The following is a 283307-nucleotide window of genomic DNA, read 5'->3' on the forward strand; positions in this document are numbered from 1 at the left end:
CATCCATCGTTCACTACAACAAGATGACATTTCACAAAAAATTACTTGTGGCATTTTTTATTATATATCGTTATTTTTTTTTACATTATAGTATAAATGCCGCTATCTTCCAATAAGTATTTTTTTAGTAATACTTTATTATAAATATTGCTATAAACTTGTAGTCTACGATATATATTGAAGTGCTAGAAACTAGAACTACTATTATAGCATTTAACTAATATGCTAGTAAATATATCATAAATTTTGAGATATTGAAAGGTTGCCGCTAAATCTTAAATTATTAAGTTTTATACAAAGCATAATTTTGTTCACATCGATGCATCAAATATGTTATGTATACATATCTTCATATCATTGCTATATATAGGTCATTGTTTCTATCAGGACTGTATTGAAATATTAAGAATCAAAAATTATTTTAGACAAAAATATAATATAAGAATATTAACCATTTTTGCATAAAAATTATTATACTTTTTATTGTAGCATAAATAAAAATAATAATAAATTATCTATTCTTAAAGAGTTTGTAAATATATATATATATATGGCAATACAAAAAAGTTAATTGTTAAATATTTTTAATAATAAAAGAATGAAAATATCATAAAGAATTAAATATATTAAGTTTTGATTTTTTATGAAAAAGAAAATAATTTTTAAAATAATGATTGAAATATGAAATATTAAAATATACACCAAATACTTATTTAATGACATGAATGTACATTAATAAGTTAAATAAATAGTTCTTATCTTGGTGGTTAATAGCTTGCTATTCAAGCAAGTGATCACATTTGCTTTTGATAATTTTTTACTGGCATGTATAAAATATTGGGATTTAAACTTTAATGGCACTTACATTAGCAGCTAAAATAGAAATTTTTATCGATATTTATTTTTGAAATGTGAACAATTAATTGCGACACCATCTTAAGATGGTGCATAAGAACATGCCACAAAAATGCCGGTAAAAATATTTGTGGCATTTTCTGGGCTTTTAATGCCATTTAAAAATATCGCTAATAATTATTTTTGTTGTAGTGGTCCGTTAAATCAAATTAACATTTTTTGGTTCCCAAGAACCCGTTACACCACCCATTCGGAAATCAAAAGCAAGTGTCATGAGGCCCAATGCTTGGTAACCTCGTGGTGAGTTTCACAGATTTAGGGAATCATTCACAATCAATAATTTGCAACTTTTTAAAAAGTTGGCGAATTTAGTGACTCTGAATTGGTGAGTATTATAGCTAGAATGCTTGACCAAATACTTTTCAATAAAGAAATTGTCATACCCAAAATCCATTACTAATTAGATCGGCGACGTGATACAGCTGTATACTCTCTAGGGTAGGGCCCTAAAAAATATACTAGGTCTGAAAATTTGTCACAATCTCAATACTCGTAAATCAAAATGATCATATTTCATAACAAATAACAAAATTTTACAGAATTAAATTCATTCATCCAACCAATAACAATAATGCTTTATCTATTCATTCCTGTTCTCTCCGATCTCAACCATAACCAAGTACTAAGCAACCTGCAATCTGTAACTCTGAAAGAAAAAGTGAAGGAGGATTGTAAGCTTTACAGACCAGAAAGAATCTCTACATATTTGCACCAATGTAATAATATAGTTTGAAAATAGCAATAAGTGACCAAAATAAAAATATAAATTATGAAACCACTTTTGAAACATTCAATATAACTCAATTAAACCAACAAATATCTGCAAACACATTCATCTAATATCTGGCTTATCAAAAGAAATAAATATCACAAATACCAACAAGTAAAATCTTTTATTCAGTATTGGTTTCATGTGTTTTATCCATTATTTCTCATTATCTCAATTTCAGATTCCATAACAATTATCTTCTTGGCTTTGGATTAACCAAGATCATGACCTAGTCTAAGACTACCAAACAAAATCTCACGCATAAGCTCGTGGAGGCTATTTTGCGCATAAGCTCGTAGAGGCTATCCCTCGCATAACTTTATGGAGGCTATTCCGTGACGAGGTTAGTCCAAATCGTATCTTATCTATCTGATTTGCATATGACTCTTGTCAAATCACTTTTCACTTATATAGTGCATTTTTCTTAAATTCAAGATATCATTGTTCGTATAATAATGTTCTCAGTATCTGATACATATAATAATTGTACAAGAAATCATATAATATATACCATCTCATTCCAAACCAAATCCATCGATGTAAATATCATAATGTAAATCTTATGATGCAAGTCTCACGATGTAGATCTTATGATGCAAAGCTCACGATACAAATCCAACGGTACAAATTAATAAACCTGTATAAATATATTAGTGATCAAATACAAAAATTCATACCTCTGTCGCAATCCAACATAGCAACAATGCTACCAATCCACAGCTAACATGTCCAGTCAATTTAATATTAAAATAAAACTAACTTATCCCTTATCAATTACTCGCAATATTAATAAATCAATTATTCAGTAATTACCTAATTTTAGAGTTCTAATATGTGAATTACCTGTATTTTCTCTATCCTTCTTTAATTAAAAAATAAATAAAGGGTCAGGGCTTTACCTTAATTTATAAACTAGAGTATAAGATCCCGTTGGGCTTCTTTCTATCCGGATGACTGTAGCTCAAAACAAAATCAGGATCGACTATGAAAATATATTTGTATAGAATGAGGTATGAGGCTGACTATATGACAACACCCAATTCTTCGAATCCATTAGCACAGCATAATCCAATTCATCTGATCAAGAAATATATATCCAATCAAGATAATAGCTTAGAAATTATCGGTTATAGGTTCAGTGGTAGCTGATAAAAGTCGAAGTAAAGAAAGGAGAGAATCGACTAGGTAACAACGTCCGATGATTCAGGTCGGTCTGCTCTAGCCAATCCAATCAGTCAAATTATGAAACAAGAATCAGACAATGGTACAGGTAACATAATAAGAATTCATGATAATAGAGTCCAACAGTAATCGGCGATGGTCGGGCTAAAGCTGATGCGCTGCATGACCCCAAGCAGAATTTAAGACTCCCTTTCCTGAGGGTAACTAGAGATCCATTGAGTAGGCCAATACCCTCCTCTAGGGTCCATAGATCCAAGCAAAGAGAGAGAGAGAGAGAGAGAAAGAGAGAGGGAGAGCCCGTCTCTCCCTTTTCTCTTTACTCTTCAAATCAGAGGGGGTGGCAGCCCAAAATGGCGCAGCCTCGGCGATGGCGACCACGGGCGGCCCTTCTACCACAGCGTCACCAACGATAGTGGCCGGTCAATACAAGAAAGAAGAGAGGAAGAAAATCAATCTACATCAATCAACCCATCAGCTCGGCCATTACTGTGGTTATTTTCCTAACTCACCACCACATGATCTTAGGGGTCTCCAAGGGCAGCAAAGCTCGGCCTATTCCGGTAGCCAACAATGGTGGCCAAGGAAGAAAAGGATGCCGAAACAGTGCACCACTGTTTCGGACGGATCCCGACGACTTGCCGGCCACTGTTTCGGACGGATCCCGATGACTTACCGGCTCAATTCAAGGCGGCGATGGCTAGGAGACCGGAAAAAGAAAGAGAGAAAGGCATAGGGTGATTACCTCGGTTTGGCGAGGTGGTCTGACAATATTTCTGGGGAAGATCAAAAGGGAAATCCTGAAGAGAAAAGCTTAGAACCATGGGTGATTTCTTAAGCATTTAATTGTGGAGTTCAGAGGAGAAGGAGGAGGATCTTTAATACATGGAAATCTTGGGGTTTGCTGATGTTTGGTTTGCCTTAGAACTCTCAGGATCCGACGATATCAGGGAGAAAGAAGACTCCGAATGGGAGTCTTCTCCTCCACCCTATCGCGTGCAATAGGCACGCTCAAGTGCCAATGGTTCTGGCCTCTTCAGGCCGACCAACTAGCCCAAAGACACTGGGCTATTACAGAAATAGATCTGTCAAAATAAAATTTTACACTATTTATAAAATTCCTTGAAATAAAAAATATATTTTAAGGTCTTCTGCCTATGTGTCATAGGGATGGAAAACTGGTAATTTAGTGGTGTAATAGTTTACATTCCTTAGATCCATAGTTTATATGCTTCTAAACTGGTTGAGATTCCATTTATACATCTTCAAAAGCATCTAGATTAAGTTCCATGGTTCGGATTTGCAAATTATACAATATGATATACCTCTGCTTACTATTGTATTTTATTGCTGACTGCCAGCTAAAGAAGGTTTCAAATTTCAGATTGTTCGGTTTCTTGCTCTACTTAAAATAAACTTCTTTAATCAACAGGCAAGTTTTTTCTTCATTTATTTAATTATTAGCAAATATGATAAATAAAAATGAAGGTTATCCTCTTCTGAGAATATATCTGCTAGGAATTCAAGCACTCGAATCCTTTCTTATACAATACGAAAGTTCTTCTATGCACTATCTTGACATCTTCGCCTAAGCTTTTTCTTGTCTTTGAAAGAGCAGTTAAAAGTTGGCACGTATTCTGACATGTCCAGTATTATGTTCTATTTTTCTTGGGCAATCCGTGGAAGATAAAGAGACTGGTCTTTTCTTCTCATTCTACAAAATCTACCATCTTGCTACGCTTCTTTCTTCCCCTCGAAAGGGTCAAAGGTTTAGTTTTTGAAACTTCTAACATCATACATAATAAGATATTCACCAAATAACCAAAATTTTCTTTAACTCAAGGATGTTATATAGTTATTCATTCCATCAGACACAACGCCCAGCGTAACACTTCTAAGAGGCAGTCAATCTGATGGTTTTTAGAATTTTCTCATTTCCATTCTCTCGTCGAAGCATCACTCGACCATTCGCCATGGCATTGCAGTTGTTGAAAACCTTTACGGTACGTAGGACCCAGTCAAGGTATCAGGCACAAAAGGCACTGTTCCCAGCCTCTAGTTCGGCCCTTTAATCAACTACCTTTGCTTTTTGGTGGTCAACAATAATAAAGGAGATTGATGAAAGTGATTGAATTGTTTAGCCTTGCCGGGTCAAGGTTCCTTAGCACTATAGAAAAAATAGACATGCATAGCGCTTTTATGTTGCCTGCCGACGCGTCTTGGCATTGCGAGATCATACCATGATGTTATAGCATGCGTCAAAGAGCTCTGTCGAGGATGGGATCAGAAGGGCATACCTGGCTTATCACATTTGGCTGAACAGAAACATCCATATCTTTGAGAGCAGCAGATCGGCGCCGAAGACAGTGGTGGACAGGACCTTTCGTCATGCTACAGAGATCACTATGGCTACCGCTTCGAGATCCTCTGGGATGACCAGGGACATCTGAGATACCCGTTTTGCTGTCACAGTGCCCAGGTTTGCCCTTTTTTTCATTAGTACCCTCATCCCTTGATCATCTCAAAGTTAATTTTGATGGCGGCGTGTCAGCGGATGGATTGCATGGAGGAGTGGACTTTGTGATCAAAGACCATCATGGCATACTGATAGTGGTGGGGGGTTGGCTCACCCTTGGCCTGATCGTCATTGAGACGGAGCTTCAGGCAGCCTGGGAGGGCATCTCCTATGCGAGGAGAGTACTCAGAGCAGAGCGGGTACATCTTGAGGGGGATTTTTCTATGGAAAGTGGACCGTTACGGGGATGGCCACCCGTTTATTGGTGAGACTCGCAGACTGGTCAAAGAGATAGAGTACTTCCAGGCAGCATACGTGTTTCAGAAAACAAATAAAGCTGCAGTTGGGTTATCTTCTTCGTGGCTCGGCACTCCGGTAAGTTTATTTGTACGAGGGCCGTTGATATTCCTTCTTCCTTATATCATCTTCTTTCTTTTGACTTGTCTGGCTGTACCCATATGAGAACTATATGAAATGCTGTTTTTACACCCCCCCCCCCCCCCCCCCCCAAAAAAAAAAAACAAAGAAAAGAAAAGAAACATCTTTGCAAGCATGGAAAAGAAAAAAAATGATGCTTTTGTGTCGCATCGTTGTTTCAGGCTAGTTATTGATGGGGGGTAAAATAGATCGTCCTGCTCAAGGCAAAGGATCATCTCACAGCACCGACCGGGCAGGACCACAACCTTGCTCAGAACCGGCCCAATCTCAAACTTCGCCGAAGGCTCAATTGACCTCGGCCAGATCTCTCCGCTACTACGACCTGCCATAACTTCTTCTAATACCTGTAATGACGTCTCAAACCCGAGCTCGGAATGCCCTGCTGAGTCAGTTGCGAGTCAAAGAGCTCCTTCGACTGCAAAACTATTCACCGACGCGCTCCGACCAAGCTCGGGGCTCTTTCGATATTCACCGACACACCACAACCAAGCTCGGGGGTGGCATCCTCATATTTGCCGACGCACCCCGACCGAGCTCAAAGCGCCTTTTATATGCACCGACATGCCCCGACCCGAGCTCGGGGTGCCCTTAATATTCGACAATACGGCCCGACCAAGTTCAGAGCGCCCCATCTAACAACGTGCCCCAACCTTTGAGCTAGGGTGCCCTACCGAGCAAACCTCGGAATCGGGGAAGCTAGGCCGACCTCAGCACTCGCCAGCCGAATGCACGATGCGACCCCTCATCGAGCTCGACTTCGCCCACGACCGTATCCACGCGCATGCCCACGCCCGCCTACGTGGCCGTACATTACAATGTCACCACGTCATACTTTGCTTGCTGGCCAAAGACAGTCAAGGACGACGCCATGCTGCTCCAGCTATTCCCGTCACACCTATCGATGTCTTACCGTTCACAGGAACAGCCTACACCGTGCACCTTAAACAAGCTTTAGATGCGCGCCATCTATCTAAAACCTATCTCCTCCCATGATGAGGGCGGGCCATATCTCCGCCACCTGAATACCTCTCTGAGGACTATATATAGCCCCATTAGGTAACACTACTGGGATTTTTTTTGGACCAACTAAAATCCACCCTAACTTGAGCATCGGAGGGCCCTCACCGGAATCACCGGTGAGGCTTTGTGCAGATACACCGTCGCACGGAAGGTGGCTCACCCTCTTCCTCAGCATTCTGATAGCTCCCTCGACTCCCCCGGCGTGGTCACCCTCGGGCCAAATTTGAACCACGGTAGTTATTATCACTTGTTGATGCATATTCCAACATTAACCGCATCTGACCCTAGTCACCAGTGCAATGTGCGAATTTTCGGATATTAATTCAGATGGAAAAAAGATTTCTTTTCTTAATTTTTTGATAACTAGAAAAATAAAGTTTGCTAACTCGTAAAATAAGTAAATGATATGTCGGTGAAATAACGAGCTTGCTAATTAAATATGAAATGGAACCATTAATAGCGAAGCTGAACTCCCAACTATTGAGTCTATGAAGAGGACTCAGTCTCTACAAGACTGGAGCTAGCTACTAGTCCCGCTACTACAGCTCTACTGAACTCTGAAAATAAGACCCTGCGCGTATGCTTCTAATGGGAAAAGCAGATCAGATCGCTTTCTTGAGTTCTTTTACCCATCTATTATACCGTGGGGAGCAGCATCCGAGCGAGCGAGGGAGTACTTCCTGAAAGTCAAGGAGTACCTAATAAGACTAACCAGAGCAAGAGAACACTAGCTGAAAACAAGAGCCCCGATAGAAGACTAGCAAGGATTCTTACCCTATGTTCATTCAACCAACGAACACGTACAGAAGTGACTGAGATTAATAGGAGAATTCTATTTCATGGATATCGCTTGCAAGCAAGACAGGGAACTAATGCTAGAATATATATAAATACATGCACCAAGCAAGATCAAATCATCGATCTAAAAATCGATAGAGAGAAGTCTCCACCTAATTGAATTTTGCAATGCACCGTGAAAATTCGAGAACTAACAAACATGATACAGTGAAGGATATCTATGGTAATTCGTAGACTTCAATGTCAAGTTCAAACCTACAATCTTTTTTTTTGGACTAGTTTGCAAAGGTAGTTGACTATTAGCCTTGAGAAAAAGATGGAAGAGCAATTAAATGTACATTAATGAACAAGCTTCACTTGTTCTTTTTTAGAAAGAAAAAAAATGTCACACCTGTTTAAAAGTAGTTGACAAAAATATGGTTGACTAAGTAACAAAAAAGTACAGAGCTTGGTTTTCATTCTGGTCTAATCTTTTACATCAAAACGCAAATTGTGGTCTAATTCATTCCCATGAGCACCGACGGGCTAGATACCGTTGGTGCAAGACATCAAAACGCAAATTGTGGTCTAATCCATTTCCATGGGCACCGACGGGCTATATACCGTTGGTGCAACACTGCAAGCATTCAAACTGGTAGATTGGAGTAGGGCTACAGATGGGGTGGGTGTCAGTTGACTGGTGACTCAACCTAATCTTTGACTTGATCCATTTTTTGAAAACCTATGGATCCGATCCACACACACACACACACACACACACACACACACACACACACACACACACACACACACACATATATATATATATATATAGACACACACACATATTAATCAAGTCAAAACTAGATTATGTAAGTTTCGACCCATCAACTTGACCCTGGCATGAAACTCAACTTACCCAACCAAAAAAAATGAAATAATATGGACAACATTTTCCTCCTTGACACCTTGGCCAAATCTTCGAACCCTCATGAAAGCTAATCCTCTTCATTAACCCCACCAACACCACCTTCTCTCACCTACTCTCATTTAATTGTATCTAAGCATTCATTTATTATTTCATATTGTTAAGTATATTAATTATTTGTTTTTAGTATTCTATTTTATGAGATCATATATTAAAAATGTTATTTATTAGATTAAATTTAGAAAATTAATGAAATTTACATTTTTAATGATTTTTTTAATAATTTTATGTTTGATCATCGATTATTATATTTCTTGTAATAAACTCATAGCTAAATACTTCATCCAAACTACAGGTTAATCTTGACTGAAATTTCCAACCTACTAGCATATTTTATTGTGCATGTTAAGCATGCTTGACTTTTGCGAAATCTGGATTAACCACTAAATGGAAATATTTTTATCAGCTTGATCCAATTCAATTAATTGATGGGTTTGATCTATGTCCAAAGTCAAAACTCCAAATTGCAATAAAGTTCGACCAAGGTCCAGATGACTGGCATTCTTTTATCCCACCCCACCTGCTTGCAGCTCTAGCTTGGAATTATTCTTCTTCTATTCTTTTTTTTTTTTGACAGCATGGATATACTATACATGATGTGTATAGATATATTTATGAAAGTCAGCATACAATATTCCCGCAAAAAGAAGATGAAAGAATAAAGTCAAGATATAACACTTTTATAATTGATCACATACTATACAACCCAATATACATACCATTTGTCAAGCTGAAGGTATGAGCCGCAATAAAAGAATCAAGGGACTCCAATAATCAAAAACAATAATAATCAGACAAGTTTCCAACAACACATTATACCCAGTAATGCAGGTCAATTAGCAATATTTCAATTATGTATAACTGACAAATAAAAAAATTCTCATGTACACGTTTGGTATTTTCTGTATTTCTTCTTTGCATGTATGTAACAACAATTGATTGAATGATCCGTATGTGCGTACATCAACCAAAGCAATTCTTTTATTCTACCCATAGCGCGGCTCTTTAACGGGCGTCGCGACGAGGGTCTGGCGAGGCAATTCGGGATGTTGGCCGGCGTCGCCAGCGGTGGCGGACGGGTCAGGCGCGGCCGCTCGGAGTTCCCGGGCCTTGCTCATGTAGAGCTTCTTGACGTTGCTCCCCTGCTGACATAGCAACCGGGCCAAACTCCTCTTGGCATTGGACCTAAACGGGCTGTTCGTCCCCATGAAGCCGTCCACCAGGTGGAGATAGGCCTCCAGGTCGTGGCAGCACGCCGGGTCGGCGTCCGGCCGCAGGTACGGCGATGCCCGGCTGTCCACCTTGAGCTCCCTCCCGACATCGGCGTAACCATCAATCCCTTCCAAAACCTTCGCCGGCCACCATTTGAAGTCAGTCTGCCGCTCTGGCGGTGCCGGAGCCGGCCCCGCCCCTAATGGCACCCTCGTCACGACATCGTGCGCATTCACGACGCGCAGCACCTTCACTCCCCGGCCTTCCACCTGGTCGGCGAAGGCCAGGTTCCCCACCCGCGGCCCGCCGAACGAGAACACGGCAATCGGCGGTGCATCCGGTACCCTCGAGCTCAGTTCGTCCGCCACCAGCACCGCCAGCGCCGCCCCGAGGCTGTGTCCCGTCACGGTTATACTTAATTGCTCCCCTTTGTACTGATTTACGAGCCGACAAACCTCCTCCACCACCGCCGCCGATAGGCTCGGGACGCGGTCGCCGGCCGTCTTGTACAGGCTCCAGAAACCGCATTCCACCTTCGGCGACTTGGACGCCGAATTCTCGTTCTTTTCGTCATTGTCATTGCCGTCCTCAATCGGGACGAGGCCGGCGCGGAAGTTCTCGGCCCACTCGAGGCAGGTGGCGGTGCCGCGGAGGGCGATGACGATGTCCCGGCGACCCATGCGGTGAATTTCGTGGTCGTGGTCGCAGAAGGCGACGTAGCCTATCCAGCTGGAGCGCTGGGTTATCCAAGGGGCGACGAGGCGGTCGACCCAGGGGGGGAACTCTATGGAGGCGGTGGCGAAGAGGGAGCGCGAGACGCGGTAGGAGCGGTCAGGAAGGGCGACGGGGCGGGGCGCGTCTGGCTTCGTGGTGGGGTGGGAGTGGAAGGCATGGTAGGCTGCCTGGACAAGGTCGCCGCAGCGGACGAGCTCGCGGCGGAGGTTCTCGTCGAGGGGGTCGAGAAGGCCGGACCAGTCGCCGGCGCCGTGGTAGTGGCGCCACCGGGCGGCGATGGGGCCGCGGGGGGAGTGGCGGGAGGAGTCGGATAGGAGGCGGGTGAGGGTCCGGGGGGACATAATCTCCTCCGGCTGCTTGCGTGAAGACGGGAAGAGAGATGGCAGGTTGAGGGAGTGGAGGAGGCCGCCGCCGCCGCCGCCGTCGCCGCCGCCGGAGGCGGCGGCGGCGTTAAGGGTATCCGGATCTTTGCCAGGGTTGCGAATGGGGAGGGGAGGGGGAGGGGACTGCTTCTGGAGGAGGCGCTCGAGGTTGGCGAGGTGGGTCTGGGTGGAGGTGGCTGCGACTCTGAGTGGTTGAACGACGGAGGCTCGTCGGCATCCGAGTGGGTTGGGGGGGGAGCCCACATGGTGGGGGAGGGCAGGTCGAGGAGCAAAGATGGTGGATCCGGTATGCATCAGAGAGAGAGAGAGAGAGAGAGAGAGAGAGAGAGAGAGAGAGAGAGGGACGACTGCGTCAAAAGAGGAGGTGAGCGCGAGTTGAGGAAGTTGGAATGGAAGAAGGGTGGCACGAGGGGGGAGTGAGATGGAGATCGAGAACGTCGCTGACAGGATCCTAGGGTATATATATATACGGTTTATTAGACCAGTATTGGATAGTAGTCAAACGTCTTTGTTCATGTGCATGGACCAGAGTGCCCCGGTCATGCACATTCTCTTGGGTCGGACACCTCCATTCGATGTGTACAATTGTTTGAACGTAGGGAAATACTTGCTGAACTTACACATGAGATACAAGACAATGTTCAGACATGGGGGAATATGGCATTGAAATTTTTATCAGCATGACTAAAAAAGGTCAAGTGCCCTGGTATAGAATTCTGCAACTTTGAATTCACCACATAACAACTTGGTAATAAATTGAAGCACTTCTCTTTTCTTTTTTCCTTTTTTCTTGTTCATCTAGCACATTTCATGGGTTGAACATGAAGTTTTAAGCCTGTGAAAAGAAATTCATATAAAACAAAGACCAATAACATGAAATGGTTCGATGGTTTGGGTTATAAATATATATAACTCCAATTGATATGTGATATTTTTCACGAGATCCATGTCGAACAAGTTAACACTTGGGTAACATGCTATGAAGTTACTAAATATTAAAATGCGATCGACCTTAACAAGTTGATTGTCCATGTACCAGTATTTGCTGAAACTAACTACAGTACTTTCACCCTTAACAAGGATGTGTTGTGCATCAAGTTGACAAACAATAATAGATTTTGTACATTTAGCATGATATTAGTATAATAAGATAATCCTATCCACGGTCAACTCGCTGCAGGGGCAAAGGAGCAATGGGGATGCTTACTCTCTGATTATTCCATTAGATATGCGTCTCTCTCTTTTTTTTCTTCTTTTTTTTTTCTTTTTTTTTTGCTGCTTAGGCAATAGGAGGGGGGAGAGGAAACCTCACACGCGTAGCAGCCCCCACTGGGTTCCTCTTCCACCAGAGAATGTCCGATGCATGTAGAAATTTTTGCTCATACCTTTTCCGACCTATGGGTCACCCCACGTGTGAGTACATCACCCCAGCGCCACCTCAGTACCAGCTGGACCAGTTGGCGTTTCCACCGAGCGTGTCGAGGTGGCGGACATCCGGTCTCCAATATTTAATCGACGCAAGTGCGTTTCGAATTTGGACTACACCGATAAAAGTAAAGCTCCGTTCCAACTATGCTACCACCTCAATGGCAATATGTCTCTTTTTTAGGAACAAATTTCTCTGGTGACCGATGGGTGAGGGTGCATTTATCTTAATACGTAACCAAGTCCAAGGTGTTTTAAGGGTTTTTTTCAAAGTTTTTGACTTTTCCTGTCTCCTTCCGGCATCCATTCGAGTTAAAAACGCTTCCTTTTCTTGTTTGCCAATCCTCAGTTGTCATCATCTCTGACGGCATAACGTTGATATTCAAATGAACACATTACTAGTCAAGAGGTCATGCAAGTAGCAAAGCAACGCTTTTCGGCATTTACGTTCTCCAGACTCCATCACACTAGAATTCGGATTCACCACCAAACCAGTCTATGACTCGCCGAGTCCAATGTCGACCGACTACAGGAACCCCCCAGGAAGCTGCTCTCTCTTAACTTATGTTATAGTATTTCAATTGGCAGCTTCTTTCTTTCGACGACACAAAGTTTGTATATTAGATATACATGTAGAATCGATCAACAGATAACTATTGCAAAGCAAGCTATGATCACATTAACTAGCCAAATTTAAAAAAAAAATAAAAAGTGAAAAATCTAAGTCAAAACTTAGAAGACTTATAACATGTCAATTTGTTTCAACAATCCTATGTTTCGTTCACGTACTTCAAATTAATCCTCCATATCGTAAAATGGGTTAGATGGAAATAGAGGCATTCATCATCTTGCTGACCGGTTTGCAGTGGCTGGATTCAATTCTAATTTTCCGGCCAAAACGGTTAAAAAATGCTAAGTTCAACCTTTTAGCTGAGGAAAATAAGTGAGAACAAAGAAGTCAGACAACGGAAAGGAAGGAGAAGAGAGATGGCGGTCTAGCAGATAAAATGCTTGCCGCCGCTGCTCTCGGTTCCCATTTGACATTCCTGAGACTATATACATTTTCTAAAAGGGAAAAGGACCTAATTAAGGTGTTTTGGTCCTAACTACGATAGACTAAAACTTGATAGTTTCCTGAGAAAAAACTACAAAGTTTTGAGGGAAAGCCTTGCAAGTTCAACTGGTTGCAAGTTGCAGCTGTGCTACAATAAGGATATTTATAAAGATTTATATCTAACAAATCTGATGCCACGAAGATATACGGGCTTTGTTATCAAAGACCACCACTTCAGACTTATGGCAGCTGATGGATGGTGGATCTATTACACCTTTGTTATTGGAGCTGAGCTGAGAGCGGCGTAAGAAGGCATCTCATATGGAGGTATACTTTAGGTGAGGATTGCATCCACCTCGAAGGGGATTCGACTACGGTGATCGAGTGGGTTCGAGGTCGGCATACTGTGTCAAACGGGCAGCTTCTGCTCCACGACATCTGGAGGCTCGCGGGAGGTTATGGCCTCCTATGCAACGCATTACTCTGGTGGATTCTTTTGGATGAACCAAGCGAATGTCTCCTATTCTCTTAACCAGCTTCTTTTTTTAAACTTTGTTGACTGTTTTCATGTGCGTGTCATATGAGGCGCCCGTGTACCAAAAAAAAAAAAATAGTCCCCAAGAATATAATTAGTGAGTAATTATGCATATAATGGTTACATGGTATGAGATTGGTTAAAGATACACGTTGAACCCGAGTCACCCACAATATGCTGATTAATACCCATTTACCCTTGGCGGGCCTTGTCATGTCAATTCCTCGTAGCAACATGGTTTTGGCATGGCATGGCATGATTTAAGGAAGTCATCATATATTGCATCAAATGACAAATCATGATAAACCCTATATGTGTCATGTCAATAAGAGGAGAGGATAATAGAGGGGCCTGATGGAGCAAGATAATGATATCGCATACCATTCAATAACATTTTTCTTCCATATGGATTTGTCCATAAATTTTTAATTTCTTTTATTTGTTGTTGAGATAATCCATTTCTGGCTTGTAATTTAAATATTTGGTAAGACTTATATGAGTTTAGTGCAACGAATGTGTCGTCATTAATGTTGCACAAGAGAGACAGATCAAGCCTACGTCTAGCTTGATCTAGATCTAGCTCAAGTAATTTGAAACCTTAGATTTAGACCCAAATCCCTCTCTATCTTTTTTGTTTTTCTAAAGCAAGTGGATGGAAGAGACCATCATACATTTTATTAGAAATAAAACAGGTGGTGAAGAAGAAAAAACAGAAAAAAGAGAGAAAAAAAAAAGGGGAATTCCAATCATTCTAAGCTCCAAAGCTTGACTTAGAATTAACTTGCACGATTAATAATGAAACCAGCAATGAATCATGCTGGGGCGTCGGTTTCATGTCTTTAGTTGGAAGATATTATTTGCATTCCTTGATTTTGTATAAGTGCTTAAATTCTACCCAACAAATAATCGATGTGAGAGTATGGGTCCAAATCTATTTAAATCTAATCACAAGCATCATGACTGGCCCACGGTCAGTGTTTTCTAGTCTACATGGGCCATAGATTGGGTCCGATCTGATAATTTATCACAACCCAAGACCTCAACCAAAATAGCTAGCTGAAAGGTATTATTAAGATTTCTTGATCTTGTATAAGTAATCTATCCAACAAATAATTGATATGGGACTAAATATATCTTCTGAACCATAATGCACCGGTGTTATTTCTTTATAGGATTAGAAATGGGTTGGCCTTAGGCCAGACCATCCCAAACTCGGTTCTATGTTGGATTACTTTGGGTTCTATCCCTATCCCAAACTCAGCTTTGATTGATTACAAAATGAGAAGCAATTATTTAGTGGATGATAAATGCTAGGTATTTTTAGAAGATGAAGTCACGTTTCGCACTCCACTTCTAATGTGGAACTAATCTATTAAGATTAGTATTAGATCCTTGTTTCCGTTTCAATAATGAATTCTAAACTTCTAGCATTGGTCATGAGCAATTCAAGCCTATCTTCTTTCCCTTGACTGCTAAACTATTGTTCAAGACAGCGTTCCTTTCACTTCTCAAACGGCTGTTCGGTTGCCGGAAGGAAGGAACTGCCTTCGGCTCGTAAGCATAACTTGTCGTTTTGAACATCTGTTTGGTCAAAAGGTGAGCCGAATTCAGCTCCGCCCACGAGCCAAACTTAGCCGAAACCGTATGACGCCCGGATCGCGTCAGCTGAAGTCGGTTCCCATGGCATCCAACCAAGTACACCTTAACAAGTCCATTTCAGATTGAGATTGTGAAGCCATTACCTATTGAGACTCCTCAGAAATTTTTCGTCGAGATGAAGCTATAGATGGATCAAGTGGTGATCATTAGCTTCAAAAGAGTGCAAAATTGTAATGTTACTTTTGGTTTTGCTTAGTAGAACTAACCGATGAATTAAGGTTGCATTTGGTTTGCGACTGGATTCGAAATTGGAATGAATTGAAATGGGAATCAACAAATAACAATAATTGTTGCTTGCAACCCATCATCGATGAACTATCTAAGTTCGTCTGGATCATCCATCAGATATTACTCAAAAGAAGGGTTACAGCACAGATATTTGGACTGATTATTTTCATTTCTCATAACTTAGTAACATAAACCATTATATAAGCCATCATATCCGTAACATGACGCTACGTGATAAGCAAAACACCACAACAAGCAACACTATAAAAACCCACAAGCCTAGATGATACCATAATTCCATCAGAAGCACCTAGAAACTAACAAGTCCATGAACCCATAATATAGCTAGTAATCTAGTGCACCAAGTCCTCCGACACCGGAGGCGGTGAAGGCGGGTCCAAGTGCACCAATGGTAGTGGTGGCGTCGAAGAATCTGAGGCGCCGTCGCAGTATCCTCGGAGCACATCTCCCTCCTCGGCGGTGAATCCAAGCCCAGCAAGCAAGGCATCAGCAGCCCAGCATCCATGCTCGATGGCACGAATGGCACGGCAGCACCCTGGGCCTAAATATGTCTCTCCATTGAGGAAGAAGAGGATGACCTCTCCAGTGCACGACCTGAGCTCCAATAAGAAGTCCCAGCACTGCTTCGCATCATCAGCCTGAAGCCGGGCTGCGATGCTTACTGGGCCGGGCCGGGCCTCAGAGATGATGGCCATGGCCCACAGACTGGTGGCAAGTAGCAGTATGGGGAGCAGAAGCTTGAGGGGAGGAGCCATTGGGAGTTAAAAGCTTTCGGATGGAGAGGATTTCAGGTAGATGGCTGTATATATATATATAGTGGATGGAGTTGGAGATGGTTTAACGTTCATAATTTGTGTCTTAATGGTGGGGAAGATGAGAAGGTTTACGTTAGAAAATAAAAGAAAGAAGGTGGGAAGACGTTTTACGTGTTCACAAAAATAACATCTGAATTTGGTGGGAAGAGGAAGAGTACGAGACTATCAAAACATTTAAACACAGAAAGAAAAGTTCTAACAATAAATGTTTAATTTGTAGGCTTTTAAATATTTGGTAAGTGGATGTTAAATACCATATTAACTATCCATTTATATACTTCCAAATATTCAAATAGTGGTTCGGGAACCTTGCACTATAGGATTGTTGACATTGTCTAGTGCTTGACCATGTTAGCTTATGTGTTCATACCCAATCTGCTGAGATTTCTTGATACATCAGTTTGTAATTGCCGAGTTATCAAAGGCTGATATTTGTGTACCATATCTACGAGTTCCCTATGTCAATATAAATCCATACTTCAGCCGGGGTCACTAGAGCTGGCAAAGATTGGTCTCTCAGGGCATCACATAACAGTGATGGAGATGGCAGTGACTACTATGACATTTCATGGCGTCAAAAAATTTTGGATCAAGTGGATACTTTTGGAAGTATACATAGATTGGTGTTTGAATTAGAGTCTAACTCTTCAGTCTGAATTGAGTTTTGGTGTTCAGGTCCCATAGCAGGTGTGTAGGATAACTTGATAAGCTCCAGTGTTACAAGATATGCATTTGTTTAGAGTTGAGAGGAGGAAGCTTTCACTTGCGGACATTTCCCAAGTTTCAGAAGTTTAGTTAGCTAAGTGTTTGAGGATTGTGTGATTGAATTGAGAAAGTATATGGGAGTCTAGCGTGAATAAGTTAACTAATTATGTACCTAGCTAACTCATAGCGTAAAAGTTCGAGTCTTTTGAGTTTGAGCGGAACTATGCAAGCAATTGTTAACCCTGTGCAAGATTGGTATAAATATGGATGCCGTTACTGAAAACCTACGTCAATGCTGAGAATTACAAATAAACTATATGCTGTTTGTGTTAACTCTCTCCCTTCTTCAATGTTCTTCTCCCCCAGGTATACTTCAAAGTGTGAGATTCAACATCCTCCCCATGGAATGGTGCCCAATTTCCATTTTGTTTATCCAGCCGTCTTGCTTGTTATAATGCAAATTAAAGATTATACTCATGGATGCTTTGTCCTCATGCATTGGAGATGCCTGCCTACCACTAGTAGAAGAAAATTTACCAACATTTGTATGGGCACTTAGGTGATGCATTAAGATGCATTTTTTTTTTCTTTTTGATGACAGATGCACTAAGGACTAAGGTGCACATTGTCCATTCAGAGCAAAACAATTTAATATGATAACTAGACAACTCGGATATAAATTCCATAATCTTCATCAATTTAGATCTTAGCCCTTTTGGTTGTGTTATGTAAAACTCAAATTCTGTCCACCTGTCGCTCCATGATAATTAAGTTGATTCACAAATAATGCACCGTGAGTAAACTGAGTGCTTGATGTCTGCAGAAAATCATAGCAACAAGCGCAAGCACAAACAGTATTGCATAAAATAACAAAAAGAAAAAAAAAAATAATAGCTATTGACCAAAACAAGGACATTAACAAGCACATGGCAATGGTGATAACTAATAATAAATAAATTAACAACTGCACCCACCAGTAACAATATCAAGGATAAGGAAAACAACAATAACAATTGACCAAAAATATAAAATAATAACAAGTAGACCTGAAATGAATGGGTTGAGGTACATGTACTCACCAAGTCATTAAAAAAGGCATAGTTTGCATGAGCTAGATTTGTTGCAGGCTCACCTAACCATATTACAAAACAAAAAACAAAAAATGGATACGATCTAATAATGGGCATGTGCTAATATATTCTTCAAGGCATGTCTCCAAATAATATAGCATCAATTATATGAAAATGTGATATACTTGCGTCAATGTGCTAGAGGACACATGGATGATTTTACCATGGATTGTTTCTTTTTCTATTGACCATTCCCTAACATTGTGCCCTGGTGATAAATTTGCCTCCAATACCATCCTGTAAATTTTTATATAGAAATTGCTATCTAAAGGTGTACTATATGTCTATACCTTTCCAAAAATATCTTCTATATCCATATTTAGTGTGATCCATAAGCCTTATCCTTTCTGTTGATCATACTGCCATACAAGATAGAAAAAAAAGAGATACCTTCAATTGGTGAATATTACTGTTGTATACTAACATGTTTTGGATTTTATTTTAGCACAAAAATTGTCGCAAACACTTGCACTCATGAAAAATAACTCTTCGATTAGGGTACAACAACACCATGGTTCTTATGTTTAAAAACTAAATTTAGTAAATGATGTTCACTTTTCGAAAATTTAGTAAATGCTCATAGGATTCCATCATGTGATATTCATGTGAAGCTTGTAGGACTAAGATACCCTTATTTGGTAGCAATTCCTAATGGTACTATCTATCTGGTACTAACCAAAAGGAAGTTAGGGCTTGGGCAGCCAAACCTTGTCTCCATTGAAGCAAACCATTTAAGCTTGATCTTTGGTTCCTCTTCGAGCCAGGTCTCTTATTCATCTTTCTTTTCACTTTTAAGCCATTCAATCCCTAATTCTCTTGCTTCTCTCTGATCATTATCACATTGCTACCCTCCCCTATCACATAATATTGCGTTTGTAACTCAAGATCCCCACATTCTCCTTGTACACCCTAGCTTGCACCATTATGTTCTCCTTGCAAAGTTCCCCATCCCATCTGTCACCACCATCACCACCGTCATCGAATAGTCATCCCCATTTCTATTGTTTTGTTGCTATAAGGTGCTCTACTTCTTCTCCATTACCTCGAAGAATCTCTTTCCTATTAGATTCTTTGCCATCTCCACCCTCTCCCCATGCAAAACCCTAATCTTGACCTTGATGGCACTGTATTTGGGATGGCGACCCTCTAGTTAGGTGAAGATCACAGTGTTTACCTTATGCAGCGGAATAATAAATTATCCGGATCTGTTGCTTGTCTTACAGCCCACGGTCACCACACAATCACAATCTAGATTTTCTTTCCATGTCTCTTAGAAGGCTACTATAGTCTTCTTGTTGATTTCACCCTTCAAATCCTGGGGTCATAAATGGTTACCCCAGAGATGATCCTTCTAGAGATCCCTCAATGAAGAAGATTTTCTCACAATGCCACAGTATCTCTCTCTTTATCTCTCTATCTCTGAATCACTATTGATTGAAATTTCATACTTAAACTGGTATAAAGGCTCTCTTTTTATAGAGCCTTTAGAGGAGAGAAGATGGCAACATTTCACTCCGGAAGTCTTTCAAAAATCCAAAAGACGTTTTTGATTAGGACTCCTTCAATTATAACTAACCATGACACCACGTTTTTAAGAGCCCAAAACATGTGGATGCCAGGGTTTGACAAGGTCAAAGCCTCATTCGTTTTTTTAACATCTTCCATTCGTCCACATTGGGTGTCATCTATACAATCTGTCTTCACTAGATTTTTAATTTGATCATCCCTTTATACAAAAAATGAAGCATGCGACCTGACGAGAAAGGATATGGTAGGAGTGCCATATTAAGTTACCATTTTACTAATATAGCATATCACTCAAAATATCTCGTTTATGCCCCAACTATTTAATCACACCAAGTCGAACATCTTTAATCCCTTATGAGTTTATAACTTAAAAACAATACTCAACCTATATTACTTATGCTTATGATTACACCAAAACAAAATGATATAATCGCTCGGGCTATAAGCCATAACAGTGTGAATCCAAATAGTCTTCCTCAGACACTTATGTTAATTCATTTTTACTTGACTACTTTCATAGACATGCTCCGCGAGACCATATTTACTCATGGCCCTAGAAAAAAAATATGCTAAAGTAGCGACATCAAGTATCCACTTCATAACATAGTTCCAAGTTAGAAAGGGCACAAAATAGACCCTTTATTGGTCCATTATGGCTCACATAGTGACAGAGCAGGGATCTATCTTGTCACTACCTCAATTGATCGTCCATAGAACATACAGTATGAAATGTATGCTACAGCGAGCTCCCACTCAATTGGACTTATCACGCTCATATGATATACGAATCTTAGTCTAGTCACCATAAAGACGCCCTAACTCGAGTTCCTTAGCACAGTCGCTCTTCAAGCGCCTCTCTAAGATCTCACATTCGGCTTTATTCAGGCTTCATAAAGTTGTGTGAATACTTCATGTGTGACTATCAATAGTCTCATCTTAGCTCAACTAAGGCGACATTCCCTTGATCCATCTTGCATGCTCCTAGAGCATCAAGATAATTACTTGCTCGCTTTCAAGCGCTTAAGTAATTATATTGTCTCATCTTACTCACTATTCAAGCACGAGGGTGATCATCCATGTGAGTAGACTGATCTTAGCCTGATGACACATCATCAAATTCATGTGTGCTATAGTATCAATCAAATCACAAATAGAAGCACAATTTCATTTATGCAAAAGATACTAATGATTACAATGTCCAACAAAGTATCACTACAACACATCAAATCCTATAAAGTCTCAAACTCCTCAAATGGGCTTGAAAAACACCTCTAGCTATAGCCTTAGTAGGGGGGTCAGCTATCATCTTGCTAGTTGAGATGTATTGTAGGACAACCTCTTCTCGTGCAACAACATCACAGATGTAGTGAAAATGAATATCTATGTGTTTGGTTCTGCCATGATACTTGAGATCCTTGGCATATGCCAGAGCTGCCATGCTATCACTATATATTTTAACAGCATCATCTACAAGGGTTGTAATCTCTAGGCACTGAAAAAATCTCCTCAACTAAACAGCTTTTTGTACAGCAGCTGAAAGGGCAACATACTCAGTCTCCATTATGGACAAAGCAATGCAAAATTATTTCTTACTACACCAAGAGATAGCCCCACCATTGAGTAGAAATGCATAACTGATGGTGGACTTGTTAGCAATATATCATATAAATAAACAAATAAATCTATTAATTCAATTAATAGAAAATCTTAAAGGGAATAATATACATGCATATTATTCGGCATCCAAATAATTCTATTTCAATGCAAAATAGATCTATTCTAGCACAAAATAAATCTATGCATTTAATAAATTTATATCATAAAATTTCAAATCCTACAAATCTACTAATATTAAATTAAAAATAAAAGTAGAAGAAAGTAGCCTGATTGTAGATAGGTCGAAGCGCGTAGACGCTGTCCCAAAGAAGTATTTGCCCCCACGTACGGGTCTCCCGGCAATCCTTCTCGGAGATACGACGACCCTACAACCTCTTCTTCGGCACGTCTCGGAAGAAGTCAAAACGAACCCGATCGGACTTGCAGATCCAGCAAAGAGCAGTATGAAAAGAATAAAATAAAACTGAATAAAAATGTAAAAATGAAAATCGGAAGTGGCTAAGGGGAAGAAGAATTTCTCCAGAGTTTTTCTACTATTTTTCTATATTTTTTTTTCGTACTCCTAAAGAGATGAAATGGAGGGGTTTATATAGGGATTTAATCGGGGGCAATATGGTCTTTTCGGCGGACGCGTCCGCGCCTTCCGCGGACGCGTCCGCGCAACGTGCGCCAACGGGCGCACGCGTCCCATTTAATGCAAACGAAAACGCCCGTTGGCGTTTTCGTTTTCAAACGAGCACGCAGCCGCGGCCGCGGCCGTTTCCAAAGCGTAACGCCCGCTGGGCGTTACCCCTTTTTTTTTCTCTCAAACGCACACGCGGCCAAATTTCGGGCCGCGTGCGCATTTAAATTTTTCCCAACAATCCCCCACAAAAATTTAAATAATTTTAAAATCAAAATAAAATGCTGGATATCTTATATTATGTAATAGGTGTAGGTACCTTTCGGTTTGAACCTTCACTTAGTGACAATTGATTACATCTGTGGAGCCAAGGTGGTCTTAACCTTGAACCTCGGTCCATGGCTCAGATTAAATCAACAGCACACATAATATAGCCCGATCTGGGTTCTAAGCGGGTTGCGCTATTATGGCCATGCGCAGGTATCTTTCATGTGCTTTTTAGGGAATCGCCCATTTCCCATAATCGCGGCCTCACGACTGCACATATAGGTGAGTCCTAATAAGGATGCTAGCAAGGAAGCTCCTGCCTCTTGGGTCTCGGACTCATTAAGAGTTATACAAACGAACTCATCCTACCGCTTGCTTTTATGAGCACTAGCGCCATAGGGATGAGGACAACATAAAATAGTGCTCCTCTTAGTCACACTTCGGTTTGTTTCTACCCATTGAACCTTTTAAGGTTGGGTTCCCACCGTGGTGATCTATCTTTATGGGCTAAGCCCCATCCCCCTCGACGACTCTAGAACCACTGTTCTAGATAAACCTTTTGTAAGCTGATCAGCCAAATTATTTTCTGATTTTACAAAATTCAAGGCAATAACATTATTTTTCAATTTATATCTCAATGATTTATGACGTACTTTTAAGTGCCTGTTCATTTTTACATTGGCATTTTCTTGGTTGCACTTATCTATTGCAGATTTACAGTCACAATGTAAGGAGACAGGTGGTAAAGGTGACTCATCTACAGGAAGGTCTATAAGTAGATCTCTGAGCCACTCAGCCTCAGTGCTAGTAGTGTCTAAAGCTATCAGTTCAGATTCCATGGTACTCCTAGATATTAAGGTTTGTTTGGTGGATTTCCAAGACACAGCAGCACCTCCTAGGAGAAAGACGTATCCTGTGGTGGATTTAACATCTAAGGTATCGCTGATCCAGTTGGCATCACTATAGCCTTCTAGAACAGCAGGAAACCCACTAAAGTGCAAACTATAGGACTTGGTACCCTTAAGATACCTAAGAATTCTCTCTAATGCTGTCCAATGATCTCTATTTGGATTAACAGTATATCTACTAAGTCTATTTACAGCATATGCTATGTCTGGCCTAGTGTAGTTTGTTAGGAATCCTAGTGAGCCTATGATTTGAGCATATAGGCTTTGAAGGACAGGAGTTCCTAAGTTCTTCTTAAGATGAGTAGAGGGATCAAATGGAGTAGAGACAGGCTGACAATCGGAATAATTAAATTTATTAAGTATCTTGTCAACATAATGACTTTGGGATAACTCAATACTTTTTGCACTTCTAATTATTTTGGTATTTAAAATTAAGTCAGCTTGTCCCAAGTCTTTCATATCAAACTTATGACTTAAAAATTGTTTTACTTCATCAATTATCTGAAGATCTATCCCAAAGATCAGTATATCATCTACATAAAGGCACAAGATCACAAATTTGTGTCCAACTCTCTTATGATATACACATTCGTCTGTGCTATTGATTTCAAATCCAAATGTCATTATGGTTTCATCAAATTTCAAGTGCCATTGCTTGGGTGCTTGTTTAAGACCATAAAGAGATCTGACTAGTCTGCAAACTTTATTTTCTTGGCCTGGGGTTTTAAATCCCTCTGGTTGGTCCATATAAATTTCTTCATTTAAGTCTCCATTTAGAAAAGCTGTCTTAACATCCATCTGATGAATCACTAATCTATGAATGGAGGCTAATGCTATAAGGACCCTAATAGTAGTTATCCTAGCTACAGGTGCATAAACATCAAAGAAATCTACCCCAGGTCTCTAAGTAAAGCCCTTGGCAACTAATCTAGCCTTAAATTTATCTACAGAGCCATCAGGCCTAAGTTTCTTCTTAAAGATCCATTTGCATCCTATTGTTTTACAACCAGGAGGAAGATCAGTCAATTCCCAAGTATGGTTTTGGATAATTGATTGCATCTCATTGTCCACAGCTTCTCTCCAAAAAGGTGAATCCAAAGATTTCATTGCGTCCTCAAAGGTAGTTGGAGAGTCTTCTATTAGGAAGGTATAAAAATCATCTCCAAATGTTTTCTCTACCCTGGATCTTTTACTCCTCCTAGGTTCTCCTTCTACTTCTATTTCTCTTGTCCTTATTCTACTAGAGCTACTAGCTATACCGCTATCTACTCTAGTCTTAAGTGGAAAGGTGTCTTCAAAATATGTTGCATCTCTAGCTTCTATGATAGTGTTGTTACTAATATCATTTATTTCTGAACTTATCACCAGAAATCTATTTGCATTACTATTGGCTGCATAACCTATGAATATGGCATCTACTGTTTTAGGGCCTATTTTCTTTCTCTTAAAATCAGGTATTTTTACTTTTGCCAAGCACCCCCACACTTTTAAATAGCTAAGATTAGGTTTTCTATGTTTCCAAACTTCATATGGGGTTAGATCATTATTTTTAGAGGGAATCCTATTAAGGATATAACAGGCTGAAACAAGAGCTTCCCCCCACAAATTTTCTGGCACTCCTGAGCTTATAAGCATGGAGTTCACCATATCCATTAAAGTCCTATTCTTCCTTTCTGCTACTCCATTTGATTGGGGAGAATAGGGTGCAGTCACTTCATGAATGATTCCATGATCTTCACAGAATTGAGTTATGTCATTTGATGTATATTCACCTCCCCGATCTGATCTAAGAATTTTAATTTTCTTTTCCTGTTGGTTCTCAGCTTCAATCTTAAAAATTTTAAATTTGCTGAGCACCTCATCCTTGGTTTTAATTAGGTAGATGTAACAGAACTTCGATAGATCATCTATAAATGTTACAAAGTATCTGTTACCTCCCCTAGAAGTTCTACCAGAGTCACAAACATCACTATGAATCAACTCTAATAGATCAGAATCCCTATTAACAGATTTAAAAGGCTTCCTAGGGAGTTTAGCTTCTACACAAATTTGACATTTCTCATGGTTCTTAAGATCACTTTTTGGTATTAGATTTAGGTTCATAAGTTGCTTAATTGAATTATAATTTACATGACCTAATCTACCATGCCAAATAGAAGGAGGCTCTATATTCATAATCAAAGGATTTTCATTTATTGAAGGAGCTATTACATTCAATTTGAACAATCCTTCACTAAGGAATCCTTTTCCAATAAACATAACACCATGAGAAATTACAACCTTATTGGACTCAAAAACAAGACGAAAGCCTTGCTGGACAAGCAAAGAACCACTAATGAGGTTTCTCCTAACAACTGGAACATGTTGGACGCCGTGCAGTGACAGGACTTTTCCAGAGGTAAGCTTTAAGTCCACACGTCCTACTCCTAACACACGCGCCTCCGAGCTGTTTGCCATGATCACAGCTCCTCCACTTGAGATCTGGTAAGAAGAAAACCAGGAACGATCCGAACAAATATGAATACCAGCTCCGGTATCAATCCACCAATCTAGCGATTGTAAAGTCATGTTAACTTCAGGAGTGAAGGAAACAGACCTGAAAGCTGTCTCAGAGGAGCCAGCGCCGGAAGTCACCATGTTGACTTGAGCACTGGATGTGTGTGGACCCTTCTTCTTAGATTGAAGAGGTGCAGTCTTCTTATAGAAGCACTGTGGAGACAAATGGTTGGTCCGACCACACACATAACAGAAACGAGCACCACCTTCCTCTTTCTTCTTCTTCTGCTCCTGGGATTGAATAGGCTTCCCATTGTAGTGGTGGTTAGGGTTTCTAGGGTTATAGGGTTTCTTCTTGAAATTCTTACGGAAGGGTCGGTTCTAATTTTTCTTAGGAGGAGCTTCTACATTATATGCATTATTTTTGGGTCCAGTAGAGGTATTATTTCTGAGCCTATGCTGCTCTTCAATCCTAATGGAGTTTAAGACTTGGGTTAGGGTGAGAACTCCTTGGGTATGGCTCAGGGTCTTGGCAAAATCAGATCAGGAAGTAGGTAGTTTATCTATCAGACAGGCTACCTGGAATGATTCATCCAAATTGGTTCCATTAGCCCTAAGCTGGTGGATCAGAGTTTCAAATTCATGAATTTGGTCATTCATAGGCTTTGAGTCCACCATCCTAAACTTATTGAAATCGAAGGCCTTGAACCTCTTTACCCCAGCATCATCAAGACCATATTTGCTATCTAGGGTGTCCCAGAGTTCTTTGGCACTCTTGGCTGTGTAATAGATATCATACAGCCTCTCAGAAAGAGCACCTAGGATTCTATGGATACAATGATAATCTTTCTCATCAGGTGTCCTAGAGGGTGTGCTAGTGGAGGCAGAATGTTCAGTGTTGGAAGAGGTAGTTGGGTTGGACCCGTTATCAACTTCGGTCGTACTTTCACCTATGGCTAAGATTAACCCTAATGTGGTGAGCCAGAACCGCATTTGGTTCTGCCACCTCCTAAAGTTATGGCCATCAAATTTTTCAGGTTTGGCACTAAGATGGTCACTAGTGTTTGAGGCCATAGGATCAGGGTTATAGAATAGTGACAGAAACCTGATTGAAGGCAAAAAATCTATGTCAAAAGATTGCACTAATATTTATATTGAACTTTGGATGTCTAATTGATATATCCAAAAAACTAATAGCCAGATCAGCTCCAGATCGGTGGTGGAGCACTAGGCTCACTTAAGTACCAGCCTTTCTTAGGCACGTATGCCTTTTTGACAAGCTTTTCTTAGACACTATTAGTTAGTGGATATAATAACTAGAAATCACACAAATTCAATATTTAAAATAACCTAAATGCAAATTTAAACGAATTAACTAATTTTTGAATTTTTCGTTTGACCTTTCCAAATTAGTAACAATTGATTACTAAATTTAATTCTAGCAAACAATTATTGTAATTAAGATGTCAATTCAATGAATTAAAAGATTTATTTCTTTATTAGAATAATTGATTGAGATCTAATAAGTCAATTTAATGAATTATAAGATTTATTCCTTTATTAGAATAATTGATTAAGATCTAATAAGTCAATTTAATGAATTATAAGATTTATTCCTTTATTAGAATAATTGATTGAGATCTAATAAGTCAATTCAATAGATTAATTATTATGTATCAACTAATTTCCGAATTTTCCGTTTGAATGGGATCTGGAAATTACTCCTTGAGGAGTCTAAATGGAGGTATAATAAACCTCTTGAAGGTTAAACAAATTATTACCCTTTTCAGAATAATTTATTATTAACTATGTACTAGCAAAAATGATTATTGCAATTAAAATCTAATATGCCACAATTGTAATAAAGAATTTAATGAATTATATATTACTAACAAAAAATAAAAAACAAATACTTCTTTGGATTGTTAGCAATATATCATATAAATAAACAAATAAATCTATTAATTCAATTAATAGAAAATCTTAAAGGGAATAATATACATGCATATTATTCGGCATCCAAATAATTCTATTTCAATGCAAAATAGATCTATTCTAGCACAAAATAAATCTATGCATTTAATAAATTTATATCATAAAATTTCAAATCCTACAAATCTACTAATATTAAATTAAAAATAAAAGTAGAAGAAAGTAGCCTGATTGTAGATAGGTCGAAGCGCGTAGACGCTGTCCCAAAGAAGTATTTGCCCCCACGTACGGGTCTCCCGGCAATCCTTCTCGGAGATACGACGACCCTACAACCTCTTCTTCGGCACGTCTCGGAAGAAGTCAAAACGAACCCGATCGGACTTGCAGATCCAGCAAAGAGCAGTATGAAAAGAATAAAATAAAACTGAATAAAAATGTAAAAATGAAAATCGGAAGTGGCTAAGGGGAAGAAGAATTTCTCCAGAGTTTTTCCACTATTTTTCTATATTTTTTTTCGTACTCCTAAAGAGATGAAATGGAGGGGTTTATATAGGGATTTAATCGGGGGCAATATGGTCTTTTCGGCGGACGCGTCCGCGCCTTCCGCGGACGCGTCCGCGCAACGTGCGCCAACGGGCGCACGCGTCCCATTTAATGCAAACGAAAACGCCCGTTGGCGTTTTCGTTTTCAAACGAGCACGCGGCCGCGGCCGCGGCCGTTTCCAAAGCGTAACGCCCGCTGGGCGTTACCCCTTTTTTTTCTCTCAAACGCACACGCGGCCAAATTTCGGGCCGCGTGCGCATTTAAATTTTTCCCAACAGGACTTTCGCTCATCTTTATCACTGGCCTAGTCAGCATCACTATAGCCTCTTAGTCTCAAGTCTCCACCCTGATAGCAAAGAACGAGATCCGAAGTTCCACAGAGGTATCGAAAGATTCTTTTAACTGCTTGCCAATGAGCAGATCCTGGGTTACTCTGGTAACGACTGATCATGCCTATTGCAAAGCAAATATCTGGTTGTGTACACATTATAGCGTACATCAGACTCCCAACTGCACTTGCATAAGGGATTCTTGCCATTTTGTTCTTTTTCTCATCATCCTTAGGACAATGTTCTAGACTTAAAGCATAACCCTTCTCAATTGGAGTGTCTATGGGTTTGGAGTTATGCATACGGAATCGTTCTAAGACTCTCTTGATGTAAGTCTCTTGGGACAAACCAAAGAGTCTTCTAGATTGATTCCTCAGTATCTTTACTCCAAGCACATAATTTGTTTCACCCATGTCCATCTCAAAAGTAGAGGACAACTACGCTTTTGTGGCGACAATCATCTCCATGTCATTTCCAGCTAACAAGATATCATCCACATACAGAGACAAAATCAAAAAATTCTTCTCCGCATGTTTGACATACACACAAGGGTCTTCTTCCAACATTTCAAAGCCAATCAAAATAATAGCTTGATGAAACTTGAAGTACCACTATCTAGACGACTGTTTAAGGCCATAAATGGAACGTTTAAGATAGCATACTTTGCGCTCTTGTCTCTGAACCTCAAATCCAATAGGTTAATCCATATAGATCTCTTCGTCTAGTTCCTCATTAAGAAATGCAGTCTTTATATCCATTTGGAAGAGTTCCAAATCTAGATGTGTAACAAAAGCTAGAATAAGGCGAATTGAAGCAAATCTCACCACTGGGGAGAATGTTTCATCATAACTATACCTTCCCTTTGGGTATAGCCTTTCGCCACGAGGCATGTCTTATACTTCTCAATCGATCCATCTGCCTTTCGCTTGACCTTTAGGACCCATTTGTTCCCCATGGTCTTGTGCCCAGGCGGAAGATCAATCAATTTCCATATTTGGTTCCTTTCCATGGAACTCATCTCATCTTTCATAGCAGCCAGCCATTCATTCGAAGCAGGCGAAGTCAATGCTTCTTCATAAGATGCAGGCTCATCAAAGTCAGATGGAGTATATATGAAAGACTCCCTTCCAATCTCAAAATGATGACGGAGAATACTTCCATGCTCACTTCTACGCACTTGAGGTCCTTGTGGGACACTCTCTTGTGGTACACTCCCACTGACCGGTAAGCCACTCCTATTAGAAATCCTAGTGGTCGCATGCATATATTTTTAAAAATTTTACAACGAAAATATGAATTAAATTATTTAATTTCTATGCATGCTAGAGATCATATCTCTACAACAAAAATAGATCCAGAATTTTAAACATTTATTTTAAATAAGTATGCATGATTCTATGTCTAACATGTAGCCATGCAGAATTTCAACAACCTAGTCGACTTCTAATCCTAATTTCTAATGAGATCAGATCTCATACCTTTTTGCTTTGAGAATTTTGATGATGCCTTGATCACATTCTGTAGCCGCACACGCGTCCGGCCTCTACAGATAATCCACGCGAAGCTCTAGAAAGATTTTTCTCTGCGAGAGTGCTAGCTCGCGTAGAGGTGCTGCAATGGCTAATCTTTTCTCCTTCGAAGCACTCAACCTTTGATTTTTCTTCGAGAAGATGAATGATGGAGATGAAGGAGAAGGAAGAGAAGAGGAGGGTGGCTGGCTCTCAGAATTTTTTAGAATGTAGAATCCTTTCTAAAGACCATTTTAAAGAACCCTAGGCGTGGAGGCTCTTTTATAACCAAAGACCCCCACGCCTTCTCTCCCCTTTTGCGCCATCTAATTTGGCTGATAAAATCTCCAAAAAATTCTAGTGATCACGGCAACTAAGAGGAGAACATATCCTCTTAATTTTGCACCATCTTTATTTAATTTTGAATCCCTAAAAAATAGGGAATGATGCGCCCATGATGCTGCCGCACGCCACCCTTGCTTCTTCCTTTTCTTCACGCCATAAGATCCCATCAAAAAGGGATTTCATGGCGCCACCTTTTAGGAAAACATTCTCCCACACCTCCTCTGATTTGTCATGCCAACAATTGGCCCAAAATAGAAGTGAGGCGTCATGAGTCTAGGAAGATATGATGAGGTGTTAATCTTCTCCAAGAGATAAAGCTAGACTCCTAAAATTTAGGGATTCTTCTTCTTATCAATTTCTGAATTTTTGAACTTAGAATCTTTATCAAAGAAGAACTTTTAATAGGCTCGGATCAAGCCCAATCCAATTGGGTCAAGTCCGATTAATAGGGTTAAGTCCGATTAATAGGGTCGAGTCTAATCAACTCGGGTCGAACCCAATCCTATTAGGTCAGACCCTGATAAAGCCCAAATTGAATCTTATTCAATTTGGCTTAACCTAAGCTCAATCATTCAATCAATCGAGTTCATTAGCAATCTAATTGCTAATTAATCCTTCAATAATTATTTTATTGCAACTTTTGCTTAGGATAATTTGTCAATCAAATTGACCGATGTACTTCTGGACGATTCTTAATCGTCAATCAGCCATTTGATCAACCTAGAAACTTCTATGCGTGTGACCCCATAGGTTCGAACCTAAGCCGGTAGCACAAGAACGACTTTCTGTACTAATTGAAGTGACCATCTAGCAATGGTACCCGACGTCCGGATAGGCCGAATAATTGCAAAGCAATATTCTGGAACCCTTGGACTATGGTTACTGTATAATTAATCCCTATGACTCCAAATGCCTAGGATAACTTCAGAGTTCTGTCAACTCTTTAATCAGTGAATCCAAAATGTGTTTTAACTTTACAAATTTTGTGACTCCTTACAAGAATTATCCTGGCCAAGATTTTGCTAAATTGAACACAAGGGCATTATCTCCTGTTACTAGGAGGGATCAATTCCATCTTGACTCATGCATTGACTTCGCAAGTACTTGACTACACCCAGTAGCCTTCCATCACTAAATTAGAAATTCAGATAGTCAAGTACCAAAGTACAGTGAGTTGCTTGCAAGTCACCGTGGTAATCTCAGATCTGAGGGATACTTATACCCATATCCACTCGGAACATCTCTTGACAGCAGAGCGTTCCAAAACTGGTCACGTTCAGTGAAATGTACTCCTATACTTCACCTGTGTGACATATCAGTGTCTCTACACTCCTTGGTTAAGAGGACAACCAACGTATATGGCACACAACGACCTATTCTTGATAATGTTATTGTTCTAGTGATAGCATATCGTTTGGTCGCGAACTAGTTTAAAGACTCGTAGATAAATTCTCATTTATTGTTTAATAGAGTCCTAAAGACTTCATTACATTACTTGAGTTCACGAAAATGTAAAATATGTAATAAAATATTGCCAATTAGCTTTTATTAATTTTATTAATTCATATACAACTCAATTATCAACAGGTTGACGTTGTCTTTCAGGACACAATTTTCAACAACTCCCACTATCTCTAGCAATTTCAGGATGAGATTGTATTTCTCTATCCTCGCAAGAAGATGGTATAAATCCTTTCTTGCAACTCATAAAGTTAAAGACTTTTATTTACTTCACCAATATTGGAAAAATCATTCTCAATGAATGTGACATCACGTGATTCTATCTCAAGTATTTCACTGTCAGGATGTTCACCATACATTACATATCATTTTGAGCTTTCTGAATATCTTATAAAAGTTTGCTTATTAGCTCTAGGACCAAGTTTCTCATACTTATGAGAGGTGTTATGAACATATCCTGCAGAACCCCAAGGCCGCAAATATTTCAAACTAGGTTTTGCGCCATTCCATAACTCATATGGGGTACTAGGAACTAACTTGGAAGGCACACGATTAAGGATGTAGGCTGCAGTTAAAAGAGCATCCCCCCAAAAGGATATTGGAAGGTTAGCTTGCGCCATCATCGACCTAACTATATCCAGTAACGTGCAATTCCTTCTTTCTGCAACTCCATTTTGATATAAAGTTCTAGGAATCGTTAATTGCCTGCGTATCCCTTTCTCCTTACATAATCTGTGAAACTGATTCGACAGATATTCACGTCCTTGATCCGTTCAAAATTTTTTTAAATTTATATCTTTCTGATTTCAACCCCAGCTACAAAGCGCTTGAAGTATTCCAAAGCCTCAAAGCGATGGAAGATCAGATAGACATAACTGAAGCATGATAGTTGTCTATAAAGGTAAGAAAATAAAGGGCGCCATGGGATGCCTTTACATTTATAGGTCCACAAATGTCTGAATGAACCAGCTCTAAAGGACGAGATGCCCTAGGTGCCTTTCCAATAGGCTTCCTGCAGACTTTCCCAGCTAGACATGGTTCACACACAGGTAGGCTTACATTAGCGAGAGTCCCCAATAGGCCTCCTCTAGCTAGTTTAGCCATTCTATCCTTTCCTATGTGTCCTAGTCCAGTATGCCATTTCAAAGAATCAGAAACAACATTATCATCATTAACAGTTATGAGAGAAAAAAATGAATTATTCAAATCCAACCTAAATAAACCATTTGAAAGATAGCCATGTCCATACAAAGTTTTATTCAAATAAAAATCCAACTGAGTGCCATCAAAATGAAAACTAAAACCAAGTTCTAGCATAGCAATAGCTGAAAATAAATCACATAGAACACCAGGTGCATGGAGCACATTGTGGAGAAGCAACAAGCACCCTAGATGCATCTTGAGCTGGTAGGTGCCAACTCCAAGTCCTTTTTCTCGATTTTCGTTATCCAATATAACATACTGCATACCCATTAGTATCCGTCTGTAATCTATGAACCCAACTCGATCTCGAGCTACACATTTGGTTTCTCTTGAGTCTACAATCCAATCAGGGATCGAATGAGCAACAAGCACATGTGAACATACAAATGTAATGAGAGAGTTGTGTTTAGTGAATACCTTCTTCGGCTCAATGCACTCACGAACGAAGTGACCCACTTTTCCACAGTTATAGCACTTCATCTTGGACTTATCTTTCTTGCCAGCACGTCTGCGGCGCTTTGCAATCCTTCCACCTTTGGGCCCAAGACCTTTTGCCTTTCCAGAGAATCTCCCACTGCCTTTGCGCTTAGGCCCAAATGCCTTGCACTGCCCTTCTTGGGCAACAAGTAGAGTTGCGCGGTGCGCCTCAAGGTGCTCTGCCTTTAGCTCAAGGTGGCGAGATATATCAGCAAAAGTCTTAATATTATCATTATGTGTGAGAACAAGCTTCATCTGCCCCCAAGTGGACTCAAGCAAAGATTGTATCATTGCTGTAACCTGTTGTTCATCAGTGAGATTATTACCGGCAGTCTTTAGGTCGTGGATCAAAGTGGACATAGTCCTCAAATGCTCAGCCATCAAGTGCTTTGAGTCCATCACATACTGCTCAAACTTTAGAGTAAGAACACGCAACCTAGTTGCTGATGTCCCTCCATAGGCAATCTTTAGTTGGTTCCACATATCTTGGGCTGCTGGGTAGTTTTCAAACTCCCCAATGAGATCGTTGTGCATGCTGCTAAGCATAGTAAAGCGCGTGCACCGATCCTTCTTAGCCCAAGCCTGATAGGCATCCATATCACGGTGATGCTGAGCAGTATTTTCATCTTCATGTTGGCTTATGCTATAAGTTAAAGTCTCTAAGACTTCCTGCTCATTAAGGAGATATTGGATCTTTCTGTGCCATATATCATAATTGGTTCCATCCAATTTCTCTCCTTTAGTAAGATCAGCAACAATGTTCTTAGTAGCCATTTCAACTACGTTCAATGCATGAGGTTGACATTAACACACATTTAACAACTTTAACTCAAATCAAACCATGATATTCTTTCTAACATAATGAGATTGAAAATTTTGCAAAGCTAGTAATCATCTCCCACTATGTAAGTTAGAACACCACATCTAATTGAGTTTCTTATCACACTTAAGGAGGAATCAATCAATTTAATCCATAATGGAAAAAATGTTCTTGTATACATCAAAATTGCACATTTGATTGCATCCAAAATAAATAATCATATTTTAATGTCACAATATATTAAGCCAATAAGTACAATTATATATGCAATTATGTAATTCAACTCAAAACATATACGATAAATATGTTTTTTCAATCATGAAAATAGCTAAATTAAGTCAAACTAGAGGACTCATGCCAAGATATTGATCTCTGAAGGTCAATAATATTTTCTGATGCACTACTAAAAATCATATGATTTGTTGTTGGCTAGTTGGTTAGGAGACTTGGTTCTCACTTGAGAGTCCTAGCAATGTAAATTTTGTTTTTATCTACATGCACAAGTTGTCAACCTATTTTTTAATTCTCCAGAGAGTACCATTATCAAATCTATTGTAGTCTACTTGGTTGGGAGACCCAAGGGTCTCGGGTTCGAGTCTCGATAACATAAATTTTGTTTTTTGCACTTGAGAAGAAAAAAATAAATAGAGCGAGTGCCACTGTTCATCATCTTCAACCTCCAGCCCATTTTTTTTCACATATGATATGTTGTTTTAAAGCTCTTGAAACTCTCTATCAAACTATTAAATTATTTGTTTCAAAAAATGACATTTATCATGTTAAAATAGTCTGAAATATTCAGCCTTATATAAGCAATCAAAAAAAAAAAATCAAATTTCTCTCTCTATGGAGTACAAAACTTCAACATATTTTAGTATCAGGTTACTGACATCATAAGAAGCATAAACATGTAAAAAGTTTAACCAAAAACAATGCCATAATAGAACCTCAAATGAGAAATCCGAAAATATAAGTTATGTAAATTTTTCATTGCAAACTCATCCAACATACAAATGATGGCACAGGAAATCATGCAATCAATCCATGAGGGTGAAAACAAGGAGATCGTGGCTCTGATACTAATGTAAATCAACAAACAAATGAAGATTATAGTGTTTACCTTATGCAGCGGAATAATGAATTACCCGGATCTGTTGCTTGTCTTACAGCCCGTGGTCACCACACAATCACGATCTAGATTTCCTTTCCACGTCTCTTAGAAGCTACTAGAGTCTTCTTGTTGATTTCACCCTTCAAATTTTGGGGCTGAGAATGGTTACCCTAGAGATGATCCTTCTAGAGATCCCTCGATGAAGAAGATTTTCTCACAATGCCACAGTATCTCTCTCTTCATCTCTCTATCTCTGAATCACTATTGATTAAAATGTCATACTTATACTAGTATAAAGGCTCTCTTTTTATAGAGCCTTTAGAAGAGAGAAGATAACAACGTTTCACTTCAGAAGTGTTTCAAAAATTTAAAAGACGTTTCTGATTAGAACTCCTTCAGTTATAACTAACCATGGTACCATATTTTTAAGAGCCCAAAACATGTGAACACCAGGGTTTGACAAGGTCAAAACCTTATTCATTTTTTTAACAGCAAGTGTGTAGAGATGTGAATGCCTTAAATTGCAAGTTTCTCATGGCCAATCTGCTCGCAATCGATAACAATGATGATCTCACACACCTTGTGGCCCTCAATATGGAGTGAGGCGGCGATCTCGAGGATGGATGCGACAACAAAGAAGAGTAGGGTAGTATGCAAGAGAGGAGGGAGGGGAAGGAGATGTTCTGGAACTCCAAAATTATTGTTTTTTTCCAATGAAGTTTAATGCTTTGCTTCGCTTCATCGATGTTGTATCACTGCAGAAGCAAAAGAGGAGAGAAGGAGGGTGGCGGCAGACTTCTCAAGGGAGAAGAGGATGATTTGATGGAGGTTACAGTAATCCTAAAAGTAGCCTTTTTAAAACTTGACAAGGTTGAGGACAGGTGTGGTGGAGGAGAGAATGGAGATGGTGGAAATAATGAACTTGTGGAAGCTGAGGGTGAAGGGTGAAGGTGGGGATAGAGATTTTGATGGAGATGGAGAGCTTCTAGGGAATAAGAGATGGGGTAGGAGTAGAGTTGTAGATAGAGTGGATGTTTTTAAGGTTTAAAGAGGAGGAGGTGGGGGGAGTGAGGAGGAATGAGAAGAGAAGAGATGATAGATGGAGATTTGGTGACTTGGCTTGAAGAAGAACTGGAGTGGTTAGGTGGTGGGAACAAGTTTAGTATATGGATAGCTAAGATGGAAAGGGGTTACACAAGGAGGACTTTGGGCTGTCAAATGCAAAGAGGGTAACATGGATGGTCTGCCATTGAGCAAATCATCACTGGTATATCACGTAGTAATGATGAGGGCAAAATTATCCTTTATGACAACGTTTTAATAGTATTGGATGTCGGATGGGACTGGAAATTAAATTGAACCATTTAATTAACTTCAAAGACTCATTTGAAACTTTTGAGACGCAGAGACATGCTAAGTAAAAATAATCCTAAATTGAGCTTCAAAATTTTTTAATAATGATTGATAATGAAAAATGATATCATTCTTTGCCTAATTAATGATTAACCAAATCAACTGATTGAATTTTCTAGCTGATACACTGTTTTGACGTCAAAATGTTCATTTAGATGCATAATGAAAAATATTAAAATGATCATTATTTCATTCAAATAACAGCCGTTATATACTTAGGTAGCAGCCGTTATAAGATTATAGCGGCCGTTATCTTAACCCACGATATAAACCGATGTCCTCAAGGTATCCTTCAACCAAACGGCTTAAAAAGTTATTCCGAGCGGCCTCCCCTAATCCTCTTATTCCCGCTCTCGCCTTATCCCCTTCCGCTCCCCTCCTCTCCTCCCATGGCTCTCCTCTCCTTCTCCTTCTCTCTCCGCGCCATTACTTCCCACGGAGGAGCTTGTGCCGCCCTCTTCCGCGGCTGGAGGCCAAATCCTAGCCGTCGGCGCAAGCCCCCCCTCCGCCGCACCTCGCTCCCATCCTCCAAGAATGGAGTCTCCGCTGCCATCACCTCCGCGGTTCCCCATCCTCAGTCCTATGTTTCTGAGTCCGGCAGCAAGGCCTCTGTCCTCACGTTCCAGCAGGCCATTCAGCGACTCCAGGTGCGCCGCCATCTTGTCTAAATTTCTGTTCTTGCGATGTCTATTGCGTTGATTGGAGTGTCAAATGATAAGCTTCGGCAGATAGATTTTGTGCAATCGGCCGAGAAAAGTTTCAACCTTTATCATGTTTGAGGATATATTTGTGAGGTTAATGTGCAAGAATCCATTTCACTTTCTCTAATTTTTCCCGGATTCTTGCAATTTCTTTCTTGAGTTATGATGGAAATTACGGTGCGGTGATCCCATTGTGATGATTTTGGGAGGAAAGTCTGCACTGAAAAGCTAAATATGTATAATGGCATTAATGCCATTTTTCTGATTGGCAACAAGGATATATTTGTGATGTTAATCTGCAAGAATCCAGTTCACTTTCTCTAATTTTTCCCGGATTCTTGCAATTTCTTTCTTGAGTTATGATGGAAATTACGGTGCGGTGATCCCATTGTGATGATTTTGGGAGGAAAGTCTGCACTGAAAAGCTAAATATGTATAATGGCATTAAGGCCATTTTTCTGATTGGCAACAAAAATATATATTCTCCTCTTACTAATTATCTTCAATTTTATGTATTTCTGCTTCATATGCTATATTGCTTGCCTAAGATTGTAAGTATTATGCTGCAGGAATACTGGGCTTCTGTGGGATGTGCTGTAATGCAGTGTAGCAATACAGAGGTAATGTTTTCTGTTTTCTTTTGTTTCTTGTAATATGTCATAGTTGTCCTCTGTTTTCTTTTGGACAAATGAAGGAACTATCATGCTTGCCTATCTGCAAGCATGGTGAGGCATGCAAGTGCGGTATCCTTATGTGCATGAAATGAGATTGATGAATTTTGTTGTATTTTCCTACGTGGGCCATGGAGACATGTTTGAAGATGAGTTTGCCGGTTGCATCACTAAATAGTGGTTCTTTAATGTAAATGACTGGATTTTGGAAACAATGACAGAATCTGGTCTTGTTATTACTTGTAACGGCTTTCCTTCAGTATATCATACTTTACTTATATTCTTGGTTCTTTTAAAGTAAAATGGCTTCAACATTGTTGGTCTATCAGGTTGGAGCTGGGACTATGAATCCTCTGACATTCTTAAGGGTATTAGGTCCAGAACCATGGAATGTTGCGTAAGTATGATTTGGCATGCAAATTATTACATTTTCATGATTTAGTTATGCATTCCATGCCTATCCTTTGTAAAAAGAAGTTTTTTCCCCCCTCCCCATGGATCTTTTATATGCATTGCACCAGTTGGGCCCATTCTAGCCTTTACTTGGGACCCTTACCTAACAAATTGTTGTAAACTATGTTGCCTTTTTGCGAATGCTTTTGTTTTTCCTTTGTTGTAGAAGAGATATTATCATTGTACAAAGATACTAGCTTGTAAGGCCTGCATGAAGTTAAGTGCTGCTGAAGTGGTCGTTGTTAAAAGATGGACATTCCAAATCATCCAATTTTCCTAACCATAAAAGTCTTAAGTATCTATTCAGTCATTTTAATGACCCCCCCCCCCCCCCCCACCCCAAAAAAAAAAGCAAAAAAAAAAAAAAAAGAAAAAACAGTTTTAGGTGCTCCTCTAGTTTGACTCTGGCACATGCACTAGAGTGCTTCCTTGTAACTAGGTCTTGTATTCTCTAATTTTATTGACCATATAATCTCATTTTCTCATTCCTTTTTGCCAATAGCTTCCTATAATTCTTAACTTTATTCTTCGTAGTTTTGTTATTCATCCAATAAGGATGCACATATTGTTTCGTCCATCCTTTATATTTGCTTGAAGGAGAAGATTATACATTTTCTCATCTTTTATACTGGAATAATAACTCACTAATATGTGACATCCAAGATATAATTGTTGGAGGAAAGGGAAGGTCATTTGTGCTTGTAAAACAGAAGACCTGTACATGTTGCATGGCATGGTATTTTACATAGTGCTAGGTTAAGGCATTCTTTTAAAGATTCTACCAAGTGAACTATATGTAACATCGAAGGTCTCTATTACCAATTTGGAGTCAAATTCCATTAGTCATTTCACAGCATTAGCTCTCTTCAGGTCTTATAAAGGTTAGTTAACTAGATATGTATCTTTTCCTAGTTATACTTGTCTATTTTTTTGACCCTACATAATCCCTTTTTTTAGGGGCTTTAAAATTCTTTATTGATGCTAAAATGATGACTGTACAAATCAAGTTCTGCCATATTGACTCGTACCAATTGTACCGTACTATACTGGTAAGGTATCTGTACACTGCCAAGGTTCGATTCGGTATATGAGCCAAACTGGCCCATACCAATTTTAACTAAGCAAAACCCTCTGGTATGGATCTGTATCACCCAATTTTGGGACAGTGTCGTGGCTGGGAGTCAGAAAAAGTATTGAAAGTGTGTCTCAGTATGGGATGCATACCATACTGTTACTGAACCGATAATGTACCGGTATAATTCTTGGTATCGATTTTGTGGACCTTGGTATAAATAATTGGCATGGACCTACTAAATGGCTTATATGTACATGGTACCAACCAATACAATTCTTGGTGTAGACCTTTGTGTAAATAATTGGCATGGAGCTACTAAAAGGCTTATATGCACATGGTGCCATTGCTTGTCCAAGATTTCCTTCGATTTAATTTGTGACTGAGTTGGGAGAATTAGGGGTCAAAAGACAAAAAAATGCATATTGGTACAAAAGTTGCACATTTTTCAAGAAAGTCTATCAATTTATTTTCCTCTCTTCCATTGTGGCATAACTTTAAACTAGCAAAGGCTACTCTTAACCGCAGGAAGTTAATATGCTGTGAGGGAGAGCAAGCCATAGACATAATCATCAACCCTTGTCCCAACTATCTGGCCTTGGCTTTATGGATTCTCCTTTGCCAAACATTTCTTATTGAGACTCTTGAGTGCTCTAACATTCACAAACATCAAACTAGATCCATATCATAGTTTGACATGCTTCTTATAAGTTATCAACCTAACATCAACCCCCACCTTTCTCATCTAGGCATGAGTCTAGCATTTAACCCACACAGTCCCACTGTACCTAGCTGCATTTAATGAAAGAGAGCTGTTGGAAATGAATTGCTATTAAATAGATATGATGTATTTTCTATATGTTGGTATTATCTCTCTTGTGGCCATAATACATTGAAATGCTTCATGGATGCATTCATGCTTCTGATATTCATTATTATCCTTAACATCAAGGATTTTGTTGAAGGTATGTGGAACCTAGCATACGACCTGATGACAGCCGTTACGGGGACAACCCTAATAGACTCCAACGCCATTCCCAATTTCAGGTTGTCGTGGTATCTTGAAGGCTACTTGAAACAAAGTTGCTTTTCAAGTTCTAGTAATTTGGCCTTTTCAAACAGTAGTGCTTAACATTTTGATCATGACTTCAGGTCATTTTAAAGCCTGATCGTGGAAATTCGCAAGATCTATTCATCCGTAGCCTTTCTGCATTGGGTAAGATCTCATGCATTATGCATACCAATTATTTTATCTAAAGAAAATCATAGAGACATCTAAAATTGACATATGAATTTACAATTATGAGTCACTGGGTTGATATCACAAATTGCTTCTTGTGCAATTTTAGTATTGTTGTTGAAAGTTCTTTATTTCCACATATTAGGTAAGTAATTATAGACATCAAAATGCGCCTAATCCAAGTCTAGCTAATATGTCTTGAAAGCATCTCAATATCATATCATCCATTTAAGGTCTTGATTGAGCTAGATTGCATGATCAGGATAAAATTGCAAAATGGTGAAATTCGAATTCTATCCTGGACAATAAAGAGAATATTCATATACTTGTAGAAGTGTCATTATCATCTACACTGCTTCTAGAAAGATACTACAAGTTTATATGATAATTGGTGGTTCATGGATCCTATAATGCCAACACAGATACAAGGGCGAATTTTTCAACCATTGCTTTGCTGCCTTGCTCATAGTAATCAAGATTGACTTTGTTTAGGACTGCTATCTTCGGTGACCGCTGAAAATTGATGCCTTTGACAACTTCGAGCATCACCATGTCTTTAATAACTTTGTCTGTGATCCACACTTGCCATGGCCTTATATCCAACATATTAAATAACTTCAACTAAAGTTGTGGTCTTCAATAGCCTTATACTCTTATTCATGATCCTTTTACAATCTTCATGATCGATGCCTTTGAGAACATTATTTACATATATCTGCTATGAACATTTCATCCATAATGTTTGTCCTTGATAACTTCGTCAATGTTGTCAACGATGATTGATGTTTTGACGATGCCTAATATCTTTGATGAATTCATTTGCAATTACACCTTCAATTGTCTTGTTTATTAATGTCTAAGGTTACTCTATCTATATTCTTCATTTGATTATACAGCTTCCACTATACTCTTGACCTTCGGCTATAATCTTGATCTTTTGCCAACGACATTACCAAATTTCCATTATGGGCAATGTCTTTGATAGCTTCATCTGCAACCAATATCTTTTAATGATCCTAGCCAAGGTTCGCAATCTCGGTACCAGGTACAACTATAATCTTGTTTGCGAGCCACATCTTCGACAACTATCTTCAATCGACATTTTCTACAACTTCTTACGCAACCATCATATCCATGATGAACCCCTCATTTTGTCTATAGCTTCCATATCTAGGATGAACTCTTAAAAATTGGCATTTACAATTAATTGTATCTTTATCTTCAGCAACCTTTTCTATAATCTGTACATTGCTAATGAGTTTGACATCTCCAATCTCCACATCCTTTATGAGCTCCATACCTCCATTGACTTCTTCATTCGTAATGAAGATAGTCGGCAATGAAAGATGCATTTTCACATTTTTTCCTAACATCAACTGCAACTTTGTTTGCAACCTTGAGCATCTGCCTTGCAATGAAGTTGCATTAACTTCTTTAAACTACCTCACTGTAACTACCTCCTTTGATAAGTTATCAGTGATAGCCTATGATAATCTTCTGTAACAAATTCCATTTATAGTTTAAAACTTTTGGCAACCACCAGTAACTATCTCTATGGAAATTATCAGTAACCTTTCAACTATAAATAGAGAGTAGTGGCCATGGATTAAGTGACTGGAGAAGAGACCCACATCAAGACTTTTACAAAGGCTTGGTGCAGACTTCGACACTTGAAGCATTTTCCACACTGCCGATTTGAAGACTTAAGTAACTTCATCAAGATATTGAAGGTCAGAGACTTAGGATAATTAGCCTAAGAACACATGATCTTTGATCTGTACTGTGTTTCTTTACATGTCATGATCCTTTGAAGGCATCATTGTATTATAAGCCAAACTCCTTGATCTGCAGTCTCTTTTATAAGCCTTATTAATTAATAAGGCTTGGAAGTATGGTTCCCATAATTTTGCTTTTTTAGGTCCACATGCCTAATTTAGGATACTCATTTTGATGTTAGGAACCATTTTCCAATAGATGGACTATGGCCCTTTGATGAACCTGGCCTCATTGAATGACACTATTCATGACTCCTTTTTATTTTGGACTTTTAATTTGAGACTACGAATGAAGATCCTTAAATAGATGGGTCTCGTTGGACAATATCTATACATATATTTGACTATGATCAGAAATTTTAGGCCCTCACAAGGATTTTTTACCATTATCAGTGATATATGCCAATTAGGTTGCTGTTAACAATTTTTCCATAGTACCACACTACCACTTAATTTACTAATCTGAAGTAGGAGAATTTGTTTTTAGCTCAAAGTATACCTGTCAAAGCTGAATTTCGAGTTTGGCCTGGATGTTTTCTTCTCTTTGGCTTGTCAAGACCTATTCTAGGGCTTCGACTTTTGGTCGTCTTGTAAGTAAATCTGATGTGATTACACAAAGTTCTGGATTGTGCACTCGTCATTGTTGGGTAAATCAGGCTTTTAGGCATGTTTTTCACTGTTTCAATTAACAAGTCTAGACAAGCACGTATAATTTATGGAATGCTAATTTTGGTGGTTGTTTTGGTTTTGCTTTCGGACAAAGATTTTGAGGAGTTTGGATAAACTTTAAATATGAACAACTTAAAAATATTAATTGTGCAACTAATATGATTGAAGCAAGGAATGCGGACTGTCCCGAACCAGACGATTTCACCTATTCCGAGCTGTACCAGTGGCTTACCGGTATGGTTCCGGCTTTGAAAACGGTCCGCGGCCTCTGCGGCCCTCCATAGGAGTCCGCGGAAAATCGTTCTCTCTCCCTCCCCCACTCGCTCTCTCTTTCTCTTCTCCTTCTCCGGCTCTGGCTGGTTTTCTCTGTCGGTACGGGCCCGGCACGGCCTGTACCGACTTGTGCAATCGGGCAACCGGTACGGTGCCCGGTACCGGCACAATAGACCTTGGATTGAAGTATATTAAAAAAAAAAAATACTGAAATTGGTTTGTCTTTATGCTTCCACAAAAGTTTTTTTTGGGGAGACAAGAGTGCCACGAGATTGGATGGTCAATCCTTTTTGCGAGTTCTTTCTCATGCCTCTATGAAGGGCTTCACAGTAGTTGTTGAACATAATGAAGAACCTAGTTCCCAAGTAATCGGCAAAAATTTATTCATTGTTTATTTAGTTACTAGTTTAATTCTAATTAAGGTCATCTAGTCTCATGTTCTTGTTTCATTTGTATTTGATTGCAGTCATAATGTTTGCTTCATTCTACACAAACTTCTCTAGATCTCCAGTTAAAGACAACGAACAACTTAACTGCCAGCTATCAACAAAAATCATATCCTATGATCTATTGTTTTCCCTAGATTATCATCTCACTTTGATCTGGTATGGCATTGATATCCAGATATTCAATTTTGACAACTATCGACATCCATTGTTGATAAACTATACAAAATTGTTCGGAAGGATTCTATAGTATAGGTTATGAGAATATATTTAAGACAGGAAGTTCTAATTGCACATTAAGCAACTATATTATTTTCTTCTCTGAAGTGAATGTTCCTTTGCTAATTAATTACAAGCCTGTGCTTCTTTGGCATCTCAGGAATTGATGTTTATGAACATGACATCCGTTTCGTGGAGGACAATTGGGAAAGTCCGGTAAAGTCTTCTGTCTTATTCGGTTTATTTGCCTGATCTTTGTTTTTTTTTGTTTTTGGAATTTGTCTTATAACCTAGTGCAGATTATATTAGAATTCTGTTAATGATTTCATCTGTTAAACTTCTATCTGCCGATCTAGTTGTTGAAAGCATGAAATTGTAGAAATAAACTATCTTTGATGGAACAATATGTGTGTGTGTGGCAGACGTTTGGTTATGTTTAACTTTTCTCTTTTCTTTGTTCAAATGTTAATAGGTTCTTGGAGCTTGGGGATTGGGCTGGGAAGTATGGATGGATGGGATGGAAATTACGCAGTTCACATACTTTCAGCAGGTTTATTAGCCTGTTAAGCCTGTTCCAGTCTTAATTGCCGATGGTTGCAGTATCACCTTTACTTTTTAGTTTATCTTTGGCCTTATTTTTTGTTTGAATTAAGATTTTCCACTTTCATCATATTTTGACTCATTTATGAATTGCTTTCAGAAAACCTTGCATTCCCAGATATCGTCATTTCAATGCATGTAGTTCTTCCTGGAAATGCAATTGCTAATTTCTTTGTGAAGATATAAAATGTCATCCTTCATCTTCTCTGATTGTTAATTTTAAACTTTAAAGTTTGAGAACATGCTGTGCACGGTCAAGCTTGCAGTGGATGTATGAAATTTTTCAATACTGCCATTTATCCATTATCTTTATTCTCTTTAGGCTGGGAGTCTTCAACTGATGCCTATTTCTGTGGAAATTACTTATGGTCTTGAACGGATCCTCATGTTACTTCAGGTTAGATTTGTTAGTTAAAAACAACAATAGATTCTCTCTTTATCTTGTATGCTACCTTTGAAAGGGCTGACCTTACTTTGCTCTAGACATGCTTGGCAGGGGGTGGATCATTTCAAGAAAATTCTGTACACCGATGGAATTACATATGGAGAGCTATTTTTGGAGAATGAGTAAGCAACTTACTGAAAATTCACTTCTCAAGCTTTTATGTTGCTTATCTTGCTTCCATAGTTTCTTTTTAGACTAGCCTATACAAGTTTGTATTTTGTGACTTTGATATCTTTTGCTGGCAAGTTTATTAGTTCTCCCTGATACCCAATCATAGAAGGTAACTGTGTCAATACTGAGTAACGAGTGATGTCAGACATGACCAATATAAACTTTTTTTGGTCGCCCTTGATGGTGATAAACCAATGAAATTCACAAATCACACACCTGGTTGAATTGGTTCTTTGTAAATTCTCTAAAACCTATATCCTTGGGCCAACAAAATGTACATATTCTTCTTTAACAAGGTATGCATCATGTCGTTGCTGATATAATGGAGATACTGATCATCCCTTTTCTGAAGGGTCAGTGTTGTTTAGGAACTTAGGTCCTTATTGATGTTTTGTGGAATGTATGGAATAATTTGAGTCCAAAATGCAGGGGTAAACCATGGAATAAATATGTTCTTCTTTTTACCATAGTATATTTGCTCACGTTAATTGAAACAAGTGAGTAAAAGTTTTTCTGCATCCTCTTTTTTGGCCCTCCACCAACTTCCCTTATTCTGAAGCAAAAATGGCTGCTTGGAGGTATAAAGCGGCACAAGGTTTATTTTTCTGGGTGGTTGGGTACTTTCCTTGAAAACAAAGAGGGCCTTAGAACTGATTTCAAGATTAAATGTATGCGTGCATCCATGGTATGCCGAACCGGCCGGTTCCGCACGTACCGGACCGGTCCGGTTCAAGCGTGGAAAATAGGGGTCGGAACCGATCGGTACAGTCGCATACCATGCGAACCGGACCAGTTCGCACTGGTACGAATCCGATACCGTATTGTACTGGTGCAAACTGGACCAGTTTGCATCGGTACACGCGCCCGTGTGCTGAAACCGTGCCCGCACGCAGTTCCGCAAGTTGGGCCGCGCGCCCGCGGGGTTTCCCATGTTGGGAACCAAGCGGGCGCGTGGTCCCGCGGTAGACCAATCCGAACTGGTATCGTACCTATCCGAACTGGTACTGTACCGGTCCGAACCGACAGGTATGCCTACCAATACCGGTACGACATACCTTGCGTGCATCTATGCACAGGTGTCACTGAGGTTTTAGTTCACAAGCATGTTCCTGCACTTGTTCGTTTTTGTGTGAGTTGTGGAAATTAAATTTTGAACAAAGAACTTTATTCTGCACAGTTGCATCTATCTACATGCAACCTGTATCAATTTGTGCCAGCATGAATGGGTGGATAAGTGAATATACGGAAATTCCATATTGGAATATGAATTATGATATTGAACGTGAAGTCCATTTTAGGGAAATTAATCTAAGCAAATGGCCAACTAGCAGGTTGTAATAGCTGGCTCCCTACTCCTGTGAAGGGATGTTGATCTATGTTATATAAAAAGGAAAAAAAAAGTGAACTTTATAATGATAATGTGAGAGAAAAAATAATAAACGTGTGTGTGTGTGTGTGTGTTGGAGGGGGGGGGGTTCAAGTTACAGTTATTGCATTTTCTGTTTACGAATTGCGAAAAATGTTTTTATTCTGTTACTTGACTAATTTGTTCCTGTTGTTTTAATAAATGGAATGCAACCACCCTAATGTTAGCCATTTAAAGATGTTAACTTTCCTTGCATTTTTCATGTGAAGCTGGAAACTGTTGCAACTTGCAATATGCAATATTGCTATGTTTCCTTTTCTTTATAATTTGCTTATAAGCTATTGCATGTCCAAATGTATTTGCTTGAATTTGAAGTTCACATTTACTTCTATTTATGTTGAAAATTTCCTTGATATGTATGTCTTTTTGGTGTAGAATATTTCAATTTTCAACCATCTTTAACCTTGGAATCATGGTGCCCCATGTTTTGTTGAGGACTTGACTTGTAATAGTTATTTCCCTTGTCAAGTAAGAAGTGATACGTGGGATTCTTATAGACATGTAGAGTCACAAGAATGTTGGCTTTTTTGTGATGTAGGAAGGAGATGAGTGCATATTATTTGGAGCATGCAAATGTTAATAATATCCAAAAGCACTTTGAAGATTTTGAGGAAGAAGCTCGCTCCTTGCTGTCACTTGGACTTCCAATTCCTGCGTATGCTTAGAGTTGAAATTCCTTATTATTGCTTATTCTTGTCCAAAAGCTGTTTAATTGTAGGTATTTTGTTAAAGTTTTGTTAAAGTTGGCTTTTGCTTTACAATCTGTTAGGTACGATCAGCTTCTGAAGGCTTCTCATGCTTTTAATATTTTAGATTCCAGAGGCTTTATTGGTGTGACCGAACGTGCTAGGTATTTTGGTCGTATGCGCAGGTGGGGCTATTTTCCTGGTTTATTTCCGTAAGCTTACAATAATAAATTAGAAATATCAACATCAAAATTGAATTGCCCTAATTTTACCTGCAATCCTTAGTTGGAGCATGTACGTATTAGATATTTGTCTTTCAATAACATGCCAATAGGGAATACATCGAGTATGTAAGTTGACTCGTCTTATATGTCTGCTTAGTATTGCTAGAAGACAATAACTTATTTTTCTCCTTCAGTGTTTTGTCAAATGGGCAGTATCTACCTTTTTCTGTCTGATTATCTTGGAGTTGTTGCCACATCTTATCTCGCAGCAACCTGGAACTTGCTATACCTGGTCTTATGTCCCACAAATTTGATTACTACAACTGAAGCATTTCATATTTACTATAATGCCCGAACACTTGAGTTGCCCATTTAACTTCTTACAATATTTTTCTGAAATAAGCTATATTTGAAATGCATGGTGGGAGTGGACTGTGCCTTTACAGCTTTCAAGCAAATCAAGTGTTGTGGAAAGAATGGATGAAGTTTAACAAAATTTTAATTGAGGACTTATGTTTCTGAATTGAAGGCAGCAAGAACTATCCTTCCACCAACCAGGAAGTTTAGTAAATAATTTCAAGCCTGCAAAGCTAAATTATTGTATTTATTTCTGTTGAGCAGACATACTCAAATGGATAAGTAGTGGCTTCACACTTCTCTCCTTGGACTAAGGTCCAAGTCATACTTTTTGTTGAACTATGCAAAAATGGTATTTTACCACAGTGAAGAAGATATAAGTTGCACCAGCTGAGCTAGTGGAATCTCAACATCAAAACAAGGGAACTCTCTCAAAAACTTCTATTTAATATCAACATGTGTAAACCTTATCTTATTTGAACATTATTCAGGACTAACTGATAGAGCCTTATGAACTGCAAACATACAGAAAAGAAATTCAAGAACCAGCCAGAAAAGAAGATTAAATAATTAAAGAAGAGTGCAATGTCTTAATCTAATCCAAGACTTGTTCAAGCCTAATAATGCTGGTTAAGTCTGCCGATTTGGTACTTTTAACATCTTAAGGTTCATCAGTTTGAGCTATCTTAATTAATATAAAGAATCTTAAGTTATAACTCTGTTTAGTTAGCTGCAAGTAGATATGAATATAGATGTTGTCAGCATTCAATCTAAAGCATATATTTGTGCTTGCTTTGTATGTTATCATGTCATGCAGTACATATCATGCCACATGATTATTGGCATGATGCTGGTATTAGCTTTAATCAGTTACTATCAATATAAATCATTATGTTTCACTATCATTCTACAATATACTGCAGTAAACAACTACACACGGACAGAATGTATCTTGTTGGTGGGTGACCAGCATGCCCAACAATATCAATACTTAAAGTCTTGTATACAACTAATCTATTCAAAGTTAAATTTATGATTTTGAGTTAGGCTTGTTACTATTTCTGTTTCTAGTCTTTTCTAATAATGGATGCATTGTTAATTTATATGGCAAGCTTCTTTAGATAATGCAGTGCATAAATTTGGGATATGTTTGTCTACATTTTACTTGCATCCTTAGTATGGTCTATGTTTAGGAGTTTGATTAGTTCAAATCAAGATTCGTACCTGACCCTGTATTAGTAACCACTTGGTACAGTGTTGGTATATTAGAGCTATATACTAAACAATCTCTAACTCATTTTGTACATAAAACTTCTAATACAACTCAAAATTATACTAGAATATCCTCAGATAAACAAAATATCTGCTCTTGCATCACTCTTTACAACTCTAAATATTAGTGCCAAGTTCGATTATTTTGTCATATAATCCTTTTCTGCTTCCAAATTTGCAGCTTTTTTGTCTAGTATGTTTTGTAAGTTAATCTTCCTATAAAATAATTAGGTAGTATGATAACTTTGGAAGCGATCTTGTTTAATTAAGCAGTCTTGCTCGCCAATGTGCTCAACTCTGGGTGAAGACGCGTGAGAATCTTGGACATCCCTTGGGCATCTCTTCTGAAGGCAATCATCTCATTTATCAGAAAGTTCTCGAGACAGACTTGAGAAAGGTTAGTTTTGTTTTGACTTTCTTTCCTCTTATCATGATGTTGCAGTATAGTCTACAACTGGTCATGAGTTTCTGGTGAAACTATTGGCATAAATAGTTCTGAATTTGCCATAATAATTCAGACATGAGTGCATCATTTGATGTCATATTCAAGTATTGGCATACACTTGCATAGAAAGATCCAATGCTGACAATAAACATACAGAAAGAAACATTGATTTGTTAGGGAAACTTGTCTATTTGATCTAGATGTTCCAAATGACTTACTGCTAAATGCACATATTTTGAACCCAATGTTCTAGTTATATTTGACTTATCTAAGTGGACCCTTTAAAGTTGAGATGATTGAAGCTCTTGCTAGTCTCGATGTATGCTCTTGACTGGTATGCATGGGATGGAAGGAATATGAGAATCTTTGAAGCAAGATGTGCGCAAGCTAGAGACAATGAGAGGGTTGAGGACAAAGTGTCTATACTCTATTGGGCTTGGCAATTCTTGCAATTTAAATTTTAGGACTAAATGATGTAAAACACTTGTGAAGGTAATGGATAATTATAAGTGCACGTTTGAGATGTTTGGTATCAGAATGTTGTTTTTCTCTTCCCTGTCTCTACACATCTTCACATGCACACGAACTCATATACATACATATATACATACATACATATGCACACATAGGTATGCCCTTCTCGGTTTCCCAATTCGTACTAGAAATTGAAGAATTTTTAGCCAAAGTATGAAATTCAACTCATATTAACTTGTATTCTTACATTTCAAATTTTGACTTGCATTCTTTCATAGTTATTGACTTCCCCCTTCTATCTTAAACCTATTTTCAGGTGACAATGGAACCTAGAACATTTGTTATTGAGATTGGAACAGAAGAGATGCCACCTCATGATGTCATTGAAGCAAGTGAGCAGGTGAAGATGCTAGCTTTAGTATCATTCACAGACTGATTTGATGCTGGACATGTAGAATAACCTTTTATATTGCTGGTAGACCAAGGAACTAGAAATTCTAGTATCTGGTTGATCTGTTTTCCAGCAATCCAGTTTCAGAAAAGAGGACTATTATTATAGAGAATTAAGAAATAAAGAATTTAATTATCTGCTTTTTGGCTTCGAAGAATATACAGTGGCCCAACAGAAGGATTTCTTAGGGTTCTCTGGAAGAAGAGGACCCATGTTGGCTTGTAATCAAAACCCAGGTTAAAGTGTATTGGTTTCAGTAGGAAAATGGCATTAATCTGGTTATTAAATAATTGTAGAGATCTGTAGTGCTAGATCTAAGCTTGGTTCTCATGCTGGATTACTTCTAGAGTGAAAATATGGCTAATCAGTCCCAGAAAATAAACAGACAGCAGAAACTAAGGAAGAGAAAATATGATGCTTTGAGAACAGATACAAACAGCAGAAGTATAAGAGAACCTGGGTTTTGAACAGAAAACAGAGAAAAGGGGGAGGAAGAACAGCCAAACCTGTGGTGTATTTTACTTCTTCTCCCATGTTAAAGTATCCCCTTCAATGGGATTCATCACTTGAGGGGAAATAGACTACTCAAAAATTTCACACTCACATTTTCTTATGAATGACTCAGAAAATTGAAGTAAAAAAATTAAGGAATGCGGAACCATCCCGAACTGCCCAGTTCGGGCGTATCGAGCCATGCCAGCGGCGAACCGCGATGGTTCCGACATTCACAACAAGAAACCGGTAGGAGGGGGAGAGGGAGAAGGAAAGAGAGGAAAAGAGAGAGAGGGGGAGGAAGGGGAAGGGAGAGGGAGAGGAAGGGAGAGGGAGAGGGAGAGGAAGGGAGGGCTGCAAATTTTCAAAATAAAAAAGGAGCTTCACGAACCCCTATTTCGATTGAAACAAGGGTCTAGAGGGTGGAGCCCCTCCTGCAGCCCTCTCGGGCACTCCGGCGCCTCTCTAGCGGCCTCCATAGGCTCTCTTCCTTCTTGCTCCCCCCTTTCTCTCTCTCTCTCTCTCTCTCTCTCTCTCTTCCTCTCTCCCATTCTCCCTCTCCCTCATCCTTTTTGTTGTGCCGGCCTGGCACGGAATGGCACGGGGGTATACCAAACCGTGCCGCCAGCCAACCGGTACGGGCTCCAGTACCGGCACAGCAAATCTTAAAAAAAACAAAAGAAAAAAGAATACATCAGTGAAAGGTTAGCCCTTTCCCTGGCTGTTTGAATTCCTTATACATTTATATTTACTATTCTGCTCAGCCACTTATCTTTCTCAAGTACTCTCTAAGACTCTGCAAAGGATCTACAGTTGTGTCGTTTTGTTTGGCAACAACCACCTAAAAGAAGTTGCATTTAATATCTTTTAGTGAGAACCAGCTGAAGGAGATCTTATGTCCTTCACTGAGAGCAAAATCAGTCTCTCTTATATTTTTCTCCTATGGGATTTATAAAAAAATAAGTAAAAGAGACTAGCAAAAAAGAGCTTGAACAACTTCATATATACAAAGGACTCTAAAACATAAGTAAACTGCCTAAAATATGAATTGCTTCTTTGGAGCATTAAAGTTGCTATTCCTTGTGTTGTTCTCCACAGAGGATGCTGGCAGCAGGACGAGGCCCCCAAATTCCTTTTTGACCTCCCAACTTAGCATTTAAAACCTTCCGTTGCTTATTATTTTGATGTGGATTGTGGACACTCTTTGAGTTCATTCTTGCATCTGTTATGCCCTCCTTTCTTGCTTGGCAAACATTTTTTGATGATCTACACACGATTCTGTGCTTTAACACATTAAATCCTCAAGCCTTGTATTGTTTTCTTATGTTAATCTCTGTTTGACTGATAACAAGAAAGTAGTGAAGATAGCATGAGTAGATAACTGAATATGTTTTTTTTATTCACATTTATTCATTCACCTCCTCAAAAAGAGAAGATCATTGGCTGTTGGGCTAAAACTTCGTTCCAATTCTTGCAGCTTAGAAATTTAGTAATGCAGTCACTGAAAAATCAAAGATTAAACCATGGGCATGTGTTAGCATATGGCACACCGCGTCGACTAGTGGTATGAGCTTCAACTTTCCATTATCTTGAATTCATATTGTTCATATCTTTTTTACTCTGTAAACCTTTTCCCCTGATTGATTATCTATCATTAATGGTAAAGGGCTTGTGTCAATTTTGCAATCTTTAAAGATAAGCTTCTTTCCCGATGTTGCTACCTTTTTAACTTAAAGTGTCTTTTTTGGCTAAGGTATCTCAAGAAACAATATGGGTATAGATGTTTAGTATAGTAGTTGACGTTGAAATTTTTATCTAGAAGCTTCAGTTCACTTTGTGAATACCGTCTCTACTGCAAAATATGGTGGCTTTTAGATGCTACTGTGCTTTCCTGATTCAAGGACCATGCACTGCTTTGATTGGCCATTCCTAGCATAATGCCTCCTTGTTCTCAATTATATCGATGTCTTCAATGAAAAAATAATATAAACTACTGGTAATTCTTTCTTTAGCATATAGCTCAGACGAGATATACGATACCTTGCAAGGGACTTGAATTCTCAATATATGGCAATAAATTTGAATTCTTGATACATGTTTATAATTCCAAGTCACAAATTGGGAATACTAGTTTGATTGTCCTTCCTAATCACCTCTATTGCTTAGAAATGCAAGTCACTCAATCAGTCCAACTTTCTAATTTTTTTAAGAGAAAATTAGGTCATAAGTCTAGCATCCATGCTATAGGTAGTATTTAACTACAGCTTAAAACTTATATTATTGCAAATGTTAATGATAATTCAGATTTCAGACACTAATACCAGTTTTAATCTTTGAGTAATTATATTCCATATTGTTTAGTCTTATTAATTAGTCGTTGACACAAGATTTTGCTAATATGTTCCCTATCAACTTTGTCTTTATCAATTTTCTTGAGTCCTTTACTCCCTTATCAGTGTTGCTTGTGGCCCAATGGATGTGCACTTCTGTACCAGCCTTGTATAGTCCATGTTGCGGCCCCTGCATCTGCATTAGTAGTTCATGTCCATGTTACATGAAATGCATGATGCAGTACATATGCATACAACACTAAAGCATGTCATTATTTGTGTAAATACAATTACGTTATCCGTATTTATTGCCATGAAAACTGTATTTTTTTGTTTTTTCAATTAATACACATGTCTGAGACACTCCCAACCAAGGTAGGCCGAACCGGACCGAGCCGCCGAGTTCGGCCCGCACAAAGCCGACCCGGTGGGGACTAGGTTGGTTCGTCTATTAAATTTGGTTCCAGCTGCGAACCAGTCGGAATTGGCTGCGAACGGGCCAGAACTGGCCGTGAACCGGCCGATTCCATTTGAACTTGGTGGTTCGCACCGAGAATCCGGTTCGGAATTGGGCCCCCTCCTGCTTTCCTTCTTTTGTTAAAAGGTGTTGGGAAGGTCGAAGCTACCTAATCGACGAGAGATGCTTAGACGAAGCCAGTATGCTATCCGATCGACTCAGTCAGGAGGACGACATATATCCTCCTAACATAGCCAGGCAGTGAGTGGCACAAAGGATAAACAGGTAGTGAGTGGTACGGAGGATAAGCAGTTAGCGAGTGGCATGAAGGGTAAGCAGGCAGCTGCCTAGCATGCTAAAAAAGAAAAACAAAAGGCACCTGCAATCCAAATGGAGAGTGTAGAGGAGCAGAGCAGGAGCAGCACTTCTGATGGTCATGGATCTACTGGCCAGAGAGGAAGTGGAGGACATGAGATCACCATTCATGAGACAACTGCAGGATCTTCGATTCACTGATGAGTTTCAGTTTACGCATGCTATACAGGATAGAGACTACAGTGCATGATTTGGTAGAACCCTCGAAGATACGATTGCATATAGGAGACGAATTTTTCGAGATCATTTAGGAGAACACGATGTAGCTGTAGATGACCTCACACGTGGAGTAGGATCTATAGGCATATCAAGTTCCGAATAGTATACTAGATTCTATTATCTGTAGCCACAGACAGCCTACGACTCATACGGATACGGATATGGATATGGTATGTCTGAGGCATCTTCCGATGGCTACTACTCTATGCAGCCTAGAGAATCTTACGGGTCGGATTTTGCTACCGGCTTATTCGGATGGGCTCCTTCACAACCGTTTTATAACCATTTTATTAGTTAGAGGACACCTCTTAGAGCCAGAGCTTTAGCGAGAGATTCGAGAGTGCTTATAACCCGAGCGCGTTCTTTATAGGATGAACATACAAGCCTACAACATTGCTTGGTTAGAGGGGTGGGTTGATTTGCCTTCTGACTATGCTAATAATCCGAATATTTATAAGAAGCATTGTCACTCGACGAGATTTTAAATATTGGTATGTATGCTGTACTTTAAATATATGCAATTGATTCTTTTATTTTATATTTTTTATCTCACTACTTGATGTTTCTTCTTCTAGCATTCAACATCTCACTAATCATTTTATGTTTTGTATCATTTTAAAACAACAAAATGCATTATTTAGGTTAAACTGAAATCATAAAAACATCAAAAAAATCAAAAAAATATCAAATTAGACTTAAAATCATTAAAAAAAAGTTAAAAAAAATTGATTACCAATTAATTGAACTTGAAAAACTCAAGCCCAAGCATACCATATGTCAGTACGGTACAGAACCGGTACCATACCGACCCGTCCGCCGATCGGTATGGGTTCCGGTACTGGTTTGGTGGACCTTGCTCTCAACCTATATTTGAGATGCTGACTAAATTTTGAAATTTAATACTAATGGTATAGCTATTCTGCGCCCCCCTGTCCCTCTTGTGGTCATTGCCAGAATGAATTCTAAAATTGCAAAATCATAACTAAGTTTCTTACATAGATCTATGTTTCTCTCCCCTTCCTCCTCCTTTTTGGTGCTACAGATGTTTCAATAAATCTTCCATGGATGCTTTCACCATAAACCTATTGTAACTTTCACTTACTGAATGCTTACCAACAAAGAGAGGTTCCACACATCTCATTTGGCTATTCTTCTTTCACATTCTGTCTATGCTTTATGGCATGATTTGTCATCTAATGCATTTGAAGATGTTTCTTCATGGTGAGAAAGCTTTGTTGTGAAGACATAGGCCCTGTTTGGGGGAGCTTTTGGAGGGCCAAAAAGCACATTCTGGCCCTCCAAAAGTACTTTTAGATAAAAAATGGTGTTTGGTAAAATTTTCGAAAAGCTGTTTCAGCTTTTGCGGAAAGCTGAAAACAGCTTTTGGGGGGAAGCTCCAATTTGGAGCTTTCCAAAAATGCTGTTTTCAGCTTTGTCGGAAAGCTGTATTTTTGACAAAAATACCCATATTAAAATATAATAATTACATAGTTTGTTCCTTTATAAACCTAAAAATCTGCTGGAGCGAAGAACCCTAGCCGTCAGACTCCCTTCCGCAAGAAAAATTGTTAGAGAGATAAATGGTCATTTGGAGGATGAAAAATTAATTTACACTAATAATTAAAATTTTTTATACCTTTATTATTGTATTATACTATAAATATTATTATATTACATTACATCATAATACAATAATATGTTATTTTAAATAATTTAATATTAGTTATATTATGAAAAATTAATTTATACTAATAATTATAATATTTTATACCTTTACTATTGTATTATACTATAAATATAATATTATAATACGTTATATCATTATACATTAATATGTTATGTTAAATAATTTAATATTATGTTATATTATGAGAAATTAATTTATACTAATAATTATAATATTTTATACCTTTATTATTGTATTATACTATAAATATTATATTATATTACATTACATAATAATACGTTAATATGTTATTTTAAATAATTTAATATTATGTTATATTATGGAAAATTAATTTATACTAATAATTATAATATTTTATATCTTTATTATTGTATTATACTATAAATATTATAGTATATTACATTACATCATAATACATTAATATGTTATTTTATATAATTTAATATTATGTTATATTATGAAAAATTAATTTATACTAATAATTATAATATTTTATATCTTTATTATTGTATTATATATAAATATAATATCATAATATGTTATGTCATAATACATTAATATGTTATTTTAAATAATTTAATATTATGTTATATTATGGGAAATTAATTTATACTAATAATTATAATATTTTATACCTTTATTATTCTATTATACTATAAATATTATATTATATTACATTACATAATAATACGTTAATATGTTATTTTAAATAATTTAATATTATGTTATATTATGGAAAATTAATTTATACTAATAATTATAATATTTTATACCTTTGTTATTGTATTATACTATAAATATAATATATATTACATTATATCATAATACATTAATATGTTATGTTAAATAATTTAATATTATATTATATTATCAAAAATTAATTTACTCTAATAATTATATTACTATTATGCTATATTATAATAATATTATTTTATATTACAATAATATTATACTATATCGTATATTTATGTATTAATATATGTTATGTTTTATTATATTTTGTTGTATAATACTATGCAATGTCCTTTATGGTAATTTTGTCATACAAAAGTACTTTCTCAGTTTGTTTATCAAACATATGTTATAGTGCCACAGCACTTTACAAATGTAGTTATCAAACAGCAAACAGCTTTTTATAACAACTCTACTTCAGACAGCACTACTTCTAACATCTCTACTTCCAACAGCTCCCTCAAACAGGGCCATAATCATAACTATAGCCAACATCCTTGTCTTCTATTTACTCCTTGGGCTTCGTGGATCTGTTCATGTTGCTATCAACTATTATATGCTACACTAACTATTGTCAGCATCATTTTCATTGATTAATGTTTATCATCCATCAATTATTGACTGAACGACAGATTCTAGTCAACTATGTACATAAATGATGTTGACAAAGTAGAAGCAGCTCATGTGAACTGTTATTGCTCAAGTTGTCCCACTCCACCAAGCAGAAAGAAGGAATTTGTAATTTGGGATGGGTCTCCCTCCTGGCCTCTCTCTCTCTCTCTAAAAAAAAAGAAAGGAAAAGAAAGAAGCAGAAGCTAATGATGACCTGCTCTAATTGTCCAACTGTTTCTTATTGTGATTGATCATAGAAGTAGCAAAAGGAATGGAAGACTGCATAATTTTTTCAGAGCAATGGCTAGAGACATTTTTCTATAATGCCAAGCCTGCATACTCATTAAAGTTTTATCTCAAACATAGTCTATCATATTTTAATTTATTACCTCCTTCAATATCTATCTGTCATTTATAACTTAAATGCAATACATTGTAATAGCAAAGCATGGATCTGATTGCAGATTTGCGTCGAGAATCTCAGTTCTAAGCAAGCAGAGAATGAGGTTGAAATACGGGGTCCTCCTGCAGCGAAAGCATTTGACCAAGAAGGAAATCCTACTAAGGTCTTGACCTGGTACTTCTGTGCCTATTGCAACTTTTGGCACACTGAATGATTAATTTAATCAAAGCATGGATGAAAAAGTGTTGCTGGTACAACATTTAAAAATTAAAATTAATAATCCCACCCTCATATGGGGCATGTATTGTCTACCCATATTATTAATTCACCTTCACATCATCATGTTGTCAGTTGTTTGTCACGCTCTTGTTATGAGTTGGAACAGAAGGTTTTATTTCTTATTTTGTTTTCCTTTCTCTGCCTCTTGAACCTTTTTGCTGAATATTTAATATTATTCATTATGTTGTATGATTTACCACTTCGAGAAATGTACCAGACATGGAATTATTATCAAAATCTCCAATTGTCAGCTCTTGAAGAAGCAAAACTCATATCAGTTTTATTTATCATGCCAAGGGCTTGTAGTTCATGATATCCTACTTTATCTGATTATCACAGAAAGAAGTATAATATAAAAGATACATCTACAAACATAATCTTTGGGGGTTCCCATGTCAATTTCATTTTCATTGTAATAATGTTTTGCTTTTGTTGCTAGGCTGCTGAAGGTTTCTGCCACAAGAACTGTGTATCTATTGACAGTCTATACAACAAAGTTGAAGGTGAATACTGAATACAGTCATGCCCTATTTTCAGTTTACGAAATTGAAGCTTGTCAATTCTCTATTTGCTATAAATGTTTCTCTTCAGCTCTGCTATGATACATTTTAAGTATATTGGTCTGTTGTCAGTCCTTTGTCCTTTTGAGGACTGCATCCAAGTAATATGTAAAAATTATCATTAGTTGTTTTAATTTGCTTTTCATCTGCATCTGATAAGTATCATCTTATCAGATGCTACCTGGACCTTGTACCTCGCTGGTTTGCTGCTGTTGGACATGTATCGGCACTGGTTTTTGTTGGAATCCTTATAGTTCCTGTAAATGAATAATTTCGATTTTATTGAGAAGTTACATAATAATGCCTACCATAGTTTATATTACTTGCTGGCTCTGACCCACTAGGTTTTCCAAACATATTTAAGAAACATGAAGTACTAAAAATGTAGATGTAGATGATTTTGACTTGATAAGGATTCACAAATGATGGGTCAGTTTCTTCTATAAGGCATGCTTCTTATTGTTGATTGGAATATTCAACAATAAATGCTTTATAGCATGTCTTCAAAAACAGAATATGACAGTACTTTTGATACCTTGCCGTTCTATGCCCAGCATTGGTGTGGGTCCCTGGATTCTGAACCATCCATACGAGTATTTTCTGCTTGTGCTGGTCTTATTGGTATTTGCCACCGGTATTGTACCATCAGTACCGGCCAATACTGATGGTTTTTCATTCTTTTTGATGCTATCAGTTTTGTAATGTATTATAGGTATTGCTACCGTATCAATACTGGACTGTTTCGATGGAAAAACTGTATGGTCTGTTACTAGTAACTAAAACCTTGCTTTATAGATTTATCTGTTATTTGCCTCATAATTATAGCTGTTTATTTGTGTTTTATGAACTAGTAATTAGTGTTACACCTAATCTAGCTTGTTTAGTGTCAGAAAGTCAAATTATATGCGTGTGCATGCGTGCACGTATTGGGTAGAGTCTTAATGCTCCCACTTGAGTAACTTTTGTGGCTCCTGCAAACAAATGACGCATTTACTCCCATGTATTACAATAGGTATTGTACATAGATGGCAGTACTTTTGCCATTCAATAAATAAAAAAAGTAAAGATGTCTTTTTCTATTTACTGATCAAATGACGGGATATAGTCTTATGCTTAGAAGCAATAAGAAGCAATACTGAATTGGTCTCGAGCACCTAATTTGGAATTACTTGATTGGTTTGTTTGAGCAATTTTATCTGGTAAAAATGCTTAAAGCTGTTAGTTGATTACCTCTGTGCTTAGCAACAATGTAGTATGGCAATGTTATTATATGTTGATACATATGAAGTTTTGGTGGTTTCTCTCAGTGTTGCTCTGCATGTTGAGGAGGGCTCTGACTGAACTCAAATTCCAGATGTTACTCACTTACCCTAGCGACATTTGTTATGTGCATGCCATTAGAACATATATCTAAGACTTTGTTCTTTGAAGCACTCTTTCATTTGCCATTTGGAAATATGTGAATTTTGACTTGCAGCTCATAAATATGATTCTTTTGAATCAATTATTATTAATGCTGTTTGAAAAATTATACGTATGCGCGTAAAGTCTTTGTTTTTCGTAGCACTCTCTGTCTCTTTCATCTGTCATTTGGACATGCATGAATTTTAATCAACACATAAACATGATTCTTCTGAATCAGTTATAACTTAGAAGTGCTGTTTCAAAAATTATATGTACTGTAATCCAATTATACCTATTACCAAGGTTTGCAATAGCAGTTTCGGTACCTGTACTAGTACCATATTGGCACAGTGTTGGTATCGGTTGGTTCAGCATACCGACACTCGGTATGCACCCCATATCGAGTATCAGTTTGGTATGGTGCAGTGCACTTGGTACAGGGTGGTTCATACCTGGGGTGGACCTTGACTGTTACTAATTTATTCTGTTTAGTACTTAGTAGGTGCATATCTTTTGCAGGTAAGACGGAATATGTTTATGTTCGAGTGAAGAAATCTGCACGATCTGCTCTACAGGTTCTAAATTTTATCTCTTTGTGAATTAAATCAGGCTATTAGCAGAATAATTTTTAATAATTTGGGATTTCTATGTACATGTATCTGCTACTTCAATAGCTGTATTCAACATAAAAGAAATGGTGGGTATAGAAGCTACACACAGAAATGCACGCAAAACTTGTTGATCGTCTATATCAACAAATTTCTTTGTGGAGTTTCTTAAATATTGTTATCATTCTATGACATCATACTCCACCTAAGATGCTTAAATTATCTATGTTGAATTAGAAATTCAGATGCCTATTGTAGTCGTTTGCATATAGAGTGCAATTAACTTTCACTTAGATGGCATTCTAATTATTCTGCTGGATCACTTGAGCCTAAAGTAAGTTAAAGGTTGTAATAAACTGCATTAAAACTCATTAGTCAGTATCCTGATACATGATGTTGATCAATTTTATCTGATTTTTTATAGTTTTGTAACACCTTCCTAGTCATGCAAGACATATCTTGTTGAGAATTTAATTACATATATATTGTTTCACATATATATTCCATATAGTTCGTTGCATGTCCATATTTTTGTAGCATCTTTTGAATGTATGGTTAATGCTTTGGGTACTTGTGCATCTTGTTCAAATTTATCTATGCAGTGAACTATTAAGTTATTTTTCATTGTCATCCACTGGATAAATTGCATAAAGTCATTGGAACTCCTATTATATTTTTTGATGCTTTTTTCCCAACTGTGTCCTTTATTTTAAGCTTCCTTTCTTTTAATTTTTCTTAGGTGTTAGCTGAAGATCTTCCGAGCATTATAACTAAAATTTCATTTCCAAAGTCAATGCGTTGGAACTCCCAGGTAAAGATCACTGCCCCACTTTTCTAGTCTTTTAGTGTTCAAACTTGTTTTATATGTTAAATTTCAGACTAGAGAAATACTCTAATTATTGATTATTCCTTTTAAGATGGTGCATTTCTCACATGTATAATTAAAAAAAAATCCTGGGGGTGGTGTCTCCTGAATCATTTTTTTTCAGTAGTACACATTTTTACCCATTCATATCCTTATATCTCTGATCTGGTTCTTTGTTAGGGATATCTTTCACCTTTGCTCGAATCAAGGTCTGTTGAACCGGCCCGTACCGGCCGATTCAACAGACCGGTCCAGCTCGTATCGAATCGGTACCGCCCCTGACCGGTCCAGTACAACCTTGCGAACTGGACTGGTTTGCACTGGTCGCCACGCCCGCGCAGGCGCGAGCTGGGAACCGCACCTGCGCGGGGTTTTCCGCGCTGGGAACGCGTCCGCGCGTGGTTCCCTACGCTGGAAATTGTGCCCGCGCGGGCAGCGCGCCTGTACGCAGGGAAGAGCACCCGCGCGGGCGCAAGTAGGGAATCACGCGCCCACCTCGCGCCCGCGTGCGATTCTCCACGCAGAAAACCGCGCCAACGGCCGATTCTCCAACAGGGAACCGTGCCAATGGCCGGTTCTCCAGCAACGGGGCAACCCGCATGGGCCATTTAATGCCACTATAACATTTAATGCGTCCGTGCGGACGCGCGCGCGTCCGCGTGTTTTCTTTTTTTGCGTCTGGTGCTCTGTTGGCCGGTTCGGTACTGGTTCCAACCGATACCGAACCGGTACCGTACTTGTACCGGTGTCCATCGATACGGTCGGTATGGCGGACCTTGGCTCGAATATACAGTAAAAATCTTAAATTCCGATGGTTCTTCATGTGCTATCTGATTTGGTTCCTGGGGTGAGGGTGGACTAAGGGGGAGAGGGAGAGAGAGAGAGAGAAAGAGCTGGGGTCCTAAGTTTCAAACTTATGCTGGTGAAATGTGAGTCCATTCAAATAAGTGAGAAGAGTTGCATATATTACTGTTCTGCTAGGTTCGTGTAATACATTAAGGTGATGGAGATGAAGTTGGCCTTAGTTATCAGAGAAACATTGTTTCTAGATCCACACTAGTATGTGCAGAAGTACTATATTTTGTTTCTCCAATCTGTTCTAAATGTCCCCAGTAGTGTCTTTGAAGTGAACTTCAGGATGTAATTAAGTAGAAACACCCTGCTTCAGTAGATGTAATTAAGTAGAAACACCCTGCTTCAGTAACTTGCTGGTAATAGTGAATGTTCATGCTAACCTGTTTCAGTATATTATTGGTGATCAAGGAATTTGTGACTTCAATTTTATTGCAAATTTGCAATATCTGAATGAACAATGAATCATCAGCGACTTCTCGCAATCTTGCATCATTGGCACCAGAGAATAGTCTTACAAATCATCAGATATTTTTTGCCATTCAGTTTTATAGCTGATCAAGGAATATGTCTGCTAATCACAACCTGCACCACTGCAAAATCTTATGCTTGTATATTTCTTTTGTTTATATGTCTAATCCATCTATTACAGAACAAGTCAATGTATCACTTTTCATAATTTTCTGCTTCTTTGATTTTTTTGTGCAAACCTTGTGGTGATAAATGTTAAGTGATCTGTTGATCATCTATCACATGTAGGTCGTGTTTAGTCGACCAATTCGCTGGATATTGGCTCTGTATGGAGACGTAGTTGTGCCATTTACGTTTGCTGGAGTTTCAAGGTATTCTGTCTCCTTGAAAGTTATGTATATACTTCAAAAATTCAAATTGATTTGTCCATTCCTGCTTGTCTTGTCAATTGCATGATTTTCTTCCTACTTGTGTTCCTTAATGTCAATTGTAGTATTGTTTCTGGACCTGATCGTCCACTCCGTTTTGGTTCCAGTATTCAGTAATTCATGCATCATGGAAAATAAAAGGAACAGCTTTGAAAATAACACTGTATCTTCGGTTCTAAGAAATACTTTCTGTTTTCATTAAACAACACCATGAAGTTCACAAGGAAACGTAAGTAAAAGGTTCCGAGACGGTACAAAAAGATGAAACTACTCTGATCGAAGCAGAAAAAGCATAACATTAAATTGTTGAAGTCCGATACTAGAACTCTAATTAACTCATCATTGGCAATTTTGATATCAATCTTGAATACATGATGGATCTTCTACTCCACTTTTTATGCACATAAAGCTTTTTAGTATGACTTTCCATTTAGTCATTTTCTCTTTCATAGACAAGTTGAATATCATTGTTATGCTGTTTGTATTATCAGGTAACTCACCATAAACAAAACCATGGAATTATGTTTTGTATTGCATTATCAGGTGGTGTATGTTATCATGAAGGTTACTAATTTTATGCCATGTTATACGATGTTTGAACGCTGAGGAGAATCTATTGAAGGAGTATTTTATTATTTTATCTATGAAAATTGATTATTGGACGTACAGTAAGAAATATTAAGTTTCTGGAGGTTGAACTGTTGGATACCTGGGGAAACCTAGATGCATGACACCCATGCAAAAGTGTCTAGATAATGCTTCGCTTTGTCTGAAATCCTTGGAAGTCTAGAGAATCTTTAGTATTTTTGCCATGTTTGTAAATAATCTATCCTATCCTACATACAAGCTAGTCTTTTAGGTTTCATAATATTAAATTTTACTAAATTTGCCTTAGGCAGTGATTTGGCACTTAGTTTCTTGAAGTTACGTCAAAACTAAGGAGTAAATTCTGCTGGACTTTTATGAAATAAAGGCTGATTTCTGTTGTTCTATCCTCCAAAATTTGCGCAATACAAGTTGTGTATTTTCCAGCAGTCTATTGGTGTTATTAGCAGTTGGTGGAGCCAGAATTTCTGTTGAGGGATCAGGCAAACAATGTTCTTGAGAGAGGTGTTTATCTCTTGATCATATTATGAAAACTAGGCAAATAAATATAAAGTCACATACTGGGGTTCTTCTTCATACTAACCTCAAGAAACGAAAAAAAAAGAAGAAAAAAAGACTAATTATATTCTGTAACAATTATACAAACACATTATTTCTCAAAAAAAACATCGTACTCATGTATTTCAGAATCAGATTTCTTTCTGAAACCTAATTTCAGCAGGGAAAATAGGGTATGGACACTAACAAGAAAAAAATAATCGCATTACACACTGAAAGAAGTAAGATCAGAATCAGGGAAAATAAATCTTATATAGAAAAAGAAAATTGGAGAGAAAACCAAAAAAGGAAAAGATAACTTATGGTGCTTGTGTTGGTTTGATTCTCATCAGTTGTTGGGAGGGAAAAGGTCAAAACATAATAATTTTTCAAAGAAATTTAGAAATCATCAATCAAAAATAAAACGCTGTATCCAAGCAAAGCCACTGATGTTGCCTCTCTTTTTCTTCCTATTCTTCCACCTCCTCCTCCTTCACCATGTCAAATCAGATATACATGAGCCAGTACTTAGAATTTAAATCAAGAGCAGATATAATTTTTAGTTTCTAGTTTGTGGGCTTTAGGCAAAGCTAAATGCATGACCTTAAGGGCTGTTCTGTTGCATTTTGTTACAGCTTGTCAGTGTTGCACTATTATATGCATATCAATACGAGTCCTTGACCTAGCAGATTGAACTTATTTTAACGGAATGATAGTTACTAAAGTAATTTATTTAAAAATTACAAACATGGAAATATTCTGTAGATTTTGACATAAGGATGACACTCCTCATATTTGCTTTGGATTATTTAATAATTATGATGCTATATGGTGCAATTTGTAGATTAAATGTCCTTTAATAATCTTAATATACATGTATAGCTTGTATTCATTAATAAAAGATTTTGTGGTAATTTTGACCCAAGAGGCTGTGTGAAGTTAAAATTCTTGTTTGAGCACTCAAGATGTCCATTTACAGCATACATAAGTTTGTCTTTGTCAAAAAGACATTTGTTTTGACATGTCAATATCTTCTTGTGTTTGTCTATGCCAAAGATCAGCATTTTAGAGCATTAGTATCACAGTGGCCTTTGACTAGTCAAGAATGATGCTTCATACTTCAGTCCTGGATCAAAATTTGTACTTAAAGAAAGCTTCCCTGATGTGGAAGGACAAGGATAAAGCTTGTTTGTGAAGCATAAGGGAAAAACAGAGCCGACTTTAGATGTTGCATTTCCCTATGACTTAAATCCTTTTTAAAAAAATTCTTAGACCTTTTCATATCATCTTCTAATAAAACTACATTAGTTCTGTAAAGGTAGATCTAGTACTGTTGCTGAGCTTATTTTAAGCCTTCTCATTTTTTTCCATAATTAACCTGATATAAATGTAAAAATCTTGTTTGTCAAGGCAGACCATATCATCATCATCATCATGCAAATTTCAAGCTTTTTTTCATCAAATATGGTGATGGCTATAGAGCAGAACTCAAAATAGAGAAGGCTCCATAGAAGGATTGTGCATTTTTTATGGATGACACTCAACCTGATGCCAGTCCCCTAGGGATATGGACCATATGGTGCTAACTGCTAAGGGCTCATTTGATATTGCTTTTATTTTTTCTGTTTTTGTTTTCAAAAATCCAATAAAAAATTGAACTTGACTGAACAAATGTGTATAATGAATCCATTTTGTTTTGTGAATTGTTTGTAAAACCTTTAGATCTTTTGGCGGCAAATATTTATTGCTTCCAAAATAAGTGAAAGTAAAATAAGGAACGGCAGAAGTTCTGTGCAAATGCTATCTCCAACATCAATCCCCATGTGGTATTTCCCTTATTTGCAGGGAAACAAAAACACAAAAACATCCCAATACCAGGGTTAGCCCTGGTGGCTTTTGACACATGGAATTTGTCTCTTATTAATCACAATTTAAGTTCATACAACCAAGGTGTAACCCTCCAAAAAATCATCTTAACTTGGATGAGTCTACGCCAAGGGAGAAGATGGTGACTTTTGAAATAGGGACCTGTATTCATCTCTAAGTTACAAATTAGCCAAAGCTTCAAATGAAATGTAGTCTGATATTCCATATGCAAAGTCACATTTATTAGAAAATGATTTTGCAGACATAAACAATATATAGTTGCTCTTTAGTTATGATAAAATTGATGTAACTTTCTGACTTCTATACTTATATATTCTCTGGCAGCGGGAAGCAATCTTGTGGCCTCCGCAATTCACCATCAGCAATACTCGAGGTTAACTTTAGAATTTTTTGTTTCATTCATTTTCAACTTATCAATTAATTGCATTTATGATTGTCAAGGTAGTTTTTTTCTTTTTTTAGACGTTAAATTGATGAGAACAGGTCATGATATCCAGCATTAGCAACAGCATTATATTACAGTTAGGTAGATCTAATTCATTAATCTAATCATACTGGGTTTACAAGTGTTAATTACTTCAACTAAGTTTGTCTAAGGCCCTGTTCGGTACTGTTTTTTTTTATATAAAAAAAATAAAAACATGGAATCCGTTGCAGAAAACATGTTTGGTTGCTTTGTTTTTGTTTTTCCGAAAACAACTTCCATTATTTTTGGAAGAAGTGGAAGTGAAAAATTTTCACTTCCACTTTTTTAAAAGTGGGTTTTCATCCCTCTCCTCTTGACCCCTCTTTTTCCACTCGACCTCGCCCTTGGCCCTGTCGCTGTACCCGATTGTGCCGACTCCTTGGGACTTGTCAGCCACCTCTCCATTCAATGTTGAGCTATCCCTCGTCCCCAACCATGTCGCCTGCCACATCCCTTCTCCAGTAACTGTTGAAAGTTGCTCTTACTTGTCTTAAGCAATTATTAATTTTAATCTTCTTTCCGCATAAAATTATTACAAATATGACTTTCTAATCAATAGAATTGTGAAATGTGATGTTTCGCTCAGATTATTATTTTGGGGATTGGAATTATTTAGTTTGTATCTTTTATATTGTCGGGCATGGTTAATGGAATAGCTAAAGGAAAAGTAACTGTTGAAAGTTGCTCTTACTTGTCTTAAGCAATTATTAATTTTAATCTTCTTTCCGTATAAAATTGTTACAAATATGACTTTCTAATCAATAGAATTGTGAAATGTGATGTTTCGCTCAGCCCATTTTCTTTGTTAGCTTTATACAATTAATGTTTTTTGATTTATAAGTATTTACATAATGATTAACCATTTCATTTATCTTGTTGATATCTTTTTGTATTGGATCATGTAAGATCCTTAAGTGAAAGGTTTTGCAATCTCAGGTAGAAACTGCTGAGTCTTACCTGGATAAAATGAAAAATGGTGGAATTCTGATTGACATCAAGGTACGTCTATATGGTACTGTAATGGCTTGCTGTTTTGAATTTACAATTGCTTTGATCAGTAGTATAAAGGATGAGAAACATAATTATGTATGTTTAGTTTCAGTTACGTGCACCACTTTTGTTTTTTGTTGTTTGGTCCTTCCATAGCATTATGTGATTTGTGAGTTTAGTTGCATGATTTTCTTTAATTTGCGACGACTGATATCTGGAAATTTATTATAAGCATGCTTTTGCTAATAATGTGGAGCAATCTTCTATTTAACTTTAAAAGGCAGATAAATAGTAATACATTTTATTTCTTATATAAATTTCAAATTTTAAATATTTTGGACCAGTAATGAGCTTTCCATTTACAGGAGCGCAAAGAAAAAATTTTACATGACTCTACTTCATTGGCTACAAGTGTTGGTGGTCATCTTATTATGCAGGACAATTTACTTGAGGAGGTACCTTTTCTTTTATTTCACAATGATTTGTATTATCTGGTGGAGAATATTATGTTTTGGTAAATTATGATTTTAGGTTGTAAATCTTGTTGAGGCACCTGTTCCAATACTTGGTGGTTTTGATGAATCCTTCTTAGAGCTTCCCAAAGATATATTAATTACGGTAAGCTATTACAATTGCCAGAAATATTTTAGTCTGACTTGTGATTACCCTAATATGCATCTGCTATATTAATTTCTAAAAAGCCTACGGCATTGAGAATTTTTATTATTTTCTCTAATTTGTATTGTTTTACCCTGTCTACTGAAACAAAGCTTCCAATATTCAGTAATCCAGATTATGATATTCTCATGAGCTAAGAGTGATAAGTTCAACCTTATTGGATCTAGATGTAATAAAGATCATCCAATCTCTAGAGAGAACAGCCTGCTGTCCTGTTCTTTAATTTGCTGTTATCTCGTTCAACAGTAAAAATCTAGATCATCTTTTATTAGAGAATAAGAAAGAAAATATGAGAGAATAGAGAAACTAAGAAATAAGTGGGGCTGGTGGAAAAGAGAATATAGATGAGTTATTCTGTCACATATCTGACTGGACAATTCTAAATTATTAAATCAGGGCAACAACCGAACAAGGGTGTATGATGGCAAAAGTGCCCCTGTACTAAAGTAATAACAGAAGTACACCTTATTTCAGAAGTACAGCTGATAACATAAGAAACTCGGGAATCTCCTATATTTGGATTTTTGACACTTGTATTTACTATGATCTTGCGGCATGACTCTTTGGTTTTGTATCATGTATATTTGATCAGATTCTCTGACATTCAGCATCATCTGATTGCTGGAGCTTTTTCAACTGCATGACTCTTTGGTTATGTGTCATGTATATTTGATCAGATTCTCTGACATTCAGCATCATCTGATTGCTGGAGCTTTTTCAACTTACTGCAGTTGGGAAATTTCATTTTCTGCATTATCACTTCTGCAGCATTCATGCTTTTTCCATGCTTGGTTTTTGGTTTTCTGATACTTGCGGCATTCACGGGTGTTAAAGAAAACGATGATGGGTGGGATGGAAACAAAATTGAAATTGAAAAAATGTTATCCATGATGGCATGACTGACAAGCATATCTCTTACATTTGTGGTTAGTAGCATTAATATTCACTTGTTTCTGATTTTTTTCTCCAGAATTAATTACTTTTGACAGCAGATATTTTTGAGCTTCAAAGAGGTGACCCAGAATATCAGCTTCTTCTTTGTTTCTATGTCCCTTATAAGTTGGAAGTTTTTTAATCTTATTTTAGGAAATTCATGAAGAAAAATCTAAGAATTAAGATTTTAGACTCAAATCCACACCAACTGCACTGCTGCTTTATTAGGTACTTGTAGAGTTGATCATGCTGTTAAGTTCAGTAGAAAAGGGAAGGTTGAACTGAAGATGCAAATCTCAAACGTTATGCTGTCATATTATACCATTGAGACAAAATGGACACTTCATCAGAATTATGTGATTTCTTTTGTTATATGGTCTGAAGATTTGCAAATAAGTAGGCATGAGAGCACAAGAGGAGCATCATGAAGATGAGGAATACTGAGGATGTAGGGAAATTGTGTACTTTTGAATTGAGAAGTGAGAACACATGTTGGCTGTGTGATAACCATAATGGTTCGGCCTAAATTGAAAGTTAAACACCCTATAACTTATTTTTAACTTGATTCCACATTAGGTTAAGAGCCAAAGGGTGATGCATAGGCTAATCCTATGCAAATAGTGCTACATGTTAGTTTTATATGATTAATGGTATATTGAATTTTTCCTACATATTTAGTTAAACATTTATCAATGGTGAGCTTTGGCACAATGGTAAGGTAGCTCCATTATGACCTGGGTGTCACGGGTTCGAAACGTCGAAACAACCTCTCTGCATGCAAGGCAAAGCTGCATACACCTTACCTTCCCCAAACCCCATAGTGGTAAGACCCTTGTGCACTGGGACGCCCTTTTATATTTAGTTATATGTTCATAGCCCTATACTTGTCTCACAATTTTATCTATGCTGATAAAAGGTCCAAGGGAGGTCTATGTTTGTACTCTATGGCATCGTATCGACTAGTCGTATCTGTAAGGTTACCACCCAAGTCATGATTAGAAGAAAATGATCCAATCTTCTATTGTGTCTGGCAAAAGATTGTTCCATGTGTTATTCTTTTTTAGAAAAAAAAGGGAGACCCACCCATATTATCATTATTTAAGTTCAAAATTTTGAGGATGCGCCGCCCAGGAATCAGGCCCAGAATCTCTAGTTGCTAAGGGGAGGGGTGTGACTACCAGTATTGCTTGGTGATGAACACAGGAGTTAGTTTCAATACATGGCCAAGTGTCTAACTTAGCAAGAGGAGAAAAAAGAGAGATGGGGATATAAAGAGTATATACATACATATTATGAAGTATCGTGAGAGTTGGTCTTAGTGCAACGATAAGGTTGCTCCATTGTGACCTAAGTGTCTTAGGTTTGAAACACAAACAACCTCTCCATATGCAAGGTTAAGGCTACATACCTCTGACCTGCCCCAGCCTTTGTCGTAGCGGGAGCCTCGTGTATAAGGATAATTTTTTTATATATAAGTATTGTACAAAAGAAAACATTAAAAGATATTATTTGTTAAGTTTTTTCAGTATGCATGTTTCTTATCCAAATTTCCAAGTTAGCTTAAGGATTTTACGAAAATGAGAATTTGTAAAATTACTTTAGTATGTATATTCTTAGTCAATCTCTTAAAAGAATAAAACCTCCCTTAAACATTATTATAATGGGTCAAAACAATGGCTAGAAACAAGACTCGCAATCTCACGAGTAACGTATCGGTACCATATCAATTCAGTATGGCACGATACACCTCTGTACCGAAATAGCTCTCTGACCCATTTTCTCGATTTTTATCTCAGTTTGTCTCGGTATGGACTGGTACACACTTCGGTACGCCTAGGTACGGATCGGTATGCACTTCGGTACAAGTCGATATGCCTCATACAGAGGCAGGATGGAGCTTGTACCGACTTAAAGGTATATTTCGTACCGGTTTTCTTCCATTATGGTACGGTATGGGGCTGTACGACAGACCTTGGCTAGAAGAGTTAACTCTATCAATTTCTGAAAATTGAATAAATTTAATGGGTACTCAAGTGTTCAATGCATATCCAACTCGAATATGTATCCGACATTACGGATGGTGATGGGTCAGTTAGGCCATTACCCATACCCACCCCACTCGTCTCAGAGTGGAGCAGGGCGGGTTGAGTTAGACAGGGCAGGATGGACGGATCGGATCGGATTAGAGAAAGCTGCAAAATCAATTTCTTTTGCATACAAATCAAACAAATAAAAAAGAATATAAAATTAAATCTTAGTACTTTATGTAATATTAAACAAAATAAGAAGCGAAGACCTAGAATATAACAAGCCAAATGCTCAACAATAATAGAAACATAACAAACAAAAATATTGTCCTTTAAAAAAGTCAAATGTCTCTTATACTAAGAAAAGCAATCAACTAAAAAAAATAATAATAACTAAGCATTATAGCATGTAACCTTTCCCATGTTTAATCTTTCTCATGAATGGAGCGACTAGGACAAAGGGTGGGGAGGGGATTTGTAAAGAGTTATATATATCCAGATTGAGCTCGGAGCAGATTTTATTATTCGCCACACCCACCTTGGATCCATTTCTAGTCGAGTAAAACCTGCCCCATTAAGGTTGGGTTGGGTTTGGTACCTGATGTGGCAAAGTAAATTGTCACCCAATTGACATGGTAGGAGGTAGATGATAGTATTCAGGTAACAACAGTGACCACTAGGGTAAGCCCCAATTCATAATTGTTCCATGTATTGTCATTTTTGCTATTTAGCTCGACTATGCATTCAAGAGTGATAGTTTGCTATGTTCTAGGAATACATCTTTGTACAGGCCATTGCTTACAATCACAGTTATGTACTTTTTCACCTTTTCTTAGCTGACCTCAAGTACTTAGCCCAAGTTGTGAAAGTAGCAAAATTGTTGGCATGGCCATCATTTTTATTTACTGAAGCATGTTTATTAAATGAAAAATGGAAAAAATGAACTTAAATTTTAGGACAACAGCATAACACATAGTTTGTTTTTGGAGGTTCAATTTCTACATTTTTTTGAATTGATACTCATACTTCCTTATATGATCACTTATATCTATCCACTCAATAAAGATAAAGAAAAAATAATGATTTTACTATTGAATCATTGTACTTGGCTTATTATATAATCATTTCTGATTTTTTTTAAATGTTATTCTTGAGTTTCACATACAATCCATTCTAATGTTATGTTCATTCTAGTAGAACTGTATAGTATCTATAATCTATGTGTGTATTGACAGCATTTAACAATTGGGAGGTGCAGATATACGAAACTATTTTCCTTTTCATGATTTATGGGTATATATTTGGGATGCCTTTCATGCTTACAACCAACTTCGATGTCATGTGCATAGTGATTTACTGTTAGGTAATTGGACATTAACTAACAATCATTGTTGCTACTGATGTTGTTATTGGTCAAACTTTCACTGATAAATGGCCCTTTCTTGGATTTGACATGTTGCCTAAACTACAATTTAAAGAATATTGGAGAACAATATATATGACGGATGTGATTCTTTCTGACAATAATTGTTCACTTTATTTACAGGTTATGCAAAAACACCAGAAATATTTTCCCTTAACAAACATATCCACCGGAAGGCTGCTGCCATTCTTTGTCACCGTGAGAATGCTTTGGATTTCTGCACACTTGGAGAACTAAATTATCACTATGCTCTGCCTTTAATTTTTCTTCATTTGGTCTTTTTGTGTGCCAATATTTTATTGTTGGTGGTTCGCTTTTAGGTTGCAAATGGCGTAATTAGCGAAGCAGCAGTCCAGAAGGGGAATGAAGCTGTACTGAGGTCAGCTATGGATTCTGTTTATAAATCAGAGAGAAAATAATTAATTCTTTGATGCAAAGTTTGAAACTTTTTGAAAATGTGATATAAAACTGAGCCAGAATAAATTTAGAGTTCAGCTGCAGTCCAGAGTAAATTGCAGCTGCAGCTGACCCCCCACTTTATTGTTATATCTGCAAAGTAGTCTTTAGCAAACTCTCCTTATGCTATGACATTTTTATAAGCCAACTATCAAGCTTATAAATCTATTATAAGAAATTTGTTGTTTGCTGTTGCTTGTCAGGGCCCGATATGAAGATGCAAAATTTTTCTATAAAATGGACACCCAAAAGAAATTTTCTGAATTTAGAGTCCATCTTAACGGGATTCTCTTTCATGTAAGTTATGGCATATCCTGGAACTTTTTTTCTCCTTTTGGTAAGGGGCAGAACTATTAATTGAACTAATAATTATGTTTGATTTTGTCTTTTGATTTGCTCATCATGATATATAATCAGGAAAAGCTTGGAACAATGCTGGATAAGATGTCTCGTGTCCAACAGATTGTTGGTAAATTAACCCTTGCTCTTGGCGTTGATGCAAGTAATCTCCCAGTCATTGAAGATGCTGCAGCTTTGGCCATGTCAGATCTTGCTACATCTATTGTTACAGAGTTTACTTCCCTATCTGGAATAATGGCACGCCACTATGCTTTAAGGGATGGTTATTCAGAGCAGGTATGCGAACAACTTTCAAATGTGTATAAAAAAAAAATTGCTTGCTTATGATTAAAATGCTATACATAAGGTATGAACTTTGGAGGCAGACTATTCTGCTGTAATAGAAAAGGGTTAGACTACTCTGTTGTACTGAAAAAGAGTTGAGGCTCATGAACAGATGCTGACTAAGAATGGGCTGCTCCTCAAGTTGGCTGTATAAGGTCGATGTGGTGCTACATGAATAAGTATGCCTATGGACAAGGGGACAAATGGAAGTAGCTCTTGTGGTTTTATTCATAGACAACCAGACACTGCAAAGGACAATTAAACCCACTCCTGATGTGAACTGGTTGTTGATCTATGATCAATAACAGGCATTTCAACTGCAAAGCAATACTATTGCATAACTAACTCTTAGCTACATACAAGTATAAAAACGCCCTGTCAGGATGATGTAGATGAATGAGTATGTATGGCACCCTGCAACAGCACAAAATAATGGAAACAATCAATATTTTGGTCGTTGGAGATCAAACAGATTTTTGGTCCAATCAAGTTATGAAGCATAGGCTTGGACTTAAAATCTAGTCAGTGACAAGCTCTACCTCTAGATTATCCTTTGAAGTCTTATTCAAATAACATGAGACTTGATCCAACTACGAAACCAAAACCAAAATGATTTCAGTTTTGGCCGGGACTTGATCTGAAACTGTCATCATTTTTTGTGATAGAGGATTAAACCATATATAAGTTGCTTATTCTAATTATCTGCATTTCTTTGTTTCTTCAAATGTTTTCTCAAAAACTTTGCGAGTTCCGAGAACATGTCGAAGCACTGTTGATATTGGATATCTAAATCCAGTGAAGTAGATGGGTTTTGGGTATCCTAGAGCTCAAACTTCCACACATGTTTATGGTGTCACATTACATTGCAGTAATGCAAACATTGCAATAATGCAATGCAATTTAGACATAAGCTCTTTAACATTTTATTCTCAAAGCAAAAGATATTGCAAGTCTATCAAACAATGCATCTAAAGTTCATAAACAACATCAAATCTAGTGAAGTTCTTAGGTTTGCCCTAGAGCTTCCTACATGTTCATGCCTTCATGGTGTCATGTTACATTGCAATGATATACTGCACTTTAAACAACTTTTTAACATTTTATTTGGGAAAAAAATCGTCGCAAGACTATTCAAAGATTCAAAACAATACATTTAAAATTCATAATCAATATAATTTATTTTTTGAAATGATGTCTAATTCATATTGTTGACTGATCTCATTTTCTTCATATTTTACTTAATTTTGATTTTCATTTCGCAAATCTCTTTAAAGTATTTAATTGAAACTGCCATAACTAGATGGAAACCAATAAAATAGTTGAAAAAATGCCGAAATTCAAACTCTTTTGGTCCTGCTGAAGCTGAAACTGACTATGGACCTGTCTTTAAACTAGCAAATTCCTTTAGGGAATTATTCTTGATTATCATCAAACTGTTAGTTATTGTGAAACTGGATGACAACTGAACGCTAACTTTTAGTATCCAATCTTAATACAGACAGCTTTGACCACTGCAGTGACATCATTTTGTTTAAGTATTAATTGATCAATTATCACTTGTAAATGTCTGTAAACAATCTGTTTTGAGTTATGTGACCATCATTTCTATGTTTGTTTTCTTCCTTTCTCAAGTATGAGTTCTACCTCCATTAAATGCAGCAGGTTATTATCAGCAGTCACTTGGGCCTGACTTACTTTTGTTGTTGAAGATTGCAGATGCCCTATTTGAGATCACACTCCCAAGGTTTTCTGGAGATGTTCTTCCAAAATCTGATGCTGGAATAGTTTTGGCCATAGCTGATCGGTATTGTATTTTCAAGCATAATAATTTTGATCTTCCATTATACAGATTTCTAGGTATCCCAAATTGGGTTTTGGCAGCATTCTCTTTTCCATCCTTTTTTGTTTGTTCTGTTAGCCTCATCAGAACTCTGACCTGATGCTGAAAACTCAATTGTATGCTAATTTTGCAACTTGTTCTTGTATGGCAGTAGTCAGGTTACTAATATACTAGATTCTATATGCTGTTATTTCTTTTTATAACCCAGAAAAAGCTTTATCAATCCCTTATAGGTTACCTCTATGGAAATATATGGTCTTTCAAACTTGCAATTTGAAAGCAAATATTCTACATGATTCACTTCTTCAAAGAAACACAAATGCATATTCAGTTAAAGCTCAAAAGACTTCTCCAAAGTGATGAATTCCATCTAATTTTTTTTTCTACAAATATGATCATGGAATGGGTATATGTTTTAAACTTCTCTTTTGTTCAAGCTTAGACTGAGTTTGAATCAACTTTGATTCAAGGTTGATTTGAACATGGCCTGATTTAAGGGATATCAAGCTGATTACAATAAACCTATCTTTGTCCACGGTCTATATTAAACTTGATTAAGTTCGTTCAAAAGGAAAGCAGGCCAAGTTTAGTCCTATTTTTCAAGATTAAAATCAATTTCTAGTCAAGCTCTTTCAAGCTTAGTTTATTAGGTACAAATATGGAAATTGTCTAATGCAGAAGGCTTATGCATAAGCAACTGGAAGCTACTCGCATACCATGACAACAAAGAAAAAGACTATGGGTGCATATGGTTTGCTAGACATAGAGGTGCAGCCGAACCAAACGAATGAAACAACAGCAGCAATATACTTTCTGATTGATAGATTGGTTTAAAAGGATGTTAGGGCTGAGAAGCTAAACTTACGGAAGGACAACATTCGAAGGATGCAAGTATGAAATAAAAAAGCATAATCTAAAGTGGAGGTGGAATTGATCAAGAACACAATGGAAATTAGAATCCACAGAAATCATGGATCATATGCAAGATGATGAATTGAAAATTCCTGGGAGTTTCATTCAACATTTCCTCAAAAAAAGGCCTTTATCATTCAGAAGTCATTGTTGATCCATCCTCAAAGGTATAGGGCCCCAGTCAAGTCAGACTTATCCTTGATTGTCATTAATATATAGGTCTATGATCAGACAGCGGCTGATAGATTCATTCTCAGTTTAAATAAGTCCTTCCCGGTCCTTGTCCTATTGTCGTTCAGACCAGGTAAAATCTTTCATTTTTCATTAAAATAAGATTTAGACTGAGCAATTCTCTGAATGTAGACATGAGACGTTAGTTACACCCTCGAAAATTAAGCTCACTTGGTCCACTTTTAGGTCACACTTCCACTCCTCCACCGCCATGCTTTATGCCACTTTGAACAATAAACAATATGAAACTTATCTTTTCTCCTATTGATCTCATTTTCACTCTTATTTCTATTTTTGTGCCTTGCTTTAAAGGGATAAGAGGGGAACCAACATGGCAGGTTCCTAGCCTAGACAGTAGTCAGTGAAAAAGAAAGGTGCAAATGTGCAGAAAGGTACAAATGTGCTCTGTTAACAGCCACAAGAAATTGTGTCAAATGTTCTTGAGCAATTTCCTGGAGATCATTCAGACTCACAATGTGTTGATATAAATCTTCATGTTACTTTAGGAATCTGGCAACTTGATTGCTGGATTGTGACGTCAATTTAGCAGTATACATCGATTAGTTGATGGCAATTTGGATTATCAATTTTTTGATGGGCATATTTCCTCAAGTTATCACTGAAGTCTTATGAAAGTCTTGAGTTGCAATGGCTCATTTATGGTACCATGTAACTTGACTAGCTAAATACTGGAAGGAATTGACTTGGCGTACAATCAAATAGTTAATTATGAGAACACACTTAGTGAGCATTTCTTCACTGTAAGAAGACATGCATATATACAATCATTATCCAAATTGTATAGAGAATAATTTAACTTGTACAGAGAATAGTTAATACGTTAATAGACAACTTAATAAACATGAAAATAAGCACTTTTTTTTATTTTTGTGGGGGCAATGTTATAGTAGACGTAAAGACAGGCCAATTTCTAAAAATCTGTGACAGTCTCATTTTGTTTTTCTAGTTTCTGTGGTGCTTTTGACTTAATTTTTCCTATTTACTTTTTGTTATGGCTTTCTAATAGTTCATTATCAAAGCGCCCTCAAAATGCAGCTGGAACTATTTTTACTTGGATTTGGTCTTCTAGATTTTGTCCTTTATATGTTCCTGTTATCCATGCTCAAGCTTAATATCTGAGATTCTGATCTTTCATGTCAAACTGTACCATTGTTTATCTGTTAGTGTTCCTAGTGTTTTTTATAATCTTATAGTGATAATTTTGTGCATCAAACAGGCTGGATAGTCTTGTCGGTTTATTTGGTGCAGGCTGTCAACCAAGTTCCACAAATGATCCTTTTGGTCTGAGAAGAATCTCCTATGGCCTTGTAAGTGAAAAAGGGGGTGGGGTGGAAAACTAAATAGCTTTTTCTTGTTGTTCTCATTAAATTGATTTGATTATCTCTTAATTTCAGGTCCAGATACTAGTGGAAAATAAAAAGAACTTGGACCTAAGAAATGCTTTGAGTCTAGTGGCAGATGTGCAACCTATAAAGATTGATACCAATATTACAAATGATGTGAGTGGATGTAGTCGTAATTTTGGTTTTATTAAAATTAATTTTGTTGCATCTTTGTAATTGAAACTTTTTCATCAGGCACTACAATTTGTCACACGGAGATTAGAACAACTTTTGGTAAGTATTGCAATAAAGATTATTTTTCCATCTAAGATGCTTGCTTTTGCTTTTGGTCCTTTTGCTAGCCATGAGCCTTCTTTTTGTCTATTTGATGTTTATGCTTATCGGAACTAATAGTTTTTATTTTTCCCCATTTTGTTATGAATTATTGTTTCATCCTTTTCTTTAAGAAGATTGTGTTTATTTCATGGATTTAAGTGATGGCTGGCATGGTGCATCGTGCTGTGCCATTGCCTCACTGACACATGCACTGGTATAGCACCATCTGCATGTTGTTTTGCCAGTGCATGCAAGCACTAGGATGGCTTAGCATGCCAAAGGACTTATCATGCCAATGACAAGCCAGCACATGATTGACATGCAATACACATCAATCCTTGATTATTTTGTTTTATAGTAAGTTTAGCATGATTAGTGGCACTAGAATTTGTCCATCACATTGTATTATATGTCCATGCTTTGTTTGATTGATGTAAGAAAACCCTGAAAGCAGCATCTCCTATACCTCTTTTTCTTTTTCTTGGATGTTACTTTTATAGAGTATATTGGCAGTTTTTTGTCCCCTAAGGATTTTGGGATCTGGATCTGTATTTGGAGACAATCACTATAAGAACTAAGGCCCCATTTGGGGGAGCTTTGGGAAGGCCAAAAAGCACTTTCTGGCCTTCCAAAAGCACTTTTGGGTGAAAAAGGGTGTTTAGTAAAAATTTCAAAAAGCTGTTTTAGCTTTTCCATAAAGCTATTTTTAGCTTTCTGGGAGAAGTTTCATTTTAGAGCTTTCCGAAAAAGCTGTTTTGAGCTTTGTCGGAAGGCTTTTTTTTTTTTACCAAAATATCCATAATAAAATATAACAATTACATACTTTGTCCCTTTATCAACCTAAAAATCTGCTGGAGCCCTAACAAAGAACCCTAGCCGTGGATCAGACTCCCTTCCGTGCAAGAAAATGTATTCTTGTTTCCTATTATTGTATTATACTATAAATATAATATTATATTACATTATATCATAATACATTAGTATGTTATGTTTTTTTTTTTACTAAAATAATTTAATATTCTATTATATTATGAAAAATTAATGTACGCTAATAACTATAATATTTTATATCTTTATTATTGTATTATACTATAAATATAATATTATATTACAATATATCATAATACATTGATATATTATGTTAAATAATTTAATATTATATTAAATTATTATGCTCTAGTATACAATGTTATATTACTATATTATAATAATATTATATTACATTACAGTAATATTATACTATATTATATATTTATGTACTAATATATATTATATTTTATTATGCTCTGTTGTATAATATTATGCAACATTGTCTGCCGTACCGGTCCGTACCGGCCGGTACGGGCCGGTACGTACCGGTCCGGCCTGGGACCGGTACCGGATCAGCGTAAAATCCGGTACCGGTAATTTATTGTTGAAGAACCGGTACGGGACCGGTACGGACCGGTTCGGACCGGTACGGGACCGGTTCGGGACCGGTTCGGACCGGTTCGGGACCGGGTCGGGACCGGGTCGGACCGGTTCGGGACCGGTACGGGACCGGTTCGGACCGGTACGGGACGGGACCGGTTCGGACCGGTACGGGACGGGACCGGTACGGGACGGGACCGGTACGAGACGGGACCGGTTCGGACCGGTACGGGACGGGACCGGTACGGGACCGGTTCGGGACCGGTACGCCATCGGTACGGACCGGTACGAGACCGGTTTCGTACCGGTCCGGGCCGCCACCGGTGCGCCGACCGGTACCGGTACGGCGGACCTTGTTATGCAATATCCTTTATGGTAATTTTATCATACAAAAGTACTTCTCAGTTTATTTACCAAACACATGATAAAGTGGCATAGCACTTTAGAAATATAGTTACCAAACAGTAAATAGCTTTTTATAAAAGCTCTACTTTCAAAAGCTCTACTCCCAAACAGGGCCTAAGAAATGTTATGTCCAAACCAAATACGAATACAATGCAAAATTTGGAGTCAATGTGATCTGGATTTGGTTCAAAAATGGTTTACTTTTTATTTGTCTTATATACTGAAAATGGTTTACTTTTTATTTCTGTCTTATATACTGAAAATTTGTAGTATTATAAATGATAATTATAAGTTTTATCGCATTATCATTTATCACAATTTAATTCCACCAAGGTTAGATCTAAAACCATTGAGGTCGTAAGCCAATTTTGAGGATCTATATCAGAACCAATGGTTTGTTTCTATAGCTGAGATTTCTGTTTGTGGAAGAAACATATGTTTACTATTTCCTATAGTTGAGATTTTAACCACAATATTGAAGGAGAAAAGAAAGAATAACAACAAAATCCATTGTGAGGCACTATAACTTGGATATTCTACAACTTGATGATTTGCATATTATTAGGAAGTTCCCAAGGCAATTAGTGGCTGTTTTTCCTACTGTTTGAGTTTGTTGTTCCGTTCTTCTTCCTTCCTGAGTTCAGGGTTTAACTTTGTTTACTGAATTTGATCTGACTCTCATATTATGAATTCAAATATCCCCTGCAACATTCTGATCTCTACTGTGTGGATGTTATGCTCATGTTGTGTCAAGCCAATTGAAGAAAAAAGGTATTCTGTTGTAGAGGATACAGGTGCTGCCATACTACAGAAGATTATATATCATATCTTAAAAACAACAATCCAGTTAATTGTGCATATCTCATTTATAGTATTTCCATTGGACCTATGTCATAATATTTTGCATTGGTTCCAATTGATGTGTGCTTGATTAACAAGCTAGATGTGAAGTGATATTGCTGCTTCCAGACTTACAGTAACTTGTTTTCTTGTTGCATTAGATCAGTGTAGTTGTCCTCTTGAATGTTGACTTGATTTTCCTTGAGATATTTTTCTTTCCTATGATTTATGATCAAAATCATATGTTATGTACTGTTTGTTCGGAATAGGTTAATGAAACGGCCTATATTTTATGTGCTGCTATTTTTTTAATTTTTAATGAGTGACTTCTCTTTTAAAGTTTCACTAAGATCACTGTTCATTTAACCAATGAAGAACAAAGCATGCATTTCATTATCCGAAGCCAGGTTATAGAGTAATTAATAATCATCATTCTTCATGCTTAGTCATTGTTAGCAGATGAGTTGTTGTTAACTAATCTTTTTGAATTTAGTTATCAAAAATTTTAATTTACTACACATTTTGAAGCAACTTTCACATTAACCTAATAAGTAGCACCCTTATTGGAGATGAATAACAACCATGTTATCCTATTTAAAATGCTATTGAACTCATTTTTCAGGAACAATCCAGGTGAGTATATATATACTATTATAATGACAGGAGGTTTGTAGCTGGACTTAGAGTGTGATTAGACTCCTTCCTGTAGTTGCAATCTACAAGAAGCCTGCACATTAATTATAGTAGAGAAAAAAAGAAAAAAAACTCTGTAGATGGAGCCGATGTGGGAAAAATGTGGAGACATGGTGCCCCTGCCTCTTAAATATGCTATATAAAAGGAAAAATATTTTCCCATGTATTGCTCATCTGCTGTTAGTCCTTATTTTCTGTCCTAGAAATTTTGAATTTTTTAAACCTCTTAACAGACTTAATCTTGAACAAAATTGAGCTCTTAAAATAAAATAATCTCTATGCATGTTGGAACTCCATGACCCATTGAAACCACACTCAAAGGAAAACTCCAGCAAAGTCCCTATCTCTTTCTTTCTCTCTCTTTTAAGTATGGCAGTTTTTCCTTCTCGCAGCAAAATCTCCAACAAATCCTGTCTTCTCTTAAACTCTCTCTCTCTCTCTCTCTCTCTCTCTCTCTCTCTCTCTCTCTCTCTCTCTCTCTGCATCTCCTCCCTCCCTGCCTTTTTTTTTTGATAAGCATGTTCATAGCATGTGCAAAATGCTAGTGTGCATGTATATATACATGCTGATTTTGTTTTGGAATTATTTTTGGTGATTATGTTTTATCTCAGGTGGATAAGGGCATAAGTGCTGAAATAGTCCGTTCGATACTTTCAGAACGTGCAAATTGGCCTTGTCTGGCAGCACAATCGGCAGTGGAAGTAAGTGACTTTTGGTCATTTTGATATTTTAAGTTTCTTTTGTATCAATTTGTGGGGTTACTCATGCATATTCAAGAAGCAAGTATTCATTTTAATTGTAGCTGTATCATCAAATGTATCAATATCTACATTTTTTATTCTCAAGTTAGTTATGACACTTTTTAAGCTTAATTTCAACTTCCTAGGACTGTTTTTTAAACTGCAGTTTTCCATCTACTCCTTTCAAGGATCATTTAAAGGACCCTCCTTCATTATTAGTCCAGATTTTGTTTTTTCAAATTTTCATCATTTACATATAAGGTTATCCAAGACCTGCTCTACTTTTTTTTTCCTTCAAACCCTTCTAGCTAAGCTATGCTCTTTTGCTATTGTTATTTGTGATGGATTCGTGAAAATATATTTCTCCAGTTTAGTAGGACCAAAGTTCCCCGAGCCGGTACCATGAATCATACCGATCGGCTACTAGTACGGCACGATATGGGTCTGTACTATGTCATGCCGGAGTGTACCAAAACAATGAGAGGGAAAAGGAGAGGGAGGGAGATAAAGAGGGGGGAGGGATAGGGAGAGATGAGGGCTTCAATAAGGATGAGGGTTTCGACATGGATGACTGACAAGGGCTTTGACAACGACATGGAGAGGGAGAGAGGGAGAAGGCGAGGAAGGGAAGACAAGAGAGGGAGGGAGGGATTATAACCCTATCCCTAGTGGAGCGAGAGAGAGAGAGAGAGAACAGAGAGGGAGACTTACTGGCGATGGCCGGTGTCGAAGAGGGGGATATTAAGCAGCATCTGGCATTGTTGATACTATTGAAGGCAGCATCCAAGAAGTAATGAGAGATAGAGAGCCTCAAAGGCTCTCGAACCATCAAGTGGGTGAGGTGGGAGGGATTTTATATATGAACCTACTTGAGCGGCTGAACCATCCCAAGCTAGCATTGGTACAATCCGATATGGGCCGAATCGTCTAGTTCAGGTCGGTTTGGTGATCACTGAGTAGAACCATAAAAAATATCATTGTCTATTGATTTATGTTACATTTTCAAAATAACTGCTACAACAGACTCACTTAATCTCAATTTTCGAAATTTTCTTTCCAAACTAAAAGATTTCGAAAACTTCATACCGTACCAACCGACACTGTGCTACTGCGACACTGGTTTGGGGTCTGGTACCGAACGGCAAACCTTTCATGCATTCTTTCACAAGGTATAATCCTCCTTGAAGTTCTCTTTAGATCTTCCCACATGGATGGAATAGATACAGGTTCAAGAGCTGGGAAGCGATGGTACCAAAAGTATGCAGTAAGCAAAAATACATATAAAGTCTTTTTGATTGCTCAAGATAATAGTAATACTCGTAGCGTACTGGCATTCTGAGGTGTAGTGTTCTGCTTACTTCAACCTAAAGATTCAATACTCAGCATACAAGTTTGGAGTGCTCACTACAGGTTGCTTTAGTCCAAATTTTAATATTTAAACTTTCAACTATTATGGGTGCCAAATAAGCTTGATAAAAAGTTCTTCTGACATTTAAATGGTGATATAGTCATCAAAATGGTTAAAATGGACTGCTTAATATGTAAGCGTATTGGAAAATTATATATTTTGTTAGAAATAAGCCTTGTATGAAATTGTGACTATAAATTTAATATTATTAAAAGAATAGTTTCATGATTCAGAAGCTGTATACGCATGCATGTGGGGTAACAGTATTATGAAAATTAGAAGTAAAAGGAGAACAAAAAAATATGAGCCTGTATGTGGACAAAAAGCAAGATGACAGTGATGATTAGAAGTCGTAAAGAATATAGTTATTGATGAACCACCAAGACAAAAGATTACATATTAAAATATAAACAAAAACACTGAAGAAATTGAAAATTAGAGGAAGGAGGTAAAGAGTATGTATGATTTAGCCAAATACTTGATTTGAGAAAAGGGATTAGGGGACTTTCTTATAGATATAAGGCTGCTGGAAAAGGTTACTGGAAAGGATGTTTCCTCTCTTTTATGCATATTTATGTGTTTACATGCAAAAGATCAAGCTTGTGCAATGCATGTAATGTAAATGAACCAAAAAATTGCAATGCAATCATTACATCGTTAGTTTTTCTCTTTTTCTATTTTTTGGGTATTCTGAGTACTGGATTTATAAAACATAAACAGCTGAATGTAGTAAGCTTTCATCAATTTTCCTGTCTCAGAATTTAAATGTTTGACTGGTATAAACATCTCCTATATGTAACAGCAGATATCTAAATGACTTTGCTGACTAAACATTCACTTAATGTTTTAAAAGGCACTTCTTAAGTGATTAGGCACCACATGTCAATCAAGCTACCGTTGTTACAGTGGTCTAGTAGTATATAGCTCAAATCATCAATATGAATGCTTCCTAAATGTTATCAATTTAAGGTTTTATTTTGAAGTAATGAATATTAGCGATGGTTCACCGTACCAGCCCGAATCGGATTGTTCGGGGTGTACCGTACCATACCGGTTCAGTACCATACCCTACCGGGTTTGATTGGGGTGGCATATCAACATTCGATACGCCGAAAAAATTTTGTACCGTACTGTACCGATACAGTGCTAGTGTGGCACAGGTATGGGGACCGGTACCGAGACGGCGGACCTTGATATCAGCTCACTATCATATATTCTCGATGCAGATGGAAGCCTTGTCTAGAGGTGATATTTTTCCAAAAGTAATTGAAGCATATTCACGGCCAACAAGAATTATTCGTGGGAAGGACATCAATGCTGATTTGGAGGTAATCATGTATCATGTAATTTTTACCGCATATTCTAGATTTATTTGGGTCCTTCAATTACATTAATCTACAAATCTATTTGCTTGTTAATAAATATCTTGATTCCAAAAGCAGAAAATGATGAGATATAGATGAACAATGCTTTTCAAGCTTAACACCTGCCTCAGTTTCACCTGCGGGCCGAACCATGCATGCGAAGAAATAAATGAGTCAAGGCAAAGGTCGCGTTATGGATCAACCATAAAGAGTTGGCACCGATATTACAATGTTAATCACCTCTATAGCATGACCTATCATCATGTTATGAATAGTAGGATACAATACAGCAAAGACGAAATAAAGAATTTTCCTTTCATGAAGTGATCTTATCTCTTAATTAAGCCATGTTTGTATGAATTATTAAGCAAATTACATGCTTAACAGTCACGTAGGTCATCATGATGGATTCCCCACTTTCTTAATCAGCCTTTATGTCAAGATGCAATAGTGTGTTGAAAATAAATGGATTTTTTTTGTTATAAACTATAGAGAAATTGTCATATGAAGCTGTCCAATATATCGCTCATGATCAGAAATCCTTCTAAAAGGAGCAGTTAATGCAAGAACACTACTGATGCTTAGTGAAATAATATTAGAGTCAAGGTCCGCCGTACCGGTACCGGTCGGCGTACCGGTGGCCGGCCGGACCGGTACGTACCGGTCCGATCCGGTACCGTACCGGCCGGTATGCGGTGGTTTCAAAAACCACAGCGCGAGGCGCTGTGGTTCTTAAAAAAAAAAAATCGTACCGGTGCGAACCGGCCGGTTCGCACCGGTATGAGGCCGGTACCGGCCGGTTCGGCTAAAAAACCGGAAAATACCGGTTTTTTAGTGGTTCTGGTACCGGTCTAGGTCCATGATTAGAGTACTTCTTAATGTTTTGACAAAAAGAAATTATTAATGATAATGCTTTAGAATGGCCTTCAATCTTCTTGTCATGAAATTATGAAAATGCAACTGGTTTCTGGGAGAAAACAGAAGGCATGTTTAAAATGCAGTATCTGCAGAGTGAACAGGTAAGCTAGACTAATTGATTTACCATCGCTTTCAACAACTAAAGAAAGTTTTAAGAGAATAATTGTTTCTTTAAACATAAGATGATCAATCCATATTCATGTGATGCAAGTTCATGTATGCAAGCTTCATGTATTCAAGTTTCAAACTATCCTTATCTAAAATCAATTTTTTTTTACTTTGTTATATTTCAAGGTCTTGCTTGCTTACTACGTATAATTTGTTATTTACTAATCTTTATAGCCTTCTTGTTTCTTGCAATAAAATTGGAACACTGCATAAGTAAGACTTCATTCTTTTACTATCTTGTGGCTTGGAGTTTGTAGTATTGTGCTGCTGATAAGATAAAATAAGAAAAAAATAATTTTATGCATTTTTGTGGCAATGTTGGTTTGGATACCAATGGGGGTGTATGAGAATCCTGATCAGTGAAGAAAATCATTTTTTAATCTAGTTAACAAGCTGCAGAGTTCTTTAAAAAAAAAGAAAAGAAGAAAATAATCTAAGTCCAGTCCGGTAACCTCAAGTGAAATTGTTGAATAGGTAAGTGAGGCTGCATTTGAGAAAAACGAAGAACGAGCATTATGGAGTGCTTACTTGGCAGTAGCAGCTAAAATCCATCCTGGTACCTGCAATTCCCTTTGTAATTTGAATTATAATCTTGAAACCATTTTGATATTATTTCACATCACAATCTTGATTCCTATGCTGTGCTTCCTAGTGCTATGCTCATATGGCTTTTGTATCTATGTATGTCTTTCAGGTGTTGATATTGACAGTTTTGTAATGGCATCTTTACTGTTGCTACAACCACTTGAAGATTTCTTTGACAATGTTTATGTAATGGTGGTAAGCTTCCTTCTTATTGCCTTCCGAATATCCTGGTCTATTGGTAACATAATCTAGATTCAAATTTAATGGTAAAAGAAACACGCTGAGAATTCTCAGATACTAGTTCACTTAAGTAGCAAAATAATTATTATATTATTGTACGGACCTTTACCGGCATGTTTAGTCCTATATCGGATGTGTGTTAGCGATACCTTGGGTACCTAAGCAGGGTCAAGGACCCTAATTAATAGGCTTCTGGCTAGCCTTTTGGATGAGGTCCTATGTCGTCACAGATAGTATCAGAGCCAACCCAGCCGACACCCTATATGTCTATATAGCATGGGTCCTTTTGGGATTGACTATGAACTGGTTGTGGTGTTTGTTACTTGCACGAGGGCGTGTTTAGTCCCACATCGAGTGTATGTTAGAGATGTCTTGGATACTTATGCAAGCTAAGGACCCCCAATTAATAGACCTTTTGAGTACCAGGTTATTACAATTATACTTAAAAATTAAAATTAATAACTTATTGCACCATAATATTACAAGTTGATAACCCGTAAAGTATCACATGTATCAATGACCATCAACTTGATGCTTTTTGAGCATCATGAGTATCTTAAGTTTACAGCATCAGCTTTCAGATATTCTTTTTTTTTTATATAATCATTTTGTCCCTTAAATTTGTTTGTATTGCATGGGTACCCTTGCGTGCACAACTCATATGATTGATTGGGATTCACATACTAAATGTATGTGATTTTCATGTGGATGAGAAGATGTGGAAGTTGTATGGTGTAAAGTTTGACAAGAAATTGAGTTTTTTCTTTTTCTTTCTATTTTTTTTTTATTGCTATTGTTTTAAATGCCTCACATATGCAAAATGGGTTGTACATCAATATTAGTGCTTTAGAAAGCACCCCTCTAGGCATCTAGGCACCCGGCTAAGTGCATAATATTCCCAAAATACCAAAGGATGATGGTTTAAATCCCGCTAAGATGGGATACTCATTAGTTGCTATATACTTCCCCGAGAAGGAAGATTTTTGATGTAATTGGGAGTTTATGGACTTAAGTAATAGATTCTTTTTTCAGTTTTTAGATTTTTATTTGTCCATTTTATCCTTTTTCTATTTTATATTTCTCGGTCATCGTTCTAGGAATTTTTGGAGTTCTTTTTCACTCAAATTGTGGTCTGATTAGTCGATGCTTTGTTGGGATTCAATTGGCTGGTAATCAGTTGGCTAGTTAGTTAGAGTCTAGATTTAGCCAATTGTTTAGAACTATCTAATTTCCTTTTAAAAGACTCCTAGTTAGAGTAGGAAAAGGTCAGTGAGTGTATTCAAGAGGCCTTCAGCGAACTGTTTTGGGGTGGTTGAGGGAGATTGTGTTCAAAAATTAACGTTGAATGAAATGGCTGCAGGCCTCCTCCTTTCTTCTCTTTTCTTCCTACCTTCCCGCCTCCTCTCTCATTCTCTCTTAATTCCCTCTTTTTTCTATTTACTTGTCCTCTAATTTGTATTGAATTCTGCTGTTCAATAGCAGATTTCTTATTGATTTTCATATCAAGTAAATTTATTCCCCATCTTGCAGAAGTCTCAACTGTACAGGATCCGTATAAACCAAGGTTTGCCATCTCGGTATCAGGTCGCGTATGGTACCATCCTATTATAGTGTCGGTACATGATTCGGTACGATACAGCTCAGCATACCAAGTGTCAGTACGATACTGGTACCAACCCGTATGGGAAACCTGGATATAAATCAATTATCAAATTGTTCTTTCTATTTTCTAGGTTATCTTGCATGTGTTCTAATAAATCCTTTGTCCATAAGAAATCAAATACTAGAGAATTCATTTCTTATAAACATTGTTACTAAAAAATTCGATACCTGAGTCCCAGTTATGTTTCTTATTAGATCATTGTCTAAAGCTAAATTTTGTACGATATTGGGGCATCCTATTAATAAGCTTATCTGGACTGATTTATCATATTGCAATATTATTGATCAATTTAGTCGGATTTCTAGAAATCTTTCTCATTATCATAGTAGATCCTCAGAAAAACAAAGTTTATATCGAATAATGTATATACTTCGACTTTTGTATGCTAGAAATTTGGCTCATAAATATAAATGTATGATATGTGCTTTTTTGCAAAGATTAGGCTAGAGATTACTAGAAGAATTAAGGTTAGCCAAATCGGACCGAGCCGCCTGGTTCGGCCCATATCGAGCCGACCCGATTAGGGACTGGTTGGTTTGCCTAATAAAATTAGGTTCGGCCTTGAACCGGTCGAAATCGGTCGCGAATCGGCCGGAACCATTCAGAAATGGCCAGTTCCATTCGAACTCGGTGCAAACCGGACAGTTTGCACCGAGTTGGCCCGGTTCCAAACCTGGCCCCCTCCCCCTTTTCTTCTTTTGTTAAAAGAAGAGATTGGGAAGGCCTCGGCTATCCCAACACTACTTTTCTGTAAAACTTACACTCTAACGGTTCTCCCTTTCTCTTAATTTGTGAAATCACATCGATTCAACGCAATTGAAAGAAGATCCAAGTTTAAATAAGGTGTTTCCTCTTTTCTATCTCATTTTCTCTATTTTTTAGCTCTAAAAAATAGCTCGAAATTTTCAAAATAAAGATCATACCAAAATTTTTGATTTGGGCTTGATGATTTTATATTGTAGATCTATGGATGATCTACACGATGACATAAAAATTTTTAATTTTTAAATTATAAATAATTTTTAAAAATTAAAAATATATTTTTGGATTAAAAAATAAAAAAATATAAAATATAAAATTTATAAATAAACTGTAAAATCAGAACTGTATTAGGGGCATGCAAGCTACTCTCCAGCAAAATTTGGTGTTCATTTATTCACGTTTTGATGCGATTATGCGCACCGTGACCTAGGCCTAAATTCCAAAAAAATTGATAAATAAGTAGTCTTTGATATATGCCCACGAGCCTAGAAAAATATATGTAGCATCTACTATTTTGTTCTACATAGATCTGAGCTGAAATTAATTTTTTAAAATATTTATATTTAAAAATTATTTTTAATTTAAAAAAAATAATTAAAATAGATAATTAAACTAGGATCATAGAAACATAAAAAAATATAAAAATACATCAAATTAGACTTAAAATCATTGAAAAAGTCGAAAAAGATTGATTACCAATTAATTAAACTTGAAAAACTCAGAAAAAAAGTTGGTACCGTACCGACCCATCCACCAACCGGTACGGGTCCCAGTACCGGTTCAACGGACCTTGAGAAGAATTCTTTATGGAAGAAGAGCAAGATGTTTCTTTGATCTTGCTCAGAACAACCATCTTTTCTTTACATGGATCACATAGAGAACGTATTTGGTATTTAGATATTATCTGTATTAATGACTTCGTGAATCATTCATAATTGGTGATGTGAGCATGGCTAAGTGATTGTACTCATTTTGGACCCAATGCCTAGGTAGTTTGGGCAATAGTAGGTCAAGAATGGTGATGTGGGCAAGGGTTTCCGAGGCATACAAGTAACCTCCATTTTTATATCAGATTTGGTGAACATCTGGACTAACTAGTAAATTACAACTCTACTGTACTGCAATTGGTGCATTGGTCTTTGCATCGTTAATGCTTTTTCCGGTTGGTTCCATTGTTACAAAGCTGCCCCAAAATTGGCTTGGTTTCCATGATGTAAAATCTATGTTAAATCACTACTTCGCAGGGTAACTGAGACTTGGGTCTATCTTTGTAGCCCACTCCAAGTGGAGCTGCATCAATTTTAGACATCAGGAAAGTAAAACAGGAAAATAGCAGAAGCCTCTTTTCTCTGTTTTCAAGTCCAACCGTCCCTTCTTCCCCAAAACAGGATCCTCTTCTCCGTTGTCCCAGTTCAGCCATTCCTTCTTTCCTTGCTTTTTCCCTGTTTCCAATCTCCAGCACACAGCAGTCCAGCCTTTCCTTCTTGTTATTCTTCATTTCCCTGTTTGCAGTCCGAATGCTTCTTCCAGTCGAATTGTTGTTATTATTTGTTAATTTTAAGTCTACATATCAATATTATTATTGCAGGCATTGTGGCATTATCTTACCAATATGTTTTGTTCTTACAAAATTTGGTGATTTTTGAACTTGTCTTCTTGTGAAATATAGGTTTGACGATGAATCTATACTGAAAAAGGATACAATACACACACACACACACAATTAGATCAGCTCTTCATAGTTCATATATGTAGTTCATGTACATACATGTAAGCTTACGGTGCGTATTCGAAATATTTGAGACTTTCCTTCCTAGGCAGCTGCCTTATCAGCTCCATCGACTAGCCTCACTAATTCTTTTCACTACCTTGATCAATAGGAAAATTTTAGATTCATGGATCAGTCCTAGCTAACACATCATTGTTTATTGTTCTTTGCATGCCTGGTTGCAGGTTTTGACAACCTTATTTCACTTTTTCATTTTTTGTTTTTCCCCCTTTTCGCTTGGAAGTGAAATCTCATGCACTTCTGTCCCTCAACAGGAGGACCAAAAGATCAGGAACAATAGGCTTGCGCTTCTTAAGAAAATTGCAGATCTGCCCAAAGGGATTGCAGACCTCTCAATTTTACCAGGGTTTTAGAAGCCCGGGCATCTTTCATGTTATGGGTGCAAGGCACATCAAACGAGAGATTTCCAATCACAATATTTTATTGCTGCATAATAGAAGCTTCCATTGGAGGAGGGTTTCTTTTTCTTTTTCTTTTTCTTTTTTTCTTTCTCCTTCAACAGAACCTTCTAGAGATTTTGAAATTTTTAAGCCTCTCCTCCTGAGTGTTGTATTCCTTTCAATTTTATATAAATTGATTATTCTTGAATCATTAAATTAGTAATTTAAATGCGGCTGATTATCATCTTTTATTTCTTTGGCTACTTGAAAAATGCGCTAATGGACTTGTAGATCGTATGTGATGTCCACAAACTCGTGTTTCGGATAGAGTATGAGTAAAGTCGGAAGCAAATTTATCTACAGTTTCAAACAACTCCAAGAGTCATGCATACTCATAGTTTAAAAAAATAACTTACAATAAAAAAAAAGCAAAACGAACAGCTCATAGATTGTTAGTAGTGGTAGAATATTGCAAGATTTCTTAAAAAACACATTACCCAGTTATATTGCGATCTAATTTTTGATTTTATCAATAAAGTAATTACTTTAGAGAAATTATTCCTTTGTATGCACTACATAGCTGCCACCAATCACAATGGTTCGTTGTTGTAGTAGTGCACCAAGATGTGTGCATGGATTTACAAAAATAAGCAGCTGTGATTGATGGCGTGCACAATTATGTGTTGCCATATTGTAGAAAATAGTTCTATTCTAGAATTCAAATCTATATCATTGCACTTGCCGATCCAAACATTTATCATTATACCAAACAATGTTCTCCAATATTCAAAGCTTTAGGATTAATATTAGGGTGGTTCTATATACACCCCCCCCTATTGCTAAGGACACCCCCCAAAAACCAAAACAAAAATACCCAAACTAACCTCTAGTGTAATTACCATATTGCCCTTGAAATTTTCTCATACACCCCCCCTTCCTCCTCCTCCGTTTCGTTTTGAAAAGAAAAAAAAAAAACACCCCTCAAACCCCCCTTAAACCCCTCGATCCATTTACATCGTTTAGGCGATCTTTGAAGGAGATTTAAGCCCCATTCGAAGCATGAACAAGCAACTAGTGATTTGGGACGAAGAATCGGCCGCAAAGGTACGTGTTCCACCTTGTTTCGAAATTTTTTTTTTTTCACGGTTCGTGCTCCATTCGGCACTGGATCGCCGAACAAAAGGCTTCTGTTCGGCTGAACAGTGCCGAACAGAAGCCTTCTGTTCGGCAACCCTCAACCGAGCAGAAGCCTTCTGTTCGGCTGCACAGTGCCGAACAGAAGGCTTCTGTCCGGCACTGTGCAGCCGAACAGAAGGGTTCTGTCCGGCTCTGTGCAGCCGAACAGAAGCCTTCTGTTCGGCACTGTGCAGCCGAACAGAAGGCTTCTGGTGCCAAATCGCGTGCCGTGCTGAATTTTGTGCCGAACAGATCCTCTGATTCATTAATTCTTGGTGATAAATTATTTTATATGTAGGGCTATGCTACAACCGAATCGAGTATAATTGGATCAGAATTTGTACTGGATTACACAAGCGAATTTACAACTTACGAGGTATTATAATGTATTGTGCAATTTTGTATTAGTTTAGCGAGCTATTTTTACAACTGTGTACTTACATAAATTGTTTAATATATAGATCTTCAAGAGTAGAGAGGACTTGTGTAATTGGTGTCGTGAAGCTGGGAGGCGAAATGGTTTTGTTGTTGTAATCAAATCATCCGATGCAGGTACCATTTCTAAGAAACCCAGAATTACGTTAGGTTGTGAGAGGGGTGGGACGTACCGAACCAAAAAAGAAAAGCGAATAAAGACTGCCTGTGGGACAAAGAAGTGTGGATGCCCTTTTGCATTAAGAGGAAAGAAATTGGATACTGCGGATGATTGGATATTACTGGTCGTATGTGGAGTGCACAATCATCCCGCTGCAGAGAATCTGGAGGGGCACTCATATGCAGGGAGATTATCTGAGCAGGAGACGGAATTGTTAGTGGATATGTCGAAGAGTTTGGTTCGTCCAAAGGACATATTATCCACATTGAAGGAAAGAGATGCCCTCAATGTTACGACTATCAAGACTATCTACAATGTACGTCAACGGTTTAAGGTTGTAGAGAAAGCCGGGAGGTCTGAAATGCAACATCTATTAGGTAAATTATCAGAGGCTAAATATATTGAGTGGCATAGGAATTGTACTAATACGGATGTTGTGCATGACTTATTTTGGGCACACCCTGGCAGCATTGATTTGTTCCGTGCATTTCCCCGTGTGTTGATAATGGATTGCACGTACAAGACGAATAGGTATCGTCTTCCGCTCTTAGAGATTGTGGGGGTGACATCTACTGACATGACATTTTCAATTGCTTTTGTATACTTAAATTCTGAGCGGGAAGAAAGCTATACTTGGGCATTAGAGAGATTGCGCAGTGTCATAGCTGATGATGTTTTGCCTGAGTTGATTGTTACAGATAGAGACTTGGCTTTGATGAATGCAATTCATAGAGTATTTCCTACTGCTAGACATTTATTATGTAGATGGCATATTAGTAGGAATGTTTTGGCCAAGTGCAAAAAATTTTTCGAATTGAAGGAGAAATGGGATAAATTTATTATGAGTTGGAATGTACTAGTGCTGTCCTCCACGGAAGACGAGTATAATGATCGCTGGAGTGCACTGCAGAGAGAGTTCGGTACCTATCCAGATGCACTACAGTATGTGTCAGATACTTGGCTGAGCAAATACAAGGAAAGATTTGTTGCGGCGTGGACGGATACATGCAGGCACTACGGAAATGTGACGACAAATAGGTATCACAAATAAAGACTCATTTAATTTTAATTTGCCTCAATTGTTATATCTAACTTTCATTTGTTTACTAGGGTCGAGAGTGCACATGCAAAGCTCAAAAAGCAGCTTGGATCAAGCCAAGGAAGTTTCGAGTCATCTTGGACTAGAATACATGGATTGATTGAGTTGCAGCACAGCTCCGTTAAAGCCTCATTGGAGAAGAGTTTATTGGTAGTGCAGCACAACTTCAAGCCAGCTGAATTCAAAGAGTTGCGATGTTTCATATCTATAAGTGCGTTAAATCATGTCCTCGCCCAATCGAAACGAGCCAATTCAGTTGGGTTTGATGATTCAAATTGTGGGTGCGCTATTCGACGCACACATGGTATACCATGTGCTCACCAGATTGCGCGGTACAGGGTGGAAGGTCGGCCCATTCCTCTCGACTGCATAGATCCTCATTGGAGGAAACTTGATATTGTGCCTACCCCCCCCCCCCCCCCCCGTGCAGCCAATTCAGTTGAGTTGTGATGCAGAGTTAGATTTGATTGCGCTACGATTCAAGAAGTTAGATGGGGCTTCTCAATTGCAGATGATCAAGAAGTTACGAGAGATTGCAAGTCTAGATAGTACACCTCTTTTAGAGCCTGCAAAACGGAAGACCGGTTCACGTGGGCGCGCTTCAATGAAGGTTGATACGTCTACTCGACGTGACCCGTCTGCGTTTGAGTTGGTTCTATCTGGACAGGATAGTTATTCACCTGGTGTTGAGAAAGTTACCATCCGCAATCCATCTACTCAGATTCAAAAGAGGCGGCCCAAGCAAAAGGTAAGTACCAAATATTTATTTCCTTACAATAGGTATCACAACGTCTACGGGACGGTCCGTGCCGTGCCGTGCCGAGATGTGCCGATACGGGACATGTCGGGACGTGCCGTGCCGAGATGTGCCGATACGGGACATGTCGGGACGTGCCGTGCCGAGATGTGCCGATACGGGATGTGCCGTGTCGAGATGTGCCGATACGGGATGTGCCGTGCCGAGATGTGCCGATACGGGACATGTCGGTACGTGCCGTGCCGAGATGTGCCGATACGGGACATGTCGGGACGTGCCGTGCCGTGCCGGTACGGGATGTGCTGAGACGGATAACTATTTGGATATTTCTGCCATTGTTACATATTTTCTATCATTTGATATTATTTGCAGGTTTTTCGTACTAGAGCCCAGTCACATACGCCCATTATCTATATTGATGCTATTCCTTCTGCCTTGAGACCATACATCCAGCATATCAAGGATGTAAAAGCTGATGGGAATTGCGGATTTAGGGCAATAGCTGACTTACTGGAATTTGGAGAAGATGACTGGGTGCGTGTTAGGAAGGATTTATTGCAAGAGTTGCAATGTCATTCGGACCACTATCGCACATTATATGGTGTGGAAGGGACGATTGCTGAGATCACTCATGCATTATCATATTATGATGATTGTCCACCATATGACAGATGGATGACTATGCCGGACATGGGTCATCTTATAGCATCCTGCTATAATGTTGTCCTATACCATCTCTCGTTGCAACAATGTCTGACCTTCCTACCTCTCCGTTCTGTGCCAGTACCTCTTCTATCCCGCAAAGATATCGCTATCGGATTCGTAAATGGAAATCATTTTGTTGAGGTACTACGTTCACAACACTTGCGAATATTTAATTTTGCTTATTTAATTTTGCTTATTTATAATTTTGTAGCTATTAATATTTTCTTATTTCTAATTTTGAAGGTGTTCTTGTTGCCGGGACATCCCGTTCCGCCAGTAGCGACCAACTGGCGAAAATATCATCTTCCTTGTGCTACCGGATGGGAAAATTCATATGAAGCCCGGATTCAACAGTTCAAAGAGAGCATCTCACCTAATGTTATAATTAGCGAGACAGTAGAGTTAGATTGATTGTTTATATATGTACAATTTTTGAAAGTTGTAAATTTTTTTGGGCTCTTAGAGTCATGTACTGTGAAACTCCATCATCAATATAAATCAAAAAATATCTGTCTTCGCATTGTTAGATTGATTGTTATGTGCACTGTTATATTTGTGTAAAATAGAACGGGCCAGGCTTTACAAAGATTACACGTAAATGTACCAAAAATATATATTTTTCATTAATATCAAAGGCTTTACAAAGATTACAAAGGCTCCATCATCAATCCCTATGACGCCGTCGTCGACGCGTGTACTGCTGTACGTCCGAATGAGAGGGTGCTGGATCCGAATGAGAGGGTGCTGTACTCGGGCCAGGCTCATCACCCAGAAGTAACTGATGCATCTGACAAATAGCATGAAATAGGTGCCCGGCACCTAGTGACGTAGCCTCTGAGGGACCCATCCGTACAATGTCGGTACTGATACCGAGTGCATCTAGATTACGCCGCCGGTGCATGTCAGCATCATCATGACCTCCCCTAGCTCCAGAATGAGTACTCGAGCGCAGATGAGGAGGCTGAACTGCAACGTGCGTGATACGGAGATACCACTCCATGTATCCCGGTACGCTGTCTGATGGCCGGGTAACTGGGTGGCTCCTGCTCGCCTGGCTCAGCACGTGGTCCTCCCACCGCTCCCAAAGCTGATCCATATAGGAGTAATGTATCCGGTACGAGCCTGCTGTGGAACCTCTGTTGGCTCGCGTAGGGGCTAGTGGCGCTCGAGGGATGGTCTGAATACGACCAAACTGTCTAAGAACCCTTTCTGGATGATAGGGTTCTACGATATCAAGGCACTTGATGGAGCCACTAAAAAATGTGATATCAACATATGGGCGATCTCCCCGAAGCCGATGATGGGGATCCCAAATAACCTGCAAAACAAAAGGTCCATTTCAGTTTTATACTATATCGCATATTAAAAGTACTGACAAACACAAGCAAATGGTAATATGATACGTACCTCATCGATGCTCAAAAGGTCCAATGACTCACGTAGAACCACTAAATGGTCCATCGTGGTACGGGATGGAGTACCGGGCATCCAGCGGTGCACGCGGGGACTGGCATCAGTATACTCAAGCGACGGGTGAGGACTGAGTGCTGGAAAATGCTCATCAATCCATGCCTGCAGAAGCGTCATATAACCACTGATCTGTCTCACTGATGACCTCGACGCAATCCCCAACTGCCGATACAAATATGCTAAGGCAGCTGTACCCCAGGCATATGTGCTCACCCTATCCAGATCCCGCAGTAAACACAGATACGCTATAGGCACCCTGGTCCCACTCTTATCAGCAAAGAGTGTGCAGCCTAACAAAAATAACAAATAGGCTCGTGCTGCACACTCTATCCTCTGCTGGCTGTCTCTATCAGATACAGAGTGAAACTGAGTCCTCAGCCACTCCATCCTCACAGACTGATCGCGCGATGACAGTACCTCCTGACGCGCGTCTCCAGCTGACACCCCCAACAACTCCACAAGTAGCTCCTCAGCATCCCGATCACTCATCCTCTCAGGAGAAACTGCTACTGAGGCACCTGCGACAGGAATCCCTAAAATGGCGGATACATCATCCAACGTGATAGTGATCTCGCCAAATGGTATATGGAAGGTGTTCGTCTCGGGCTGCCATCTCTCTACGAAGCCCGAAATCAGAATCTTATCGATGAATCGATAAGAGCACTGTACTAACTCTATGAGGCCCGACTGCCTCAATAGTGCTTTGAACCTGGTATTTGGTTGGTTTGAAGACCACCACTTCCATTCACCAACCTTGGCAGTATGGTTCATGCACTTTAGTGGAGCCCGTTCCTGTAATATAAATGTATAATTACTACTACTTTATAAAACATCAATAAACAAAATATAATGCTATAACAAATAAACAATACCTGTTGCCTCCAGATGGAAGCTGCTATATGCGTCCTGAAACTGATCAGGACAGACTCATCCTCTGGACCTCCTGGACATGGTCCAACGGACTCATCGTCTTCGCCCCTAGCGGGCATATCATCATGCTCTGACTCAGGAGAGGGCGATGGCATATGAGCAGGCTCGAGAGAAGCAATCCTAGCACGACGTCTCCTAGCTGACGCCGTAGGTCTAACTCTGGCGGGACCGGGATCCATGTCTGAAAATATAGAAATTCAATGTTAGGCTATATCAAAGAAAATAATTCAATTGCATACATAAATAATAAATGATAAAACAAGCCAAAAAAGAAGCAAGTTACTTCTTGGAATCTACATGATTGGGTTTTGTGATAAATAATTCAATGTTACTTCAATTGCATACATAAATGATAATTCAAAAGTATACGACTCGTAAACTCAAGACATAACTCAATAAAAGTATACGATTCGGTTGTAGCATAGCCCTACATATAAAATAATTTATCACCAAGAATTAATGAATCAGAGGATCTGTTCGGCACAAAATTCAGCACGGCACGCGATTTGGCACCAGAAGCCTTCTGTTCGGCTGCACAGTGCCGAACAGAAGGCTTCTGTTCGGCTGCACAGAGCCGGACAGAACCCTTCTGTTCGGCTGCACAGTGCCGGACAGAAGCCTTCTGTTCGGCACTGTGCAGCCGAACAGAAGGCTTCTGTTCGGTTGAGGGTTGCCGAACAAAAGGCTTCTGTTCGGCACTGTTCAGCCGAACAGAAGCCTTTTGTTCGGCGATCCAGTGCCGAACGATTTGGGGAGGCGGGGGGGGGGGGAGCTACCTCGAGGTGGTCGTGGAGGCGCCGGCGAGGTGCTCGTTGCTCGGGAGATGGCCGGGGAGGTGGTTCCGGGAGAAGCCGGCGAGGTGGTCGGAGATCGGGAGAATGCCGGCGACGAGAGGGAGAAGGGGGAACGGGGGGGTTTTGGGCGTTGGCGAGGTGCACTGCACCGACCGGCGACGAGAGGGAGAAGGGGGAGACGGAGGGGGTTTGGCCGCCGGCGAGGTGCTTGAGGCGAGGTTTTTTGGGCGGAAGGGAGAAGCCGGCGGGTGTTTTGGAGGGGAAGAGCGGGGTGGGGGGGGTTTGGGGGGTGTAGAGAGCAATTTAGGTGAGGGGGTGGGGAGGGTGGGGGGTAATTTAGAAATTTTTAATTTTTTAGGGGTGTCCTTAGCAAATGGGGGGGTGTAGAGAGTATTTAATTTTTTTTTAATTTTTGGGGGGTGTCCTGAGCAATAGGGGGGGTGTATATAGAACCACCCTTAATATTAGGATTCCTAACAATTTAAATATATACCATTGCACTTGTCCATCCAAGCATTTACCATTATACCAAGCAATGGACCAATGGTCTCCAATATCCTAAAGCTTTAGGATTAATATTAGGATTCCTAGGATTGACATTGGCAATCCGACCTATAGATTTGGAGAGTTTGAGAAGGCCGTAATAGTTCGAGCCCCAACAGCAGCAGCAGCCTTCGATCGAAAAGGTTGCAGGCGAGATTGAGGGAAGACTAGCGTCGACCCGGGGCTGCTCATGGTTCTATTTTTTCTCCCATTGGCTGGAGAAAAAGAAGTCTAGCGTCCAACTTACAATGATAGAGTGGTAATTGTAATGGAAATTGGCTCTCTATTGGCTCGGGAACTGCAACCATATATGCTCCTTTCCATCGTAATCACCAGAAAGCAAATCCTCCCTCTCGGAATAATAACCAACAAATACTTCCCCCTCTCCACAACCGCTGTAGAACCAAGCCCCCACAACCACCAGCCCAAAACCCAATCCATCCAGTCCTCCAACAAAGAAATTGCCACCTACATCCGTAATGGAGACTTGGACTCCGCCCTCAGAGTCTTCAATTCCCTGCCCCTCAAAACCACCATCTCTTGGAACTCCCTCCTCGCTGGGTACTCCAGGAAGCCCGGAAAACTGAAAGAAGCCCTCCAACTGTTCGCTCAAATTCCCCAACCGGATGTCGTCTCCTACAACACCCTCCTCTCCTGCCACCTCCTCAATGCCGACCTTCACGGCGCCCGCCTCCTCTTTCAGACCGTGCCTTTCAAGGACCTCGTCTCCTGGAATACCATGGTCTCTGGGCTGTCCCGGCATGGCGCCATGGACGAGGCTCGAAAGCTCTTCTCGGCAATGCCTCAGAAGAATTCGGTTTCTTGGAATGCTATTGTCTCTGGATATGTGCATGCCAGCGACATGAGCATGGCTGAGGAGTTCTTCAATCGAGCACCGGATAAACATGATGTTGTGCTCTGGACAGCGATGATATCTGGGTACATGAATTGCGGTAAGATTGACAAGGCTCTGGAGTTGTTTGACAGAATGCCTGCAAGGAATTTGGTGTCTTGGAATGCTATGGTTGCGGGGTATGTTAAGAATGGTCGGCCCGAGGATGGGCTAAAGCTTTTCAAGACAATGGTTGGGAGCATTGAGGTGAGGCCAAATTCATCGACCCTGAGCAGTGCTCTGCTCGCCTGTAGCAATCTTTCGTCTCTGGAATTGGGAAAGCTGATCCACCAATTTGTTTTAAAGCTGCCGCTTGGTTTTGATACAACAGTCGGTACTTCGCTAGTGAGCATGTATTGCAAGTGCGGGGTTTTGGATGACGCCTGCAAGATTTTTTATGAAATGCGTAGAAAGGATATCGTCACATGGAATGCAATGGTCTCTGGGTTTGCACAGCATGGACATGGGGTGAAAGCAATAGCATTGTTTGATGAGATGAGGAGTGAGGGAGAAAAGCCCAATTGGATCACCTTTGTCGCGGTCTTATATGCTTGCAACCATACCAGATTGCTTGATCTTGGCATCCAGTACTTTGAATCAATGGAGAAGGATTATGGTATCATGCCCCAAATAGATCATTACTCTTGCATGGTTGATCTTTTCTGCCGAGCTGGTTTACTGGCAAAAGCAGTATGCTTCATCCACTCAATGCCCATTAAGCCACATCCAGCCATGTTCGGGACCTTGTTGGGGGCTTGCAGGGTCCACAAGAACTTGGAGTTTGCTGAGTTCGCAGCTCAAAAACTAGTTGAACTAGAGCCATGGAATGCAGGGGCTTACATCCAATTGGCTAACATATACGCATCCATGAACAGATGGGGCGATGTCTCGAGGGTGAGGCGGTTGATGAAGGAGAGTGAGGTGATAAAAACACCAGGATATAGTTGGATCGAGGTGAGGGGTGTCGTTCATGAGTTCAGGTCAGGTGACAGAGTTCACTTGCAATTGAACTTGATCCATGAAAAATTGTCTGAGTTGGAGAAGAAGATGAAGAAAGTGGGTTATGTGCCAGATCTTCAGTTTGCATTGCACGATGTGGGCGAGGAGCAGAAGGAGATGATGCTGATGCGGCATAGTGAGAAGCTTGCTATTGCTTTTGGGTTGATTAGCACATCTTCAGGGACTAAGCTGCGGGTATTCAAAAACCTTCGGGTATGTGGAGATTGTCACAATGCTGCCAAGTTTATTTCCATGATTGAAGTACGGGATATCATTCTCAGGGATACTACTAGGTTTCATCATTTCAGCAATGGCAGTTGCTCTTGTGGGGATTACTGGTGAAGAAGCTCCCAAATTATCCACGAGAGGCAATCACCAAGAAGGCATCGTTGCTGCATAGGGACCAAAACAGTAAAGCTCTGCAAATCGAAAATGCATAATCAACAAGCAGTATAAAGTGAATAAATTATAGTGGCTCATAAATCTGAATTTAACATTTGAAGATAAGTAGGTCACAAACTTCATGAAATTCTTAAAGTTACCTAAGACATGTTCTGATGGGTCTATGCTTGTCTCTGAGCCTGAAGTGTGGCCCTTGGTTGCTGCAGTCCTTGATTTTGCAATAGAAGCTTTGGCAGATTTAAGTGATCTACCAGACAGCTGTTGCAAGAATGAGCTTCAAAAAGGAATTTGAGAACATCGGAGCAAGACAAGCATACAGGGCAGCAATATAGTTATACTACTGAATTTGGAAGAGGATCATGCAGATACAAAATATTGATGCGATAGAAGTCTTTTTCAGGCCTTCAATATCATTCTAAGTCTGGTATTGTCTGTTTACTAGAGCTGAAACGTTGCCTGACCACAATTCAAGTTTATGCTTCCTGAAGTGCAGAGGATAGAGTTCATTTAAAAAATAATGGTGCAGACAGAAAAGTTCTCAACTATTTTTTTTTTCTCAGGATTGGGAAGCCTTGCAAACTTCCAAGTGCGATCCAGAAGCACATATGCAGAAGCCAATCAATTAGCAATTGTTCGATAGCAATAATTTCTACTTAATGCCACCTATTTGATAGTTGTAATTGCATCAAGGTTGATACATATTGGAATTTGAATTTCAAAATGTACATTTGCAGTGAAAGAGGACTATAACTTGTTTATGATCTTTGGCAGTGAAGAAGTATATGGTATCACAGTGCAATTCAGTGAAATCTTTTGCCCGCAAGCACTTGCCCAACCAGCAGCACATACACCTTCTTCTTGTATCTGTACTCTCAGCTGTGATGGATATACACACAAAAATCCATTTGCAACTTCCTTGCAAACGGCTCAACATGGTACTCCATTCCACATGTTAGGCTGATGTACATAAATGTGTCTTTTATTCTACTACATTTAATGCTCATCAATTAAAAGGACTGCATGTGTTTGGTTGGATCCCTATAATTTGGCCAGAGTCCAACCAGGCAAACTACAATTATCATGCAAAATTAGGGGGAGGGGATCCCACCTAGGCTGGAATCCAAGCACATGGAATGAGAATTCTTTGGACGAGCCTGAACTCACAAAAGCAAGAATTAAAAGCACAAAGTGAGGACTAATGCCACTCGGAATCCTACATCTTCGGGAGGTAATACTGCTCGAGCTGCTGGTGGTGCAATTAAATCACAATAAACTGCAACCAAATCATATCAAACTATGCAAAAACACGGTATCCAAATTGAATTACTGTACATATCAGAAGTTGCTATGTTATGTCCCCGCCCCGTGATTGCAAGCCGGGGGTCGCGGTAACCGCCGCACATTCATAGAAATTTTTTTCCACAAGCATGCAAGACATCTCAACATGATATCATAAATATGCAACAGAACAATTTAACTAATAATATGAAATCTTTATTTCATTAACTAACACAACTTACAATATTTCACAATTCTAACATTAATTTAAGATAATACATAATTTAAATAAACTCTAATATAAGATAACTGATGCCCCAGTTCTTCTAGTCGCTTTTCCATATTAAAAAATCCCAGTAGGCTAGTTCTCTGAATCTGTAAAAAAAATAAGAAATCATATAATGAGCTGGACAGCCCATTAAGCAATAGACACTTTAGCTAGATAAATCAAGCAATAAAATAATAAATATACTGAAATTAAGCATGCAAAATATATCGATTCAAAGCCAAATCGATGTGCTATCCAGTCACTTCAAATTTCAAATCTTGTTTCATAAATCAATTATCTTTTAAATCATCAAGTTTATCTCCATAGTCATGAGCTATGACCACATTTATACTCTATGGCTGAGCCAGAATATGAGCTCATTAAAGTACCAACATATAACTCCCACTGGCGGGGTATCGATATACCAACGTATAATTTTTACTAGCAGAGTATCGATATGCCAACATATAACCTTCACTGGCAGAATATTGATATGCCAGCAAATAGCCCTCACTAACAGGGAGCGATATACCAGTGAATAATCCCCACTAGCAGGGTGTCGATATACCAGCAAGTAACCCCCACTGACAGGATATCGATACATAGCTTGGCTGCGAGTCCAAATTCGTTTCAAAACAAAAACTCGTTTGTTCATATTCAGTGTTCCAAATTGTAAGATACATAAATTCATATAACATTGAAATCAATCGAATATAATCCATATCGAAATCTATACTTCAATTAAGAATCATACAATAATCAAGAAAGAGGCACATATAATAATAAACACTATGCATAAACTTTATAAATCAAGAATAATTTGATTAAAAAAATATTTATAATTTGCTGATAGATCTAGAAAAAAGAGTTACGTTACTTACCTTATGAAAACAATCCAACTAACAGATCCAATTAATCCCGAAAATTCTTCTCAGAGCGTAATATCCAAAAATTATATTTTTTATTAAAATTTCATCATAATTATTTTTTTAAAATAAAAATTTTAAATTTTAACACGCTCACAAGGTTGACCAAGCGGAAGTGCTTGACATCCCGGTTGGTTCGATCAAAGTAAAATTTACTAAATCATGCGCAGAGTAGGGCACAGATGGTTCAAGAAAGATTGAAAAAATCAAATCTAATATTGTTTGGCAGGAGGCTAGGGTGGAGGCTAACACGCCGCCTGACGACCTTGAATTAGGACCTTCACCAGGGTTGACCTAGAATCAAGAAGAGAATTACCTTACTAGTCTATCATCTCTAGAGAGAGTAGGGAAAAAGTTCAAATAAAGAGAGAAACTTTATAGAGAGAAAGAATGGACAAGAGAGAGAATCTTAGTCCGGGTTCAATCAGAGCTCTGAGTGTGGTTGTCAATGGCATGGGTCAACCTAAATCAATCAACATGTATGGCCATGAGTGAAGAGAGAGAAACTTTGCAGAGAGAGAAATAAGAGAGAAAAAGAGAGGAGAAAGAAAGAAGATCGAGATTCTCTTCTTCTTTTCCAAAATAGGGGGAGTTCATCTCTCCCTTTTCTCTGTGATCAGATCCAAGGGGCAGCTGTGGTGGCCAACCCCAACGATGGTAGGAAGCAGCAAGGCCAGCTCGGCCAATCTCGGCAACCGACGACGGCAAACTCGGGAGAACGAGGGGCCGAAATAGGGCACCCTGTTCGGATGATTTTCTGGCAGTTTGCATACCCAAATCATGGTGGTTCGCAGCTAAAATACTAGGAGAGAAAGAAAAGGAGAAGAAGAAGACTTGCCGTGGTCCAGCAAGGTGGTCCGACAGCTCCTTCCAACAACAAATCAAGAAAGAAGATCGGAGGAGGAGCTTAGGATTGGTGGCTCAAACTCAGGTGAACTCGAAGGAGAAGGAAGAGGATATTTAAATAGTTGATCCCGACCTTATCTGGCCGGAGGATATTTAAATAGTCGCACGTGCAGTTGGCCCAAATGTAGCTAGGCTAGTTAAGTGGACCAAGCCCCATCCTCTGGTTTCACACATTAAAACCATGACATTATGCACTAAGCTTGCCCACATTCAAATTATGCATGCTAGCCTAGCAACTTAGGGTGCAATCGAGCTGAGCTAAATCAAGTAGCTAGATGCTCGAGCTCGTATCAATTCAAAATACTTAGCTCGAGATCGAACGAGCCTTAATATGTAAACTCATATTCGACTCGATAAAAAATATATATTGTAAATAAATATAATATTATTAAAAATATATGTATTTGGCACGTAAGTTTCCAAAGAGTATTTTGCTGCTCTGTCTCGTAATAAGGGAGTTGCGTTGAGCTTGGGCAACTCGCCGGCTAGTTTTTTAACCCTCCAAGCGGCTTGCCCGTCGTTCTGCATTCTGTTGGGTGTCTTTCAAAAGAAGTACGAGGCTAAAAACGTAACTTGGTCTTTTGCTTTTCGGCTCACACAGTTTCCGGCGCTATCGCTTTCCTTACCCTCCTCGCGTGCCAGTTCTATTTTATTAATATTCACCCTCACCCCACTTCGCTATTGGATTTCTCTTCAACCTCCCTCTCTTTCCGTTCCTGATTCTAATACTCTTCTCGAAACCCCAGAGAGCGACGGTTCCATCGTCTACATCCCCTTTTCCGGCGAAAAAACCTATCGCAATTCCCGCCGGAATTACCCTATTCGTCGGTGGACCAGTTCCCTCGGTCTCCCTCCATGAATCCGGAGTAGTAAGTCCCCAAATTTCCAATTAGTATCTTTCCTCTATAAGTTTTGTTCCGAGAACAGCTAGATGTGTGAAATTTCTAGTTTTTTTGTTTGATTTTTGATCGGGTGCGCTAGGGTTGGGGTAGGATCTGGCCAACTGAGTTATTTCTCTGCTAAGATTTACTCCGGTTTATTGAAGCGATCTGGCGTCTGTTATCTCTTTTGATTGGTAAATTGGATTGGGAGGGCCGGATTAGATGGTTAATTTGCGACGTTGACTTCTTGTGCGTTCTGGATCGGATGTTTTGGTTCCAGATCTGGCGTGGGATTGGGTTTTGAATCTGGGTTGATGCCCCAGCTTGGTTATTATTGTCTGGGTTAATTTTGTGCACGAAACTGACGGTGTGTATATTGTGTTCGAATTGTGTTGGGATATACTTGTGGGTTTGTTAGAAGGTTGATCTTTGGTTGGCATCCATTGTATTGGATTGATCTTTGGTTGGCATCCATTGTAAAGCGATGAGTTGAGCCTTCATGCCTTGGCTATATTGGCGTATCAGTGGAATATGGTGGAATTTGTCCCTAATTTGCATCACTTTGAGATAGTTTTACTTGTAAGGAGGTGTTTAGAAGGAAAAGAAAAATTATCTTCATATTCTGGAAATACTCTGACTTTTTTTTGTGTGTATGGTTACTGGTTGATCTATTTAGAATACATTCGGTTCGGTACATGGTGGTCAGACTCATATGGTGCAAGTTTTTTTTTTTCTTTTTTCTTAAAGTGGTGGATATGTACATCCAAAATGTTTTGAATTCATAATATTATTGCTCTGGAAGCATCTCATGATACCATAAACAGATCCGTTAATAAAGGTATCATACTTTTGGTTGGCAATGTGTGGTAGTTATAGCATACCAATTTCAGAAATTTGACCATATTCTAGGTAGAGATTTTTCCTGAACCTGTTTTGTGCTATTAGTCTACAAACATGTAACCTTGTGCTTGACTTTACTGGCAGCATTTATTGCTTTAAATTTCGTCAACCAGATACTGTCTAGCTAAAGGTGTAACTAACCTTTTAGATCTGTCTCTTTGAAGGCTTTGGCATAGAATAAACAGTGTTTTATGGTGATAATTTCTGTGGGTCAACATTTTTTGGTGAAATAATTTAGAAATAATGTAAAAAAATTCTTGTGGTCACATAATAAGCACACGAGAATTTAAGTTGATGTTTCAATGGATATTAGATAATTAATGTGGAGATTAATATTTGGATTTACATCGTTAATGTCCATCAATTTGATCTATCTTTTACTAAAAAAAATTAGGGTTTAGGGGGTTAACTAGGGGAGGCAGCACTTTTTGAAATTTTTTATTTCAAATGAAGCATTTTGTTCAATTATTTTTATAACATTTGTCATATTGAAAAGAACACGGGATGAATAGTGTACGTGTTTTGCATTGTTTTGAGGAAATTGTTTGACCTGGCCAATGCTAGGCAGTTTTATTTTGCACTTATTGGTTGTATGTATAGGGTTTAATATGTTTACCTATTCGCTTTATTGGAATAGTAACTCATCAAGGTATACATTATGATTTATAAAATATTACAATTTTTTTTTATCAATCCACATGATGACTGAAATTGTTTTTCTTCCATATGTGATATGGTTTGTTTTTATTTCTCATCATTTTTTATATTTTTTCACTTAAAAATTTATTTATTTCTTCTTTTTTTTTTTGTTTTTGTCAATCAAAGTTTGCGAGGTAAGAAGGAAATTTAAGTTCTTAGTTATTTAATTGAGGAGTTGAATACCTTTAGTTTACTTAGCTTTGATGGTGATATAACAACAAACAACCCTTAGAAAATGGAGGTAGTGCCTAAGCGTTGGAGTTATGTGTGAAGGTGATGTTCCTAGGTGGAACCCCTGTATTGGTGGAGATTTTAGGTGTTCTAACCCTATTTTATAAGTGTTAATTTAAGAAGGTTGTTCATTGTTTTAGTGTTACTCTTCAGTAATTTCTAATAAGGGCATGTCATGGTATTGGTGTGCATTCATGTTAGGATCGAAGTCCAAGTTTGCACCAAATCATGGTCTGCCGTACCGGTCCGGCCTGGGATCGGTACCGGATCAGCGTGGAATCCGGTACCGGTAGTTTATTGTTGAAGAACCGGTACGGAACCGGTTCGGACCTGTACGGGACCGGTTTCGTACCGGTCCGGGCCGCCATCGGTACGCCGACCGGTACCGATACGGCAGACCTTGCACCAAATTGTGTCCTAAATACATAGTGGCCTCATTGGTAGGGCTGAAAACTGATTATAGATCTACTTGGATCCACTTCTGTATCCAAATTCTTATAGATATAGATTTGTGTACATCTTTCCAACTCTGATCCAAATTGTATTTTTTTTAAAGTTTTTCAAATCTGGATACGGCTTTGATGATTTTCTGCAGGATGCAGATCTGGGCATTCGTATAATTTAAGCTAATTGAAAACCTCTAATCCTTCAATAAAACACTACGAGAACCAAGTTTCTGGTGGCCAATAGGAGGGTGGGCAACATAGTGGTCCTTTCTAGCATGAAATAAAAGCGCGAGGGCAAGGGTTTTCATGGTGCCTTGCTAATGAATGCTCTTGTTGGATCTTGGATTGGCTAGGAGCCAAGACTTACTCCAAACAATAGTAGGTCCTAGACTGAAGTTTGGCTTGCAGGATTTCCAGTTCTTTGACTTTATTTGAAGCTTTTGCTTCCTAATGGTGTTTTAGGGTCTCGCGTGGTATTAGGATTAGGACTGAACTATCAACTAGTACAAGTTATCAATTTACTATAATAGCAAAATGGATATAATCTGCTTTGGTGTTGGTTATAGAATGATGTAATTTTAGTGTCAGCTTTTGAACTATATAGTGAATGGGAGATAATATAGTTTTTATAACATAGAGCCTTGGAATGGCTATTATATAATATAGGCCCAATGCGTAAGTAGTCTGCCCCATCTCCATTGGACCCCAAAGGAACCTTTAGGGCTGGCATTGTGATTTTCATTCTGCATTGCATGTTCCTAGTGCCATGAAGTCCTTCTCCCTGTACTTCCTCTTCAATGAGGAGAGTGTTCCTTCTGAGGGGGCCTGAGGGCCATTAAGCCTGAGAGAAGCCCACTAGTCGTGTTGGGGCCTTGGGCTGTGGCCATATGGTGGCTTGTGGAAGCCTGCGGGGCTGATCCTCCCACCAAGTGGCAGGAAGCGCTTGTCAAAAGTTTCTGATGCTCAGTAGGAGGGCGAGAAACATACTGTTCCTTTCTAGAATGAAGCAAGAGTATGAGGAGGGCAAGGGTTCCATTGGTGCCTCGCTAGAAAGTGCTCTTATGGCTCTTGGGTGGCTGGTAGCTGGGAATTACTACAAACAATTAGATTGTAATTTGGTTGTGAGGGAATTACTGCAGACTATTAGATCGTTGTTCGGCTTGTGGGGTTCTATCTTTCCTTATGCTAGGTATTGGTTTCCAACTTTTGGGACTTTTGCTTCTTAATGATGTTTTAGGATTTCATATGGTGCTGGGTTATGGTTGATTTATCAGTTAATATAAGTTGTCAATGTACTATAATAATAAAATGGATACGTTCTGCTTTCGTGTTGGTTTTCAAATGATGTAAATTTAGTAGTTTTGGAACTATCATGAATGGGAGATAATATGGTTTGTATAACATAACAATAGCTGGCCTTGGAAGGTTTATTGACATGACATGCACACACATAAATATGGCTTATGTTTTGATATTCTTTTTTTGCATTGTTTTAATATGTACAGCATTATGTGGTTTCATTTAGCCTTCTCTTCGCTTTGAGCATTAACTAAGGGCCCATTTGGCATCACTTTTATTTTTCATTTATATTTTAAAAAATCATAGAAATCAAGACAAGAAACATTTTTGGTGCTATTATTTTATTTTTTTTATTTTTCATGTTATTTTTATTATTTCTAAAAAAGAAAGAAAGAACTCTTACTTTATCTATTTTCAAAAATAAGAAACTCATGTCTTTTACCACCATCATCGATTATCACCATCATCTCCACCATCATCATTGCAATCGCCATCACCATTATTATCACCACTATTATTGGCATCGCCGTTGCCTCGACCGCCAACACTGTTGTTGCTACCACCACAACCATTGCACTCCCACCTCTGCCACACTAGCATTGCCGCTATGGCCTTTGCTACACCACCACCACTATCATCACTGCCACCGCCACATCATTAGTGCCTTGACCACGCCACTACCGCCACTACAATCTCCATTGTCTCCAGCACCATGATCACCATCTCAACCACCAACATCATGTTTATAGTTTCAAAAGTAATTGACTATACCAAATATGTTTATATTTTGAAAAATTTAGATATAAAATAGAAACAAAAATTCTATTTTTTATTTCTAAAAAGAAAAATAAAGGGGTCTCTAATGATGCCTAAGTTTTTTCTTTTTCTTTTTCTTTCTTGTATTTTTTTACAAATGCTATAGGCAATATCTTTCATGAGCCTTAATTATCTGATTGTAGATCTCTAATATTGCAATCAGTATTGGTGAATGTGAAGTTGTTATTAACTTAAGGATGACATCAGTTGCTTGGCTTTTGGTTCTTTCTGTCACCAGATATCCTTCAGACACTTTAGTTTTTCTTGGTAGGTCATTTTCAAGACTGAAAAACTTTACTCAGTAGAGGTTCTATCTCTTCCAGCTATCTAGTTTCCTCTGGCCAATACCCAAATCACATCTGAATTCATTTAAACAAATGTAGATATAACTGCTATTTGATCCATATCTATTCTCATTTATGACAAGGAGATGACTAATATCCAACTTGTATTCATTTCAAACAAAATATAATGTAACTAATAATATACTTATATCTATTTAGAACAAATATGGATACAAATTTTAGTTTTTTTTCTTTCCATGATATATCCATCTCCATATCAACTAAATAAAAGGGGAGCTGATATTCAACTCATATCATATGTGTTCAACCCCATTCAAACTTTTTCAGCACCTTACATGGGACTTCATCTATAACCTTTCACATTGGATTTTATTACTGCATACCAGCTTGTTCTGGTACATGTCTCTTTCATACACATGGTACAGGTTGATACAGTACTGTGGGTCATTAGCTTGCTTTCCCATTTTAAACCCATGCACAACCATACCAGATAATCCTATTTCCATCTGGGGCAGGATGGGGCTCACTTTGTTGTTCCTTTTGATTTTTTCTGGAGATCTTGAGATCCGATTTATCAATCAAATGCAGTATGAGCTGAAACTGATCAAAGGAAAAATTTTAAGATAATATATCAGCTTTCCATAGTACTATCACTATATAGGCTTCTTACAGACAAAGCAGTTAAATGTAAAAATTTGCAATGTTTTGGCAAACATAGCTTTATGCCCCCATTATAGTTTTGTTATGAATTGAACACTTATTTGTGTGAATATGACTATTTGTAAATTAACAGAATTGTGCAATGCATTTAGTAAATAACAATAAGAACAGACTGTTGTGATGATCTATGATGCTAATTTTGAAAGATGAATTACAGATTATGTTATGTCTAACTAAGCATATAAATATACTACTATAAAGTGGTAAACAATGATCGTTTATAGATAAATGAATGAAGGAGCATATCTCAATCTGCCAGCTGCAAAACTTTCTTAGAAGTTGTGTATATTGGTGCATGCCAAGCATCAGCATGGTCAGTTCTTGGCTCATCTAGGCACTATTCCTGATTCTGCAAGCCTTATTTTATATAGTGGAAGCCATGGTCAGTACGAGGTCTCACTTATTAGCTTAAGTAATAGATTATTGTAACAGATGTAATAGTCCCATTGAGAATTTGAATATATTGAGAATTTGGATATTCCCTTTTGGAATAGATGACTCTCTAACTTCTACAAACTCTTCCATTTGGCAGCATATGTAGACTAGTTTTTAACTTGCATGCTTGGATGTAGGCGTCCAATTATCACAATAGGACAAAGATATATGCTTGATTTTTAAGTTGTCACTGTGACTAGAGATGGGTGAAAATTAAACATCTGTAATTGCATGTCATGACCATTGTAGGTCTTTTCTGTACATTACTACTAATGAGGAGGAAACCATTTTATAAGTTTAGTTTTTTGGCTCATTTAAGAAGCCATTCACAAGCTATATGTTCCCCTTAATGATGATCTGTAGTTAAACTAAAGATAGTCTTGGTTTCTTGTCAATCAAAAATACTTATTCAAGAGATTCTTATGAAGATCCTTTACTGCTATTTTTACTATACAGTGATACATTGAAGCTGATCAAATCCCAAAAATGCACAAGCTAGCCTTATTATATGGTGGCATATGCTGAGCATAGAAGCCAATAAGCCATATTGTAACTTTAGATACCTGAATAAAGAACACATGCAAAATTGAATTTGTGTGTGTGTGTGGTGAAGCAGTGGTTTTTAAAAGAAAATTAGGTTGTGGAAGCATAACTGAAGCATCTAATTAAGTAATATTGAATATTGTGAAATAGAATCTGCTCATGGTATGGTAAAATAATGAATAGTTTATTTACTAGACTGAGATTGTTTTTGATAGAATATAATTTGCAATAGATCAAAAAAAATATTAAGATGGATGAACACATTATGAAAAGGTGTTTTAGTGATGTGAGTGAGGTTATAAAGCGAATCCAGCACCCTATTGATTTTGGATACTTATATCCCAACTTATTGGGTTGGATATATGATTTCTCTCCTTTGCCATCCATGAGGAGCTCTATTACATTATCTTCTCAACACGTGCATTTTCTTGTCCTGTTTAGGATTTCCATCCATGATTTTGTCTTTCCTTGTTCTGGTCCTATGTGACAAACCTGAGCTCATTTTCTTATTGGACTCTTAGTCTTAGCTGCATATTTCAATCAGTTCACCACATCGTTACGGTAATAAAAGCCATGGTACTGGTAACATAGATTATTTTTCCTTTCTCGCTTGCATGTCATAATATGTGGTGGATCAAATAAAATATAGCCAAATAATTTTTATAGCACTTCATAATAGTTAAAAGGATGATCTCCTTACTTTCTTATTTGTCTTGAAATTGGTCTCTCAAAGAATTGACTCTGCAAGCTTTTCTCTTTTGCAGCGATTATTTGTTCAAGCTTCTGCTTATTGGTGACTCTGGTGTTGGCAAATCATGTCTTCTTCTGAGGTTTGCGGTAAGGAGACTAGTTCATTTTTCCTGTAACTGTACATTAAGTGGTGATCGTTTTTCTTTTAAATCATGAAGAACATGGAAGGACGTTGATTTTCTTTATACATGAAACAGTGGCATGATAATGATTAAATATCATGCATATTCATCAGTTGCCCAAAAAAATAAAATAAAATTTTGGGCCTCGTATCTGTTCCCAACAAATTTGGAAGTTGTTGCAAAACTGTACATGCTTGTGTTTACGTAAAACCACTATCAAGACTCACTTTACGGTAATACGTACCATTGGTTTTCTCGTACATGGAAATGACCTTTTAAACATCAATGTGGTTGAGTATATGCAGACTGATCATAAACACTAATTAGAAGACGAAAGGATTTCTCAGTCTAAATTCTTTCTGAAAACTTTTAAATATTTTTTTCCTTGTTCTTTGGTGTTCTGGACTGCTACTTTATCTGGGCAGCACAATGGAAAGATGCTAGCAATATATTTTCTGTCTTGTGAAGCAGGCCTTGAAAATTGGAGTTATAAGATTTTCCATCTATCATATTAGGACTTAATGGTCTTATTTTCTTATTAAAATGGCATCTTTCTGTATTATCAATAAAGTGATTGTTTGCATGCCTTACTAATCATTTTCTTTGTGTTGGTTAGGATGATTCGTATTTGGAGAGTTATATCAGCACAATAGGAGTTGATTTTGTAAGTACGACTTTTTCTTTGGTGATGGCTTTGACTGGATGGAGAATGTGTAAATTATACTAATGCAGTCTTCTTTTTTATAGAAAATACGCACTGTGGAGCAGGATGGGAAAACCATTAAACTTCAGATAGTGAGTATGACATTCTTGTTTAATGTGATATAATGTGGATATTGTATTTCCTAAAAAAGGCACAAATAATAATAATACTATGCTGGGGTAAATAAAAGAAAATGCATGTTTCCTTTAGGGTTTGAAGTGACTTGTATTTTATCATGGCATATTCCATGAAGGATTTGCCCAAACGGCCAATCATTTTAATGTCAGACTTGGATCAGGGTAAGGGGTGAAAGTATAAGATCCAACAGGATTATTAAGTCAAGATGGTCTACTTGTATCCAGATCTGGTCCTTCTGTTTTGGGATTTAACTGGGATTAATATTGGGTGAGTATGTTTACCCTCGTTCTTTCAAGTATCTGTGCTCACATGGACTATAGAAGAATGCTAATGGCTGCACCTGTCTCTTGGAGCACACCTGCTAGGCTTCCCAATTATTGAAGGTTTCTTACTTTTTTATGCTGCGGGTAAAAAGGGGGATGAACAAACCATTAAATGTTGCTGCTCTCTCTCTCTCTCTCTCACACACACACACACAAGTACAAATGAATGCTTAATTCCTTTATCTCTTTTAAAGTGTTTATTTTCAAATTTCAACTTTTAGGGCTTGTTTGGATATTCCTACAAGATTGGCTGAAAATCCTGTAGGAATAAGGTTTGTTGGCCCATCTAGCTTACATTTTCTAAGAGCCTCTTCAAACTCAGCCCAAATCCTAGCCTATGAGCTGCAGAAAGAAAAGAATTACCTATAGAGGTCTTTTTTTTTTTTCTTCCCATAGAATTTGGGATGGGTGGAGTTTGGTTGATACAGGGTCATGCTTAAATGAACAACCCAATCCATGAATCCTACAGGATTTGCAGCCCAATTCTATAGGAATAGCCAAACAAACCCTTAGTATGATCCAGAATACTACATCGTTAGTAATTTTTTTATGACTAATAATTACATATAAGTTCTTTGTTGTGATTCCAAACTCACTTTTATTAATTTTGTTTTGAAAAAATAATAAATTAGTTTGACCAAAAAATTAGATTTTGATTTGATGTTGCCAAGTCCTAAAGAATTAGAATTATGATCAATAGAAAGCTAACCTGTAGTCTTGGAGAAGTATAGCTATCATATATGTAGATTAGTACTCTCTAATTTTCTTGTTGGTTATCTTGGGTCCATTTCTTTTAAGGGTTGGTGGGTTCAGGGTATTGTCACATCGACTCCATATATGTTCTAGTGAAAACATTGACCCTTTGTACAAAATTGATCCACATTTTGAATCCAAGCCTCTCTATAAGATCACTTTATTGCTGTTCTGAATTATCTTGAGATTTCTTGTTTATGTTGAGCCTCTTCATTTCCCTTGTTTGGTACAGTGGGACACTGCTGGGCAAGAACGCTTCAGGACAATTACTAGCAGCTACTACCGAGGAGCTCATGGAATTATTGTCAGTTCTCTCTCCATGCATCCCGCATCATTTTTCTTCTTACTCTGGAATTGAAGGGCTTTCTGATGATTATTTGTACTCACTTGATGTGCAGGTGGTATATGATGTGACAGACCAGGAGAGCTTCAATAATGTTAAGCAGTGGTTGAATGAGATTGACCGTTACGCAAGTGAAAATGTCAACAAGCTTCTGGTTGGAAACAAGTGTGATCTTACTGCAAACAAAGTTGTGTCATATGAGACAGCCAAAGTGAGCTATTCTTTTTCAGTTAGTAGCTGATTGCATAGTATAACATACTAGATAAATCGATTTTATCATTTAGGTGGTAGGCGATATATTCATATATGCCATCTTTTATCCACCTATGGATATTCTGTTAGAATCTGTATTTGATTTTGTTTGACATCTTAGAAAATGTCTAATCCTGATTCCATTTTGTTAGGCATTTGCCGATGAAATTGGTATCCCTTTCATGGAGGCTAGTGCCAAAAATGCAACTAATGTAGAGGAGGCTTTCATGGCCATGGCTGCTGCAATTAAGAATAGGTAGGGATGTTGGAAACCTCATATTAAGCGTGTCATGTATAATAAAACTCTAAACATGCGTGTTTGCTGGTTTCAGGATGGCGAGCCAACCAGCTATGAACAATGCTAGGCCTCCGACGGTGCAGATTCGTGGACAACCTGTCAACCAGAAGAGTACTTGCTGCTCTTCCTAGATTGGCGATTTGGCATGTTAGATCAGCTGAACTTTATATTTGGGAACTGCAGGCCTCGTTATTTTCTTCTCTATTCATTAAAATTTGATGGCATTATTCAATTCTTTCTTAACTATTTGTTTTAAGTCTGTACAAATTGGGATTCAGATAATAGTTTTGCAGTTCCTATTTGATGCTGAAGCTGCAGGTGGTGTTCATTTGGATTTTTAGATTCTAGGTGGTAACCAAATAAAATTCATGTAAAACAGGATGAGCTGGACCATTTGAAGTTGGAAGGTCCGATATTTCTAGATTAATTATGTGTAACAAGCAAAACTAGGGTGTATAAATGTCTATAAAATCTAACAAAACGTCCCATATCCCGAGGGATATGTGATGGTGATACTAATCGAATCATTGCTGGAGATCCATGTTTGGTTCTGACGGAGCCGATTAGCAACCATCTTGCATTTAGCACCTTGAAAATTCCAAACACGGAGATTCTTTTGTTGAGACAAGCTGAGGCCATCTGTTCGGTTGGAAGGGTGGCAAAAAGACAATATGAGGAGAGAGAATGAGGATGCGCATATTACTTCAATTAAACTGGTACATCATGGTGCATTAAGCCCATATATTCTACTATGAAATCTAAACTCCCCAGCACCTCCACTTCATGCTCCAATCAACAGCCTGAGCCGGAGTTAAATCTGGCCTAGCCCAAACTTAGTTAAGCCGAGCCAAGTCGTCTGACAGTACATTCTCCGAGCTCAATCCTGCCACAGCAGGACAAGTGGAATGATCTTTTTTCGTTTAGACCATTGTTACATACTGCTCTGGGTATAAACCCCAGACATATTAGCTCTTCCGTAAGCACATGCTGAAAACAACCAAACCCATTAATCAAGGATCTCCATAAACAAAACATTATTCCATATATATATATATATATATATATATATATATATATATATATATATATATATATATATATATATATATATATATATATATATATATATTGGGGGAAAAGAAAACTTGGCTTCCTTCTGAAGCAGGGAAGGAGGTGATGGCAGTGGTGCCTGACGTCGTGGAAGCTCTCCATCTCCATGGTCCCTCGCCGTCTTCGGTCTCAGCCTCCTCCGGTGCCAACCTGACACCGTCTATGTAGTCAGGCTCAGGCTCTGACAACGAGCCGAACAGCCGGGTCCACCAGTTGTCGCTGCTCCGCCTGCGCCTCTCGGTGATTTTTTGATCGCATAGCTTGAGCTAATTGCAGGATTCTAGATCCCTTCATTAGTTCTGGTTGTTTGAGCTGCTGCAATTTACTCAAATTATTCGCGCGCAATGGTGGTGTTTATGTGCTGTGATTAGTCCAGATTGTTAAGCTAATTACGAAACTTTCAATCCCATAAGAATACTAAATTCTATAATTAGTTGATTATTTAAGCTAATTGCGAGATTTTTGATACCATAATAACTTTACACAGTTTCTCAACATGGTGAATTGAGCGAATTGATGAGAATTTGGCAGTCACTTTCCACTCTCATCTCAGAAGTCCCCTCTCCTCTGCAATCATGAAGGCATCCCTAATAGCCCATCCCTAATAATACCTGTGGAAGGTCATGGTTTAACCCTTCATCATGGAATAGTGAACCTTGACATCACAATATAATCAAGAAAAAGGAGATATATCTCGAAATAAATTCAACAAAACAGATTATTTATGGTAGTCCTCTATACAACTTAGCTAATAAAATTTTCACTGATTATCCCTAAACATCAATACATGTCAATAAAACACCGCGCCAATCATTAAATTCAACTCTTAAAAATTTACTAGGGCCAAAAGGTGGAAAACAGAGATAACCTTCTGCACTAAAAACCCATCAAGTGCAGTCCTGGCTGGTCTGGCCGGGCAACTTTTCTGTCTGCGAGGAAGCGAAGTGCAAGCATACAGAAATGAGATAAAGAACAGCTCTCCATTGCAGAGACACAGAACAGCTCTACTGCTGAGCATTTACAGAAAAACCAGCTAATCAACAAACCACGAACTACACAGTCGGTGCCGAATCGTGAGCCGGCACAGGAGGCACCAAAGGAGCTTCTGGTGTGGTCAAAATTTTCTAAGAGTATTGCCGTGAGGTGTAGTCGGGCACTCTGGTTGAACTTAGAAGAACCGCCTCCTGAAGTTTCTGGTAGTTGCCTGGTATGAACGCATGAGGAGTCCCACACCAATTCCTATCCCAACACACATTCCCAAGCCTATCCCAACACCGACTCTAACACCGGCATTGAACCATGTTAATTGGCCATCATCATCTGAGTACCAACCTTCAGGGTAGTAGCTATGACCAACCTTCATATCTGGATCACATTCATCAACCTCTTCTGTAACCTGTAAAAAATTGTACAGTTTGATTAGGTCTAATCATGTTAGAAGCTTAAATATATGATATATGAACAAAACAACAAGCAAGAAAATTATTTATAGCCGTTCATCATACAGAAAAATGGCATGTAGGTAATTTGAGTTGGTTCACTGGCTACAGGATATAAGTTCCAAACTCTATGTCCACCAACTAATCATTCTTCTTGCCTTGGTCACTAGGGGGTCTTCCCCTTGGTAGCCTTGTCAATGGTTGAGAATCAGCACCCTCTTCCCCTTCCACCACCTTATAGTAAAGATACAAGGCTTCTAGTTGGTGGAAACTCTTCACATAATCATCGAAACCAAGTTAAATTACATAAAAGAAATTATTTTTGGCACACGAGCAGAAGTATCTTTACTTGAAACACACCTATGGAGTTCAAATTTTTTCATCTAGCATTTCTAGGATTATGAAGCCAATTTTTTGAACATTTTCAAATGCTAATAACAAAAAGTAGAATTCGATAAAAATCTCCTCTCATTAGAATAAATAAAAACAAATGAATATATCACTATTAAAGTTCCCTATAACTACAACGGCAGAAGCTTCAATTATTCGCCAATCATCAGTCCTCCTTTGTCCGATGTTTAACCAAGTTTGGGAAAACCTTCAAGGTTTCTTTACACTTAAAACCACATGAAAGGATCATCTATCCATCACTTTGCCAACTAGGTTTTAAGATACACCCTTTACTTGATCAGTTTTGCTTTTGAGACCAATCTATAGAGAGGTGACATCTTGGGACCTGATCAAAAAAACATTTGCCAGGTCAGTCCCTGATTCAATCCAAATTTAGGTATTTTTTAAGTTCGAATTGAGCTTAGAATCAGGCCTAGTAAAGCTTTTATGAAATCCAAGCCAAAGCGTGGCCAGAACTAATCCAGGCTTCACATTGTTTGGCCCACACCTAAGCCAAGTGCCTGACATCTGAGCCTAAGCCTGGATTTTTCAGGGTGGGCCTTCAAGCTGATCGAGCCAGTGCAGCCCATTGACTCCCCTAGTACCATTATCTGTTTTTACTCGAACACTAGAACATTATACAAAATTTCAAAAAGATTTAAATTTACATATTTTCAACTTAGTTCCCATATTAATGAAAACATTATATGTCACCAGCAGCTTTTTTACTACCAAATTCTGACTACTCAAGTTGATATCATGTCATATCTCCATTAAAAACTTTAATAACTTAATTATCCCCAGTAACCTCAACCATTTAAAATAGGAAAGAGATTTCACTTTTCCTTTCATCAGAAACTAAAGTAATCTGGACAAGCCAACACAATCTAGCTATAGAGAAACTGAAACACTGTCTTATGCACAAAACGGTGCTACTTTCTAAAAGGGTACCATTTCTTCATCCTGAAACAGTCCTTTTCCATATGTTTCAATTAAGGGAGACTCAGCCGACAAAGCTTCGGCATATTTTCTGTTGTATCTTCCATTAATGTTCCTGAAGTATTTATATCTTTTTACAAGCTCACCATATAAAATCATACTTTCATGCACATGCTAATGAAATCTTGATTGGCTCCTAGTCACTTAATCCTCCATAGGCGCAACTCCAATGAACACATGCAAATACTACTACAGTTTTTCCTCATAAGATTAATATTCTTGTCAATGCTCTTATTTCTCCAACGATATTGTTTAATGTGAATCCACATTTTTATCAACATCCTGAACCCAAAAATATAGCTGCCATATATGTTGTGTGTATGTGTAGTACTTGCATGATATAGTTAACAAAAAAACATTGCCTTGTGTTCAGTACACAAAACTTTATAACTTCAAGCAGTCTCCATTTCATCTACCAGAACCTAAATAATTTTTCCTCCCAAAAACTTTGGCTTTGCATCTACCTTTTGTGTCATCTATATAGTCTATTTATCTCATGAGTACCATAGTAAATGAAACAAACATTCACACAAACATTCTCTATTTCATAAACATATTAGAGGTTACTTTCATGCATATGCTCTTAATTGTGTTGTTATCTGTAGCTATCTCCATGTAGGAACTTCACCATTATAATGACCTAAAGTGGTTCTACCTTCATCAATCTTCCTCTAAAAATTTTGAAATTCAAACATAGCTCAGCACATCTAACTATTAGATCTAAAAAGATGCCCACGTCCATTGATCAATTATAGATTGACCTTCCCATTTCATCTTCTTCCTTGTGCAGATCTGCTTGCAATATAGAGAATTACAATAGTCCTTATCGCCTGAAGCATCCCCAAATACTAGTATCTCAAGATGTGTCACCTGCTCTTACATGCCACCTCACCAATTGTGCCAACGTCAAGTTAGTCCACAATAATCTCACATCCATAGATCAGTATTCAGATTAATTTGGAGATGCAAAATGGGCAAGCCAAAGTGTTTACACCACTCCTACCTAAATGAGGTTTTCTGTTCTTGTCTTGGGTGGAGCATCCCAAAGTATTTCAAACTAGGTAAGTTACAAACTGATGCACCCCCCCGCCCGCCCCACTAAAAAAATAACTAGGAGATGCATAAACTATTTTTCATAGAATGCAACAAGTATCCATCTTCGGATGTTTTTGACATTATTTCTCATAACATCCTTCCTCAACATCATGTCCTCAAGTAGGAGCACAGGATGGAATCTTGGGGTGATTTAATTTTCTGAAAAATGCCATTCATCTTAAATGTACAAATTTTATCAATTTATCCTTAAAATCCAGATGGTGCACAAATTGGTGAAGCCATGATCCATTCCATTTTAGAACAACCATTCTACAGCAATATGAGTCTAACAATAATTGGCAATAATCTAAAATTTCTCTACAGAAGCCAGTTAAATACTCCCTTAACTCTTATCATGGACATTCTTATCCCAAAAATATAATGCTCTAGCAATTCAGTCTTTTATAATCCTATGTTGTGCAAAGGACACATAATTATTCTGAAGTTCTAACAAACAAAAAAAAGGGTGAAAAGAATTAGCTGTTTCACCTTGTATTAGCAATGTAAAATGCGGAGGAAAATTGCAAAGTATAAAGAATTTATAATTAAAAGAGTGATCAACTTACAGATGATGATGATCTGCGATGAGTCAATCCTTCACTGCTGTCCTGCTCCCTCCCGGCGGCCTCTTCATCCTCCGGTATCGCATCCAGCACTCCTGGCCTCGCGGCCTTCCGCCTTGGGCTGAGCTGAACAGTCTGCGTAAGAATTAAAGGAACCCCCGCATAACATCCAGCCACATAGACCTCAATCGAAGGGGACGAGATCCCAAGCTTTGGCTGCACGAACACAGACGAAGCAATCGATGTCGCAGAATAGCAATCCATGCCCCACCCAGTCTTCGGATCCTTGTCGGAGGACCCCAAAAGTTTGTCGAAACCGATGACCCCATTGCTCCAGGGGGCCTCCACCCTCTCGAAAGAGCCACAGAGGATCAAATTGCCCCTATCATCGCAGACCTCGAAATCGACGGCGCCGGTGAGGCGGACGCCCTCGGTGCTGACGTAGGTGACCTCGGCGGCGTCGCGATCGAGGCGGTCGCGGCGGAGGGGGAGGAGGGTGGGTTCCGAGTTGGGGACGCGGGCGCCGTTGATCTCGAGGGCGGCGCCCATCTCGCGGCGGAGGTGGGAGAGCGTAAGGCGGGGGGGCACGGCGTCAGCGGCGCAGGGGGTGATCCGGACGTAGAATAGGCGGATCTCGAGCCAGGAGGAGGGGGCCGGGGCGGCGGGGGGGCCGTTGGGGAGGAGGCTACGGAAGGAGGTGGCGGAGCCAGCAGTGCCCCGCCGGGACGGGGGTGCGGACGGAGAGGGGAGGGAGATAGCCAGGGACCGTGGTTGGTCCTTCTTCTCCTCTTCCGCGGGCGGCGGCGGATCCATCATCGCCGCCCGATCGGGCACAGATTCAGCGTCCGGATGACGATAATTCCGCCATGGATTCCGAATTCCCCCCTCGTCGCTTCCCTTAGCTTCGATCGAGAATTAGGGTTAGGGTCCTTGGAATCGGAGTAGGGAAGCTGGGAGGACGAGGAGGGCGTTTGCGAGAAGGCGATACGAAGCAGGAGGGTGATTCCACGATAGGAGAAAATACCCTGCGATGGTTCCAGGACAGGGAGTATGCTCTCATCGATTTGGGTTCCACTTTTCCTCTTTCCGTATTTAGCTTATAAGGAACCGCGAATATTGACTGAACCATCCGGCTATCGTGTTCGTAAAACCGGGTAGATTTTTTGTTGGACCCGACGGATTGCAGTTCCGGAGGCATAATAGAAGCAAAAGGAGATATTTTTGTATAAATTTGGAGGCGGAGGATCCGCTGTCGGACGAGAGGTAGGACGACATGAAGCGGTTTCCCTTTCACGAAGCGGTTACGAAGTCAAAAGAATCGTGGGGCCCGCAGAAAGGCATACGTGTAGGGCATCCATTCGAGGGAATCTACCTGTTTTGCTGTTCGATGGAGGTGCGGAGATGAGGATGAAATCTCTATTCCGGAGAAGCGGATGGAGATCACGTGCCGTTCTGACACCATATTCTTTGGAGGCGGACGCGTCGAGAGGTCATCACGAGGGAAGCAAATGACCGAGGATGAAACATTGATTTGCTCTTGAGCATGCATCACTATAAACTCATCTCCTTTTGTTGCTTAAATGTACAAACTGTGGTCAACATTTATCCTGTCATTTCTCATTGTGTTAAAGTTCCACACACACCAGTAGCAAAACTTTACATGGAACTGAACTCGGGAGCCAAGGACGTCTCGTCCACTTTATTCGACTCCATTGGCAACTAATATTATCTAACTAAATACCAGAGATACCTTGCAGTGGAATCAAGCTGAGAGAAGAGGAGTCTAAAGAGAAGAAAGAAAATGATTAAAGTTTTGCTTAGTAGTGGAAAGGAGGCGATGGAAGGCATGGAGAGTAGCGGTGGAAGAAAGATGGAGAGATGCTGGCAAAAGAGACAGAAGGTTAAGGCAGAGGAGTGCCGGTGGAGAGAGATGATGATAAGCGGGCAAGCAGTTCTTTTTTCTTCTTCTTTTCTTTTTTTTCTTTTTTTTAAATTAATTTTTTTATAAATTATATTAAAATTTTAAAAAATTTATATGGCTTGTAATATAACATCTATTTAAAAATATAAAAAATAATACATATTTTTTTACTTAAAATATAATTTTAATTTTTAATATCTGATAAATTGTTTCATAATTAACTGATGTCAGAGTGGGTTTTACAAGTTAATTTTTTTAGAAAAAATAATTCTTAATTTAAAAGAAAGAAGAAGTGGTTTGAACCTCATTTTAAAACGTAAATAATTAAACAAAGTGGATGTCTCTGCAAAATTCCTCAGCTCATCAGTGGACCCATTTTTCCAATTTGCACGGGTTTCTGTCGACGTGTTCCTCTGAGCCTCGGAACCCGGACCAGGATACAATGAGCGGCTCGACGGAGAGGGGGAGGAAGGACAAAGGGAGCTCCCTCGCGAACTCCGAAAAAGACGTCGAGGCTCTCATCCGCGCCGCCCAGGACGACCTCCTCCTCAAGCTCCGCGTCGACTCCCACCCGATTTCCTCCCACCCCTCCTCTTCCTTCTCTGCCTCCTCCGCCGCCTCCGCCGGCTTGAACCCCGACCTGGTCCATCGCTTGGAGGCCCTCAAATCGAACCCTCCTCCCTCCCCGGCGGCGCCGCCGCCCCCACCCTCCAAACCCGCTGAGAAAGGAGCAGTAGCAGCGGCAGCAACGGAAGGCGGTGATGATGAGTGGGGGAGGATCCTCGGGGTCGATTTGGCGGCGCGGTTCGCCGCCCTCAAGGGCTCTTCCTCGGGGCACAATCCAGGGTTCCAGCGACCGGATCTGGTGCCGAATCTTGGAGATTCCAATGACGAAGCCGGCGCCGTCACCGATGGCGATGATGGAGCTTCGGAGAAGGAGGTGGAGAAGGTGATGCAATGGGCTATGGACGCAGCTCGCCTTGATCCTTTGAAAAGCGACAAGGATGGTGATGATGATGTTGACGGGGTAAATACTGATGATGATGATGAAAAGGAGGAGGAGGAGGAGGATTTGAATGAGAAGAAGAGGAAGGAGATGAACAAAGGGAAGCCCAAAAAGTGGTTTTTCTTCTGATTGGTTTGTTCTAGGTACTGAAGCTATGAAATTTGAGATGGAAGTAGCCGAGGCTTATTCTCTATATGCCTAACAAGTGTGCCCCTGTTAACCAAGAAGGTAGGTTATCGTATTTGGTATTCAATAAAAGTGGCCCTTCTTGGTTTCATGACAAGCTACTCTTTTGTTCACGGATGCTTTGATCAGGAACATGAAAGTAGAAAAAAAAAGTGGGTTGTAAAATATTTTTCAGATTTTGTAAGGGAAATGTTCGCAATTTTCTAGGTCATTCTAAAATGATTATCACTGTTGAAATGAAAATAATGACTGTTATTTTCCTAGTCAATTGATTTATTGGACCTTTTTGGTTTTAGAATGGTGGTCATTGTAACGACATATATTGCAAAAAATTCTGGAAAAATGATGGCTTTACATGATCAAGTTTCTGTCCATACAATAAATTATCTCTCAAATTTTTGATTGAATTAAATATATATTTGAATTGATATGGTTATTTGAATTTTAAAAAATATTTTAATATGATTGGCAATGAGAAAAGCTAAATAACAGATACTATAAATTATAATGTTCCTTCTGTCAATTGACAGTTTGAACTTTAACACATTATAACTTGATTCTTAGCATATACATAATATTTGGTTTGATTTAGCTAGTTCAGCTGTAAATCTGTAAATTTTTATTCTGAAATTGCCATTAGCTTTTGAAGTAGAATTTATTAAAAGACATTATTCTGATAATATATCAGCGCAAGTATAAGAAAATTATTTTCACTTGCTAAAATACATTTCCTATGCTCACGTTTCATCAATCCTATATTTGTTCAAACTCCATCATACATACACCTACTCGGAATCTTGATAGATATGCAATGTTACCTAGACAATCTTGCATGGGCGAGAAGTGTCTAAATGTCGGACATGGCAGTCTCCGAAAACCTAGGCACGAGGACACAGTGCATATATACAATACGAATATGTGTTTGTGCTGATGCTTATTCGAAAAAAGAGAAAATTAGAGTTGTAGATGCTATTTGACCAATAAATTCAATAGAATATCCATGAATTCGCAAGTTGTTTGACTTATTAACTAGATTTATTAAAAGTTAATTAAGATATGTTGAGATACTTAATTGATAGCTAACCATGATGCATTTGTATTTAAGCATAATGACATTTTGCATAAAGTGTTTATATAACTTTGATAACTTTATATCAAAGACACTTTGTTTAGAGTGTGTTTGCACTTGTATGAAAAATGAATACTTTGCTTGAAATGTACATAAAACTCTTCAGAACACTTCACTTGAAGTATCCATCATTTAAAATTAAGAATTCCCTGCATGACACTCTAAAAAAAGTGCCAAGTGTCAGACACGTTTTGCCTACATTAGCAGAACACTTCAAAAATGGAGTGTCTAGCCATGCCATGTCATGTGTTGGTTCCAAGTGTCCACAGTGTCAACACTTTCAAACAACTTAAAAATGGAGTGACTAGTTAACATAGTAAATATTGCATTCTATGTAATCAAGAAGTCTGAGTATCTTTTCTCTCTAAACATGCATAATCACTTGCTCATATGTGTTTGCTTGCATGCTTACAAGCATGTTTATGTCGAAATTGTGCTTCATATATTCCAAGGTTAGACTGGGCTTGACTCAAATTCAATTTGGGCCTTGAATCTGAAAAATTCTTGGTTCAAACCTATCCATCTTTAGCGAATCCACAAGCTCATCTGTCGTGCAACCCTCCTTGCCCCTAGACATGGTTGATTTTAAAACTTTATTTCTTATTTAATCTTTGACAATGGAGTGACTAACATTTTAGCCATGGATGTACATCAACATTGGTGCCTAAAAATGTCATTTCCTGATAAAGGCATGAGATATGGATCAATTAAATGAATTTTTTTTGATTCTCTAAAAGCTTATATAGGGCACCTATCTTGACTCACATATATGGTCAAAATACTAACTTTACCATGAAAGCTTTAATGAGAAGCTTGTAGTCAAATAATTGATGCCATGAGATAGAAAAAAAGCTATATTTTAGGATTACTATTCGGTACATATAAGCTTAAAAATATGCACCATAAAAACTTCGCATTTACCATATTTCAACAAAAACTCTATAAATCTAAAAGATCTCCATAACGGACCAAACTTAGTTAAAGTAATAGATCAAATATTGATAGGTCATAAATAATTGTAAATGCATTCATGGTAGCAAATACGTCAAAGATATGAGCTAATGAATCCATCTTTTTTTTATTTTTTTCTTTTTATATGACCACAATTTAAGGGGATTTTATTGGCTTTCTTGGTTATGGCCTATGCTGAAGACAACATTAAGAAAAATTATGATATCAACTATATGGGAGGCATAATTAAGCAAAATTCACTTTATGTGAGAGAGAGGTGCACAAATTGGTGCATGTATATCTTCGAGTACCAGCCATAAGAAGCCACCGTGAAGCCTTCCATCTATTGCTCTGTTCTCACATCTCCTCATCTTACAATTCACAATTCTATAAGTGCTCACTTTGGTAATCCAATTTGAATAATTCTCACTCTCCCTAGGGAAGAAAAATAAGAAAACTGCATTGTTATAAGTAGAAATATATTTATCATATTTTGTAAATAATGAGAAAAAGTCTTTGATCGGGCAGGGATCGATAGTTGTCCATGCTTCCTCGTGTGCGGTGCACGTGTCCGACAATAGTTTTGTGTGTAACCAACTTGTAATCCATGATTATGTATGACCATAATTGTATAGTTTTTAATTATAACCGTAGCCAGTTATCTCTTTCCATTTGTGACTCATCGTGATCATCACCTCCCTTTCCAGCCTGTTCGTACACAGAAAAAAGACTTTAACTTTGAAAGGGAATAATTCCTACTCATATTTCCACTTCTCCTCTCTGAAGTGTGATCTGTATGATGGCTTCTCTCCTGGGCAAGTAATCCTCCTCTGATCCCCATAACTTCAGCGAATTCTGATCATTTGAACCAAACCAGTGCTTTGTGAACTCCTTCTTCACACTATAGCCCGTCTTCCTATGATCATGTTTTGACATGGGCCTTGTTTTTCCTCAATTCTAATTGACTCTTTGTTATGCTATTTTATCTGTGTTTTTTTGTCATGATGGCAAAAGTTATGACTTCTTTGATTAATTTTATGAGAGGCAATGATTTGGCTGAGGTACTTATGTTGCAAATACTGCAATTTCTGATTAATATTCAGAGCAGGCACTTGTTTCTTGGTGCATGTAATAAAATTGTGCTATTTTTATAGCCGTTTTTAAGATAAAATAAAAGAATAGTAGTTTGGATGGCTCTTTATGTGGACAACTGCTGCACATCTATTTATTTTTTAATGATTTTCTATCTTAGTTGGAAAATGATTGTGATTTTTTTTGACTAATATATGTGAATATAATACAGGAATCCTCCTTTTTGTTTTTTTTCATTCGTCCTATATTACATTTTTCCTCTCTTGTTGATAGTTAACTTATTTTTGTGTTTCTCTATGTCAGATAATAAATTAGCATGGAGCTCTGTGACTGATTTATGAATATTCTTCCCCTGCATATTTTTTTTCTGTTTCATCTCTCTCTCTCTCTCTCTCTCTTTCTCTACATTTGAGAAATGCAAGTCGGAATGCTGTCTTCTGGTTTCAAGCTTGTAACCTCTTCCCAACATATATGCTTGGAGAAGGATACCATGTAGTTGACCAAAGTCCCATTGGCATTCATAATATTTAGTTTAGATGTTCTTTCCTCCTCTTTTTCCTTTTTCTTTTTAATGTTCATGGATATTTCTTGCAGTTTACAATCTTTGAGATATGAGTTTGGAGAGCATTGGTATGCATGTTGGTTTTTCAAGATGCATGTTTATGCCCTTTGAGTCCATCTCTTCCTATTTTGGAGGTACCAGAGAAAATTGAGCACATAGTTGGACATAATATTATCATTAGAATGTTTACTGAGAAAACATCATCCAGCATCATAATAATTTATCAAGTAAGATTTGCATCCTGAACTATGTATTTATTAATTTGTTGAGTTGGTAGGGAAAGCGCATTGTAGTTTTTGACTAATGAATGAGAGTCTAATCCATACCTCTTTGTCTGTCTTTGCTTTTATTCTTTAACTTTTTTTAATGTTTGTGTAACATTTTATTTAGGTGTATATTATTGACCTCCAGTTCAAGATAATTTTGAGTATTGACATGAATGTGCATGTTTTGTTCTGTTATGATTTGACTAATCATGCGATCAGTTTGTGGCTTAAGCATTGTTTTTGATTCAAATTTTGAATTACTCTTTGTTGGTTTTGATCCTACCTGGATGTAATAGGAAATTCATGTGTCTTGGACAATGCTAACCTCGGGTTTGAGGTTGTAGATTTATCTGTTGCTTGCTTTGTGATTTTTCATCTTTGGAATGGCTCAGTAACATTTGTTGGCACTGTGGTTGGCCAGTGGCAACTAATATATTCTCAAAACCATGCTGGTTTGAGTTATTTTTGCTATTTCCTTGTTCTATTTTCTTGTTGCTTTTGTGGGCATTACCTCTACCCTACAAAATTTTTAGCAAGTAGAGATTGTAGCAGAGAATTTTTTTATGCAGCTTGCCTCAACATAGTTGTGCCATACTCAGATCTGTATTTTACTTTTCTATTGAAATCTTTCTAGCCATTTATTCTGGCATCATGGAAACTGAAGATATTTTAGTTTATGATTGTTGGATATCGGTTTTATCTTAAGCCCTTTCCCATTCCCCTCCAACTCTTTTTTTTGCCCCCCCACCCCTTCCCCCTCTCACTCCCCCTCCCCACCCCATCTCTGTCTCTGTCTCTGTCTCTCTCTCTCTCTCTCCAAAGTGTAGATTTTTCACTATGTTCTTATGTGGTGTTACAGTTTATTTTCTTGTTTCAAATACATGTTTGGATGTCTGATTTTTGTTTGAGATAGTATTTTTTTGCTAGGGCAAATCTAACTGCATAAAGTGTAGCTCAAATAATATTTCTTTTTTAAGATTTTCTATATGCTAATATGAATTTTGCATATATTTTGTTGAAAGTTTGTAGGAAGTGAAGATCTTAAGGTTAGAGAGTTGACTTTCTCCTTCCTTGCTTGCTCTGTGGCTTCTATGATAGTATGCAAATGTCCCCTTTATGTATGAAGGTAGTTTGTTGTACAGCTTGTAAGTTGTTTGCAATCAAGAACCTCTTTAACCCAAAGTACCTGTGGATACCTCCTGTTATCGGTTATCTTGTTAATGATCTTTGATTACATGCTGATCTATGCCTCATTGATATATTCAAGATCTAAGCCCGTTACTATCTTTCTTGATTTAATTTTATTATATTTACTTCTTGATTTTTGCTATGAAATTTTAGGAATCAGTAACTATAAGGGAATAATCTGTTGAGAATTTAGTTTTATCGATGATCTTTGTATATTCTTTTTCCTGTTCTCTTTGTGTTCCTTTTGAAGCTTTTGGTTTTTACTTGGTGGTTTTTTGTGGGTTTATGTGCTTTCAGTTTGTTTTACGAATGTCATATCATATGCTTGATAGCTGTGATCCTTAAGCCATAGGCATTTCCTTTTTTCATTTCATTTTGTTTCACATGGATTCTATTGCAAGTACATATGAGTAAACAGTGTCTGCAATAAAATGATTGATTTGTTCAGAAATTTGTGATGCAGATGGCAAGTTACAATAAAAAAATGCAACCCGTACAATTTGAACTGAAAAATGCTTATGGCAAGGAAAGGTTGATACCAAAAGATCAGATCAGTTGTTTACAATTATCACGCATGTTTCAAGAATTTATGGGTGAACCAATTGATCGTAACTCATTCGAGATGATAGACATGTTATAGAGATCATCGCTTTTCTATTGCTATGTACGTTCCTTTAAAAACTGATGGAGATGTGTTGAGAATGTTTAGAGACTTAGGTGATGGTCATAAAATTCATATATACTCTCTGTCTAACATATTGGGTGGCACCCCTTGTGTCTCTGACGCTTGCTCTTCTACTTCTCCAATACCTTGTGTCTCTGATGCTTGTTCTTCTACTTCACCACCTCGGGTCTCTGATGCCTGTACTTCAATCCGTCGACCCATGCCCAGGTGATCCAATCGATTGGCTAAATATAATGCTTCTACTTCTCGGAGGCATTAGCTAAGCCTCAAAGGTTTGGCATCATATGCTTTCTTGGTTTACTATTGTTGCATTTATGTAGATTGCTTTTTGTCAACTGATGCATGGGTCTGACAGCAATAGTTGTATTATTAAAAAGACATCAATTAGATCTCAACTTAAAATGGGTTATCTAATATTATGACATTTTTATTTATGTACAGTTTGGCCATATCATGCCAGTTGCCAAGATGCGTCAGTTTGGTTCTCACAAGATGGACAGATGAATGTTTGTGGATTAGGAAGATAGCTTTTGTCTGAGTTACATACTTGAAGTTGACTGGTTGGACTTTATGTGAAGAGAATGTAGCTGTTTATTGCAACTTCTGTGTTTAAAGTAGTTTGCACAGTTTGGGAAGGATCTTTTACTTTTTAGATGCTATTCATATCAATTTGGTTAATAATCTAGTTATCCGAGAGGGACAATTAAATTAAAGTGTTGTATCTAAAATATCCTGTGTTTTCTCTCTCCAGGGTCATGTATCTATATAATTGTGCGAGCATATAGTTTCTACTTATGGTCCTAATAATATGGTTGCTGCTTTATTCCTAACTGCAGTGTTCTGATTATGCTCATCCATCTTTCTTTTTCTATTCAATGTGCTATTTCTAAGTTTATAATTTCTATGCATGTTGTAATTTCTCATTTCTAAGAGACTTATTATTAGGAATGGAATTTTCAGTTGTACTTTGTTAGGTATTCATTTGTTTTCTTCCTTTCGTAATTTGTGAGGATTTAAGCTTCAGAAGCTAAGTTCATCTCATGCAAGGTTTAGTTATAATTCTCTATAAAAAGAGTATATGTGCATTGTTGCACATACTAGTGTCCTTCATTGTTGAGCTATTTATCTCCTAAATATGACAAAATTTTAAGCAGTAAAGTATTGACCGATCGACAACTCTGTCAGGATTCCTTCCAAAATTACTTGACTTTAGTTATAGGGCTCATTTGGTTCGTGGGGGAAAAAAAAAAGAGGGAAAGTATGATCAACAGGAAAGTAATGAGATGTCTCTTCTTTGGTTGGAGTTTTTAAAGAAGAGAGATGGAAAAGTCGTATTTCCATGGGAATATGATTTCCACATTTCATGGGGAAGTCTTTTTCATGAAAAATATGGAAAAATTACTTTCTTATGAGGCAAGAAATACTCCATCTTTATTTTTTCTTAAAAAGGCCCTTCAGGATTAAAGAGGCATTAAAGATCAAATTTTTATTAAAGATATAATAGGAATTACATATAACTTTTTCAGGAAAGTGGATGGTCAACCAAACATAAGCACTCTGAAAATCTGTCACTTTTCCAGGTTTAACCAAACATGCCAAAAGTTCTAGACATTCTCTTTCTAGGAATCTTCTTTTCAGGAATTATATTCTTAGAAGCAAAAATGCTTCTCGCAAACCAAACGAGCCGCTAATAGCTGCAGATTAGGTCACCTGGTGGCTTGTGCCGGCTGAAGCAATCGCCAAAGCTGGAATCACAGGTCTGGCCTGGTGATCATTCTCCACTCTATCCTTTCTCTTTTCCTATCGAGTTTGACACGACAGACATTTTGTATATGGTCAAATGGACCTTGTTGGCTTCCCCATAAGCATTTCATACTATATGAGGTACAAATATTTTCTTCTTTTTTTTCCCTTTTTGCTGATGTTCAGAGGGAGAAACTCTACCATATATGTAGCAAGCATTTTATGTTATATTGTAAACAAAAAGATTTACTTATTGCTAATATTTATAGATACACTTATTTTATTTAGATTGGATATCCATTTCTAGATTTGTCACTCTAACACAGGTATCGGCACTTTAATGAACATACCTTCCCCGAAGTGTCGTTTCATCAAATGTTACAAAGACAATTTATTGATTTAAGGTATAATGTTATGGTTGTGCTATGGGATGTCAATGGGGTCGATGACCTCCTAACATATTTTAAAACCGATCTGAAATATAGAATTTAGGTCCAAATGTTAAGAGTTCCAAAATGTTATTAGCTTGGCTTTGAATTTAGATGGATCACATTCAGAGAGCGTGTATACGTAGTGTAAAGACAAGTCTTCACATCCATTACAAAATTTTATTATCCAAACTTTGCAAACGAAACAAATATAAATTTTTGGTGTAATCTAGATAATTTAAAAGGTTTATATAAAAAAAAAATATGTATTTTGGAGGTTTGTGTATGAATCAAGTCGTAGTAAAATCAAAGAATTGTATCATTTGTATCATTTTTCGAAAATTTATATATCTTGGACAATTTGATGCCTAAATTTAAAAAACAATTATAATATATCATTTATTTTATATGTATACTTTAATTATATATTACATCCAACTGTATTTTCGATTTCTGACTCATAAACCAGGAGCCCTATCCAGTATAACCCACCCGCATAGCAGTCTTCACTGGGCCTCCCTTCCACCGAAAAATATTCAATACAGATCGCAATTTTTCGCGTGCCCTTTCTAACCCGTGGATTGCCCTATGTGTAAGTACATTATCCCAGTGCTATCTCAGTACCGACGAATTAGATGGTAACTCTACCAAACAAATCATACAATCAATTCTTTCCTGTGGCTAATGACCTTGATTGGACCAGTCCCTATTGTCTCTAGGACGTGGACCTCAATGTGAGAGCCACCCCTTGCCTTGTCTTTTGTTTGTTGGCAACTTGGAAGGAATGGAAGGCCAACACCTGTCATCCACCACTTGACTGCTATTTATTCTGATGTATATAAAATATCTGGCAGGTATGACACTCCAAAAGCATAGGCACACCCTTGACCAATTTCTTTGAACAAAGCTTTTCATTTTAAACGGGTCTTATGATCTAACATCAGCAATAATGGCATTGATTGGCCCTCCATTTACTCAAACTCCCCAAGACATGGACTCAAATGTATTCCTTGTTCGCATTGTGTTATTTTATGCTTTTATTTGCTGATTGTTCTTTTCTACTAATCTTTTACCAGAACAAGTAAACTGGTCATTAGCTTTAGCATTAATTATAGAGAGATTAAGGTGATCAAACTAAAAAATAATAAGTTTGAAAGGATAACTTAACTATGCACCTGAAGTGGATACCCGAGAAATGTGTTGGAAAGTAAAACTGGGGAGAGTTACAGATTCAGTACTGCCAAGGGTAAGGCTGCTCCTCAAGTTTGGGGGAGCTTATGATTTGTTACATGAGGGGCCTTTACAGCTAGCTATGACTTTCTTGTTGGCGTGGGAGACTTTGTTTCATGGAAAGATCCTCACTGGAAAAATCCTAGAAAATTTCTCAGACAAATATTTCCTCTTTCTGGAGGAATTAGCTCGGTGTATCGGCCTGAGCATAAAAACCCTAATTCAGGCCAGTTGCGCTGAATTAATTTGGACTGCAAGTGAATTCGATCGTTCTGAAAACACATAGAATCTAAAGCTTTAGAGTCTAGAACCATGCTTTTATTCAAATTCCAGACCCGGATCAAAGTCCTAAACAAGGTGCTGTCTTGGTCTCCAAAATTGATCTAACCATGTCAAAACTTGAAGTATACTAACTTGGTTTCAGAAGGTCTGAGCCAAGAGAAAAAGTCCTAGAAGATGCATACTTTGGTGGATGCACCATGGACTACTCTACAGTTATATATCCTCACCTATAATCTAAATGAAGCAAGTTTAGGTTACATGCAAGCAATTAGCATGCGCTTGGACCATAAACCTAAAAAGATCTAAAACTGTGCTGTGTCCACCAAGTAGCTTCAAAACTTGCGAGGCCTTCAGTCAAATGCCATATATCTAACAAGATGGGGTGGTATGGGATATCCTTGTCCTTGGCTTTCTTGATCTAGTTGCTTGTAGTGATGGAGTCTCCTTACAGTTGAATAGCATTTACATGTGGGAATAGAGTAGCCCACCTGAGACCCTCCCAAGCATCTCGTAGTTCAGCTTTGGGGACCAAACGCTCAGTGCAAGAGAGTCCCCCCATTTAAATCCAAAAATTTAGAAGTTTAGAAGAAGGTTTTTCTTTTGCAAATATATCTATGTACATATGTCTTATTGCATTTAAATCCTTTGAAACACTATCTGTATATATACCCGTCAGATCATCCTTTTTTGCAAGGATAACCTTCAATTAGATTTTGACTAACGATATTAAAGAACAACCATTTTAAGGCTTAAAAGACACTATTAGCCGTTTGCACTAATATCCTAAAATTTAATATTTAACTTATATTGTCAAGAGCTATATTTTTGCAAAAATTTTGCAAGGATGTAATGAAAAGGGCAATAAAATCATTTTATACTTAAGATACTTATTTTTATGTATCGTTAGTCAAAAAGCTAATAAAAGGGATATCTTTGCAATAATAGAAAGATTTGACAAAAATTCTTTTAGAAATGGCACAAAAAGGGATTGACAGATACTAAAATCACTTTTCTTGCAACAATCAGGTTCTTGGTCCATCACTGAACAACTGCCCAAATTTCCATTCTGATTAGGTCTCAGGTTTGGTATTTTAGTTTTAATTATAGTACTTTGTGAAGAACATTGTATATTAGAAGCTATTAATGTCCAACAAGATCACCAAGATTATAATGGATTAGAGGCGTGCACATCTTCTCAAAAATTGCATCCATTCTGATTTTGATAGTATGAATTTTCTTAATTGTATTGTTTATATTGCACCATGAGGTTTGTACGGATTGCATACACTTCAATATTTTCTATTGGTATTTCTTGATTTCGAGGATGGATTATCCAGTCAACTCTATCTAGAATCATCGGATACATTGAACTACTTGAAGCCTAGTTGAATACTATAGTATCTTACAGTTATCTATCAAGATCACTGAGATCTTAAAATGGATCTTGAATAATCTCTCCAAGATACGACTAAGCTGAAAGTGACCTTATCCGCGTTCCAATTTTGATGCAGCAAACAAAGAGAGAGGATCCCTATAGAACATGCAAAAGTTCAGAGCCTCAAAATTTCCTTTATCTTTGTATCAAAAAAAAAAAAAAAATCCTTTATCTGGTTGGTTTGTTGCTTGTGGGACCTATGTCCTTTTCAAGACCGTTTGGTGGTTCCTAAAGTTTGCCGGCCAGCGGCGGCAGCAACTGATCTTGGGCGTCCAATGACTAAGCCGTCGACGATGGACGGTCGGATTTAGAGATGGCACGTGGTGGGTACGTGCGTGCGCATCCTTTGACCGTCGGCGCATCCTCCCCTCACTCCCGCATAATATTAAGTAGTGCTTCGGGCTAAGTCGTGTCTCTTTTTCTTTTCTTTTTTTTTTTTCTCTTTCTTCTTTTTTGCATGCTAGAGCCGGCGAGTCATACCTAAAAAATAAATAAATAAATAAATAAATTTCGGAATGCTCTCAGTAAATCCTTTTTTCCAACTCATAGGCTTTTCAACACGTATGAAGCTATCCAGCTCTATTAATCTTCCCGTAAACATACTTGAAAAACAATATCGTCTCTTACCATTGCTTGAACATATCAAAATATTAGTAAGTAAACTTCTAAATTCAGCTAATTATCGTGGCTGACACGCCCTCGGGACACTCCGGTAAGTGCCAAAGTCATATTGTGTGAACCAGTCCACTCATACCATATGGTACGGAGCATATACTGGCCCATTTTAATCATACACGAAACGGTCCGTTGTTTGTTAGTGCCACCGGTCACGTAAGTAAGGCTGCTGACGATGGACTTTTTGGAAGCATGAGGAGTTGTTCTGCTGTATATTCAACAACACGAAACAGCTTCTCTTTATGCTCTGTTTTTAAGGCATTGGACTCGCCTGGTTTGAATAGCTGCAGCTCGTCAGCACTCGATGGTATGATTCAATATCCAAGCTCTACCGAACGTCAGAGCAATGGATTCAATGGAAGTCATAATATTTTACGGATGAACGCATAAAAGTTATATGAGGATGATGTATCGTTTGTTTGCCACGTCAGGGTCCGACGGTAGCGTGATGGTCGAGACGATGGATGGGGAAAGCGACTAGTGCGCATGGAAATTTGTATGCGAGCTTGGAGACTGCGGGTCGGGCAGGAACCGCGTTCATCTGACGCGGTCGCGGGCTGGCTCAATTGGCTCGCCTTTTTTGGAGGGACAGCTAGGTCTTTGGCTCCTAAATTTCACATAAAAAATTTACGGTTTCCGATCCGATCTGGTCCGGTTCATGCCCACGATTGACCTAACATAGAGAAAAAATCTTGGTCAAATCTCAACCTATCTTCTAAATTTTGTCAGCATATACTCGTTGACAATCAAACAAGCTTTACTTTGCAGCGAATATAAACTGACACAACTCAAAATATTGATTGAATGTATCAATATATATAGGTCAAAATTATTTAAATTTATCTCTTATTTATGCGAACTCAATCTATAACGATTCGTTTGGTTTGCTTGGAGGAGTCAACATTTTGAGTTATTCAATCAATAAATATCGCACTATCAAGTTCTATTCCATTCTCGTACAAATTCTTACCTTACATGATAATTCAAGATTTTGCATGAGTGTTATTATCGAGACCCACCAAATCAAAAAACGGAATTAGGCAGTTGCCTGTTGTTGTTAAAACTATTAATACGAGGCTACTCCTATAAATGGATGCCAGAGTAAGAAGAGTTGCCAATCAAGAAATGAGATTAATTCCCGGACCGGTTCAACCAAGATGGTCTCAACCCCGGTTCATGGACCTTGATCCGGTCCAAGCAGAAATATAACCCTCAAAAATTTTATAAAAAAAAAGAAGAAGAAAACAGCAGAGTGGTAGCCAAGTCAGATTGCAATACAAGGAAACGGTCCAATCTACTGCAAGCTCTGAACTCTTCATCCCACTATATAATGAGCCGGCCGTCCGAATCTTCTTCCACGCCCTTCCTGTCAATCTCCACACCATCATGGCCTGAAAACCATACTCCAATTTCTCCTCCTCTTCGCGAACTCATCTTGCTTTCCCTCTCGAAAACCTTCCAAAGGCTAAACCAATAGCTACTATGAAGGAGTACCAAGGCGGCTCCTCCCTCTCCATGTCCGCCCGCTACCGCTCCCTCCTCAGCCTCCGCGGCAACCAAGTCGCCTCCATGGAGCAAGGCCAAGAACAGCAACTCCACGAGCTCGACCTTTTCCTCTCCCACGTCGCCGACCGCCTCCTCTCCCTCCTACCCCCGGACTCTCCCAAAGACTGTCCCCAGAAGCCTGAGCCTTTCCTCTCTCTCGCCTTTCTCTCGAACCTTCTTGACGCCCTCCTCGCCGTCGACGCCGAGTTCCGGCCTCTCATCCTCCTACTCGCCCGCGGCGGTCCACCCGCCGCCGCCGCCACCTCTCGCCCCGTCGCCGACCTTCTGGACCGCGCCGTCAAGTCCCTCGACCTTTGCAACGCCGTCTGCCTCTCCCTCCACTCCGTCCGCCACTGGCTCCGCCACGCCCGCATCGCCTCCTCCGCCCTTCTCCTCCCCCGACCCGCCCTCCTCCGCGCCCACCGGGCCCTCTCCAAGCTCCTACCCTCCGATTCCGGCCTCCTCCGGACCGAGCGCGCGGGATCCTGCCGGCGGGAGGCGAGCTCGAGATCTTTGTCTTGGAGCGTGTCGAGGAACTGGTCGGCGCACCTCGCCGCCCCGCGCGGCGGCGAGGGGGGAGGAGCGGGGCTGGCGGCGGCGGTATACACGATGAGCGCCGTGCTGGTCTTCGCGATGTGGGCGCTTGGGGCGGCGGTGCCGTGCCAGGAGAGGGGCGGGCTGCCCGTGACCCCGCCGCGGCACCTGCCGTGGGCCGCGGCGATGGTGGGGCTGCAGGAAAGGATCGCGGAGGAGTGGCGGCGGAGGGATCGGAAGGCGACGGCGGGGCTGCTGGCGGAGATGCAGGAGGTTGAGAGGTGCGGAAGGGGGCTGATGGAGGTCGTGGAGGAGGCCGCCGGCGGAGGCGGAGGAGGGGGGGCGTTGCTGGAGAGGGAGAGGGCGGAGGCCGTGGCGGAGATGGCGGCGGAGCTGGCGGAGGCGTGTCGGAGGCTGGAGGAGGGGTTGGGGCCGCTCGAGAGGCAGGTGAGGGAGGTGTTCCACCGGGTGGTGGGGAGCCGCGCGGAGGTGCTCCGGTGCTTGGAACAGGGCGCGCGCCCTGCTACTTTGCCCAATCTTATCTTGTAGACACACTAAAACCTAAAGCATTAGGTTTACTTTGGCTTTTTTTTATAGGAGTTTCTAGTTATAAAATTCTTTTGTTGTGTTTACATATGAATGATGTAACAATAACTAGATAATTTTTTTTTTTCAATCTTTTGGTTGGAGTTTGGTGAGTCAGCAAGGAGTGGAGCCTAAGATCCAGAGCAATCTGGGAACTCCATTTTTGTTTTAAGAGTCAATTTAGTTATTGACTACATGGATTTGTAACATGTGTTTGTGATTGTCATTTTATCTGCTTTTTGTAAATGTACTTGAAGTTGATTTAATTTGTGGATACAATGCTTTTGCTTATAGTCAATTTATTCAAAGTGCTTCTAAAGAAAGGAGTTATTATACTGAAGTGTCTCTTGGTTTTTCATCAGATCAAATTGAAACTGATGCCATGAAATGGGAGATATTAACAGGGATTGAAAGAAATTTGGATTTTTTGGCTTGTAACATTTTACCTCTGAGAAGTATCCCTTTTCTTTCGATTCCCTGAGGGAGATCCTAGGGTTGTTGCATACTTACATGAGCTTAAAATTTAATCATGACGTAGCTACTGCAATCAGCTAATTACTTGACCGATGTCCTGGATAGATCTATTTTCTGCACTACTTTATTGATCTAGATTCCGGTCCTCACTGCATACAGAATTAATGCGAATTCAATCTCTAATTGTAAAAATTGCCTATAGTCTACTTAATCATGTACTACCGCAAAGTCCATATCAATTTGGATAGAATTTGTCTATTAAGAGTCAACAAAGTGTTTCAAATATTGACCTTGCAAGTGGTGGAATACTTTATAGTGGAAAAAATAAACCTAACTTTAACTTCTAAAGCAAAAGGTAATTCATCATTAAAAATTTTACACAAACAATTGATTTTTGGGCACAAACAATAGATTTTTGGGGGGCATTGAAAGCTCTCATGGTTGAGAAATTACTGTCTATACCAGATGCACCAGCATGACCGTGCACAATGCCAATCATGATCGATAGTTCCTATTGGTGGTGCAACGAGATGCATGCTTGATGAATGGAGCTAATAGAAATTAGCATTTATTATTGACTGTATGCGCACCTGCGTGGTGCATGCAGTATAGGCAATAATTTCTCCCCATGGTCTCATATGCATTTTTGTAAGGACATTGCCTCTTTCTATAGGATTTGGTAACGATGTACTTACTTTCAACAAGGATCTAGCATTATCTTGTTCTAAGTGGTTATTGCTAGAAATAATAACCTATGACCTAATGCTGAACACCACTATATTCAAGTTTCATGGCTTCAACGAAACCAATAATATTAAAGTTGTCCAACAAAATCTATCTTTGCCTGAAGGCCCCTTTTTCTTCTTCTTCTTCTTCTTCTTCTTCTTCTTTTTACTCTAGCGGGTTAGTCATACAATGCGTGTACGAACACGCCCAATAAAATTAGAAAAAACAAGCTCACGGAGTAGTCGAGGCAACTCTCCCTCGCCTGACCACAGGGTACTCCCTGAATAGTTTGCCACATAAGCGGCCACTCAGTCGGCAGCCCCATTGGCCTCTCTAAATACATGCTTGGCCTAAAAGGCTTCTACATCCCTCATCATCATCATCCAGATGTCTCATAGCAAGGGTGGTCCAAGCTCGCATCTCTCGGACCCTCCTAGCTCGCATCTCTCGGACCCTCCTAGATCCATCTAACCACCATGGCCGAGTCGCTCTCCAAGATAACTGAAGTGGTTTGTAGTACTTGTCTCGCATGTCGAAGGCTCGCCTAGTCAGTCCTCAACTCTGCTCCAGAGACCGAAATGTTAAATATTGGTAGCCACTCGCTGCCACCATCTTGAAGTGCGGATCTCAAATGACAAATTCCACACCTTCTCTCATGCCTCCATCCACAATAGACCCATCGAAGTTGCCTGAAGGGCTTTTACTACTCGATCACTATTCCACGACAATTGCTTCAATCCAAAGTTCATCTTGTCATTTTAAGAACTGCATTGTCTTAGGTCAATAATTGTCCATTTGTTTCTATGTACTACAAAGAGACAAGAGAGAGAGAGTGCTTCAGCTACTTAAAGTAAGAACCATGTTTCACCTTAATAAATTTGCTATGGAGGTTATTAGTAATGACAAAACCATGCTTCTCCTTGCTTCATGAAAGGAGCTTTGCTCATCCTGCTCACATTTCCAATTTATTCAGCCCCCCAGCATACATGTTATAAGCAATGTGCCCCAATTAACATGATGCGGGATGTGGGTGAGCTCCCATTAGAGGTTGAGACTTGAGGGTTTTCACTTGACCTGATTGTTATATAATTAGTGGACTTGGTGAGATTCATGACAAAAAGATCATGTTGGTGTACATTCTAGCGTTCATAGAAAAATACATGAATAATTCTCCAGCCTCAGTTCTTGATGTATTCCTTTTAGTAATGATGGAAGTGGAACACTTTCTGCTACTTCATAGCATACATGAGCTTAACAAACACAAGGAGTTCCACCAAATATTTACCATGCTCTACAAAAAGAGAATGGAAAAGTGAAGGGCCCTTGAAAACTTCTTCCCAAAACCTTAGGAAGCCAACTTATTGTATTAGAAGCCTAATCATCAAGGTATGTGACCAAGTGCCTTCAACCATTGTAAACCTACCAAAAGCTTATAGCAAATGAGGAAGTTTTAGCAAATTATTAAAATATCTCTCAACATGTCTTACTCTTTTCCATATGCCGATGGAATTCCATGACTTGAACTAATTTAGTTTTGTAATACAAAGAGAAATGATAACCATGTGCTAGAAGTCATCAAGATATTACATAGATGTGGAAAATTATACCATCATTCTTAAAGGGTATTGCTATATATATATTTGTGTGACATACATTTATGATCCCACACTCTGGGCCATGTCGATCGGATTCTTCTTTTTCCTTTGTTTTTTGCCATGGTTTTTATATTTGTTAATTAATAAGCAAAAAATTACAAAATCTTTCCTTTGTTGTACTTCAAAACGATGTTCTCTTCTAAATAGAGGTGTGCTGTTCATAGAGTTTGGCCATCATCAGGATCATTTTGGACTAGCTTAGAGCATGTTTCTGTTATGTACTTCTAAAATCCAATGCATATAAAAGTGTATTTTTTATTAGGACCAATGCATATTAGTGACATGCGGATTTTCTAAGCAACAAGAAGATTTAAATCTTTAGAAAGAAGAGAAACGATAATCTGGGATTCTTTTTCGCTAAGAGAGTCTTCCATTAACGCTACTCTTACCAATATCTAGTTCTTTTTTAAAAAGTAATCATTTTTTTCTCTTTCTCAACCAAGTCTCTTATCCACGAATGCAAACATTTTTTTCTTCGAGACAGCTCCTTTCTTTTCTTGATATGAGACCCACAAACTGGAAATGTTTCCAAGAGACCTGTCTCGAAGTCTTGTCCATTATACGGAGAAAAGAATATCTATATAGAAGTATGGAGATGATATGAGCACAGCTGGAGCTTGCAGGGTTTCATGCTGGAGTTCAGGGTCGAGCACAGAAGTTAATGATGGGCGATCCATGGCCACGACTTTCTGGCAACGGGATAGTGAAGGAGCCTATATCGCGTTGACTTGCCATTCCAGCCACAAACGGCAGATCCTGCTTGAATTTGTGGCTGAACCTTGTCCTCCCAAATCCAGTGCAAGGTGGGCCAGAGACCATATTTAGGCATGGTACTTATACCAAGTCAAAAAATTCAAATAATATATTTTAGCTTTTTTTAAATAAAATTCTAAATTGATATAAATATTATCCATACAAATTCAGTTCATAATCTATATAGACTAGCAGATACTATAGTACAGAGCCCTGTGAACTGACCAAGAGCTTATTATGGTGTTCATGATTAGATTTGAATAGCTTTGGATCCTTAATCTGACGAGAATGCCAGAGTTTAAATAGCAGGAGTACATGATGACTTGTGTAGGCATATGTTAAGTCCACATCGGCTATGCTTGGATGTTAAGATAGAACCAAGAAATTCAAATAGCATTTTTTAGCTAGCTTTTTTGAATAAATTTATGCAAGTTGTTAAAGTTATCTATGTTAAAATAGTAATAAAAATATTAAAATTCTATCCCAGCCTAATAAGTTTTCCAACACCCAATTCTCGACACGTGCTTTGCACGTGCCACGGGAATGGTTGGATCTAACCTTTTACACGGGAGAACTAGGATTTCCGAAATTTTCTATGAGAATGGATGGATCTAACCTTTTACAAAGGAGAACGAGGATAAATATTACATTGTATGATTCCAATGAGATCCTAGATTTTCAATAGATAGAAGTACAACTCGTATAAGTCCTTTCATAAAAAGATTTCTTTTTGAGAGTCTTTCCATAAAATACTTACGTTTTAATGATAAAATTTATCGAATTTGGAGTTGCGCAGGAAACAAAAAGGAGAGAGGATCCGAGTTCTCTCTAGGCTGGAATCCCAAATTGCATCTTTTATGCGGACTCTACTTTATAAATATTTGAGACTTCACTCCTGGGGGTCCAGCTCTACAGGAGTTCCCATTATATATAATAAAATTAGATTGTAGGCTTGACATGATTATCTTTCAGTAACTATGAAACCACTACAGTTTCATCCCATTGGGCAGCCAGATTTAGATTGCTATGATTGGTTTATACAATTAGTTATCAGATGCATATAAATTACATGGAACCTGATTAATAAGGAGGAATTTAGACAATGACTAGTCTCGACTAAAATAATTAACATCAGAACCATGTTTTAAGTTGCTGGATTCAATCATCTTCACATGAGATGACAGCGAGCATCCACACACTGCCCACTGCCCCGCATTGTTGCGAGAACTGAGACATGTAAAATATCTTAACACAAAAATGCAACATGATAGCCATATCATTGATGTATCAAATTTAGCCCATCCAGCGAGCAATTTATGCATGTCATAAATACTGGCAGAGGAACCAACCATAGGTCAATAACGTAGTCCAGGAACGATCTAGTTCATATGGGCATATGGTGGACACCATATAATGAGCTCCAGCTCTGTACTCAGTGGTCTTGATAATATTATCCTGCTACTCCGATTTTAAGTTTTTATAGGACAGAGGTCCTCTATACTTCCTTTCAGTGGGCCCCTTATTGGCCGCAGCTTGATCTCATAAAGCTTTGGCCATAACTTCCCTGTCACTGAAAACATTACAACATATCTAGGGTCATGACACTGATGTATGCAAAGCATGCAACAGCTAATATATGTAAGAGAGGCATGTTGAGCTGAAAACTAGTCAGTACAATTCATACTGGAAATATGGTGGGGAATGGTGTAATTACCAAATAGACGGTTCTTTCCTTCGTCCCAAGCAATACCATTCAGAACATCAATATCCTGCAAGGTTGTAAAGTTCTTGAAGTCACTATATGTGGAAAATAAATATATCAATACAGATGAATGTATCTGCTAAATTAGCAATATGCCAAGTAATCTGCGTGCGTATTTGTACCAAAAAGAAAGTAATCTGCGTACATGCACATCCTACAATGCATCTAGGAGAGGATTTGGTTTGACATAAGCTATGTTTAAAAAAGTCGATTTATGCACAGCTTGATGTCAGTTAAAGTAAGACTAGCAAAAAAGAGGCAAAGATAATCATATCTCAGGTAAACGGCTAGAGGGCCTCACCAATTAAAAAGTAACCAGAAATGATGGGATCCACTTTTTTAAAATTTTGTATTGTTAGAATTTCTTATTTCGAGGTGAAATGCCTCGAAGGAATACAAAATCATGGTGGAGAAGGTCATAGCAGCAAAGGCCATTAGAATTTATATTTTATGTATCAGCATAATTCATTTTGTTATTAATTGCTGGGGGGAAGGATTGCTGAAAGATGAGAAAACAATCAGTTATTCATTAAGGTATAATTTGATTTGAGCAAATAAAAGCCGAAGATAAGTGTCTCTCACATAATTGGATCCACCAAATATAGAAAATGATGAGCTAGAGCTTCTATGAAGGCTAAGCTAGGGCACATTAGCTACATAAATCTTCCTAGGGCATTATACTAAATATATATCATGAGAGGAGACAAATCCAGTAAGAACACCACAAAAAGAGGTGAGAGTACATTACACATGAACACAAGTTTAAACAAATTAAAGAACAGAAGAATGAAAAAGAGTGCTCAAACATAAGAATGAGAAAACACCTATGATGGATGGACACAAGGGGTCTGGTGTACAATACAAGAGTTAAGGGCAGTGTCACATGGACTCACATCCAGCTCAAATAATCCATGTCGAAATGTATCAACAGTTTCGATAAGCATCAGATACTATGACTAGTTGCCAAATTCTTTACTCCCAAATTTCAAAAATTGGTCAAGAGTGGAACTCTTCCAGTAACAGATACAATTACAGTGGCATTCACAGTGGGCTTTCACTGTTTATGATTAAAGAAAGGATGTAGTAAAAGGACCTTTTGCAAAATGCCATATATCTTGGAGTTTGGATGAGGAATAAGTAGTTTGATAGCAACACTGGTGGGAAGACATATAACAGTAAGCATTCAGTGTTTCTGAAGCACGTGGAATATCATGGATTAAAATGTTGTGTCAGCATGCATAATCTGGCACAGATATGCACCATGCCAGTGCCTTCTTGGCACATGGCATTGGCATTGTACCAGATGCATGCTAATGCTTAGCACACAACAGTGCCAGTGCATGCCAAGCACTGCTACATGGTACTTGCTATGCAGTGAGAGGCTGGCACACTACAAGCACATAATACCTTAAGCCATGTCGAAGATAACATGCCATTTACCTTCATAGTATGACCCCAAACCGTGACAAAGGAACATATCAGGATTTATATTAGTGATCATCACTTAAAGAATAATAATAGCATCAGTGATTTAATTGCATCTTTCAACATGCACATCAAACAGATTCAAAAATTGAAAGGGTTGAAATGCCTCGGCAAAAAAAGGGTTGAAATTAAAAGTAACATCATGAATTAATCAAACATCACAAATTAATCAATAATAAATTAACAACAAATGAGTACTATGACTTTAAGGTCTGCTATACCGACCCATAATGCTTCATATCAACATACCATAGAGTTGATCATGGGCCAGACTTGGGCTCAAAACATGTCAAATTTTAAATAGGCCCGGCCCAAAGCCCAACTAAAAATGAATATACTTTAGGCCCAAGGCCCAGCCCATGATCAATTCTACATACCGGTAAGGTACCAAAATGGAACCAACGTCCGATTTGGTATGAGTCAAACCGATCTTAAGCATGCAGAACCACCCCATACCGACCCGTACCACCCGGTTTTGGATGGCATTATGAGCAAAAGTGACAAAAATGTATGGGGAGCTTACATCAACATAGATATGTATCATATCGTATTAATCCAATAATGTATTAGTATGGTGTTTGGTACTGGTCTTGTGGAGCTTGAGGAGATTTATACAGAATGAGCTATCATAATTAAATATTAACATTTTATATCATAAAATATGAAATTATATAATTTGAGAAATTTTATTCTTACATCCTTATAATATCCTTTTTTTCTCCTCTTGCTGAATCAGCCATATAGACATGCAATCAAGTCCAACACAGACATCCATGTCCACGAAATAGTAGTAGAGGGTGTATTTTGCAGCTTTGCAAAATTGAAAATTGAGAACATGTACTTGCAAATGCTCATGTATGTAGAATTTCATGCAAGTACTTCCATGCAAAATAATTGTTACACAATTTACCCTTGTGATATTGGTAAAATATAAAACTGCAGTATATCATTTGTGCATCATAGTTGGAATGAAGTTGAACTGGAAGTTGGCAATATTAGAAAGGTGAATGTTAGTAATATCTACATTGTAGGAAGTTGAAGATTCTGAGAGAATTGAGATAAAGAGTTACCAAAGACAGTTTCATCACGGTCAACCAGCCCCAAATCAGTTTGTAAAGGAAAGTAGGGACTAAAGAGTAGATGTTATGGTATTTTTTGTGATAATTCTCAATGAATGGCGATGTGACTAATGGAAAATATTACACAATGGCTTTAAGAAGTGGAGGAAAAAGATAAAAGAAACAGCTAGACTACCACTTCTGTGTTTGCAAAGGATAAAATAAGAGGAAAAGATATGAAATCACTATGGTCTGATAATAATCTGGATATAAGCATAAGGAAATTCAGACTCACTGTATGTCCAGATCTTAACAACCCTTCCCTGTAAAGAAACAAAAGGAAAAAAAAATCACGATTATAACACAACTAGGAAAAAAGGACACTTAGAAAAATGAAAGGAGCACACCTTAATTCATTGAGAAGGATCCAACCAAGCACTGTGCCATCTTTCTGAGAAATTCTAGCTATGCAATCTGTCTACACCATGTAAGTTTAAATTTTAGAATAATACTTTAAGATGTTATGAAAGCAAATTGACAAGATATCACATCTAATTTACATATCATTCCATATTAAAAATATTTGAATATACAATACTTTAGCACCCATATAATGTGAGGTCAGGTTTCTAAACCATGATAATTTTGATAGGGGTGAACCAAACTTAATCTAAATCATGACCATTGGTTAAAATAATTAAAAAAGAAACAAGATTGTAAATGACACTATGTATTATAGACAAGTAAAACCAATAGTACTTTGAAATCCTTACAGATTATCTCACCTGCCAGATATTTGCCCAAACTTCACCACTTACATACTCCAATTCATTAACATAAGGAATTTCAAGATCACCATATCTTACAGTTACCATTCTTGTGACTGCGCCATATTAAAGAACAATCAGAACTAATGACATACAAAAATTTGATAGTACAACTCTTACAGATTAAGAGACCTTTCAAGGTTAGAGGATCAATCTGATAGAGTGTTGAACTTCCGTCACTCCCAAATAATACTTTTCCATCAGTCGCTAGGCCCCATCCATCTTGCATCTGATGAACGAAATTCTCATGCTGCACCATGCATATTTGGTTAGTTAATGTTCAAAGTATACATTATATCTGGTATATATTATATTTCATTTTTGAACTTATCATCAAATGTTGCTTGCTTTCGAATTTGGAGGGTTAATTTTCTACTAGGTCTCTATTTCATGTTGCTTGCTTTCCTAAGAGCAAGGAGGGAAACCCATTCACATTATATTGATTTTGGTTCCTATAACTGGGGATGCACCACTCAAGACTCGAACCTCGAATCTATGTTTGCTAAGCAAAAGGTTATAACTTATAACCACCAGGTTAAGCCTTGATTCATTACGAGGTTGCTGTCTCAAGTTCACAAATTTATACATTTTAGGTTCTCGTATTACTCATTACTCATGAATATGTCTTTGTATGTTTTATGTACGGCATATGAACTGAAGACAGCCATTACAGGATGAGCCATGAGGAGGTACAAGATAAGATTTGGTTGAGGAAGAAGTGAATAGGTTCTTTCTTAAAGTTTCACTAGGAATGTAGGGAAAAAAATATTACAGAGTACTGACCATTTAAATTTTTGATTAGATGTTCTATAGAGTAAAAAAAAATAAAAGGGAATTTTAAGCAAGAATCATAAGGATTAAGGACAAATAGCAAACAATATAATGCACCTTAAAATAAGGATGACTTTGATATTTTAAAATGTGGTACATATGTATCAGTCTTCTAACCGCATATCATATCCTTTATGTGGATATTATATGACGACTAGGCCACATACAGACCAAAAAAACAGTTTGCTTAACACTTCGCAGACACTGGATTCAAAAACCATTGGAACGAGATAGTACAACCAGTAACCTACCATTCTGATGCAAAACAGGCACTAGCGCGGGTTCCAGGATGCCGAAACCTTGTAATAGATGCATATCGGTCGTACCAATTCATACTAGAGTGTACTGACGATACCATACTAGCTGTTTGGTGCATACTGATAATACCCAGTTTGGTACATACTGTCAATATTGCTACATGTCATTTAGATGGAAAAATGATAGGAGGTTTGGTGTCGGTATTTAAAACCTCATCAGGCACATATGCAATCTTAGTAGATATGGTTGCATGTGGTGCGCATTATTGGCGCAAGGTGGTAAATCTTTAATTGTCACTTGGATTGCTTCTACCTAGTTTAATAAAAAGAGAACTTAATAATTATTTTATTACTTATCAATCAAAAAAGACCATTTCTATCAAACATGCAGGAATGTATCATTTATCACTACTTTGATACTTTCAAAATCTCAATATGGAAGGGTTAGGAGCAATTACTCTATGTTTGATAGTAGAGAAAATATAGAGATAAGGATAAATTTTTATTCTTTAATTTCAGTAGTAAAGATAAAGAAAAGTGATGAAAAAGAAACATGACACCATTTTGGCTCTAGACTTCATGGTAATGGCATAGGCACTAATCATGATTATGGCAATGGCTATGAAATAGTATAAAAAATATTAGCAACATGGTGAGGATGGCAATTTCTGACCCAGATCCACCAACCTACTAAAAATAAATGGGTTAGGTTAGGAATCTTTTATAAACGGCTTAGGTTTGGGTTGTTCAAGGCCAACAAGACTATAAATGGGTCAGTTTTGGGTTTGACCTCTCTGCCTGACTGGTCAGCATGTATTGGACAAAACCCATAAAACCTAGTCCTAGATCCCAAGGATAGTGATAATAGTGAGGTGCAGACATAGGTTATCCAAGGCCTGATTCAGGTGGTTAGGAAGGTCATCCAATTGATGGCTCAAAGAGAGAACAAAAATAATGAAGAGATTGTTGGAGAGAAAATATTTATGGCATTTTCTTTCCATTTTAGTCTAATCTCTCATTTTATTTGGATGCTCAACCCGGAATCCCTTCTACTTGGCCTTATTTCCTTTCCATTTTTCAATGCAGATAACTAACAATTGAAGCCTTATAAACACATCGGATATGGATCCATATAAAATTAAGAGGCCAACTATGGGTTTGCTCCTCAATTAATTATAAATGGGCTGAGTATACGGCGTGGGCTTTTTAGTTTGTTTGAATCCTTTTTCAATTCTTAATTTTTTTAAGCAATTCTAATATATCTTATATAAATTTGAAATATCTTTAGGATAAAGCCTCTCAAACTATATAATCAAGCAAAATACATTATAGTCCACAGTGAGTTTTTATATTTTATCAACTTGTTCCTCATTCCTGGTTTTTTCCTTGAGTGTGTTTTCTAGTTTAACATCACTGCTGATATCAGTCCCTAACCCAGATCGAAGAGGTGGAGGCATTAGATTGACAGCCAGTCTTAAAAAGCATGTCAGACTAAGAGACCAGTACAAGTTCAGTACTAAGAAAATGAGGATTCCTAAAGCCAATCCTAAACATTTGAGACAAGATTTGATAGTGATGGTTACGTAATTTATGCTCTAGAAAGCGAACATTCAGGAAACAACATGACCGCAATTAAAAAACTCAGTTGCATGAAACACAACATATTCACATTAAGGCCTGTTTGGTTGCCTGTAACTGGGAATTCAATTCAATTCAGCCCAGGGGAGCCCAATTTGGACATTTGGTTGGCCCAAAGTGGAGTAGAAGTGGGTTCCTTCATTGTCCCAATTTAGGGAGAAATGGTCAGCGAAGTGAGCTCATGCTCAGCCCACTTACAAACCAATCAGGCCCTAAGCATAATTACAAAGTAATGTGGAATTAAGCAAGATTTCAAGAATATGCAGAGATGTCTGGGTGAAGAATAGACCTTGCTAAGATTATGTCGATCATAGATGAAACCAGTTTTCGTCAGCCAAGCCACTTGAAACAACCTACAAATTAAAGAACACAAAATTTAGATCATTCTACATCAGTTTACTACATGGGAAACTATAATTACCTGAGAATTGTGATCCGGAAAAGCCTCAAAGTTATATGACAAAATTCTTACAACAATTTTGCATATTAAAAGTAGTCATGATATGTTTGAAAGGTACTCCTTAACATGTTCGTCATGATAGCTGCATGAACAAACATAAACTTTGTTTTATCCATCACTCACTTGCCTTTTAGAAATTTATTCATTAATTAATTTAGTGTTTTTTTTTTAAGTTATGCTACTATGAGAAATCAACATTGGTTTATAGGGACACGTTACAACCTTATCTAAAAATAAAAGAACAGCTACAGGTGCCATAAGCAACACAATGTATATGTGTATATTTATATGTATTTGAGAGTATACAGCTTTACATATGTATACAAACATATATCACACGAAAGAGGGAGAAGGGAAGTGAGTTGAGCTGCAAATTATATGACAATTCAATAAATTAATTATTCAAAGTTCCACACCATTGATCATTATCTATAACATTTAAAATGCCTTTACGAGCAAAAGTCATTCAATCTAGAGTTTTCTTCTATCCATAAGTGGTAATAGGATAATTAGCTTTTAAGGGATGAAATATTGATGACTTGTTTTGCATTTTAGAAGCACCTGAACTCTCACGTTCACATGTACTAGTGCACACGGGTCATTCAAGAGCAAGAAGCACTTAATGGAAGGTTGTGATCCTATCAATAAAGTTTTTTGTGAGAACAACGGATAAATGATACGAATTAATTTATGTACTTCTGTTTCTCATCCAATTAGTATAGACTAGAGAGACAATATGGAGGGGCGTATCCACTAAAAAAAGACAATATGTAATCCTCTTCTTTCTCTTTCTCATGCAATAAGCCATGCTTGTAGCATTGTCAAAAGATTCCAAGTAACATCGCCTTCTTGTAGTAATAGTTCTTTCAGGACATTCAGATGTTGCAACATCTGACATGCACCAGATATGTTTCTATCTATTAATAATATCAAATGGGACCTTATAAATGCTTCCTTGGACTCCCATATTCATATTCTTCAAGACTTCTGAGTTGTGATTCTGCCACTTTCGACTTACTACAGTTATTCCCAGAATCCAAGTTCAAGATAACCAAATTCCAACTTCACCTAAAGAACCTAATATTCAATTAGGTAAGACTTATCACATTGATGTCTCCTTACCACATTAAGCCCTGCTTAGTCTGATTTTTTATTCCTTTCCTCTATGGAGTTGAGCTTGGCTCAATGTCTAGTAATAAAATAGTCCAACTTCTCATCCATTCCTGACTGCTGTATTCTGCTAGTTTCTCTTTATCATGGTCTTCTCCTTAGCTGTGTTCAAACTGTTTCTTCTTTTCTGTGTGATTATCTAATTATCTTCAGGAGAGATCACTGATTGGTGCAACAGTAAAAGTATTGGTCTGCCAAGCAAATGGTGCAAGTTCAAGTCCTAGGGCAACTACTTTGTACAAAAAAGTGCCAGAGGTTAGGACTGTCTCCAGTTCGCCCCTCCTAGGATCCCAGATCGCTAGGATCATAACTGCATATTGTCCTTTTGTCATCTATTTTCAGGCTCACTGTGAACATAACATGATTTTATAAGAGGCACAAGGCTCATGAGCCTATTATTTCTGGGAACCTTAATCCCCTCCTACAGGTTACATTATTTATTATAGCTACAATTAAGATGTGAAGGTTCTGCAGAATGCTTTGCAGGTTTATCAGTTGCTCAAGGGTTTGGCATGGTAGCATGTTATTTAACTCGCTGCCAGTTTGATATCACTTAGCTTCAGTGACATACATTGACGAATTAGAAAGTAGAGTTGTAATTGTGCAACACAAGCAGTATAGGGTAATTATATTGTAATTAACTTTTTTGCCTCATGTGAATAAATTGAAAAGGAAGGAATAGCAAGGAGAGAACAAAAAATAGAAAATGTTCCATCATGATAGCAAAGACTAAAAGAGAAGCACTGAATTATTTTTTTATACACAACAAACTGGCTCCATGGAGTTCAACATTAGAACGATCCAGGAGAGTAAGTTCAACTATTAGATGTTTTGTAGTAACCTTTCACCCAAAAGAGTAAGACCTTCTCCAAATACCGATCCATCCATTGCGTAGTAAGACTGGACCTGGAAATCGATCAAACAAGAAATGATGGTCATTACTGAGGCTACACATTTTCTTCAGAACTGTACCAGAACAATCCTTTTAAAATAAAAAGAACCGCTCATTTTTGAGTTGAAATTTTCAGAATTAATGATTGTAATAAAAGATGCACTAAGCATCAAAACCAGCTAACCCTTTAGATCTCACGACACACCAGATGCATGTAAGATATGCTACAGCATCTACATGCAATTCCATCAGACATTTATTTGGCCACACATACCATGACCTTACAGTTAAAACTAAAAATTGAAAATTAAATTAACATCAAGTGACTTGTATATAAAATGAATATACACTTCAAACCTGATTCTTAGCAATCTGGATCCTTCCCATGATTCTATGTTTCACATGGTTTTCAAAATAATAGGTATCATGCAGGCCAGCATATCTTAGAAGTAGCAACACATATTGGTATGTAATAACTACACAATGCATAATTAATCATGGCTCAACAATGTGCTGTATGCTCTGATACTGTGAAAAAGCGATGCTTCCAAGAACAGAAAATTCTTTATTCTGTTTAGATTGGTGGATGTTTGAACCTTTGAATACTATTTCAAGTGAATCCCATTAAATTCTTTTTCTTCATACAAAATAACTTGAATCAGTTATATGATTATAAATCTTTGCATACTCTTAGAGCATACTTAACTTTAAATGATGACCCAGTAATCAGTCAGATACTGGTCCAAGATGAAGACATACTGACAATAGGTTTATTGCATCCAAACATGGAAATTATCAATGGATTAACTTGTCAAGCACAATGCCACTAGTTAAATTAATCCTACAAATTTCATTAAAACTGCAAAACATACTGTTAAATTGAGTTACCTTTCCAGTCTGGAGAAGAACTTGTCTGACTGATGACTGAGTTTGACAGAAGGAAACAAAAATAAGGGTCTTAGTAAAGCAATAGAATCAAACATATAAAAGTGCAACAGTTGTTCAGAAATATCATAAAAATTATGCTAATAGTTTGATAACAAAAGACTAAATACACGTGATACTATTGTACAAGTATAAAGTACTCCAAGATAGATGAACTTTGGCTCTTCAAATTCTTGAAGCACTCCAAATCCTTTCCCTAAACATGACTTGCATTGCCTTATCTATGCCCTATATGGATTAAAAGTGCCTATCAGTTTATTTCTTATTGCACACATATCATTTTGCAAAAGAAAAAAAAATAAAACTGTTCTCCCCAGCCCAGACATTCTTCCATATACCATACTAAAAATAACTATTGAGTGACAAAAACAAGAATTTATTCAAGGAAATATTTATACTGTATGCATACATGCATAAGTATTTTTTTTCCTGCAAACATGATGTGATCATGGAAATGCAACCAAGCAAGACAAACTTGTAACTTATTAAGCAGAACAAAGCAAAATTGGGAATTCAGAAAGTAAGACATGAAAATGTTTGGATTGGTGCTACATATTGTACCTTCCAATATGATATGATGCAGACTTGTTGGTATAATAAATGCCATTTGAAATGTAGATCATATTAGGCTCTATCAACATAAATCATATAGCATTGAGCAATGTTAAGCCACTACACTAAGTTACACAATGATATGATCTGATACCGCCTTAAGATATATCCAGCACAGGTCCAGGACCATGAATAGTTACATGAGTGTCCCTATATGGTCTCGTACCCATGTTGACCTGGTGAAAGGAAATCAGCTCATCTTTTGTAGAACAATCAGCAAGAGTTGCACAAGCAACATGCCAAAAATGCTGTCAATCAAAGATATCCGCAAGGGTGATGTGAAAGTTTTCTTTTGGTATTTATTATCATATTATGATTGTCTATTTAGTTATCTAAATACATCAGCTATAAAGTGTCAAGTTTTAGTAGTTTACCTCTTTTTACTTTCTCGAGTTAATGAGGAGATAAATGATAAGTATAATCTTTAATGAGCCAAGACCTCAGAAAAGAACATATTTACAGTACTTCATAAGGACTAATGTGAAGAACTAAATGGATGCAAGCACCGTTTACAGTAATGACATATAAAAAAAAATACAATATATAACTACATGCATTTAATCAGACAGTCACTTTATATGTGAGAAAGAAATGTTTGAATACAATATATTTGTCAATTCTGCTAAAAAAAAGACAAAGAAAATTTAAATAACTAGGCATTAAAAATCTTCAAAAATTGAAATATGTAATGAAATTTTGATTAACTGTAGTTCAAGAATACATGTTCATGGTATAAAACACCAGTAAACTTTGTAGATTTTATTTTTACACAATTATAATGTCAACTGAAAATTATTGAAATTAGACAATAACGAAACTTATGTATCACAAATAGTCTAAATGTTGTATTTCAACTTTCCAGGATTCTTTTGTTTTTTCTTCCTTTCAAAGAATTTTTCCTTATTTTTCATGACTGAAACTCCAAAACTCAGAGAGAAACAGCTGAAACCGCAGAAACTATGACTCCATGAGCCTGACCAAAACCATAACCAAGTTTTCAGACCTTGAAGTTAAAGAAAAGAAACCTTTTGATTTTGGAGGATATAAATGGAAATTATTTTTCAAATGAGCCAGCAAGCAATATAAAATATTTTTTTTGCTTTGATATTGCTTTTCTGATATAGTTCTATCTTCCATATGCACACACAAATTTGGTTCAATTATAAATAATTTAGTAGGGGTTAAGTTTTAAATAGCCTACCTAATATGTATGAAACATGGCTTAGTGAAACAAGAAATAGGATACTGGATGCATAAAGGTTTAAATCTTAGATTTGTCCAAGATCTAGTGATGGTTTTCATATGAAATAGTATGACATCTAGACACATATAAAACACGACTCTATGTTAATTAGGGACAGCGATATAACTTACACTTTTCATAATTGTCAGCAAATCATGGGCTCGGAGATAGAAGCCAATGATAACTAGATTATGCCAACAGGCATTGGAACAAGACTGAATCATATTGTTAACAAGGGCAAACTTGAAAACTTTAATGTAGAGGGCTCGATTGCTTAAGTAGGAACTAATACAGCAGTTCAATTACGTGACAATTTTCAGGGAAATGGCAGAGTTTAAATATAAGAAACAAACTTAGTATATATAGGTTGAAGGGAGCAGCTTCAGATATAAAACCTTTTCACTAAAGATACAACTATGAAAAGTATCTACATACTGAAGAAGAATGGAGGCATTTCAACTGAAGTCAGAAAATCGCTTATGCTGAAAGTTAACAGATAAATTTTTATACCAAAATATTTTATTTTCAAAATTGATAATGTACATACCCTTTTATAAAGACCGGTTGACTCAAATAATGTATCATTTCCTCCATATACGAGACCCTGACAGGAAAGGGAAAAAAATCAAAATTCATGCCAGTAAACACAGCATCAAATTATTAAAATGAGACTAGCAATATAAAAATAGTCCAACAAAAACCATGAAAAAATTCAATATGATATCGGATAAGCCTGCTTGGAAAGAGGCTGAAGCTATAGTCTAATAGTACCTAATTGTTTCTAAGTCGATTGACACATGAATGGGTTCTTTCCGACAATGGTTAGATTATGATAATTGCACTCAATTTTCGACCCAATTTGAATATTAAGAACCGCATGCCTGCCGTATACACAGGTAGAATGCCTAATATACTATTGTCTTGCATCTTCTATTATTATTCTTACAAGACGATAGATAAAGAAATGACTCATTAAAGAAAAGAATCATGCGTAGCTTAAATTTAAGAACTTTAGCAGTAAGAAAATAAAATCATAAGAATGAACAGAGGAAAGATTTAATCACCATATAAAGGCAGCAGAAAAATAGTTTGGCTTAGTGAATTGAACTTGACTAAATATTTTATACTTGTCATTTTCAGCATTTTACATAAAACATGATTTCCCTCGACTCCATAAGTTCCCTTTTCAACAGTCAAATTGTCGCATGTTCTGTGAGATTCCCATGTTACAATTCAGGAAGGCGTCTTCTTTTGCGATCGACCAAGATCACAAAACAATAGAAAAATAAACAGTCAAATACTCGAGAAAGGGAGGGGGGGGGGGGGGGGGGGGGGTGTTAGAGAGACAGAGAAACCATACCTGGGTGAAGGCCCCGGGGTCATGGGGAAACTCATCGACGATGTCGAAAGAGTAGAATCGAGGAGAGGAAACGATGGACGCCGTCAACTTCCAAGCGAGATTGATGAGGAGAAGGACGCAGACGAAGATCAGGACGAAAGGGATCGAGATTCCTCTCCTCCAGAAGCTTCTGTGGCGGGAGGCGGTAGCGGCGGCCGTCCTTGGGCGCGGTGGAGGGGAAGAGGCCATGGTAGTGTCGGCGCTTGTCCGCCTCGGCTTCCCCCTCCTCCGGGACCCAACGGCCATTTCTTGGGGTCGGAACGCCCGTAACCAGTTTACTGTAATAAAAAAAATATATATTCTCAATCAGATGAACTTGTTGCACAGCAAAACTCTTCAGAAGCCAAGGCTGTCACCGCCCGGTAATTATGCGCGACGCGCCGTGAGATCCAGAGGAAAGGGGGGAAATTTGGAAGGAGAATCGAAATGGAATGGAAAAGAGGGCAGGAATAAAGATCATGATTTCCATTTTATTATTTAGTGCAAGAAATATCACAATAAAAAGGAATACTCAATATCGGTTAGATACTAATATTTAATTGAACTAGTCATACATCAAAATATTACCAATTTTATATATCTTTGATTTAGTTTTTTAGTTTCTTTCTTGCTTCATTTTTACTTTTGTTATTATCTTTATTTTATTTTATTTTTCAATATAGTTTAGTTTTAATATTTTAATTTAAATTTTAGTCTGCTTATTCATGATTTTACTATATTTTCTATTCGTGTTTTCTAATTTTAAATAATATATTTTCTTGTATTTTCCTTTTATATTTTTGATACTTTAATGAGGTATGCTATTGTTTTTTAATATCCTAAGTTTTTGCCTTTTTATTTTAATTTATTGTTTTAATTGAATTTCATATATTTATTGAGCGTATTTTATATTTTTTATCCAATACTATTTAATAATTTATGTTTAAATTTTTTAAATTCCTTCACGTAACATTGATTCCACAATTCTCATTTGTTAGTGTAATACATACTAAACCTTTAATAACAATTAATGTAATATTACGATCATGTTACTTGATATTTTTATTTTTTTGATGTAGTAATAATTATTGATTAAATATAGTTAATTATTTATAGTTTATGGTGCATCATAATCATTGATAATTAACTCGTATCAAATATAATATGTGTTGCTATTTTATAATAAATATTATTAATTGGTTCATTTTCTAAAATTACCATTCTCCTATTCCTCATTGGTCATTCGTCTTTTTTAGGAATAAAATATATTTGTCATACCACTCCAAAAAAAATATATCAGTAAATATCAGAAATAAAATATATGAAAACTCAGAATGGATATTTGTCCCAGCCATCCACAATATCGATTCCGTATGATTAATAACATATGATGCCATCACCCAGCTTGTAACACAGTTAGCTTCTCTATATATTTATTTTACTACGAAAAACTAAAGAGCTACCATCATTTTCCAACAATTTTGACGTAAAGAATAGTTAATAATGTCCGAAATAGTCGAACAAGAAAGCCACCAAATAGCTGTCAAGGAGTTCCTTTCAATATAATATGTGAAGCCTTTAAAATTTTTGCAGCATACAACATACCTTCCCACGCAGCACGCAATTCCACCACAGAAAATATAATATCAAATAATATAGCACCTCCTACCATGACTAACGCACCACTCATACTTCTAATAACAAAACTTGCTCTACTCAAATCATCTCTATTTAACATACTATCATCAAAATTAATCTTGAGGAAACCAGAGAATAATAGCTCCCGGTAAAATAACCATACATGAGGATGCAAAACCTGTATATGGAGAGTCATAGTTTGCCCCCTTATCAAGGACACCTCCAAGGTAGTAGCAATTATGTATTTCTATTCTTGACAAACTGCTTTCATGAGAATCAATTTAGAACTCTAAGCATAACTTTAAAAATTACAATCATTTTTCGCCAATCAAATATTATAAGCAATATAAGCCATCAGCATATTCTCTCTACACATGTAAATGATCTCTCATGGATGGTTTGGATAGAGATATCAACAAAGAGTTGGAATTATATCCACAAAAATAAAGCAACCCTATGAACACCACTTTTCCATTTCCACCCAATGTTTCTAGTTGATAGGACATCCCATGTGAAGGCTCCCAACCCAAATCCATCTGCACGTTCTCCATTTAATATAGGAGGTAATATTTTGCCTTCCTCTTGTATTATTTAAATATTTGATAGGTTCCAGCCGTATGGAAAAATTAATATGTTTCAGATCACAACAAAATGTCATGATCCTGCAATCACGATCATGTTATAAGCATGATTTGAGGTAATAGTTGTTTTAACAAACGGCAGGTCAGATGATTTTAAGGACTTTTGACGGGATTTGATCGTAAAATATCAAAATTCACCGTACTAGTGCTGGACCCATACTGGTGCCACACTAGCATAATATTAATATGGTATGGCACGAAATTTTTTTAGCATACCGAAAGTCGGTAAACCATCGATACCGAACCGGTACGATACAATATATTTGATACTGCATAATTCGGTACAGTACGGTATATTATGCTTGATACAACTATCGATTACTTTACCAGTCTCGTAAACCAACACCTTTCTCTTGTGCTTGATTTGTGTTTCTTATTCTGTGATTTTCGTTTCTCTGCTGGATTTCACCACTCAGGTATAAGGGAAACAATGTACAAAGTTGTCGGTGCAATCTAACTGTGTACTATATTTTCCAACAATCAGAAGAATATGTGTCTTCATTTGACTTCATGTTTAACATTTTCTTTTTTCACATTAGTTACAAATTTATGTGAATCTATCTTTGTTTAATGTTTCAGATTACCTAGAATTTAGGTGTTCACCTACTATTATGTTAGATGAGGGAAGTGATGCTTCCAGCTTGAGAATATCTATCATGAGACCTTATCATACTTGCAACAGGATGACAAGATCTCATAGAATCGTACCAAAATTACAACAGTAATTGATAAAGACCAAAGAATCATGGCACTGCATTTAAGTTAGTTTCAACAACCACTTGGGTCAACATCTTCTTGCAATAAAGTTTCAGTAGACATTACATTGCATCTGTTCCCATGAGTATTGTTGAAAGGTTGATGATCCGAAACAGATCTCGAGTCCAAGAAGGATGACTGGATTGTTTGGAAATATATGTCTGAGCTTGAAATTCACATCCTTGTCCATTAGAAGTGAGAATTGTAGCTTATAATTGTTAAAGAGAATCTCTGCATTTTAATTATCACTGCATGCATGGAAAAGGTTCGATTCAAAATTTAGCTTGTCAAGTAATGTTCTCCACAACAACTCCACAATAAACGACTAAGAAGAATGCACATCCGTTATAATTTGTTCAGTTTGTGCCAAAGATATTTAGATGGAAATATCGACATGGTTATTGATTTGAAGCATTTTATAAAGATGTCACCTATCTAAATTTTAAAACATGCCATGCATGACGTAATCACAAGCAACGCAAGTAAGTGTTATTATATAAATTTGGTATACCCAAAAGCCAGTATCTCATAAGAGAATGCAAAGGTCTTTTGCATATGGAATGAGATATAAAATAAAATTTAATTTGTAATCTTTCAAGTCTTATATATCATTCCACTAGACAGGAAAGATCATTGGCCTTCCCAAGATACCAACCTTGGTGTGTTGATGTCTGCATGACTCATTCATGAAAAACATAATCTCAACTAGGTGCCACTTCGAATGTGATAACTTGAATCTATTGATGAACTAGTTTGGACCATTATCCTTTCATTTTCTTTTTATGGTTAGTAAAATATCTTACTTAAAAAACAAAGTATTGAAACTTTTGGTTAAGTGTAATTAAATATGCAAAACACAGTCCTCCCAGTAGTATTGGAACAATAAAGTAGTTCAAATAAATTTACTTGTCACCAACTCAAAACTTATGCTAATTATAGACTATCTCAAATATTTCAAAACAACTCAAACAAATTAGATTTAAACATGGAATATCTTACTGGTAAGTTTTCTTTTGTTGAGAGAGAAAGAGAAAGTCATTTGTGGGGCTGTAAATGGGTCAAGTCAACCCATGACTTAAACTCGATCCCAACCTAATTAGGCTCAACCCTGTCCATATTTGAAGACAGATCAGGGTCAAAAACTAGACCCTATTTGAAAATTTGACCGATTTGGGCTATGTAATTTTTGGTTTGACTTGACCAAGCCCAACCCATATATCATATCTGATTTGGGTCAATAAAAAGTAGATCCGACCCAAAAACCCAAATCATATAAAATTCCTTCTCCTTCTCCTTCACGTTAAATATTTTTCTCGACTCATCAAATTAGTCCTTCTATGTTATCTCAACAACTGCAACTCTTTTCTACTTCCAGTTGATTATATTAAAAATATTCATTGTCTATTTGGCAGTTTCTTATTTGAAAATTTTCAAGTATCTAAAGTTATATTTTAAAATAAAGATTGTAAACTTCTACCTTGAGAATAATCGATTTGTTTCATGAAATTTAAGTTTTCTAATAAAAGTTTATGTTTAAGTTTTTATTTTATTTAAAAATAGTAATTTTATATTTTTTTTATTTTATTTAAAAATTAGTAATTTTATATTAAACTATTCAGTATTATATTTAGCTAGAAAAAGCTAATTGCTTGACTCGAACTATAAATCTAATATAATCTAGTCCAAAGTTGGACTCGAATATTTGAGAGTAGATCCAAGTCATACTTGACACCAACCCAACCTAAAAAATTTCTATGATCCTGACGCGACCCAACCAGCTGGTAAGTTAGGTCTAAATCTAAAATCAAGATACGAATATAAAACCAAGTTGGGTCAGAATCATACATGCCCAATCTGACCTGACGTGTTTGCATACTAGTTATTTGATAGTATGATATTGTAATTTCTCACACGAGGACACTTATAGAGGATATGAAGGATATAAATGGATACCATAATTCTATATATTGCTTTTTTGTTATTGTAATGTAAAATCGACAAGTACATGAATAACAAGGATGGAACTTTCTATCGTGGTAGATCACCTTTTCTAGAAAATATTTCGGTAAACAGCTTGGCTGACATATTTTACTAGCACGAATCAGAAGGAGTTTTTTTATTGTATTTTATTTCCTATACAATGGATGGGTGTTACACCACCCAAAAAATCTTAATTTTGCTTGTGACATTTCATCCTTCAATGAGAGTTTAAGAAACCTCATCATCGCATTTGCATGGAATTTGTCACGGAGATTATAAAACTAGAATTAATTTACTTTTTTTTTTTTTTTTTGAAGAGTCTCTTTGGCAAGTTTCAACATATTGAACCTTTAACTTGTTATAATAATGTATATGAGTTACAAACACGTATCATTGCATGCCAGGACCCAACTCAGATACTAGTATCATCTAATTAGGATCTTGTAAGCATGGGGCAACATGGTTAAATATAGTGTATTGCATGCAAAATCACGTACTTCACTTATCAAGAATTTTCTTTTTAAAATGTGTCTGTAATGTTTTTATAAAGGATATTTCTCAAAAAAAAAATGCTCCTAGAAAAGATATGTTAGATCTAACAATATATAGTCTATACATTTGACTATATATGTTAAAAATATATAGTTTATACATTTGAGTATATAATGTTGAATGTATATAATGTATGTTAGAACTATCTCACTTATGGAAGTATTAAATATAATTATTAATAAATATTGGGGGAAGTAGTTTAATTGCTTCCTCCATTTCCCCTCTATATATGTTGAATAGGTTCCATTTCATTACTGAAAATAGAAAGGAAGCAATTTAACTTATTATCATGTGGTAGTTGATACACATGATGTATATCAAATAGAAATTGTAGAGGTCAATTTAATTGTCCCCATGAAGCACGAATAGCCTTTCTTCTGATTGCTTGATTGCTCACGCATCTAGACCATAAATAGATGCCCCCACAGATATAGAGGATTGGAGCTCTGATACCAACATGATCTGATTGGAGAGAAGAAATATTTTTCTCAACCTGCTCAACTTGAATCTGTTAAAGAAAATAGAAGAAAATGGAAGGAATCTCGAAAGTAGAGCTTAAATCCTATTTTCTTTTATTAATTATCCATATCTCCTAAAGTGAGGTACATATCCCCTATTTGTAATACTAGTAAGGTCTTTCTTTTCACAATTTGGGTTGGACTCTTCTCCTAGTTTGAATAGGACTAAGTATCCTAAAATAAATATGGCTAATCATAATATTCTTAAAAAAAGATAAAATTTAAAAATATTTTTGAAAAAAAATAAAACTTTTAAGAAGAAGATTTCGACTCTACATCAACTCTGCCTTCTATTGTTCTGCTTGATTCTTCTCAGATAGAGAGTTACGCCTGGTCAAAGTTTTATTCGAAAAGAAAACTTTAAATTTGACCCGCCTATTTTGGGGCCTAAGCGGTGAAATTTCATCCAAATTCAACTTTCTAGTTATAGATCTTAAAAAATTGTCCAATTTCAAAAAAAAAAAATATCATCTCAATTGGGCATCGTATGATCAAGTTAAAGCCTCCGAAAGTTTGAAATGCGACTCAACTTCTCGATGTAGCAGATCTCGCTCCTAGACCCTATCCAACCCTACTCGTAATGGTCAAAATATTTCACATCGAGTCTGGTGATCATTCTGAATACTCGAAGTGGCCAAAATATTTTACATCGAGTTTAGTGATCTCTTTGAATACTTCTAGTGGCAAAATTAGTCCATATCGAGTCTAAGAATTCTCCTGGATCAGAAGATGCTTGGAGCCAAAGAGTGCAATAGGTAGAGCTACCGGTAAGTAAAGCAGGATGAAAAATAAAGGGGAGAAATTATATCAACTTAATCTACATCGAAACTTATCATGTGCATTACTATTTATTTGATCAAAACAAAAAAGATTTTGGGTAAACTTAGCATTCCATCGAGTAATGACATTTTACTCAACCGATACGATGTAAACAATGAAATCAAAAGTATTGAAAATTTGTTGAGATCCGAATTTATAAATCAAATCGGGTTACTTGATAACTAATTGTGATCCCATCAATCAATGATAAAATGTGTAATGACATCTCACAAATGCCATGCAAATTGGTAATTCAAGACTCTGCGGTCAGTATGATCCCATCATCAATCTGGAAACACATGCATGATCACTGTTGGTTCAAATAGTTGAGGATCCAACATTGATGACACCACATGAATCATATACTGGTCCCATGCCTTTAGATAACACATAGGTTGGTCCATTTAAACTTCCATCTCACCTTCTCTCGTATGAAGCCAGCAAGTATGGCCCTTACCAAACCATCACCTAAAGAGGGATACCCCCACAAAGTACTATTCTTCTTTTTATTGAAACATCAAGTACTACTTAACCACAACAGTGATGAAGCTGGCTTTCTATGTTTTATATATAATCAAAATAGCCTTCAAGTTAGAAAGAGATTGGGAGGAATCCAGAAGGAGACAAGCCTAGAGAGATAACTCTAATTGAAGAAAGGATTGCGCTGTGATGATCTAAGCTCATCCTTACATGAAGAATGGATTCCTCGTGTGGATTTGCCCACCTCGCTGCAGGACGTTGTGGGGCAAATGAAGAAAAGATTTAAAGAAAGAAAGCATGGTGGAGACGTCTCATCCATATTAGACTAGGTTAGTTTAACCAACCATTTCTTGTAGAGAAACGTTCCATTTCCTATGAACACTCGGTAGGCCCTAATTCTCTATTGCTCCAGCCCAAAGTTATATGGTAATCATTTCCCCTCCCCCCCCCTCCCCCCCTGCTTCTCTTGTGCTTGCGATCCATCCAAGCAAAAGCCTCTCACGTCAAATGTGGTGAGTAATTGGTGTCAATCAATCAACGATCACCCACACCTTTTTTGTTTTTTTTATTGCCTCTCCCTTCATACATCTCTACATCAAACCGTATAAAACGTTACCAACAATATTTTAACAACACTAAGCAATACTCTATATATTAACACTTCAATGACATTGACTGTATACCTAGCATTCCCATTGATCGATGTATGTGCTTTTTCCATCTCCCTTGCTAGAATCATAACTAAATACAGAGCGAGACCATCAACATGGTACGTATCGTTTTCCTTGTACATGTTGTTATATGATAGAGGAATTGATAGAAATTATATACAATTCATAGGGTCTTTCTAAAAAATTTATGAACAATTATATGCTTTAGAAAATTTTCCTTCCACTCCATCTCTATAGTAGATCTTGGATGAAGCTTAATTCCATGAGCAAATGGTAGATCATTCTTGTATTTTTAGAAAAAAAAAATCCTGGCTAGATTTGGACCAGATCCTGGCTGCAAATCCAGTTAGAATTGGGTCCAAGTCATGCTAAAGCCACATGCAAACGAACTCGGTGAGATAGCTACATACACTTCGTTTTTGGAGGAAAGATAGCTACATATATACATTTCAAAGACTAGCTAGGCGGAAACAACGAAGGCGATGGTTTTGGCCCATTTCTGGAGGGGACAATTTTGTTACTATACCAAAAAACAGCAAAGGGGAAAGTTTATGGCAATGTATCTGACGCAGATTCTACCTTACGATTTTGGGACCCAGCAACTTGCAACGTGTCCTGATGCGTTTAAGGTTCGAATGCGACACTTCATATTAGTAGTAGGCATCGCGTCATCTACTTTTTCTTTTTTACTTTTGTTTGAGAAAATGTCGTTTTATCATCCCTCGTCATCCTATCGAGGAATCAACAAAGTTGAACGAAAAAAAAAAAAAAAAAAATCTGGAATGATATATTCTTAAATTCTCAACTTCCCTTATTTTTTTCTTTTTTTTTAGAATTTTTTTTGGCATAAATAACCTTCTAAAAATTTAAATTTGCGTGAATACCCTCTTCAAATTTATATATATTTCTATATCCTCATAAAATACTATTTTTGTACAAATGCCCTTAATAATATAACGGTTCTTCTAATACCGTTAATAAAAACTATATTTATTTTAATTAAAATATAATATAAAATTTAGAAATTATTTTTTTATGTTCTACCGCGTTCGTCTTATAAATGTTTCTTTTTTCACATTTATTCAGTAAGGATATTTTAGTCATTTTAACTTGAAACCATTAATTTTTTAATGACATTAGATGGCGTGCATATATATATATATATATATATATATATATATATATATATATATATATATATATATTTAATGACATTAGATGGCGTGAATAAGAATAAAAAAAGAGTAGAATAGAAAAATAAGTGTTTTACGAGAGTATACATGCAAATATTACTTTTGGAATGGTTTTCATACAAAATTAGATATTTAGAAAGATATATATTCATGCTAAAAAATTCTTTTTTAAAAAAATTCTCATGGAGTTCCGGCAAAGTCCTACTAGTGCAAATGGTGCTCTAAACTTTTTGGCAATAATCAATCCTCATATATATTTTTGAATTTTTCATAGTCTGGTCGCTCTATATTTCAAGCAAAATAATGACCAAAGGAAATTTAAAAAGAAAAGGTATGCCTTGCGTATTCAATTTGTAAAGTGCAAGTATTGAATAATATTGTTAGGCATGTGTTATATTGTGGGCTATGCTTAGTTCCAGTTGATTTGACCATACAACTCCCGGTTAGATTCTTCGATAATAAAAAAGCGCTATCAATGCCAAACAAAGCCAAGTGAGGGATGGTCCATGAAGTTTTTTTTATTTTTTGTTGGTAGATAAAGTCTGTGAAGCTTTTATATATATTAGTGATGGAGATCATATTTGAGTTGTCAATAGTTAATCAAATCCTCTATGAGTCATACTGCAGCATATGTAAGTGTGGTAAAATATATAGTTGGAGAGAAAGAAATATAGTCTCTAAGTTAGAAAAGGATTAGCAAAATGTGCGCAAAATATATGGTACTAGAATTGTCCTTTGCATCTCTAAAAAGCAACTTTCATCCTTTTTAGCACAAAAAATTAGTTGTGTAGGTCTAACAATGCTCATGTGTACCTTCCATCAAAAAAACAAGCAATTCTCATGAATGATTTTGTTGGGTTTGTAGCATCATGGAGCACTAGATGAAGCAATGATATTTGATGAGGAACTCAATTATCTCTATTTAGACAATATACAACATAATCTAACGTTCACACGAATATGTATTGTTTTATATTCTGAGCCATAGATTAGACCATGTCAAATAGGTCAAATCTAAGTAGTATATACTCAAAAAAAAGAAAGAAAATCTAAACAGTAGTCAACTTGCATACCATGAGACAATCTTACTTAACGATGCTCATGCGGATTAGGCTTATTAAATATGGAGATTTTTCTTATAGAAATTTTCACTATTTAAAAATTGCTTTCAATTTAGCTACCATGTAAAACAAGCCATTGAGTTAATAATTAATGAAAATATGACATGAAAACAATTGCCTCTGTTATATAAACCGCTGTTACAACAAATTAATTAATGGCTGAATGATGGATTCTATTTAAAGGCCACACGTATGGTTGGTTAGTTTTAGACTTTGCTGCCTCCTGCCCGTTAGGAGACGACTTGCTCCTAGTTTGCACATCACAGTATCATGTAATTAAATAACTTACTTCACAGTATCATGTAATTAAATAACTTACTTCAGGTGACGGCAAGTATTGGTTTCTGTACGATGTGGTAAACTAGTGCCAGTCTACGTAGCGCCCACACGCACACAGACACGCAAATAGAGAGAGAGAGAGAGAAAGAGAGAAAGAAAGAGAGAGATCAGGGAGAGTCCGATGCCCAGTCGCTGTAGGGTTAGATAGAAAGTAACAAGGCCACGGGGGTTGGCCCATCCGGTGCAGTTGTCGGAGGCAATGACCGCTTAAAAGAGAGATTGAAGAGAGAGAGAGAGGGAGGGAGGGAGGGAGGGAGGGAGAGGGAGGAGGAGGAGCTAACCATTCTCGTTCGCATAAAAAGGGAGAGCTCTCCAACCAACCAACGGCGGAAGAGGAAGACAAACAGAGAGGAGAGAGGAACTAGATAATATAACAAGAGGATCAAGAAGTTGAAGGCATGGGTCACCACTCCTGCTGCAACCAACAGAAGGTTAAGAGAGGCCTGTGGTCTCCTGAGGAAGATGAGAAGCTCATCAGATACATCACCACCCATGGCTATGGCTGCTGGAGTGAAGTCCCAGAGAAAGCAGGTCCTCTCTTTCTCTCTCTTAACAGACATGGTGTGGAAGGCAAGATATTAGTGTAAGGCTCTCATTCCTTCTTGCTCGTGCTTTATCACGCAGGGCTACAAAGATGTGGGAAGAGTTGCCGCTTGAGATGGATCAATTACTTGAGGCCCGACATTAGACGAGGAAGGTTTACACCAGAGGAGGAGAAGTTAATTATCAGCCTCCATGGCATTGTTGGAAATAGGTTTGAGAAACCCTTCTTACATCCATTTTTGTTTCTGCTTGCACGAAATAACTATCGATAGTGTGAGCATCACACATTTGTATACTTTGCATGGAAGCCATCTTCTATCTCAAAGTATACTCAAATGAGGTGTCACATCCATTCTCTTTTATTTCACATCTATTTAATTAGATTGCACGAAACTGGCAGAAGCCTGTTCGCAAGACGATCTTTACATAGTTCGTTTAAATCTTTATCAAGTATCTTGCATATTTCTTAAAGTATCTTTTCTTATGATCAGATATGGTTTCCTACGCAAAGTCCTTGCTGAAGTCATAATATTAGGTGTTGCTTGATCTCCTTAAACATTCATGGTGGCATTTGGCAGGTGGGCTCACATAGCAAGTCACTTACCAGGACGAACAGACAATGAGATCAAAAACTATTGGAATTCATGGATTAAAAAGAAGATAAGAAAGCCTAGCACGCCTCCATCAACAAGCCCGCCAAGCATAGAGCTAGTCCAACCAGGGTTCAACTCTGTCGATCAACTCGATGCCATCATCAACCAAAGTCTATCCACAAAGCCAGCTCCTGATAACATATTTTCCACGCATTGTCCTATGTTCATGTTCGACACGAGCGCCGGCGATAGTCGCCCGGGCTGCAGTGCAAGAGAGGAGCTCGTCCAAGATGTTGCAACTCTAAATTCCGACATATGGAACCCTCAGAATCAAGACCAAGCAGTACTGCCTCCTCTCCTCAATTTCTCGAGCGGCATGGACTCAACCTATTTGCCATCCTTGGTCGATGGCATGGGAAACATGGTGCCCATGGAGGCACAACCATGTTGTGTGGGAGATGATGGGGACACAAGTGGGGAGTGCTTTGAGAAGCAAGAGCTGAATGAATGGATGGACTCACAACAGTACTCCAGCCTTCTTATTTGGGACCAGGTGCAAGGATCCCTTGGTGGAGAAGGCCTCCCAACAGCTACAACCAGAACGGACAGCATGGCTACTTCATTCCCTTCAACTTTATAAGGGATTAAATGAGGTGGATATCCTCTCTCTTTCTAACTCTCCCCATCTCTATCTATAATAAGGGTCTTCGACATGTGGAGGTTATTTATTGGTTTGGTGTTCTTCTTTTCTTTGAAGTGAGGAGTTGTGAAGTTTCATGAAGGGATTGAGATTGCATGAGTGCAATGTTCTGAAATATAATAGAAGATAACGAAAAAAGTCAACAAGGAAGTAGTTGTGAGTGATAGCTTGTTCCATGGGTCTTCTTTGGCTATTTGTCATGCTTCTGTCAAATTGTAAAGGCTCCACTTTCTCACTTTTATAACCTTTTTTTTTCTTACGTAGCAATGCTTCGACCTTGCGTGGGAAGACTTGTCTTCTCAGCTTTATGGGTCGCAGCACAACGAAGGAGAGATTCTGAGGGTACCTAATCACTTTGGAAATTAGAACATTATTGTTTCTCTTCGTACTAGCATCATTCTTATCTTTTCAACAAACGAACGTCCCTACCATGGGGCTATTTGGATGAGGTAATGGCCGAACGAAGCCTTTTTATAAAATAAAATAATCTTCTCTATTCTTCACCTTGTCCTGTTCTTAGAGGAAGGACCAACCATATCTGGAGATCGACGAAAGACAAGTGCAATATCAGCGTACAAGATCTAATGCGAAAGAAAACTATTGGAGCAGGCCTTGCATTCTAGAGAAGTAAAAAATTCCAACCAACCAACAAAAGGAGCACCAATCCTGAAGGGAAAGGCATGCCTTTTGGGCTACTGATGCAAGTTTAACATGCACAAAGAACATCGACAGGGGGGGAAAAAGTGGACGAATTAAAACTCTTCAAGGAATTCTACTAAAATTAGTTCCACTAGCTCTGGTTAAATGCACACAGGCCGGCTAAGGGTGAAGCCCTCAAAAAAGCAAAAAAAAAAGAAGAAGAAGAAAAGAAAAAAAGAAACAGCAAAATATATTTGAGAATCTCCAAAACTCCCCAAAAGTACATCGGATCATACTAGCGAAAATTCTGAAGTGGTACGGTAATCTTCAACTTTACTGGTGCGCTCCGACATCATTTAAAAATTAAAAAAAATAATGCAGCACTGCTTATGTTTCCGAAGACTACTTGGCCTTCGAGTGCGGTAACGACGGAAAACAAAAGAACAACAGAAAGTGCGGAAACAGAACAAGAAAAATAATTGAAAAAGAAGAATAAAAAAATAGATGCTACTTTGTTGGATACAGTATAGCTGATTTTATCTAAATTTATCTAAAATTTCAATATGTTAGTTTCGATATTAAAAGCTAAAGATTGAACTATTTGAATTTTGAAAAGCCTTCTACATTGATTATTTTATGTATTAATATTTGATGAAATTCATCCTCTATTTTGTTGATTATAGTTCAAACCCGCCGCTTTATTGGTGATGAATGTTCTTGTTGCAGAAGCCAATATTAATTAATTCAATCTCGATGATGTTTGTTCAGCCTCTAGAACTAGAGAAGATATATTGTAATCTCATTATTCTAAATAGTGAAAGTTTTTGGCTAGACTAGGATCCGTAGTTTTTTTCTTCACATCGAAAGGTTTTTCGTATTAAAAATTGTGTTGTCTCTTATTTATGAATTGCTTGATTATTTTGCTAATTAATTGCTTGTGTAGATGGTAGAGCCTCTAGAACTAGAGAAGATATATTGTAATCTCATTATTCTAAATAGTGAAGGTTTTTGGCTAGACTAGGATCCGTAGTTTTTTTCTTCACATCGAAAGGTTTTTCGTATTAAAAATTGTGTTGTCTCTTATTTATGAATTGCTTGATTATTTTGCTAATTAATTGTTTGTGTAGATGGTAGAGGTTATTGTTGCTCGGTAAATTATAGTGATGTCCCATTTAATTACATAAAGAAAGAAAAAATATTGTGGCATCAAAGTAGCATCAGAGCAAGGTTGCTAGTAGCTGAATTTTTTTGTATTGATTAAATATTGTTTCTTGATTGCTATTTTTCCATCAAAGTAGCATCAGAGCGTTGCTAGTAGCTGAATTTTTTTGTATTGATTAAATGGAAGAGCATTCAGGTGGTAGTATGGTTAAACTCGCATCTTCCAATTATTTAATTTGGAAGCTTTGAATGGAAGATTTATTATTTTGCAAAAATTTGTATAATCCCATTGAAGAATTTAGTGCCAAACCAAGTGACAAAACTCGACAAGAGTGGAAGAAAATGAATAGGAAGATGGTTGGATTAATCAGGTAGCGAATAGATGATCGTGTTTTTCATTATGTTTCTATGAAGATTAATGTTCATAGTTTACATAAGAAATTAAAGAGTCTTTATGAGCGGAAGACTGCACACAACAATGTATTCATGATCAGAAAGGTTGTAAATATAAAGTATAAGGAGAAAAGTTTAGTGGCTAAGCATTTGAGTAGATTTTAGGATGTGATAAATCAACTAACTACTATGAAAATGATGCTAGATGATGAGTTGTAAGCATTGTTGTTGCTCAGCTCCTTGTCTGACTGGTAGAAAATTCTGGTTGTATCATTTAGTAATTCAGTTCTTAATAGTATGGTAACATTAGAAATAGTAAAAGATAATATGCTTAATAAAAAGACTAGAAGAAGAAAACATGGTGTGACTATACAATTAGAGGTATTGGTCATAGAAAGGCAGAGAAGGAGTAAAACTAGAAACTTACAAAATTCTAATTAACAGCTGTGATTGGTCAAGGGAAAGGTCCAAATTTAAAAAAGAGATAAAATATTTTTATTGTGGCAAGCAAGGGCACATAAAAAGAGTGTGCAAAAAATTTAAAAGAAAGTAGTCAAAAGAGAGTGGTGAAGAAAAGAAGAAAGAAAAAGATACAACAACAGTTACATGTAATGGTGATATTATTATTATTTGTGATGGTGCTTATGTAAACCTTAAATGCTAGGATTGTAATTGGATTGGTGACTCAGGTGCTTTTTTTTATGTTACTTCTCGACGTGACTTTTTCACATTTTATACTAGTGGTGATTTTGGCAATATCAGAATAAAAAATAATGGAGTAACTAAGATTGTGGATATAGAACATGTTTGCTTATTTCAAATATCCGCCTCCACTTGATCTCTACTGGACTGCTTGATGATGAATATTACGACAACCACTTCAGTGAAAGAAAATGAAAGCTCGCCAAAGATTCTCAAGTGGTAGCAAGAGAAAATAAATCAAGCACACTTTATATAATGCAAGCAAAATTGTGCAAGGGAGAGGTGAATATGGTTGAAAACTCTTCAAAGGGAAGGTGAATGCGGTTGAAAACTCTTCAATTGAATTATGGCATAAGCGGCTTGGACATATGAGCAAAAAGGGAGTTGACATTCTTGCTAAAAAGAAACTCCTTCCTATAAAAGGTACACCCCTAAAGACTTGCACTCATTGTTTAGCGGGTAAACAACATAAATTTAAATGCAAAGAGCATCTTGTGTGCAGATTAAAAAAGAGCTTATATCGGCTCAAGCAAGCACCTCGGCACTTTTAAAGTATGTTTATATTTTGGTAATGGTAAATCTATGTTGAACGGTTATGCAGATGCAAACATGGCTGGTGATATAGATTCTAAAACGTTCAAATCAAGAATGGTAAACCTGTGTCGAACAGGTACACATATGCAAACATAGCTAGTGATATAGATTTTAGAAAGTCCACATCAGCGTACTTGATGACTTTTGAAAGGGAGTTGTGTCATAGCAATATAAATTATAAAAATGTGTTGCTTTGTCCATTACGAGGTCGAGTATATTGCAGTTACAAAAGCTTGTAAAGAAATTTGTAGATAAAATTTTTTTACAAGAGTTGGGCCTAGAACAAAAGAAATATATATTTTATTGTGACAGTCAAAGTATCATCTATCTCTCAAAGAATCCAATATCTAATTTGAGATCCAAGCACATTGATGTAAGATATCATTGATTTCGGAATGCTTTAAAGATGAAATTACTATATCTTGGAAAAATCCATAATGATGACAATGAGTCGGATTTGATGACTAAAATCTTGCCTATGAAAAAAATTATTGTTTGTAGAAAAAAAAGCAGGCTTGGTGGAATCCTCCACACGTCGGAAGAAAAAGAATTATTGGCATGGTCCCTTCCCATGTGGGACCCATATTATTTTTAAAAAATTGAAAAAAAAAAGAATAACTCGGCAATGTTTATGTTTCTGAAAACTGTATGGCTTGGTAGTGCGATAACTGTAGGAAACAAAAAACAAAGGAAAGTGTGAAAACATAAAAAAAAAAAAAGAAAAATGGAGAAAGAGCAGAAAAAATAGGGTGTTACTTTGTTAGATGACCATTATCAATTTTATTCAGATTTGACTGAAATTTCAGTACCTTGTTTTCGACATTAAGAACTATAGATTGAATGGTTTAGATCTTTGGAAAATCTTCTCATTAATTATTTTAAGCATTAATACTTGATGATATTCACCTTCTATTTTGTTGTTTATGGTTGAAATCCACTTTATTGACGATTAATATTTTTTTTGCGAAAGCCAAAATTCAATCTTTATGATATTTGAACAACTTTTAGTTGAACTAAAAAGAATCTATTGTAATTTCATTATTCTAAATAGTTAGGAGGAGGGTGTTGCGGTTACTAGATTCTTATGGCATTTAAAATGGATTTAAAAACTTTTTAGAAGTTTCCATAAAGATTCAGATAGAATTTTCAAAAAATATATTTTGACCTCTTTCAGCTGGAAAAATTTTGCTAGCAATATTTTAAAAATTTCAGTATAGTCCAATGTATTATATACCGCCTAATGCTGGTAACAAATAGCTCTCACGAGAAATGTTGAGAGGCAGATCGCCTGAACCCTTCACAAACCCAAAATACTCAGGCATAAGCTCCTCGCAGCTGTCCATGATGAATACCCTCCGGACATAGAGCTTGATGCTGTTCATCTTCTTCCTCGTGTCGAAGAAGTCAAAAGGAGCCCTTTTTTTCTTTTTTTTTATTTTTTTTGGTTAGACCGGATGATTCATACAACACATGTACGAACGCATCTAATAAAATCAGAAAACAAAATATCACGAAGCTCTCGAGGCAGCTCTCTATCTCCTGCCCACAATATGCTATTAGCATGGTTAGCCACGTAAGTGGCCACCCAATCCGCAGCTCCGTTGACTTCTCTAAACACATGCTTCGCTTGGATATCCGCAGCCCTCTTCGGCATGAAGAGCATCGCCTTGAATTCTAGCTGCCCCTCGACAGAGAAGTGCTTAGACAGCAAGGTGGTCCTCCCAGTCATTGGTCAAGCTCTTGTAGGAGGAGTTATACTCCTCTTTGGCGATCTCCTCAGGCTTGCGTAGCCAGATGGGCTTCTGCTTGTTGACAAGACCACTCATGTGAGACCTCCCCTTCACCTTCTTCTTCATAGATTTGGTCTCCTTTTCCTCATCAACCTCTTCAACATCACCTTCCTCTTCCTTCTTTGTTTCCTCATCCTCGTCATCACTGATCTCCTTCTCGGTTGTCTTCTCGGTCCAAAGGTGGATAGGGTAGCTAATGAACTCTGAGTGCTTCTTCACCAAATCCTTTAGCCTCCTCTCTTCCAAGCATTCAAGCTGCACAGTATTATAATAATCATTAGAAAATAATGACAACCAAAATATGATAGCGTCCGTGCATCCAGCAAAGAAAAAAGAGCCAATATTTTACCTGGTCTTCCTTGAGGTAGAGGGTAATCTTAGTTCCCCTGCCAAGCTGCCCACCACTCACATCCCTAGTAACAGTGAAGGAACCACCAGCCTGAGACTCCCAAATGTACTCCTCATCGTCATTGTGCTTGGCTGTGACAACAACCTTCTGGGCAACCAAGCAAGCAGAGTAGAACCCAACACCAAATTACCCAATCATGCTCACATCAGCACCGGCCTGCAATGCCTCCATGAACTCCTTGATTCCGGACCTTGCAATGGTACCCAAATTGTTCACAAGATCTAGCACCAGATATCCCCAAAAAGTAAGAAAATAGAAAATATGACAAATCAATCCGCAGGTGGTGATTCATTGGTTTCTAAACAGACAATTGATATGATGTAAGAAATTCAGCATATTCTCTTTCCTTAATAACTTCCTCATTAATTATAAGTAATCAAATCAAAGAGTTGAAATGTGATATGGATTTATGTTGATTATCACATAACCTCTTCTGATTACCAGAAGCCACTGGAGGAACACATCAAAAGCAAACAGAAAAAGATGGAGCAAAGCATAGAAAAAACATGATTCTTGGGTAACACAAATAAGAACCTCAGATTTGACAATGAAATTGAAAAGCACACTATGAACACCCAAAAGTTATCTCAAAATAAACTCCTTAATTTGTTCCCTATTTTGTTCCACATAGAACATATCATCAAAAACTTCAGCCTTATTTGGTATCGTTCTTGTTTTCTGTTTTTGTTTCCCAAAAGAATAACCATTTAGGAGACTGACCAACATATATGGTGAAACCCTTTTGTTTTTGCTACCAAAAGCTCTAAATAATTCAAAAAACAAAAGGGTTTTTTTAAGCAAGAAATTTATTGCTTCTGAAAGTAAAGTAAACAACCACCTAATCCATCACCTTCACAAGCCGACATTCCAGAGCATCTTGGCTATACCCTCCAGGGGTAAAATTAGAATTCAAGAGAGTAATAATAAGAACTTATCAAAGTTTTCAAAAAATAAAAAATAAAAAAAAACATTAAATACTATTGACAACTATTCCTTGGAAATTTCATTTACAATAAACATAAATGCTAATATAAAATCAAATCTGTCATGAAATAACTTATGATGAATTGGATTTGCCAAGGGTAATTCAGATAGTCCTCATAAGCCTCCACTAATCAAAAATTGAAAAAAAAATAGAATCTTTAAATATCACTATAAATCTGAGAATCCCATATCGATTAGAGCAATCATTAATATCCGATATGCGCATAACCAAATCGAACAGCATAAGTTTAAGGTCCTGTTTGAGAGAGCTTTGAAGACCAAAAAGTACTTTCTGGCCCTCCAAAAACACTTTTTAATAAAAAAAAGATGTTTGGTAAAAATTTCGGAGAGCTATTTTAGCTTTCTGCTAAAAATAGCTTTTTGGAAGAAGCTTCATTTTAAAGCCTTCCAAAAAATCACTTTTAGGCTCCGTCGAAAAGCTGTCTTCTTGATCAAAATACCTGTAATAAAATATAACAATTACACTAAATATCTCTTTATAATCCTGAAAAACTAATTTACACTAATAATTATAATACCTTTATTATTGTATTATACTATAAATATAATATAATATAATATAATATCATAATACATTAATATATTATATTAAATAATTTAATATTATGTTATATTATAAAAAATTAATTTATGCTAATAATTATAATATTTTATACTTTTATTATTATATTATACTATAAATATAATATTATATTATATTATATCATAATACATTTATATGTATTATACTATAGTATATAATGTTATAGTACTATATTATAATAATATTACATTACATTGCAGTAATATTATACTATATCATATATTTATATATTAATATATACTATATTTTATTATACTTTGTTGTATAATATCATGGAGTATCCTTTATGATTATTTTATCATACCAAAAGTACTTTCTCAGTTTGTTTATCAAACACATGCTAAAATGCTATAATACTTTAAAAATATAGTTACGAAACAACAAATAGCTTTTTATAAAAACTCTACTTTATAAAACTCAACTTCAAACCTTTACTTTCAAAAGCTCTACTGCCAATAGCTTCTCCAAACATGGTGAAGTAAATAAGTGCGTCAAAACAGAACAAAGAAAGAAGGCAAATCAGGTCAGACGTGAGGCATAAAAAAATCTCTTACCGGCTTTGGTCATGCCGATTCCACTGTCGATGATGGAGAGCGTCTTGTTGGCCTTGTCCCGTACCAGCCGGATGAACAGCTCCGGCTGGGCATCCAATTTACTCTTGTCTGTCAAGCTCTCATACCGGATCTTGTCCAACGCCTACAAAATCCCAACAAACCCCATCAGAATCACAACATGGAGATTAAAAAAAAAAAAAAGATAAAATACGGAATCAAGCATCAAGGAAAGAAAGCATACATCGGAGGAGTTGCTGATGAGTTCACGTAGGAAGATCTCCTTGTTGGAGTAGAAGGTGTTGATGATGAGGCTGAGAAGCTGGTTGATCTCCGCCTGGAAGGCGAAGGTCTCGGCCTCACCCATCTAGACGTCCGCCATTGCCTGACCTCGAAGAACAAGGAAGCGTGAGAGATCCTAGAGCGATGCCAGATTTTTTTTTTTTTTTCCTCCACTGATTTCCGGGAAAGCGAGAGGTGGGGGCATTTTATAGGATTAAGGGCTGTTGCAACCTCGGAGAAGGGATGGATTCTAGAGAGCTCTGCTGCTTTTCTTTTCCACGAAATTTTGAATCCCTGTTTTCTTCGGCCGGGGGTTCGAGAAGCTTCATGGCTTTTGTTTTGTTTCCGTTGCTTTACCTTTGAGGGGTTGGGCTCGGATATCATGGGCTTGAACCGATATGGGCTACCTCGGACTGGGTTTCGTAGTCCTCTTTTGAAATGCCTTGATCGATCCCTTGTACCTTGTCCTCGTATTTTCACATCATCAAACTTCTTATAGTGAGACCAAAAAAAAAAAAAAAGCTCGGCAACATCCTCCTGAAAAGGGACTCAACGATGGTAGCCGAGTAGATTCGAGATACAGAGTGGAGGGGCGATGGCCTCTCTCTGCTCAGAGATATTCATAGGATAGTAAGAGATTGTGACTCATTTCAGCTTGCTCATGTGTATCGGAAGACAAATAGAGTTGCAGACTGGATTGCCTCTTTTGCTGCTCACTACTTAAAAGAAACCTTTTGGCATGTTTTATAACCGCCCCTCCACCCTTGTGTCATTTTCTTTCTTTCGACTTTGCTGATTGTACTTATACTAAAATAGTGTGAGCAGTCATTGTAAAAAAATTTAAAAAATAATAAAAAAAAGAGGCTCGATTTTAGTTAAAGTCAGCTTGCGAGAGATGGGATGGGTAAAAGTCCTAATTTCACAAAAACAAAAAAGAGAAAAAAAACTTGGTATAATTATAACGGGTTGATGGGGGAATGCAAATGAAACATTATTGGGTCAGAATAATGGATAATAATTTCATGTGTGCTTGTACTAAAATTAACTAACCAATATGCAACTCAATTAGTTTCTCCATAAGGGTGAGAACCTCTCTATTAAGTTAAACTATTCTTCCAAAGCTAAATGTTAAGCAAGCAGGACATCGATGATGTTATGTTATCATAGTCTATTCGTTAGATATACATTAGTTGTTTTGTACCGTTTTTATCTAACATTTTTTTTATAAAGCCTAAGAAAAATCTAAGTTCTTGAATTATATTTTATTTTTCTCTATGTGCATAGTGTACTGGAATATCACACATGCAATATATGTATGTTTTCTGATAATAAAATCTATTTAAATAAATAAATAAATAAATAAAATGTTAGAGCAACAATCGGAGACTTTTATCTCATGACATGTTGTAAGCAATGTGCAGTGAGTAATACATATAATAGCATATAGGACAGAAACATGTGGCTGAAAATGGTGGACAATTAGATATGTCTTATGCATGATTATGCTAGAGGAGTCATTATTATATAATAAAATATATAGTGATAAACTAAATGATAAGGAGAGCCTAATGGCAAGAGTTATCATTCTTTTTTTTTTCTCCTATTCTTTTAAGACAATGAAAGAGGAAAAAAGAGAGAGAGACCCACCCATGAGATAATACCTAAGTCCGATATAAGTTGTTAACATTCTTACAAGTTGAGCAAGACCGAGCAAATTCAAAATTCTAAATATTTCATAGCAAACCTAAGCTTAAGTTCTCAAGGCAAGCTTGGTGAAGCTTGATTAACCCCTCTAAAGAAAAGAAAAGTAGAAGAAAAACACATGCAAAGGGGGGCTGTAGTGTCCAACCACTTAACGTATTGGTTAATTTATTTTTCATTTCAAGTCATACATTACATATTAAATAAAATGTACGATATACCTATTCTAGACTACTTTATGTATTTTAAAAGAAAGAACGAGCCCACCTCAAAAATTTAGAAAATTATTTTCCGTCTTGTAAAGGGCTAGTCTCTCATCCTAAACGGACTAATTTGCATGTATAGTTCTCTTATAATCCTAGCTTTCCACCCTTATAAATTTCATCTAAATCTATAGTAAGCTGAGTGATAAAAAGGGGATACTAAATTAAATTTCAAATTTTATAAGGGACCTCCAAAGTATGTAAAAATAGAACTCCTAAGATCTTGAGAGGTTGAACCACATATTTTTCCGTTTCTAAAATGCACTTTAGGCCAAGCATGCAATTACATATGGAAAGCACACAAAATCTACGGTGCAAATATTTTTGGTGCATAAATAAGATAAAAAAAGGTTTTTACTGGATGTTTTTTTTTCTTTGAAATACTTAAAATTGCTAGGGAAGAGTTTCAAACATGAATGAAGTTAGAAAAAACTCAGACATAAAAGGGAGAGAGGAGGAGAAATTATCTGATAGTTTCTTACTTTCTCACAACTATTTTCTCATGTTTAAATCTTAGGTGATCCTGATCAGAGACCCAACCAGATCCAAAACCCAACACTTATAAGGTTTTGAGGTCTTAAAAAGTTTACATTTAGTTTTGCCTATCATGCTAATTTTTTCTAAATTCACAATAATAGCATTTATTTATTCTATATTTTATTTGTTAATGGCCTGTATCATAGGACATGAAATCAAGTCAAAATTAACTGTGTTGCGCCCCGAGCCTAGAGCGCAACAGACACCACATACCTGTATGGCAGACCATACAGACATACAAGGCTACAGATCATATCAAAGCAATAATCAAACTTGAAAATTTATTTAATCAACATCTTATTCAAATGGTTCTTACAATAGTTCCAAAATAACATAAGTCAACATATGCTAACTACTAACATGAGTCAAATAAAATGTTCTAACTAGAGTGATTAATGCTCCAATGACTGGAAGTGTCTTCGCAAAAACTAGCGCACTTTCTAAATCCCAAGCAATCATGCATCCGGACCTGAAAAACAGAAAAAACATAATAATGAGCAACACTAGCCCAGTAAGCAACATAATATCGTAAAGTGAGGTTGAAGCATGCCACATAATTTAGTTAGAAGCACAAAATACTGACAGGAAAATAAATCATTTCTCAAATAATGCATTTTTTTTTTGAAATATTCTATAGTTTTCACAAAAAATATTAGAGACTAGATATCGAAAATAAAAAATTAGATGTCAAAATTAGGTTATAGCCACGTAACCTAATGGCATGAATTACATAAAGTGCCAAAAATTATTATTTTTAATCACCGGCGGTCTTCCTAAAACTGTTATTTTAGTCACCCACCCCTACTTGGAGACTTTCCTGGAAACATGTCTTCCCGAGTCTCTCTCAAAGTACCATGCACCTCTACGATTCCGAGTAGCAACATCACAAATGCCAAGGGCCATCAACAGTTTTAGATGGTGGTTTTGTCATGGCGGTGAAAATCGAACTCTTCCCAAATGCCAAGGACCCTCGGAAGCTTGAACTTGGCAAGTTGCTATGTCACTGCATTGTATTGACCTTTATCTCTAATTGGCTCAAAATATGTTGTAATTGCTCTGAATGACCTGCTATACCATGGTGTCCCACTTTGCTCCTCCTCACCTCTCCAAATTTCTGAACTGGTAGAATTAGTAAATGTTGGGGGAAAACCCAAGTCGTCCCGGAACGAAGGCGCCCGACCAGGGAGCGCCGACCAGAAGGCGCCCGACCAGGAAGCGCCGACCAGAATGCGCCGACCTCGCGACGCTCGAGCTGAAGGCGCCCAACTGGGCAACTGGCTCGGCTCGGCACCCGGCCAGGTGCCGAGCTCCGAAATGCCTTGTCCAAATATTCGACCCCGGCCTGATTCCTTGAGGGAACCTGACCCTAGATATCCAACTCCACTGTACTCTGCTACTGTCATCAAACCATTAATGCGCATGGCCTCCGCAGGCCTCCGGCGCACTCAACCATTAAATGTGCATGGTTCATGATGGCCTCCGGCTCACTCGACCATTAAATGAGCATGGTTCGTGATGATCTCCGGTTCACTCAACCATCAAAGCGTATGGCCTCTGTCGCCTACGGACGTCGGCCCTCTCACGGCAAACCTACTTGGCTACTGATGATGGCGTGATTTAACGATGACTTAGAGAGCTCCGGCCTAATCTCCGACAATAACGGTGTTGACTCACACGATCGGGCATTAATTTCCACTCCATGCCAGATTGTACGACGGGCCACCCGCCCCGTCACACCACATGTAACCCAGCGTCCCCTATAAAAAGGGGACCCCTCCATTTTAAGGGGGGGAGGAAAAAACTTTGAACTCACTACTACTACTGTCTCCATTCTTACACTTGCCCCCTCTGACTTAAGCATCGGAGGGCCGGCGCCGGAAACCCCGGCCACCGGCTTCTTGCAGGTCTCCCGGAGGACGCCCCGCACCGACGGACCACCGCCGATCACCGCCAATCCCCCCGGAGCTCCCCCTTCCTGGCCCAATGGTCGCCCCCGGGTTCAAATTCCAGCAACAGTAAACACCCAATATTCTACACTACTTGGACAAATGTGGTACTCTAGTTTAATATTTATAATATTTTTTTCTAAAAAAAACAGAAGAATCATAGGTTCCGAAGCAAAGTTGATATAATGCTTCAGTGATCAACCATCCGCCTTAGTTTGTATCCGAGATATTCTAAAATATCTCCATCTAAGCTCGCTCTGTGTTTATGCAATTTTTGTCACGTATAGGTAGTTGAGATTTAACCAAAAAATATAAATGATAGATATAAGGCTCTTAATATTTAGAAACAAGATAGAGTAACAGAGCAACTTATATTAGAATTTTTTTAAAAAAAATAAATATCCTCTTCTTATACCAAAACCCTTGTCCCATTTCCGGAATGGCATGTGGAATGAGAGAGCATTGGTGCCTTCTACACCACAACCCCACCATGAGAGCAAATTATACTTTAAATCTCATGCACTAAGTTACACCAATCGGCTCTTTTTTTTTTTTTTGCGCTAATCATCAAGGTGAGCGTATGATAAATAGAATTTATAAAAAAAAAGATAAGATGATCGACTTGATATTTGGCAACATAGTGCTTGCAGCATAGGGTATATTTTCCCAATTAGGAGTGACAACAATCCTATTGATCCATTGTACCAATGTCATCCACCCATGTCATATGACAGATATAAGAACCCCCTACTCTCAACTCCGACATGGAGTTTGTGGATTAACAAAGTATTTCTAATCAGAGAAGCTGTTTCAATGGCAGTACCATGCAAAGTGATTCACCATTTCAATCTAAGGATTGGTTAATAATACATTATCATATTTTATCTGGTTTTGATTGCCTCAATTAGGATGCTCCTTTCTTCATATTCTCAATGAAGTTTGTGGAGCTCTACTCCATTGAGAGAGAGAGATATTCTTCATAGCAAATAACTAGGCATGCACCAATAATATCACTACTAGAACTTTTTTAGCTTTTGAATAACCTCCTAATAAATGTCATCTCAAACTCGGCACGAAACGAGAAAGGTTATTGTCGGCACCTCATTTATCCACATTGAATCTCAATCCGTAAGGAAGCCCTTTTGGACTATTTAAGCGAATAACAATTAGCTGAATAATTTTGAGAGACAAATACAAACATAAAACTATAATAACTATGGAACAGACAAACTATGTAATTTGGCTTCCAGAACTAGCTTCCCTAATTTTTATACAGATGAAATACCACTGAAAGTATGTTTGGTTGGAAGAGATAGGCTCTAAAACAAGAATAAAAATAAATATTTTTTATTTCCACCATTTGATTAGCAAAAGTTCTATACTTATTTTGATTCCACAAAAAATAAAATTACTTTAATTCATCAAAATTCAATCTCGCATATATCGACAAACGGCCTTAGTTTTCATTGAACTAGTTTATCTCTACGGGCTCGTTTGGTTCGCGGGAAAAGAAGGGGGAAAAGTGTGGTCAACGGGAAAGTAATGAGATGCCTCTTGTTTGGTTGGAGTTTTCAAAGGAGAGAGAAGGGAAAGTAGTATTCCCATGGGAATGTGATTCCCACATTTCATAGGAAAGTCTTTCCCATGAGAAACATGGGAAAGTAACTTTCCCATGAGGCGGGAATCACTCCATTTTTACTTTTTCCCAAAAAGTCCCTTCAGCATTAAAGAAGCATTAAAGAGGCATTAAAAACTTAATTTTTATTAAGGGCATAATAGGAATTATATATAACTTTCCTAGGAAAGTAGATGGCCAACCAAACATAAGCACCTTGGAAATTTGTCACTTTCCCATGGTCAACCAAACATGCCAAAAGTACTTTCCTAGGCATCCTCTTTCTAGGAATTTGTTTCCCAGGAATCATATTTCTAGGAAGGAAAATGCTTCCCGCGAACCAAACGAGCCCTACATAGGCATGCTTAGCCAAGGTGGAGTATTGGGTTCAATTAATGCTTCTATGTGATACCTATGCTATTGGGACCTCTGCAAGCTTTACAGGCCATCATTTTGTTAAAAAATCATCTGCCCCGAGCTGTTTTACCCAACTAACCAAGTAGGAACGAGGTTAAATGCAAGTCGAAACACAGAATAACCGGACATGTCAAAGCAAACACACTCACAGAGGTTGAAGTGAAGAGAAAAGGGAGTGTACATTAGATGACACGAATAACACGTACAGCTAGAAACCCTTCACAATATAGACCATCTCATACTAGGGGAACAAAGACGAAAGGGGAGTCACTAACTTTTTTTTTTTTTTTTTTGGTCACAACCCAAACATGTACATCTTCTCAGCCAAATTCCTCAACCAGCTATATTCGATTTCATTCCCTGCTGTACGATGTAACTCAATCCACTTCCTCCATCTTGCTCTCCTCATTGCCATCCTCTTCAAGGGTCGGCATTTCGGCATCCTCGCCGGTCTCATCCTCATCAATGTTCAAACCAAGCTTCAGCATCCTGTGGATCCTCCCAGCGAAGGTGTTGGGGTCGTCCAGACTGAACCCTGAAGTCAGCAATGCAGTCTCAAACAGCAACAAAACAAGGTCTTTCACAGATTTGTCGTTCTTATCAGCCTCTGCTCTCTTCCTCAGCTCCTCCATGATGCCATTGTCTGGATTTATCTCCATTGTCTTCTTGCTCGACATGTATGCACTCATGGTACTGTCCCTCAGTGCCTGGGCCTTCATAATTCTCTCCATGTTCGCCGTCCATCCGTATTCGCCGGTCACCAGACAGCAAGGAGAATCAACAATCCTATCCGACACCACCACTTTCTCGACCCTGTCACCCAGTATATCTTTCATGACCTTGCAGAGAGGTTCGAAGGCAGCCTTCTTCTCCTCTTTTTTCTTCTTCTCTTCCTCGCTATCTTCAAGCTTGAGACCTTCCTTGGTGGCTGATACAAGCTTCTTGCCATCGTACTCCTTCAACTGAGTAACAGCATACTCATCAATTGCATCCACCATGAAAAGGACTTCATAGCCCTTCCTCTTCAGCTTCTCCAGGAACGGAGAGTTCTCGACAGCCTTCTTGCTTTCTCCAGTGATGTAATAGATCTCCTTCTGGCCCTCCTTCATCCTCGTAACATAGTCTTTCAAGCTGGTCATTTCGTCACCGCTCTTAGTTGAGTAGTAACGGAGGAGCTCAGCCAGCTTTGCCCTGTTCTGGCTGTCTTCATGGATGCCCAATTTAATATTCTTGGAGAAAGCCTCATAGAACTTGTTGTAGTCTTCCTTGTTCTCAGCAATCTCTTGGAACAGCTCAATGCACTTCTTCACCAGGTTCTTCCTGATAACCTTCAGAATCTTGTTCTGCTGAAGCATCTCACGAGAGATGTTGAGAGGAAGGTCATCCGAATCCACAACACCCTTGACAAATCCAAGATACTCCGGGATGAGTTCCTCGCAGTTGTCCATGATGAACACCCTCCGGACATACAGCTTGATGTTGTTCATCTTCTTCCTGGTGTCAAACAGGTCGAAAGGTGCCCTCTTTGGAACGAATAGGATTGCCTTGAATTCAAGCTGCCCCTCGACAGAGAAGTGCTTGACAGCAAGGGGGTCCTCCCAATCATTGGTCAGGCTCTTGTAGAAGGAGGCATATTCCTCCTTGGTGATCTCCTCAGGCTTCCGAAGCCAGAGAGGCTTCTGCTTGTTGATGAGGGTCCACTCATGCGATACCTCCTTCACCTTCTTCTTCTTAGATTTCTTCTCCTTATCCTCGTCGACATCTTCAACATCACCTTCTTCTTCCTTCTTGGTGTCCTCATCCTCATCATCACTAACCTCCTTCTCAGTAGTCTTCTCGGTCCAAAGGTAGATTGGATAGCTGATGAACTCCGAGTGCTTCTTTACCAAATCCTTCAACCTCCTCTCCTCCAAGTACTCAAGCTGCATATCATTTGTCAGCATTTGTAAATAAAACACAGAATTAAACAAAAATAACAAATAAACAACCATCAAGCAATTATAGTACCTGATCTTCCTTGAGGTAAAGTGTGATCTTGGTTCCCCTGCCAAGTGGCTCGCCGTTCACATCCCTGGTGACGGTGAAGGAACCGCCAGCCTGAGACTCCCAAACGTACTGCTCATCATCATTGTGCTTCGTAGTAACAACGACCTTCTCAGCAACCAGGTAGGATGAGTAGAATCCGACACCGAACTGACCGATCATGCTAACGTCAGCTCCAGCTTGCAATGCCTCCATGAACTCCTTGGTGCCCGACCTTGCAATGGTTCCCAGATTGTTCACCAAATCTAACACCAGAGAAATGAGAGATCCAATTTTGCCAGGAATAAGACAAGTTAGCTAAGATGGTTATTTACGAAAACAAAAAATATCCCATGCCAAGAAAACCAGTTAGACACAAAAAACCACTTTAGATCGTATGAATTTTTGGAGTCCCAAGACTCAAAAATCATAAAAACAAGAACCGACATCACAACAGTTATCGGTCTTCACAAATCCAAGGACAGCAATATTGTTCTTTGCAGTCAATTTGAACACCTTAAATGAGAAAAGACAATAAAAAAGAGAGCCACAACACTATTTGTCACAAAACGTTTAGAATAACCATCGGAGCCGCGCAAATCAACCCCAAAAGTGTTACCAAGTCGATTCTACCGAAAATATTTTAAATCCTAATTTAAAAGATAAATTTGGGAACAAACCAAACCAGCAAGTGCACAGAGCTTATGATCAAATGATACATCAGAATATCTAAAGAAATCGGAAAAAGAAAGACAAGATGATATAGAAATCGATAAAAATCGATAATAAAACTCACCAGCTTTGGTCATGCCAACCCCGCTATCGATGATGGAGAGCGTCTTGTTCACCTTGTCCGGCACTATCCGGATGAACAGCTCCGGCTGCGCATCCAATTTGCTCTTGTCCGTCAAGCTCTCATATCGAATCTTGTCCAACGCCTACAAAATCAATCGATCAACGACAACGTAAATCCATCAGAATCATCGATCAATAAGAAACCAACAGCAGAAATAGAACAGAATCAGGTGATGAAAACATACATCAGAGGAGTTGCTGATGAGCTCACGGAGGAAGATCTCCTTGTTGGAGTAGAAAGTGTTGATGATGAGGCTGAGAAGCTGGTTGATCTCAGCCTGGAAGGCGAAGGTTTCGCTTTCTCCCATGTGGACGTCCGCCATGGCTATAGACCAGTGGAGCTTTTGAGATCAAAGACACAGGAATGAAGGGAGAACGAGGCAGGGCGGTTGGTTCGCTTTCTTCTCACGCTCAAGTATTCGAAAACCTGATTTCGGGAAACTACTGGGAGCTAAAGGAGGGGAGGATTTCGTTTATATAGCGACGAGGGAGCCGTTCCAGGGGCTTCCGTTGGGAGCGAGAGAATCGGGAGAGACGTGGGGTCGAGACGAGTGTCCTCGCGATTCCAGAGCCTTCTCGCAGAGCCCAGGTGCGGCGCGCTTCTTTCTCGGGCCCTCGAGAAGGTTCGGACCGCTTGGTACCGACTCAATGGCGAAAGAACCGCATAAATACTTATATGACGTCAAAAAAAATTAAATAATATATTTTAATTAATTTTTAAGAGTAAAATTTTAGACTGTAATAAATAGTATTAAGACGGGCCCTACTTATGGCAGACTAGAAAACAATGCAGCATGAGTTCGTAAAAATTGATCACGGATCGATGGTGATACTTGTGATTAGATTTGAATGGATTTAGATTCTTAGCCTAGCAAGACTGTTAAAGTTTAACCGAAGAGAGTGCGAGGATCCATACAAGTATGTATTTAGTCTCACATTAGCTATGCACTAGGTAAATCTTGAATACTTGTGTAGCACCAAGAAATTCAAATAACATCCTCCGAATACCTGTTTCTGGAGTGAGATCCTCAATTGTGACATTAGAGTAGTTTTGATTTATATTACTTTATTGCAGTTTAAAGTCAGGGTCTGCATGTAAATATAGTGGAAATTCTGAATGGCTTTTGCTCACTAATTCCCTAGTTTTGATGATCATGAAAGTTACGATGATAAGGGAAACTCTTGGTAATCAAACATCTCGCATCAATTTGTTTGATTCTTGTTTAGAAGTTAGGGATGGTAACCGTAACTTCTTTAGTTGTTAGATGGTCCCAGTTCTTCTCCCGAGTTCTTATGTAATTCTTATTTCTCCACAACTTCCCTCTATCAATTTCTTTTGAATACTAGAGGTATCAAATTTACTTTGCAAAATCACTTTGGAAGCTCTCTCAACCTCTTAACATAAAATACGTCTTGTGGTTATGTTGGAAAAGGGAAAATAATACTAAATAAATTCTTGGAAAAAAACATGGGAAGTATTTTGTGTGCCAAGCCAACATGCAAAAGAGTCTGTGGATCACCTTTATACCACTTGTAATTTCTCTTGGAGTACTTCATCCTCGGCATAGCTTCAATTACTTTTGTCTTGACTGGAGATTGAACCACTTCTCAAGAACATATCAACCAATTATTCTCATGTTCCTTCTCAAGAACACCAGAGTTTCTTCATGCTATTGTCTATTTTGAGTTCAGCCTTGTTAAAATAAATTCTGCAGCGATGGAGATTCTGAGCTGGTTCTCCTACTAATTTTTTTGAATCCCCATGTTCTTCTTTGTGTGATATACCCTTCATCATGGAAAGATTACAAAAACCTTTCCTTCTCTGTAAATAACTCTTTTGTGTGATATCCTCACCACTCACCTCTTCACCTCCTTCCTTCTTCCTCTCTGGCGACCGACATGCCACCTCGACCAAGCACCACCGTCCAAATTCCTCCATTCTCTCTCTAGTTCGGGTATCCTGTTCGGAGAACCATTCCTCCATTTTCTTAGCCTTTTTGCCGAATTTCTCTTTTGATCTCTGTTGGAAAGGGCCGCCAGAACTATGTCGGACTAAGGTAAGGGGTCAGACTTCTTCCCCTTGGTTTCTTGGCTTGATGGCCAAGGTCGCTGCTTGTTTTGGGTCAAAAGCAGCCGAAAAAGAATGAAACAAGGATGTCCCTATTTCCTTCTCTTTTTCTTGGGTTGTCGACAGCCGCAGGTCGCGGCTCGTTGCTTGGGGTTGTTGCCGTCGCTGCTGTCGGGGGCTAATGTGGGCCGTCATCCATTGGCTCCTCCATGGCTTGGGTTGAGAAGGAGAAGGAGAAAGATATCTCCCCAATTTTGAGAAGAGAAGAAGGCTTTCTCTCTCTTCTCTTTCCTCTCTCTTTCTCCCCTCCTCTTTCAATCCTTTCTCTCTCTTCTCTCTTTAGCTGGGCAAAAGATGTGGATGAAGAATCAGGGGACGCGATGGTAGACCCCCGATGAACCCTAGTAGAGGGTTCTAGGTAGTGGACTTTTAGTTTATGATTTTTATTTTAATAATTTATTTGGCACAGTTGGGAAACGATTTGCAAGATAGGGAAACGATTGGACAGGTTCTTGACACTGGTTTCTAAATGAGGTATGGCTTGTGCGAGTTGTTAGAAAGAATCCATATACTTGATCACCAATATATATATATATATACACACACCATTAGATTTGCATCATGAGATTTGCATCGTAAGAATTGTATCGTGAGATTTACATCAATAGATTTAGTTTTTCATATAATGGTATGTTTTATATGATTTTCAATACAAATATACTTGTATGGTTATTATATGTATTAGATATTGAAAATATAATTATGTGAATAATGATATCTTGAATTTGAGAGAAATATCCTTTATAAGTAAAAATTGATTTAACAAGAGTAACATGTAAATCAAACGAATAAGATATGATTTGGACCAACCTCGTCATAGGATAGCCTCCACGAGCTTATACGCGGGATAGCCTTTACGGACTTATGCGTGAAATAGCCTCCACAAGCTATGCGTAGGATAGCCTCCATGGGCTTAAGTGTACGATTTTGTTTAATAATCTTTAACCAGGTCATGATTTTAGTTAGTCCAAAGCTGAAAAATATTTTAATAAAATCTAAAAATTAAGTTAACGAGAAATAGATGACATGATATAAAAAACTATTATTGAATAATTGGTTTAATTATATATATATATGCTTTTTGGATAAGATGATAATAAGAGCTTATGTACATGTTATTTGTACGAGCTTTTTAAATATTGATATGGTATTTATTTTATCTAGTATTATTTATTAATTATTTCCTTATTACTTATAATATAGCAGTTTCATATTCTTATTGGGTTGGAAAAGCTTATATTCTTCTATAGATTTTTTTTTTTTAGAGTTGCAAGAGGCGTAAATTCAAATAAGAGGGAAGTGAAATTTGTGTAGCTAGTATTTAGTTAGCTAGCTATCTTTTTTTTATTTTGCTGATATCAATGCACATCTGAAACTTACTAATTGAACTAGCTGAATATTTAATGTTAGTGGTTTTATTGGATTGATTTAATTATATTTGCGGGCATTATGTGGATATTGTTCACTTTAGGCTTAGCATATTCTCTAGAGTTTTTTTTTAGAAAATGTGCAATTATATCATGTGGCCAACTTGATAATAAGTTTGGGGCGTGACAATAGCAGGCTAGCGGCTTCGCCTGTTTAGGAGCTTAGGCTCTAATCTAGATGGGCAGGGGAGACATATTTGAATCCCTCCACAGTTAGGGCTGTTAACGAGCCGAGCCGAGCCCGAGCCTCCGCAGGCTCGGCTCGGCTCGTTTCACCAACTTTCCGGCTCGGGCTCGGTACCGAGCCCAGGATTGGGCTCGGGCTCGGGCTCGGGCTCGGGCGGCATAGCTCGGGCTCGGGCTCGTGAAGCTCGTTTGCCCGAGCCCGAGCCCGAGCCCGCCCCATCCCCAGCCCCATCCGGCCATCCCCGTCCCTGTCTCCGTCGACCGTCGGAGAGAAGAACGAGCAGCCGCCAGCCGAGCTCAGTTCCGGCGGTTCGTCGGAGATGAATGAAGGAAGGAAAGAGAAGAAGAAGAGAAGAAGGATAGAAAGAAATTAAAAAAAAGGAGAAGAATGACTCACCTTCTTCTTCTGAGACGAACGAAGGGCGGCGGAGGGAGCTCGGATCTGGAGAGCTCGCGGTCGTTAACAGCCCTAACGACCGGTGCCTTCTTCTGAGACGAACGAAGGGCGGCGGAGGGAGCTCGGATCTGGAGAGAGGGAGAGGGAGAGACGAACGAAGGCGACTCAGAAGAAAGAAATAAAAAAAGAGAAGACGCACCTCGTCGGCCGGTGCCTTCTTCTGAGACGAACGAAGGGCGGCGGAGGGAGCTCGGATCTGGAGAGCTCGCGGTCGTTAACAGCCCTAACGACCGGTGCCTTCTTCTTCTGAGACGAACGAAGGGCGGCGGAGGGAGCTCGGATCTGGAGAGCTCGCGAAAGCGACGATCGCCGGTGGAGGAGTCGGCAAAGAGGGGAAAAGAGAGAGGGGAGAAACGGAACCGAGCTCGGCATCGGCGGCGGAGGGAGGCAGCGAGTCATCGGCGACGGAGGAGAAAGGCGAGAGGGGAGGGGAGGGACACCCGGAGGGGAGGAGGGGAGGGATACCCGGAAGAGGGGAGGGGAGGGCACCGGAAGCTTCTGGAGAAACCCAGAAGAAAGGAGAAGAAAAAAAGAAAAAAAAAGAGGAGGTGGTCAGCCAGTCAGGTGGGAGGGAAGGATTAACGGATTGGGTTTGGATTAACGGGCTAAGTCCCAACCCAAACCAATCCAATTCGATTTTGGAGCTCTCTTTTGGGCTCGTTTGGGCTCGCGAGCTGCTCGGGCTCGAGCTCGGGCTCGGGCTCAGATTTAAACGGGCCTCATTTTGGGCTCGGGCTCGGGCTCGTTTGACTAACGAGCCGAGCTCGAGCCGGGCTTTTACCGAGCCGGGCCCGAGCCGAGTCCGAGCAGCTCGGCCCGTTTGACAGCCCTATCCACAGTCCACGCCTGCACGACGTGGGAGAACTAATAAACCAACAATTTGTCACTGTCTCTCTTAGCGTAGTTTCAAGGAGCTTCTCATTTTTCCGCTTTTTCTATTAGCTTTTATTTTAACTCCTCTTTTAATAGACAAAATTTCTGTATTTTCTTGAATTTTGAATATCCTAAATTCTTGCCTATTTTTCAGTCTATTTTTCTCCTTGGTTGCACGAACCATAATATTTTTTTTTTCTTTTACAATCTTGGAGATGATATAACATGAAACTATATATACATATAGTTAGATTTACTTTTACATATATTATTTTTTATATAAAAATATATTTTATAGAAAATATTTTTTATTTTTTTCAAACTTGGAAAATAATAACCTTGCCGAATTATTTCTAAACACCAAACTTGTGACTACAAGTAACTAAGTATGAATACTCCAATAGCATCGAAGAAATTCACGCTGTGAATTTGGTTGCCCTTAAAATGTTATTTCCACCATTTTGCTGGCACTTACCTCAATGTCCAAATGTATGGGATAAGCAACGTTGAAAATTGCATCTCCTCTTCCATGAAAACTATCCTACACAGACTTTTCAATTCACACCTATTTATTTCTGGTGCTCAAAAAATGAAGTTTCTTACTTCTTACGAGGAGCAAGTTGGATAGTTTTAGCAAAGAAAGGGTGGCATATGAGGTCGGGGTGCATCCTTTGTGGAGCTAGATCGGAAACAGTGTCTCACTTGCTCACAAGATGTCCTTTCACCAAGAGCATTTGGAGAACTTTCAAAACTCAATTGAATTGGAGAGGGTGGCCTCCACGGTTGGGGAGTCTCATCTTCAAAGAAGGGTGAGCATTGGCATCAGCTTCTGTGAAGCAAACTAGCATCTTTGGTCCTCCTTTCACTTCCTTTGTTCATAATTTTCTGCAAATATCTTCTTCTGATTTGATAAGGCAAGGTGGAAGTGCTTTACCTTCTCCTCTTCCAAACAAAAAGAAAAAGAAAAAGAAAAAGTAGAGAACATATGATCAACCATTTCAGGTGCTTGGTGGCACAACTCACAGCCCCTTAGATTCTTTCCAGTCTCCCTTCCAAGGATATCCTTAGTACTTAATTTCTTCTACAGAGCCACATGAAACATTTAAACTTTAAAGGCGCCTTCAGATTCTATATAGTAGAAGCAAAGCTGCATCTAATCCCTCTGATGTTGAGAAACTGATATAGTGAAGCAGCGAAGAAGGCTCTTCAGAAGATGTTGCTGCATGTCGTAGCAGCGGAGAGATCCAGCCAAGATTAACTGAGCCTTTGGCGGAGTCTGAGATCGGGCTGGTTCTAAACAGGACCGTGGTCCTACCTGGTCAATGTTGTGGTCTGCTCGGCCGGGATGGGACGATTCCTTACCCTGAGCAAGACGTTCCATTTGGCCCCCTATCAGCTCCTTTACCATCTTGTCTCTATATCAACTAGCCTTGCTACCGATTAAGAGATACAGGAGATAGGAGAGAAGTGGTCGGAAGAGCTTCAGGTTGAAAAGATAAGCTGATGAGAGTGGTCAACGGTGATTGTGCTCGGAAGAAGAAGTTGACGCTAATTGTTGACTTGGAAATAAGAAAGAAAGTCCATAGTGAAGTATTGTCGGAGTTTGTTCGGAGGAAGGGTCTTAGATGTCTAATTCAGACAGAAATTTTGCAAAAACAACAGAGATTTCAAAATAGGAGCGACAGTGAGAGAGCCATTTGAAAGTCCTTTAGATACTTTATATAGGATGAGGGTTGGCATCCGTTCCTAATGAGACGAACATGCGTCTTAATTGCCTGGTAAACGCAAACTTGCTACACGTTTTGCATTGTGGGCTAAGCTGTAATTGTTGTCCGTTGGAGAAAATTTAAAAAACTTTATGACACCTTAAATGAGGACATGTGGCGAGCTACTATCAATCAGCCCAGATAATAGTAAGAAAGGACCAGAGGCATGTCAAATATCATGTAGGGCTCATTTGGTTCACGAAAAATATTTTTCCTCGTAGAGATATGATTTCTGAAAAATAGATTCTTGAGAAAAGAATATCTGAAAAAGTACTTTTCGCATGTTTTGTTAACCATAGAAAAGTGAAAGATTTACAGAGTGCTTATGTTTGGTTGACCATCTACTTTTCTAAAAAAGTTATGTGTAATTCCTATTATACCCTTAATAAAAATTAGATCTTAATGCTTTGGATCAAATAAGAATAGCTGAAGGGCCTTTTTGAAAAAAAATAAAATATTTCGATTTTTGGCTTACGGAAAAGTAACTTTTCCATGAAACGTGGAAATCATATTTCTACGGAAATACAACTTTTTCGTCTCTATTCTTTGAAAACTCTAATCAAATAAGAGGCATTTTTTTACTTTTTCGTTGACCACACTTTTTTTTTTTCTTTTCGTGAACCAAACGGGCTCCCAGATTAGGGCTTATGAATAATTTTTCTTCAGGGCTCGTTTGGTTCGCGGGAAGTATTTTTCCTCCTAGGAATATGATTCCTGAGAATCAGATTCCTAGGAAGAGGATACCTAGGAAAGTACTTTTGGCATGTTTGGTTAACCATGGGAAAGTGACAAATTTCCAAAGTGCTTATGTTTGGTTGACTATCCACTTTCCTAGGAAAGTTATGTATAATTCCTATTATGCCCTTAATAAAAATTAGGTCTTTAATGCCTCTTTAATGCTTCTTTAATGCTGAAGGATCTTTTTGGAAAAAAATAAAAACGGAGTGATTCCCACCTCATGGGAAAGTAATTTTCCCATGTTTCTTATGGGAATCAAAGATACTTTGGCCAAGCCTTTCCACGGGCTCCATGTGAACCATGTTTTACACCGGGCTCAATCCTGGCACAGAATAATTGGGCTCGGTAGCATTATGATGCGGAGACCCGAGTCGACCGTTTTCGCCTCCGCACTCGCACCGCCCACCCATTTTCCTTTCCCGCCACATTTTCCTCGTCTTTCGAAACTCCGCGCCGCTTCCCAGGCTTCTTGAATCGAAAAATAAAAGCGGAAACAAATTCCTTTGGCTCGAAGGCAGGGAAGGTGGAAGCGCCGCGGCCAGGCATGAACGCCGCCTCTAAGCCCATCTGCACCATCTGCTATGAAGACCTCAACCTCATCGTCGAAGAAGTCCAAGCCATCCCCATCTGCGGCCACGTCTTCCACGAGCTCTGGTACCCACCTCTCTCTTATCTCTTCCCCTCCCTCTTCTTCTCTCCGTAGATTTCTTCTAATATCTCTCATCTGTTTCAATAAACAAAGCATCCAACAATGGCTGGAATACTGCCCGGAAGGGAAGAAGCCCACCTGTCCCGTCTGCAAGCAGTTCTGCGCCCATCACTCCCCCATCCGCCTCTACTTCCAGTCCACCGGCGACCCCCCACAATTTCCCTCCTCCCAGAAGCTTTCTTCCGAGGCTGATGCCGAGGCATTGACTGAGGAGGTAAGGAGACTGGAGTTGAAGCTTTCGGCCCTCACCTCCAATTTCGAGAACCAGCAGACGCATCTCAGCAAACTGAATGATGAGGTATGAATCCGAATTTCTTTTTTTTTTTCTTCTCCTCTTTAATGCAAGTTTGTTTAATATAATATTGCTTCAGGTGACTGCATGGAAAGAGTTGGCGAAAAGGGAGGAGGCAAGAAGAGAAGAGATCATGAAAGAGAAAGAGTGCGTCCAGCAGTTTCTACATATGAAAATAGAGGTGGTATTTTATTGTTTTTTTTTTTTTGATGCTGATTCGGAGTTATCGGTCTTTATTGTAATGTTCTATGTTGACAAGAGGCTGCTTGGGCCAGGAACTGTCTAGGAAATCGTTGGAGTGCACGAAGCTATATGAGAGGAGTTTGGGTTTGGCCAAGGAGCTTGCTGCCCTTAAACTGTATGAGTTATTGCTCCAAAAAAAAAAGACTCGTATATTTGGCTTGCAATGGTCATCATTTTCTCATTCTTATTAGCTTCCTACTTCCTAATGGTTCAGGGCAACAGATCTGAACTTGGAGGAGGAAGAGATGGTGAAACTTGCATCGCTTGGTCATGGTGGCAACCATGAGAATGCAGTACAGGTTCTGAAGAGGTCCCTTGCCCTTCGCAATAAGTAAGTTTTTTAATGCTTTAAAAAATTTAAGTTTTTTAATGCTCTAAGAAATTTATCTTGTTCATGATTTTTTTAGTGGCTAATTGGTGAGAAGTAGAGCTTAGTTATATCAATTTGAATCAACTATGATAGCAAATGAGAACATGTTTTTTGCCATCTTTTATTTTGTTTGGAAATATTGTTTAGAGGGCACAAAAGACAGATCCATGATTTGCTTTTTACAAAGTGGCATTCACACATGCACTGCATGCAACTTGATTAAGAGGTTGCAATGATTGATAAATAGGTGTGATCCATGCCTTGAGGGTTTGCATTGTCCCATGGATGGTACTCTTACAACAGAAAACATCGATGTTGCAGTGAAAGGAGAGACCAAACAGAAGAGGCGTAAGAGGTTGATTTAAACTTGGAAGGTGGATTACATCTCCTTATAATAGTAGAGATGTACTATGGTTGATTCACTCCATGGTTACCTGGTTTGTTTGGTTCAAGTTTGAATTTGTAATTTGCAATTTGCTCTTAAAAAGGGCACCTTAATGCACCAGGCTCCTGCCATTGCGGCATTTGAGGAGTGTCAAATTTATGCAGCTTTACCCGATGTACACAGAGAGTGTTTTGTGTTTTGTACTTGTGGCACCCAAGCCGCAATTCTCTTCAATTGGATTCAATTAAAGTAGGATGAAAAAAATTCATTTTTATTAAGTTTCATATATTCTAATAGCAAATTTTATTTTGATTTATTAAATATGCATAAGAAAATGGTTTGTATTTATCAAAATATATGAGATGAGTTATATAGATTTTTTTTAGAAGGAGATCTAGAAAAAGCTACATACATAGGAAATTTACTATATCTTGAAGATAATTGAATGACTTTTCATATAAAATTCTTAATTTGCTTAATATTTCATCTTGACCTTTGCCTGCCATGTCCCCTTAGCATTGTAAACTACCATTAAGAAGACCCTTTGCAGCCTTTTGGCTGTCCAGGTCTTGAGGCCTAATGATGGTGGTTTTGCTTCCTATTAAGGTTGCAACCAACCATTCTTTTTGATAAGTTAAACCATCTTTTTCTCCTTCTTAAATTTGGGGTTTGCTTTTGGTGTGGAGAAGCAAGGCATTTCAACTGCAAATGTAGAAATGCTCTAACCTTCTTCTCTTGTGGTAGCTTTGATCATGATCATTTTCACCGCCCCACTTTTGATCCACTAATTCCCTCTTTGCTTGCCTTTTGCTTCACCTTGTCCATCTACTCCACCAACATGCCCTCCCCCTCTCTTTCTGTACCAATGGCAGACATTGACTTTCCTCTTGCTGACCTAGGAAATGGTTTGGTGCCTCTCCTATTTCAACAATGTGCATACATTTATGTGGAAGATGTTGACTTGGTAGAATGGTGCTTGTAGTGAATGACTCAAGTATTTTTTTCTCATGAAATAAATTGCCACATTTTATGCTATAATGTTTGATGAATCAACGACCAGAAGTTCTTCATCTCCTTGCCTTTGAGGCTGGAGATTATTAGGCTCTTTTATTATGAGATTCTTAATATGGCCAATTCACTCTCTCCTATCAACATTGGTGTATTCAAGAGTCGCCTATAGCTTCTCCAATCTCCTTTTTGTCAATCACAGGTTTGTTACCAAGATTTCTAGTAGTTTTAGGATTCTTCACCAAGTTAGCGAACTATATATTTTAGGGCTAGTGGATTTTTCATGCCTTTTTTAATTGATTTCATAGAATTGACTAACTACATTTCTCAAATCATGGATGTTAAATTATTGGAGATGTCAAATTTTAAGTTAGAGTTGATATTCTTGACATTACTTCTGTTTCCCTTTGATCCCTTTGGATCCATTAAAGTGGCCTTAGGAAGATTTTGACTCATGGTTCGTTGTACCGTTTCAAACCACATGACTTCGGATGTACGAAGCTGAACTAATATGGAACTGGAAAGGTTCTCTATATTAGGTATAGAGGCTGAACCCTCCCTAACTCAATTAAACGCCCTCCTCGCCCCTCCCTCGTTCACTTGTGAACACTGCCCTAGCGCCCCCTTCATTGCTGTTGCTTGCGATAGTCTGAGAGTGGTAAGCTTCTCACCCTCTCCCTCTTTCTTTCTATCCTGCACGCTTGCTTAGCTTAGGGTTAGGGTGTTCCGACCCTTGCCTATCCTTCCTTTTTTTCTTGCTCGCTCTCTCACTAGGGTTAGAGTTAGGGTTCCCTCAGCTCTCTCCCTTCCCCTCCCTGCCTCATTCCTTTTCTCCCATTCTCCCTCTCCGTCTAACTTTCCCTATATTGGTATGCCCCATTATGGCATGGTATGGATCTGTTCTATGTTGAACTAGTCGCCGGTTCATACACCATCCAATATCGGTTCGGAGAAGTTTGCTTCGACTAGTTTAATTTTTTTGGTGAAGGTGGTGATGGTTCTAATAATAGTAATATCAGCTTCTGTAATAGCATTGTTGTTAAGTGTTCAATTTTGCTGACTTGGGTGATCCTCCATGCCGTAAGGACTTCACTTTTGTATGGTTGTGTTTGATAAGTGTATCACTTTGGATCCTATCTAATTCATTCCCTACTTACCATTATGTTTTTTTTCACTTTTATTCTCTCGCTTACCTTTGTTAAATTCAATTTTCTCAATCCCTCCCCACGTACCCTATTCTCCCTTTTGTCCCTTCGGTTGTGGTGTCGCCCTCTTCAACCTTGCCACCCCGACTTGTCTCTTTTTTGAACTAGGCTGATCCTTATCCTAATTCTCTCATTAACTCTTCAATTAGATAATAAATTTTCTTTGTGATGGTTCTAACAATAGCAATATTAGCTTCTGTAGTAGCTTTGTTGCTTAAGTGTTCAATTTTGCTGACTTAGGCGATCCTCCATATTGTAAGGACTTCACTCTGTATAGTTGTGTTTGATAAGTGCATCACCTTGGATCTTATCTAATTCATTCTCTATGTACCATTCTGCTTCCTTTCACTTTTATTCTCTCCCTCACCTTTGTTAAGTTCAATTCTCTCAATCCCTTCCCACCTATCCCACTCTCCCTTTTGTCCCTTCGGCTTTGGTGTTGCCCTCTTCAACCTTGCCACCCCTACTTGTCTTTTTTTTTGAACTAGAGTGATCCTTATCCTGATTCTCTCATTAACTCTCCAATTGAGATAATAATTTTTTTTGCATGTCACTAGGATAATCATTCATGCTTCTCTATCATGTATTTGCCATCTCTCTTCACTTCTTCTAGAGTTCCAAACTAAAAAAATAGAAAGAAAACCAAATCCACCAACCAAAATTCCTATCAATCCAAGAGATAGAATAGAGAAAAGGAACAAATAAACGAAAAGAATAAAAAAATAAAACTAACTCTAATCTTAACTGTCTTCCTTACGAGAAATTTGAACAAACTCTAACCCAAACCCTTGCCGTTGGCCTTCTTTGGGCTCCTCAACCCTTTGAGGTCAGGAAGCCCCTGCCTTGCCCTACCTCTATTTCCACCCCCCTCTCTCCCTCTCGTTTTTGCGAGTTATATTTCTTTGATTATTACTTAGAAAACCTTGTGAAAGGAAACTAAATTAAATAAAGAACCTTTTGTGAAAAGAACTTTTGACAATATAAGCATGCAATCATTAAAATATAATGAGAGAAATAACAAAGTAATAGGTGACCTAGACTTGGACAACGCGAGTTGTTGCTGTCTTCTCATGCGGGGGCCTTTGCAATATGGCTCTTTTGGCTTCTCTCTTACAAGCACGATCTTGGTAAAGAAAAAAGTTTCATGATTACTCTTATGCCAAAAATTTAAGATGAAAATTTAAGAAACCAAATACATTAAATGAATAAGAAAAAAGCTTGTGGAAAAAGAGAGAGAAGTGGTATGTTGGCTATTGTAACAGAGTTAATTGGGGGCTTTGAGAGGAAGTGAATGAGAGGATTCCCACCCCTTTCCTACTAACCATTCACCTTGTTTTATAGAGTTTCTTCTTGGGCTTTTTAGTTCCACTAGAAAGGCTTTATTTATAGTGATTCTCTCTCCTTTCAAGGCTTTTCATTTCAAGAACATCTTGATTGACACTTTATTTCTTAGATCTTGTCTTATTTTCTTTATTCCATTAGCTGCAAGTGCTTAAAAAGTGCTTGACTTAACAAGAACTCTGTTACCAAATCTTCTGCATTTAAGGTAGGCTGCCTCATGTCTTCACCACTCTTAACTCCCTCGGACTCCAAGACTTATTGGCTGTAAAGAAACTTGACCTGCTGAACTTTTGGATCTTGGAAAGCAATTTGGTTTTATATTTAAGAAAAACTTCAGCTAGTTTGCTTTGAACACTCTCAAATAAGAGGAACTTAACTAGGTGATGGTTTTTGTTGCTCGATTTTTGTGAAATTAATATCGATAGACCTTTGATGATCTTCACCAAAACTTGACCTTAACAAGCTTCTCCACCCTTCTTGTTTTACTTTTTCTTGTCCTCTTCATCTCTCTTTCTTTTTTGTCTGGGACTTTGGGTTGTGTTCCGTGAGAACCTTTTCTGTTTTTTTTTCCTTTTGGATCTTTGCTGCATGTGGCTTTCGGTGCTCTTTTTAGTGTAAAGATCACCTGATGTTTTCCATTATAATGCCTGTAATGGCCATAATAGTACATGATTCTATTGTTAAAAAATTGTAATATGATAGGGTTTTGATTTTATCTTATATTTTAAATAATGCCATTGTTATTCTCGAATGATTTCAAAGTATATCCATATCTTGGGAGGTGGAGCTGTATTTTGAGGCAAATTTCCCTTTAGCCTACTAGTGCCTGTTTTCTTCATGCTATGCATAACGGATCGAGATACATCCATGTATAGCCAGGTATTTCCATTGCATTTATCCCAAAACTCAGATTCTGAGAAGCACTTGTACAATCTCAACATACTCTAAGGGAAAATGAGACCACTATGGGTGTTGAGCATGTAACAGCTAGTCTCTTCAAAAATCCAGTGTGCATGATTTGGTCTTTTATAATACTCTAAAAATGCCACCATCGGTCATTTGAAATTCTGATTACGATGAAGTATTGGACAGTGATGTTGGGAGAATGTCAATTATTTTCTTATTGCATGCTTGTAAGTTTCTTAGTCTTCCATGGGATTTATTGTGTGTTCCAGTTTTGCAACAGGTACTCTAACTAAGGCAATTGTGACTGATAAAAAAGAGCATCAATTAACTGTATTTTATTAAACCTTGCATGGCTTTTATAGGAGCTATAAGGAACTGTTGGCTCAATGCAACCTCTTAGGAAGGGCAGAGACTCGCAGTCAGATGAAACTTGGTAAGGCTAAAGAAAAGATAACAAAACTTCGAGTAAGTTACTTACTATCCCCATGCTGTTTTTATATGTATTTTCAAACAATTAAACTGGAAAGTCTTGTTGTTTATTAACTATTTCAGTTACGATTGCAAGAGGTGGAGGGGGCTCTTGAAGAAAAAGAGAATGAAATCCTGAGGAATTTGAAGGCTTCAAAAAGAATTAAAACTGAAGGGATAAATTTCAGTTGTGTCAATGGGAACCTAAGTTATCCATGCACTGACAATCATTTATTGGAAGATCAAACTGAGAAGCCTGCTGAGCATGACCCCCATCATTTTAAAGGAAGTGCCAAAGGTCCTGTACTCCAAAACAATTTGATTTCATCTAGTTTCAAGGATAACGACTATGTAATAGATCTAGATGCTGATTCTAGCTTCCTTATGGATGAGGTTGCTCTTGAACCATCTACAAACTTATTTAAGCATTCAACTCCTATTTCTGTTGGCAAAAATCAAGCTGAATCTGACAAGAATGAAGATCTCCATAAGTCATCTATGTCGGGGGATGCTTATCCTAATAAACAGGCTTCCTCTACTTACAAGCATATCAGGCATGAATCCTGGACCTCAAGCATTAATATCAATAATGATGAGAAGGGTTCTCTGGAAAGAGTTGTAGAGAGAAATGCAGCACAGATACCTAATACAGAGGCTTCCTCCACTTACAAGCGCATTAGGCATGAATCCTGGAACTCAGGCATTAATATGAAAAATGATGAGAAGGGTTCTCTAGAAAAAGTTGTAGATAGAAGTGGGACGCAGATAGAAAGTTTGTCTCGGACTAAAGAAATTTTGCTTATTGATGATATTGCCAGGCAATCACCTTCAATGGCAATCAAAAGGGAAACTCAGGCTCATGATTCAGTTGCTTCCCCTGGTAAGTCTTTACTTTCTCAGAATCAGGGAGTGGTAAAAATGACTTGATTAGTACAAGGTTTCAAGATGATCATCAAGTTCCTTGTTAGCAGAAAGTTGTTTACTTTCCCTAACTTTTTAAACATGTCAAAATGGAACATTCACCACTTAGGTAAGGAAACCATATATCTACCTTTTTTTTTCTTAATTTGTCAGTTAAGATTTAGTGCTTACAACTTGCTTAGAAAAGTGATGTGATGGTGTTATACTATTTATTTTAAAAAAGATCCCAAAGTACCTGTCAAGCTAAAATGCCTTAAGGACTCTTCAGACCATATATTGTGTACACTTTTTATGCTTTTTTTCAGGCTGTCAAAGCTTTAGCCTGTTCACAATTAGAGTGAAAAGAGCAGGGCTATGACCAACTTTAACAATTCAAGTCCTGACTAGCAGGCTGGCATTCAAGTAATTGATTCTTGTTGAGAAAACCATTCAAAAACCAACAAGCAGGCTGGCATTCAAGCATTCAAGTAATTGATTCTTGTTGAGAAAACCATTCAAGTCCTGACTAGCAGGCTGGCATTCAAGTAATTGATTCCTGTTGAGAAAACCCTGCTTATTGAGCAACAATGCCCCTGACAACTCATTGCCCATCTAGTAATCCAATAAATTTTGAACTGGTTTTCTTTGCGGCTCCCTACCAGATTAACTTGAGCTTAAATTAAACTACAGGAACTGTACATGGTCCTTTAGAAATAAAATTTCTATGTGGTTCGTTCTTTAAAGTGGTCATTTCACCTGTAAGTTTATGCATTTCACTTGAACTGATTTACATTGGTTGTAAATAATTCTACTCCTTCCCGTGCACTATAATTCATAGGTGATGCATGGTTTCCTGGTGGAATCTTTGGTCCTGAAGGTGGCAACAGAAGTGTGGGGAAGTGGTGCAAGCAGGTTTCAAACGTTTCCTTGTATCTTAGAATGCAAGCATCAAAGAGAAATGAGGATTTGATTGCAGTTGGAGCTGATGGGAGAGGTGGAAGGGTCAAAGTGCTGAGAGCTCATGACCAGGTATAAGAACCACTGTTTTGAAGTTTTTTTTCTTTTATACTTTTTAGAGAAAAAGTAGAGCATTCATTTGTAAGCAAGCAACAGAATCCTCTGTTTGGTTTATTCCATTCTTATACCTGAGTACCTCACATTTCTTCATGGTCTTCATGCAGGTCAATAAGTCACAAGCATCACAGTCAAAGAATTATCATGGAGCGAAACAAAGTGGTCAATCTCAGATTGATCATTTCTTTGGGAAGTCTGAAGGCTAATTGTACATTCACAGGAGAAAGTGGCCATAGCAAAACCCTCAAGAGTTAAGAGATTTAGATTCGAGGTTTTAGAGACACTGATTGGAGGACAACCGAAATGGAGATAAATTTATTACTCAGATAATCTCCGTCCTCACAGAAGGCAGTAGTAAACAGGTCATAATTTTACTGCATAATGTTTCTATTTATCAAACTCTGGTTTTTTGAACTCTGCACAACCTTAAGTGGCTAACTGGAATGCTGAACCAAAGTAAACTTTTTCTGTTTTGGAGAACAAGTTAGATAAATCCATGGACATTCTTTTCTAAGTCCACACTAAATCCCCCTCTCCAAGCATTTCACTGTTACCCGCCTGTGTGTAAATGACTGCTCGCCCATCTGCTGATTGATATTTAGCTCCAGTTGTCTAAAATGGGTAGGATGCAGGTTAAGCCTGTTTTGCACCCAGAAAATGACCGTGGCTGATCAACCTGACGCCTGTGTTTAGTTGGCAATCCACTCCAATGGCTTTCAATTGAGCACAAGCTCATTGCCATTATATATAGAGTATAACAAGTTATCTCTTCAACAATCATTTTAAATTATTTGGAACTTAAGATTCAGACTTGAGCATGGCTGAGCAGTTGAAAATGAGCCATTCACGAAAACCTTGTTCAAATGGTGCACCGAATCTCTTGGTCATTTTGGCTGATCAAACTTTCTGGTGTTGAGGGAATTCAGTGGCCTGGATTAGCTTCCAAATTACAACGTAGACTAGTTTCTGGTGAGAATTAAACCCAAATCTTCCATCATCACCTGAACTGTGGTTTTCGAAGAGTCAGGCCAAGTTATTGAGTGCACGTCGTGATTTGATTGTGTTAAGTTGGTACCATGTCTACCTTCAGCTCGATCCGACTTCAAAGGTAGCCAAGTAATGACGCATTCAAACACATTGAACCCAGCCACAAACTAGACTCAATTCTCCATCAGTAATACTAAAGTTTATCTTCCGAATCTCACCTAATGTGATACGCCAACTTTTTAAAGGAGCCAATCTGTCCAAAGCCAACATTCCTAAGACTTCCAAAAACTACTTGCAAGTCAAATATTTTAGATCATGGAATCATCTTATCCTCCCATAATTATACCATAACGTGACTGCAAGTTTGTTTCTTTGCAATGAAGGAAAACAAAAACAAAAGAAAGAGAGAAGATAGTGAAGAACATTACTTGGTCAGTATAAAAACTTGGCATTCTCCCCCACCAAAGGCCTGCTTTCCCTTGCCTATCATGGCTCTCTCCCTGATGAGAAGAAGAACACAAGCATCCCGCCCGGTCATGGAGAAGCAAACTCTCTCAACGACAAAGCCAAGGGGGTGTCTTCAAATTCCCACCACCTTCTTTCTGTTTATCCTCCTCTCCTTCTGGTGCTACTCCTTGCTAGTGACCAACTCCTTCCACCTCTGTGTCTCCTCCCGGAAAGTCCACCATTACTGCATCTCTGGCGGCGCCAATCCCCGCTTCGATTTACTTGAAGTACTGGACTCCCTCAACATCCCCACCAACCGAAACCGTACCATTATCCACAACCAAGCCGGTGGCAATCGGAAGGACGAGATAGCCAATGCCGTCAAGGTGGTTGAAGAACAAGTGCAAGAACAGCGCTCCTGGGCATCGAAAGGCATGCATGTCGAAACCCAAAGATCATGCGATAATCGGGGTATCTTCGTCTACGATCTCCCCTCAAAGTTCAATAGAGATCTCATGGCACAATGCCGAGATCTTCTCCCATGGACCGACCTCTGCGAGTACTTCGCCAACGACGCCATGGGGCAGCCGATGCCTCAGCTCGGCAAGGGTTGGTATCAAACGCATCAGTATTCTCTCGAGCCCATCTTCCATTCGAGGATCTTAAACCAACCTTGCAGGGTTCATGACTACAACAATGCCAAGCTCTTCTACGTTCCCTTCTATGGAGGCCTCAGCATCCTCAGGTGGCACTTCAAGAACGTGTCGAGCGACGTCAAGGACATGATCGGCGTTGAGTTCGTGAAGTGGCTCGAGGACCAGCCACCATGGACCCGGAGCTCCGGCAAGGACCACATGTTTGTGCTTGGAAAGATCTCGTGGGACTTCCGGCGTAACGGGCACAACGCATGGGGGAGCAACTTCTTGTCGCTGGACGCCATGCAAGCCCCATACAAGTTCTTGATCGAGCGCCAGCCATGGGAGCCGAATGAAATCGGCATCCCCCACCCGACGTACTTTCACCCGCACGACGACACCGACATTGCTGCATGGCAGAGGAGAATCATCAGCTCGTGGCGGCGGAGCCTCGTGAGTTTTGCGGGGGCGGCACGGCCGGAGGCCGCGGAGAGCATCAGGTCGGTGCTTATAGGACAGTGCGTGTCGAGAAGCGACCACTGTAGGTTTCTTGATTGCGCAACTGGTTCATGCTTGAGACTGGAAGCGGTCGTGTCGCTGTTCATGGAGTCGGAATTCTGCCTGCAGCCGCCGGGGGACAGCCCGACGAGGAAGTCGGTGTTTGACAGCTTGGCGTCTGGTTGCATTCCGGTTCTGTTCAGCCGGTACACGGCGTACTATCAGTACACATGGCACTTGCCGGAGAACCACCGGAAGTACTCGGTGTTCATTGATGAGGAGGAGGTGAGAGAAGGGAAGGTGGACGTGATAGAGAAGTTGAAGGAGGTCTCCTTGGAGGAGAGACATGAGATGAGGAGGTTTATAGTGTATGAGCTCATGCCGGGCTTGGTTTATGGGGACTCAAATGCGAACTTTGAGAAGTTCCGTGATGCGTTTGACATTGTCCTGGATAACTTGGTCGATAGGGTCACTACGAGGTCACGATAGTATAGTTGGCTTTTCATTTAATTTTATTATTTCTTTTTTGGGTCAAAGAAATTACATACAAGGAGAAGAGGGCTTAGCTTGTCCATGTGTTCAAGCTTTTGGTCATATGAATATAATTGGGTTTTGAGGAAGATATGGATATTATTTAATTATCTAAAATTTTGTGACTTTAAAGTGAAGTCGGCAAGCAATTTGCGGATTTCATGTAAAAATTATAAAATTGTGGTTGGACCTCTATTTCTTTCGAAACAGAAAAAGCAGGTCGGCCGAGGCAAAATATTATATGTAATAAATCAGATATACTCTCATAATCCTAGGGCTTTTCATAGTCGCTCATACGTAGTAGGTCCTTTACCGACTCCCATCCCCACCTATTCTTATTTTCAATTTCAAGCTGCGCATCTACGAGGAGATGAGAGTTCTCAGACCGTTCGTTTGGCCGATCCCCATTCACGCACCAGAAGATTTCCTCGTCACCGCAACGACCAGCGAGAGAGTCAAGGAAACCAACAAATAATTGCTCCTGCTCCTCCTCCTCAACCGAGCATTGTTTCACTTTCCCATCTTCTTCCATCCCCGCCGCCATCTTACTCTCCCAAAAATTATTAGATTTTCGTAGTCATAAACCATGCTCGATTGGATCTTCCTCTTCCTCACCATCTCTCTATGCTTAGCCTCTAGATTACTCCTCTCCAAACAATGGAACACCTCGAAAAAGAGGCAAACCCCCCTACCCCCGGGCCCAAGATATAGTCTCATCCTGAGCCCCATGTTCTGGCTCCGTCGTTCCCTCTCCGGCCTCGAATCCATCCTCCGCTTCCTCCACACCAAGTACGGCCCCATCCTCACCGTCCGCATCATCTCCCGCCCGGCCATCTTCGTCGCCGACCGCGACCTCACCCACCAGGCCCTCATCCAGGCCGGCGCCGCCTTTGCCGACCGCCGGGACGACACCGAGGCCACCCGCCTCCTCAACAGCAACCGCCACAACATCAGCTCCGCCCCCTACGGCCCCCTCTGGCGCCTCCTCCGCCGCAACCTCGCCGCCGAGATCCTCCACCCCTCCCGCGTCAGGCTCTTCGCCCCCGCCCGCCGCTGGGTCCTCAGCATACTCGTTACCAACCTCAAAGCCAAGGCCGAGACAGGGGACGGGGTGGTGGTGGTCATGGAGGGCTTCCAGTACGCCATGTTCTGCTTGCTGGTGTTCATGTGCTTCGGCGAGAGATTGGACGAGAAGGCCATCAGAGACATCGAAGCCATCCAGAGGCTTCTGCTCTCGTCCTTCATTAAATTCAACGTCTTCTCTTTTCTTCCCACGATTACGAAGCTCGTGTTCAGAGAGAGGTGGAATTTACTCTTAGCTATCCGCCAGAAACAAGAAGAAATCTTCATCCCTTTGATAAGGGCGCGAAAGGGCCGGAAGCAGCAGCCCGGCGACGGCGACGGCGAAGGCGAGGACGACGGCCACGGAAGCTTTGTCTACTCGTATGTAGATTCTCTTCTTGGTCTGCAGCATCCTGAGGATGGAGGGAGGAGGCTTAGCGAGGGTGAGATCGTGAGCCTCTGCTCTGAGTTCTTGAACGCGGGTACCGACACGACGGCGACGGCGTTGCAGTGGATCATGGCGAACCTTGTGAAGCACCAGGAGATGCAGGCGAAGTTATTGGAAGAAATTGAGGGGGTGGTGGGGAGCGACGTAGAGGAGATCAAGGAGGATGACCTGCAGAAGATGCCGTATTTGAAAGCAGTGATCATGGAAGGGCTGCGGCGGCACCCGCCGGCCCACTTCGTGCTGCCGCACACGGTGACGGAGGACGTGACTTTGAATGGATATTTGATACCGAGAGGCGCTTCGGTTAATTTTACGGTGGCGGAGATGGGTTGGGATGGAAAGGTGTGGGAGGAGCCCATGGAATTTAAGCCGGAGAGGTTCTTGGCCGGCGGGTCGGGTGAGGGGGTGGACATAACGGGAAGCAGGGAGATCAAGATGATGCCGTTTGGGGTGGGGAGAAGGATGTGCCCCGGGCTCGGGCTGGCGATGCTTCACCTCGAGTACTTTGTGGCCAATTTGGTGAGGGAATTCGAGTGGAAGGCAGTAGATGGAGAAGCGGTGGATTTGTCTGAGAATTTCGAGTTCACGGTTGTAATGAAGAATCCTCTTCGTGCTCGAATCTTGTCCCGGAGGACTCTCGAATCTTTTCACGATACACTTAAACGGTGAATGCTGAGCGTCTCAGATCTCACAGTTCCAAATAAATTCTAGAAAGCCTGTGCCTAGCCATGTTGCATGGGTCTCCATGGATCCTTGATGGTATGTATCTAATCTTGGAAGATTGTATTATGCTTGATGGGACGAGACGCGCTCTTAATGAACATTGTACCCTCTTTATATTTTAATGAACATTGTACCTTTTTTATATTTTAATAAACATTGTACTTCATGGGACCCTCCCTCTCCTCTGCATAGAGAGAGAATTCTTCTCGGTTGAAACGGAAAAGCTGGCGTATTTTTTTTTTTATACAGCGACTCACGAGCACGAGTGCATGCAATAAAACAGGAAAGGTTGGTACACCATATGATCTTTATGATCCAAGCTTGAGCCGATTTGGCTATTAGGTTTGAGTTGAGGGTCGACCTCAAGTAACAAAATACTTAGCTCGTAAAATTTAAAAATTTAATTAAATATAAATATTTATAATAATATTTTTTATTTTATTTATAATATAAATATTATTAATTAATAATTTAATATAATATTTGGATATTTTTTACCCTGATTCAATTTCTAACTTTTAACTATAAATTTTCTTAAATTATGACCAATAATCGAATTCGAACTTGAACTCGAGCATGAATAAAATGGTTCGGTTAATATCTGAATCGAGTTGAGGCGAGTCGAATCAATCTTGAGTATGCTTTTTTAATTAAGTCATGATCAAGTTTAAATATTAAAACTCAATTGATCTTAAGTCAAATTTCAAATCTGAATATTTTGAGTTAAATTGCCCATGTCGACTAACGAACCCTATAGCACAATGTCATTGGGGGTTTTGAATTAAATTGCCTATATTGACTAACGAACACTATAGCACAATCTTATTGGGGCGGACAATGAAAATGCCAAAGTTTAGAGTAAAAAAAATTAAATAATATTTTTTGATTAGTTTTTATAGATAAGGTTATAGGTTGCTACGATAGTTCTTTGTATCCCTTGATGGAGAGAGATTCATTTATTTAATTTCTTCCTCTTCTTGCGCTTAGCCTTGTCTCCACGTCGACCTTCACCAAAAACGGTCACAGGCTGCGAAGCTAAGCACTTGCGTCACCCACCCATTATTTTGTCTGGGTGAAAAGATGCATAACGACCAAGAAACTTGATGTCCAATTATTTTACGAGCACAAAGTGGGAGATACAGAGCACAAACTAATTATAGGACTTTTCTTCGTGTGGACCAAAATAAACAGGTAGATGTTTCAATCAATCTCACAGGAGATCAATCCTTTCTCCTGAAGGATCCAGTAACCTCATCATCCCATATTAATTGGGATTAGATTAAATGCCAATAAGATGGAGCTTCTTTATGTTGATACCCAACTTGAATTGCAGACTTTTTAATTGCTTGTGTTAGAAAATATAAAATATATAAGTAAATCTATCTTATTTTATCAATTTAAGTTTTTAGAATAAGTGGTGATCCCAACATGGTATTAGAGCAGAGGTTTTGAGTTCGAACCCTCTCTCCCCACTCTTTAACCCAATTATTAAAAATTTCATATGTTGGGCTCATCTCTTAAAAAAAAAAATCTGTTGCGAAACTAGTGCAAGCCCCCAAAGTACCAATATATATATATATATATATATATATATATATATATATATATATATATATATATATATATATATATATATATATATATATATATATAATCATATCTTTTTCTGATTTCTATGGATACATTATCACTTCATAGTATAATAAATCCTTTATCACCAAAAAAGAAAAGAAAAAGATAGTAATAGGAGATAGAACTCGATGCATCAGATCACGAAATGCATCTGCAAGGAGATGAGAGTTCTCAAACGGTCCATTTGGCCGATCCCAACCCACGCACCAGAAGACCCAAAGAAACCCACAAATAATTGATCCTTTTCCTCTTCTTCAACAGAACGTTGTTTCACTTCCCATCTTCTTCCATCCCCACCGCCATCTTACTCTCCCAAAAATTATTAGATTTTCGTAGTCATAAACCATGCTCGATTGGATCTTCCTCTTCCTCACCATCTCTCTATGCTTAGCCTCTAGATTACTCCTCTCCAAACTATCGAACACTTCGAAAAAGAAGCAAACCCTACCCCCGGGCCCAAGATATATTCCCATCCTCAGCCCCATCCTCTGGCTCCGTCGTTCCCTCTTCGACCTCGAGCCCATCCTCCGCTCCCTCCACACCAAGTACGGCCCCATCCTCACCGTCCGCATCACCTCCCGCCCGGCCATCTTCGTCGCCGACCGCGACCTCGCCCACCAGGCCCTCATCCAGACCGGCGCCGCTTTCGCCGACCGCCTCGCCGCCACCGAGGCCAGCCGCCTCCTCAACAGCAACCGCCACAACATCAGCTCCGCCCCCTACGGCCCCCTCTGGCGCCTCCTCCGCCGCAACCTCGCCGCCGAGATCCTCCATCCCTCCCGCGTCAAGCTCTTCGCCCCCGCCCGCCGCTGGGTCCTCGACATACTCGTTACCAACCTCAAAGCCAAGGCCGAGACAGGGGACGGGGTGGTGGTGGTCATGGAGTGCTTCCAGTACGCCATGTTCTGCTTGCTGGTGTTCATGTGCTTCGGCGAGAGATTGGACGAGAAGGCCATCAGAGACATCGAAGCCATCCAGAGGCTTCTGCTCTCGTCCTTCATTAAATTCAACGTCTTCTCTTTTCTTCCCACGATTACGAAGCTCGTGTTCAGAGAGAGGTGGAATTTACTCTTAGCTATCCGCCAGAAACAAGAAGAAATCTTCATCCCTTTGATAAGGGCACGAAAGGGCCGGAAGCAGCAGCCCGGCGACGGCGACGGCGACGGAAGCTTTGTTTACTCGTACGTAGATTCTCTTCTTGGCCTGCAGCATCCTGAGGATGGAGGGAGGAGGCTAAGCGAGGGTGAGATCGTGAGCCTCTGCTCTGAGTTCTTGAGCGCGGGTACCGACACGACGGCGACGGCGTTGCAGTGGATCATGGCGAACCTTGTGAAGCACCAAGAGATACAAGCGAAGTTATTGGAAGAAATTGAGGGGGTGGTGGGGAGCGACGGAGAGGAGATCAAGGAGGATGACCTGCAGAAGATGCCGTATTTGAAAGCAGTGATCATGGAAGGGCTGCGGCGGCACCCGCCGGGCCACTTCGTGCTGCCGCACACGGTGACGGAGGACGTGACTTTGAATGGACATTTGATACCGAGAGGCGCGGCGGTTAATTTTACGGTGGCGGAGATGGGTTGGGATGGAAAGGTGTGGGAGGAGCCCATGGAATTTAAGCCGGAGAGGTTCTTGGCCGGCGGGTCGGCTGAGGGGGTGGACATAACGGGAAGCAGGGAGATCAAGATGATGCCTTTTGGGGTGGGTAGAAGGATATGCCCGGGGCTCGGGCTGGCGATGCTTCACCTCGAGTACTTTGTGGCCAATTTGGTGAGGGAATTCGAGTGGAAGGCAGTAGATGGAGAAGAGGTTGATTTGTCTGAGAAGCTCGAGTTCACGGTTGTAATGAAGAATCCTCTCCGTGCTCGAATCTTGTCACGGTACACTTAACGGTGAATGCTGAGCGTCTGGGATCTCACTGTTCGATATAAATTCTAGAAAGGCTGTTCCTAGTCACGATGCATGGTTCTCCAAGGGATCCTTGTTCGTATGTATCTAGTATTGTGGTTGATGGGACGAGGCACACGTTATTAATGAATATTGTACCCTTTTTATACTATAATGAACATTGTACTTTCTGAGAGATTTTTTTTTTTTTTTTTTTGCTAAAACGGGCATTTCATACTACACGGGTACGAATACACCCAGCAGAATCTGCAAACAAAAGGCCCCGGAAAGCACCGGGCAAGTCATCCCCACCAACCCATAGGGTGCTTCCCAAGTGGCTCGCAACATACGCCGCCATCCAGTCAGCCGCCCCGTTTGCCTCACGATATGTATGCATAGCCTGAAAAAGAAATCCCTCCCTCAGCATCAACCATATATCACAGAGTAGAGGATGGACCCCTCGATCTCTGAGAGAGCCCCTTCGAACCCAGCTGATCACCGTGGCCGAGTCACCCTCCAGGAGGATGGAGCTCGCCTGAAGTACGTGTCGTGCATACCGTAATCCCATCCAAGCCGCCCGTAGCTCTGCCCCTGGGACCGAGATGTCAAAGATCTGACAACCCCCTGCCGCCACCATGCTGGAGCTCGGACCCCTGATAACAAACCCTGCTCCTCCCCTCCTGCCTCCGTCCAGGACCGAGCCATCAAATTGACCTTGAGGAAGCTAGGGGGTGGGGGCTCCTAGGTGAAAAACACCGTGTGATGGGCTGCCGAAGCAGCATGGGGGCCCCAGGTGTCCCTAACTGTCAAAGGTCTATGATCCGGACCTGCATGAAGGATCTCTGCTGCCTGTGCCCGCGCCCGCTCCACCACAAAATGTGGGGACAGGCTAGGCTCACCAAAAACTCGGGCGTTCCTGGCCATCCATACCTGGTAAGCTATGCAGGACGCCCTAATAGCCACAGAACGCATCTGGTGTGAGCCGGACCAACTCCGGACCCCCTCCAGAAAATAATCCCTCCGGCTCCACGCTACCTCCGAAATCCCAGACAATCTCCAAGCCCTCCTCGCCCAGACACAATGAAATAGAGCGTGGTCCAACGACTCATCAACCTCACAATACTGGCACAAAGGAGGAATGCTAACTCCCCGTTGGCTCAGTGCCAAGCTCGTCGGCAGCCGGTCCCAGGCTACCTTCCAGAGGAATAATGCAACCCTCTGGTGTAACCCAACCCTCCATACCCAGCCACAGTCCATACCCAGCTCCGACTCCTGTTGAATAGCCCGAGAAACATCACCAACCCTGACGCTGGCCGAACAAGTGGTGCTCCATACCCTAACATCTGGCCCTGCTGATCCCGGGACGGGAAGAGCCCGTACCCGCTCTGCTAAGTGCTCCTCAAATAACTGATCCAGCCTGTCATCATCCCACTCTGCCTCCCCAGACATGAAGAGGTCGTACACTCGGAGTCCAGCAGTCTCCTCACCACTGATCATCGTCGGCCACAGCCTCAGCGGAAGTGCATCCACCCAAGGGTCCTCCATCACATCAATGCTCCGTCCATCGCCAATCAACCACCTAGTATGTGCCAAAGCCAGCGCCATATACCTCCCAACCTCCCGCTACATGAAAGACGCCCTTCGGCCGCCTACCACCTGGCATATTGAGCCCGCCCGCCCATATCTCGCTATCATGACCTGACTCCAGAATCCATGTGGCTCCAAAACAAACTGCACTGCTCGTCGCGCCAAGAGTGCCTCACGCCTCACCAAAAGAGACTGCACCCCCAAGCCACCCTCAATCAGAGGAAGGCGACCTCTCTCCCAGGCCACCAAATGTACCCCGTGACCCCTTCCAGAGGAGCCCCACAGGAAACTATGCATACTCCGCTCTATCCCCGCCAGCACCGTCTTCGGCACAATAGTATGGGCCATAATGTAAACATGCATAGAGCAGAGGACAGACCTGACCAACGTCAACCTGCCCATCATAGAGAGTGATGAGGCTCTCCAACCCTCGAGCCTGCTCCGCACTCTCTGCACCAAAGAGGAACACTCAGCTATCCACAGCCTCCTCCCTATGATGGAAACTCCCAGATAGTCCAGTGCCCCCTCCTGCTCCCGCATCTCCAATATCCCCCTAATCTCCCGTCTGACTCTCCGCTCCGTGCTCGGATTGAAGTGAATGAATGACTTCTGGCAATTGATCCTCTGTCCAGATGCCGCACAATACTCCATCAATACCCTCATAAGGGCTCGCGCGTCCCTCGCCCTCGCCCTGGCTAGTAGCAGACAGTCATCTGCAAAAAGGAGGTGAGAAATAGGACGAGCACCCGGGGCTGGGCTGTAAGCAGCCAACTCCCGGTTCTCGCTTGCTACATGTAAAGCACGGGATAGTGCATCAGAACAGATGATGAACAGGAAGGGGGATAGCGGGCATCCTTGGCGAAGCCCTAAAGTAGCCCGAAAGAAGGGTGAAGGCGTACCATTGACCAAGATGGAGAACCTAGGCCCCTGCACACAGCCTGAAATCCAGTCAATCCAAGTCTGATGGAAGCCAAAGCTCTCTAATGCCCATCTAAAAAGGTCCCATCGAATCCGGTCATAAGCTCGCTCCATGTCCAGCTTTACTGCCATCAAACATCGCCTCCTCGGGGCCCGCTGTAAGTCTCCCATCATCTCCTGAGCTAGCAAAATATTATCTGATATACTCCTCCCTCCCACAAACGCACCTTGCTCCTGGCTGATAATACTAGGCATCAAAGTCCTCATCCTCCCAGCCATAATACTTGCCACTATCTTGTACAAAGTAGTACACAAACTAATAGGCCGGTAGTGGCCCGGCTCCGACGCATCCTGACGCTTTGGGATCAGAGTGATATAAGTAGCCTGCCAGCCGTCTGCCATCACCGCCCTACTAAAATATAGCTGCACTGCCTCCACCACTGACCTCCGAATGATGCTCCAATATCTCCGGAAGAAGAGGGGCGGGAATCCATCCGGTCCAGGAGCCTTATCCTCCGCTAAGGCCCATACCACCTCCTGCACTTCTTTATCTGACACTGGCTGAATCAATGCTTCATTATCCACCTCCTCAATCCTAACTGTAGGCCTAGGGAGCTGACCAAGCACACGAGGCCCCCCCACCTCCGTCCATCTAGATCTGAAGAAGTCGAACATCACTTGCCTCACTGTCGAGTCCTCCTCCACCCTCTGACTCGCCCCAACTCTCAGAGATCGTATCATGTTCCTTTGCCTCCTGATGATTGTCGATCGATGAAAGAAGCTAGTATTCCGATCTCCCTCCTTGACCCACTGTGCTCTCGATTTCTGTCTCCAAAAAATCTCCTGCTGATACAGTAGCGAGTGATGAGAGGACAAGTGACGTCGTAGGTCTGCCATCTCGACCTCCTCCAGCTCCCCGTCTCGGTCCTCCCACCCCTGGAGATCCATAATCAACCCCTCTACCTCCTCTAATCTCCGGAAGATGTTGCCCACAACCTCCCGGTTCCATCTACGAAGGCGACGTTTAGTAAGCTCTAATCTGCGTGACACCCTCTGCATGGCATCTCCCTGCACTGGCATGCCCCAGGCCCCCCTAACTACTTCCCAAAACTGGGGGTATGACAGCCACAGCTTCTCGAATCAGAATGGGCTATGGTGGCTGGAGCTCGAAACTGTAGAAATGGGACTCTCCTTCACCTCCGCATAGAGAGAGAATTCTTCACTGTTGAAACGGGAAGGCACCGCTGGTATATTTTTTTTTTGGTAAATGCGACATTTATATAGCTCTAACTTGAGTACATCCTGCCCAGTCACGAGAAAGTAAAAAGTACAAAGAAGAGGGTATATCTCCTATAGATGTCCATAGGAAATCTCCGGAGTGCCGAGCGACGAAGGAGGCGACACAGTCTGCTGCCCTGTTCGCCTCCCGAAACACATGTACTGCCTGCAACCCACCCATCTCTTGAACCAGCCTGCGGATCTCTCTGATAAGAGGATGGCCATCCCCATATCTATCCACACCTCGGATCCAGTCAATCACCACAGAAGAGTCCCCCTCGAGATACACCCTCTCGGCTCCAAGGGTCCTCCTCGCATATGTCAGCCCCTCCCTTGCAGCTCGAAGCTCTACCCCTACAACAGTAATCCCAGGAGTGCGCCGGCCTCCAGCTGCTACTAGTCTGCCAAAAGAATCTCTGATCACGAATCTGATACCTCCAGATACACCATCCACCGACATACCACCATCGAAATTCACTTTGAGATGACCAAGGAGTGGGGGCACCCAAGAAACAAGGGCGAACCTGAGCGCTATAACAGCGGAAAGAGTGCCCCAGATGTCTCTGGCCATCTCAGAAGAGAACAACGTGGTAGTTGCGGTGACCTCCCTCGCCTGCAATACAGCTCTCTCCACCACCAGCCTCGGAGGCGACCACCTGCCCTCAAATATGCTAGCATTCCTGTCCAACATTCAAGAGAAAATCCTAGAAAAATAAGCCTCATTCAATTGCTTCATCTTAAGAGCCAAAAGGAAGTGGTTGAGCAGTTTCAAAGAGTCATCGATAGCTCCGCCAATCCTTGTGAAGTGAAGCAAGCTTGATAAAGAAGAGAATAGCTACTTCAAAGCGATAAACATTCTCTAAACTCTTCTTTGTAGTTTATAATTGCCTTATTAGCTCTTTTAGGAGCTTTCATTCTTTACTTATTACTCTTGTTGTAAGGTTTGTTGGTAAGCACGTAAAATCAACATTGTAGGTTGTTGGTAAGCCCGTAAAACCAACGTGGGTTATTGGTAAGCCCGTAAAACCAACGTGGGTTGTTGGTAAGCCCGTAAAACCAACGTAGGTTGTTGGTAAGCCCGTAAAACCAACGTAGGTTGTTGGTGAACCTGTAAAACCAATTGTGAAGGTTCGTTGGTGAGCCCGTAAAACCAACATAGGTTTTTGGTGATCCCGGAAAACCAAAGTGTAAAGGTTTTTGGATTGTGAGCCCGGAAAACAATCCAACTGTAATCCGAGGGATTATAGTGAATTCCCAAGGAGAGGCTTGGGGAGCGGACGTAGGTGCTTGGAGTGCACCGAACCACTATACATTGTCTTGTTTGTGTTGTGCTTGTTCTTGTATTTATTCTTACTTTATATTTGATTTTTGCTCTAGGGTAAGTTCCCTCAAGTAACTTAAGAAAGCTTCTACAGCTCTTAACAAGAAAACTTTTAAAGCATCAAAAATTTAGAAAAACCCATTTCACCCCCCCTCTTAGGTTGTCACCTTGGGCAACAGAGGCCTTGAACCTCTTTACCCCAATATCATCGAGACCATATTTGCTATCTAGGATATCCTAGAGTTCTTGCCACTCTTGGCTGTGTAATCAATGCCATACAGCCTTCCAGAAATGGAACCTAGGATTCTATGGATGCAATGATAGTCTATCTCATTATGTGTCCTAGAGGGTGTGCTGGTGGAGGCAGAAGATTCAGTTTGGGGGTAGGATAAATCCCGATTTGGGTTTGAGTTTTGGCAAGTAGCAGGTCGTGAAGTAGTTGGGTTGGACCCGTTATCAACTTCAGTAGTGCTCTAACTTATAGCTGAGATCAACCCCAACCCTAATGTGGTAAGCCCAAACCGCATTTGGTTCTGCCATCTTCTAAAGTTATGGTCATCAAATTTTTCTGATTTGGTACTAAAGTGATCACTAGTGTTAGAGGCCATAGTTTCAAGATTATAGAGAAAGGATTGAATAAAAGCAAAAAATTTATGTCAAAAGATTGCACTAAAATTTGTATTGAATTTTGAATGTCTAGTTGATATATCCAAAAAATAATAGCCAGATCATCTTCAGATCGGTGATGGAGTACTAGGCTCACTTAAGTACCAGCCTTTCTTAGGCACGTATGCATTTTTGACAAGCTTTTCTTTGACACTTAGTTAGGTGATATATTGCTAACATTCCAAAGAAGTATTTATTTATTTTTTTATTAGTAATGTATAATTCAGTAAATCATTTTAAAAAGGTAACAATTTGTTTAACCTCCAAGAGATTTATCTTACCTCCATTTGGACTCCTCAAGGGTTAATTTTCAGATCTCATTCAAAAGAAAAATTTTAAAATTGGTTAATACATAATAATTCATTTATTGAATTGACTTATTAGATCTCAATCAATTATTCTAATAAGATAATAAATCATATAATTCATTGAATTAACATTTTAGATCTCAATTACAATAATTGATTTACTACCATAAAATTAGTAATCAATTATTCTAATAAGGTAATAAATCTTATAATTCATTAAATTGACATTTTAGATCAAATTACAATAATTGATTTGCTGGCACAAATTTAGTAATCAATTATTCTAATAAGGTAATAAATCTTATAATTTATTGAATTGACATTTTAGATCCCGATTACAATAATTGATTTGCTACTACAAAATTAGTAATCAATTATTCTAATAAAGTAATAATTCTTATAATTCATTGAATTGACATTTTAGATCTCAATTACAATAATTAATTTACTATTATAGAATTAGTAATCAAATATTCTAATAAGGTAATAAATCTTATAATTCAAAAATTGATATTTTATATCTCAATTAAAATAATTGATTTGCTAGCACAAAATTAGTAATCAATTATTCTAATAAGGCAATAAATCAATTCTAATATATAATTTATTGAATTAATATATTAGATTTTAATTACAATAATTATCTAACTAGCACTTAATTAACTAAATCTACTTGTAATCATTGCATCATTTTGATTATTTTGATGAGCGGCAACACAACTACAAATATGTTGCACCACTTAAAATAAACTTTCATTAGTTCTTTTCTTTATTGTCAATTTTGGTTATTATGTTTTCTTTTTCGATTTTGTTGTACCATGAATATAAAAGGATTAAGTACAAAGTTGTCTATGTCTTGGGTGTACTTTCAGATTTTTCAAGCAAAATGGTGGTAAGATTTCTGAAATAGGCTATTTTTAATTCTTATAGTTTAGTTCTATTTTAGTTTCATATTCCTGAAATAGGCTATTTTTAATTATTCGCGCACATCAGCGGATCAGTCTTATATATATATTTTAATGTGAGCTATTTAAGATTTCTGACCGACTGTATATTCTTTATTTCATAACATACAAATAAGTCAGTATCGCTGGCCGGGCCGCTAACCCTAAATCGATGGTGTCAAGAGCCAAAGCTACAAGGCAAGGTCGTTCTCATGGCCGACCAAAGAGGTGATTTCACTGTCCTGAGCAAGAACAGAAGGCAAGAAGTCATCTAAAAAATATTTTTTTTAAGAAACCAATAGGCACAGAGTGCCTACGAAAATTTTATTAAGATTAAAATAACCATCTAGAAGCTCAAATGAATCCAAATACATAAAATAAAGTTATTTTTAATATAATTTTTGGCCGGTAGAGCTTAAGATCCTTATGATATAAGCTTGACCTAATTTTATTATTATCGAGTTCGAATCAAGCTTGGTTGGGTCGATCTCAAACAGCAAAATATTTGACTTGCAAAATTACTAGCCTAATCAAATATTATTATAAATAATAATATTTTATTTTACTTATAATATAAATATTATTAATTTAATATTTTAAACATAATATTTGTATTTTTTAATTTGATCTAATTTGTAATTTTTAACTATATTTTTTAAATTATGGCTGAGGATTGAATTCGAGCATGAACTCCAGCATGAGCATGGCTTGATTAATGTCCGAGTTGGAATGATTTTGGATTTTTTTTTTTTTACCAAATCGAAACAAGGTGACATTAAAGTTCAATTGATTCTAAGCTAAATTTTAAATTTAGGTATTTTGAATTAAATTGGACATGAGTATCTGGCTCTGGGACTCGGCTGGACTGGACTGGACTGGACTAGGTCTCATCCGGGGCAGCATTTTTATGGTTAAAAAAAAACATGCCACGTCTTCTGAATTACAAACCACGCAAGCCAACACCAAGACAAGGCAAGGATGGGATATCTGCCTGTCAGTAAGTAATGGTGGCTGCAGCCGGAGGTTCACTTCCTTCCCACAGACCGCCGCTGCCAGAGCCTACGCCAAGGTAGCGTTAACAATGGAAGATTGGGTGTTCTTTCTCCTCAGTATCACCCTCTGCATAGCTCTCAAAATCCTTCTCTCCAAACTAGCAAATACTACCCACAAGAAGCCAAACCTTCCCCCAGGCCCAAGATTTATACCAATCCTCAGTCCTCTCCAATGGTTCCGGCTGACTCTCTTCGACATCGAGCCTGTCCTCCGATCCCTCCGCACCAAGTACGGCCCCATTTTCACCCTCCACTTCACCTCCAGCCCGACCATCTTCATCGCGGACCGCAAACTCGCCCACCAGGCCCTCGTCCAGGCCGGCGCCGCCTTCGCCGACCGCCCCCCCGCCACCGAGTCCGGCCGCCTCCTCAGCAGCAACCGCCACAACATCAGCTCCGCCCCCTACGGCCCCCTTTGGCGCCTCCTCCGACGCAACCTCAACGCCGAGATCATCCACCCCTCCCGCCTCAAGCTCTTTGCCCCCGTCCGTCGCTGGGTCCTCCGAATACTCGTCAGCAAGCTCAAAGCCGAGGCCGAGGCCGGCGGTGGAGTGGTGGCGGTCATGGAGAGCTTCCGGTACGCCATATTCCGCCTGCTGTTCCTCATGTGCTTTGGCGAGAAATTGGACGAGAAGGCCACCGATGACATCCAAGCCACCATGAGACATTTACTCTCGTCCCTGGCGAAGTTCAACGTCTTTGCCTTCCTTCCCAAAGTCACCAAGATTGTTTTCCGAGAAAGATGGAATTTGCTGCTAGTGCTGCACAAGAGGCGAGAGGAACAGTTCGTCCCTCTGATAAGAGCACGCAGAGAGCGGAAGCAGCAGCAGCAGCAGCACGGGGAAGGCAGCTTTGCTTACGCATACGTTGATTCCCTTCTTGATCTACGACTCCCCGAGGAGGGAGGGCGGCAGCTCAGTGAGTGTGAGCTAGTGAGCCTCTGCTCGGAGTTCTTGGCAGGAGGCACAGACACCACCACCACAGCCTTGCAGTGGATCATGGCGAACCTCGTGAAGCACCCAGGCGCACAAAAAAAGTTATGGGAAGAGATTGAAGCGACGGTGGGGAGCGACGCAGAGGAGATTGTGGAAGAGGACTTGCAGAGGATGCCGTATCTTAAGGCAGTGATCTTGGAAGGGCTGAGGCGGCACCCACCGGCCCACTTCGTGGTGCCTCACGCGGTCACGGAAGACGTGACCTTGAACGGGTATTTGATACCGAAGGGGGCGGCGATTAATGTTACAACCGCGGAGATTGGTTGGGATGGGAAGGTGTGGGAGGAGCCGATGGAGTTCAAGCCGGAGAGATTCTTGGCCGGGGGTTCAGGGGAGGGGGTGGATATAACCGGGAGCAAGGAGATCAAGATGATGCCTTTTGGGGTGGGGAGGAGGATATGCCCGGGGCTCGGGCTGGCGATGCTACATCTTGAATACTTCGTGGCCAATTTGGTCAGAGATTTCGAATGGAAGGCTGTGGAAGGAGAAGTGGACCTTTCTGAGAAGCTCGATCTCACTGTTGTCATGAAGAATCCTCTTCGAGCTCGAATCCTTCCGAGAAGAAATGAGTGAAATCAATCTTGCCTTTCGTTCATGTTAACAAGGTGAGATAGAGACGAAGTGTTGCAAGCTATTCTGTTATATTATATGCAGGGCTCTTTTGTTTTGAATAAAATTATATGCAGGGACTTGATCGAATAGCTGAGTACATTGTTAATAGATAGATGATTGGAGTAATCAGGAGCAAGGCCACCTCTCTGTGTCTCAACTCCAAGACCTACATTTTTTTTCTACAAATTTCCAAAGATTATTTTTTTTAATATTAAGTTTGAGAGAAGGAAGCAGCGGATAACGATATTCCTTGCTCCTCGCACATACAACACCATTCTGCAGGAAAGTGAGTTCAGAAGAAGATCGGAGAATTAGATTCCAGTAACATCCATTCGTAATGACTATCTTTAATGGCAAACGTTGCACAGTACAAATCCGATTCTTGTTAGATACCTTAGCTGTGAGTTTGGCAATTCAAGTTTTCTGGATTTTAAGAAATCCTGTTTGAAGAGAACTCATGTTTATGCTGCAGCAAGTCTGTAAAAAGAAAAGTAGGCAAGGTCTGTCTGAGAACTTTAAAGTTCAACAACAGATCCATCGTGCAATCACCGAACAGGCAACGGTGCCATTTGGAGCAATTGATACTTTTAATAAAAGAATTCTAGTATTAAATTTTGTAAAATTAATTTAAAGAAACAAAGGTACTGCTGTTGAAATATTCTAAAGTTCCTGCACCATAGCTTTTCGAAAACTTATAATTGATCAGACATAGAAACCAAACTAACTCTTAATCCTTCGATACATATCCTGTAACACAATTTGTGCTACTTCTCACTATCTGAAAAAGACAAAAAAAAAAAAAGCCAACAACTTAGTAAATTACCTCTAAACTTTTAGTTGGATCTAATATTTCATGGAGAGCTTTTAATATACCATATTCCGCTTGCTGCTCCTCATATGCTTCAATTAGAAAATAAACGCGAAGGTCATTGAAGATATCGAAGTCACCTAGTGACATCTCCTTGCCTTCTATCAAGTTCATCATAGTCACCCATATACCTTCATCTCCGGGCCAAAGAAAAGTATGTGGTTGAAGTTTGATTTAAACTAATGAGAGGTGAAAGAGACGTAAATTATAATATCATGCTTTCTTATCCCGAGGATGACTTTTGATGATGCCTGATGCCTTAAAAATGTAAAAATTCTTTGCTGGGAATTCGATATAGTGAATAAACTTGAACTTGCTTAGGCCCCGTTTGCAGGAGTTGTTGGAAGTAGAAGTTTTATAAAAAATTATTTGCTATTTAATAACTACATTTTTAAAGTATTGTGGCACTTTAATATGTGTTTGGTAAACAAACTGAAAAAATACTTTTGGTATGATAAAATGAGCATAAAAGATACTGCAAAGTATTATACAACAGAAAATAATAAAATATAATATATATTAATACATAAATATACGATATAATATAATATTACTATATGTAATATAATATTATTATAATATAGTACTATAACATTATATACGATAGCATAATAATTTAATATAATATTAAATTATTTAACATAACATATCAATGTATTATGATATAATATAATATAATATTATATTTATAATATAATATAATAATAAAAATATAAAATATTATAATTATTAGTATAAATTAATTTTCTTTAATATAACATAATATTAAATTATTTAACGTAACATATTAATGTATTATGATATAATGTAATATAATATTATATTTATAGTATGATACAATAATAAAGGTATAAAATATCATAATTATTAATGTAAATTATTTTTTCAGGATTATAAAGGGACATTTGTGTAATTGTTATATTTAATTACGAATGTTTTGATAAAAAAAGGCTTTCTGACGAGGCCTAAAAGTGCTTTTTTGGAAAGCTCCAAAATGAAGCTTCTCCCAAAAAGCTATTTTTGGCTTTTTGAAAAAGCTAAAACAGTTTTTCGAAATTTTTACCAAACATCCTTTTTTTTATCGAAAAGTACCTTTGGATGGTCAGAAAGTGCTTTTTGGCCCTTTAAAAGTTCCACCAAACAGGGCTTAAGGGAGCTATTGGCAGTAGAGCTTTTGAAAGTAGAGCTATTGAAAGTAGAGTTTTCTGAAGTAGAGCTTTTATAAAAAGTTGTTTACTGTTTGGTAAATACATTTCTAAAGTGTTGTGATACTTTAACATACCTTTGGTAAACAAACTGAGAAATTACTTTTATACGACAAAATTACCATAAAGAACATTGCATAGTATTATATAATAGAGCATAATAAAATATTATATATATTAATATATGAATATATGATTTTGTATAATATTACTGTAATGTAATATAATATTTTTATAATATAGTAATATAACATTGTATACTATAGCATAATAATTTAATATAATATTAAATTATTTAACATAATATATCAATGTGTTCTGATATAATATAATATATATAATATTATATTTATAGTATAATACAATAATAGCGTACAAAATATTATAATTATTATCATATATTAATTTTTCATAATATAATATAATATAATATTATTTAACATAGCATATTAATGTATTATGATATAATGTAATATAATATTATATTTATAGTTTAATACAATAATAGGAAATAAGAATATCTTTTTTTGTATAGAAGGGAGTCTGATCTATGGTTAGGGTTCTTTGTTAGGGCTCTAGCATATTTTTTGATTTATAAAGAAATAAAGTATGTAATTATTATATTTTGTTATAAATATTTTGATTAAAAAACAACATGCACGTGAAAATCAGCACCCACATGAGGAAGAAAAGAACCCCAATGGGAAGGATTTTTTTTTTGTTCTCTATACTTCTGTGTTCTCGGCTTGAGAGAGGCACCCTACCACGTGAATTACTTTGGGAAGAGAAAACACTATAACCCCTCTGATCTCCCCACGTAAAGAAACAACACGGCAACCGAAATATTTTTTTTTTTTATTTCCTGATGTTCTGATACCAGTTGTTGCGCAAAACATAAGGTTCAAATGGCGAACAGAACAATACATAGAATTGAAAGAGAAAGTAGAAGAAGAATTGAACACAGAGATTTTACATGGTTCGGCAATGTGCCTACGTCCACGGGAGCAAAATGGCTGTAATTTCACTATCTTTCAAAATAACAAAGATTACAAAATATTTATAGTTAAACTCTCGCCTCAGAGTCCCAACCCCTATCAGCATCCCTACTAGAATAAAATACTACATAATTGCCTCAAAGATAAACAAATTCCATCGCTTAGCTTCGTTCTATTCCGTTAGAATATTAGTATACTACTCAAATAAGAATAACTCACGGGTCACTTACTCTAACAATTAGCTCTTTTTTTTATTGTCAATTTTGGTTATTATGTTTTCTTTTTCGATTTTGTTGTGACATGGATATAAAAGGATTAAGTACAAAATTGTCTAAGTCTTGGGTGTATTTTCTGATTTTTCAAGCAAAATGGTGGAAAATGCCGCCTCATTTCGTTAAAAATGAAATGAGCTGGAGTAGGAAAAACATACATCTATGAAAAGAGATGGAAAAAATAGAGAAAGAAGAAAAAATACAGCAGAGAGAGAGATAGGAAGCTCGGGCCCCTCGCTTGAGCATTTCAAGTTCATTTGGGGTGTTTTTTATAAATTAGTTATAGTTTAGTTTCGTATTTCTGAAATAGGCTTTTTTTTTTTTGGGTACAAACAATTTTTAGTTCTTTACGCACATCAGCGGATCAGCCTCACATTTTCTTTTTTAATGCAAGCTATTTGAGATTTCTGACCGAGCATATGTTCTTTCCTTCATAACATGCAAATAAGTCAATATCACTAGCCGGCCGCTAACCCAAAATCGATGGAGTCAAAAGCCATAGCTACAAGACAAGGTCGTTCTCATGGCTGATCAAAGAGGTGATTTTGCCGTCCCCAACAAGAATAGAAGGCAAGAAGTCATCTAGAAGATATTTTTTTAAGAAACCAATAGGCATAGAGTGCCTAAGAAAATTATATTAAGATTTTTAAATTATGATAAAGGATTGAATTTGAGCTTGAACTCAAGCACCAATATGGCTCGATTAATATTCGAGTCGAATCAATTTTAAATATATATTTTTACTAGGTGGAACCGAAGTTGGATATTAAAGCTTAATTGATTTTGAGTTAAGTTTTAAATTTAGGTATTTTGAATTAAATTGGACATGAGTCCCCGGCTATTGGACTCGGCTGGACTAGGTCTCATCCGGGGCAGCATTTTTATGGTTAAAAAAAAACATGCCACGTCTTCTGAATTACAAACCACGCAAGCCAACGCCAAGACAAGGCAAGGATGGGATATCAGCCTGTCAATAAGTAATGGTGGCTGCAGCCGGAGGTTCCCTTCCTTCCCACAGACCGCCGCTGCCAGAGCCTACGCCAAGGTAGCGTTAACAATGGAAGATTGGGTGTTCTTTCTCCTCAGTATCACCCTCTGCATAGCTCTCAAAATCCTTCTCTCCAAACTAGCAAATACTACCCACAAGAAGCCAAACCTTCCCCCAGGCCCAAGATTTATACCAATCCTCAGTCCTCTCCAATGGTTCCGGCTGACTCTCTTCGACATCGAGCCTGTCCTCCGATCCCTCCGCACCAAGTACGGCCCCATTTTCACCCTCCACATCACCTCCAGCCCGACCATCTTCATCGCGGACCGCAAAGTCGCCCACCAGGCCCTCGTCCAGGCCGGCGCCGCCTTCGCCGACCGCCCCCCCGCCACCGAGTCCGGCCGCCTCCTCAGCAGCAACCGCCACAACATCAGCTCCGCCCCCTACGGGCCCCTTTGGCGCCTCCTCCGACGCAACCTCAACGCCGAGATCATCCACCCCTCCCGCCTCAAGCTCTTCACCCCCGTCCGTCGCTGGGTCCTCCGAATACTCGTCAGCAAGCTCAAAACCGAGGCCGAGGCCGGCGGTGGAGTGGTGGTGGTCATGGAGAGCTTCCGGTACGCCATATTCCGCCTGCTGTTCCTCATGTGCTTTGGCGAGAAATTGGACGAGAAGGCCACCGATGACATCCAAGCCACCATGAGACATTTGCTCTCGTCCCTGGCCAAGTTCAACGTCTTTGCCTTCCTTCCCAAAGTCACCAAGATTGTTTTCCGAGAAAGATGGAATTTGCTGCTAGTACTGCACAAGAGGCGAGAGGAACAGTTCGTCCCTCTGATAAGAGCACGCAGAGAGCGGAAGCAGCAGCAGCAGCACGGGGAAGGCAGCTTTGCTTACGCATACGTTGATTCCCTTCTTGATCTACGACTCCCCGAGGAGGGAGGGCGGCAGCTCAGTGAGTGTGAGCTAGTGAGCCTCTGCTCGGAGTTCTTGGGAGCAGGCACAGACACCACCACCACAGCCTTGCAGTGGATCATGGCGAACCTCGTGAAGCACCCAGACGTACAAAGAAAGTTATTGGAAGAGATTGAAGCGACGATGGGGAGCGACGCAGTGGAGATTGTGGAAGAGGACTTGCAGAGGATGCCGTATCTTAAGGCAGTGATCTTGGAAGGGCTGAGGCGGCACCCACCGGCCCACTTCGTGGTGCCTCACGCGGTCACGGAAGACGTGACCCTGAACGGGTATTTGATACCGAAGGGGGCGGCGATTAATGTTACAACCGCGGAGATGGGGTGGGATGGGAAGGTGTGGGAGGAGCCGATGGAGTTCAAGCCGGAGAGATTCTTGGCCGGGGGTTCAGGGGAGGGGGTGGATATAACCGGGAGCAAGGAGATCAAGATGATGCCTTTTGGGGTGGGGAGGAGGATATGCCCGGGGCTCGGGCTGGCGATGCTACATCTTGAATACTTCGTGGCCAATTTGGTCAGAGATTTCGAATGGAAGGCTGTGGAAGGAGAAGTGGACCTTTCTGAGAAGCTCGATCTCACTGTTGTCATGAAGAATCCTCTTCGAGCTCGAATGCTTCCGAGATGAAATAAGTGAAATCAATCTTGCCTTTCGTTCATGTTAACAAGGTGAGATAGAGACGAAGTGTTGCAAGCTCTTCTGTTATATCATATGCTGGGCTCTTTTGTTTTGAATAAAATTTTATGCAGGGACTTGAACGAATAGCTGAGTACATTCTCAATAGATAGATGATTGGAGTAATCAGGAGGAAGGCCACCTCTCTGCGTCTCAACTCCAAGACCTACATTTTTTTTCTACAAATTTTCAAAGATTATTTTTTTTAATATTAAGTTTGAGAAAAGGAAGCAGCGGATAACGATATTCCTTGCTCCTCGCACATACAACACCATTCTGCAGGAAAGTGAGTTCAGAAGAAGATCGGAGAATTAGATTCCAGTAACATCCATTCGTAATGACATCTTTAATGGCAAACGTTGCACAATACAAATCCGATTCTTGTTAGATACCTTAGCTGTGAGTTTGGCAATTCAAGTTTTCTGGATCTTAAGAAATCCTGTTTGAAGAGAACTGACGTTTATGCTGCAGCAAGTCTGTAAAAAGAAAAGTAGGCAAGGTCTGTCTGAGAACTTTAAAGTTCAACAACAGATCCATCGTGCAATCACCGAACAGGCAACTTAACGGTGCCATTTGGAGCAATTGATACTTTTAATAAAAGAATTCTAGTATTAAATTTTGTAATATTAATTTAAAGAAACAAAGGTACTGCTGTTGAAATATTCTAAAGTTCCTACACCATAGCTTTTCGAAAACATATAATTGATCAGACATAGAAACCAAAGTAATTCTTAATCCTTCGATACATATCCTATAACACAATTTGTGCTACTTCTCACTATCTGAAAAAGACAAAAAAAAAAAAAAAAGCCAACAACTTAGTAAATTACCTCTAAACTTTTAGTTGGATCTAATATTTCATGGAGAGCTTTTAATATACCATATTCCGCTTGCTGCCCCTCATATGCTTCAATTAGAAAATAAACGCGAAGGTCATTGAATATATCGAAGTCACCTAGTGACATCTCCTAGCCTTCTATCAAGTTCATCATAGTCACCCATATACCTTCCAAGTTCCATCTCCGGGCCAAAGAAAAGTATGTGGTTGAAGTTTGATTTAAATTAATGAGAGGTGAAAGAGACATAAATTATAATATCATGCTTTCTTATCCCGAGGATGACTTTTGATGATGCCCGATGCCTTAAAAATGTAAAAATTCTTTGCTGGGAATTCGATATAGTGAATAAACTTGAACTTGCTTAGCCCCGTTTGGAGGAGTTGTTGGAAGTAGAGGTTTTATAAAAAGCTGTTTGCTATTTAATAACTACATTTTTAAAGTATTGTGGCACTTTAATATATGTTTGGTAAACAAACTGAGAAAATATTTTTAGTATGAAAAAATGAGCATAAAGGACACTGCAAAGTATTATACAACAGAAAATAATAAAATATAATATATATTAATGCATAAATATATGATATAATATAATATTAATATATGTAATATAATATTATTATAATATAGTACTAGAACATTATATACTATAGCATAATAATTTAATATAATATTAAATTATTTAACATAACATATCAATGTATTATGATATAATAAAATATAATATTATATTTATAATATAATATAATAATAAAAAATATAAAATATTATAATTATTAGTATAAATTAATTTTCTTTAATATAACATAATATTAAATTATTTAACGTAACATATTAATGTATTATGATATAATGTAATATAATATTATATTTATAGTAAGATATAATAATAAAGGTATAAAATATTATAATTATTATTGTAAATTATTTTTTTAGGAGTATAAAGGGATATTTGTGTAATTGTTATATTTAATTGTGAATATTTTGATAAAAAAAAGCTTTCCGACGAAGCCTAAAAGTGCTTTTTTGGAAAACTCCAAAATGGAGCTTCTCCCAAAAAGCTGTTTTTGGCTATTTGAAAAAGCTAAAATAGTTTTTCGAAATTTTTACCAAACATCCTTTTTTTATCGAAAAGTATCTTTGGAGGGTCAGAAAGTGCTTTTTGGCCCTTTAAAAGCTCCCCAAACAGGGCTTAAGGGAGCTATTGGCAGTAGAGTTTTTGAAAGTAGAGCTATTGAAAGTAGAGCTTTCTGAAGTAGAGCTTTTATAAAAAGTTGTTTACTGTTTGGTAAATATATTTCTAAAATATTGTGAAACTTTAACATACTTTTGGTAAACAAACTGAAAAATTACTTTTATATAACAAAATTAGCATAAAGAACATTGCATAGTATTATATAATAGAGCATAATAAAATATAATATATACTAATATATGAATATATGATATTGTATAATATTATTCTAATGTAATATAATATTTTTATAATATAGTAATATAACATTGTATACTATAGCATAATAATTTAATATAATATTAAATTATTTAGCATAATATATCAATGTGTTCTGATATAATATAATATATATAATATTATATTTATAGTATAATGCAATAATAGACGTACAAAATATTATAATTATTATCATATATTAATTTTTCATAATATAATATAATATAATATTATTTAACATAGCATATTAATGTATTATGATATAATGTAATATAATATTATATTTATAGTTTAATACAATAATAGAAAATAAGAATATCTTTTTTTTGCACAGAAGCGAGTCTGATCTATGATTAGGGTTCTTTGTTAGGGCTCTAGCATATTTTTAGATTTATAAAGAAATAAAGTATGTAATTTTATATTTTGTTATAAATATTTTGATTAAAAAACAACATGCACGTGAAAATCAGCACCCACATGAGGAAGAAAAGAACTCCAATGGGAAGGATTTTTTTTTTGTTCTCTATACTTCTGTGTTCTCGGCTTGAGAGAAGCACCCTACCATGTGAATTACTTTGGGAAGAGAAAACACTATAACCCCTCTGATCTCCCCACGTAAAGAAACAACACGGCAACTGAAATATTTTTTTTTTTATTTCCTAATGTTCTGATACCAGTTGTTGCGCAAAACATAAGGTTCAAATGGCGAACAGAACAATACATAGAATTGAAAGAGAAAGTAGAAGAAGAATTGAACACAGAGATTTTACATGGTTCGGCAATGTGCCTACGTCCACAGGAGCAAAACGGTTGTAATTTCACTATCTCTCAAAATAACAAGGGTTACAAAATATTTATAGTTAAACTCTCGCCTCAGAGTCCCAACCCCTATCAGCATCCCTAGTAGAATAAAATACTACATAATTGCCTCAAAGATAAACAAATTCCGTCGCTTAGCTTCGCTCTATTTCGTTAGAATATTAGTGTACTACTCAAATAAGAATAACTCACGGGTCACTTACTCTAACAATTAGTTCTTTTCTTTATTGTCAATTTTGGTTATTATGTTTTCTTTTTCGATTTTGTTGTGACATGGATATAAAAGGATTAAGTACAAAATTGTCTAAGTCTTGGGTGTATTTTCTGATTTTTCAAGCAAAATGGTGGAAAATGCCGCCTCATTTCGTTAAAAATGAAATGAGCTGGAGTAGGAAAAACATACATCTATAAAAAGAGATGGAAAAAATAGAGAAAGAAGAAAAAAATACAACAGAGAGAGAGATAGGAAGTGTCACGCCCCGAACCCAATTCCTTGGTCCGGCACGTGACCGACCGCATGAGCCCTAGAGCAGTGCCCTAAAGATCATGCAAGGCCTAAGATAAACAAATAATTCCGATAATTCCATAAATGCCAAAATCAAAGATTAATGTAATTAGACCAAACCAACCAAAATGTACTGAATGATTATATAAATTCAAATGTCCATAAGCAGAAGATAAATTAATTTCTATCTAAATTCAAAAATTCATAATGCCCGTATCTGGTCCTGAAAGCTGTCTTGGGTACATCCTCTGCCTTTATTTTCAATTGGTAGTAACCAGAATGAAGATCAATTTTCGAGAAAATCTGAGCCCCTTGCAGCTGATCAAACAAATCATCAATCCTTGGTAGTCGGTATTTATTCCGTACTGTCACCCTGTTTAGTTCCCGATAGTCTACACAGAGTCGGAGGCTACCGTCTTTCTTTTTCACAAATAATACAGGAGCGCCCCAAGGAGAAACACTAGGCCTGATAAAACCCTTATCCAGTAACTCCTGTAGTTGTTCCTTCAGCTCTTTCAATTCATCTGGAGCCATTCGATATGGAGCCTTAGAAATTGGACCAGTGCCAGGAATCAAGTCGATGGAGAATTCAATCTCCCTATCAGGGGGTAATTCTGGCAATTCATCTGGAAACACATCTGGAAATTCTGCCACCACAGGGATATCCTCTAACTTGGGCTTCTCTTTCTGGGTATCTAACACAGCAGCTAAGAATCCTTCACAACCTTTTGCAAGAAGCTTCTTAGCCTGTAGAGCTGAGATTAATTTCATTTGATGAGGTGACTTGCTACCCACCAACCCAAACACTGGCTGACCAGGGATCTGAAACTTGATCGTTTTCTCAAAACAATCAACAGTAGCATGGTATGCTGCCAACCAGTCCATTCCAAGAATCAAATCGAAGTCATTCATCTCTAAGACCAATAAGTCTGTATTCATTTCCCTGTCCTCAACGCCCAAAATACAGTTCTTGCAAACTGAATTAACTAATATAACATCTCCACTTGGCGTTGAGACACATAGATCAAATTCTAATGGCACCGGTGATATTTCAGTATTCTTTTTAACAAAATTGGCCAATATGAATGAGTGGGTAGCACCAGAGTCAAATAAAACATTTGCATCATATTACATTAACCTAATCATTCCTGTACATAGTTACAAGTCATCTAATCACAATCTTTATCCATACATGCACAACATATATAACCTAACCAAATTTATGATATGCCAATAAAAAAAAAATATTAGGGATAGATTTATTACCTGTCACCACTGAATTAGAGGCCTTGGCATCCTGCTCTGTGAGTGCATAGACCCGCTCCTGGGTCCTAGGCCTCTGCTGCCCTCCCTCTTGTTGCTGTCCTTCCTGAGGTGCTCGGTTTGCAGGGGCTCTCTGAGAGGACTGAGGTGCTTGTCGCCTCTGCGGTTCTTTTCCACTAGGACATACAACAGCCTTATGCCCTTCTTGACCACAAGAAAAACATGTCCCTCCAATCCAAGTGCAATCTCGCTTAAGATGAGGTCCTCCACATCTGTAGCATCTAATGGCACCTCGGGCTTGACCTCTGTCTCTGGTGATAACTTGATTCGGTCTCTGATCCTTTGACTTGAAGGGTCTACTATTTTGGCTCGGAGAATCAGTAGATTGAAACCTTTTCTTCATATTCTTTTCTCTGGCAGCCTGGGCATTGTCAAGCCCTTTTTCTATCACCAAGGCTTTGTTAACCACATCTTTATAACTAGACAGTTCAAAGCAGTGACTTGTTGTTAAATCCGTCCCCTGAGTCCATTTTCAAATTTTCTTGCTCGGTTACTATCCTCTGATATCAAGGTCGGAGCATATCGGGACATCTCTTCAAACTTTGCTGCATACTGGGCAACTGTCATATCACCCTGCTCCAGTCGGTCAAACTCCCTATATTTCTGGAATCGGATATCCTGGGGAAAATACTTCTCATGAAAAACCTTTTTAAATTCTTCCCAAATGAAGGGGGCATCATCCGGACCAAGCTTCCCTTTCTCCATCTCCCACCAATCAGCTGCCTCACCCTGTAACATGAAGGTGGCAAAAAGAACTTTCTCCTCATCAGGGCACCTCAAGGCTTGAAAGACTTTCTCTATCTGTTTCAGCCAGCTCTCAGCCTCCATCGGGTCAGCCGTACCTTTAAATGCTGGGGGTGCATATCTCTGAAAATCCAACAGACTGACTCGGTGCTCCAACTGAGCTGTAGTGCCTTGAAACTGCTGCTGTTGCTGCTGCTGTTGTTGATACATTGCTTGCTGCTGCTGAAACTGTTGCTGCAAGAACTGTTGATGTACTTCTACCATCCTCATCATGTCTTCCCTGGCAGCAGCTTGCTGTTGCACCATCATTTGCATCAACTGTGAAGCACTTATCGTCTCCTCAAGCTGAATACTTGGTCCTTCGAATGTCCCAATCTCCGGAGCTCCCATCTCTGGAGTACTACCAGTAGGGTCCATAGTGTGCTCCTGCTGTGGCACACCCTGAGTCGGCGTGGATGAGGTATCTTTCTGCTGTCCAGAGGGTGCCCAAGCCGTGGAGCCATCCGCAAATTGGGTCGGCCTCCTGGCACGCCCCCTACCACGCCCTCGTGCCATATGAACCTACACCATTTTTCCAGCATCAAGATTATCAGATTGAAAAAAAAATTGCATCCTTCATATGCTAATCACACATTTAATATCTTACGTGTTTAGTGATTTTCCCCACTCAGGCTTACTCGAGCCCAAACCCTAGGATTCCTAAACCTTAAGCTCTGGTACCACTCTGTCACGCCCCGAACCCAACTCCCGGGTCCGGCACGCGACCGGCCGCATGAGCCCTAGAGCAGTGCCCTAAAGATCATGCAAGGCCTAAGATAAACAAATAATTCCGATAATTCCATAAATGCCAAAATCAAAGATTAATGTAATTAGACCAAACCAACCAAAATGTACTGAATGATTACATAAATTCAAATGTCCATAAGCAGAAGATAAATTAATTTCTATCTAACTAGCAGTTAGACTCCATGCTGATCTCATTTCTCGTTCCACCCGATGGACTCTACAAATTCAGTGCCTCTGAAAAAGAAAGTAAGAGTAGTATGAGCTTTTCCAGCCCAGTAAGAATCCCAACAGCCACACACAAAATATTAATAAAATAAATCAAGCATCAAATAAATGTTGTTTCATCATTCAAAAAGCTTAGCAAACAACAAGCGTATATATCAGTACATATACATAAATCCTCTTTCATATTATGTGATCCATTCACTTAATACTTTGATTCCCAAGTTTCAAAGTTTTTCACTTCTGGCATTGGACTAACCAAGTTCATGTCCCAGTCCAAGATTGCACAAATTCCACGCATAAGCTCGTGGCAGCTATCCCACGCGTAAGCCCGTGGAGGCTATCCTACGCATAAGCTCGTAGAGGCTATCCCACGCGTAAGCCCGTGGAGGCTATCCCACGCATTAGCTCGTGACAGCTATCCTACGTATAAGCTCGTAGAGGCTATCTCATGACAAGGTTAGTCCAACCCATTCTACATGTCTAGTTTTACATGTTTAATCAAATTCCAATCACATCACATATTTTCTTAAATTCTCAAAAATATGTCAATTCTTCCCAATTTAATTATTTCAATATTTTCATAACAAAATGCACATCTCATATGTGTCATATCAGCTCATAAAATAAATAACAACATAATTATAAAAATATATCCAACGATAAATCCAATATATGCATAAATAAAAGTGCTTAGTTGTAGGAATTCTTACCGAAATTTGTGGACTGACTCAAATACGGATCCGGATCACAACCTACGCGCTGGGGTGCTGAGTCCCCTGATCAAAATCTCCTGGCACCGCTGACTCTTCCCCTACAGCATTAATTATAAATCACAAACTAAATTGTTTAATATTAAAATATTCTGAACCATAATTCTCATCTATTATGGGGTGCATCATCAGGTCCCCAAATATCTCAATCCTTCCAGATCTAGGGCAGTCGGGATAGCCCGACTCCTACCTTGTACCACCAGCCTACGTCGTCGCCAGCCATAGCCGCAGCCACGCCGCGACGATAATCGATCCCGGTGAAGAGACCAAAAGAAGGGGTGGATGAGAGAGAAGGGTTCTTCCTCCACCTCTTTGGTCCAAGGACATCAGCCAGGGTAGCTGTGCCCTCACCTTCCCCACCCTCGGTCACCATTGGCCGAACCATCGCCGGCCGCCCCTGCTGCAGTCGCCGGCGATGGTGGCTAGCCAAGAGAAAGAGAGAAGAAGAGGTCTCCTCCTCCTCTTCTTCCTTTTCTTCTCCTTCTTCTTTTTCTTCTTCTTCTTCTTCTTCCACCGAAAGCCCTCATAAGAGTGGCTCGGTCCCCCTCCCACCCGACGGCAACCCAAGTAGCCCACGACTGCCGCTGCCGTCGCCTCCGGTGGCCAGTCGCCATCTTCACCGCCGACGAGAGGGAAAGGGGAGAAGGGAGGAGATGGAGTCACGAGGAAAAAAACCTCGAATCCATCACTCTCTTGCTCCAATAACCCTAGAAAATCCCTCTCCGACATCCCATATCCCGACCACCCCACCGCCATGGACCTCGGCCAATCCCGGCGGCCGGCGGCCGGCGGCCGGCGGCAAGATCCAAAAAGAAAAGCCGAAACAGGGTACCCCTGTATCGGATCCTCCTCCGACGATCTCACTGGCCAAATCCCCACCATCACCGCCTTAAGTCCAGGAAATGAAACATAAGGGAACCCCACTTACCTCGGTCTGACCGCGTGCTCCGGCGATCTTTCCGGCGAGAGATGGATGGAAGAATCCGTGAGCAACTCGGTTGAAACCCGAGGATCCGAGAGCTCTTCACTCGATTGTGAGGAGTCTTCACCAAAGCGCGGCCGGCCGGATCCCCTCTCCGGCGCTCGTCTCCTCTCCAGTGTCCCCTCCGGTGATCAACCTTAGCGCCCCCCCCCCCCTCTTCAACCTTCTTCTTCCACGTTCGTGCCTAGGGCACGATCGTAATAAGGGGGATGGGCCCGGTCTTTTCGGGCCAGCCCGTCCGCCCTTTCCTTTTTTTTTTTGGGGTTTTTACATTCTTCCCTCCTAAAACAAAATTTCGTCCGCGAAATTAACGTACCTGGAATACCAAAGAGCTGAGGGTGTTTGGCTTTTATTTCTTCTTCGAGCTCCCAAGTGGCCTCTCTTTTGGAGTGGTTGCTCCATTGCACCTTTACATAAGGAATGGTCCGACTTCGCAATACTTGATCCTTTCTATCCACAATCCGTACCGGGTACTCTTCATAAGTCAGATCCTCATGCAGACTTATAGGCTCAAAATCTACCACATGGTTCGGGTCCGGAATATATTTCCTCCGCATTGAAACATGAAATACATTATGCACACTTGATAAAGCTGGTGGTAAAGCCAAACGATATGCCACTTCTCCAACTCTGTCCAAGATCTCGAACGGACCAACATACCTAGGGCTCAATTTGCCACGAATCACGAACCTCATCACACCTTTAGTGGAGATATTTTCAAAAAAACATGATCACCAACCTGAAACTCCAGTTCTCTTCTCCTATTGTCAGCATAACTCTTTTGTCTACTCTGAGCTATAAGGAGCCGTTCTCTGATCACCTATATCTTATCCACAGTTTGCTGTACTATCTTTGGACTCAATACTTTTCTTTCTCCCACATCATCCCAACAAATTGGAGATCGACATTTTCTGCCATACAGTGCCTCAAAAGGAGCCATCTGAATGCTGGCCTGATAACTATTGTTGTAGGCAAACTCAATCAGCGACAAATGACTATCCCATGCACCGCCCAAATCCATGACACAAGCCCTTAACATATCCTCCAAGATCTGAATAGTGCGCTCTGACTGTCCATCAGTTTGTGGATGAAAAGCTGTACTGAAGTCCAGTCTTGTACCAAGAGCTTTATGAAGGCTCTTCCAAAATTGTGACACAAATCTAGTATCTCTGTCAGATACAATTGAAACTGAAATCCCGTACAGCCTCACAATTTGCTCTATGTACATACTTGCCAATTTCTTCAAAGAAAAGCCAACTCTAAAAGGCAAGAAATGTGCTGACTTGGTCAGTCGGTCAACAATCACCCACACTGCATCATTACCCCGAGGAGTCTTAGGCAAAGCAGTCACAAAATCCATGGTGACATGTTCCCACTTCCACTAAGAAATGAGAAGAGACTGTAATAGTCCAGCAGGCCTCTGATGCTCAGCTTTCACTTGCTGACACACTAAGCACTGAGCCACATACTGAGCTATATCTCGCTTCATGCCGCGCCACCAAAAATTTTCCTTCAAGTTTCGGTACATTTTAGTACCACCTGGATGCACTGTATAAGCTGAGTTATGGGCCTCATCAAGAATCTCTTTCTTCATTTCTGTAGTTTAATACAATAATAGGAAATAAGAATATCTTTTTTTTGTACAGAAGGGAGTCTGATCTATGATTAGAGTTCTTTGTTAGGGCTCTAGTATATTTTTAGATTTATAAAGAAATAAAGTATGTAATTACTATATTTTGTTATAAATATTTTGATTAAAAAACAACATGCACGTGAAAATCAGCACCCACATGAGGAAGAAAAGAACTCCAATGGGAAGGATTTTTTTTTTTGTTCTCTATACTTCTGTGTTCTCGGCTTGAGAGAAGCACCCTACCACGTGAATTACTTTGGGAAGAGAAAACACTATAACCCCTCTGATCTCCCCACGTAAAGAAACAACACGGCAACTGAAATATTTTTTTTTTATTTCCTAATGTTCTGATACCAGTTGTTGCGCAAAACATAAGGTTCAAATGGCGAACAGAACAATACATAGAATTGAAAGAGAAAGTAGAAGAAGAATTGAACACAGAGATTTTACATGGTTCGGCAATGTGCCTACGTCCACGGGAGCAAAACGGTTGTAATTTTACTATCTCTCAAAATAACAAGGGTTACAAAATATTTATAGTTAAACTCTCGCCTCAGAGTCCCAACCCCTATCAGCATCCCTAGTAGAATAAAATACTACATAATTGCCTCAAAGATAAACAAATTCCGTCGCTTAGCTTCGCTCTATTTCGTCAGAGCCTCGATTCCTCCCCAATTTCCTCTCCGCCTCCTTCATCGCATCCCTCAGATCCCTCCGGCGAATCGATCGGCTCCGGAGCTTCAGATCCCGCCCCCTCGCGGCCATTTCCGGCAGGTGACGCTGGCCTGGTGGCGGTGGAGCTCGACGACGGGGAGGGTGGGGAAGCGGATGTCGAGGACGACGACCTTGGCGGAGTCCATGATGATGGTGGCCATGTAGCGGGGGTCCTGCTTGTTCCAGCCAAGGCGGACGAGGGGGGTGTTGGGGGGGTCGGCCGACTCGTAGATGATGGTGGAGTGCTCCTTGTCGCGAAGGTCGAAGATGCGGATGGAGCCGTCGGCGGAGACGGAGGCGAAGACGCCGACGCCGCCCCAGGCGATGTCGTAGACCTCCTTGTCGTGGGCGATGAGCTGGGTGTCGACGGCCTCGCGCTCGATGTCCCAGATGGTGCAGGTGGTGTCGATGGACGAGGTGCCCACGCGGCGCGGCTCCGCCTCGTTCCAGTCGAAGGAGGTCAGGGGATCGCAGAACTCGAAGTTCCGGTTGCCGTTGAGGAGGGATCGGAGCTCAACGCGCGACGACGAGGAGGACTTGGAGGAGGAGTTGTTCTTCTTGCTGTTGTCATCACCGCCGCCTTCGTCATTCGACGATATGCGCCAGATGCGGAGGAAGTCGGCAGAGGTGGCGAGGAGATCGGGGCAGAGGCAGTCGCGGTCGGGGACGAACATGGTCTTGGTGGGGGGGTAGGGGTGCTCGAAGGAGAGGGCCACCAGGCCAGCATCAACGCCATCGCCTGGGTGCCCCACAGCTCCTGCCACATCTGCCGGCCGGGGCTGGAGGGGGCGCTGACATAGGGAGTGGAGCAGGAGCTGTCGACATCGTCCGAGGGGAAGCACAGGGGGGAGAGGGGAGGGTCGAGGTGGTGTTCGCCATGGTTGGGTTCTGCGAGCTCGGGGCTCGGAGGGTCGCCATTGCGAAGGTTTTGGAGCTCCATTCTCTCTCTCTCTCTCTTTCTCTCTGTGGACTATAGCTTCTCGGAGAAGATATTATAGACGGAAAGGACGAAGGGGGAGGTGGGGCTCGTTGGACACGCAATAAATTTTGGATCGTTGGCTTCCGACGACGCTTTTTAGCGTCGTCTTAGGCCTGCGATTACACCAACACGTATTAGCGTCGTTTTTTTCCGACGCTTTTTAAAATTGCCGACGCTTGTAAAAAGCGTCGGCAAAAAAGCGTCGGTAAAACCGACTTTTCCTGTAGTGTCAACTACCTCTAATGCTAGATTTTCCTGTTGTTGCCCAGATAGACAACCCAAGAGGGGGGGGTGAATTGGGTTTTAAAATAATTTTGCAATTAAGACGTTTGTGGATGACTAATTAATACCTTTGCAAGATGATTAATTAGATGCTATGTGCTGTGAATGAAATGAAAGTAAGAGAGAGACACAAGCAATCACAAACACAATGATTTTATAGTGGTTCGGAGCTATCCCTTGCTCCTACGTCCACTCCCCAAGCCTCACTTGGGAATTCACTATAACCCCTCGGATTACAGCCGGTTGTTTTACAAGCTCACAACCCAACTTGTTGTTTTACGAGGTCACAACGAACTCGGTCGGTTTTCCCAGGCTCACCGACTAGAATCACCCGATTGTTTTTCCGGGATCACAATCGAACCCTTACACGTTGGTTTCAACCTAGGCTCACCAACAAACCTATATACCCTTGATTCAATCCCCTGATTGAATCAAGTAAAGAACAGGTAGTCTAAAACAAACAGAAAAAGAAAGCTTCTTAAAAGCGTATTTAACAATTTAAGCAAGAAAGAGTAAGAAGCCCTCAAACTATTTTTGGAGATGAATAAGAATAACTCACGGGTCACTTACTCTAACAATTAGTTCTTTTCTTTATTGCCAATTTTGGTTATTATGTTTTCTTTTTCGATTTTGTTGTGACATGGATATAAAAGGATTAAGTACAAAATTGTCTAAGTCTTGGGTGTATTTTCTGATTTTTCAAGCAAAATGGTGGAAAATGCCGCCTCATTTCGTTAAAAATGAAATGAGCTGGAGTAGGAAAAACATACATCTATAAAAAGAGATGGAAAAAATAGAGAAAGAAGAAAAAAAATACAACAGAGAGAGAGATAGGAAGTGTCACGCCCCGAACCCAACTCCCGGGTCCGGCACGCGACCGGCCACATGAGCCCTAGAGCAGTGCCCTAAAGATCATGCAAGGCCTAAGATAAACAAATAATTCCGATAATTCCATAAATGCCAAAATCAAAGATTAATGTAATTAGACCAAACCAACCAAAATGTACTGAATGATTACGTAAATTCAAATGTCCATAAGCAAAAGATAAATTAATTTCTATCTAACTAGCAGTCAGACTCCATGCCGATCTCATTTCTCGTCCCACCCGATGGACTCTACAAATTCAGTGCCTCTGAAAAAGAAAGTAAGAGTAGTATGAGCTTTTCCAGCCCAGTAAGAATCCCAACAGCCACACACAAAATATTAATAAAATAAATCAAGCATCAAATAAATGCAATTTCATCATTCAAAAAGCTCAGCAAACAACAAGCGTATATATCAGTATATATATATAAATTCTCTTTCACATTATGTGATCCATTCACTTAATACTCTGATTCCCAAGTTTCAAAGTTTTTCACTTCTGGCATTAGACTAACCAAGTTCATGTCCCAGTCCAAGACTGCACAAATCCCACGCATAAGCTCGTGGCAGCTATCCCACGCGTAAGCCCGTGGAGGCTATCCTATGCATAAGCTCGTAGAGGCTATCCCACGCGTAAGCCCGTGGAGGCTATCCCACGTATCAGTTCGTGGCAGCTATCCTACGCATAAGCTCGTAGAGGCTATCTCATGACAAGGTTAGTCCAACCCATTCTACATGTCTCGTTTTACATGTTTAATCAAATTCCAATCACATCACATATTTTCTTAAATTCTCAAAAATATGTCAATTCTTCCCAATTTAATTATTTCAATATTTTCATAACAAAATGCACATCTCATATGTGTCATATCAGCTCATAAAACAAATAACAACATAATTATAAAAATATATTCAACGATAAATCCAATATATGCATAAATAAAAGTGCTCAATTGTAGGGATTCTTACCGAAATTTGTAGACTGACTCAAATACGGATCCGGATCACAACCTACGCACTGGGGTGCTGAGTCCCCTGATCAAAATCTCCTGGCACCACTGACTCTTCCCCTACAGCATTAATTATAAATCACAAACTAAATTATTTAATATTAAAATATTCTAAACCATAATTTTCATCTGTTATGGGGTCCATCATCAGGTCCCCAAATATCTCAATCCTTCCAGATCTAGGGCAGTCGGGATAGCCCGACTCCCACCTTGTACCACCAGCCTACGTCGTCGCCAGCCATAGCCGCAGCCACGCCGCGACGATAATCGGTCCCGGTGAAGAGACCAAAAGAAGGGGTGGATGAGAGAGAAGGGTTTTTCCTCCACCTTTTTGGTCCAAGGACATCAGCCAGGGTGGCTGTGCCCTCACCTTCCCCACCCTCGGTCACCATTGGCTGAACCATCGCCGGCCGCCCCTGCTGCAGTCGCCGGCGATGGTGGCTAGCCAAGAGAAAGAGAGAAGAAGAGGTCTCCTCCTCTTCTTCTTCTTTTTCTTCTCCTTTTTCTTTTTCTTCTTCTTCTTCTTCCACCGAAAGCCCTCATAAGAATGGCTCGGTCCCCGTCCCACCCGACGGCAACCCAAGCAGCCCACGACTGCCGCTACCGTCGCCGCCGGTGGCCAGTTGCCATCTTCACCGCCGACGAGAGGGAAAGGGGAGAAGGGAGGAGATGGAGTCACGGGGAAGAAGATCTCGAATCCATCACTCTCTTGCTCCAATAACCCTAGAAAATCCCTCTCCGACATCCCATATCCCGACCACCCCACCGCCATGGACCTCGGCCAATCCCGGCGGCCGGCGGCCGGCGGCAAGATCCGAAAAGAAAAGCCGAAACAGGGTAGCCCTGTATCGGATCCTCCTCCGACGATCTCACCGGCCAAATCCCCACCATCACCGCCTTAAGTCCTGGAAATGAAACATAAGGAAGGGAACCCCACTTACCTCGGTCTGTCGGCGTGCTCCGGCGATCTTTCCGGCGAGAGATGGATGGAAGAATCCGTGAGCAACTCAGTTGAAACCCGAGGATCCAAGAGCTCTTCACTCGATTGTGAGGAGTCTTCACCGAAGCGCGGCCGGCCGGATCCCCTCTCCGGTGTCCCCTCCGGCGATCAACCTTAGCGCCCCCCCCCCCTTCACCCTTCTTCTTCCACGATCGTGCCTAGGGCACGATCGTAATAAGGGGGATGGGCCCGGTCTTTTCGGGCCGGCCCGTCCGCCCTTTCCTCTTTTTTTTCTTTTTTTTTTTGGGTTTTTACAGGAAGCTCGGGCCCTTGCTTGAGCATTTCAAGTTCATTTGGGGTGTTTTTTATAAATTAGTTCTAGTTTAGTTTCGTATTTCTGAAATAGGCTCTTTTTTTTTGGTACAAACAATTTTTAGTTGTTTACGCACATCAGCGGATCAGCCTCACATTTTCTTTTTTAATGCAAGCTATTTGAGATTTCTGACCGAGCATATGTTCTTTCCTTCATAACATGCAAATAAGTCAATATCACTAACCGGCCGCTAACCCAAAATCGATGGAGTCAAAAGCCATAGCTACAAGACAAGGTCGTTCTCATGGCTGATCAAAGAGGTGATTTTGCCGTCCCCAACAAGAATAGAAGGCAAGAAGTCATCTAGAAGATATTTTTTTAAGAAACCAATAGGCATAGAGTGCCTAAGAAAATTATATTAAGATTTTTAAATTATGATAAAGGATTGAATTTGAGCTTGAACTCAAGCACCAATATGGCTCGATTAATATTCGAGTCGAATCAATTTTAAATATATATTTTTACTAGGTGGAACCGAAGTTGGATATTAAAGCTTAATTGATTTTGAGTTAAGTTTTAAATTTAGGTATTTTGAATTAAATTGGACATGAGTCCCCGGCTATTGGACTCGGCTGGACTAGGTCTCATCCGGGGCAGCATTTTTATGGTTAAAAAAAAACATGCCACGTCTTCTGAATTACAAACCACGCAAGCCAACGCCAAGACAAGGCAAGGATGGGATATCAGCCTGTCAATAAGTAATGGTGGCTGCAGCCGGAGGTTCCCTTCCTTCCCACAGACCGCCGCTGCCAGAGCCTACGCCAAGGTAGCGTTAACAATGGAAGATTGGGTGTTCTTTCTCCTCAGTATCACCCTCTGCATAGCTCTCAAAATCCTTCTCTCCAAACTAGCAAATACTACCCACAAGAAGCCAAACCTTCCCCCAGGCCCAAGATTTATACCAATCCTCAGTCCTCTCCAATGGTTCCGGCTGACTCTCTTCGACATCGAGCCTGTCCTCCGATCCCTCCGCACCAAGTACGGCCCCATTTTCACCCTCCACATCACCTCCAGCCCGACCATCTTCATCGCGGACCGCAAAGTCGCCCACCAGGCCCTCGTCCAGGCCGGCGCCGCCTTCGCCGACCGCCCCCCCGCCACCGAGTCCGGCCGCCTCCTCAGCAGCAACCGCCACAACATCAGCTCCGCCCCCTACGGGCCCCTTTGGCGCCTCCTCCGACGCAACCTCAACGCCGAGATCATCCACCCCTCCCGCCTCAAGCTCTTCACCCCCGTCCGTCGCTGGGTCCTCCGAATACTCGTCAGCAAGCTCAAAACCGAGGCCGAGGCCGGCGGTGGAGTGGTGGTGGTCATGGAGAGCTTCCGGTACGCCATATTCCGCCTGCTGTTCCTCATGTGCTTTGGCGAGAAATTGGACGAGAAGGCCACCGATGACATCCAAGCCACCATGAGACATTTACTCTCGTCCCTGGCGAAGTTCAACGTCTTTGCCTTCCTTCCCAAAGTCACCAAGATTGTTTTCCGAGAAAGATGGAATTTGCTGCTAGTGCTGCACAAGAGGCGAGAGGAACAGTTCGTCCCTCTGATAAGAGCACGCAGAGAGCGGAAGCAGCAGCAGCAGCAGCACGGGGAAGGCAGCTTTGCTTACGCATACGTTGATTCCCTTCTTGATCTACGACTCCCCGAGGAGGGAGGGCGGCAGCTCAGTGAGTGTGAGCTAGTGAGCCTCTGCTCGGAGTTCTTGGCAGGAGGCACAGACACCACCACCACAGCCTTGCAGTGGATCATGGCGAACCTCGTGAAGCACCCAGGCGCACAAAAAAAGTTATGGGAAGAGATTGAAGCGACGGTGGGGAGCGACGCAGAGGAGATTGTGGAAGAGGACTTGCAGAGGATGCCGTATCTTAAGGCAGTGATCTTGGAAGGGCTGAGGCGGCACCCACCGGCCCACTTCGTGGTGCCTCACGCGGTCACGGAAGACGTGACCTTGAACGGGTATTTGATACCGAAGGGGGCGGCGATTAATGTTACAACCGCGGAGATGGGGTGGGATGGGAAGGTGTGGGAGGAGCCGATGGAGTTCAAGCCGGAGAGATTCTTGGCCGGGGGTTCAGGGGAGGGGGTGGATATAACCGGGAGCAAGGAGATCAAGATGATGCCTTTTGGGGTGGGGAGGAGGATATGCCCGGGGCTCGGGCTGGCGATGCTACATCTTGAATACTTCGTGGCCAATTTGGTCAGAGATTTCGAATGGAAGGCTGTGGAAGGAGAAGTGGACCTTTCTGAGAAGCTCGATCTCACTGTTGTCATGAAGAATCCTCTTCGAGCTCGAATCCTTCCGAGAAGAAATGAGTGAAATCAATCTTGCCTTTCGTTCATGTTAACAAGGTGAGATAGAGACGAAGTGTTGCAAGCTACTCTGTAATATTATATGCAGGGCTCTTTTGTCTTGAATAAAATTATATGCAGGGACTTGAACAAATAGCAGAGTACATTTTTAATAGATAAATGATTAGAGTGAGGAGGGAGGCCGCCTCTCCGTCTCTCAACTCTAAGACCTACAAATTATATGCAGCGGATAACGATATTCCTTGCTCCTCGCACATACAACACCATTCTGCAGGAAAGTGAGTTCAGAAGAAGATCGGAGAATTAGATTCCAGTAACATTCATTCGTAATGACATCTTTAATGGCAAACGTTGCACAATACAAATCCGATTCTTGTTAGATACCTTAGCTATGAGTTTGGCAATTCAAGTTTTCTGGATTTTAAGAAATCCTGTTTGAAGAGAACTCATGTTTATGCTGCAGCAAGTGTGTGAAAAGAAAAGTACGCAAGGTCTGTCTGAGAATTTTAAAGTTCAAGAACAGATCCATCGTGCAATAACTGACAGGCAACGGTGCCATTTGGAGCATAGATACTTTTAATAAAAGAATTCTTGTATTAAATTTTGTAATATTAATTTAAAGAAACTAAGGTACTGCTGTTGAAATATTCTAAAGTTCCTACACCATAGCTTTTCCAAACATATAATTGATCAGACATAGAAACCAAACTAATTCTTAATCCTTCGATACATATCCTATAACCCAATTTGTGCTACTTCTCACTATCTGAAAAAGACAAAAAAAAAAAGCTAACAACTTAGTAAATTACCTCTACACTTTTAGGTGGATCTAATATTTCAGGGAGAGCTTTTAACATACCATATTCCGCTTGCTGCTCCTCGTATGCTTCAATTAGTAAATAAACGTGAAGGTCACTGAAGATATCGAAGTCACCTAGTGACATCTCCTAGTCTTCTATCAAGTTCATCATAGTCACCCATATATACCTTCATCTCCGGGCCAAAGACAAGTATGTGGTTGAAGTTTGATTTAAATTAATGTGGGGTGAAAGAGACGTAAATTATAATATCATGCTTTCTTATCCCAAGGATGACTTTTGATGTTGCCTGATGCCTTAAAAATGTTGAAATTCTTTGCTGGGAATTCAATATAGTGAATGAACTTGAACTTGAACTTGCTTAGTCTAGCCTCAGAAAGTAATGTAAACAGATGTCATTTTCAATGTCCACAAAACGAAGACTTCATCACCAAATAGAAAAATATATTCTTTTGATATAACCAACTAGCAAGCACAAATCATAATCAAGGGAGTACTTAGTATTGCTATAAGAAATTACTATGTTAAAGCAAAAAAATATTTTTAAATGATATTTGATATTATTATTAAAACTATTTTTAAGAAAAAATAAAAAATATATCTTATGATTTATTATTATTATTATTATTTATAGAAACATGAAATATGATGATGAGGTTTTATCTTGTTAAAGCATTGGTCTCAATGTAGCCATCATACATCACCATCACCACAGGAACACACAAGAATTCAAATTGAGTGCGGTTGGTGAATGGATTGAGCACGACCTGCATTCTCTGGGATATAAGGGAACCATGAGTCTATGACAAAGGCTATGCCGTGTTGGAAATAAAAAATTTTATTTCAACATAGGATATATATAGCAACAAGAACTAAAAAAATTTCTTCCTTGATCATTATTTGACTAGGTCATCGACACCATCTTTTTTGATCTTGACTATCCAAACGCTCCGTTGGTAGTCTGCCTCCTTTTTTTTTTACTTTAAAAAAAAAAACAAACGCCGACACAACTTCTTTAATCCTTCACTTCCAAAATGGATAAAGAAGTGAGAGAAGCACGACGGCATCCATCTCCTATTAATCCCCATCCATCACCACAACCAATCCAGTAGAAGAAGCCATTAGCAATGGATGCCTCTTCTTTCATTCTCCTATCCACAATTCTTTGCTTAGCTCTAAAATTTCTCTTCTTCAACACCCACAAGAACAGAAGGCTTCCGCCAGGTCCATCCGCCATTCCCTTCCTTGCCAGGTTCCTATGGCTGAGGAAATCCATCTTCGACATCGAAGACATCCTCCGAGATCTCCATGCGCAGCATGGCCCTGTCGTAATGCTTCGCATCACCTCTCGCCCAGCCATCTTCATCTCCGACCGCCACCTCGCCCACCAAGCCCTCGTCCACAGCAGCGCCACCTTCGCCGACCGCCCTCCGGCCGTGGAGCCCAACCACTTCCTCTCTAGCGGGCAGCATAACATCAGCTCTGCCACCCATGGCCCCCTCTGGCGCCTCCTCCGCCGCAACCTCAACACCGAGATCCTCCACCAATCCCGTGTCAAGCTCTTCGCCCCAGCTCGCCGGTGGGTCCTCGAAATACTCATCAACAAGCTCAAAGCCGAGGCTGAGACTCGCGGCGGGGTTGTGGTGGCCATGGAGAGCTTCCAGTACGCCATGTTCTGCTTGCTGGTACTCATCTGCTTTGGCCAGAAATTGGACGAGAAGGCGATCAGAGAGATCGAGACCGTGCAGACGGTTCTGCTTTTAGCGTTCACCGAGTTCCCAATATTTGCGCTCTTTCCCCGGATCACCAAGCTCCTCTTTCGGAGAAGGTGGAACAAAATATATAGTAGAAGGCCGGCGAAAGCAGGAGGAGATCTTCGTCCCACTAATAAGAGCTCGGAGGAATCCAAAGCAGCAGTCAGACGAAGACAGATTTATTTACTCTTACGTCGATTCTCTTCTTGATCTTTCTCTTCCGGAGGAAGAGGGAGGGCGGAAACTCACCGAGAGTGAGATGGTAAGCCTCTGCTTTGAGCTCTTGAGTGGAGGCACTGACACGACGGCGACTGCGTTACAATGGATCATGGCCAACCTTGTGAAGCACGAGGACATGCAAAGAAAGCTATTGGAAGAGATCGAGGGGGTGGTGGGGAGTGATGGGGAGGAGGTTAAGGAGGAGGATTTGCAGAGGTTGCCGTATTTAAAGGCAGTGGTCATGGAAGGGCTGCGGCGCCACCCGCCGGCGCACTTTCTACTGCCGCACACGGTGACAGAGGACGCGACATTGAATGGGTATTTGATACCGAGGGGAGCGGAGGTGAATTTTATGGTGGCAGAGATGGGGTGGGATGAGAAGGTGTGGGAGAAGCCAATGGAGTTCAAACCGGAGAGGTTCTTGGCTGGGGGGGCGTGGGAAGGGGTGGATATAACGGGGAGCAGGGAGATCAAGATGATGCCATTTGGGGTGGGGAGAAGGATGTGCCCGGGTTTCGGGCTGGCTATGCTCCATCTCGAGTATTTTGTGGCTAATTTGGTGTGGAAGTTTGAGTGGAAGGCTTTGGAGGGAGAGGAGGGGGACTTGTCCGAGAAGCTGGAGTTCACTGTGGCCATGGAGAATCCTCTCCGTGCTCGGATCTGTACGAGGAAGTAGTAAATATTGTGAAGCTAGTGCTTTGTATCTATTTTCTTAAATTCCATAACTTTGTACTGAATAAAGTTTGATCATGTTATACGTACATCAACATATTTAGCACCAATGACCGCGCATGGAACTATTTTTGGTTTCTTAAAAAAGAAGCTGAAAAACTAAAGAATTTAGAAAAATCAAATTTGCTAGCTGCATAAGTTCCAAAAATAGATGTTTTAAATTTGACTAGATTTTTTTTCTTTTTTTTAATTTAGTTTTTCTGATAAGCAAACATACTTTTTTTTTTTTCTTTTTTTGAGGGAAGGGGAGGTTGAGCGACCCAATTTATTGAATATGTGAGAGAAGTATCTACATGGGAGTCAAAGAAGATAGGAATGGAATGTACAATGCGAAGGCAAAAGGGAAATAAGTAATAACTAGTGAGAAAAAGTAGATGAAACAGTTAGTAATATGATGAGGAGAAGTTCGCACCCGGCTAATGGTTAGAAATTAAGTTCAGCTTTCTATCATAATAGTCTTTGATTCAATTTATCTTCCTATCAGAATGCTTTCTTTCTTTGTTGTGAGGCTCCACTAAATGAAGAAACAAGAACAGTCCTTCAGAGGCAGCATACTGTGCCATTGAAAATTTAGCAAACTTAGATAAAAGTACTTCAGTTGAACCACCATCTTGTTAATGGCTGAAGCTCGAGACTTGGCAAATGACAATAAGCAGGCAAATGATATTAAGCAGAGATTGAACAGAAGCTGTAGTTGAAGGAAATAAAGTTGCAATTCCTCGGTCATTGAAGAGGCTGATTGCAGCTAAAGTATACGTAGAAGACTTGACTGATCAATTCTACAATTTAGTGATATAATCAAACAAACTAATGATTTCTTTTTGGAACATTTTTTTTTTTGGTAAATCGGCAGCTCACACTATCCTAGCATGAGCACTACTAGCTACATCAGCATCAAGCAAACAATGTAAAGCAAATGAAACAGAAGACTGCTGAGTCCAGAAAAACTCTCTGAAGTAGTGTGCAGCGAAGGAGGCAACCCAGTCAGCCGCCTGATTCGCCTTCCGAAAGACATGCCCAACCTGAAGAACCCGACACTCCTGTAATATCCAGTGAATATCACTCAGAAGCAGATGCTCCACCTCCTTCCGCCCCAGCTCCCTGAGGCGTACTATTAGGGAAGCTGAGTCTCTCTCCAGAATGATACAGCTTGCCTGCAAAATATATCTCGCATAAGAAAGCCCTACCAGGCTGCCTTGAACTTCGCTCCAAAAGCCGAGGCCTCGAAGGAGCGGCAACCCCCTGCTGCAATCAGTCTGGCGCCATGATCTCTGATGACAAAAGCCACTCTTGCCCGATTGATACCGTCGGGCAACCTTCCATCGAAGTTTACTTTTAGGTAGCCAGAGTATGGGAGCTTCCAAGAGACAAAGACAAATCCAGACGCTGTGGTAACGAAGAGGGGGTCCCATATATCCCTAGCTATCCCAGATGAATCAACCTCAGTGGCCTCCACGATCTCCACTGCCTGACAGAGAGCCCGTTCTACAACAGACCTCAGGAGAGCCCTCCTCCCCTTAAAGACTCTAGCGTTCCTGTCTAGCCAGATATGATACGCCAGGTAGACAGCAGCAGTATCCCATCCAGCAGTGCTCGGCGATTGTAAGGCAATCCTCACCTGCCGTAGAAAATCTCCCACACCATAAGTTAGCCCTGGGAAGGATGCCCTCCTCCAGACCTGAGTTGCTCGCGGGCATTCAAAAAGCATATGGCTAATAGTCTCCACCGCCTTTAGGCAGTCCATGCACATCAAAGACACCCCCATCCCCCTCCTAGCCAGCATCCTCCTAGTCAATAGGCAGTTCCAGACCACCTTCCAAATAAAAAGTGCCACCTACGGATGAGCCCGCATCTCCAAATCCACCTGACCTCACAGCGCCTGGCCGGCTCACCCTCCAACAACGCATGTACATCAGCTGTCCTCACCCTAGCTGACCCAGTCGCCGCCCACACCTGCCTATTCGGCCCCTCCTGAGGAATCGGAATGGTCAGCACCCGCTCCGCAAGCTGTGTCCCAAAAGCCTCCCTGATCACGGCCTCATCCCACTGGCCCTGGCCAGGGATCATCAGATCCCTGACTCTGCGACCGACCAGTCTTGTAGAATCGACCATCGTCGGCAGCCTACTGAGTAGTAGCTCTGTTAGCCGCCGATCCTCCAAAATGTCAATGGACTGCCCATCTTCAACCATCCACCTGATCACTGGAAGCACTGAGGGCACACAGGAGCAAATCTCACGCCAAATTAAAAGAACAGTGCCGCCCACTCCAGAGCTCCCCCTGCGTCGAAAGACCACCATACTTCGCCCTCAATAGGGCACACCATAGACTATCCGGCTCTAGAAGAAACCTAGCCGCGCCGAGCTGCTAGAATCTCTCGCCGCACCAACAAAGACAAAACCTCCTGACCCCTGTCTAAGCGGCTAACAGACAACCTCCCATGCCACCAGGTGAATGCCTCGCCTGCTCTCTCGCCTGCCCCACATGAACTCTCTGAACAGTTGCTGTAGAGCCCTCAACAAAGAGATCGGCACCTGAATATTCGCCAGCAGGTATACCGAAATCGAACTCAGAACCAACCACACCAGAATGATACAGCCCATCATGGAGAGAGACAATTTGGTAAGGAGGCAAATTGTTGACGTTCACAAAGAGGCAATCTAGATGCTACCAAGATGGGAGGAGACTTAATTGGACGGCCACATTTCAAGGATACGAAAGTGCAATGTGCCCATGTGAACCAACCCACCTTCGTATTAGACGTCGACAGCTACCTTCATTCGCGAACCAAATTGAAAAGTACTTGGGAGGATGACGACGCAAGATGGACGACTTTGAAAAATCATAGAGGAAACATTCTTGCTTGACCTCAACATGGGGACAAATAACCCAACGAACTAAAATTTTTGGAGATATATTAATTTTATACATGAAAGGTAATATGATCGTACTCTCTCCTTTTGTGATAACATAATCAAATAAGTGGTTGCTGATATACAAGTTTGGATGATGATCGCAGCTTCCTGTGTTCCACCCGTGAGTTTAACACCTCACCTTGTAGCCTCCCTCATCGAGGAATGATCTGTCCTACAATAAATCAAGTGTGGTAGCGGGCATATTAGTGAAGCTGGGGATTGTGGCAAAATATTTGTTTCACTATCTAGATTTTTATATCTATTATGGTAAAATATTTGTAATAACCGGTGTTGACGTATATATATTTTTTTGTTTAAAATAGGAGGGAAGGGGGAGGGGCAGAACCCCACCTGCATAGCAATCTTCACTGGACCTCCCTTCCATCAGAAAATGTTCGATATGGGTTGCAAATTTCTGCGTGCTCTCTCTAACCCGTGGAAAACCCATTAGGCCATCCACGTGTGAGTACGTCACCCAAGCGCCACCTCAGTACTGATGGAATGAAAGCATATCCACATAAAGCCATCCGGACGTGGGGCATGCGGTCTCCTGATTTAATCGACGCCCGCGCGTTTCGAACCCGGATAACTCGGATGGAGTCCAAGCTCCCTTAACACCAGGCTACCACCTTGGTGGTTGTAGACGTATATTTAGTCCCACATTAGTTATATATTGAATAGATCTTAGGTACTTATATATGGTAAAAGAATCTAAATAACATGGCTATTTTTTTGGGTTGTGATAAATGGTCTTATTGGATTTTTAGCTTTATGGGTATGCTAAAGGTTAAATATGAGAAGTATGGGACGGTATGCATCTTTGGTATTTATGTGATCTTGATTGAGAGAGACTCATTTGTTTTATTTCTTCTTTTTCTTGCGCTCAGCCGTGTCTCCACGTTAACCTCACCAAAAACGGTCCCAGGCTGCGTAGCTAAGCACTTGCGTCACGCACCCATTATTTTGTGACCGGATGGGAAAAGATGCTTAACGACCAAGAAACTTGATGGCCAATTATTTTACAAGCACCAAGTCGGAGATCTAGAACACAGACTAATTATAAGACTTTTCTTCGTGTGGACCAAAATAAACAGGTAAATGTTTCAATCAATCTCATAAGAGATAAATCCTTTCTCCTGAAGGATCCAGTAACGCCATCATCCCATATTAATTGGGATTAGCTTAACTGCCAATAAGATAGAGCTACTTTCTGTTGATACCCTGCTTGAATTGCGGACATTTTACTTGCTTGTGTTAGTTTTGATAACCAAAACATCCTTTAAAATTTAAACTAGCTGGTAGCAACCTTATGTTGTCATCAGTTGTAGTTTCATGATAAGGGCCATGTAACGTTAGAAGGACCAGATTTTAAGCAATGCGTACACGCGCTGTGCGTGAACGCTGAAGAGAAAGACAAGCGAAAGCAACCCTCCCCAGCCAAAACGCTCCTCAGTCTTCACTTATTTTAATCAAATAAGTGAAGAAGCCGCCAGCCACCGCTGACTGAATGCCGTTTAACGATGACCAGATTTATACAAATCGCGTTAAAATCCACCATCACCTGTGTATAAATTTCACATCTCTTTACGGCCACAGCAGAAACTAGCAGCACCCAGAAATTAATTAAGGAAGGAGCAAGACATGGATATTTGGCTCCTCATCCTGCTCTCCCTTTCCTTTGCCACGGCCCTCAGTCTTCTCCTCCACCATGCAACCAAGAAGAAAAGGCTCCCCCCAGGCCCCCCGGCCGTGCCGATCATCGGCAACCTTTTCTGGCTCCGACGGTCCTTCCAAGAGGTGGAGACCATCCTCCGGGAGCTCCACGCTCAGTATGGCCCCATCGTCACCCTCCACGTAGGCTCCCGCCCCGCTATCTTCATCTCCGACCGCACCCTCGCCCACCGGGCCCTCGTCGAGCATGGAGCCACCTTCTCCGACCGCACGCCCCAGCTCCCCGCCCTCCGGTTCCTCGGGCGCGACCACTTGATCTCCGCTGCCGCCTATGGCCCCCTCTGGCGCCTGCTCCGCCGCAACCTCATCTCCGAGATCCTCCACTCCTCCCGCGTCAAGGTCTATGCCCACGGCCGCGCCTGGGTCCTTCAAGTCCTCTCCAACCACCTCCGATCCCAAGCCGCTTCGAACGACGCCGGCGCGGTCACTGCCGTGGAGAGTTTTCAATTCGCCATGTTCTGTTTATTGGTTCTCATGTGCTTCGGCGAGAAGTTAGACGAGAAGGCCATCAAGGACATCGAGATCGCACAAAAGAGCCTCCTCCTTTACAGCAATAAACTCAACGTCCTCGCCTTCGCTCCAAGAATTTCGAGGTACGTCTTCCGAGATAGGATAAACACAGTTCTCCAAATGAGTCAGAGACAGGAAGAGCTATTTGTCCCATTGATCAGAGCCCGAAAAGAATTCAAGAAACAGCAACAACGGCAGAAGAGCGAAGAAGAAAGGTTCGTTTACTCCTATGTCGATTCCCTTCTTGACATCGAACTCTCAGAAGAAGGGGGGAGGAGGTTAACAGAGCGGGAGATTGTCGCCTTGTGCTCGGAGTTTCTGAACGCAGGCACCGACACAACCTCGACAGCATTGCAGTGGATCATGGCGAACTTGGTGAAGCACCAAGACATACAGTCGAAGCTACGGGAAGAGATCGAAGGGGCGGTGGGGAGTGACGCGCAGGAGATTAAGGAGGAAGACTTGCAGAAGATGCCGTATCTGAAAGCAGTGATCAAGGAAGGGCTGCGGCGGCATCCGCCGGGCCACTTCGTGCTGCCGCACACGGTGACCGAGGACGTGGTCTTGGATGGGTATTTGATACCGAGAGGGGCTTCGATTAATTTCATGGTGGCGGAGATTGGTTGGGATGGGAAGGTGTGGGAGGAGCCGATGGAGTTCAAGCCGGAGAGATTCTTGGCCGGGGGTTCAGGGGAGGGGGTGGATATAACCGGGAGCAAGGAGATCAAGATGATGCCGTTTGGGGTGGGGAGGAGGATATGCCCGGGGATCGGTCTCGCCATGCTGCATCTCGAGTGCTTTGTGGCCAATTTGGTGAGGGAATTCGAGTGGAAGTCCGTGGAGGGGGAGGAGGTGGACTTGTCCGAGAAGCCAGAATTCACTGTTGTCATGAAGAACCCCCTCCGGGCTTGCATACTTCCACGGACGAAGATATAGCGGTCTCTAGTGCAGAAATTCTCTTTTTGAATTTCCTTTTTTTTTCCCTTTTTTTTTTAATGGCTGCGCGTGGTGCTCCTGTAATACTCGATAAGTTGGCTTCCATATTCTATGAATGATATGTTACAAAACTCCACTTTTATCGAGGTTTGGATGGATGGGAATACTTGGAAGGGAGCTACTCTAGTTGTGTAACCATAACCACGGTCCTTTCTACTTAAAAAACTAAACTAAGCCATGAGTGAATGGTACTACAGTGTTCCCACTTGTACGTCGCTTCCCCCCATTTTGGGAGGCCCAGAAAGCCCACTAGGGCATCTCTTTCTTGTTTTTGTTGGCAGAACCGCGTGGGAGTGCGCGTGGAGAAAAAGAATACGCGTGAACCTGGAGGCCTGCGGCAACAAGGGGCGGCACATCCAACCCAAAAAAAAAAAAAAAGGGAGAGAGAGCGGAAGGAAAAGACAAAAAAAAAAAAAAAAAGAGAGAGAAGGGGAGAGCGGCTGAAGTGGTCTCAAACCTTCGTACCATTATCGTTTTTTTTTTTTCAGAAATTTAAAATAATTTTTTTTTGTCTTCCTTGGATGTGGCTTTTCACAGGGACATTTAATAAATTAGTTTATATCTAGAGTTATATTGGATGTTATTGAGAATTGTAGTATTCATTTTTAGGGATTTTATTAGATTCTTGGGTTCATTATATTGCGGTGGTGTGGGTGAGATTATTGTTACTCTTAGGAAGATGATATTGGAGTTTTTTTAATTTGTTGAGGACTCAAGTTTTGGGCATAAATTTGAGCATTATAAACTCTATATTTATTATAGTAGATTGACCGGATTTGCCCCGTAGTTTTTTCCTTCTACACTGGAGGGTTTTTTCCAATGTAAATTTGGTATGTTCTTTTTTTGGTCTCAAGGTGTTTGATATATTACCTGTGTGAATATTGATTCTAGTTGATTTTGGTTTTGGCTTAGTTTATTCCACAATATTTCTATTTTGGTCTCAGCACTACTATTCCAAACAAAGAATATAATAAGGAAGCCTTAGAGCTCAAACTGGCTGCAAGTGTGATAAGTATGAACTCTAGGAGGAACTATTGATCCTAGTTAGAAGGCTAGAAGGATAATTGAACTTAAGATATGAAGTTCAAGGAACAAATGGAAGATGTGCACTTTTAGACATTTGACAAGGGGAACGGATGGAGTCAAGTGTAGCTTTATCTTGCAACATAATATAAGGAAAAACATATCTAAAGTTTGATAAGGTGGATGACCGAGTCGATTTAAGAAATTAAGGTTGCTTCTTTAGATCTGGAGAAGCAGGGGACTTTAAAAAGGAGTAGGAATGCGATTGTCTGCTTCTCATATAGAGGCATTGGCCACACCACAAGAGTCGGTGATTCTTCTCCTAAACCTGTGCACCGGAAGCGAATGGATCGCGACTAGGAAATCTGTGTGCACTTTGTTTCCGGTGGGTGCATTTTGAAGCGGGAGTTTTTTTTTTTTTTTTCTCGGATGGATGGATCATACCTGATGGATACGGATATACCTAATAAAGTCAAAAAATAGGATATCTCGGAGTGCCAAGGGCAACTTTCTATCTCCAGTCCACAAGGTATCTCCGGAGTAACAGGCTACATACGCAGCCACTCAATTTGCAGCATCATTGGCTTTCCAATAAATATGCTTGGCCCGAAAGACCCATCCATCCCTCATCATAGTCCAAATATCATGGAGCAAGGGATGGTCACTACCGTTTCAATGAAGCTTATTGCATGCGTATGTTTGAAGTATTCACAGCAAACAAGAAGCAGATATTGAGTGCTCAACTTGCAACAAGGCTGAAATATTTGATCTCAGGCCATAATTGGTAGCCCAAGTGTTATGGTCCAAACTGATTTCTTGCCGTCTTCCGTGGAAGTCGTCTGTGGTGATGGATTTCGCCTAGAAAAGAAGAAATATAATAATATAAAATCCATCCACATATATATGTTATCAGGGGCGGCCCAATTTATTTGGAGGCCTAAGACGAACTTACTGAAGGAAGCCTTTTTTAGAAAAATAAAAAAAATTAATAAGTGCAAAATACTTTTAAAAATTTATTTAAAAATATGCGGAATGTCATATGCCCGTTAAACCTACAAATACTTTTAACAACCAACAAAATCCAAGTTAAGAAACCATACAAATATCACTTATATAGCAGGTTCTCCGTCTTCCGAATCAATAATAATGCAACCATGCGTATGTGTTTGTGTGCTATATTTATACTCAAAGGGAAACATTTTGTAGTTTTTTCGCTGAATAATACTAGCTTGATTTGGATCTCTTGTAATTGAAGATGTAAAGCTGGACACACTACAGGAAACTAGGCCTTTTCCGACGCATTTTTCGAGCTTTGCCGACGCTAATTAGCGTCGGCTAAAATACCCCCGACGCAAAGCCAAGCGTTGGCAAAGCGTCGGATATACCAGAGTGGGAAAAGTTTTTGCCGACGCTTGAGTAAAGCGTCGGCAAAAACATGGCTTTACCGACGCTCATATAGCGTCGGCGATAAACCGACAGAGCGGTTTCCCCGACGCTTTTTTGCGTCGGCAATTCGTGATTTACCGACGCTTGTATAGCGTCGTCGGCATTAACCTTTCCCCGACGCTTCTAAGCGTCGGAAATTGCTCAATTACCGCTGCTGCCACGACCTTTTTTACCGACGCGCAAAAGCGTCGGCAATTGTCTCCGTTTCTTCGACGCTTTTTTGCGTCGGCAATTTCTGATTTACCGACGCTTTTAAGCGTCGGAAATTGCTCAATGGCCGGTCTTTTTTACCGACGCTTAAAAGCGTCGGGAATTGTCTTTTTAAAAAAAAAATAAAACGATAATCAGTATTATAAAATACAAATTACAAAACATATATTATAACAATATGAACCTGTATTACATTGATACATTGACACAAATACTCAGATCATTCAAAATATGAATATTGATATATCTGATTAAAACTCCATGTTTTTGACTCATATATCAGAAAAGCTGCCATACAAATTACAATGTACTCTGAAAAAGCAAATTACAATGTACTCTGAAAAAGCAAATTACAATGTATTCTGAAAAAGCAGAAACATATACATATCAAACTCATAAAAGATAATCTAGAATGCATCAGGGACGGGATTCAGCTCTATCATCATCTCTACTAGCGTTTGAAGTATCAGGAATCTACAAAAAAAATAAAAAAAAACTTTAGAAGTTAAGAATAATGTGATACATTAACTCATATATCATAATTGATAATATGTAAAATATTAAAATATATATAATTATTTACCTGAGAAGGGAGAAACCGTTGTAACATGGAAGAAATATTCGTAAGCTGAGACTGCAAATTTGCTTGGTTTTGCTTCAACTCATCAATAGTTGCTTGAAGCCGACGAACTTCTGCAGTGTTACTAGATTCTCTGGCATTTCTTGTATATGTGCCCACTGAAGACAACTGAGTGGGGGTAACTCCAACGCCGTAACCCCTCACTCGACCATAACGCTCTGGGCCCATCAATTCAGCGAGCACTTCAGCTTCAATATTATGGGTCGCGTCGGATGATGATGACCCCCCGACGCGCTCCGAAATAAGATTTGTTGCCCTATCCTATATCTCTCAAAAAAATTCAAATTAATGTATGCCAATAATAAAACCAAAAAAAATACAGCACAAGCCAAAGATGAATACATACAACTATATCTCTTGACTCCTCCCGGACAAAGCTGCCATCTCGGTGGGTGTGAGTCATCCTATAAAACTCCACCCTACCAGGCTCCCTCCCATTATCATCCATCTACAACAAAAAGTATATTTCAAGAGTATTCATGCTATATGATAGAATAATTTAAAATAAATTTAAATTATTTCAAGAAAGCTTACGAATTCAGCTCTACGCCTCGCATAACTCATGGAGCCTGAAGTGTGAGGAACAGTCTGTGATGCTCGAGCAGCTCTACCAATATTGGAATATGTCTTCCCCGAAAAACAATAAACAATGTAATGCATAAAATGTATAAATTTCTAATCTATAATAATAGTAAATACAATCTAAGGTATTGAAAAAATATACACAATCTGAGCTCTCTCGGAAAACCAGTAGTGGACAAGCTCCCTCCACTGATGAGAGATTACATCTGGAGGACAAACACGGGCCACCTCCTCTTCAGTCATGCCCTCGTGCTTCCAATCCGCCTTTAGCTTCGCCTTATATTCTTTCCATTTGCGGTTGACGGACTTCAGCACCCAATCATGGCTATTTGCAGGAAGGACAAATTTTGTCTACATCAAAGTCAAAAATGTTATATCAATGTTAAATCAAAAAATAATTGAAGATAGTAAGCAAATTCAATTCTTTACCTCAACAACTCTAAGAAGCTCAACCTTATACGAAGGAAGCATTTCGTTCCATTTCGTATAGTTGAGTGGACACAATTGTCCCTTCCGCGCAACCGATCCTAAAAAAGTTGATAAAATGCTTGCAGCATTCTTGATGGGCTGCCCCAGCTCGTTGCAATGGACGACAATCTTCTGATCCTCAGGTAGGCTCCATACGTCCCGTGCTCGAGTGGGCCCTCGTGTTCGCCTCACTCTCCCCAGTCCATCTATAAAATAACAAGTCCATTAAAGGTAAATGATTTAAAATAGTTAGAACTGGAATGAACATCTAGCCATTAAAAGCAAATGATTTAAAGCAAAATAGATGATAAACACGAGAGGATGAGGGTTGACATTAAGGCGTTAACTGCAAATTAACATATAATTATTATCAATCAAGTTCATGACAAGAACATAAAGAAACAGCTCAATGCCAGAATGCAGAAAAGATGAGAACAGTGTTTGTTCCTTGGTAAAGTTTTGTAATTCAAGTACCATCTTCTCAGCACCATTAACTGAACAGTGTGCAACAAATAGAGAAAACTTGCTCTCTCTCTCTCTCTCTCTCTCTCTCTCTCTCTCTCTCTCTCTCTCTCTCTCTCTTTTCGGTAGAGAGAGAGAACTTGCTTTGAACCGTATGTAGTCTAATGATAGAAAGTTATCACACACCAAACAATGCAAATTTCAAATATCAATGGAAATATATATCTATATGATGCAAAAGCATCTATACACACACAGTGATATATAAAATGCAAAAGCATACACAATGTGGGGCCCATGAATCAATATAAATGGAGACATGCAAGCATGTAATTTATGACAGAGTAGATGTCCTCAAGCTTGTGTGTGCCATTTAATTATTACTCTTATGAACGCATTTTAACGACGCTGCCACTCTATTCTTCGCATCAAATATGCCATATGATGGCCTTGCAAAAATACTGGCAAAGCACAGTTGCGGGCTGCGAGCAGAAGATCAGGAGCACATTGACCACTGGCGAAGCTCTGGTTCTTTAAGCTGAGAAGATAGAGAGTCTCTGAAGCCAGGAGGCAATATGCATCTTTATGAAACTGTAACGGGAAAGGGGACACATTATTGCTATCCATTCTACTGTTCCCAAAAGGTTCCATGAACCAGAACGAAACCACATTGGAATACTGAACTAGTACTGCACACCCATAATTTTCGAACACTCACACAATCCAACAATCATGACATTGGGGCCTTGACGACATCACAGCCACCCACATCCGATGATCACAAGTTCTACATTCAGGAGTTCTTCTATATACCATGAACTCACATATTACTATCGTTATCAACTATGTTTCATACGTCATCTGGGTACTGATAAATGACACATGAAGATGGTTTTAAAAATGAATCCAATGAGCAATAACAAGTTAATTGAGTGATAGTTTCCAATAGAATTTGACGAACCATTCAGGAAATAACTCAACCAACCATCTTTGGTCAATCCTTGGGGTAGGATGAATGTTATTGTTGGCGCTTCGCTGAGCCACTAAAAAATCTCTGCATGAGAAAAAAATTATTTGTTTTGAATAATATATCTGATATGACAGTAAATTGTGATTTGTTATAACCATACTGACCTGCGATACTCGGATATTAAGTCACTGTGGAGTAAGACATAACGATGTGCCTGTGCCAATAATTTATGATGAATTACAGTACTTTCAGCTTTCCCCACAAATTTTCCACCAGATGAGAACTTGTACTCCTCTGCATTATGTATAATATTGTAATTCCTTTGTGGTCGATTAAAAGCAGTTTCAACTCCTTCAAGGTATCTCGAGCAGAATGTCAAACACTCATCAGCAATATATCCCTCCGCAATCGATCCCTCGGGATAGGCTCGATTGCGTACATATTCCTTTAAGCGCACAAGATACCTTCAACAGTAAATTTTAATGCTCAACATCAACATCGAGGAAGATAATAGGATATATATTCATATTAATAATAAATATGGACATTAGAGTTTAGAATATTACCTCTCAATAGGATACATCCATCGGTAGTGAACCGGTCTACCAAGTTTAGCTTCCGCCGCTAAGTGAATGAGTAGATGAACCATAATAGTGAAAAACCCAGGAGGAAAGATCTTCTCCATATGGCACAGTGTTAGTGCAACATTAGACTCCAATTGATCAAGCTCCTTGGGATCTAGAACTTTGGAACATAATGCCTTAAAGAAGGATGATAACTGAGTCACAATTGCAAGAACTTGTTTCTGTGTTGATGATCTTAAAGCCAATGGGAAGATATCTTGCATCAAAATATGGCCATCGTGACTTTTAGGATTCGTAAGTTTTCGCTCTTTAAGATTAACGCATCTTGAAATATTCGATGCATATCCATCTGGAACCTTTATATTTTTCAAAACCGTTAGAAAAAGATCTTTCTCTGGAGTAGACATTGTGTAACATGCAGGAGGTATAAAATATTTATCATTGGGTTGTTCTTTCGGATGAAGCTCTTGTCTTATGCCCATGTCTTTCAAATCAAGACGCGCTTTCAAGTTGTCTTTAGTCTTTCCTTCAAGATTTAACATTGTTCCAATCAAATTATCACAAACATTCTTTTCTATATGCATGACATCAAGATTATGTCGAAGAAGATTATACTCCCAATAAGGTAATTCAAAGAAAATGCTCCTTTTTTTCCATAACTGCTTCTGTGTAGATACCGAGTTTGTGCCATCGTCATTTTCCTGTTCATAAATACTGTCATCATTCTCGAAGTTGTCAGCGTCCTCAAAAATCTGTGTCACTGAGCTGCCAACATCCCCTCTTCCCCGCTTCTTTGAACTGTTGAATGCCTTACCAGGTATATAGTTAGTGCCATGAGTTTGTTTAAGAACTTCAGTTCCAGTTGGTGGAATAGGTGCAGATCGCAACTCTATGGTACCATCAAATTGATTATTCTGATGTCGAAATGGATGATTTGCTTCTAACCATCTTCGATGACCCATATAACAGAATTTTCCTCCATGTTTTAACCAATATGAATGAGTTAAATCTCCACAACAAGGGCATGCAATACGCCCCTTAGTGCTCCAACCGGATACATTAGCATATGCAGGAAAATCATTAATTGTCCAGATAAGAGCTGCACGCAATTTTAATGTTCGGCCAGTGAAAACATCAAATGCATCAACACCCTGCCATAGCTTTTTCAATTCATCTATTAAAGGCTGCAGAAAAATATCTATATCATTACCTGGGCTCTTATCACTGGGAATAACCATTGACAGAATGAGTGAAGACTGTTTCATACACATCCATGGTGGCAAATTATATGGAACCAAAACAACTGGCCAAGTGCTGTATGTAGAACTCATCGTTCGAAATGGATTAAATCCATCCGTTGCCAAACCCAGCCTTACACTGCGAACATCAGAAGCAAATTCGTGATGCCTATCATCAAATGCTTTCCATGCTAAACTATCCGTTGGATGTCTTAACATTCCATCCCTTGTACGTCCTTCATCATGCCATCTCATTAAGGAAGCCGTCTTTGATGATGCATACATCCTTTTCAATCTAGGTATGAGAGGAAAATACCTCAAAACTTTAGCCGGAATTTTTTTAGACTGTGTAGCATCCACTTCATTCGACAAATCATGCCCGTCTTCATTTTGTTTTTTCCATCGTGAAGACCCACATGTTCGGCACGAATCTTCATTAATATTATCACCACGATATAAAATACAATCATTTGGACAACTATGAATCTTCTCATATCCAAGATTTAAGTCTTTTACTAGTTTTTTGGCTTCATAAGAAGTTGACGGCAAAATAACACCTTCTGGAAATGCATCTTTTAATAATTGAAGAAGCATAGTAAAAGACTTTCCAGACCATCCATTCAAATATTTCAAATGGAATAAATGCACCATAAAAGAAATCTTCGTAAATTTCTTACAACCCGGATATAGTTCATTATCACAATCTTTCAGCAAGTTATGATACCGAGTTGTGTTATCTTCAGAGTATATAGGTTCCTCAACATGTATAGATTCAGTAACGGTATGCTCATCACCTATTGGAGCTCCTTCTTGCTCTCCACTAAAATCTGTTAAATTTCTAATATTATGTTCAAGAGCATCTCTGAGTAAGCCCCTCATATCATCTTCTACAACAGGATTTCTGTCTGTGTTACTAGATCCAATACTAGTAGTGTGTTCTATAACTAAGGGTTGGTTAGATGAAGACGACAATTTAGACTCTCCATGAAATATCCATTCTGTATAACCCTTCAGAAAACCATTCCATACCAAATATTCTTCAACAATTTGTGGAGCGATAGCATAACAATTTATACATTTTTGACATGGACAAAAAATATTCCCATTCATTTCAGATTTCTCAGAAGCAAATTTAACGAAATTCTGAACTCCATTCAAATATTCGGCACTGGATCTCGACTTATTTATCCAACTTTTGTCCATTCTATTAAAATACTGATTGAACTGCAAGTAATATAAAAAAATATTAAACGAAATTAGGGTATGAATCACCAATACGAAATCAAAATATAAAATCTTTTTGAGTCATTTTTTGGATCATTAGCAATTTTTTTATCACTTGCAAAGTACAATATTATTCTAGATTTTCAAAAAGATGCAAGTCAATTAGGAAACACAATCTAGTGACCAGACTGCATAGAACTAGAACTATATATAGAATAGTATCAATCAGCATAAATTTGGTTACATATGAAGATAGCAAAGCCCTTGCCTGTGCCTCAATTACTTCAGCTAAACATGCATTAGATTTAATGTTAGCCTGGCTTTTTGGCAGAATATTAATGTTAGTTCGGCTTGCAGCTCAGCTGCAGTAACTGAACTTGCACATTCTGCTACTTAAATTATCATCTAATAGTTAGAAAAATTAACTCTAATATGGTAGATTTTCCATGGAGAAAAGTAGCCCAGCTGATAAATGCGAGTCTCTCTCTCTCTATATGGTATGAGAGTGGTACTGTGGTACTGTTTAAAGTTTCTCCTGGCTAGAAAGCGAAGGCCCACCTTCCACTATGCTCACTTTTTTTGGTAGTACATATAATGTGCTAATTTGTCTAGAGGGCCGTCAACCTTGCGTTAACATGAAGCTGAGTCTGACCTTGTACTGTTGCACTGCGAGCAGTTTGCAGATAAGGAATAGAATGGACAAGGTGATCTTGATAAGGAGAAATAATGGTGGTCCTTCAGGAATCAAGTCTATATATACCACCAACAAAGAAGAAGAGGGAAAGAAAGTGGAAAGAAAAAAAGTGAACATGTGAGGACAGTAGTGAAAGGGTCAATCCCCATCAATGGTCATGGTAAGAGAAGGAAGTGGTGAAGAAAATAACTGGAAGAATGGAGTGAAGTGGTGTGCTTTTCTGGTGGGAATTTAGGTGGATGCGGCTTCAAGACGGAGAGGGATCAAAAGCAGTGGGCACTATGAGGGAGGGGGCAACTCCCTCAAAAGTTATGATTCCTAGCTGTGGCCATTGGATAGCTGTGACCTATGCACAGATCAGGTCTGCAGCTTGTTGGCCTTTTGCACTAGTAAGGTAGCAAGATGGGGCTGGCAACTGTTGTTTAGGGCGACTTCAAACATGCTGTATATATAGCACTGTAGCCGAAAATCAAGTAACAAAGAACAAAAGGCCAACATAATAACATTGAATCCTATTACTTGCAGCTAAAATTCTAACGACATTCTACTAATAAATCCAAATAATGGGTAAAAATGAAAAAGCAATTACATTACTGACCACGCATAGGTCTTCACATGAAAATTAGACATCATTCAACATTGGGTAACACACAAAACTGTTAATCATAGAATACAAATTTCTTCCTAACTTCTTGCAGTTAGCAAGAATGCATATTTGAGATATTGGATTTCTGCTTCAGTTAAAACAATGCTCTAATTGCTAAAATAAAAGTATGTTAATCACACAACAATTTTTAAAGATGATGCATCCAATAAGTTTCTGGGGAGCATAAATATATAGAACAAAGCAAGGAATGAGTGCAAAATCTACCAACATGACCTTTAACATGCATATAAGGAATCTACAAGACATGATAGCAGCTATATGTCTACTAGCAAAGAAAACAAGCAAAAAAGGCCACAGCAATATCTGGTGGGGGGAGATAATCATAACTAGTAAAAGCACAGCCACAGCAGTGGGCACTATGAGACGGAGAAGGTACATAGGATGGAGTTTCACAATGGCCACAGCTAGGAATCATAACTTTTGTCCACATACCACCACACTTACTATTAAAAAAATAAAAGAAGAGGGGATTTGTATCTGCATCTCCCTCTCAAATACACTCTCATCTCATCTTTAACTTTTTCTCCACTATTAAAATATAAGTTAAACAATAATAAAGCACAGCCAAGAGAGAAAGTAAAACAAACCGCAAGCTAATCATGATCAAAACAGAACAATATAAGCTAACTTTTACCTTAAACTTTGTCAAATAAATGTCTACAGAACAAAACATCAGCAGGAAAGTATGGCTTTAATTTATTGATAAAAGTAAATTTTACTTCAGCGTGAGGGTCATACCACGGATCCTGAAATGATTTCCTGTACTAGACGGAAGAGAAGACACTGAGGTTCGAAGAAATCAAATCTGCATCACTTCTCTGCTTGTTAGTCCATTCAGAAAATAATCCTATAGTATGATCAGCAGAATTCTCTGAGCTGTTACCTTGGTTCAAAGCTAAAAGAAACAAGGCTAAAACTATATCATTCTCAAATGCAACTTCAGCAAGACAAACTACTATGACAATTAATAAATGTTAAAAGAGAGTATGGGGATCACTTACCTCAGACGACCGCCGAGTAGCTAGGGCTCGGGATGGAGGTTTGATGTCGGCGCGCAGCTAGGGCTTCGACCGAGAGAGGATGAGGAGAGGGGGCCGGGCGAGCGTTAAAGACAAGAAGAAAACAAACAGGAGGAGGAGGAGGAGGAGGAAGAGAAGGAGGAGGAGGAGGCTTACCTCAGACGACGGCGAGGTCGACGGCGGCGGAGAAGCGGAATCTTCGATCGCCGATCGAGGCTACGGATGGAGGTGAGATCAGTTTGCAAGCCCTGAAAACAAAGAAGAGGAGGAGGACGAGAAGGAGGAGGAGGAGGAGGAGGAGAAGGAGGAGGCTTACCTCAGAGAAGGAGGAGGAAGACGGCAGCGGGGAAGCCACGGATCGCGACGGAGCTGAGAAGTCGGCGATGGAGCTAGGGCATCGACTGACTCGACCGATAGAAAATGGAGGAGACGGGGCCGGGTGGGGGGTTTAATGTTTCCTAACGACGCTTTTAAGCGTCGTAGATTCTAAATATTTGACCGACGCATCAACGCGTCGTCGTTTCTTTGGATTTACCGACGCTTACTAAAAGCGTCGGCAAAGGTTGGGCTGGGCCAAACTTTCCCGACGCTTTCCCTAGCGTCGGGAAAACACAGTCCCCAACACTCCCATTCGTTGTAGTGTAAGGTTTCTAACGACGCTTATAAGCGTCGTTGTTTCTTAAACTTATAACGACGCTTTATAGCGTCGTTGTTTGTTTCGCTTTTCCAACGCTAACCCAAAGCGTCGGGAAAGGTTAGCTGTGAGCCAACCTTTACCGACGCTTTCCCCTAGCGTCGGGAAAAGTAAGTCGGCAAAACCAACATTTGTTATAGTGACACTATTAGTCTGATGAGAGTCTCTTCTCATTGTTAATGGATGCAGCATCTATATGTCTATGCTGTGCTCGTATTTGAAGCAATGGCCACCTTTGTGGGTCAGATCTTTGTGCTCTCCCTCATTGCAATTTTTGGGGCAGCAACTACTGCAATGGTACATTTCAGTATTTTTAGTCTCTCTTTTGACATCTTGTAGTATCAGTGCAACTGATTTTAGAAACATGATTCACATTTTAAGTCTTTCCGGTGTTCATGTTTTGTTAGGTAACTACAGCGAGGAAGACAGTCACACTACTGCTATCTTATCTGATATTCACAAAGTCATTGACGGGGCAGCACAGCACCGGGCTTTTACTGATCTCCATGGGGATCATCTTGAAACTTCTTCCAGAATACAAAGACCCTATAATCCTACTCCTCGTAAATTCAAACAGCAGCGGCAAGGATCTCGAGAACAAGAAGAAGAAAAGAGGCCCTTGGTTTGAAGTTGTATAGATATTTGCTTTGTGATCTTGTTCTCCGATTCATTTTAGGAGTGTAATTTCCAGGGGTGGTTGTTTTATTGTTTATTGTTTTATTTTTTTTCCCTACTTTCTTCTATATGGAGAAATTCCGAAAGTTGCATGATTTTCATGGATAACAACGGGATGATCGGCCGTAAAAATGTTCCTTTTTCATTGAGAGGCCTGGTTGCCAAATTCAATCTCTTGAGTCTAATTTTGCTCCTCTAGAAAGATCAGTTATTTCAAGCATTACCCACCCTGTTAATGTTACGAGGGGAAACAACAAAAAAGCTGGATATGTGTAAAAAATAATTAAATAAACCCTAAGATCTCTATAATTTTTCTTCCTACTACAAAACAAAATAGAGGAAGAGAACCATTAAGGTATTGAACCAATATACTGAATCAGAATAAATTAACAAAAATAAATAACCCATCAGGCGGAAGAGAACAGAACACCTCTAGCTAAAAAAAGAAAACAGAACACTCGAAAGTGTAAAGGCGGAAGCTCACCTCCGGCGTGTGTGGAGTGATTGATTAAAACCCCATTTGATTTTGATGAGCTCAAAGCATTTGAGTATATCTTTTAATTACTAATGAATTCAATTGAGTGTTTCAGTGAAAATCCTGTCTAAGTGTCCCAAGACTTGGTTCATAATTGTTGGATAAGTTAAGGAGTCTGTTTGAACCAATGTCTGAGACTCGAGTCGACTTCCGAGTATCACGAGTCGACTCCAAGCGTATCAAGTTCACTGGCACGAGCTCGAGTCGACTCCAGATGAGTACGAGTCGACTCCGACTGAGAACAGACAGAAGAACAGAAAGGATCAACTCAGAACCTGTCAACGAGTCGACTCCTGAAGTGCGCGAGTCGACTCCAATGTTCACCAAGTCGACTCCAGGGAAGTAAGAGTCGACTCCAAGCAGTCACAGGCAGAAAAGTCAGAGAGCAGTTTTCGGGTCTGAGATTCGAGTCGACTCCAGTGGAACGCGAGTCGACTTCGATGGTTGACAGGTCGACTCCAAAGAAAGCAAGAGTCGACTCTCAGCGGTACACAAAGAAAGTCAGAGACCATTTTATGGACTCTGAGATTCGAGTCGACTCCCGCAATACGCGAGTCGACTCCAAGACACCGCGACCCCAAGACAGACAGAAAACCAAGTTACTGCCTCTGAGATTCGAGTCGACTCCCAGACAACTCGAGTCGACTCCAAGACAGCTTCACGTCAAAAGGCAGAAGACCATCTTTCGGAAACTGAGAGCCGAGTCGACTCCAAGAAAGTTCGAGTCGACTCCAAGACTGGACGAGCCAAAAGACAGAGGATCGGGAGTTCGGGCTCTGAGATTCGAGTCGACTCCCAGGACAGTCGAGTCGACTCGAGTGGACAAAATTCAAAATTGGATCCACGGACTTCAGTGGATGAGCCGACTCCAAAATTGCCAAGTCAGCTCCAGAAGTTGACGAGTCGACTCCAGGTCAAGACGAGTCGACTCCCAGTCGTGAAGGCAACTTTAATTCAAATTTGGAACAGTTGCCGAGTCGACTCCGGAAAAGCTTGAGTCGACTCCCGCTACAGCCGAGTCGACTCCTGATCGCGCGAGTCGACTCTAACCCACCAACGGTCATATTGTCAGGCTGCGCAGAGTGTTCAGAACGGGCAGAAAAAGCACTCTAACGGCTAGTTTCCATGGGGGTTGGCTTAAATAGCCACAGAGGACTGTAGCAAGAGAGAGAACAACTATTTTCACTCCAACTAATCAAGCATTCAAGCTCTGCAACGTGCTCTTCAACGAAAAAGAGGAAGATCTGCATTTACTGCTTCCAACTACATCTTCCCAGCAATTAAAGCCTCCTTCTCCTGCATTCAAGTCGACTACTCTTTCAAGAGGAGACCAGAAGTTTAAGAAGCCATTCCTCATCTCCAATCTAAAAGCGTTTGAGGCTTCTTAACTTCATTTATTGTTCATATTGTTTTCATCTGCTTTTTGAGAAGCTCATTTTCTGTTTTCTTTCTACAACTTGTATTTACTTGGTTCAATCGGGGATTGAATCAAGGGGATTGAGGTTGGTTGGTGAGCCGAGTTAAAACCAACGTGTGTAAGGGTTCGATTGTGATCCCGGGAAAACAATCGGGGGTGGTTCTAGTCGGTGAGCCTGGGAAAACCGACCGAGTTCGTTGTGAGCTCGTAAAACAACAAGTTTGGTTGTGAGCTTGGAAAACAACCGGCTGTAATCCAAGGGGATTATAGTGAATTTCCAAGTGAGACTTGGGGAGTGGACGTAGGAGCAAGGGTTAGCTCCGAACCACTATAAAACTTGTGTTTGTGATTGATTGTCTCTCCTTCTTCTCATTTCATATTACTCACAGCACATAGTAATTAATTAAATAACTTACAATAGTTTTTAATTAATCATCCATAACGTTTTAAATTATCTAAATTATTTTAAAACCCAATTCACCCCCCCTCTTGGGTTGTCTATCTGGGCAACAAGTGGTATCAGAGCCTAAACTCTTCCACCCAAGAGTAAAAGATCGAAATGACAACCCCATTTGGATCTTCCCACATTGAGGGTCAGTCCACCCAAAGACCCCCATTTTTTAATGGGTCTGACTACTCATATTGGAAGGCTAGGATGAGAATATTCATCCAAGCCCAAGACTATGAGATGTGGACTATTGTAGTAAATGGGCCATACATCCCATCCATATATGTAGATGGTGTCAAGGTACCCAAACTAGAAACGGATTGGGATGAACATGACATGAGGAAGGCACAACTAAATTCTAAAGCTATGAATGTGTTTTATTGTGCCTTAGATAGAAATGAATTCAATAGGGTCTCTACTTGCAACTCTGCAAAAGAGATTTGGGATAGACTTGAAGTGACCCATGAGGGCACAAATCAAGTTAAAGAATCCAAAATAAATATACTGGTTCATAAGTATGAACTATTTAGAATGGATTCTAATGAGACAATCACTAGCATGTTCACTAGGTTTACAGACATTATCAATGGCCTAAAAAGCCTTGGCAAGAGCTATACTAACAGTGATCTTGTCAGGAAAATCCTTCGGTGTCTACCTAGGTCGTGGGAAGCTAAAGTGACGGCAATCCAAGAAGCCAAGGACTTGAACAAGTTACCACTAGAGGAGCTTCTTGGATCCCTAATGACGCACGAGCTAACCATGAAGCAACACAACGAGGAAGAGTCCTCCCATAAGAAAAAGGTAATAGCTCTAAAATCTACTTCATCTAACAAGGACTTATCTTGCAGTAGCAGCAGTGACGAAGAAGAGGATGAGGAAGATGATGGTGAGGCTCTTCTTGTGCGCAAGTTCAAGAGATTCATCAACCACAAGAAGTCCTATCATCAAAGGAGAGGCCCCTCAAATTTCTACCGCAAGGACAAAGGTAAGGAAAGGGAAAACGAGGGGATTGGGTGTTACGAGTGCAAGAAGCCGGGTCACATAAGAGCTGAATGCCCTTTACTGAAAAAGGGGAGCAAGTACAAAAAGAAGAAGGCTTTTGTCACGACTCTATCCGACTCCGACTCATCATCCTCTTCATCGGATGAGGAACAAGAGGAAAAGGCCAATCTCTCCTTCATGGCCAATGAAAGTGAGGTAACATCCGAATCACCTTTAGATTTTACTTTTGATGAGCTTTATGATGCTTTTAATGAATTAATGATAGAATATAAGGCAATAAATCTGAAGAATAAAGAACTAAAAATAGCTAATCAATCATACATACTTAAGTACGATAAATTAGTTAAGGATAAGGACTTAATCACCAAAGAAAATATGGAACTTAAGACAAGCAATAAACTTTTAACTCAAAAGACTAATACCTTAACTAAAGAAAATGAAAGGCTAAATAAAGAAACATTAGAACCCAAAAACCATAAACAAATCCTAAACAAGGATCTTACAAAAAAACTTAATGATCTAAAAGCAGAAAATCAAACACTAACTAAAGAACTTAACAAATACAAACCCTTAGTTGAAAAATTTACCTATAGTTCTGAAAAGTTAAACATGATACTTAATAGTCAACGAGCCGTATTTAATAAAGCGGGGTTAGGATATAAACCAAGAAATAAACAAAAACTTCTTAGTAACTTCTTTGTTAAAGCTGGGGAAACTAAAACTAAGAAAATAACCTGCTTTTGTTGTGGAACTATCGGACATAAGGTAAATGTATGTGACTATAGGAAAAGTAAAACAAAAAGGAAAATAAAAAGGGTATGGGTTCCAAAAGGAACCAACTTGACTAACCATGAAGGACCCAAGAAAACTTGGGTACCTAAGATGACATGATTTGCTTGTGTAGGAGTGTCTTGCAGCCAAGGTCAACAAAAACTGCTGGTATTTGGATAGTGGCTGCTCAAGGCACATGACGGGTGATAAAGATCAATTCTTCACCCTCGAAGCTAAGAAGGGAGGTGCTGTGACTTTTGGAGACAACAACCAAGGTCACATCATTGGTATTGGTAAAGTTCAAATCACCCCTTCTACTTTTATAGATAATGTTAGATATGTTGATGGTCTTAAGCATAACTTGTTAAGCATTAGTCAATTATGTGATAAAGGATATGATGTTATGTTTAAACCATCACTATGCATTATAACAAATCCTAATGATAATAGTTTAGTTTTTAAAGGGATTAGGCGTGGAAATGTATTTGTTGTAGACCTAGAAGATCTTGCAAAACATAACCAATGTTTAGTTGTTAATGAAACTAAAGAAAATGATGCTAGTTGGTTATGGCACCGTAAGTTAGGTCATGCAAGCATGGACACAATAACTAAACTAGTTAAAAGAGACTCCGTGATAGGTTTGCCAAAATTAAAATTTGAAAAGAACAAAATATGTGAAGCATGTCAATTTGGCAAACAATCTAGGAACTCATTTAAATCCATAAAATGTGTCTCTACTTCTAGACCTCTAGAATTATTACACATGGATCTATTCGGTCCAACTAGAACAACAAGCCTAGGTGGAAATAAATATGGTCTAGTCATTGTAGATGATTATTCTAGGTACACATGGGTCATGTTCCTAGCACATAAGGATCAAGCATTTTCTGTCTTTAAGAAATTTCATAAAGAAGTAACCAATGCTAGAGATAACTCAGTAATAGCTATTAGAAGTGACCATGGTACCGAATTCGAAAATAAGTCATTTGAGAAGTTTTGTAGTAAAAAGGGGATAACCCATAATTTTTCAGCTCCTAGGACACCACAACAAAATGGAGTTGTGGAAAGAAAAAATAGAACACTAGAAGAAATGGCTAGAACTATGTTATGTGAAAGTAACCTCCCTAAGTACTTTTGGGGAGAAGCCATTAATACTTCTTGCCATATATTAAATAGAGTTTTGTTAAGACCCATTATAAAAAAAACACCTTATGAACTTTAGAAAAACAGAAAACCAAAAGTTAATTACTTTCATGTTTTTGGATGTAGGTGTTTTGTTCATAATAATGGAAAAGATAATCTAGGTAAATTTGACTCTAAATCGGATGAAGGAATATTCTTAGGTTATTCTACAACTAGTAAAGCCTATAGAGTCTTTAATAAAAGAACCTTAGTTATAGAAGAATCTATACATGTTGTTTTTGATGACTCTAGTGACATCTCGTCTAGTAAGAAGATTAATTTTGATGATGATGTTGAAATACTTGAAGAAAAGATAGATGAGATGGGATTTCAAGATAATAATCAAAAGTTGATTGAAGGAGAATCATCAAGCCAAGAGGGTATTGTGGATCATGGGCTAACTAAAGCTTGGAGGTATGCTCATGGGCATCCTAAGGAACTAATTCTAGATGATCCATCTCAACCCGTTAGGACTAGAGCATCCCTTAGGAATTTGAATAACCATCTAGCTTTTGTTTCACACTTTGAGCCCAAACATATAGAAGAAGCCGAAAATGATGTAAATTGGATAAATGCAATGCAAGAAGAACTAAACCAATTTACTAGAAACAAAGTGTGGAATCTAGTAGAGAGACCTTCTGAATATCCAATTATAGGTACTAAATGGATATATAAAAATAAGCTAGATGAAAATGGAATTATTATAAGGAATAAGGCTAGACTAGTAGCAAAGGGTTATAATCAAGAAAAAGACATAGATTTTGATGAAACCTTTGCTCCCGTAGCTAGACTTGAGGCTATTAGATTATTATTAGCATATGCATGCTCTAAGGACTTCAAACTATATCAAATGGATGTAAAAAGTGCTTTTTTAAATGGGTATATTAATGAGGAGGTATATGTAGAACAACCTCCTGGTTTTGAAAATCATCAATATCCCAATCATGTATATAAACTAAACAAAGCACTTTATGGTTTAAAACAAGCACCTAGAGCATGGTATGAGAGGCTTAGCAAATTCCTATTAGAACATGAATTCTCTAGGAAAAATGTAGATACAACATTATTTCTGAAAAAGCAAAATAAGGATATGTTATTAGTACAGATTTATGTTGATGATATCATTTTCGGTGCTACTAACAATCTCCTCTGCGAAGAGTTTGCTGATTTGATGCAGAGTGAGTTTGAGATGAGCATGATGGGAGAGCTGAACTACTTCCTCGGGCTTCAAATCAAACAGTCTGAAGGAGGCATCTTCATCAATCAAGCTAAATATATCAAGGAGATGCTCAAGAAATTTGATATGGAGGGAAACAAATCAATCAGCACCCCCATGAGCACATCATGCAAATTAGACCAAGATGAATCAGGTAAATCTGTAGATCAAAAACTTTATAGAGGTATGATAGGTTCTTTACTGTATCTTACTGCAAGTAGACCTGATATTATGTTTAGTGTGTGCATGTGTGCTAGATATCAGGCTAATCCTAAAGAAACACACCTAGCTGCAGTTAAGAGAATGTTTAAATACTTAATAGGAACTAAGAACATAGGGCTATGGTACTCTAAAGAATCTAGCCTAAACTTAATAGGATACACAGATTCAGACTTCGCTGAATGTAAGCTTGATAGAAAAAGTACCAGCGGGTCGTGTCAATTTCTAGGAGAAAACCTTATCTCATGGTTTAGCAAGAAACAAAACTCGGTTGCATTATCCACTGCAGAAGCTGAATATGTTGCAGCCGGGAGTTGTTGTGCTCAAATCTTATGGATTAAACAACAGTTAGAAGATTATGGCATTAAACAAGATAAAATTCCCATTAATTGTGATAATACAAGTGCCATAAATCTAACTAAAAATCCAATTCAACATTCAAGAACTAAACACATTGAGATAAGACATCACTTCATAAGAGATCATGTATTGAATGGTGATGTGACACTCCAATTTGTTTGTACTGATAATCAATTAGCAGATATTTTTACAAAACCCCTAAGTGAAGAGAGGTTTAGTGTGCTTAGGAGGGGATTAGGAGTGATTGATCCATCCTAGTGGTAGTTTCCACTAGATTCATTGATTTTGATGATTACAATGTGGTTAAAATAGAGTTTCTTTTCAATGATCATCAAATCAGATCTTAATTAGGTGATTTTCCCTCATTTGGCACGATTATAGCATGATTTTTAGGTGCGTGCCAAGGTTAGAGACGACTCGAGTAAGTTACAGAGCCGGCTCCTAAGGGGGAGTCGACTCGCGCATTGGCGGAAGTCGACTCGCAAAGATGGCAGCAGAGGGGGAGTCGACTCGCATATTGTCGGGAGTCGACTCGAGGCCTACAGGCGCATAAGGAGAGTCGACTCGCGCATATTCTGGAGTCGACTCGAGGTCGAGTCGACTCGCGACTCAGTGGAGTCGACTCGCAGTCGGGATCCGACTTTTTAACCCTAGGTTTGTCGTTTCGAAAACACTTTTCTCTCAAGTCGCCACTGTTCAAAAAGCCCTAGAGCCGACTCCTAGGTCGTCCCCGATCGTCTCCAACCCTTTTTCCGTCGATTTTTCACCGGTTCTTAGGGTTTTCGTCCGTTCCTAGGTCGTCTCCGGTCCGTCCCAAGCTTCCTCCGTCGACCCTTCTCCGTCCTTTAGGTTCTTCATTCCATTTTAGGTCAAAATGCTACGTAAGACCGTGGTTAGGAAGAGGTCCCGTCCCGAGGCCGGTCCCGAGCGACGCTCCAAGGCGCGGCACGATCCCGCGAGGCAACCACCTCCAGCTCGTTCCCCGCCTAGGGCGGTTCCCGCGAGGCCATTGGCCGGGAAGGTCGTCTCCACCGGGAGGTATGTCGATTTCGACTTCCTCTCCCGGGAAGGGTTCACCATAGGTGAAAGACTTAGGGTCCAGGGCTTAGAGTTCTTCCTTACATTGGACCTCCCCACATATCCAGGGCTCGTTAGAGAGTTTTACGGTACCGTCCATCGGGGAGATGGGGGTATCGAGGGCACAGTAGCCGGTGTCCCTGTGTTTGTCACGGAGGATCTTATTGGCCACATCCTCCACCTTCCACTAGTAGGGGTGGCTCCCACACATCCCGAGGACAGAGTTGAGGCCCTTACGGCCGTTCTCGGGCATCCACCCCAGTCACCCGTAGACGAGGTATCCGCCAGCTCACTACCGATTGAGATGCGGATCCTCTTGAGTATACTGTCTAGGTCCATCTTCCCTAAGACAGGGAGATTTGATTTTGTAAATGAGAGGGACCTAGCTCTTATGTTCTATATGCTTCATGACACCCCAGTCAACTTCCCTAAACTCATATATCGATACATGTGTGAGCCCCTAGATAGACCTAGGCTCACCCTCCCATATGGCATGATATTCACCCTTCTGTTTAGGGAGTACGAGGTTCCCATTCCTGAGGGAGAGCCCTTTCGCGCTTTGCGATGGACTGATCGCACGCGTGCGGGGACCCTACACAGGATGGGGTTTCGGAAGAGAGAGGGGGTATGGGTTAGGAAGTCTACCCTCACCGCTCAGACCACCAGACCTTCACCCAGTCCTGAGCCCGATTCAGACTACCCAGACCTTCCAGACCATCCAGACCTTCCATCCACTCCTCCTGCTCCTACCACCTCCGCCGGACCTTCCTCCTCGGCACCACCCTCTATGGCGGTCCGGATTGATCCTGAGCAGCTCCGGGAGCTGCGACAGGAGATAGTCAGAGAGGTGAGGGATGAGCTGCTTCGGGAGCTCCGAGGTGCGGTGCCTGCTCCCACTCCTGCACCCGTATCTTCTCAGTTGGTCCCTTCCTTGACAGCCGTGACTGACATGACGGCTCATGTACGGGAAGAGATCTACAATGTCCGGAGTTTGGTCCAGGCCCAGTTCCAGAGCATGAGTGAGGTCACGAGCACCACTCGACAGATGCGAGAGGACATAGGTCGTGACATGCACACCACCACCGAGGGGGCCGAGCGCTTGTCGAATGTACTCATCGACAAGCTGGACGCACTTCAGACGTCAGTGACTGGGCTTCAGACGTCGGTGACTGGGCTCTCCACTACACATAGCAGAGCCACTACGTCTATTATCACGCAGCTCGGACATGTTACAGATGCAGTCACCCTCCTCATGGAGCAGAGCCGATTGAGAGGAGGAGCACCATCCTCGAGAGGAGGAGCCACATCCTCGAGAGGAGGAGCCACCTCATCGAGAGGGGGAGATACATCCTCGAGGGGGGGATCTTCATCCTCGAGGAGACCATAGATGTTCTTTTTGTTTTGTTTTGTGTTGTTTTGCTTTACTTATTGTATGCTCAAATGTATTCACATTCATATCAATACAATGAGTAGACATCTTATCTTCATTTCTGTGCCATTTGATGATTGGTTGTGCCATTTGTGCCATTGATTGTGTGTGATTACCTCCTTTTTGATATGATGACAAAAAGGGGGAGAAATATGTATATATGTAAAAGGGGAGAAACATGGATAAAATATGTAAAAGAAATCAATAAAAAGATAAACTCTTAAAAACACACACAAATTTGTTCTAAGTGGATTCGGTACCTCGAAGCTCATTATCTCTCTTTTGGGGCTCCTAATGGAGTAATCTCCAGAATCTATTCAAGGGATATTCGGAGATTAGCTGAATCCTACTCATGAACAAATTGACAGATTTTCCCTCTAAAAACCAAAAAATTCAGTTCAAAAACTTCAAAGCATTAAAAGAAAATTCAGAGAATCAAAACATAGTTGAATGCATATGTTGAGGGGAAGAATCTGAATTTTAATCAAACTAAATCATTAATGACATATAAGCCAAACAATTGATTGCATAATATGAAGGCTTATATAATTCCAAATGAAAGGGGGAGCTTTAACTCCGAAATTTAATGTTTCACTTCTTTCAAGCTTGGATAAATTGAATTACCAGACATTTGAATTCATTTATGGATTTTATTTCATTATTTATTGAGCAATTCATTTTACATATACTCAATGTTTTGTCATCATCAAAAAGGGGGAGATTGTGGAGTGATTGATTAAAACCCCATTTGATTTTGATGAGCTCAAAGCATTTGAGTATATCTTTTAATTACTAATGAATTCAATTGAGTGTTTCAGTGAAAATCCTGTCTAAGTGTCCCAAGACTTGGTTCATAATTGTTGGATAAGTTAAGGAGTCTGTTTGAACCAATGTCTGAGACTCGAGTCGACTCCCGAGTATCACGAGTCGACTCCAAGTGTATCAAGTTCACTGGCACGAGCTCGAGTCGACTCCAGATGAGTACGAGTCGACTCCGACTGAGAACAGACAGAAGAACAGAAAGGATCAACTCAGAACCTGTCAACGAGTCGACTCCTGAAGTGCGCGAGTCGACTCCAATGTTCACCAAGTCGACTCCAGGGAAGTAAGAGTCGACTCCAAGCAGTCACAGGCAGAAAAGTCAGAGAGCAGTTTTCGGGTCTGAGATTCGAGTCGACTCCAGTGGAACGCGAGTCGACTTCGATGGTTGACAGGTCGACTCCAAAGAAAGCAAGAGTCGACTCTCAGCGGTACACAAAGAAAGTCAGAGACCATTTTATGGACTCTGAGATTCGAGTCGACTCCCGCAATACGCGAGTCGACTCCAAGACACCGCGACCCCAAGACAGACAGAAAACCAAGTTACTGCCTCTGAGATTCGAGTCGACTCCCAGACAGCTCGAGTCGACTCCAAGACAGCTTCACGTCAAAAGGCAGAAGACCATCTTTCGGAAACTGAGAGCCGAGTCGACTCCAAGGAAGTTCGAGTCGACTCCAAGACTGGACGAGCCAAAAGACAGAGGATCGGGAGTTCGGGCTCTGAGATTCGAGTCGACTCCCAGGACAGTCGAGTCGACTCGAGTGGACAAAATTCAAAATTGGATCCACGGACTTCAGTGGATGAGCCGACTCCAAAATTGCCAAGTCAGCTCCAGAAGTTGACGAGTCGACTCCAGGTCAAGACGAGTCGACTCCCAGTCGTGAAGGCAACTTTAATTCAAATTTGGAACAGTTGCCGAGTCGACTCCGGAAAAGCTTGAGTCGACTCCCGCTACAGCCGAGTCGACTCCTGATCGCGCGAGTCGACTCCAACCCACCAACGGTCATATTGTCAGGCTGCGCAGAGTGTTCAGAATGGGCAGAAAAAGCACTCTAACGGCTAGTTTCCGTGGGGGTTGGCTTAAATAGCCACAGAGGACTGTAGCAAGAGAGAGAACAACTATTTTCACTCCAACTAATCAAGCATTCAAGCTCTGCAACGTGCTCTTCAACGAAAAAGAGGAAGATCTGCATTTACTGCTTCCAACTACATCTTCCCAGCAATTAAAGCCTCCTTCTCCTGCATTCAAGTCGACTACTCTTTCAAGAGGAGACCAGAAGTTTAAGAAGCCATTCCTCATCTCCAATTTAAAAGCGTTTGAGGCTTCTTAACTTCATTTATTGTTCATATTGTTTTCATCTGCTTTTTGAGAAGCTCATTTTCTGTTTTCTTTCTACAACTTGTATTTACTTGGTTCAATCGGGGATTGAATCAAGGAGATTGAGGTTGGTTGGTGAGCCGAGTTAAAACCAATGTGTGTAAGGGTTCGATTGTGATCCCGGAAAAACAATCGGGGGTGGTTCTAGTCGGTGAGCCTGGGAAAACCGACCGAGTTCGTTGTGAGCTCGTAAAACAACAAGTTTGGTTGTGAGCTTGGAAAACAACCGGCTGTAATCCAAGGGGATTATAGTGAATTCCCAAGTGAGACTTGGGGAGTGGACGTAGGAGCAAGGGTTAGCTCCGAACCACTATAAAACTTGTGTTTGTGATTGATTGTCTCTCCTTCTTCTCATTTCATATTACTCACAGCACATAGTAATTAATTAAATAACTTGCAATAGTTTTTAATTAATCATCCATAACGTTTTAAATTATCTAAATTATTTTAAAACCCAATTCACCCCCCCCCCCTCTTGGGTTGTCTATCTGGGCAACAGCGTGGATGGAGCCCGGAGGGCTGGGCCGACTGCCAAAAAGGAGAAGAGATGCCGTCCGGCGACGCCGCCTCCCTGATTCGGTGATTCCCTCGTCACTCTCTTCGGCGAACGACTGCCGAGGACGGCGAACGGGCGATGGACCGTGGACGGAACTCGGAAGAACTAGGGAGTAAGGAGGAACTAGGAATTAGCAGATTAGGGAAGGAAGAACCGAAGAAGAGTAAGGAGGAACTAGGGATTAGCAGGAAGAACTGAAGAAGAGTAAGGAGGAACTAGGGATTAGCCGATTAGGGAAAAAAGAACGAAGAAGAATTTAGAATTTAAAGTTTTAAACTCTTCGCTGAAGAAGAGTCTTCGGCCGAGCCGAGCTACCGAGGACGGCGGATGGAGTCTTGGAGAAGACAGGCTATCAGCTATGGATCGTAGGGGCGTAGGGCTTCATAGCCCCGTTGTCTGTTGCCCGTTGGCCACCAGGCCAAGCCTGGATGCTGGATGCCTGGCAGGCGGCAGCTAATCTATGAATCCTATGATGGGCAGCTGCAGGCTGGAGCAGCTCGTAGGCCTCCGACCGGCTTCGGCGATGGCGATCCCAGACAGGAGCATGCAGAGTGGAGGCCTTCCTTTGGGCCGGGGCCTTAGGCGACCGCCTAAGGCTTGGGCCGGCTCTGCCCATCAGGCGGAAGAGAACAGAACACCTCTAGCTAAAAAAAGAAAACAGAGCACTCGAAAGAGTAAAGGCGGAAGCTCACCTCCGGCGTGGATGGAGCCCGGAGGGCTGGGCCGACTGCCAAAAAGGAGAAGAGACGCCGTCCGGCGACGCCGCCTCCCTGATTCGGTGATTCCCTCGTCACTCTCTTCGGCGAACGACTGCCGAGGACGGCGAATGGGCGATGGACCGTGGACGGAACTCGGAAGAACTAGGGAGTAAGGAGGAACTAGGAATTAGCAGATTAGGGAAGGAAGAACCGAAGAAGAGTAAGGAGGAACTAGGGATTAGCAGGAAGAACCGAAGAAGAGTAAGGAGGAACTAGGGATTAGCCGATTAGGAAAAAAAGAACGAAGAAGAATTTAGAATTTAAAGTTTTAAACTCTTCGCCGAAGAAGAGTCTTCGGCCGAGCCGAGCTGCCGAGGACGGCGGATGGAGTCTTGGAGAAGACAGGCTATCAGCTATGGATCGTTGGGGCGTAGGGCTTCATAGCCCCGTTGTCCGTTGCCCGTTGGCCACCAGGCCAAGCCTGGATGCTGGATGCCTGGCAGGCGGCAGCTAATCTATGAATCCTATGATGGGCAGCTGCAGGCTGGAGCAGCTCGTAGGCCTCCGACCGGCTTCGGCGATGGCGATCCCAGACAGGAGCATGCAGAGTGGAGGCCTTCCTTTGGGCCGGGGCCTTAGGCGACCGCCTCGGTCGCCTAAGGCTTGGGCCGGCCCTGTATGTTATCAGTAAGCTTCTATGATCACTCTCTGGAAGGAAAGATAATAAGAAATGGGAATGGATTATGTTTGGTAATTTAAATCAAAGAATTCGATGCCTCAAAATTTAAGCGAGAGAGAAGTCCAAATCTCTAATCTCATGTTCCCTCCATTTTGTTTTTCAATTGATTAATCA

The 283307-nt window shown here is 39.4% G+C and overlaps 16 protein-coding genes, 1 long non-coding RNA gene and 10 pseudogenes across 35 annotated transcripts; 17 read left to right on the forward strand and 10 right to left on the reverse strand.

Moving 5' to 3' along the window:
* Positions 1-9429: 9429 nt before the first annotated feature.
* Positions 9430-10904, reverse strand: LOC103696238 (phospholipase A1-Ibeta2, chloroplastic-like). Its single transcript, XM_026800810.4, has one exon. It carries the CDS (start codon positions 10887-10889, stop codon positions 9588-9590), a length of 1302 nt encoding a protein of 433 aa, XP_026656611.4. The 5' UTR covers positions 10890-10904; the 3' UTR covers positions 9430-9587.
* A 4948-nt stretch (positions 10905-15852) lies between these two features.
* On the reverse strand, positions 15853-16718 carry LOC103696239 (egg cell-secreted protein 1.3-like). Its single transcript, XM_008777788.4, has one exon. The coding sequence runs from the start codon at positions 16606-16608 to the stop codon at positions 16186-16188; it is 423 nt and encodes a 140-aa protein (XP_008776010.4). The 5' UTR covers positions 16609-16718; the 3' UTR covers positions 15853-16185.
* A 20659-nt stretch (positions 16719-37377) lies between these two features.
* On the forward strand, positions 37378-92892 carry EDD1 (glycine-tRNA ligase). 8 transcript variants are annotated; one of them, XM_089927943.1, is made up of 36 exons: positions 37378-37730; positions 38354-38404; positions 38785-38852; positions 40946-41027; positions 41133-41196; positions 44763-44818; positions 45075-45152; positions 45525-45599; positions 45686-45769; positions 47783-47899; positions 48014-48115; positions 50057-50180; positions 51019-51102; positions 53123-53209; positions 58522-58623; positions 59179-59242; positions 61223-61278; positions 62051-62122; positions 63788-63870; positions 67282-67330; positions 68360-68422; positions 68779-68868; positions 68945-69031; positions 73598-73672; positions 73795-73853; positions 74134-74227; positions 74348-74566; positions 76324-76418; positions 78835-78925; positions 79013-79117; positions 79196-79234; positions 83236-83325; positions 85933-86100; positions 87697-87778; positions 87917-88002; positions 92426-92759. In XM_089927943.1, the coding sequence occupies exons 8-36, from the start codon at positions 45568-45570 to the stop codon at positions 92612-92614; spliced, it is 2688 nt and encodes an 895-aa protein (XP_089784069.1). In that variant the 5' UTR covers positions 37378-37730; positions 38354-38404; positions 38785-38852; positions 40946-41027; positions 41133-41196; positions 44763-44818; positions 45075-45152; positions 45525-45567; the 3' UTR covers positions 92615-92759. The 8 variants fall into 8 exon arrangements, with proteins under 8 accessions (XP_089784069.1, XP_089784067.1, XP_008776005.3 ...); XM_089927941.1 differs by having other exon boundaries at positions 37384-37730; positions 45699-45769; positions 92516-92892; XM_008777783.6 differs by having other exon boundaries at positions 37384-37730; positions 45699-45769; positions 85999-86100; positions 92516-92892.
* A 3036-nt stretch (positions 92893-95928) lies between these two features.
* LOC148702401 (uncharacterized) lies at positions 95929-97499 on the forward strand. The gene is made up of 3 exons (XM_088704022.2): positions 95929-96259; positions 96641-97114; positions 97217-97499. The coding sequence occupies exons 1-3, from the start codon at positions 96023-96025 to the stop codon at positions 97382-97384; spliced, it is 879 nt and encodes a 292-aa protein (XP_088560148.2). The 5' UTR covers positions 95929-96022; the 3' UTR covers positions 97385-97499.
* Positions 97500-100485: 2986 nt separating this feature from the next.
* LOC103712428 (Tetratricopeptide repeat (TPR)-like superfamily protein) lies at positions 100486-103761 on the forward strand. Its single transcript, XM_026806687.4, has one exon. It carries the CDS (start codon positions 100979-100981, stop codon positions 102941-102943), a length of 1965 nt encoding a protein of 654 aa, XP_026662488.4. The 5' UTR covers positions 100486-100978; the 3' UTR covers positions 102944-103761.
* Positions 103762-107058: 3297 nt separating this feature from the next.
* LOC103712476 (GTP-binding protein YPTM2-like) lies at positions 107059-117649 on the forward strand. The gene is made up of 8 exons (XM_039114800.3): positions 107059-107250; positions 114421-114493; positions 115145-115192; positions 115276-115323; positions 116678-116749; positions 116844-116999; positions 117193-117296; positions 117373-117649. The coding sequence occupies exons 1-8, from the start codon at positions 107237-107239 to the stop codon at positions 117467-117469; spliced, it is 612 nt and encodes a 203-aa protein (XP_038970728.1). The 5' UTR covers positions 107059-107236; the 3' UTR covers positions 117470-117649.
* A 1469-nt stretch (positions 117650-119118) lies between these two features.
* Positions 119119-123967, reverse strand: LOC103712430 (uncharacterized protein At1g01500-like). 2 transcript variants are annotated; one of them, XM_008798950.6, is made up of 2 exons: positions 122938-123965; positions 119119-119844 (listed from the first exon to the last, which is right to left on the reverse strand). In XM_008798950.6, the coding sequence occupies exons 1-2, from the start codon at positions 123748-123750 to the stop codon at positions 119617-119619; spliced, it is 1041 nt and encodes a 346-aa protein (XP_008797172.3). In that variant the 5' UTR covers positions 123751-123965; the 3' UTR covers positions 119119-119616. The 2 variants fall into 2 exon arrangements, with proteins under 2 accessions (XP_008797172.3, XP_088569189.2); XM_088713063.2 differs by having other exon boundaries at positions 119688-119844; positions 122934-123967.
* Positions 123968-125217: 1250 nt separating this feature from the next.
* On the forward strand, positions 125218-132750 carry LOC103712431 (uncharacterized). 3 transcript variants are annotated; one of them, XM_088712576.2, is made up of 2 exons: positions 125218-126089; positions 131699-132192. In XM_088712576.2, exon 1 carries the CDS (start codon positions 125298-125300, stop codon positions 125988-125990), a length of 693 nt encoding a protein of 230 aa, XP_088568702.2. In that variant the 5' UTR covers positions 125218-125297; the 3' UTR covers positions 125991-126089; positions 131699-132192. The 3 variants fall into 3 exon arrangements, with proteins under 3 accessions (XP_088568702.2, XP_088568701.2, XP_008797173.4); XM_088712575.2 differs by adding an exon at positions 132362-132750 and having other exon boundaries at positions 125224-132192; XM_008798951.5 differs by lacking the exon at positions 131699-132192 and adding an exon at positions 132362-132750 and having other exon boundaries at positions 125224-126089.
* A 6165-nt stretch (positions 132751-138915) lies between these two features.
* LOC103712432 (protein ROH1A pseudogene) lies at positions 138916-140608 on the forward strand (annotated as a pseudogene).
* A 4471-nt stretch (positions 140609-145079) lies between these two features.
* Positions 145080-159009, reverse strand: QC (glutaminyl cyclase). 2 transcript variants are annotated; one of them, XM_008798955.5, is made up of 11 exons: positions 158526-159009; positions 157713-157769; positions 155254-155289; positions 154315-154379; positions 152133-152196; positions 149250-149367; positions 149076-149173; positions 148698-148768; positions 148586-148613; positions 145700-145754; positions 145080-145555 (listed from the first exon to the last, which is right to left on the reverse strand). In XM_008798955.5, exons 1-11 carry the CDS (start codon positions 158808-158810, stop codon positions 145455-145457), a joined length of 978 nt encoding a protein of 325 aa, XP_008797177.2. In that variant the 5' UTR covers positions 158811-159009; the 3' UTR covers positions 145080-145454. The 2 variants fall into 2 exon arrangements, with proteins under 2 accessions (XP_008797177.2, XP_038970730.1); XM_039114802.3 differs by lacking the exon at positions 157713-157769 and having other exon boundaries at positions 158526-158851.
* Positions 159010-169482: 10473 nt separating this feature from the next.
* Positions 169483-171237, forward strand: LOC103712434 (transcription factor MYB74-like). The gene is made up of 3 exons (XM_008798956.5): positions 169483-169782; positions 169876-170005; positions 170373-171237. Exons 1-3 carry the CDS (start codon positions 169650-169652, stop codon positions 171025-171027), a joined length of 918 nt encoding a protein of 305 aa, XP_008797178.1. The 5' UTR covers positions 169483-169649; the 3' UTR covers positions 171028-171237.
* Positions 171238-176028: 4791 nt separating this feature from the next.
* On the reverse strand, positions 176029-179624 carry LOC103712477 (heat shock protein 83-like; annotated as a pseudogene). The gene is made up of 4 exons (XR_015973869.2): positions 179159-179624; positions 178918-179059; positions 176716-176996; positions 176029-176621 (listed from the first exon to the last, which is right to left on the reverse strand). The product of XR_015973869.2 is annotated as a heat shock protein 83-like (transcript).
* Positions 179625-185835: 6211 nt separating this feature from the next.
* On the reverse strand, positions 185836-190985 carry LOC103712435 (heat shock protein 83). Its single transcript, XM_088712129.2, has 4 exons — positions 188738-190985; positions 188494-188635; positions 187683-187963; positions 185836-187597 (listed from the first exon to the last, which is right to left on the reverse strand). The coding sequence occupies exons 1-4, from the start codon at positions 188873-188875 to the stop codon at positions 186053-186055; spliced, it is 2106 nt and encodes a 701-aa protein (XP_088568255.1). The 5' UTR covers positions 188876-190985; the 3' UTR covers positions 185836-186052.
* Positions 190986-196593: 5608 nt separating this feature from the next.
* LOC103712436 (RING/U-box superfamily protein) lies at positions 196594-205542 on the forward strand. Its single transcript, XM_008798958.5, has 9 exons — positions 196594-196781; positions 196870-197134; positions 197208-197309; positions 197404-197486; positions 197586-197702; positions 202949-203051; positions 203139-203934; positions 204793-204983; positions 205136-205542. The coding sequence occupies exons 1-9, from the start codon at positions 196672-196674 to the stop codon at positions 205232-205234; spliced, it is 1866 nt and encodes a 621-aa protein (XP_008797180.3). The 5' UTR covers positions 196594-196671; the 3' UTR covers positions 205235-205542.
* A 732-nt stretch (positions 205543-206274) lies between these two features.
* Positions 206275-208212, forward strand: LOC103712478 (xyloglucan-specific galacturonosyltransferase 1-like). The gene has a single exon (XM_008799008.5). The coding sequence runs from the start codon at positions 206393-206395 to the stop codon at positions 208082-208084; it is 1692 nt and encodes a 563-aa protein (XP_008797230.4). The 5' UTR covers positions 206275-206392; the 3' UTR covers positions 208085-208212.
* Positions 208213-208249: 37 nt separating this feature from the next.
* On the forward strand, positions 208250-210530 carry LOC120104177 (cytochrome P450 89A2 pseudogene; annotated as a pseudogene). Its single transcript, XR_016398716.1, has one exon. The product of XR_016398716.1 is annotated as a cytochrome P450 89A2 pseudogene (transcript).
* A 1505-nt stretch (positions 210531-212035) lies between these two features.
* On the forward strand, positions 212036-214071 carry LOC103712479 (cytochrome P450 89A2 pseudogene; annotated as a pseudogene). The gene has a single exon (XR_015973871.2). The product of XR_015973871.2 is annotated as a cytochrome P450 89A2 pseudogene (transcript).
* Positions 214072-214616: 545 nt separating this feature from the next.
* On the reverse strand, positions 214617-215480 carry LOC148699746 (uncharacterized). The gene has a single exon (XM_088712322.2). It carries the CDS (start codon positions 215478-215480, stop codon positions 214617-214619), a length of 864 nt encoding a protein of 287 aa, XP_088568448.2.
* Positions 215481-221844: 6364 nt separating this feature from the next.
* On the forward strand, positions 221845-223643 carry LOC120104178 (cytochrome P450 89A2 pseudogene; annotated as a pseudogene). The gene has a single exon (XR_015973873.2). The product of XR_015973873.2 is annotated as a cytochrome P450 89A2 pseudogene (transcript).
* A 4220-nt stretch (positions 223644-227863) lies between these two features.
* Positions 227864-229615, forward strand: LOC149751127 (cytochrome P450 89A2 pseudogene; annotated as a pseudogene). The gene has a single exon (XR_016398713.1). The product of XR_016398713.1 is annotated as a cytochrome P450 89A2 pseudogene (transcript).
* Positions 229616-240344: 10729 nt separating this feature from the next.
* LOC149751128 (WD repeat-containing protein LWD1 pseudogene) lies at positions 240345-244226 on the reverse strand (annotated as a pseudogene).
* A 1238-nt stretch (positions 244227-245464) lies between these two features.
* LOC149751129 (cytochrome P450 89A2 pseudogene) lies at positions 245465-247210 on the forward strand (annotated as a pseudogene). Its single transcript, XR_016398712.1, has one exon. The product of XR_016398712.1 is annotated as a cytochrome P450 89A2 pseudogene (transcript).
* A 2016-nt stretch (positions 247211-249226) lies between these two features.
* LOC149751130 (cytochrome P450 89A2 pseudogene) lies at positions 249227-250629 on the forward strand (annotated as a pseudogene).
* A 4198-nt stretch (positions 250630-254827) lies between these two features.
* On the forward strand, positions 254828-256826 carry LOC103712482 (cytochrome P450 89A2 pseudogene; annotated as a pseudogene). The gene has a single exon (XR_015973872.2). The product of XR_015973872.2 is annotated as a cytochrome P450 89A2 pseudogene (transcript).
* A 3020-nt stretch (positions 256827-259846) lies between these two features.
* LOC148702377 (uncharacterized) lies at positions 259847-261238 on the reverse strand. The gene is made up of 5 exons (XM_089927677.1): positions 261081-261238; positions 260604-261002; positions 260416-260517; positions 260013-260330; positions 259847-259903 (listed from the first exon to the last, which is right to left on the reverse strand). Exons 2-5 carry the CDS (start codon positions 260727-260729, stop codon positions 259847-259849), a joined length of 603 nt encoding a protein of 200 aa, XP_089783803.1. The 5' UTR covers positions 260730-261002; positions 261081-261238.
* A 20-nt stretch (positions 261239-261258) lies between these two features.
* On the reverse strand, positions 261259-264658 carry LOC120111413 (uncharacterized). The gene is made up of 4 exons (XM_089927678.1): positions 263702-264658; positions 263118-263491; positions 262716-263015; positions 261259-261325 (listed from the first exon to the last, which is right to left on the reverse strand). Exons 1-4 carry the CDS (start codon positions 264656-264658, stop codon positions 261259-261261), a joined length of 1698 nt encoding a protein of 565 aa, XP_089783804.1.
* Positions 264659-268856: 4198 nt separating this feature from the next.
* On the forward strand, positions 268857-269478 carry LOC103700137 (uncharacterized). The gene is made up of 2 exons (XR_015973874.2): positions 268857-268968; positions 269079-269478. It is a non-coding gene; the product is annotated as an uncharacterized LOC103700137 (long non-coding RNA).
* The last annotated feature ends 13829 nt before the right edge of the window (positions 269479-283307 follow it).

Source organism: Phoenix dactylifera, chromosome 16 (assembly GCF_051530095.1).
Source record: "Phoenix dactylifera cultivar Ajwa chromosome 16, Ajwa_hap1_PhDact_Kaust_v1.1, whole genome shotgun sequence".
In the NCBI taxonomy this organism is placed as follows: domain Eukaryota; kingdom Viridiplantae; phylum Streptophyta; class Magnoliopsida; order Arecales; family Arecaceae; genus Phoenix; species Phoenix dactylifera.

Coding starts and splice junctions, on each gene's coding strand:
- LOC103712478 (XM_008799008.5), top strand. CDS start 206,393: ATGAAGGAAAACAAAAACAAAAGAAAGAGAGAAGATAGTGAAGAACAT.
- LOC103712428 (XM_026806687.4), top strand. CDS start 100,979: ATGGAAATTGGCTCTCTATTGGCTCGGGAACTGCAACCATATATGCTC.
- LOC103712431 (XM_088712576.2), top strand. CDS start 125,298: ATGAGCGGCTCGACGGAGAGGGGGAGGAAGGACAAAGGGAGCTCCCTC.
- LOC103712436 (XM_008798958.5), top strand. CDS start 196,672: ATGAACGCCGCCTCTAAGCCCATCTGCACCATCTGCTATGAAGACCTC. Junction 203,935..204,792: donor TGATTCAGTTGCTTCCCCTG/GTAAGTCTTTAC, acceptor TATAATTCATAG/GTGATGCATGGTTTCCTGGT. Junction 204,984..205,135: donor TGCTGAGAGCTCATGACCAG/GTATAAGAACCA, acceptor GTCTTCATGCAG/GTCAATAAGTCACAAGCATC.
- LOC103712435 (XM_088712129.2), bottom strand. CDS start 188,875: ATGGCGGACGTCCACATGGGAGAAAGCGAAACCTTCGCCTTCCAGGCT. Junction 187,964..188,493: donor GGTTGGCATGACCAAAGCTG/GTGAGTTTTATT, acceptor CTCTGGTGTTAG/ATTTGGTGAACAATCTGGGA. Junction 187,598..187,682: donor TTTACCTCAAGGAAGATCAG/GTACTATAATTG, acceptor AATGATATGCAG/CTTGAGTACTTGGAGGAGAG.
- EDD1 (XM_089927940.1), top strand. CDS start 37,473: ATGGCTCTCCTCTCCTTCTCCTTCTCTCTCCGCGCCATTACTTCCCAC. Junction 41,028..41,132: donor AACGCCATTCCCAATTTCAG/GTTGTCGTGGTA, acceptor TCATGACTTCAG/GTCATTTTAAAGCCTGATCG. Junction 48,116..50,056: donor TATTTTGGTCGTATGCGCAG/GTGGGGCTATTT, acceptor TTAATTAAGCAG/TCTTGCTCGCCAATGTGCTC.
- LOC148702377 (XM_089927677.1), bottom strand. CDS start 260,729: ATGCATTACATTGTTTATTGTTTTTCGGGGAAGACATATTCCAATATT. Junction 260,518..260,603: donor CGAGGCGTAGAGCTGAATTC/GTAAGCTTTCTT, acceptor TTTTTGTTGTAG/ATGGATGATAATGGGAGGGA. Junction 260,331..260,415: donor AGGAGTCAAGAGATATAGTT/GTATGTATTCAT, acceptor TGAGAGATATAG/GATAGGGCAACAAATCTTAT.
- LOC148702401 (XM_088704022.2), top strand. CDS start 96,023: ATGATCAAGAAGTTACGAGAGATTGCAAGTCTAGATAGTACACCTCTT. Junction 96,260..96,640: donor AGAGGCGGCCCAAGCAAAAG/GTAAGTACCAAA, acceptor TATTATTTGCAG/GTTTTTCGTACTAGAGCCCA. Junction 97,115..97,216: donor ATGGAAATCATTTTGTTGAG/GTACTACGTTCA, acceptor CTAATTTTGAAG/GTGTTCTTGTTGCCGGGACA.
- LOC103712476 (XM_039114800.3), top strand. Junction 115,193..115,275: donor GCACAATAGGAGTTGATTTT/GTAAGTACGACT, acceptor TCTTTTTTATAG/AAAATACGCACTGTGGAGCA. Junction 117,000..117,192: donor TGTCATATGAGACAGCCAAA/GTGAGCTATTCT, acceptor CCATTTTGTTAG/GCATTTGCCGATGAAATTGG.
- LOC103696238 (XM_026800810.4), bottom strand. CDS start 10,889: ATGTCCCCCCGGACCCTCACCCGCCTCCTATCCGACTCCTCCCGCCAC.
- LOC103712430 (XM_008798950.6), bottom strand. CDS start 123,750: ATGATGGATCCGCCGCCGCCCGCGGAAGAGGAGAAGAAGGACCAACCA. Junction 119,845..122,937: donor ATCGCAGATCATCATCATCT/GTAAGTTGATCA, acceptor AATTTTTTACAG/GTTACAGAAGAGGTTGATGA.
- LOC103712434 (XM_008798956.5), top strand. CDS start 169,650: ATGGGTCACCACTCCTGCTGCAACCAACAGAAGGTTAAGAGAGGCCTG. Junction 169,783..169,875: donor TGAAGTCCCAGAGAAAGCAG/GTCCTCTCTTTC, acceptor TTTATCACGCAG/GGCTACAAAGATGTGGGAAG. Junction 170,006..170,372: donor CATGGCATTGTTGGAAATAG/GTTTGAGAAACC, acceptor GGCATTTGGCAG/GTGGGCTCACATAGCAAGTC.
- QC (XM_008798955.5), bottom strand. CDS start 158,810: ATGGCCGTTGGGTCCCGGAGGAGGGGGAAGCCGAGGCGGACAAGCGCC. Junction 155,290..157,712: donor CAACCGGTCTTTATAAAAGG/GTATGTACATTA, acceptor TGTCAAACTCAG/TCATCAGTCAGACAAGTTCT. Junction 145,556..145,699: donor AGGAAAGAACCGTCTATTTG/GTAATTACACCA, acceptor TAATGTTTTCAG/TGACAGGGAAGTTATGGCCA.
- LOC120111413 (XM_089927678.1), bottom strand. CDS start 264,658: ATGTATGCATCATCAAAGACGGCTTCCTTAATGAGATGGCATGATGAA. Junction 263,492..263,701: donor TCATGCATATAGAAAAGAAT/GTTTGTGATAAT, acceptor AAAAATATAAAG/GTTCCAGATGGATATGCATC. Junction 263,016..263,117: donor TGGATGTATCCTATTGAGAG/GTAATATTCTAA, acceptor TTACTGTTGAAG/GTATCTTGTGCGCTTAAAGG.
- LOC103696239 (XM_008777788.4), bottom strand. CDS start 16,608: ATGGCTCCTCCCCTCAAGCTTCTGCTCCCCATACTGCTACTTGCCACC.
- LOC148699746 (XM_088712322.2), bottom strand. CDS start 215,480: ATGGCGCTGGCTTTGGCACATACTAGGTGGTTGATTGGCGATGGACGG.